This window comes from Macaca mulatta, chromosome 15, assembly GCF_049350105.2.
Source record: "Macaca mulatta isolate MMU2019108-1 chromosome 15, T2T-MMU8v2.0, whole genome shotgun sequence".
Taxonomy (NCBI): Eukaryota; Metazoa; Chordata; class Mammalia; order Primates; family Cercopithecidae; genus Macaca; species Macaca mulatta.
The window spans coordinates 67,845,501-68,133,858 of record NC_133420.1 but is presented as its reverse complement, the minus strand read 5'-3'; the positions used below and the strand labels follow the sequence as shown (position 1 = coordinate 68,133,858).

The 288,358-nt window shown below is 35.9% G+C and overlaps 1 long non-coding RNA gene and 1 pseudogene across 1 annotated transcript; one reads left to right on the top strand and one right to left on the bottom strand.

Moving 5' to 3' along the window:
* The first annotated feature begins 64,766 nt into the window (after positions 1 to 64,766).
* On the top strand, positions 64,767 to 66,233 carry LOC106993719 (ADP/ATP translocase 3 pseudogene; annotated as a pseudogene).
* Positions 66,234 to 149,374: 83,141 nt separating this feature from the next.
* Positions 149,375 to 155,835, bottom strand: LOC106993726 (uncharacterized). Its single transcript, XR_001440043.3, has 2 exons — positions 155,706 to 155,835; positions 149,375 to 149,979 (listed from the first exon to the last, which is right to left on the bottom strand). It is a non-coding gene; the product is annotated as an uncharacterized LOC106993726 (long non-coding RNA).
* Between the last annotated feature and the right edge of the window lie 132,523 nt (positions 155,836 to 288,358).

The following is a 288,358-nucleotide window of genomic DNA, read 5'->3' as shown; positions in this document are numbered from 1 at the left end:
TCTTTTCTTCTTCATAAGCATATATCAGATCAAAAATTTTAAAAACTAGTTTTGCTTTGACCTTCCTGGAGATGACATATTCAAATAGGGCCTTGTTTGGAGGGGCACAGCATTCTCTTTGCTGGTGAGTTAATAATGGAATATTGATGTCCGCTCCCTTGCCTTGCGTTAAACTACATTTTACTAACTGATTTTCTTAGTTTTACGAAAGTATCCTAAAGAGACTGAAAATAGATTATATTATGACATTAAAATATTGTTTATAGGAGGATTTTGTTTTTATTTAAGCATTTATAATAAATTGTAAAGCTTTCCTTCAGCATTGAAAAAGTAGTTCTGAAAAATAAAACTGAGAAGAAAATGAAATCTAAGAAAAATATTTTTATCAGTTTTCCTCAAGTACACACACACACAGTTAGTTGTAATATATATACAAATAGTTTCATGTATGTTTTCATCAATTTGTATGTAATACATAACAAAATATAATTTATATATAATATGTAACATATATATGTATACAGTCCCCAGCAATCTAATTAATCAAATATTAATGTGTATATGTATATTGTACAGGGACACCTACTCAACAACAGTACACAGACCAATTCCATTTGTGAAAAATTCAGAAACACATTAAGAGTCTTTTGCGCACCCAAGGAGCACAAAATCGGCTGCATCAAAGCTGGTAGAAATTTTTGTGGCACTTACTTGTCATAGTTTCTCCCCACCAGCACAGTGCAGTGCCATTGGGAGAAGACTCCCAGCTTTTAACTTCTTCCTAGGAAGGCAAAGAGAAGACTAAAACATGTATTCAATATTCACACTTTTAGCGGGGCTGAAGAACTGATTTCTGCTGTGTTGCCTGAATTGAAGTGCTTAACAGGAAAGAGTGAGAGCTTGGAGGCCATGAAGAAAAAGTAGAGGTTGGGGGGAGGGTTAGATTATCATTCACTCACTCACAGTGGTTCCTTTTCACTTAGCACAGCAAGATGATTAGGAAAAAAAAACCTCCCAACTCATGGCCTCTCCTTGAAAAGGAAAAGACTTGGAGAATGCTTCCAAAGTTCTGGGTTTTCAGAGGGTTGTCTGAGGGACGGGTATTTTTCTCTCCAGTTTTAGCATGGTAAGGGAACATGGCATATTCTAGGTTCCTTGGGACCACTGAGAATAAAAGAGATCTGGGTAGCTCACTGCTGCAGACACAATATGACTCAGCAACCTCTAGCTCAGAGCAAATTACAAATGAGAAAATGCTTTGGACAGACATTTCTCCAAAGAAGACATACAATTTGTCAACAGGAACATGAAAAGATCTCAATGTCACTGATCATGAAGGAAATGCAAATCAAAACCAGAATGACATATTGTTTCACACTGTTAAGGTGAATATTATCAAAATAGCAGTAAATAACCAGTGTCGGTGAGGATTTGGAGGAAAGGGACCCTTGTGCACTGTTGGGAGGAATGTAAAAGGCTGTCACAAAAATGGAACATATTATGGAGGTTCCACAAAGAAATTAGACACTACAAGTACCATATGAACCAGCAAGTCCACTTCTAGGTATGTATCCATAAAAATAGAACCTTGAAGAGATATTTGCACTCCCATGTTAATTGTAACATTATTCACAAAAGTCAAGTGGTGAAAGCAACCTAAATTTCCATGGATAGATGAATGGATAAAAAATTTATGGTACATGCACATAATGAAATATCATTGGGTTTTAAATAAGAAGGAAATCCTGTCATGTACTAGAATATGAATGGAGCTTAGGGACATCATGCTAAGTGAAATAAGCTAGTTATAAAAGGATTCCACTTACATTAGGAATTAATTTGTCAAACTCATAAATGCAGAAAGTAGAATGGTAGTGGTCAGGGATTGGTGTAAGAGAAAATAGAGTTGCTGTTCAAAAGACAGAGTTTTAGACTAGCATGAAAATGTTCCAGAGATCTGCTATGCAGCATCTCTAGATGTATTTATAATTTGTATTTATAATTTGTAACCTTCTACATATATTTTACAATATTACACTGGACACTTAAAATTAAGAGCATTGATTTTTTGTTATGTATTTTCTGTCACAATAAAAAATGCATTAATTTTTGGTAAGAAAATATTAAGCCTGTAAACCATGTTTTTACCATGATGTTCTTTTACATCCAGATTTTCAACTAGAGAATAAAGGCCCAGGGTTTTAAATCAGCCCTAACTTTCAAACCTGTGCAGTTCTTATTGTACAATGGTACAAAACTACTGTGATTTCATTACATTTTTATAAATATAATAAGCCACCAAACATGTATTTCCCTGTTTCATCACTAGATATGTGATCTTGAAAACATCATGCATCTGCTGTTCCTCAATGACCACATGTGTAAATGAAGATCATATTATTTACCTCATGAGGCTATTGTTAGTAGTAAATGAGGTAGCATGTAAAAGCCATATAATGTGTTCAACTATCAAGCATTGAATATGATTATAATTTTCACCTTTGTCAAATACATAAAACCTACAAATGTTTAAAATGATTAATTTAAAGTTTCACTTATACTATCCATGGAGGGAATTTAATCAAATATATGCTAATGGAAAGACTGACATGTCTTGTCATTTAGGAGTTTGGCGCTGTGAAGAATTTCACACTAAGTAACATGAAAGAAATTGTATCACTTAACAATATAAGCTGATAGATTAGTCACCTGTTCCTAGAGGCTATACTTATATTTGCTTTCCAAGCTGCCCATTAATTGGGTTTTATCAGAACTAGTTCCTGGCATTGAGATTACATAGAGAGATAATGTAGGAGATGTTCTTAATGCATGTAATACAAAGGACTCTAAATAGAATCTGAGCAGGCACATCTCCAGACGTGCCTTGGTAAATAAATATACCGGCGGTTTATGCAGCATATTTGACAACCAGTCTAAATAATTTTTTAAACTTCTTCTTCTTTATATGGAAAAAATTAACAATTTGTAATAAGTAATAATCATTATCTCATAGATTATTTAGTTTAAAAACAAAATATATTTCATTTAAAATTTACTACTTAAATTTAATAAAATATTTTATGTATGTTTTCTGACAGAAACCCTATAGAGACAGGATAAACTACCATCCAATATTTGGTCTGCATATCAAGACTAATGATGCTATATAAGCACCAAGAGTATATGGCAAAGTTTATTAGTCACATAATTATGTTTTTCTGGAAGAGCAGGGTAGGCATACCAAGCTGATCTGAAAATGTCTTGACAGAGCAGGAAATGGATACTGGCTGAATATGTAACGGCAATTGAGAAATGAAACTGAGTTAGAGTTCCCGTGCATGGGTAGGGGTTGTGTGATTTGAACTTCCAGCTGGTTCCAAGGAAGAGAGTGTTCTGACTGTCTTATAAACTTGCTCGAATGTGAGTCAGAAGGAGTGGAGAGTGGGTGGGGGTGTTAAAGCTCTCAGCAGTTAACCATCAAAAATGGAATCGGACCCGTTTTCATAATGGTCTAAAATTACATCCTAACAATTATATTACATATTCCGCTTTGCACTTGACCATCTTAAATTAAATGCACGTATACAAACTTCGTGTAGTGATACAGAATACCCGAATTGAAGCAGTCAACTTAAGCTCTCTGCTATTTGTGTTCATTTTGAATCTGTTCGTATGCAACAATAGATAATATCACAGATTGGAGACATGCAGAATGCTGAAATCAAGTTAGAACTACCCCACAACATTTTATTCTCAAAATTAATATGTATGTGTAGCTGAGTCTTCATGTGTCTGAGGCCAGCAAAATAATTTTGGATTATCTGAGTTAAATACCAGGTAGAATACAATATTTATTAAAGTATTTGTAATATTAATGCAATACTTTGAAGTTTAAACGTTATCACTAAAACGCTACAGCAACCAAAACAATTTAAAACTTTGACCAACAAAATATTTATTTTAGAAGACGAATATTTTATCACTAATGCTGTTTAGAATTGCCTACCCATGATTCTAATAAAAAGGAGATCAACCTTTAGTTTGTTTTACACTTTTCAAATTCTCTACAAACACTGAACCCTCTCATTGCCCGCACCATGGTGAATCAGAGTAATAGTCCTGGCCTTACTACTTCTATGGAGGAAAATGTTTTCATTTTCCTATGAGAAAGCATGCGTCAAATGGCATTTGGAAATTCTTGAAGAGAGTAACATATTGATTGCTTGTCTGAGAGTAAGTTATGATGGAAGGAATGGCAAAATGGAGGGTGGGAGGCCAGCATACATCTGTGCAGGAAAAGAGCCACTAGTGACAAAGAGGTAATTAAAAACGTGCTCTGCGGATCATGAGGTCAGGAGATCCAGACCATCCTGGCTAACATGGTGAAACTCCGTCTCTACTAAAAAATACAAAAAACTAGCCGGGCAAGGTGGTGGACGCCTGTAGTCCCAGCTACTCGGGAGGCTGAGGCAGGAGAATGGCCTGAACCCGGGAGGCGGAGCTTGCAGTGAGCTGAGATCTGGCCACTGCACTCCAGCCTGGGCGACAGAGCGAGACTCCGTCTAAAAGAAAAAAAAAAAAAAAAAAAAAAAAAAAAAAAGTGCTCTGAAACTCAAAAGACATGTTTTCTACCTTCATAATTATGCTTCATGCTAACATGATTATGTGGGCACCATGAGGACCTAGTAACTACATCAGCGCATATTCATTCATCTCCAAATTTGTGTCTAACATAACATTAGGACTTCTAATGTTTTATCAACTAATGATTTTTTAAATTTTAATTATAACTGACTTATCTTTTTGTTACTTTCGAACATCAAACTATCTCAAAAGCATAAAATGTTTCCCAATTTATGATTGATTAAAAATACATCCCAGGGAAACTAAGAGTTTGTTTTGGTGAGATAATGCCCTTTCTACACACCTAGTCATCCACATTTTCTACCTTATTTTCTGTCTCAAGTTGACAGTCTGGCTGACAGAGCCTTGCCTTCATCCTTTCACCTCAAGGATGAAACCTCCAAGTGGGAAACTTTTTACAAGGCTGCACAAACTGTCTATGTACTTCTGGCCACCAAATAAATTCACTCAGGTTCCAGGTCAACCTTGACAATGTGCAATCCATTATAGTAGGTGGTTTGCAGTATACAAAGGTGAAGCAGATGCAGGCTTTTTCCGCATAGGTCAAAATATAGTTTTTGTTGAAAGGTGTGTTAAAGTTCATCTCGGTATCCACGGACTTAGGTAATGTGAATTGGCATATCCTGATATATGAAGAGATATCAAGTAACTTAAGCATGTGTATTCTTATGAACTTCAGTTTTACCTTTATGAGTTTGTCCTAAGAAAAGAATCATTGATATGTACATAAATTTAACTACAAAACTACTCAGTGAAGCATGATAACTATTTCAACTGACCAGCAATATAGGATTGGGTAATAACAGCTGACATTTTTTTTCCATGTGTCAGAAAATGCCTCTCATTATTCCCTCTGCGGAGGCACAGAACATGTCAGGACCTTGCCCAGGATCAAATACCTAAAAGACAGAGGGCGGGATTGTGTCCCAGCATCTGTGCACTTAGCTATTTATTGTTATCCCAGTTCCACAGAGAGATAGCTCTGACTCATGGTTTAGAATTCAGTATAGAAGCCACCTCCTCAGCAAGGAGGCATTTTCTGAGAGCTGTACCTAAATCTCCCCCTACCCTTCACTTCTTCATCACAGTAGACTATTTATTTCCTCCATTTTATTTATCTAGTACTTTTTTTTCTTAGATCAGTGTTAACAATTTTATCGAAATGTGCCAAAAACGATCCCATTATAGTAGTGTACAATGAAATGTTTACTAAATTTGTAGAGTTGGCTAACCATCACCACAAACCAGTTTTAAAACATTTTAATCACCTCAATAAAGTACACTGAGAGAATTTGCAGTCAACCCCAGCTTACACTCTTGGCTCCAAAAAAACACTTTCTATATTAATAAATTTGTCTTTTCTGGACATTTAATATAAACGGAACTGAAATGTTTTTTGTGTGTAGTTTCTTTTGTTTATGTTGTGGCATGTGTGGCTTTCTGTTTCTTTTTATTGTTGAATGGTATTTCATTATATGGCTATAACACATTTTATCCATTCACTATTTGATTGGCATTTGGATTGTTTTGACTTTTTGGCTATAACAAATAATACTGTGAACACTGTTATGCAAGTCTCTGTGTAGACATACGCTTTCATTTCTCTTGTATAGATGTGTAGAATTGATATTTTTGGGTTGTATGGTTAGACTATGTTTAACTTTTTAAGAATATGCTAAGATGTTTTTCAAAGTGGTTGTACCATTTTATATTACCACCAGCCTCAAGGCTTTAGTTCTTCTACACCTCGCCACACTTGGTGTGGTCTTTGGATTATAACCCCTTGAGTGGGTGTGCAATGGTATCTAATCTTGGTTTTAATTTTCATTTCCTTAACTAATAAATATTTCATGTTACTGTGTATTTAGTCTTCCATGACAGAATCTAAGTAAGTTCTTGGAGAGCAGGGACCATAACTATGTTTTCCTAGTAGGGTGGTAATACCCTGACAGCACTAATTTTTCAGTGGTAGAATGCATCTACATAATAAAATACTTTGTGGGAATTAAAATGATTCTTACGAGGAATGTTAAATTCCCTTAATATGTACAAGCTATATTCAGTGAATTAAAAGTGGATCATAAAATATGTATAGGCTGACTTATAATTCACAAAATATATATCTACATTAAAATGTTAATGATTATTTCTGGATGGTGTGCTTAGTGGCCAGTCTATCCTATATATAATTTATACAATAAAGTAAAAGGCTTAAAAATTAATTTCTAACACTTGCTTAGTTCAATACAATTCTCCTCACAAAGCAATCTAGCCTGTATGTGAATGTTTATTGACAGTGAGATCATCTGCTGTGCTTATCCACATGACAAATTCACTTGAATTCCTTTATGGGGTATGAGCATTTGACTCCCTCTAAGTCCCTCTGTTCCTTTATCAATCTTTCAATAAGACAAGACTCTGATTCTACAAAGATTTTTTTTGAATTTAGTTTCTATTTCTCAAGTCTGTCTTTACAAGAATCTTCAGGCAAGTTTTATCTAACAACCTTCCCCTATATCTATCGAACCATGTTTTTTGCCACCTCAAAATGGATCTTACATTATCAAAATGATTGTGAAATAAGATTTCTGGAAATAATACTCAGTAGAACATTTTGGGCATACAAAGCAGTAACTTCCATTTTGGAAATATACCATATGCAATATACTCTACTAAATATTTTAGAAATATAATGCAAAAAATTTCACAACAATCATTCATGTATGTTAGCCTTCATTTTGCAAATTAAAACACTGATGAACAGGAAAGCAACTGAATTGTGTGAATTTTTATAGGTAGTAAAAGCATTTGAATCTGTATTTAATAGTGTCTTATTACAAAGCTCTTGTTCTTCTTTGCTGGATACAGGGTTTATATTCTGCTCTTCTAAACCATTATGGTTTCCAGATGCAGATTCTATGGCCTCTTTATTGAATGTGATATTTTCCTAATGACCAGATTCCCGTTTCTAACCCCATTTCAAAAAATGTCAAAGATAAAACATGTTACTAACAAATCTCAGAACAAGTTGGATACAGGCAGAACTCTAACAAACTTGACCCTGTCTGTAACTGTGATGAATGCTGGAATGCTTAAGAGAACTGGCTCCTGTAGAAGTCAATAATGGAAAATTATTGTTGTTAGACTTAAAGTTGGATTAATTTTCTCCTACTCCAACTGCATATTATCCAGTCTGAAAGATAACCTGTTCATAGGCTCAAACTCTACTGGGAACAGGCCCAGGGCCACTCTATAGCCTTCACACCATGAGACGCCTGGGCCGTGCTTTTCCCAGCTGGAGCTTTTATGGCTTTCTTCCCGCGGAAGGTGATATGTCTTTATTCCTGGGTCCAGGCAACTAGAGACCACTTGCAAATATCAAGTATAAGCCCTTTATTCTTACTGTAGCAGGATCTGCTCACATATCTGAGGGCAGTGGGGCACCACAAGACAGGGAATCCTTAAAGGCCCTGCACACTCAGGGGTCAGTCAAACAAGGTTGTCTTTTTCATATACTTTCTTGGTTTCCAGCTACATTCTGATTTCTAGGCCTTCATTATGTTGATCATATAAACAATGGAAGGCATGCATAAAGCAGGCAAACCTCCAAGTGACCAGTCTCTCAGAAATCCTCAAAGACTCACTGAAAGAGGCAAAAAATAATTGAGAGTTATTGTTCTTTCAAAGGGGCTCAAGATAACCTCAAATCTGTAAGTAAAGCACTTATGACATAGAAGACATTGTCCAGTGCGTTCTTTTTTTTTTTTATTATTTTGTGGTTTTTTTTTAATACTTTAAGTTCTAGGGTACATGTGCACAACATGTAGGTTTGTTACATATGTGTACTTGTGCCATGTTGGTGTGCTGCACCCATCAACTCGTCAGCACCCATCAACTCGTCATTTACATCAGGTATAACTCCCAATGCAATCCCTCCCCCCCACTCCCCATAACAGGCCCTGGTGTGTGATGTTCCTCTTCCAGAGTCCAAGTGATCTCGTTGTTCAATTCCCACCTATGAGTGAGGACATGCGGTGTTTGGTTTTCTGTTCTTGCGATAGTTTGCTGAGAATGATGGTTTCCAGCTGCATCCATGTCCCTACAAAGGACACGAACTCATCCTTTTTCATGGCTGCATAGTATTCCATGGTGTATATGTGCCACATTTTCTTAATCCAGTCTGTCACTGATGGACATTTGGGTTGATTCCAAGTCTTTGCTATTGTGAATAGTGCTGCAATAAACATACGTGTGCATGTGTCTTTACAGCAGCATGATTTATAATCCTTTGGGTATATACCCAGTAATGGGATGGCTGGGTCATATGGTACTTCTAGTTCTAGATCCTTGAGGAATCGCCATACTGTCTTCCACAATGGTTGAACTAGTTTACAATCCCACCAACAGTGTAAAAGTGTTCCTATTTCTCCACATCCTCTCCAGCACCTGTTGTTTCCTGATTTTTTTGTCCAGTGCTTTCACTCCTCCTTTCAGGAACTGTTTCTCAAAACACTTTGTTAGAACTGGGACAAAAGTGTAAGATTAAGGAATTCTATGGATTTTCACATGAATATCTAGGTTCCACCTGTGTATTAGCTATTCAGAATAGACAACTCTTCATTCAATGACACAGCTGACATTTCCAGGGAACCTGCTTTAATTCTGAGCTCCAAAGAATTACTTAGATCAAATATTCTCAGAAACAATCACCTTGCTCAACTGTAAGTATGTGTAGGCTAGTAATTTCATGTTTTTACTTGATATGAACACCTATAGGGAAGCCTAGTCCTCCAAACTTTTTCCAGGAAAATGCTTGGACCAGAATAAAACTTCTTATCAGTGTGGAACCCTCCGGCTGGGCTAAAATCAGATTTCTAGATAGGCTTAGTTTTCCCACTTAGGAGAGACTTTCAAATTGGCAATGGTGGGCATCTCCTCACCTGCTTTCTTGGTTCTTGGGCTTCTCTCCATTTCTCTACAATTTTCACTTCTAGCCTTTAGCATTATTCATCCACTATCATTTAATTTCCTAAGCATATATTATCTGAAGAAAGATAAAATACATTTTATTCATAATTTCTCATCCATAGGAATGCCATTTGGACAGAAAGAATTGCCATCTTTGCTGTCTTCTACGAAGATTATTAGCAGAGGCTATCCCCATTTGTCCCTATAAACGGGCCCACTACTTCTAGTAAGAGGGTGTAAGGATCTGGTTCCGGCCCTCTGAGTCAGTCTGTGCACATAGCTCAACTCTGTTCTAAAGACAGAGCCCCACCTCTCCTCCAGAGGCATCAGTGCTCATTCTCTCTCCTAGAACTGCTGCCTTTCACCCATCCCTTCCCTCTGCTTTGTCCACTCATCTTCTTTCTCCTCTGATCATTTATTATCTCCGTGGTTTCTACTATCCTTGCTTCTCATTTAAAAAGAGTGACTCTGAGGCATCTATTTGTAAATATATTTCTAGTAAAATTCTTGTTCCTTATTAAATTATGAACTCTTCTCTAATAATTTCTTTATGCATGTAGTGTCCCTGGAGTACTGTAATGAGAGTGGAGACCACTATCTCAAAAGCAGACATAGAGAACAAATGAGGAAAAGAGCATATTTAATCACGTTAATACCTAAAAGCAACTATTACGTTAAATTTCAGAAAGTACATTCTTAGCTTCTAGTGTGATGACTGCAAAAGTGGGTGAGGTGTGTATGTATATAAATATATGTGTGTGTGTGTGTGTGTGTGTTGTCATACTTACAGAATACAGTCATGCACTGCACAATAACATTTCAATCAACTATGGACCACATATACTATAATGATCTCATAAGATTACAATGTAGCTAAAAGCTTTCTATCACCTGGGGACAAAATCATAGCCATCTTAACATAATAGCCCAATTTATTACTCCTGTGTTTGTGGTGATGCTGATGTAAACAAGCCTATTGTGCTGCAGGTCATTTAAAAAGTAAATATAAATTAAAGGACCCAGATAATCTATGAAGGAATTAGAAATAAAATGTATGTTTTTCCTATTCCAAAGCTCTTGACCTTTCAATTCAATTACATTATATAATGGCATCTGCCTTCTAATGGTCCTAATTTGGATGGAAAGTGTGCAAGAGATGTGTATATTTACATGTGTGAGTGTGTGTGATTATGCATATGAGTGTGAATATTAATGTATTGGTGATCCAAGCATAACATATTTATGGATCACTTGGGCTTTTTACATTGCTGCTTTTCTTGTTATTGTCTTTGTTTTTTACATGCCATTGGTATCATAGCTAAAATACGTAAGTTCCTCATTTATTGGCTGGTGTTAAATGAATGCTATCAAATTAGTTCAGCTTATTATAAATGGCAGAAAACAAAGCTTGTATATACCAAACATTCTCAAGTATGGGACATAGACCTACTGGAACCGAAGTGGAAGAAGGAATACATCAATGACAACTAATTATAATTTGTTTTACTATGAAATTAGATACAGAATTTTTTCAAAAAAACTCTGAAAACTCTGTAAGATATAATTGCTAAAAGCACTATCTAAATGAATTTAGCAGTTACATATTTCTGTCAGTCACATTCTTTCTCCTATTCTTCTCATTAAGTACAAGTTGTCTTTCTCGAATTTGAAAATCTGAAATCCTTCAAAATCTGAAACTTCTCGAGCAATGGTATGACATTCAAAGAAAATGCTCATTGGAAAATTTCAGATTTTGGATTTTCAGGTTAGGGATGGTGAACAGGTAAATGTGAGGCAAATACTACAAAATTCAAAGAAAATCCAAAATGTGAAACACTTCTGCTCCCAAACATTTCAGATAAGAGATACTCAACCTGTATAAACAAAAACCCTGAGCATTAGCTATAAACCAACAAACAAAATAAGCCTCTGAAAGGTGGAGAGAAGTCACATAGGCCAGGGTTATGAATTTCTTGGCTTTCTATTTCTTCATATATTTAGGAATTGGAGTTGAAGAAAAAAAAAAAAACTGGCTACCTGAAACATGGCAACAGCCACAGCCAATAATAAAAAACAAGAAAATGTAAGACCTGAACAAAATTTTGTTCTTTGAAGCCAAAAGACCATTAATGAAAAAGCCTAGCAAGGCAGGTTTATATATAATATATATATAAATATATATATAATATACATATATAATATATAATATATATAATATATATAATATATATAAACCATTTTACACCAGACAAACACCATAGGAGAAAAAGGAAATGACTGTAGCCTCATTCCATGCACACCAGCAGAGGCCAAGAAGATAGCCTAGACAATTACACTCATGAATCTGTAACAAGGCAACCCAACACCCCCACTGGTGTACCATCAAAGAAAGCCAACTGGAATATCAGGGTTTAAATGCCAGCTAACCAACAACAAGGTCCCTTCTGGCATCAGTGAACCCCACATGATGAGCCAAAATTCCTACCCTCTGCCAAAAGTAAGGAAGATCATCCCCTTCTCTTAGGATATCAGCAGAGGCTGAGGGGGAACTAGAATCTCTCTCTCCACCTGGAAATAACAAACATAGAAAAGCCAACACTTCTATAGCATTGGTAGAAAATATAAATTAGTGCAGTCATTATGGAAAACAGTATGGAGATTCCTCAAACACTAAAAATGTAATTACCTTATGATCTAGCAATCCTGCTTTTGGGCATATATCTTTATGATTTGCAATCACTGTGTCAAAGAGATAGCCGCATTCCCACGTTCATGACAGCATTTTTCACAATAGACAAGTTACAGAATCAACTTATATGCCCATCAACAAATGAAGAGGTAAAAAAAAAAAAAAGAAAAAGAAAAAAGTGGCATAAATACACAATGTTATACTAATCTGCCTTAAAAATTTGAAAAAAGAATTCCTGTCATTTGCAACAACGTGGATACACCTGGAGGACACTAGGCTAAGTAAAGTAAGCCAGGTACAGACATAAAATACCACAGCATCTCAGTTATATGTGAAACAATCAAACTCACAGAAGCAGAGAAGAATGTTAGTTGCCACAGCCTGGAGAGTTGGAAAACTAGTTCAATATTCAAAAATGATTCATGTAACCCACTATTTGACTAAAATAAAAAGGAAAAGTCACATGATCATATAAACTGACGCAGCAAAAAGTGGTAAGATTTAATCTCATTTCATGATTTTTTAGTATCTCAGAAAAATAGGAATTAAAGAGAATGTTCTAAACTTGATAAAGAACATCTACAAACAGCAACAATAAAAACAACTAGCCTTAATCTTACACTTAATCTTATAGTTAATGGTGAAAGACAAGATGCTCTCCCCTAATATCAGGGACAAGGCGAGGATGTCCATTCTCAACTCTTTTTTTTTTTTTTTTTTTTTGAGACAGAGTCTTGCTCTGTCGCCCAGGCTGGGGTGCAGTGGCCCGATCTCAGCTCACTGCAAGCTCCGCCTCCCGGGTTTAGACCATTCTCCTGCCTCAGCCTCCCGAGTAGCTGGGACTACAGGCGTCCGCCACCTCGCCCGGCTAGTTTTTTGTATTTTTTAGTAGAGGCGGGGTTTCACCGTGTTAGCCAGGATGGTCTCGATCTCCTGACCTCGTGATCCGCCCGTCTCGGCCTCCCAAAGTGCTGGGATTACAGGCTTGAGCCACCGCGCCCGGCCCATTCTCACCTCTTTTAATAAAAATAATGGGCCGGGCGCAGTAGCTCACGCCTGTAATTCCAGCACTTTGGGAGGCCGAGGCAGGTGGATCATGAGGTCAGGAGATAGAGACAATCCTGGCTAATATGGTGAAACCCCCTTTCTACTAAAAAAAATATATATATATAAAGCTAGCCGGGCGCGGTGGCGGGCACCTGTAGTCCCAGCTACTCAGGAGGCTGAGGCAGGAGAATGGTGTGAACCCAGGAGGGGGAACTTGCAGTGAGCAAAGATCACGCCATTGCAGTACGGCCTGGATGAGAGAGCGAGACTTCCGTGTCAAAAATAAATAAATAAATAAAATAAAAATAAAAGTAAAAATAATGATAGAAGTTTCAGACAGTGCAATAAGCAAAAAAACAAAACAAAACAAAAAAACAAAAAACAAACAAAACAAAACAAAAAAGACATATTGGGAAGGGGGAAATAAAAACTGTCTCTGTATGCAAATACCATAATTGTTTATGTAGAAAATCCAGAAAAATCAACAAAAAAAAACAAATTTCTAAAACTGATAAGTGAATTTAGCTAGCCAAAATAATACATGATAAATATATGAAAATCAATTATATCTCGATATTCTAGCAATAAACAGGTATAAATCTATAAAACATACATAATACCTTTTACATGTTTAAAACTACAAAACATTGATTAAAGAAATCCAAGAGGAGCTAAATGAATGAAGAAGTATAATACGACTATGAAATAGATCTCAACTTAGTAAAGATATCAATTATCCTTAAATCGATAAACTGATTCAGTAGAAGTTCTATGAAAATAATTAAAATATTTGTAGAAGCCCTGCATGGTGGCTTATGCTTGTAATCTCAGCACTTTGGAGAACTGAGGTAGGAGGATTGCTTGGGTCCAGGAGCTCAACACAGCCTTAGCAACACAGGGAGACCCCATCTCTACAAAAAATAAAAATTAAAAAAAGTAACCAGTCATAATGGCACACCCTATGGTCCTAGCTACTTGGGAGGCTGAGATGGGAGAATCACTTATGCCTGAGATGCCAAGGCTGCAGTGACCTGTGATCGCACCACTGCACTCCAGCCTTGGTGACACAAGACCCTGTCTCAAAAAATAAATAAATAAAAATAAAAAGTAAAGTAAAATAAAATGTTAGTAGACATATATCAGATGATTTAAAAATTTGTATTAGAAAGCAAATAAACCAGAAAAAAATTTTGAAAAAGTAAAATGGGAAGATTGTATCTATTCAATTTTAAGACGTATTTTATATTATATAAAATAGTCAACACTCTATGGTGTATCGGGATATAAACATTGATCAATAGGAAAATGATAGAGAGCCCTTAAATAGACTTATAAAAGTATGCCTAATTGATTTTTGGCAACAGTGTAAAATCAACTCAATAGAGGAATGTTGTCTTTCAACAGATGATACTAGGGCAATTGGATATTCATAGTTAAAGACAGGCAAAAGAAAAAAAAAAACAAAAAAACCATCAACCTTGGCCTACATCTTACAACTCATACAAAAATTAACTCAAAATTGATTATAGAACTAAATGTAAAATGCAAAGCTATACAACTTTTAGGAAAAAAAGACAAATATAGAAAATATCTTTGAGATTTAGGGTTAGGGAAAGAATTTTTAATTTGACATTAAAAGCATGGTTCATAAAAACAATAAATTAGACTTCATCAAAAGTTTAAAATTTATTATCCAAAAAAAAATTCCTGTTAAGAGAATGAAAGACAGTTTGTCTTTGTTCATCTCTAGCAGATTGAGAGAAAATATTTGCCAATTTGTGGAAAATATTTGCCACAAATGAATGGAATCTAGAATATAGAAAGAACTCCCAAAACTCAACAGTAAAAAAGAAAAAAATAAATAAAAGCACATGAGAAAAAGACACAAAAAGCCATTTCACCAAAAAGGATTGCATTTGTTTCCTGTGGCTACTGCAACAAATTACCACAATTTAGTGGCATAAAACAAAAGCAATGCATTCTTTCAATTCTGACAGTTAAAAGTCTTAATCAAGGTATCAAGAGTGTTGATTTACCACCAGAGGTTCTATGAGAGAATTCGTTCCTAGTCTTTTCCAGTTTGCGTGGCTATTGGCAGTCCTTGGCTTGTGGATGCATCAATCAAGTCTCTTCCTTCCTTTCCACAAAATCTTTTCCTTTGTGAGTCTGTGGGTCCTCCCTCTGCCTCCCTCTTATAGGAACATTAGAGATGGACTTTAATGCCCACATAGATAATCCAGAGTGATCCCGTCTTCGCAAGATCTTAATCATATCTACAACAAGTCTTTATTCCAAATAAGGCAAGATTTACACATTCTAGGTATTAGGACATGGACATATATTTGGGGCAAACTACAAAGAGATACAAATGGCAAATAAATGTGAAAAAATATTCACGGTCATTAACATTAGATAAATGCAAATTATAATCACAATGTCATACTACTATGTATTAATACTTCTCAGATTAACTAAAATAAAACATAGTGACAACACCAAATATTGGCATGGATCTGGAGAAACTGTATGTCATAAATTGTTGGTGGGGATGTAAATGATGCATATACCTTGAAAAACAGTTTAGCAGTTTTTTTAAAAAAATAAATACAGATAATTAACATGCAACTACCACAACCCCAGTTATACTCTTAGTCATCTGTCTCAGAAAAATAAAGTCATATGTTCATGCAAAAATCTTTTCAAGAATACTTACAGGATTTTTATTCACAATTTCCCCAAACTAAAAACAACCCAGATGTCCTTTTTTTAGTAAATGGTCAAACTATGTACATTAATATCACAATATTATATTCAACAATAAAAAGTGAACAATCTATTAATACATGCAACATCTGGATGAATTGTCTGGATGAATTTCCAGAAATATAGTGAGTGAAAAAAGCCAATCCAAAGGGATTACTTTATTATTTCATTTATATAAAATTATTGAAATGATAAAATTATAGAAATGTAGAATAGACTAGTAGTTGTCAGGAGTTAAAACGTGGGCTGAGAAGCAGTTGTATCTACACAACTATCTGTAGAAGGGCGATATTAGGAATCCTTGTGGTAATGAAAATGTTCTGGATCTTGACTGTCAATGTCAATATCCTGGTTCTGATATTTTGCTGTAATTTGCCAGCATGTTACCACTGGGGGATACCAGATAATATAATACATATAGAGATCTCTCTGTACTATTTTTTACAACTGCAAGTGAATCTACAATTGTTTCAAAACTTTGTAAAAAATTAACAAAATTTATTCAAAATAGTACTCAAAAACATCTGATATAGTCATCCATAAATACATAGAAACATACCATTTGTTCTTTCTATCTCCTAAACACATTTATTCAGATGTCACCAGCCATTGAAAATTACTCATTTGACAAAATTATACGTTCATAACACAGATTGCAAAATAATTACTAACTTCCTTTCATTTCTGTTGTTTCCTACCAAAATCTGTAATATAAAGAGTTGTGTCACTTTTTGTCATTGCTTTCCAAAACACATAGTCAATTAATACTAAGACTTTCAATTATTTTATAGTGTACCACTGAAAATAATTTTAAAATCTCAGTTCAGCACTATTTTGAGTTATAGGAGAAGTAACATAATTCTTACATTTTTCAGAAAAGCAGTTTTGATATTTCATTAATTCAGTAGCAAAAAGTATTATTTTGCTATCCATGATATAAAGACTGTCAAAAGCAAGATGATCTAATAATTTATCAAATAATGTGTCTACAAACTTAATACATTAAGAAATAAAAAATAATCTCAGAAAAATAAATCCTTATTCTATGTATCCTAACTATCCTTTGCAAGATTGGAATATGGTTAGTGACTAAACTAGAATAAACCAATAAACCAAAAGAATTCTAGATTAGGGTTCCGATGTTGGTATATTGCTCACTATGAATTTAGATGCTAAATATATTATTTAACCTCTGTTTGATTCAATTTTATTATATGTGAAATGATTATAACAAGAGCCACTTCACATGAGGCTGTTAGGATGATGAAATAATATGACATATCGAGAGCATTTCCCATACAGAATATCACCAGGTAAAGCATGTGCGTATATTAGTGTTACCACTATCATTTAGTATTGGATATTGAATGATAAATATAATCATTAACCATTGTTAAAGATGTCTCCTATATTTATTTTCACAATACTCATGAAACTTTTATGCTTTCTTTCAAAAATTCTGTTCAGTATCAATTTGATTGCCAGCTCCCAATCCTGCTTTACCCAAGGCCCTTCCAAGTTTCCCATTGCTTTCAGGGTAAGGAATCTAAAGAAGACTGAGGTAAATTTACTTGATAAGTTGAAGTAGAAAAAGCATAGTGAAAAGAAATCAGATTAAAACTCTCTACAGCAGTACCTCAGGAACAAGCTTGACATAAAGATTTGGGAGTAATCAAAGTGGTCTAAGACCTGACATGCTGTACATGAATAAGATCTCCAGAATGAAGGACTGAAGAAAAGAGAATGGGGAAGAAGGCATTGAAATGCTTACAGTTGAGAGAAAGAAGATTAGGAACTGAGGTAATTGAAACATCAAAGTAGAGCCTGAAACCTGATGCTATCCAAGTGAGTTTCATAATGATTTGATCAACTTTGCCAGCTACAGAAAGATTAAGGGGAGAGAGAGCTAATACAAGCTTACTTGAATTTAGCAAGAAAAGTTTTATTTCAAAGCACAGTTGTGAGCATGAGACTCAGACTGATGAACACACATTACAAAGTTGAGAGTGTGGATTTTCACGTGATCTAGAATTATAATAAATGAAAGCTATTTGACTTGTTGTGTAATCAGGGATAATTTCCCTGAGTCTCAGGTTTATCACATTTAAAATGGTAATAATAATAATTATATCTGCCTTGCAGGATTGTTGTGGGAATAAGAGGTGATAATGATTAACACAGTTAGTACATTGTCATCAAATAGAGATTTGTCACTGCAAAGATTGTCATTAAAGATGTAAAAAAAAATTTCACTCACTTTGTCAGTCACTGAAAGGTTATAAATGGCAAGTTGGGAGACAGAAATGTTTCAGCAAATATAGAAAAAATTAACAGAAGAAGTGACACAGGAAGATATACTATTAAACTAAGTTTAGCAGCAAGTCTGGTGTGGGTTTCTGGTGGATATTACAGAGGCCATCCATTTTTCATAGGAAAGTCAGGAAGCTAAGTGTGGCCAAGATTACTCTGGATAACTTCATAATTAAAGTTCTAATAAAGCATTATGCTCCTTCTGGAGAAAATGGATGCATGGATTTTTTACTTTTGTGATTTAAAAAACAAAACAAACAAACAAAACTTGGAGCCAGGATACTATTTTTTTTTCCCCCTAAGAATTTTAAGATCTAGGAAAGTAAGAAGATAAAAGAACATTGGGTACCAGCGTCCTGTGGATGATTAGTAGAGATGACAATTTGAACAGATTGGACATTAGAGGGAAACGAAGAAGTGTGTAAACCATGAAAGGGACATGCTTATTAAGAATGTATTCTGTATTAAACACTTTGCTAGTTTTAAGAATATATCATTTAATCCTCAACAAAAATTCTAAATTGGAGAATTATTACTTCCATTTATTATGAATGTAATTAGAAGGGGTGAAGAAACATCCAAAGTCAAGACTAAATAACAGAGCCAACATTTATGCAGTTTGCTCAGATTCTACATTTCTACTCATCCTTATTCAAGTGCCAGAACTATGTAGAAAATAGGAAATGTGAAAAAAATAGAAATGTATTTTTTTTTTTTTTTGTTTGTTTGTTTTTTTTTTTTTGAGACAGAGTCTCGCTCTGTCGCCTGGGCTGGAGTGCAGTGGCCGGATCTCAGCTCACTGCAAGCTCCGCCTCCCGGGTTCACGCCATTCTCCTGCCTCAGCCTCCCGAGTAGCTGGGACTACAGGCGCCCACCACCGCGCCTGGCTAATTTTTTGTATTTTTTAGTAGAGACGGGGTTTCACCGTGTTAACCAGGATGGTCTCGATCTCCTGACCTCGTGATCCGCCCGTCTCGACCTCCCAAAGTGCTGGGATTACAGGCTTGAGCCACCGCGCCCGGCCAGAAATGTATTTTTTTTGGAGCATGGCAACATTAAAAGCAACCATAGAAAGGCCAGAGGTATAAAGATACATTTTTATTACTGAAAGTCAGAAATTATTCAGATATTTTTCCTTTGTACGATGATCTTTAATATTGCTTAATAGTTTTCCAAACTCATTCCAGGAACTCTAGCATCAACAACCTATATTACATTTTAGTTTGGTTACTATTTCAAACTGAATAAAATTTAGTCCTTAAATAATTTATTTAGATTTTCAAAAGACATTATTTGAAAACAAATAAAATCATATAACTGATTTATTGAGTAAAAGTATTGTCCTCCAAGATCTTATCGAAAATTTTACACAGTCAAGCCTCCAATAACAACAGCTTTTCACAGAACAGAAAGACACTCAAGTTACTCTCAGTTTCTTTAAGTTCAAGCTCATATTTATTGCTAAATTAGCTTTTATTTTTTAAATCATATAATTTTATTTTGTAATATTATTCTTTCATCTCCTTAGAACTATAGAATTATTTGATGGGGTATTGCAATGTGATTCAGTTATTTCTAAAATAGTTTATAATCTTGAATGTTCCAAACAGGCCATCCCAAATTATACTGTCTTCTACCAGGAAACATTAAAGGGCTTTACATCAGTAGCAGCTTTCAACCTCTGTCCTCTCAGTGAAGAACTCTGTTCACAGAAGTTGCCGTTCTTGGTATTATGTAATTTTGCCATCCTATCCACAACTGTATCAGTGAAAAACCGTTGACCCAAAGATTACCATCAATGGATTTATGTGGAAGCAGAGACAGGAAGTAGGTAAATTGCCAAATTGCCTGAGCACTAGTGAGATGTGTGTTTGATAGCTCAAAAATATTTCAATATTTGAGACTGATCTATAGCTTCTGACTACATTCAAAATAGTATGTAGCAACTTCTCATTAGCCAATCTAACTGTATGAAAAAATTACTACTCTCTTCATAAGCAAGCTTATTTGTACCAGAGAAACCATACCCACGTTTATATTAGAGTATCAGGGAAAGCCTGGTTTTTGCTGAAGCCTTAAAACATTGCTGGGGTCATAATTCAGCATGGTAGATGACAGTTTTTAAGATATCTACTTGTCTTTTCAATAAATAGGAAATACTGGTTTAAAGGGAAAGAAAAAACTTCTATATTTTTGCTGCTGAATTTCTTCAACATTGATTTAGGCTGAAAACCAAGGTGATTTCTTTGGTGGTATCAAAGGACAGTTTACTTGTGAAAATTATAGGATAGCCATAATATCTTAGACATTCAAAATAGCCAGTGCCAACTTTTACAAGTTGAATGCATCCCTCCTCTATCCCACAAAGGTATACTGGAGCCCTAACACCTGGTATTTCAGTATATCGCCTTATTTGGATATAGGTTTTTTACAGAGGTAATCAACTTAAAATGAGGCAATTAGAGTAATCTCTAATTCAGTATAGAATATGACTCATAAAAAAGGAGAATTTTGGACACAAAATGCTGACAGAAGGATGATAATGCAAAAACACAGAGAGAATGCCATCTACAAGCAAGGATCACCAGAAGCTACCAGAAGCTGGGAGAAAGCCACGGAACAGATCCTCCATCACAGCCCTCAGAAGAAACTGGTCCTGTTGACACCTTGATTTTCTTCTTCCTGCCTTCAGAACTGTGAGACAATATGTTTCTGTTGTCTTAATCCACCCAGTTTGGGGTACTTTGTTATGGCAGCCCTAGGAAACTAATACACCAGGTCACTGTTTTAAGCCTGGGCATCTGTTGGCAGAAACAATTGTGTTCAGCTTCTTACCCACTACATGGCCAAATAAGAGTCACTTGGGCCTGCAAAATTTTCTTCCTGGGGCAAAATAGCCCTCATAGCGTTTGCTGGACTTGTCAGCTCTAAGGGGATATCTTTCCTTGATGTAGGCTTAATGTATCTACCTTTGTTCTGTTTAAGCACATGCATCAATGGCCCTCAGGCATACCTTCAGGTTTCTGCATTTCAAACCCCATTGGGGAGGTAAAGGTACTATAGCAGAGGTAGGATGTGTCCAGCTACATCACCTTTTGGTTGTGGAGTAGATCTGCTTGCCATGGGGGACCACCAAATTGCAAGGAGCTAGATCTTGTGCATTCTTTCTCTCCTCTTACTGTAAGTAAATGCTGTACCAGTTAAGTGTGGTGTGCATGTTGTCTGTTCTCAGTGACCTTGACTCATGTACTGGTCTCTTCCTTGGGTGTCATATATCTGCCTTTTAACCTTGGCTGCGCAGGCTGGCCACACAGCAAATGATGAAACAGCATTCAAAACCTTGGAAACACTGTACAGGTTGCCTTAAGGGAGAGAGCAGTAGAGTAAAAACTGGGCTAAAATACTGCCAAAATCAATTTACAAATTCAGTGCTATTCCTATCAAACTATCAAAGACATTTTTCACATAATTAGAAAAAACTATTTTAAAATTCATATGGAACCAAAAAAGAGCCTGAATAACCAAATCAATCTTAAAATTCAAACTATACTGCAAAGTTTCAGTAACTACAACAGCATGACACTAGTACAGAAACAGACACATAGACCAATGGAACACAGTCACAAATATATTCACAATAGCAAAAACATAGAATCACCCTAAATGCCCATCAATGGTAGACTATAAAGAAAATGTGGTACATATACACTATGGAATAATACACAGCCATAAAAAAGAATGAGATTATGTCTTTTGCAGCAACATGGATGCAGCTGGAGGCCATCACACCTAAGCAAACTAATGCAGTAATGGAAAAAAAAAATACCACAACTTCTCACTTGTAAGTGGGAGCTAAACACAGAATATACATGGGCACAAAGAACGGAATAGTAGACACTGGAGCCTACTTGAGAGTAGACGGTAGGAGGAGGGTGAGGACTGAAAAACTATCTATCAGGTACCATGCTTATGACAAAATAATCTGTACACAAAACACCATGACGTAAAATGTACCAACATAACAAACCCATGCATGTACCTCTGAGCCCCAAATAAAAGATTTTTTAAAAAGAAATACTGGGATAAGAAAGGACACCTGTCAGTTTCTGTAAATTATCAAAAATGTTGTCATGTGAGTAGGACTTCTGCCTGGCTGCCTGGTAGTTTCGCCACATCGTCTTCCTTATTCCTTGTGTAGTCTTTCAATAAAAATCTAATTCTTATTTTATATTTAAACCAACATTAATGGCATATTTGATATTTATTTGACTTATCAATATGGCAATTCATTAGCAAATATTCAAATCTCCTCCCGTGATGGAACAAGGGTGGACAGTTAGCTTGGGAAAACCATTGTGGGGAAGCAGTTTTCTCACAGAGCTGTGGAAAACGCTGAGATCAAAAAGGAAACTAGAGCAAAAAGGAAACTAGATCCATGCCAGAGGGGAATGAAAAGGCTTTCCATACCAATGACCCAAAAAGAGATAGGAAGAGCCGAATACGGAAAAATAGGTCAGGGATCACAGGAACTAATCAGGCAGCACAAAGTCTAGAGCAATGACTCTCAAATGTGGTCTCACTTTTGTACAACAAACTGGAGAGCCTTCAAAAGCAGCCAGTGCTTAGGCTCCACCTAAAACTAATTAAATTAGAACACCTACAGATGGGGCTTCAACATCATATTTTTAAAAATTTCCCAAGGTGATTCTAAAGTGCAGCCAGGGTGGAAAATCACTGAACTACAGCAAGAACAGAATTTTCATGGGCAATTATCTGGAACAGGTGGTATTACTACATGCTCTGTCTTCTTGCTGACATGCCAGCAGTTACAATCTGAGACAACTGGACTAATTTAAGAGTGCTAGGCAAAGAGCTGACTTCATCTTTAATACTCATGTTAATGAAACTAGAGATTTTTCTGTCTTAATCTATTCCTATTATTTATGTATAGAAAATTACTTAATGAATCAATAAAGAACATAATTTTACATATAACCCTGAATTTAATTGATTTTAATTCTTACCATTAATTTCATTGTCTTCTCATATTTTACTATTCTTTTTTTTTTTTTTTTTTCTTTTTTTGAGAGAGAGTCTCGCTCTGTCGCCCAGGCTGGAGTGCAGTGGTGCGATCTCCGCTCATTGCAACCTCTGCCTCCCAGGTTCAAGCAATTCTCCTGCCTCAGCCTCCCAAGTAGCTGGGATTACAGGCACCCACCACCATGGCCAGCTAATTTTTTGTATTTTAGCAGTGATGGGGTTTCAACCATGTTGCCCAGGCTGGTCACGAACTTCTGAGCTCAGGCAATCCACCCACCTCAGCCTTCTAAAGTGCTGGGATTACAGGCATGAGCCACCACACCTGGCCTACTATTCTTTTTAAGTTGACAAATATTTAAATATAAGTAAAGCAACAGAAAAAATACAGTAGAGTCACAAGTAGCTACAATGATTTTAAGAGTTAACAGTACTAATCCTGGTAAAAATTCCTGTGTACCATGTCTCAACATCTTTCCTTAAGATAAATTCACCAACTCAAATTTCGTGTTTATCATTCCCATATATTTTTAATTTGCCAAATCCAGTTAACAGTTTTAAAATTTAATTGTTTTTAATGTCACAGGATCCTTAGGGTGTCCCTTTTCCAGCCAGAAATCTCTGTGGCCAGTGGTGCCTTTGCCCAAGTTTTGCTCAGGCCCACGGGGCTCTTTCTACCCACTTGGCCAGGAGGGCTTCACTTGGCCTGTGTAACCAGCCCAGATCCTATGCCTACTATTCTGTGAAGGAGCAAGCATGGAGTCCGGCCACTGTGCACAGCCAGGCACAATGGCTGCTGCAGTGGGGTGGGCAGCCCCAGGTGCCCGCAAAGGTCCTGGTTCCATGCAAGGCTGCACCTGTGTCAGATGTATCACAAGTGGCTTCTGTGGCAGGCACCCACATCTGAATGAGGGGAACACTGTGTTGGCTGGAAGCTTGGAGACACCAGGAACCACAAAGCCCCAAAGAGGGTGTCACAGCCCTGGCTCAGGGAGCCCCTAAGTCTGGGATCCCCTAAGGGTTTCAGCTTTTCTTCTCCACAACTGCAATGTGGTGAGTGGGGTGGGAGTTGGCATGTTTCATGTTTCATGTTTGTGTTATAGCTCTTTCAGTCCTGCCATCCAGTGGGTCCCAAGTTGTCCTGCATCCAGGAAGAATAAGGCATGCAGACAATTGGAGGGTGAGCAAGGCAGAGAGGAGCTTTACTGAGCAACAGAGCAGCTCTCAGGAGACCCATACTGGGTAGCTCCTTTCCGTAAACAGGTCATCCCAAGTGTGTAAATCTGGCTGAGTCTGGAGTTTTTATGGGCTCAGAAGGGGAAAAGTATATGCTAATTAGTCAATGGGCAGCCATGGGCAGGCCTGAAAAAAACACTATGATTGGCTGACAATCATCAATGAAGTTCTCATTCCCCTCCAGGGACTTCACCCAGAACTGGCAGCCCCAGACCCTAGGCTTCAGGATATTCCTGGCTTGAAGGGGTCTCGATCCATCCCTTCCCACACAGGAACCTGTCTGCCATTAACGCTGTCCGTGGAGCCCAGGCCATTTGTGCGAGAAGGTGCCAGCAGGCCTGCAGGATGAGCTGCCCTAACCTCCGCTGGTCCCCCCACACACTGGTTGGAACTCAAAGTCTAGAGCTGCACCTCCCCACTGCAGCAAGAGTCCTCACCACAGCCACTCCAGATGGACTGTCACTGCCATCATTTCATTCTATGATTATGTAATTCCCCTACTGATAAGTATTCATAGATAATTATTCCTTTTAACAATAATAATATGTAGGTTATTTCTAGTTGTTTTCATAAACAGTTTGATTGAGAAATAACCCACATATTACAAAATTTACCTTTCAAAAGTATACAATATAAAGGCTTTTGGTTTGCTTACAGAGTTATAAAGCAATCATTGCTATACAACTGGAACATTTTCATAAATCTCTCCAAAATTGTATTACTATTAGAAATAATAATCCATTCTACCCACTTCTGAGTGCCTTGCAATACAAATCTACATTGTGTTTTTCTGATTTTGCCTGTTATTCACATTTCATTATACAAAGAATAATTCAAATATGGTCTTGGTGACTGGCTTCCTTCAGTTAACAGTGTTTTCAAGGTCCATCCATGTTGCAGTTTGGGTCAGTAATTTATCTTTTTAATTGCTAAGTAATATTTCATTGTATAGATATACTACATTTTGTTTATCCATTCATCACTTCATGGACATTTAGGCTATTATAATGCTGCTATAAACATTTGTGTGCAAGTTTTTGAGTGACAAATGTTTTCATGTCTCTTGAGTGTATATGAAGGAAAGGAACTTCTGGATCATTTGGTAACTTTATGCATAACACATTATAGAAACTAAACATGTTTTGTAAAATAGCTTGATCCTTATAAACATCGTGATCTATATATGATTGTTCCAAATTCTTAACAGGCTCCCTAACTTTTTAAAATTATCTATCTTTGTTATGTTAGCTTTCCAAGTGGTTAGGAAGTGGTACCTCATTTTCGTGTTGATTTTATTTCTCTAGTGATTAATTATGTGAGCAAGCTTTCGGGTGCTTATTGGCCATTTGTGCACATCTTTGGAGAAATGTCTATTCAAATGTTTTGCCATTTTTAATGAATTATTTGTTATTTTGCTCTTACATTACAATAGTAAGTATACTGGATACAAGTTACTTATCAGATATATGATTTTAAAATTTTATATTATTTAAGAGTTGTTTTCTCATTTTTATGATAGTGCTTTTGAGACAAAAAAGTTTTTAATTTTAACAAAGTCAAATGTATCTATATTTTGGTTGATTGTGATTTTGCTGTCCATCGTTTAAACCCAATTGACTAATTCATAGCCACAAAGATTTACTCCTGTGTTTTCCTCAAAGATTGCTAAAAATTTAGCTCATATTTAGGTCTGTGATCTGTTTTGAGTTCATTTTATATATTTTGGAGGCAGAGATCCATTTTTATTCTTTTACATGTAGATAGTTAGGTCTCTCAGTGTCTCAGTTTAAAAGTCTATTTTTTCCCTATGTAATTATTTAGGACATTTATTAATAATCACTTTACCATAAATATTAAAGTTGAATTCTGAAGTCTTGATTTTATTATATTGGTTTATAAGTTTATGGTTATTCCAGCATCACACGTTTTACTACCACACTTTTATAGTAAGTTTTGAAACAGAGTTTTGAGTCCTACAATTTATTCTTTTTCGAGATTGGCGAGTGTGGTTTTTATAGAAATTTTAGCAAATCTGTAGATCATTTGTGAAATATTACCATCTTATTAATATTTAGCTTTCAGTTCATTAACATGAGATATAGTTTAAATTATTTTATCTCTCTTTATTTCAGCCACATACAGTTTTCTATGGAAAAGTCTTGCACAACTTTTGATTATTTCCTAAGTATTTTATTCTGTTTGATAATAATTATAAATTGAGTTTTTTCTCTTTATTTCATTTCAACCTGTTAATTCCAGGTGCATAAACTGGTGATGTTTGTGTATGGATCTTATAACCTTCAATCACACTGAGATTTTTTATTCTTTCTAAAATATTTTAGAAAATGCCTTAATATGTTCTTTATACAAGACAATGACATCTTCCAAACAGAAAATTTCGCTTCTTCTTTTTCAATCTGGATGTCCTTTATTTCCTGGTCTTGATTCAGTGCTCTGGCTAGAATCTCCAGTATAATGTTGAATAGAAGTGATGAGGGGAAACACCTTCATCTTTTTCCTGATCTTAGGGGAAAACCATTTCACAATTAATTATGTGTTAACTGTGGGTTTTCATAAATGTACTTTGTCTAAGGAATTTGATGTCTATTTCTAATGTGCAAAAGATTTTTTAAATCGTGAAATAATGTTAGAATTTGTCAAGTGCTTTTTCTGTGTATTGAAATTATGATTTCCCTCCTTTATTCTATTCATTAAATGTTGACTTAGTCAGCTTAGGCTGCCATAACAAATACTATAGACTGAGTGGCATAAACAACACCAGTTAATTTTCTCAGAGTTCTGGACGCTAGAAAGTCCAAGAGCAAGGTGCTGGCATGGTGGATGTCTGGTGAGGGCTCTCTTTGGGGTTTTAGAAGGCCATTTTCTCACTGTGTTTCACATGGTCTTTCCTCAGTATAAATATACGAAAAGAGAAAGAGAGATAGTGCTCTCTCTCCCTCTTCATATAAGACCACCAATTCTATTGAATTAGGACCCCACCTTTAGGACCTCATTTAACCTTATTTACCCTTTAAAAGCACCATCTCCAAAGACAATCACATTGAGGATTAAGGCTTCAACATATGAATTTTGAGGACACAATTCAGTTCATAGCATATGGTATATTGGATTGAGTTTTGAATGTTAAAACAACCTTGCCTTCTTAGAATACAGGTCATTTGAACTTCTTGCATAATTATCTTTAATATATTGCTGAATTTGGATTTCTGTAATTTTATCAGACATTTTTAGTCTGTATTTATAAGAGACATGTGTCTTTAGCTTTTTAATTTTTTCTTGTGGTGTCCTTATCTAATATCAGTGTCAAGTTATTATTGGCCTCACAAAATGACCAAGGAAATATTCCATCATATTGTATATTTTTGAATTTGTGAAGGATCATTAATTTTTTTTAATTATACAGAATTCAGCAGTAAAATTGTTGGGACCTGGACTGATTTTTCTGTGAGGAGATTTTAAATTACTACTTTATTCTCTGTATTTGTGATAAGTCGCCTCTGATATACTATTTCTTCTTGAATCATTCTTAGTAGTTTGCATCTTTCTAAGATTCTGTCCTTTTTATGTTTATTATCTAATTTGTTAACATATATTTATTCAGAGTAAACTTTTTTATTTTTAATATTTTGGGGTACACAATATCTATTTATGGGGTACATGATAAGTTTTGATACAGGTATGCAATGTGAAATAATCACATCATGGAGAATGGGGTATCCATCCCCTCAAGCATTTATCCCTTATGTTACAGACAATTAAATTACACTTTTTCAGTTATTTTAAAATGTACAATTAAGTTATTATTGAGTATAGTTACCCTGTTGTGTTATCAAATAGTAAGTGTTCTTTTTCTACCTATTTTTGTACCCATTAACCATCCCTTCCTCTCCCTATCCCAGATACCCCCTACCCTTCCCAGCCTTTGATTACCATCCTTCTACTGTGTGTGTGTGTGTTGTGTGTGTGTGTTTCCGTGTGTGTGGCAGAGGCTTGCTCTGTGGCCCAGGCTGGGGTGCAGTTGTGCAATCTCTGCTTACTTGAGCTTGCCTGGACTGATTCGACTTTTATGTCGCTCAAATAAGGGAGAACATCCAATGTCTGTCTTTCTGTGCCTGGCTTATTTCACTTAACAAAATGATCTCCAGTTCCAGTTCCATCCACCTCATTGCAAAAGATAGCATATCATTCCTTTTTATGGCTGACTAGTACTCCATTGTGAATAAGCACCACATTTTCTTCATTCTTTCATCTGTTAATGGACACTTAGATTGCTTTCAACCCTTAGCTATTGTGAACAGTGCCACAACAAACATAGGAGTGTTGATATCTCTTCAATATACTGATTTCCTTTCTTTTGGGTATATGCCCAGCAGTGGGATTGCTGGATCATGTGATAGCTCAGTGTTTAGTTTTCTGAGGAGCATCCAAATCGTTCTCCATAATGGTTGTACTAATTTACATTCCCCCCAAAACAGTGCAAGGATTCCCTTTTTTCCGCATCCTCACCAGTATTTGTTATAGCTTGTCTTTTGGATATGAGCCATTTTAACTGGGGTGAGATGATATCTCATTGTTGTTTTCTCTTGCATTTATCTGATAATTAATGATGTTGAGAACCTTTCTATATGTCTGTTTGCCATTTATGTGTCTTCTTTTGAGAAATGTCTATTCAAATCTTTGCCTATCTTTTGATCAGATTATTAAATTTTTTCCCATAGGGTTGTTTGAGCTTCTTATATGTCTGATTATTTTCTCCCATTCTGTGTGTTGTCTCTTAATTTCGTTGATTGTTTCCTTTGCTGTGCAGAAGCTTTTTAACTTGAGATAGTCTTATTTGTCCATGTTTGCTTTGGTTGCCTGTGCTTGTCGGGTATTGCTCAAGACATTTTTGCCCCCAGAACAACTTCCTGGAGATTTGCCCCAATGTTTTCTTGCAGTAGTTTCACAGCTTAAGGTCTTAGATTAAAGATTTAATCCTTTTTTTATTTGATTGTTATGTATGGCAAGAAATAGAGGTCTAGTTTCATTCTTCTGCATATGGATATCTAGTTTTTCAAGCACCATTTATTGAAGAGACTGTCTTTCCCCAGTGTATGTTATTGGCACTTTTGTTGCAAATGAGTTCATGGTAGATGTGTGGATTTTCTTCTATGTTCTCTATTATGTTCCGTTGGCCAATATGTCTGTTTTTATGCCAGTAACATGCTGTTTTGGTTACTATAGCTCTGTAGTATATTTGAAGTCAGATAATGTGATTCTTCCGGTTTTGTTCTTTTTACTCAGGACAGCTTTGGCTATTCTGGATCTTTTGTAATTACATATAAATTTTAGAATTGTTTTTCTCTTTCTGTGAAGAATGTCATTGGTATTTTGACAGGAATTACACTGACTCTGTAGATTGCTTTGAGTAGAATGGGCATTTTAAAAATATTGATTCTTCCAATCTATGAACATGGAATATCTTTGCATTTTTTGGTGTCCTCTTGAATTTATTTTATCAGTATTTTATAGTTTTCACTAGAGCAATCTTTCACATCTTTGGTTAAATTAATTTCTTGGTATTACATTTTATGTGTGGTTATCGTAAGTGAGATTACTTTTTTGATTTATTTTTTCAGGTCATTCACTGTTGGCACATAGAAATGCTACTGATTTTTGTATGTTGATTTTGTATCCTGCAACTTTATTGAATTTGTTTATAAGTTCTAATCTTTTTTTGTGTGGAGTCTTTAGGTTGTTCCAAATATAAGATCATACCATCTGCAAACAAGGATAATTTGACTTATTCTTTTCCAATTTTTTTTTTTTTTTAAATTCGAGATCTGTAGTGGCAACCTCCCTTTCTTTCCTAATTTTAATAATTTGATTCTTTAACATTTTGTTGGTCATTCCTGTTAAAAATTTGCCTTTTTTGGCCGGGTGCAGTGGCTCACATCTGTAATTCCAGCACTTTGGGAGGCCAAGGTGGGCAGATCACCTGAGGTAAGGAGTTCGAGACCAGCCTGACGAACATGGAGAAAACCCATCTTTACTAAAAATACAAAATTAGTTGGGCGTGGTGGCACATGCCTGTAATCCCAGCTGCTCAGGAGGCTGAGGCAGGAGAATCGTTTGAACCCGTGAGGCAGAGCTTGAGGTGAGCCAAGATTGTGCCATTGCACTCCAGCCCAGGCATCAAGAGCAAACTTCCATTTCAAAAAAAAAAAATTACCTTTTTTTTAATGAAATGTTTTGTGTTTTAAATTTTTCTTTATTTTCTTTGTTATTTATTTTTGCTTTAAACTTTATTGTTTCCTACATTCAGTTTGCTTTGGGTTTATTTTTTTCTTCTCTTTGTCTACTTAAGGTAGAAATTTGGGTAATTGATTTGATTTTTCTTTTCATTGAAGTATAGGTATTTTTAGCTATAATATTTTCCTCTAAGTACTGCTTATTCTACATGTCATATATTTTATGTGCTCTTTGGTTTTGTTTCTTTGTTTAATTTATTTTAAACTATTTTCTAATTGATCTTATGATTTCTCCCTTGACCTACTGATTATTTAGATGTCTGTTGTCTTATTTGACATATATTAAATATCTTGAATTTCCTTATGCTATTGATTTTAATTAATTTCATTCTGTTGGCAGAACAAATTTATAATATTTAAATTCCTTTACATTTATTGGGGCTTCATTTTATAATGTAATATATCATCTATCAAAGGGAATGTTTTCTGTGTCTTTGCTGGAGTGTTCTTTAGAAATCTGTTTCATGTAGTTGTTTTACCATGTTGTGCAAAAATTCTGTTTATCTATTGATATTCTGCCTATTGTTTCACCCATTATTGAAAGTGACATCAGTTGTAGGTTCTAAAATTTCTCCTTTTTCTTTTTAGTGGTAACTTGATGGTTGGACAAAAATGTCTTTAAATAATTTGAACCAATTATTATTTAATCCTTTGCTAAGGGACCCTCTAGGTTTGTGTGATGTATGTGTGTATTGATACATTTTAATAAAATTTTATCTTAGCCTTCACTTCCTGCTTGTACAGGGCCTCAAATTCAGCAAAATTGAAATACTGAGGCATTGTTACATCTTTTTTTTATATCACCAGGAATATGTAAGATATTTATAAAAATCTCTATGTGCATCTCATTCTTCAGGTTTTCTTTTAACTTTGGACCATCCTCCCATTGTTTAATGTGATTTTGTCATGCTATATTTTAAATTTTGGTTATTCAAAAATATATTTTCCTTTATGGTTTCTAGTTTTGGTATCTTGCTTTAAAATCCTAAGTTATGCCAATGTTGAATGTATATATCTTCTAGAATGCTAAGGTTATTTTTCTTAACATTTTATATGCCTGTGATTTAACTTAGTGTCAGCCGTGAGACATAATTTATTATTTTCTACCAGGTGATATTTCTTACAATGAATAATATTTAATCCTTGTTTTATTTTATTAACTGAAATATACAACTTTTAATCAGTCAAATTACTGTATTATTAATGTGTAGTTAATGACCTTATATTTAAGTCAATTATGTCTATTTGATCTCTACCATCACATTATTGTAATAACTAATTTATTTCAATATCTAATAGGGCCAGTCTTTCAACATTAATTAACTTTATTATTTTTCTTTATTATTTTCCTAAGCTAGTCTCACACATTTATATTTTTAATAGTCTTGAAATTGTTTTTTAAATTTAATCTGCACATATCGTATTAAAACTGATTTAAAATCAGTTTAATTGAGCTGAGCCTGGTGGCTAACGCTTGTAATTTAACCATTTTGGGAGGCCAAGGCGAGCAGATCACATACTACAAGAACTGCAACAACAAATTTAACCAACATGGTGGCAAGTGCCTTTAATCCCAGCTACTCCTGTGTCCGAGACATGATAATCACTTGAACCGAGGAGGCAGAGTTTGCAATGAGCAGAGGTAGTGCCACTACACTCCAGCCTGGGTAACAGAGCGAGACCATGTCTAAAAATTAATAAATAAATAAATAATTAAAAACCATCTAATTGATAATTTACAGTGATTTTAAAGATTAACTTGAGTTAATATCCTTTTCCAAATATAATTTATTTATATTTATAAATTTTACATACTGCTTCTTAACTTTGAGTAAAATTTTGAAGTTATTTTATTATAGAGACTGAATATTTATTAATTGATTTATTTTAGGTACTGTATTTTTATTGTTGCAATTTATTTTATATTATTTTATTTATTTTTATTTATTTATTTTTTTTGAGAAGGAGTCTCGCTCTGTCCCCCAGGCTGGAGTGCAGTAGGACCATCTCAGCTCACTGCAAGCTCTACCTCCTGGGTACACACCATTCTCCTGCCTCAACCTCCCAAGTAGCTGGTACTACAGGCACCTGCCACCACGCCTGGCTAATTTTTTTTGTATTTTTAGTAGAGACAGGGTTTTGCCATGTTAGCTAGGATGATCGCGATCTTCTGACCTCGTGATCCACCCACCTCAGCCTCCCAAAGTGCTGGGATTACAGGCATGAGCCACCACGCCTGGCCTATTGTTGCAATTTAAAATTTGAATATTTTAAAAAAATGTATATTTCAAGTATTATATAGTCGTCTGGATGAGACAATTCTACAAGGAGCAACTACAAAAGCTGATTTTGTGTAAAAAATTATCTAGAGATATCAGAGAGTAGAAGCAATCTGTACTACCCAAGCACAAAATGTATACAGAGAAATGATATCAGAGAGCTCAGCTAAGAGTCTACAGCTACTTGGGGAATTTAGAAATTTGGGATATAGAAAAAGAGGTTGAGTATTCAGATTTTGCCTGGAAGAAACCTACTGGTGGGGGGACCAGAAAAGACACCAGCCTAAATTGTCTCATAAGTTTGAAGAAGTAAATTTGGTGCCTTGAGTAGTAGAAAAGGGAGGACAGAGAACTGGGCCTCATACACATTGCCAGTTTTTCCTTCAAGCCTCTGTTCTGGATCTTAAAAGTACATGGGACACAAAGCCAAGAAGGAAAGCCACTGAAGGGCAGAGTGTTTTCTGCAGTCTTACTGCACGGAGGAAACAAAAATGAGAATTCAGGATTGGGGGGAACATGGTGAATACACAGGTACTAATCTGGAAAACATGGAAGACTAAACCAGAGGAGCAGGAATGAGCAGAGGTGGACAAAGTCTAACCAAACTACAACCAAGCCTTAACTCAGCACAGTCCTCACTTAATTAAAGACATCAACCCTCAGACCATCATCCAAGTAGACTGAACTGAATAGATTCTACACACAGATCCACACACACATTCACACACACATATAAATTCACAGATGTATTTAATATATATAATATATTTAAACAATCAAATGTCTATATATAATACCTTTAAATCATGACAAGTCTATGCTTCTATCTAGAGGAGAAAAAGTAATATTTTTCATATGGTTATGCATATTCTAAAAATAATTATTAGCCCCACCATGTACCATACAAATAAAATCCATATTGACTTTAGAAATAAATATGGAGGTAAACTAATTCAGCTTTTAGAAAAAAAGAAAGTATTTTAATATCCTTAGAGTAGGAAAGTATTGTGTAAGTGAAGTGCAAAATGTGCTAAACAAAGAATAAAAGACAAATCAGATTGTATTAAAATAAGAACTACTGTTTCTCAAATGACTACTGCTAATAGAGTGAGACAACAAGCCACACAGTGAGAGGTAATTGTGATATATATCTTGCAAAACACTTATGTTCATAATGTCTAAACTTCCTAGAAATCAACAAGAAAAACCCCAAGGCTTCAACAGAGGGGAAGAAGGCTAGGTACTAGAATAGACAGAGTTCATTCAAGTGAGTATCTAAGTAGTTAATAGACAAGAGAAAATAATCAAACACATTATTCACAAGGAAAGTAAAAATTAAAGTCACGCTGAGAGACTGCTATGGTTTGAATATTTGTCTCCTCCAAACCTCCTGATAAAATGTTATCCCCAGTGTTGGAGGAGGGCCCTAATCAGAGATATTTGGGCCACGGGGGCAGAACTCTCATGAATAGACTAATGCTCTTCCTTGGGTGTGAGTCAGTTCTTGTTCTATTAGTTCCCAGGAGAGCAAGTTGTTAAAAGATCCTGGTACCACACATGCTCCATCTTGCTTCCTCTCTTACCATGTAATCTTTAAACACTCTGGCTCCCTTTCACCTTCCATCATGAATGGAAGTAGCCTGAGGCCCCCAACAAATGCAAGTGCAATCCTGTGACTTGAACTTTTCCTGCCATCAGAATTGTGAACGAATTAAACCTTTTTATATAGATAAAAAAATTACTGGCCGGGCGCGGTGGCTCACGCCTGTAATCCCAGCACTTTGGGAGGCCGAGGCGGGCGGATCACAAGGTCAGGAGATCGAGACCATGGTGAAACCCCGTCTCTACTAAAAATACAAAAAATTAGCCGGGCGCGGTTGTGGGCGCCTGTAGTCCCAGCTACTCGGGAGGCTGAGGCAGGAGAATGGCGTGAACCCGGGAGGCGGAGCTTGCAGTGAGCCGAGATCGCGCCACTGCACTCCAGCCTGGGCGACAGAGCGAGACTCCGTCTCAAAAAAAAAAAAAAAAAAAAAATTACCCACCCTCAGATATTTCTTTATAACAACATAGAACAAACTAAGATGGATACCAATATACATCCAACAGAATGGCTAATATAAAAAAGTAGAAAGTGGCCGGGCGCGGTGGCTCAAGCCTGTAATCCCAGCACTTTGGGAGGCCGAGATGGGCGGATCACAAGGTTAGGAGATCGAGACCATCCTGGCTAATCCGGTGAAACCCCGTCTCTACTAAAAAATACAAAAAACTAGCCGGGTGAGGTGGCGGGCGCCTGTAGTCCCAGCTACTTGGGAGGCTGAGGCAGGAGAATGGCGTAAATCCGGGAGGTGGAGCTTGCAGTGAGCTGAGATCTGGCCACTGCACTCCAGCCTGGGCAACAGAGCGAGACTCCGTCTCAAAAAAAAAAAAAAAGGTAGAAAATGGCTAATGCTATCTATGACATTGAAGATGTTTGAGCTACAATGTGCTTTACATACAACCACTTTGGAAAATTGTTTGACATATTCCTAAAATCAAATATACCTCATGACCTAAACATTGCACTGTAAGTAAATACATTATCTATAGACATGGGTATATATGTTATACATGATTTTACTTCCTTCAAACAAAAATGAGTATCCATTGGTAGTAGGACTAAATACTAATACCTAAAAACTTTTAAAAAATTCAAAGACAGTAGCATGGATATAGAAGATGTGGTATATTTGTTCGATAAAACACTTTCATGACCATACTTAATATAGTGTATATTTTAAAACTGCCAGAAAGGAAAACTTCGAATGTCTCAACACAAATCATGATTGACAAGTGAGGTGACAGATATGTTATTTAGCTTAATTTAATCATTCTACATTGTATACATACATTAAAACATCACATTTTACCTCATGAACATAAACGAATTATGATTTTTCAATTAAAATAATATTAATGAAATTTTTTAAAAATAAAATTTCAAAAAAGGTACAACTCAGAAATTAAAGTAAATGAACTACAAATTTACAGAGTAATATGGATGAATCTCACAAACATATGGCTGAGCAAAAAGAGCCAGACACTGAACAATGCATTCTGCATAAATATTAGAGTTTGACATGTTTCAAGAGTCACAGTAGCAATTATGTCTTCATCGAGGTGCTGGAAATAGGATTGTGACTACTCTACGAGAATTAATTGAGTTTAACACTCTTGATTTGTTAACTTTAGGTATGTAGACAATATTTATCTATATATACATATAGCTTTCTTTGGAAAATATTTTGCTCACTCTGTCTTGCTCATTTGATTTCTCTCCTTTAAGTGCCTTCTTGCACAGTCCTTTAAAATAGAAACTCTCTAAAGGCATGATACTTGTGTTTTTTCCTGCTCTTCAGTAGAGAAACTGGAACTATGAATGCCTACTAGGATGCTAATTTGGGGAAGAAGCATGATGTGATGAGGTCCTAAACCAAGAATAGTAGCAGGGGATTGTAAAAAGAAAAAACAAACAAATGAACAAAAAACACAACTATAAGAAAGGAGGCATTTCTAATATAACATAATGGAAGAAGTAAGGGATAAAGGAGAAAACTAAATCAAAGCTAAATGCCTTCATCCTAAGGGTCCAAGCAAATTGTATTGCACAAAGAAATGAACTCATACATAGGCAAATGCCCATAAATTTCCACCTATCTATTTAGTAGCTCCGTGTAATAGTCAATGTGAAATAAGTCCTCATGAGGTCACTCAAGATTCCTGTGCACGTTTCGTAGAATGTGCCTGCTTGTTAAATGTTTATTGAGAAGAGGCCTCATAAAATCAGGAACAACTGAATTAGGGGTCCATTGAAAAGTTTTTAATGAGAATATATGTGATCCAAATGCCAAAATAGGATTGGGGTCCATTAGAAGGTTAATATGCTATTTATAAAACATAAGAGGTTGCAGAAATTATATATTTAGATATTGGCTATCATAAAGCAAAGAGAACATACTACAAAAGTGGCTCTCTCTCCAATGGCCTGCATCATATCATGTACTTATAGCATTCTAAAAGAAAGAATAGGATTAAAGCTATCAGACAGAGGATGATTACATTAGAGACACATCCCAATGATCTTTTATTGCTAAACTCTGCTCTGTTGCTGATTTGAATTTTAGCAAGGTATGCTTTGTAGTCTCAGTGATGCACTTGGTTTGAAGCAGATGACATTAGCTAGATCGCTTAAAGCTGCACTGGAACCTCAGAACAGCATTATTTCAGGAGACATCTTTCTTTATATACAAATACACAAAGGTTCTTTAGATGACTTCACCTATCTTTGCATTTTGCTTTGTGTTTTGTTAAAGAAGCCATGTGTAATCATCACCAGAACAGCTTTGGAGGTATCACATATTGCAGATAATGAAGCAATTATAAAATTCATTTAGTGCTTCTGAAAAGGGTAAACAACAATATATTTACAACATACCAGATGGTAAATGAATATCATGTTTATTTTATATTTTTATGCTAAAATCTTATGTGCAATATACATTCCACTCATCAAGGTGTTTTAGAAAAAACACAGTGTGCTTGCTTATAAAGCTCCTTCTGCAATTTCTGAAACAATATGCAGTAAAAAGTTTTCAGAATCAGTTATAACCAAAGCAAATTTGTATCAGTTGCCTTATTTTGTAACATTGTATTCAATATGTATTTTAGCAAAGCCTACTTTCATACCTATTATCTTATTTAACCTCAAATTATGGGTATCCTTTAATATTGAGAATCAGGAATAAGTACACTTGTAAGGTCAGTTTGTGCTCAATAATGGCCTTAGTTCTGTTTCCACCAAACACTTTTCAGGAAGTCCCTTAAGTAGCCCTCTTAAACTAAGTAATCTCTTTTTTAAAATTGCGAAAGAATGGCCTTTTCAACAGATGGTGTTGAGACAATTGAATATCCACATGCAATAGAAGAATGTTGGAACCCGGATCCACACAATATTAAAAAAAATAAATAAATAAAATTACCAAAAAAATCTCCAAATGGATCACAGAGCTAAATGGATCTGAAGTTGTAAAACTCTATTAAGAAAGTGAAAAGATAATTCACAGAATTGAAGACAATATTATCAAAATAAAATATCTAATATCATACATATATTCAGGATATATAAAGACATCATACAAATTAACAATAAAAAGACAAATAACCCAATTTACAAATGATAAAACAAGATTTGAGTTGACATTTCCCCAAACACACACAGAAGTCACATGAAAAAGGGCTCAACATCATTAATCATTGGTTGAACATAAGTCAAACCGCATTGAGGTACTGCTTTACACTCACTAGGATGCCTGTACAAAATGATAAATAATATAAAAAGTCTGATGACAATGTGGGTAAATTCAAACCTTATATATTGTAAAGTGGTGCAGCCACTTTGGAAAAAGTTTGGTAGTTTCTCAATATGTTAAACATAGAGATACTTATCATTCAGCAATTCTACTCCTAGTGTACTTCCAGAGTATTGAAAACGTGTGTCCACATATAAACTTGTACATTACTATTTATAGTGGCATTACTCAGGAAAGCTAAAAATGAAAAAAAAGCATAAATCACCATCAAATGATGAATGGAAAAACAAAATATGATATAGCTCTCTAAATACTCTTTCCCACTTAAAAATAATAGTGCTGCTTGAAAATGTTATTTGGAAATATAAAGAAAAGGGGTACTGATATATGCTACAATATGGATGAACTTTGAAAAGATTATGCTACATGAAAGAAGTCAGTCATAACACATCATTAATTTATATTAAATACAATAGGCAAATTCATGGAGACAGAAAGTAGATTAGTGGTTGCCAGGGAGTAGGGGAATGGAGAAGCACAAAGTGTGTCTGTTAATGAATATCGAATTTCTTTTGTAGGTGATGAAAATATTCTTAAATTAGATAGTTATGATAGTTGCGAAACTCTGTTACTACACTAAAAGGCACTAAAGTGTACACTTTAAAAATAATGAATATTATATGATGTGAATTCTATCTCAATAAATCTATTGTTAAAGAAAATAATGAGGAATCTCTACATATTCGTATTGAATGAGTAGAGTAGGATATATTAAGTGAAGAAAGCAAGTTACATAAAAATGTACAGCAGGTCCTTGAATAATGTCGGTTTGCTTAATGTTGTTTCGTTATAAGGTTATTATAAGGTTGATAAGGAAAAAAATCTATTCTCGGCAGGAGTCACAGTTTATATGGAGTTTGCATGTTCTCTCCATGTCTGCCTGCGTTTTATCCAGGTAGTCCATTTTCTACCCACGTCCTAATGCTGTGCATGTCAGGTGAATTGGTTTGTCTACATTGTTCCAGTGTGAGTGTGGGCGTGTGTGAGCGTGCTCAGCAATGGGGTGGCATCCCGTCCAGGGTGGGTTCCGCCTTGTGTCCTGACCTTCTGGAGTAGGCTTCGGCCACCTGCAACCTTGAACTTGAATAAGTAAGGAAATAATTGTCTTACTTGTTTTCATTATTCTTTCTTAAATGTATATATAGCTTACGTTTATTTCCATGTTTAATAGTAGATATATGTGGGATTTTTATTTAAAAGTTTGATGATGTTTTTGTGATGAGAAATATGCCATAGGAACTTAACTCTTTCTAATATCAATTAGCCTATGGTAAAATTGGTTTAGTTAAATGTTGTTTTGCTTAAAGTCAGTTTTCAAGAACCTATTGACAATGTAAAGTGAGGATTTATTGCATATAACATCAGCTGTCTATCTGGAAAAAAAAGTGAAGAATGTGAATAAATACATATATTTTCTTGTTTATTAATAAAAGATGAAACCAAAAAATTAATATAAAAATCACTGTTACCTGTAGGAGGTAGAAAGAACGAGGATTGGGAAACAGAGAGACGAACCCCCTCCGCTGGCGCAGTGGCTCACGCCTGTAATCCCATCACTCTGGGAGGCTGAGGCGAGTGGATCACCTGAGGTCAGCCTGGCCAACATGGGGAAACCCCTTCTCTACTAAAAATACAAAAATTAGCCACGCGTGGTGGCGGGCACCTGTAATCCCAGCTACTCGGGAGGCTCAGGCAAGAGAATTGCTTGAACCTGGGAGGCAGAGGTTGCAGGGAGCCGAGATCGCCTCATTGCACTCCAGCCTGGGCGAGAGAGAGGCTCCGACTAAAAAAAAAAAAAAGAAAAAGAAAAGAAAAAAAGAAAAAGGAAACCCTCTCTTTTGTAGGTTTTACTCCAGTTACTTATATATATTTTACATAAATATACAAAATAATTAAGAACTAGTCCCTAAGTATTGATAATCAACAATAAATTTAAATAAGTAAACTAATGTCATGAATTATTGGTAAAACAACAGAAAGAGAAATTATGCTGAGTCAGTTTAAGAGTTTACGATATGGTAATTTGGTCATGCATCCTTACTTGGATATGCCCTTAGGATAAAAAGAATTAAAGGAAAAAATCTTGAACTCGTTGCGCTCATTATTTTGTTGGTAGTGTTGATATTCCTAACCTGATGCTGCTCCATGTGTATTGAGAGATAAAGCAAATGAGTTATTATACCAGTGTAATCTAGAAGTAGCGTTTTTTTTTGGTGTGGGAAATACAGATATAAATTTCTGAGGTTAAATAAAGTCTCCGTAGTCCTCAGTGAAAGTACTAATATGAATAAGTTATGGTGCGTTTTATCTTAAAATTCTGCCTCTGTTCACTAATTAGGAACCCTAATTAAGGTGATCTGTCAACTGTGTTAATTAGCAACACTCCCTGTGGTAAACAGGATCCCTGATAGGTAAATAACACTTGATCCAAGGATTCTATGTATGAATTATAAATATCTTATGTAAAGCCCTAATATTGGGCTTCCCTGGATGTGGTGACTTTGCCCTTGATGAGTTAGACCCTGGAAGCTATGTCTATGGAGTTAAGATATTTTTAAATATCTTAAAATATTTAAAGATATTTAATTGAGACACGTAGCTTCTAAGATAGATCAAATCCCTCACTTGCCTGAAGTAAGCCTTATTCCCTTGACCCTGAGCTTCCTGGGGAGGGGTGGACATAGCTCCTGGAAATCGATGTAGGCAGGTGTACAGGAACTACTTCCACTGAAAACAAACGCTTGATGCTGACCCGCTGGCAAGCTGTGTTTCCTCTTTCTTTGTCCTTCTATGTAAATGTGATGTCAAATGTGACCTATGATAGTCTTGTGAGTTGGAACACGTATTAGAGCCTAATAAGACAACCTCCTCTTGGATGATGAAGAATGTAATGCGAACGCACACATACATACAGTCTATCCACTGAAACACCTAGGAACAGTGACTATGCCATGAGCACCAAGGTTGTGCTCTCTAAATACTCTTTCCCACTTGAAAAAAAAATAGTGCTCTTTGAAAAAATTAATTCTAGGTTTGGGGCCCAAAGTGCCCAAGACATGCCTGGAAATCCTATACCAGAAGACAAGAAAGTTACCAAAGCTTTCAGGGATCATATCAAAAAGGACTTAGGGACCCAACTTGAAGAAGCTCCAATTGTCAAACTATTTTGAGTTTGCCTCAAACCTGAGTTTGCCCAAATACCCTGACTGAAAGATCTGGAAGGACTACGTTGGCTACTGGCTCTGTGAAACCACATTAGAATTGACTTAAAGCAACAAGCAGTTCTTGGTGTCAGCTTTGCCTCTGCATGTGTCTTCAGTCCCAGGCATCTCTGAAAATATCTGGTCCCTAGTGTGCACCATAAGCTTCTTACGAAGGATTAAGAACACTGACTCCTCTTCACACAGATGTGAAGGCACCATAGTACAGATGCATATGATAGTTTCTGGAATTTCGATATAAATAATAAAAGTGTATTGTAGAAAGAAACAGACTTTGGCATCAGAAGAAATGAATTCTATCTACAATCTATCATTTTCTAGTCATTTTACTCTGAAAAGATATATCATCTCTGTAACCCTCAGTTTCATCAATGAAATGTAAAATTTGAATTAAGAAGATTCGAGACATTATTTATTTCCAAATTCCATGATTTTATATAATTAACATTATTCTAAAAAATACCAAATATTTATCCCCAGAATTCATTAGTCAGGGTTCTCTAGAGGGACAGTACTAATGGAATATATATAAGTGTGTATATATATACACACACATATATATGAGTTTATTATTAACTCACATGATCACAAGGTCCCACAATAGGCAGTCTGCAGGCTGAGGAGCAAGGAGAGCCAGTCCGAGTTCCAAAACTGAAGAACTTGGAGTCCAATGTTCTAGAGCAAGAAGCATCCAGCACAAAAGATGTAGGCTGAAGGCGAAGTCAGTCTCTCTTTTCACATTTTTCTGCCTGCCTATATTCTAGCCATGCTGGCAGTTGATTAGATTGTGCCTACTTAGATCAAGGGTGGGACCTCCCAGCCCACTGACTCAAATGTTAACCTCCTTTGGCAACATCCTCACAGACACACCCAGTATCAATACTTTGTATCCTTCAATCCAATCAAGTTGACACTCAGTATTAACCATCATTGCAACATGTAAGTAGGGTCAGATTCTTGGATATGAAAGTTCAAACACAATGACAAATACACTGTAGACACTTAATATATGGTAGGTATTATGATTATGGTGATAATTTCAAAATCTTTACTAATTTTTGTATACATTTAGATGAGAAAAAATAAATGCACCTAGAGCTGCAGGTTCCTTCTTATCATGTGTTGATGAAGCAATTTGTTACATGCAAGATAGATATAGGGCTTTCTCTTGTTCCTAGATTATATGATTATATATATATATATATATATAATGCCATTGATTAAATAACACTATTTTACAGAGAGAAAAATAAAAATATACTTACCTTTATTTAATCAATCACTGGCTTCTCTGATTTATTATTAGAAAAATATGACAAAATCTAACATTCTGTCTTTCGATTTTTTGAAAATTTTAAATGAGGCTTGAGCTGTAATTACATAACTCATAATTATATATTAATGAGCTTGAATTGGTTATTTTTCTCACCTATAAAAGAAAACCTTATGTGTTGCACAAAGACATTTTTTTTTAATTTATTTATTATTATTATACTTTAAGTTGTAGGGTACATGTGCATAACGTGCAGGTTTGTTATATATGTATACTTGTGCCATGTTGGTGTGCTGCACCCATCAACTCGTCATTTACATCAGGTATAACTCCCAATGCAATCCCTCCCCCCTCCCCCCTCCCCATGATAGGCCCCGGTGTGTGATGTTCCCCTTCCTGAGTCCAAGTGATCTCATTGTTCAGTTCCCACCTATGAGTGAGAACATGCGGTGTTTGGTTTTCTGTTCTTGCGATAGTTTGCTAAGAATGATGGTTTCCAGTTGCATCCATGTCCCTACAAAGGACACAAACTCATCCTTTTTGATGGCTGCATAGTATTCCATGGTGTATATGTGCCACATTTTCTTAATCCAATCTGTCACTGATGGACATTTGGGTTGATTCCAAGTCTTTGCTATTGTGAATAGTGCCGCAATAAACATACGTGTGCATGTGTCTTTATAGCAGCATAATTTATAATCCTTTGGGTATATACCCAGTAATGGGATGGCTGGGTCATATGGTACATCTAGTTCTAGATCCTTGAGGAATCGCCATACTGTTTTCCATAATGGTTGAACTAGTTTACAGTCCCACCAACAGTGTAAAAGTGTTCCTATTTCTCCACATCCTCTCCAGCACCTGTTGTTTCCTGACTTTTTAATGATCGCCATTCTAACTGGTGTGAGATGGTATCTCATTGTGGTTTTGATTTGCATTTCTCTGATGGCCAGTGATGATGAGCATTTTTTCATGTGTCTGTTGGCTGTATGAATGTCTTCTTTTGAGAAATGTCTGTTCATATCCTTTGCCCACTTTTTGATGGGGTTGTTTGTTTTTTTCTTGTAAATTTGTTTGAGTTCTTTGTAGGTTCTGGATATTAGCCCTTTGTCAGATGAGTAGATTGCAAAAATTTTCTCCCATTCTGTAGGTTGCCTGTTCACTCTGATGGTAGTTTCTTTTGCTGTGCAGAAGCTCTTTAGTTTAATGAGATCCCATTTGTCAATTTTGGCTTTTGCTGCCGTTGCTTTTGGTGTTTTAGACATGAAGTCTTTGCCCATGCCTAGGTCCTGAATGGTACTACCTAGGTTTTCCTCTAGGATTTTTATGGTATTAGGTCTAACATTTAAGTCTCTAATCCATCTTGAATTAATTTTCGTATAAGGAGTAAGGAAAGGATCCAGTTTCAGCTTTCTACTTATGGCTAGCCAATTTTCCCAGCACCATTTATTAAATAGGGAATCCTTTCCCCATTTCTTGTTTCTCTCAGGTTTGTCAAAGATCAGATGGCTGTAGATGTGTGGTATTATTTCTGGGGACTCTGTTCTGTTCCATTGGTCTATATCTCTGTTTTGGTACCAGTACCATGCTGTTTTGGTTACTGTAGCCTTGTAGTATAGTTTGAAGTCAGGTAGTGTGATGCCTCCAGCTTTGTTCTTTTGACTTAGGATTGTCTTGGAGATGCGGGCTCTTTTTTGGTTCCATATGAACTTTAAAGCAGTTTTTTCCAATTCTGTGAAGAAACTCGTTGGTAGCTTGATGGGGATGGCATTGAATCTATAAATTACCTTGGGCAGTATGGCCATTTTCACGATATTGATTCTTCCTATCCATGAGCATGGTATGTTCTTCCATTTGTTTGTGTCCTCTTTTATTTCACTGCACAAAGACATTTTTAAAGTTAGTAGCTCTTCAGAAGGGAAGCTTCAAGAAATTTCAAATAATTTTTTGTTTTTAATTTGATATAAAATGAATTTATTTATTTTACATTTAAAAATAATGTAATATTGGGCCATAAAAAGTATAATGCTAAAAAATAAACACTAGATTTATCAACATTATAGAAAAGTGCAACTTGCCAATGTATATGGTTACTTTTATATGCAGAAAAACTAACCTTTAAAAATTGATCAAGCATGCTATTTATTTACTGCAGATTTATCTTAAAAACTCATAAAATTTATATATGTCAGTATTTCTTATATTGTAAAGAAACATTGAATCTGACTGGTTAATTTCTAGTACATGATATTTTAACAAGGTTATTGTTAAATAATTTAACTAGTTAAATTTGTCTATGAACAGTTATATCTGAATGACATAAACAGACCCTTTAACCAAAAAAAAAAAAAAAAAAAAGTGACATTACTAAAAATTGGTAGGCTTTTATTACAATAGACTTTATTTAAAATAATCAGTGGGAATGTACTGAAATGTGCACCTTTTAGTTTGGAACAATGTTTAAAGAAATCTAAAAACATTGTGCATCTGTGTCTAAAATGAGCAATATGAGAATATCTCTTGCTTCGTTAATATAAATAAGTGGTTATACTTTTAATATCCTAAAGTAAGTTGCCTATGTGTGGTGGCTCATGCCTGTAATCCCAGTAGTGTGGAAGGCCGAGGTCAGCAGATTGCTTGAGCCCAGGAGTTTGTAACCAGCCTGGGCAATATGGCGAAACTGTTCTCTAGAAAATAGAATAAAATAAAAAGGAAAAAAAGTGTAAGTTCATGGGGAAGTGAGCTACAATTTGAATCTTGGTTAACCATGCATATGAGGAACCTGGTTTCTTCAGATTATACATTTCTTCTTATGGAAAGTGAAGCTTTTTTTTTTTGTAATAATTCCCTATTTTATTAAGATAATTTCTTCCTTTTGTAGATTTATGTCTGCAAAGGTAAACTGGACTTACTTCAAACATAAAATGTGCCAAAATTGTGTTCCGTCTTTTTGACAATATATACGTCCTGTGTCTGTGCTAGTGAAATGTTTTCCTGGGAGTAACATCTTTTTCTCTGCATTCTTGTACATTCATAGCCAAGAGCATTCTTGATAAGAAGAAAGGGAATGAGAAGAAAAGGGAGGAAGAGAGGAAGGGAAAGATGAGAGAAAGACAATTCTGATATCAATGATAACAACAGATCCTTTTCGTATGTGAAAAAACAATTTGTGTTAAAATTATACTTGTTGCCTTGAATATAATACATAATTTTACATAATCCTAATGGCAATCCTGTGATATAGGTGTTAATATTCCATTTTTATAGATTAAGAAGATAAGGATTAAAGGGTTTAACATAGTTCCCTGAGCTGAAGGAGACATTCAGCTGTTTTATCTTATTCCATAAATATTTTTACACATATCCTATCCATTTTTTGTATCATTTCTTATAAAATTAGATTGTTTTATCTGATTGTTTTGGGCGGGTGTAGGAAAGAATTTTGATTAAATAATTAATACATATAAAAATGTCTTGACCTAAAAAGAGGAGAAATACTTAATTACTTAATCTAAATTGCATGCTTCAAGCTGGATAATTTGACAGGAATAACCATCTTTCAATTATATCAACAATATTAAACTAGGGATGCAACTTTTTATGAAATCTGCTGATCTCTAGTGAAGACATATGTTACTAATGATGCACTGGCTTGCCAACTTGTTTTAAAATGATTAAATAAAGTGTTTTCATGAATACATTAAATTAAGAGGAAATAGAAAATGTATTTGAAGAATCTGAATCGAGTGGAACCATATATAGTTGATGATTCATTTGGTGGATACCGTGTCACCATGGATTCATTTCTTTTCTTTTGATAAAGCAGGGTTCATAATGTATATCTTTTGGAGGTACATTATCTATCAATAAATCTACACACACATTTGAATGTCAAATTTCTCGTTAAAATCATGTGGGTGATCTTTGGATTTCTCTTATAAACATATGCTCAAATACATAGTTTTGATCTTCCCCTAAGTAATTCAGGGTGCTACTAATCTACTCTTCACTTCTTTCCTGACTGAAAAAAAATTGTAGTCACTATCAGAAAAATCACCAGTTTCCTCATTGCTTATCCTCAAACAAGATTGTATATGCATGTTTTAACAAACCTGTGATTCTTTTTAATTTTCCAGCCAAAGCAAGGAAACCAGGTCATCAGGAATGTATCAATTACATAAGCAAACTTCCCTTTGTGCATTGATTCCTTTCAAGAAAACTTTTCCTCTTGAAATAATGTTTTTCCTCTATATTTAAAAAGTGTGAGGATGACATTTTGTAGCCCATCATAGGTGACCCTTCGCTGTGGTTTCCCCACAGGATGTAATCTGGGCTATGTTTACTTATAAAAAGCCTAAGTCTAAATCCATATAAGCAACTGGCAGCCAAGCTAAATGCCGTCAGGGGGTCTTCAGGGAATTTTTGCTTTAAAACTTAAATACCTTGGCATTGAAGTTGCAATAATGTTACCAATACCTCACACTTGATTAAAAATGTATACTCCCTGGGGCTCATGGTCAAGATTTTAGACCTTTCTCCAGCTTTCCCAAAGGCATTATGATCAACTTGAGAGAATAGTTTCTCTCTCTGGTAATTTCAAAAAATAAAAATAAAGCAAAAGGTGCTGTTTAAATGCAAACAGTAAAAAGCATTTTGACACATTCATATCAGGCCTCCTCACATTTAACCGGATTGCAAGGTGTTTATCCACAGTTTTCTATTTCTAGAATCTTCTCTGACTTCAAAACCCTGTACTCTGTGTGGACATTATTGTATGAGTGCATTGCAGCCTGCTTTGTTCATGTTTTTTCCAAGTGATTTCTTTTATATTATCTATGTAGGACTTTGGATTTGATCTCAAAAAATGTTATATTTGGGACAAATACTTTAGAGCTTTAAAAAATATATGTTTTCAGATGAAAAGTGGAGGCTGCCGGGCGCGGTGGCTCACGCCTGTAGTCCCAGCACTTTGGGAGGCCGAGGCGGGCGGATCACAAGGTCAGGAGATCGAGACCACGGTGAAACCCTGTCTCTACTAAAAATACAAAAAATTAGCCGGGCGCGGTGGCGGGCGCCTGTAGTCCCAGCTACTCAGGAGGCTGAGGCAGGAGAACGGCGTAAACCCAGGAGGCGGAGCTTGCAGTGAGCCGAGATCGCGCCACTGCACTCCAGCCTGGGCGACAGAGCGAGACTCCGTCTCAAAAAAAAAAAAAAAAAAAAAAGAAGAAAAGTGGAGGCTAAGAAAAATTAGGTGATGTTCTCAATATTCATTAGCTAATTCTTGCTAGGCCACTCAGAGAAGAGACTCCCATCTTCTGTGTTTTCTAATTTTGGCAGATCAGCTAGTCTGCTCAGGCCCTCATACTCAGTTTACAAAGTTTATTCTCACTAGCACCTGGTTTCTGTGTCTACCATGAATAGAGAAGTTTAGCAGCAATATCTCTAGACTCTAAGCATAAAGGTTCTGAAATTTCTTAACATCTTTGAAGGGCAAAAATGAAGCTCAACCAGACTGCTTAGAAGTTATGTATGGTTCTTAATCCTGGATATAATCAGGGAATTCAGACAAAGCCAAAGTCACAGCAGTGTTTTGAAGCCAAAACAATTTTGATTCAATGCCAGTTCCATGCCTTGTCTAGCACTGTGATGTGAAAACCTCCTCAAGATCTTTGTTTCACAAATTCTATCTCTCTCCCAAATCATCTGCGATATATATGGTTTTAAAAATAATAAATATAAATTTTTGCCTATTTTAAGATGAGAGAAGTAGTTTGAAAGGCAAGTAGTTAACAGATGATACGTTGATTTTCAACCATTTGTTTATCTGACCTCATGTTCTTTACCATCATCATTTGGTATCATTCATAAAGACAGGTCCAAAGCTGTTCTGTTGCACCAAACAGTTAAGTTGTGGAAGCAAAGGAAGGATTCTTGAAGAAAATTAAAAATCCTATTCCAAGGAACCCATGAATGATAAGAAAGCAAAACAGCCTTCTTGCTGATATGGAGAAAGTTGTAGTAGTCTTCATGGAGGATCAAGCCAGTCACATTTCCTTAAGCCAAAGCCTAATCCAGAGTAGGTTCTTAACGCTCTTCAGTTTTATGAAGGCTGAGAGAGGTGGGAATGCTGCAGAAGAAAAGTTGGAAACTAGCTGAGATTGGTTCATGAGGCTTAAGGAAAAAAGCCATTTTTGTAACATAAAAATGTAAAGTGAAGCAGCAAGTTATGACATGTTATAGAAGTTTCAGCATGTTATCCAGAAGATCTAGCTAAGTTACTGATGAAAATCTAGCTAAGATCATTTTTTAGTGGCTACACTAAACAAAAGGTTTCAATATAGACAAAACAGCCTTGCATTGAAAGAAAGTGCCACCTAGAACTTTCCTAGCTAGACGGAAGTTAATGCCTGGCTTCAAAACATGGTCTGACTCTGTTGTTAGTACTAATGCGACTAGTAACCATAAGTTGAAGCCAATGTTCATTTACCATTATGAAAATCCTAGGGCCCCTAAGAATTATGCTAAATCTACTCTGTCTGTGCTCTATAAATTTAACAATGAGATCTGGATGGCAGCATATCAGTTTTCAGCATGGTTTACTAAACAATTTTAGCCCACTGTTGAAACCTATTGCTCAGAAAAAAAAAAAAAAAAAAAAAAATCCTTTCAAACTATTATGGCTCATGATCATTAGCACTGTTTATCAAAAATTATTTCTAAATTAAGCTGTGCATATGTTTTTTAGACTTAATGCTATTGTATACTTAATGCACTACAGTATGGTATAGACAAAACTTTATATTCACTGGGAAACCAACAGCTTTGTGTGACTCACTTTATTGCAACGTTGCTTTATTGCACTGGTCTGAAATGAAATCTGTAATATCTCTGTGGTATGCCCATATTTGATTTTGAGAAGTTGTCAAAAAATGTCAAAGGATTTAAAACATTTGCTTAAGATAAGCACACCAACATGGCACAAGTATACATATGTAACAAACCTGCACATTGTGCACTAGAACTTAAAGTATTTAAAAAAAAAAAAAGATAGTATCATCAATCATTGTGAACAATAGTCATTCATTTAACCGATGTGATAATTTAAAGCCTTCGAAGGTAAATTCAGAAAGTTACATATTGTAGAAAAACTCTATTTTAATAAAAAGGACTATTTCCTTAAGTGAACAAAAACTAATAAAGACGACATGAATCACAGAACATGATCTTGCTAAAACAAGACCTTTGTTTGCTAGGACAATTACCTGAAAAGTAAACAAAAGCCTTATGCATTTTTTTTATTCATAGTAGACCAATATTCCAAGAAAACTTTGCTGTTTTAACAGAACCTAATTCTAGTTTTGCATCTGTGTACTTTGGATGTTAATGCTCAATGTTTTGAAAAACTTGCAATTTCATTCTAAACTTACCCAGCTTGATCATATTAACATTTTTCCAAAGAATCCTCTTCTGAAAACTTTTTACAGCTATCTTAAATCCATTCATTTTTCATAGTTTTTCTTTCTCATTTGGAAACCACCAGTCATTCTACTTTAAGAGAAAAATTACTCTTTTTCCTTGACAAAAGAACATTTCCTCATACTGTCTAGCTTTTCCTTACCAAAAACACATCTTGCTTTCCTTGTATATTTGTATAAATTATTTCTTATATTAATTTTAGCAATTTTAATTACATATATTAATTGGAATTCTTAATCCTTAGTGACCTTAATTTTCAGTGAACACCAAGAAGCAAGCAATTGTGAAATGTCTGTCATACTAGCAATCTGTGGATTGGAGAATCTGTGAATCACAATTTCTTGAAACGTATGCTTTCTCATAGTATAATTTGTTGATGTGGCACAGAACATGTTTAGTAACAATCCCAGATATATTTTTAGTCTCTCTGTAATAAAAACTATGGAGGAGACAAAATCTTATCTATTTTCTCAAGTTTTTTTTTTTTAATTGACCTCTAGCCCTTCTTTGTATATACACATTTCCTTCAGCCTCAACTTTCCATCCTATCCTTGATTATACGTGATAAGAATGTTAAACCTTCTGACATAGAAAGGCCTTTTTTATAGAAATTTTAAAATCTTACTTAAATCTACATAACTTTATTAATAATTACGCTTGGATTGCTTACGAAGATGAGACATCAAATAGGTTGCCATATCTTGTTATTTTTCTTGCTGACAAATTTTGTAATATAAAGATAACATTTACTTATTTTACTAATAAATCCAGGTAGGAAAAGTTGTGTATCTGTATTATATTTAATACTGACAATTATGAAGATAGGACGGTACTAATCAAATAAACAATATTCTTAAATACCAAAGATTTCTCAAGACACATGAACTTGAAGAGCATTTGGGTTAGTTCTATATTTTTCAGAGGAAATAATTTATGTGTTTATTTTTCTTTAAGGCAATTAAATAGATCGTGTTTACAATCTAATTTTGGCAATATCATATGAAAATAAAAAATGTCACACATATATCACTTATAGAGGCATACAAAATTATAACTATGTACCAGATACATTAATACAAAACTCCTTAATTTATTAAATAATATCTAAATCCAAATAATTTTTCTTTGGCTGGTTAAACAAGGTTTTTTTTTTGTTTTGTTTGCTAGTTTGTTTGTTTTTTTCCCAGATGGCTAAAGTTTTAGACTAATATTTGTGAAAAAATATTTTAGGATTTTTTTATTTGCCCTCTGTAAAGAACCTTTTGAAGAGCCAGTATTTGATTCATTCAATCTTGTAGATGTCTCTTTGTAGCAATTAAAGAACGCATCTCATTGCTTTTGTTGTGTTTTAGATCTTTTCTAAAGTATCTTGCAAGTTAACAATTTTATTTGAGTTAAAACTTTGTCACTGTGTTCACTGTAATTCTACATTGTCCTTATTAAGGCTAACTCAGTTTTCAAACAATAAACAGATTCTGGGACCATGATTTTCATGCATAAACTTAGCTGATGTCTCAATCTCCTGGAGTCTGAAACCCCTTAGATTTGGAGGAATTCAGTTTCAAAAGGTATTTATTTACCTGGCTCTAACTGACAGAATCTAATCAGGTTAATTTTTGGATTCAATTTAATCCTGGACCTAGTCCAGTAATAACTGCTCAAATGAAGTTGGATAGTTCAAATCACAAATTTGTGTGAGCAAACTCATTCATGGCCTCCAGCTGATGTGAGATCAATGGGCAAAATGGGCCCTAGATAGTACCTTCATTTGCTCAGTTGGTGCTCCCTGGAGGTCACTAGAGGTCTTCAGTTCCCGCTTTTAATGCCAAACTGTTAAAAGAAAACTTTAGACGCATTGCATTTTGCATAATTTATTTCAGCAAATAATGATCCATATATTAGGAAACACTGCAAACCGGGAGAGCTAGTTCAACCAGCAAAGCCGGCAGGCGATATTTTTAGAGAGAGAAAAGATGTAACTTATAGCAACAACTTGATTGGTTACAGCTCAGTATTTGCCTTATTTGGGTGTAGTCTGATCAGTTGGAAGCCTATGACTGGCTGAAGCTTCTCTGCTGTGATTGCCAACACTCATCTACTTTTTACAAGAACATGGTCTTAAGTTGTAATTTATTCACATACTAAGTCAGGTTGTCATTCACTATGTAGGAATTCAAAGTACAGAGGCAGTTTTAGGCCAAATTTTATTTAATTTGACAATATCAAGTATTTATCATTCTTTTCGTCCATCAATGAATAATGCAATATAAAATTTTTATATGCAGACTACAAAATGCATTATCTTCATTAAGTTATTTTACATGATTCACAAGAATAGAATAAAATACTTCTAAAGTGCAAAAAAAAAAAAAAAATAGTGTACTGAGCTTTAGTTAGCATTTTTCTGTTTGTAATGTTTCAATTTTTGCCACTTAGAGAAATGTATGCAAAACTAACTCCAATGAGAAGAACAAAGTTCACACTAAGTAAGCTACACATTGAGGAGTCTCAATGTAATCTGAATTAAAGTCATAGAATCATACATTGAGCAAGGATTTGGGGTATTAATTTTATCCATTTACTCATTTAACAGAATTTTACTGAGGGTCTCCTGTGATCAGGCATTTTACAAAGGTGATCAAATAGAGCAAGTCCCTGTCCTATCAACATAGTGTCTAGTCTATATAAATATAGCATATATGCCTATTGTTCTCTCCTTAATAATATATATGCTTATCTCTATGTGGCAGGGCATGCATACATGTAGGTATTAGTGCATTTAATTTGCTTAATTTTATAATGGATGTTCTAGCTAAGTCCAAACTGCAACTTAACTTTGATTAATTAGAAAACAATTCTAACTACAGTATCTATTTGAATGACTCAATATACACAGGGATTTTAGTTTTATAACTCCAAGAAGAAGAAGATGGGCAGGTTAAGATGCCTTGAGCTAGAGTATACAGTGATAAATGAGCCTGGATAGACAAAATTGAGGAATATCTGAAATAACAAATAAACATATAATAAGTAAACCAGGAAGAAGCATTGGGATTTGACCAGAGAGTAATAGTGAACGATTTTGAATTTTTAATGGAGTGGGACAGTCTTCATGAGATTTGAATTTTTAGAAAGACTATAGTGCAAATTAGGCATATAATGCAAAAATGAAAAAGGAGACATTGAGACAAGGAAAGTGAGCTTTAAAAACTTTATTGAGGCAATGTGGAAGTAGTCCCAAATGCTTATAAAACCTAATGATACACATTTTTGGATACATAAACAGATAATTTTAAAATAGTAAATTAATTTATGTATCTCTATTAATGGCATATAACATCATAGTTAATATGTCTACTTGTTATAGAAAAAGGGCATATATTCATATGTCTACTGGTTGTAGAAAAAGGGCATATATTCATATATATACATTATATTTTCTTTGTTTTGTAGGTTATCTCATAGCTGGATTTTCTTTAATGTTAGAGGCATGGATTTAGAGAGTTGCAGACTTATTATACTACCATTGTGTGGTTGCTTTCCAATGGTATTTCTTATGCTGTAATTGCAAATTCTTAGAGTAGATTCATATTTGAGACATATCTGATTACCACTGGGGTTGAAGCAATACTGAAATTGTATTCTCTTTCAACCAAAAAAGAAGAAAAAGAGTTCTGTCTAGGCATAGTGCTTTTAGAACCTGATATGAAAGGAAACAAATAACTACATGAAATCACAGCAAAGCTTGTGAGTTAGAATACAGTCCAGACAAAGACATCAAACAATTTAAAGAATTTGCTTCTGCCACAGATCAGAAACTTTTCTAATATTTAGAGTGACCTACACAGAAGTTTTAAAATTAATTCTGGGAAAATAATATCTATAGTCTTCCATGATATTCTTTATCAGGCTGCCCATTGCCAAAATTATCAGCTAGTCAAATTTGTCTTTGAGATTTTGTGTCTTATCTCAATTGCCTATTGCAGTCTTTATCCACCAGCCCCAGGAAGCGTGCAGGGACATCATGAAAGTGCCTAGAAACCCTGCTATCATCTCTTGGATCTCTCTCTCTCATTTTTTTTTTTTCTTTTGCAGAGATGGTTCTCACTATGTTGTCCAGGCTGATCTTGCACTCTTGGGCTCAAGCAATCTTTCCGGCTCAGTCTTCCAAAGTGCTGGGATTACAGTCATGAGCCACCATGCCTGGCTTAGATTTTTCTCTTGAGGCAGAACCTCATAAAAAGGAGCTTCCTGACTTCTGGCCTGAAATAAAACATATTTGCTAACTTTTTCTTAGACCCAATTACCTCTTAGTTGGCAGATAACAAATAGATTTATTAATGCTTATATGATTATATCAAGACAATCAAATTACTGTATCAAGACCTGGAAATAGAGCCAAATAATTTATTCATTGTAGATTATATCTCATATTAAACACAGCATAAAGCTTTTCATACAATTGTACAAATGACTTCTAATAGGGAGAACTTACCCTGAAAAAAATCATTTTGATAAGGGTCCTTTTCAATGTCTATTTTATCACACTCCATCTTATTACTTATTCCTCCCAGTCCCGCTTACAGAGTTCTCTAAAATATGCACAAACACAAAGATATACCTGTTAAATTAATGCAATATTTGAGCTTTGTGTTTAAGATTCCTATTTATTTGTATCACTATTTCTCCCCTTATATAGTCTTTTATCTCTCATTCTCATTTTTTTTCTATTTATCCACCCAGATTATTGAAATAGCAATACTATAGTAATAGCAAATATAAATACTAAATAGTAAATAGAAATAGTAATAGCAAATCTTCTAATCCCTGGTGTTTTTCTATTTTTTTATTACAATATTGTACAGAATTGGCATTAATATAATCATATTGTGGATGAAATAAGAAATTGTGTTTTTAAGTTTATTTGACTTATAGCTGATACAGGAAAGGAGACTACAGATAATCACACAGAAAAACAAAGTACAATTTTAAAAATCCCTCAAACATGAGTATCACATTTCTATGTTCTCAAAGGATTATCTTAATATCTGATACATACCAGGTATCTATCTCTTTGTCTCTGTCTCTCTCTCTCACTCATACACACACACACATGCACACACACTATAATTCTTGCCATAAATGAAAAGTGGTTATGACAGCTGACATAAAAATGTCTAAGTCTCTAAACCTTTAATGAAGAAATATTCTCTTAACATTCTAGAACAATTTTATGCTATTTTTATCTCTTATATCCAATCAATGATCAATGCCTTAAGCCAAATCTTCAAACTGTATCCAATAACTCCTCCATTGCTACCCCACAATCCAGATCACTATTATTGCTGACCTGGACTATGCTATTTGCTTCTCAGGTGGCTGCCCCCACCAATCTTCTACACGGTAGCCAGATAAATCTTCAAAACATGTATCAGATTACTCATTCCACAGCATAAAACTCTTCAGTTGCGCTCATTACACTTCACATAATAGCCAAAGATTTAAATTCACTCCAAAGAAGAATCTAAACAAATTAGCCTCTAACTTTCTCCTTGACATAATCTTCTTCCCACATGCGCCTTAAAATTGACTTTTCCATTTTCCATGTTTTTCTGGCTTTGCTTCAGCTTGAATATTCTCTAACGATCTATCTTCTAGTGAACTCATCACGTTTCCTCCTACATCTAATATTCGATTTGAGATATTATATTTCATTCAGAAAGTTTTATATGTTATTTTAATAAATGTGATTATCTGGTAAAGCCATCCATATGTTCATTTCTTGTATCATTTATTTACTCTCTTTCCTTGATAAATTAATGATTATTGAAAGTATTTACCTGATAATTTCAATATCTAAATTTCTTGTGGCTCTACTGCTATTATCTTCTTTTTCTCTTGTTTTCAGTAACATATTTTCTCTTGGCATGCCTAGAAATTATTTTATTGAATGTTATGCAGTATTTTAACATTTTGTAACTATATCCAGATTATATTTCCTTTATTCAAGAAAGTTTCATCTTTTCTGCTGCTGAGAAATTACTACTTCAATTACATCATGTCTAGGCTAAATAAAGCCTAAGTTAAACTTTTCTTAGGTCTCTATTCTATCTCTATGTCACATTTGTTCCTGAAGTGAAGCTAACTGCATTCTTTATTTTTAATTTATTTTTTCTTTTTAGTTGGGTTATGTTTCTAATCCACTTTTGTTTTGTTTTGTTTTGTTATGTTTTGAGAAGGAGTCTCACTTTGTCTCCCAGGCTGGAGTACAGTGGTGCAATCTCAGCTCACTGCAACCCCCACTTCCCAGATTCAAGGGATTCTCCTGCCTTAACCTCCCAAGTAGCTAGGATTACAGGCACCTGCCACCAGGCCTGGCTAACTTTTGTGTTTTTAGTAGAGGCAGGATTTCACCATGTTGGCCAGGCTGGCCTTTAACTCCTGACCTCAAATGATCCACCCTTCTCAGCCTCCCAAAGTGCTGGGATTATAGGCCTGAGCCACCATGCCCAGCCTAATTCACTCTTTCAATCCCTTAATTGGTATATTGGACCATTTACATTTTTCTTTAAAAATTTAATTTTAATTTTTGTGAGTACATAGTAGGTATATATATATATTTATGAGCTATAAGGAATATTTTGATACAGGCCTATGGTGTGTAACAATTACATCAGGGTAAGTGGTATATCCATCTCAAGCATTTATCTTTTGTGTTATAAACAATCCAATTATACTCTTTTTGTTATTTTTAAATGTACAATTAAATTCACATTGACTATAGACACACTGTTGTGCTATCAAATACCAGATTTTCTTCATTCTAAATATTTTTTGTAACCATTAAACATTTCCTTTCCTCAACGTCCCTCCTACCCTGACACTACTCTTCCATCCTCTGGTAAACATCACTGTATTCTCTATCTACATGAGTTCAATTGTTTTAATGAGGTCATCCACATTTAATGTAATTATTGCTGTGAAGTCTTAATCTGCTATTTTCTGTTTGTTTTCTCTGTTTTTTAATTTTTCTGGGCTTTTAAAAAACTTTCATATTATGTCAGGAGTACATGTGCAGATTTGGTATATAGGTAAATTTGTGTCACTGTGGTTTGTTGTACAAATTATTTCATCACTCAGGTGCTAAGCCCAGTACCCAAAAGTTATGTTTTTTTTTTTTTTTTTTTTTTTTTTGCTCTTCTCTCTCCTTTCACCATGCACCCATAAGTAGGCCTCAGTGTCTATCATTCCCTCTTTGTGTCCATGAGTTCTTATCATTTAGCTCCCACTTACAAGTGAAAACATGCAATATTTAGTTTTCTGTTCCCCCATTAGTTTCCTAGGGTTAATGATCTTCAGCTCCATACATGTTCCCACAAAAGACATGATCTCGTTCTTTTTATGGCTGCATAGTATTCTATGGTGCATTTATACCACATTTTAAAATCCAATCTCTCATTGATGGGAATTTAGGTTGATTCCATATCTTTGCTATTGTGAATAGTGGTGCAATGAACATTCACGTGCATGTTTCTTTACCTACATTCTTTAAATGGAGAGCTTTACATGGAAACCCTTCCTCTGTTGGTCCCTGAACTATAGTCTTGAGTCCTTGATGGCAGTGCAAGAAAATTAAACAAACAAAAATAAAAACTCTTCTCTGCTATTTATATACTTTCTCCTTAGACTTTTTATGTTCCTTCCCAATACAACTTCATTATTTACCAAATAACTTGAGAGAGAAATTATCAGTATGCTTGAAGCCCTACTAATCTCTAATATATTTACTGTAGATCCATCATACCCTTAAAGTCTCTGTTGAAATATCTGCCCTGTAGAAATGACCTCTGGTGAGTCAAAGTTTAAGATTTTCAGCTACTAACTGGTGTTAAAAGTATTGGTAACTTTCTTTAGAAAAAGAAGTTGCAGTTCACCAATAAATCTCTGCATGCTTCAATTCTCTCCATAATCTTACCCCATCATTAATACACACACTTAAGGGAAATATTAAATGTTTTTAATAGGCATATAGAGAGTGTACAATAATTTTTCATTATCATTTACCACTACTGCCATACTATTGATATCATTATTACCTCAACTGTTCATACCACACTAGCTTCCAGAGTAGACGAAATAGAACTCTAAGCATTATTCTGAATAGCTCACTTTTTTTTTTTTTCATATCTACTATATTACTCTAAACAACTGAAACTCAAAACTTTTGAAGATTCACTCTTTATTAACTGACATTTAGATAATAAGGTCATTTATGGAGTGTCTATTATGGGTTACATCTTAAAATGAGTGAATAATATGATTTTCATTCTTGTTGTTTGAGTGTCATAAAATGCTTTCTGGCTATTTCTATCTGATTATACAAAAGAACACAATGACCTACATTTAAAGAACTTTCTCTGCTTAAGGATTGCAGCCTTCAGTGATACAATTCAGCAAGTCCTACATGACACTTTGCAAGATATGTCACAGCCAATATAACATAGTACAGATTTTTCATGGTTATTATTAAATCCCCTAAAACCATTGACTCATGCTGTCCTTGACATAGTAAACTTATTGTTCCTTACAAAGTCACTACAGATGTGCAGTAAACCAGAATTATGCTTGCAACTTACATTTAAATCTTTGACACAGAAAAACACTTTTCTCTCAAGTTCAGTACATCTATTTATTATTCACACGTCTCTCTTTCAGAGCTGAAAGAAATAACAGTTGGTAGAAATACAGATTTTCTTTTCCTGTTGCTGTTCTATACAAAATTTTAGTCATAGTATAAAAGGTATATCATTTTCCTAGGATATTAATTATAAGAAAATAAATCTTGGGGTAATTCAACTAACTTTTGGGTAGCTGAACCCCCAAATCTGAAAAATCCACTTGTCCTAACATTAATTACCGCCCATGGGAAATTCTGCTGAGTAAATAAGAAATGGATATGGCATGAGACAGTGCTATTTGTTTTGCTACTGGAAATGAGAGGAGACTGTTTCTATAGGTTTTAATGTCAGAAAAGGGAGAGTTTATTTCCAAAGTCATAGCAATCATAACACCTAAATTCATAATGAACATGGATGCCTTAGATAGCTAGAATATTGATCATCAGTCTATCCAAATGTATTGTTTTATTATGAGTAAGTGGATGGCAGAATTTTAAATATCCGTCACCATAGATCATGACACATATAGAAATGGCAAAATTACAGACTCCAAATCAAACTCAAACCCTAGCACTGCCATTAAGTATGTGAACTTGGCTTACTTAAAATATTTTCCATGCTGGGCATGGTGGCTCACACCTCTGATCCCAGCACTTTCAGAGGCCAAGGCAAGCAGATCACTTGAGGTTGGGAGTTCGAGATCAGCCTGACCAACATGGACAAACCCTGACTCCACTAAAAATACAAACTTAGCCTTGCGTGCTGGCACATGCCTGTAATCCCAGTTACTCAGGAGGCTGAGGCAGGAGAATTGCTTGAACCCAGGAGTCAGAGGTTGCAGTGAACCGAGATCATGCCATTGTACTCCAAATTGGGCAACAAGAGCAAAATTCCTTTAAAAAACATTAAAAATTTATATCTATATATATATATATATAGATATATATATATATGTATATACACACACATATATTTCCCCCCTCAGCTTTCCCAGAGATGATGTGCTCATGGTTTTATTAAATGAGTTTAGACACCATTAGAGAAAGTGCATACTACCATAAAGTATATGAGCTAATGACAATTATTCCATAACAGTAATTTAGTTTTCCACTGATTTCTAGCACATTACTGTAGGCAAAATGTATTACTTGCTTCTTTTTTCAGCTCTGGTGCCCCAGTGATTGTTCTCCATAACATTTAAAGATATTAAACAAGTTTAAAAACAATTTAGGGTTAATGATTATATGTCCCTATGTGCTTCAATTCTCTCTAGAAACTTACTCCATCTTTAATACACACATTTAAGAGCCACATTCAATGTTTTTAGTAGACACATGAAGATTGCACAGTAATTTTTTATTTTGCTGCTACTACTATACTATCTTAAAAATAAAACACTGCATCAATTGAAAATAAAGACCAATAAAAATGGAAATAAATCATATCTGCCATTATCTACTTATGCAAATTATAATCTGACATAAAATAACTTGATTTGTCTCATCTAAAGATGAAAACTAAAATTAGCCAGTGCCACTTTTGTATAGTTACTCTACCAGGTATTTTCACATCTATTTTTCATTTAATCTTAATACAAAATATCTAAATTGTCAATTATTACTACCACTGGGAAAATGAGATCAAGGAAGTGCAGAAAGTTTAAGTAATTTGCTGAAGAACATACACATTGCAATTAGCAGAAGTGGAATTCCAACCTTGGTATATTCCAAACTGAAAGCCCATATGTTGTTGTAATACAATGACTCCCTGTTCCTTTCCATTGAAAAATAACAAATGAATCTGAGAAAGATGTACTGCATGAAAACTATAAGACACTGATTAATGGAATTGAAAAAGCCCCCAGTAACTTGAAAGATATTCTATGTTCATGGAAGGAAAAATCAACATTGTTAAAATGTCCATACTACTCAAAGCAATCTACAAATTCAATGCAATTCTTATCAAAATATCAATGACATTCTAGAAAAAAAAGTCCTAAAATTTATATGCAATCACAAAAGACCCAGAATAGCCAAAGCTATCCTAAGCAAATAGAACAAAACTGAGGGAATCATATTACCTGACTTCAAATTACACTACAGAGCTACAGTAACCAAAACAGTATAGTCCTGGCACAAAAACAGAAACATAGACCAGTGGAACAGAAGAAAGAACCTAGAAGCAAATCCACATACCTACAGAGAAGTCATTTTTAACTTACCTTTCAACAAAGATACCAAAAATGCACTGGGGAAAAGATAGTTTTTTCAATAAATGATGCTGGGAAAACTGGATATCAATATGCAGAAGAATGAAACCAGATCCACATCTCTTCAAATAAAATATTGATTCAAATAAAAATGAATTAAAAATTAAAAAATTAAATATAAGACCTTAAACTATTAAACCACTGCCAGAAAACATTGAAAAACTGTTCAAAACATCAGTCTGGGGAAAGATTTCTTGAGAAATACCCCACAAGCACAACCAAAGCAAATGGACAAATGGGATCATGTGGAGTTGAAAATCTTTTGCAAAGCAAAGGAAACAATCCATTAAGTGAAGAGACAACCCACAGAGTGGGAGAAAATATCTGAAAACTATCTGACAAAAGGTTAATAGCTAGAATATATAAGGAGCTCCAATGACTCTACAAGAAAAAAATATAATAAATGGATTTTAAAATGGACAAATAATTTGAACACACATTTCTCAAAAGAAGACATACAAATGGCAGACATGTGAAAAGGTGCTCAACATCATTGAGAAATGCAAATCAAAACTACAATGAGATACAATCTCATCCCAGTTAAAATGGCTTATTTCCTAAAGACAGGAAATAACGTATGCTGGAGAGAATGTGGAGGAAAGAGAACATTCATACACTGTTGGTGTGAATGAAAGTTAGTACAATCACTATGTAGAACAGTTTGAAGGCTCTTCAAAAAACTAAAGTAGAACTACCATACAATCCAGCAATTCCATTGTTGGGTATTTACACCAAAGAAAAGAAATCAGCATATTGAAGAGATATCTGCACTCCTATGTTTGTTGCGGCACTGTTCACAATAGGCAAGATTTGGAAGCAACTGAAGTGTCCATCAACAGATGAATGGATAAGAAAAATGTGGTACTTATACACAATGGAGTGCTATTCAGCCATAAGAAAAGAATGACATTCAGTCATTTGCAACAACATGGATGAAACTGGAGGTCATTATGTTAAGTGAAATAAACTAGGAACAGAAAGACAAACATCACATGTTCTCATTTATTTGTAGGATTTAAAAATCAAAACACTTAAACCCACAGAAATAGAGAGTAAAAATAGAAATGGTTACCAGAGGCTGGGAAGTATAGTAGGGGGTTGGTGGGGAGGTGGGAATTGTTAATTGGCACAGAAAAAAAAAAATAGATAAGGCCTAGTGTTTGATAGCATAAAAGGGTGACTATAGTCAACAATAATATACTTGTACATTTTTAAATAATTAAGAGTATAATTGGATTGCTTGTAATGCAAAGGATAAATGCTTGAGGGAATAAATACTCCATTTTCCATGATATGATTATTATGCATTGCACTCCTGTAACAAAATATCGTATGTACCCCATAAATATATACATCTACTGTGTACCCACAAAAGTGAAAAAAAATTATAAAAAAAGAAAAAAAAAGTCATCACTATGATCAGATGTTGGAGCTAACATACAAGGACATTTTTAAAGGTATTACACATATATTCAAGATCCTTAGATGAAACATTAATAAAATGAACAAACAGATGGGAAATAGCAGATATATGGAAACCATGAAAAAGAACTAAAAATAAATTCTATGAACAAATAAAACATACACACAGAGTCCTATAAGGCAATATCAGTGGGTTAAGTCAGAAAATGCTAGGTGAGCCTAGCAAGAAAAAAAAAGGTGGAAAAGATTAGAAAAAAAAAGATAAAATAACAGCCAAGTATGTATTAACTTGAAGCTATAAAAGCTCAGTGAGCATCGAGCATAATTCATACAAAGAAAACTATATCCTATGCCTAGCGTGGTTGCTCATGCCTGTAGTACCAACACACTGGGAGACTGAAGCTGGTGGATTGTTTGAGTCTAAGAGTTTGAGACCAGTCTGGGCAACAAGGCAAAACTCTTTCTCTACCAAAAATACAATAATTGGCTGCGTGTGGTGGCACATGCCTATAGTCCCAGCTACTAGGAGGCTGAGGTGGAAGGACCACCTGAAACCAGGAAGGTCTGGGCTACAGTGAGCTATGATCACACCACTGCACACCAGCATGGGTGACAGACAGAATGATACCCTGTCTCAAAAAAACAAAAGAAAAAACAATCCCCTGTGCTATCATAGTACAACTTCAGAAACAAAATAAATAATATTGATAGTATCCGGAGAAACAGTACAGTTTACATTTAAATAGACAATGATACAAATAACTCATGAATTTCTTATAAGGAATAATAAAGACCATCTGACAATGGTCTAACATCTCTAAAGTGCTGTATAAAGAAGAGCTTACTTTAATGAAGTTTTGGGGTGTGGCTTTTATCTAATAGGTTGCATTATAATGGAATTAGATAAAACCCACAGAGATTTTAAGCATATTATGTCAGCTTGAACTGAAACGGAGAAAGTAAAAATGAAAAGTTAGGTATGCAGACCCTTGAACTACCATGGGCAGCAAGGAGGCTGAGAAAACTACTCGGTTGCAAGCATGATTTTTTTTTTTTTTAATTGAAAAGGAAGAATAACTGGTGATGTAAAGATGTAAGCCCAATGGGCACAGCAAAGAGTCACGGAACATTAGACCACATAATCAGGCCTGCGTGTGGTTAGGCAAGCAGGGAACTGGCAAACAGGACTCAGTGGATTTCAGAATTGCTAGGATGCCTCCCATTGCCGCCTTTTGGAGTAAAAGCATCTATTGTAGTTATCCTACGTCTTTCTTTCTATCTTATGTTGAATATAGAGGACAGAGGACTTGCCTCATTAATTTACGAGTTTTCAGATTGAGAGAAAATCAGCGGAGCTGCAATTGAAGTGCTACACCCAAGAAAACTCATCCACATCTGGAACTCATATACCTAAGATGGAATCTCTGATGGAATGAGACTTTATGGGTGGAGGCCTGGGACACAGATGATTATATTTAGCGTGTGAGCAGAATAAGAGCTGTTTCGATGACAAGGAACACTGTGGTAGGCTATATTTTTCATAATGGTCATAGCAATATCTCAGTCCAACCTACTCTTCCAGAATCTTGCCTCTCTTCTATAGGAGGTGGGGACCTTTGGAGATCATAATTAATAAATAGAATGTAGCTGCTTTCGGTTCTGGTGGCGGCAGGACTGAGCCAGCGATGCCCTCCCTTCACTCTCTGCGCCCGCTCTCGGGCTGTCCGCCCGCTCCGCTGCCCTCTCGGCCACCATGACGGAACAAGCCACCTCCTTCGCCAAGGACTTCCTGGCCGGAGGCATTACCGCCGCTATGTCCAGGACAGCCATGGCATCGATCAAGCGGGTCCAGCTGCAGCTGCAGGTGCAGCACGCCAGCATGCCGGTCGCCGCCGAACAGCAGTGCAAGGGCATGGTGGACTGCATCGTCCGCATCCCCAAGGATCAGGGCGTGCTGTCCTTCTAGAGGGGCAACCTGGCCAATGTCATCCGCTCCTTCCCCACGCAAGTCCTCAATTTCGCCTTCAAGGATAAGTACAAGCAGATCTTCCTAGGGGGCGTGGACAAGCACATGCAGTTCTGGAGGTACTTTGCGGGCAACCTGGCCTCTGGCAGCGTGGCAGTCGTGTATCCCCTGGATTTCACCAGAATCTGCCTGGCAGCCGACGTGGAAAAGTCGGGCACGGAGAGCGAGTTCCGAGGCCTGGGAGACTGCCTGGTGAAGATCCCCAAGTCCGACGGCATCCGGGGCCTGTACCAGGGCTTCAGCGTCTCCGTGCAGGGCATCATCATCTACCAGGCCGCCTGCTTGGGGTGTACGATACGGCCAAGGGCATGCTCCCCGACCTCAAGAACACGCACATCCTGGTGAGCTGGATGATCGTGCAGACCGTGACTGCCATGGCTGGCGTGGTGTCCTACCCCTTCGACACAGTGCGGCGGCAGATGATGACGCAGTCCGGGCGCAAAGGAGCTGACGTCATGTACACGGGCACCGCAGACTGTTGGAGGAAGATCTTCAGAGACGAGGCGGCCAAGGCCTTTTTCAAGGGTGCGTGGTCCAACGTCCTCAGAGGCATGGGGGTGGGGGCGGGTTTCGTGCTGGTCCTGTATGACGAGCTGAAGAAGGTAAGCTAAGGGCCTTGGCATCCTCCACACACACCAAGGGAACCAAGAGAACCACGTAGAATCCTCAAGTGTGCAAACCATCGATGTTCGAGAAATTCCAATCATCTTTTTCCCAGCCGGACCCTGCCTGTAGATGGCCAGGGAAGGCTCTAGAAAAGGGGCGCATTGGCCGGGCGTGGTGGCGGGCGCCTGTAGTCCCAGCTACTCACTTGGGAGGCTGAGGCAGGAGAATGGCGTGAACCCGGGAGGCGGACCTTGCAGTGAGCCAAGATTGCGACACTGCACTCCAGCCTGGGCGACAGAGCGAGACTCCATCTAAAAAAAAAAAAAAAGAAAAGAAAAAGAAAAAAAATAAGAAAAATAAGAAAAGAAAAGAGAAAAGAAAAGGAGCACATTATGATCCAGCCATCGGTACCGGATTCCATGTCTTGATCACTGGGGGAAGGGAACCAGGGTGTCCTTGTGGGCCCACGGGCGAGGCACTCCAGTACTCAGACCTAGAGTCCAGATGCTTGTAGGACCCAAGTCATGTTTAATTATTCATTTAAAACAAAAGAATCACGTTCCCCATTTGTACTTAAGCACTAGCCCCTCTTTTGCACAGCTGAGTACTTGCAATTATGTTCTATGTTGGGCACCCTGCTGCGAAACAATAAAATAAACACAGGATGCGAGGGGGGAGAATAAATAAATAAATAAAATGTAGCAGAAGTGAGACTAAGTAATATATTAGACCAGCTTAGAAAGACACTGCAACTTCCTCTTGGCTTTTTTTTTTTAGGACGCTTGCCTTTTAGAACACAGACGTCATGTTATGAAGAGGCCGAGGCTACATGAAGAAATCATGTTGACATATTTAGGCACATAGGTCTAGCTAAGGACCCTGCTGACGGCCAGCATCAACTACCAGGTATGTGAGCGAACAAACTGTGGTGATTTAACCTCCAGTTTCAGAGTAACCCTAAGTAATGCTAAGTACAACAAAGACAAGCTGTTCCTGCAAAGCCCTGCTCAAATAGCAAATTGACGACCATAATAATACTGTTATTTTAAAAAACAGTATTATTGTATCAGTTTATCAACATGGAAAAGCTTTAAATACATAATCTTAAATAAAAAGTAATTTTCTGAAGAATATATACGTTATGATAGCGTTAATATATAACATAATACATTGGAACTGAAGTCTAAATAATTTTGATTAATAAATTTAAAATATCAATACGCTTTAAAATATTTATTACTTTTTATCAAGTTGAAGAGTTTAAAGCAGAAGTCAAGCTCTTATCACAAGTGGTCTTCTTTACTGGGTAAATGCATTTATGAATTACTTTTAAAAATTTATCAAAAACAGGTATAAATAGGTGTTAAATATTTAAGCCACTACAGAATAGATTTTGTTTAACAAGAAAACCTTTGAAGATGAGGTGTTGGAAGAAACACAGAACAAGCAAAATGCAGGAAATGCAAATCAGTCAGTAAATTATTACAGCAAGAATGCATAGTGATTAAAAAAATAAGGTTAGCCTCATACATACACATGCATTATACATATAGCAAGGACAATAAATGTAAGTTAAATATAATTCTTTAAAAACACAAATTGGATTAAATAATGCTTAAAAATTGTTATAAATGATAAAAATGTGTAAGACAATAAAAAAAAACCACAAAAACTGAAAATACAGGAATAGAAGTAGACAAATTAGACAATTACTAATAACAAAAAATTGAAGCAATATTAATATCAGATAATAATTCAGTGCAAAAGGAATTCAATGGAATATCAGGGGGAATAACTGTTCAGGGGGAATAACTGTTCAAGGACAAGTATTTACCTTTAGCTCCTTGGAAACATAACTTAATACAGTTTTGAAATTTATAGGCAAAGAATGTTAGAACTATGAAAAGAGAGACTAAAGATGTAAATGTATTTTCTGGGTGATGTAGTTCAAAACTGATTGTTTTTGTACTTATGATAAAATAATTCAGATAGAGATTTCTTGAGTGATTTTTTACACAATAAAATATTCTCTTGGTAAGTTTCTGGTCATCTATCCCCTACTATCACCTGTTTTTACAGCTACACTATAAAAATTTTAAGTTTCAACTTTGAAATTGAATTGCCAGAACAATTAATTATGATGTTGAATGACCGAATCTACGAACATTTGTTTCACAGCAGTGGGATCTGTCTTAAATATAGAAAGACTTGAGATATCAATTGTAAATAAAAGTATAAAACATAAATATATATTAATTTTAAACATATTTATAATCAACATAGTGTAAACTATTTGTATTTAAACATTTTATAAAATATGAAAATGCAAAGAGAGGTTTTTTAAGTGTTTGACAATCCCATATTTATTAATTAAAATCGGGTAAACAACTATAAATGTAGATAACCTTCAATAAATTTATTTTATCACTTTTTAAAACTTTCTGCATAATAATAGTGGGACATTCTTGATAAAAACAAACATCAATTTCAGGAACACTAAATAAATTATATCAAATGGAATTAATATGCATGATGATTTACTGTAATTTAACTCAAATAGAAAAATTGAAAACTACTCAAGTCACAGATAAAATTAATTTTAACTGTATCTTTGGGGTATACTAAAACTCACTCCTATCATCAGAAAAGGAAATCCATGAAGAAAGCAGAAATTTTCTACAGAACAAAAGTTATAGCATATGTTAAACTGGAGAAAGTTACATAAATTGTCAATATTCTTCTGGCACTAAATGGCACTAAAAGGGTACTTTGAAAATGAAATTTAAATGTAAAAAAAGAATAAAACCATCTTCTCTCTACCTATGGCATTTTACCATTTTCCATTCACAATGGGTAATACCTGAGGAAGAGTTCTGAGGTGGCAGCATACTTGTACACCTGCTTTGCTAGAATTGAATTGCTTAAGTGCTAATTTGCTGGCAATTTCACTGCAACAGCAGGTAGTTCATTTTTAACTGCATTTAGGGTTTTGAATGCTCATAGTGACACAGAATTCAGTCTATAAGCCATTCCATGAGAAACTGTTTAAGATTAATACTTAAAACTGTTAATTTCTGCAGTCACTGGGCCTTGTACATAAAATCATTGCTTTGTTAAGGTAAATGCAGATGTTTGTAAACTCATCTTTTAAATAAGTGTATTTTTGAGAAAAAATTTCAATTTAACAAATATTTACTGAGTACAACTTGTATAGAGAATTAAGCAAATCAAAGAAACATCAGGTATGATTATCATAGCAGTTTCTGAACACATAGTCCAATAAATATAGTGGATGTGTGTGTGTGCATGTATATATGTAGTGTGTGTGTATGCATATATACATATATAAATATGATATATACACATTTATATTTATATATGCATATATAAACATATATATACATATATGCACATATAAACATATATACATATGCATATATAAACATATATACACACATACACACGTATATATGTATGTGTGTATATATAGTGGATGTGTGTATATATGCATATACACATATACATGTATATGCATATATACATATACATATATACGTATATACACATGTATATATACGTATATATGTATATGTGTGTGTATATATGTATGTGTGGATATACATATATTTATACACATGTATTTCACCCTCATGCTAACCTTTATCAAAAAATTCATAACCAAAGTAACCACAGATGCTCTCTTCTGTCTCCAAACTACATCTTTTCTGTTTTGCGGTATAAATTACTAATATTAAGCATGAATTGAAATTACTAGCATTCACTTGAAAAAATGAACTTAAATCATCACAGGCTGGTTTTGTAGATCTCTTTAGATATAAAAATGGAAAGTTCTAGATTTAGAAAATCTGTAGGATATAATTACATTTTACTGTTCTTACAAGTCTTGATTTCTCCTTTCTGGGACATCCAGAATGTTGACTTTGATAATTATTTAGCAGAGTCAAGATAGATACAACTCATATATTATAGCAACAATTTATGAAGCTACTTTGTCTCTGAAACCATTTTTAATAATGTATATGATATACTTAACGCTTGGCCTGAAAGAAAATGTCATAAAATATATTCTTTTATTTTACATGTCTTCATTTTAAATCCCTTTTTGTATCATTTTCCCCTAACCATTGTATAGACATCTCAGAACTTGCATTTTGGGCACTTTGTTCCCCTTCTTTGATATCATTACAAATACTAAAAGCAAATTCACTTCAGAAAACTTGCATTACTTTTTTTTTTTTTTTTAATCATCTCATGCTCTCACCTCTTGTATATTTTTCTTCTAAATTGTTTGAAATTTGTCTCCCATATTTTCTGGCTATACTTTTGATAATAATAAAACTTTATCTGCATAGTTACCCCAAACCATATTAAATGCATAGGTCAATTACCTTCCTACAAAAATAATTACCTCATACTTATGTTGCTGGGTTTAGTGAAGTTTGAATTAACTTCAGATTATTCCTTTTGTCACAGTGATTTGTATGGGTTTAAATTTGTCTTTTTCGAAGAAAGTTAGTTTCCTTATTTTATATTACACATATCCGTAGGAGAAAATGTAGCAAATCCAGAAAAACTGAATAAAGAACATAAACTATGCATGGTCCAACTACCTGGAACCATACCTTTTTAGAGTTTGGTATAGATGATACCAGTTTTACGTGTGTGTGTGCATACATTTAATGTGCTACTTTATTGTGTTTTAAGTATGTTTACGTAATTCATAATATTTTAAATACTGGTTTTAAATATAGATTTGTCTATAATAGTAAAGATGTTTTTTCATAAAAATGCAGAAAAAACAGAAATGTGTAAAATTAATAGTAACCTCTCCTTTAGATCGATGAGCAAATTACTTAATATTTTTATGTAATTAGCATTGCATAAAATAGTGAGATCAATATTTTAATTGCCAAAAAGCATAAATATAAATTATATATATTTGTGTGTATGTGTATATATGTGTGTATGTACATATATATCCACACATGTGTATAATCTATATACTATATTATATATTATTATATTGAGTCACCTGAGCCATTTTTGCTTTATTTCCATTTGTTTTCCTTTTATTATTTTTCAATGGGAAAGGTTAATAAACTACCTAATAGCAATCACTATTGGTCATCAAATAATTCTTCCCATACTCTTCCATCTATTTCTCATCAGTCTTTTTTCTGAAATATATTTAAAAATCAGTATATAGAGTGTGACCTTAAATAGTAAACATAAGAATAAAAATATATGAAATATTTTTAAATGAGTTAAATTCAATTTTTTTTTTCATTTTCATTTTCCCTCAAACATTCTCCTTCTACAAAAGCTGGTAAGACCTCAAGCTGTGCTCCTGTTTGTAATGGTAAGCATCATTTTGGTGGCCATGTGGCTGCACAGCATGAGGTGGCTATGATGAACCCTGATGAAAAACGACAGGTGCAAAATGAGAAAAGTTTGCACACAACAAGTTTGGCTTTATAAGGGCTTCAGGTTTACCATCATCAGAGAACCTTGATCTGCTGTGGTTTAAAACAGGGAAGGGAACCACCTGTTTTGCCTCAAGCAATAATTAAGATCAAACAAAATATGTTCTGAAACAGTAAGACATGACAAAGGATAGTGAAAGGGTTTTTCAGCAATGGCAATAGAAGTTACTTTCTCCAAAGAGTTGGGTTATTACCAAGTAAAGTACAATGGTAATAACCCAAAGGCAAACTAGAGTGAAGAAAAGCAGATATATGCAGGTGGAGGAACAATATTTGCATTTCCATAGATAAATACTTTTAAACATACAGAAAAAATGAAGGGACACAGAACTCATAGTAATGATTTGGGATATTTCCTTTGGCCAACATATCTCCTCAGTTTCTAGGGCACACACTGAGATTCAGGAGAAGCCTGAAGAAGAGCATATTTATAAAATAACTATCCACAACTGACATCTACTTGTAAAGGATTAATATATTTTTCATAAACATGAGAGATACATCCATTCATAAAACTCTTTAGTACAACTTGGATATGATAGTTGCTTATTCATAGGATGAAGAGGCAATGACTGGAATACACAATGTAAATGACTCACACATAGGCACCATCACCCCCAAGTAAAAAAGCAATTTGTGAAAAACAAGAAAAACTCTTGTTTTTGTCAGGGCCAGAGAAGTATAGTTGATGGTAATTTGTAATCAGAAAACACAGCAAACTGCTTGATTAAAAAAAATCAATCCCAAACTTCTGTCTTTTTTTACAGATTCTAAACAACTATGTTAACTAGACCTAAAAAACTATAGGTATATGTGCATAATCAAATTGAGTCTTACCGAAATCTAGATCTGATGGCTTCCAACACCAACATTTATAAATATATCCCCAGTGCAGGCCGGGCATGGTGGCTCATGCCTATAATCCCAGCACTTTGGGAGCCCGATCTTGGTGGATCACTTGAGGTCAGGAGTTTGAGCCCAGCCTGGCCAACATGGTGAAACCTCATCTTTACTAAAAATACAAAAATTAGCCAGGCGTGGTGTTGCATGCCTGTAGTCCCAGCTACTTGGGAGGCTGAGGCAGGAGAATCGCTTGAACCTGGGAGGCGGAGGTTGCCGTGACCCCAGATGGTGCCACTGCACTCCAGCCTGAGCGACCAGAGTGAGGCCATGTCTCAAAAAAGAATTTATCTATCTATCTATATCTATATCTCCAATGTGAAGCAATAATCATATTCTTGTTTCGTAGAAAATAAAAATCATAAAATATCTGCATGAAATAAAAATGCCTATTGTCTATTTGCATAAAGTATAATGGCAAATTAGTACTTCCAAAAATTAAATTAAATTAAATGTAAATATTTTAATATAGTTTGAAAGTATAAAATAAAAATATAATTTTCTTGTAATTCAGTTCCTACAAGATGGCATTCTAAGTATTTGGAGGATACTTTCATTTTGATATTTTCACATGAACATGAGTTACATTCTATAAAGCATTCATAAGAGTGCCTGGCACATCATAAAGACTCTATAGTAATTAGTTATATACAAATAAAATTATTTTCATAATCAGGAGATACATAAAATGTTGTGACATGCGCTTTTTAAACTTTGCATTTTATTGTATAATAAAAAGAAAATGTATATAATGTATACATACAAAATGATAAAATAATGAAATGAGTTTCACACTAAGATACCCTACCCTATTTAATGTGTATGTGTATGTATACGTGTGTGTATGCATATATTATACTTAGTATTTTTAAATAAATGGCTATAAATTAAAAGCACTGTAGTTTTACTAATCAATATGTCTTTTGATTGATATATATTTGAAACTCTCTATTAAATAGTAATAGAGGGGCCGGGTACGGTGGCTCACGCCTGTAATCCCAGCACCTTGGGAGGCCGAGGCGGGTGGTTCACCTGAGGTCAGGAGTTTGAGACCAGCTTGGCCGACATGGTGAAACCTCATCTCTACTAAAAATGCAAAAAAATTAGCCAGGTATGGTGGCAGGTGCCTGTAATCCCAGCTACTCAATAGGCTGAGTCACGAGAATCGCTTGAATCCTGGAGGATGAGGTTGCAGTGAGCCAAGATTGCACCATTGCTCTCCAGCATGGGCAACAAGAGAGAAACTCCATGTCAAAAAAAAAAAAAAAATGTAATAGAAGGGAAATCATACTCTATAAGAGATATCATTAAAAAGATAAAAGCCCCTGGATATAACTTCATATTTAGGGATCAAATACTTAATTATCTTCTTCAGAATTCAAAAAGAAGACTCTAATGTTTTCTATCAACATTTCTATTCAACTAGAGTAACTAAATTGTATAACAGAAAAAGAAATAGAAGTACAAAATTGGAACCTCCAAAATAAAGCTGTCATTATTCCTTAATGACATAATTGTGTACATAGAAAGCCCAAAGTACTCTAGAAAAAAATAAGAGTGTTGATTAATAAATTCCGCAAGATTCTTGGATGCCAGGAAAATGTATTAAATCAGTTGAATCATCTACGTAATTGACAAACTTTTATTTAAGGAATAAGATAATATGTATTTTCACCTTTGTGGCCAATACGGCCTGTCACTACTCAACTTCGCAATTATAGTCCTTCGATTTGTGTTCCATACACTGTTCCATGTCATAATCTTGCTACAAGCCTCTGCTGCTCTGAACATGTGGTACTAGCATGGTACTGTGTTCCATTCACATATTTCACAACCATCTCTAGTTGACATTCAAACAGTTTTGTTTGACTTACAATATAATTCCATCTGCAACATACATTTAGATATCCATTAATAGTCTGGCCAACTGATAGTACTTTTTTCCACTTGCTAGTAATAATTCTGAGTTTTCTGTTGGTTTTTTGACTTTTTTTCCCCAATAAATGTAATAGATTCTAGGCAGGTAAGATATAACTGCCCTCTTGAAACAAGTAGTCCTGCCTATCAATTACTCATCAGTAGAAAAGCATATGTTTACTGAAAAGAGATACCCAGTAAGGTAGCCTCCTTATTCGAGGCTGGAATAGCATAGAACAGATCCACTTAGTTTCTAAGCTTCTGCCTGATTTTACAAGCATATTTTAAGAAAATGATCTAATGATTTGTACACTGAATAGGAATATCAACCCAGTTTTAAATAGTAATAGCTAACCTTTCTTAATATTGTTGAACACTTGTAAGAAATTGATTCCAGAAGGTACAATCAACTAATACTTTATTTGCAGTACTTCAGGACCATGAAACACTAATTTCCATGCATATACATTAGTCATCTCAGGGAAAAATATTAGGTCACCCAGAGCAGGTTCTAATTTCTATCTTTACATACTATTTTACTTGACAAGAAAACATCAGCAAAAACTGTGTGAAGCATGCTAAATAAACTCAGTTTCACCTTATTTAAGAGAATGACATTTAAGTAGTACTAGAAATCCATTCTGTTAATAGAAAAAAATGGAGAATTTTGATTACAAGTAAAGGCATGTAAGACATGGCCTGATAATCATTGATGACTATATTAACACATATTAGCAGTAACAGCTCAATCTAATATCTTAGATACAGAGATTTTAATAACTTTTTCCTCAAAATAATACAAAGCTGAATATTTATATTTCTAGTTTTTACTAAATAGGGATGCATTCACTGGACTTTGCCTGACCCTATAGTCCCAGCACTATTTTTTTTCCACATAGTAGAATCCACTTAATCTTAAGTGTAGATTCAGTGTGTCTACATTTCTAAGGTTAATATTCACCTCAGGAAAAAAAAAAAAAAGGAACGAAGGAGTTGTGATATATTGTTCTGAAACTTTTTCCCTTCTGTCCTTTATAACTCTTCAGAATGAATATTTTTGTTTAGTTCGTATGACATCGTGTCTATTAGGGTCCTCAATCTTGTTGAATAACTATTGTTCCTACTGCTAAAATCCATATTCTAGTAACTTTCGTGGCACTCAATCTACCTGTATCTAGGACCTTGTCTTCTTAGCGGTCTGATCTCCTAGAAGCCCTGTTTGAGAAGAGAAGCCATTCTAGATACATCTATCCAAGGTCCTGAGTTCGACTATAGATCTAGATTTTGAAATCTGACCTCTCTTTTCTCTGAAAAAAGAAAAAAAAAACACACAGAAAGTCTAATGTCAGTTCCAAGCTTCAAAATATACATGATATTTGATGGTATCATAAATTATAATAATAGATGTCTTGATTTAAATAAGCACATTATATCGTGTAAACATCTTAATGGTGATAAGATAAAAATATATCATGAAAGTAATGATAAAATTATTTTTAAAACCTGATGCTTATTTATGTCATAATCTATCTATCCTCCTGATATAAAAAAGTATCATTCAGAAATTATCTGTTTTGTCTTACCAAGACGTAATATTACTTAAAATGCTAAATACAAGTACTTTCATTAACAATATTGATTGAGAGAAAAATCATTTTTATGATCATAAACTGAATTATTAAACAATATACAAAGATTTAATTTCAATATTTTGAGGGGTGTCCAGGAACTCAAATGACAGGAGCACAATATTTCTAACTACAAGCTCTACAAATAATATATTTTATTGAAGAAAAAAACATGCTTTCCTTTTTCCTGTCTACAATATTTGAATGCCAGTTGAGGATTCTCAGACGCTTTTAAATGTTTTGTAAGTAATTATGCCTCTCCTTTAGAATTGTTTATATTATCGATTGGTCCATCTTACACCTTTTTGAGTAGATGACAATAAATTTAGCTATTTCCTATATAAATAGTAAACAATTCTCAAACTTCTAGGATGTGGATAATTAAACATATTTTGCAAATTGCAACCTTCTCAGCATAATGGAGTTTCTTTAGTCTGGCACAAAGTAATTATTTAGCTTTTAGAATAGCAATTTAAAAACAATTTAAAAATAAAACACACAATAATGATAAAGACTACTATTGCATAGTTAATTATTTAATTAAGTATAATACTTTAATTATATCATTTTAATTTTATAACACTTATTTAGCTATGTTAGTCATATTATATAATTTAATTAACCTAATTAGTATATAATTATCATGATCATCAGTAAGCATCAGCAGAAGTAACTATAGAACTACAGAAAAACATATTGTTCTGGGAGTGATAGGTCAAATTAACTATAGACCTAGAAGGTAATATGTTCACAGAAGCTTAAAGCTTTGGTAAGGATATTCTATATTAAGATCAGCTTGTCTCTTCCCCAAGCCTCCATAGAGTGTGCTGACAGTTTAGACTTAACCTAACCAATTGAGACAGCAACTGCAATTGAAACAATAGGTGCAAACCTAGGAAACATTAAAGAGTCTTCAGTGGACATTAGATAGATAACACCGTTTAAACTAGGATATCACCCAGTATTTTTCCACTTAGATTACAACAAATCTGTGTACATCACCTCACACTTGAAATTATTTCATTGATCTCCACAATATGGCTTAGGTTTTATTTTACAATTGCAATTATTGTGAGCCATTTACACCATTATTTCTTGCTTTTGTTCATTTTATTAATACCACTTTCAGATTGTTTTTGCTGCTTTTAAATTTTAATCATTTAATGTTTAAACATTTTAAATGTTATACCATCTTTTCGTTCATTTTCAGTTGTCTATTGTAATCAAAATATTTAAAGTTTAAATATTTTTCTGAGTAAAGATTTGTTCAGATTTCATATACGTAACAATTTTTTCACTTTAAAAAATGTATTGTAGTTGCATGCTTTTGAACTTTCATCTGTGACCCCAATATCATTGAAGAAGAAAAATTTTAAATAAAACTCAAAATGACCTTTTCTCTTTCTTAGTTTGTCTTATTAAGTTAAATTTTAATCATTTTATATTCAGAGGTGTTTAGTTTTCCCTTTAAAATTAGTTAAGATTTAATTGTAATGTAAATGCATTAGAAAAATAATATTGTGTAGTTGGTGGAATAGAAACCAGAGGAATTTACTGTGATAAAAAACAGTTTGTCAGTCGTTCCCAACTCATCTTTATGGATCAATTACTGAATCAGTAATAGGCTTGTAAAAAAGAAATGGTATGTATGTACTGTACTGAGTATAGAAGATAGATGGTAGAGACATTCTATGCTGTCCTAATTTATCAATAGATAATATGCCCACAAGAATAAAATACTCTACCTCAAGCTAGATATGATAGAATAAGTATGAGATATTCTTACCCAATGATTTTGACTACAATTGGGTTCCCTATTATATGAGTGTTGTTTATAAAGAGAGAGTTAAGGTAAGGTAGGCTTTCACCCGTCAAGCAAATAATGAATCATGGCAAAGTAGCCTCGCAGTGAATTTGCTTCTTATTGACCTTATAGTCTACTTACCCACAAGCATCATCATAAGTATGGCTCTCTGTTCATCTTTGGATGAGGAACACTTACCTTCTTCCCCAAGTTACGTATCAGAATTCTGCTTTTAACTCTCTTTAGCTTATATATTAGTAGTGAATAGATGACTAATTATCATTAGATCAAATACTCTATTTTTCTTTGAGAGATAGCATGGCAGTGACTTGTTAGTAGTAAGGTTGCCCCCCAAAAAAGAATATGAATTCCTCTTCACAGTCATAAAACAATTCTCAGAATTTTTTATAGTATTTGACATTTTTAGGTGTTTTTAGTTGTGAGGAATGAGGCTTGTCAGCTTAGTATGCCATGATGTTGAAAAATTCAGTACGTTTAAATGATTTTTCTATGACTTTAGGGCCCACCTCCAGGAAGAATGCTAGCTGTTTAGTACTCATTTCTTATCAACATTCACATTGTGTACTAGTCTATAGTGACTAATCTGTCCTATATCTTCCTCCTTGAAAGATTTATAAACTTTGGAAAATTTTCACTTCAATAGTTCAAAGCTTTTAACTGCCCTCGAACTCTGACAGTTTCAAGTCAACAGAGACACACAGTTGAAATCTGTAGACCCAGGGTCCACTTCTTTAATGTGTTGTCATAGTGTTCCATCTGTATAGGTTTCCCCACAAATTTACCACTTAAAAAAGAAACAACAAACTCATCAAAATCTCATAGTATGCATGGTTTTTCCACTTATTCACCTCTCTCATTGAATATCAATTAGTGTACCCAAGGCATATATAAGTTGGACATCTGAAAAATTACACCTAGGGTCAAATAGAAAACAGTGTGAATATGTTTTTCTGCATGTAAAATGAAAAACATCAAGCCAATAATAATACAGGCAAAAATAATTATGATATTTCACCATTGCTGAAATATGACAGTGAACTACTTCTTTCTTTGGTCGTACCATAGGAAAATGTATGGTCATATACTTTAAATCATAAACATAAGAACATAGTATAGGATTACTTATAGGTAAAAGCTTAGAAGGTAAACACTATTTCTGTCTTAAGTCGTTTCTTCCCTTCTTGCTCCCTCCCTCCCTCCCTTCCTCTCTCCCTTTCCTTCCTTCCTTCCTTCCTTCCTTCCTTCCTTCCTTCCTTCCTTCCTTCCTTCCTTCCTTCCTCCCTCCCTCCCTCCCTCCCTTCCTCCCTCCCTTCCTCCCTTCCTCCCTCCTTCCCTCCCTCTTTGTCTGCCTCCACACTCCCTCCCTTCCTTCCTTCCATCTTGCCTTACTTCCTTCCTTTTTTTCTTCCTTATAATTATTTTAAAGATGCCTGTATTCTAAAACCAATGAAGGAATTCAACTTGTAAGAAAGCTTAACAGAGATTTATGGGTAATCTAATATGTACTATGCCAAGTAGCAGCAATAAGAAGGCAGATAGTATTCTATTCTTCAATGCTTTTGCAGTTACCTGAGGAGATATATGTAAGTTAAAAAAATACATTACAGTGGGATAAATATAGCAAAAGAAAAATTTCAAGCTGAAGTATCACTATGGAGAAGAGAGTAATAAAGTGATTGAGGGCTTCACAAAAGATATTTTCAAATAAAGTGATATTTCATCATGATTTGGCAGAAAATATAGAAGGTTTCCAGGTTGACAGGCATACTGAAGAATATGCAGGCAGAAAAATCAGAGGTAAGGTATTGTATAATAGCCAGGTTCCATCAGAGAAGTCTGTGTCAGTCCATTAAAAACCCAAGTGGTCTTCAGAATTAGAAACACCTGGAAATCTGAAAAAATGTGAACGTCACTTATTTACCCCAGGCTTATACAGCAAAACAGAATCTTTCTGTTTGTTTTCTTTTCTTTCTTTCTTTTTTTTTTTTTTTTTTTGAGACAGCAAGGAGTGTAGCTGGGGATCTGCATTTAAACAAATTTCTAAAATGATTGTAGTAATGGTAGAAATTCATAAACAATTTCTCTGATCTAAAGAGTTACAGTACAGTGTGCAGGTTAAGGTGTGGAGATGAGCAGCAGTAGAAAGAGATAAGACAGAAAAGGGACGTAGACAATTTTTTAAAATTAAATTATCCAGCCATTTTGCGAAGGGGAATTATTTTTAGTCACCTATGGCATATGGGAAGGTGAAGGTTTATAGCCATTAGATAGCTTTTATTATGCAATTAGGCAATGACATTGGGTGTAGGGGATGAAGTTTATAAGGGTTTGCTATAGTTTGAGTGTGTGTCTTGCCAAAATTTATACATTGAAACCTAGTAACCAAGGTGATGATATTAAGAAGGTGTGGCCTTTGAAAGATTATTAAGTAAGGAGAGCTCTCCTTTCATGAATGGGATTAATGCCCTTATTTTTAAAAAGGCCCCAGAGAGCTGCCTTCCCTTTCTGCAGGGTGAGGACACATCTGAGATGAGGTGCCGTTTAAGAGGACCAGGCACTTACCAGATCAAATCTGTTGGTACCATGATCTTGGACATCTCAGATTTCAGAATTCTGATCAATAAACTCTGTTGTCTGTAAAATATCCAGTCTAAGATATTTTGATATGGCATCCTAAACACAACAAGACAAGGTTGATGTCCTTGGTTTTAAGCATGGCAAGATTGAGATGTAATTCTCAAACCTTAAGTTTCAGGCAGAAACATTAACTATGCCTATCAAAATATATGCTAGGGGTTCGAAGAAGCTACCCCTTTGAAATATATCTGGAATTGACAATATCCTTGCCATCTCTACTGCTAGCATCTTAGCCAAAGCACCATTATCCTTTGTTTTCATTACTGCAATAGTTTTTAATTTGGTCAGCCTCTTTGACACTTTCCAACCTATACTCTAAGCTCCATAGAACCACCAGGGAATTCTTTTTTATTACAAAATCAGATCATGGCATACTTCTGTTTAAAACTTGTCAGTAGACCCCCCAATATCACTTATAAATAAAATCCAGAGTTTTAACATAGGCTATCAGACCCCGCAAATGATCTCTATTCTCTCAAATATGCGCCCTGTCGTGACCACATATAGTGCTGGCTGATGTTCTTAAACATTCAATCCATGTTCTCCACTAGGGATCTTACATGTATTCTTCTGTTTGGAATGTTATTCCCCCAAGTAACACTAAGGTCATTCATTCACATCCTTCATTTCACTTCTGAAATGTTGCTTTATCATTCCTGTCTTTCCCAGCACCTTATTAAAAAAAGAGGATGCACTCTTTGCCAGACTCAATTACCTGAATGTTTTATTTCTCTTCACAATACTTTCTCCACCTTTTGCTTACTATTTTATTGTCTGTCTTCCCCACTAAAATTTAACCTCCATATATAGGCAGGGAATTCTGTTGCCTTTGTTCACCCTTGCATCTCAGCGCTTAGCATAATGCATGGCTCATAGTATCTGGTATACAAAATGAAATAATGAAGCAAATAAATAAAAGACATACCAGCGACTTACAACAACAGTGTAGGTTATGGATGAAAACACCCAGAAAGTTGGATGAGTGAGGAAAAAAGAAAAAAATACATGCAATGAATAGAGCTTTGAAATCTTGGAAGAGAAGCACACATAGAAAATATTTATATAGGACAGGCACAGAAGCAGGAAGAAAATCAGGAGAAAATGGAATAAGAGAAAGCAGAGGAGGGGAGCATTTCAGAGATGGAAGGATCAATGAATCTAATGCTGTGAAAAACTCAGAAAGTTCAAATGGACTAGAACATAGAATTGAGAGTCATCAGTATATACGCAATGTTTGATTGGAGAAGAGAGAGGCCTGTTAACTCATTTGACCCCACGGCTCATTAGAGGTTCACCAACATTTGTGAATACCATTCTATTTAGCAAATATTTGGATTAAAAAACACTTGACTAGAAAGTAAAAAAGAGAACATGGATCTAACTGGCTTTATCAGCAGGCTAAATCCTGAGTTATGCTTTGATTAGAATATCTTTGTGTTGTGATCAAGATAGTGAATTTGAGTCTTACAAGAAAAGCTATGTGAATAAATTGTTGCCTTGTCATTTCACACCATTGAACAATAGAAAGAAATAGAAACTGTTCATATGTCTTTTGGTGAACGAAATAAAAATCACATGGGACAATGGAGATAAGAAAGGTTTGTCTCACAGGTTTTTCTGTAAGCTGTTTCAGACCATTGATACCCATCGTGATTTTCATCTCTATGTTTCTTTTGTATGTAACATCAATATGTCACTTCTCTCCTCAAGAAATACCTATGCATCCTAAAAATCAAAATATATTCTACAAATGATTTTTCTTATTTTACTATTAAGTTGTTTAATACATTGCATTGAATATAATTCAAAAAATGAGTTTTACAAAGTAAATATTGACAAGCTCCAAACATTTGTTTTATTTTTCATTTTTTGTCACATTTCTGTCTATATGTGCTACCATTCTCACTTCCTTCCCCCAAAGCACACTAAGTTTTTTTTGTTGTTATTTACTTCAGAGTAGTAGCATTATATATTGAGATGGATATAGAAGAATAAAACACCACAGAAAATTTAAAAATTTTATTTTGCTTAGAATTGGTATTTGCTCAGTATAACAACTCAACATATTATTATAGAGGCTATGGTTTGAAGGTATTCCCCAAACAGCATGTGTTGGAAACCTAATTTCCAATGCAGTAGGTGTTGAGAGGCAGGATCTATAAAGAGGTGCCTGGGTAATTGGGGGTCTGCCCTTTGAATAAATTAATGTCATTATCATGGGAATGGGTTTATTATTCTGAGAATGAGTAGCTTTTTATAAAAGCAAGGTTGGCCTCCTCTTGCTTTTTCTCACATGTGTTCTCTTATCGTTCCACCTTCCATTATGGGATAATACAGCAAGAAGGCCCTCACAAGACACAGTTTCTCAATTTTGGACTTCACAGCCTCCAAAATTATAAGCCAAATAATTTTATTTTCATTAGAAATTATCCAGCTTGCAGTATTCTGTTATCAAAGCAAAAAATGGACCAAAACAGAAAAATGGTACCAAGAAGTTTGGTCATCGCTACAACAAATACCTGAAAATGTGGAAGCAGCTTTAGAACTGGTACTGAGTAGAGGCTGGAAGAATTTGGAGGAGGAGGCTAGAAAAAGCTCAGATTGTAATGCATGGAGCATTAAGGGCACAGAAGAAGAAAGGGAATGTAAAGAAAGTCAGAAATTTCTTAGGGATTATTTGAGTAGTTGTGATCAGAATGTTGGTAGAAATATAAACAATAAATGTCATTCCAATGATGTCTTAGATGGAAATAAAGAAAAAGATACTGGAAAGTGAAATAAAGACCATGCTAGTTACACAGTTGCAGAGAACTTGGCAGAATTGTATCCATGTCTTAGGGCTTTGTGAAAGCCAGAATGTAAGAATGATACATTAGGATATCTGGCAGAAGAAATATCTAAGAAGCAAAGTATTCAAGGTTCCACATAACTTCTTTTGGCAGCTTACAGTAAAATGAGAAAAGAGATACATGATTTGAAGACAGAATTTGTAATTAAAAGGGAAATAGAATCAAAACCCTTGGAAAACTCTCAGCCTGGTCATGTAAAGAATAAAAAGTCGTGATCAGGAGAGAATAGTAAGGTTGTGGCCAATCGACTACTAAGGAGATTAAAGTGGATAAAAGATAGCCTGGTTTTATTCATTAAAACAAAGAAACAATAACCCTGAAGTCATTTCAGTAAATCTAGAATATTGAGGGCAAGGTTTCCAGAGAGGTGTCCATAGGAACTTAGCATCTGCTGCCCTGCACTGCCTTAGGACTCTGCTCCTAGAATTCTGGTGCAGTACTCCTTGGTCACTCAAGTTGTGGTCTAGAGGTCTCAGACCACTACTCCAGAAGGTGTGGCTTGGACTACTGGTCTAGAAGGTACAATCTGTAAACCTTAGGAGTGTCATAGTGGTGCTAATTCTGCAAGTATACAGCAAGAACTGTGGACTAATGGTTGTCTCCATCTAGATTTCAAAGAATGTTGTTGAAGCCTCGGGGCTCAGGTGAGACTTGTCTCAGGGCTGAAGCCATCATAGAGAAGCCTCACTAAAGTCATGCCCTGCAGGATCATAAGAACAAGATGTTAGATATGAGTTCTAAATTTATTTTCAAAGAATCAATATGTCAGTATGTTCAATTCTTTGCCTTCTATTTTTAAATTTAACTTCCTCATAAAGCAACTTTTTCGATTACCTGCTGCACCCTGACTCATTTCAATCACCTGCTCTACCTTGACTCATTCCAATTACCTGCTCCACCCTGACTCATTCTGATTACCTGCTCCAGCCTCACTCATTCCGATTACCTGCTTTGACATAACCATTTTTCCCGCTGAACCACTCACCCCGTCACTCTCTTTAAATTAGCCAATTGCAGTTAGTTTAGCCTGTGCAGTCTAACCCTAGCCAATAGGGGAACGACACAGCAGCAGGGGCCACATGTGTCAGGGATAAGAACCCCTTCTCCTCCCTTGTCCAAGTGTGTGCTCACCATTGTTCCATCTGTAAGGGTGCACCCTTCTGTAGAAGTAACTTGCCTTGCTGATAATTAAAAAGAAAATTTTATATTCGAGTGCTATTTCTTTTGCAGCACCAAAACTTTATTTGTAACAGTTACCACTTCAGAGTCTTCAATAGGGAATACCTAGTAGAGCCATGGAAGTGGGGGATCCCCTGGCACCCCCAAACTGCAAGATCACCAGCATGCAACTCAAGCCTGGAAGAGCTGCAGGCATAAAACTCCAACCCTTGAGAGCTGCTGGATAGACTGAGCCCAGTGAAACCATAGGGGCAGGGTTGCCTGAAGTCTTAGTGGTCCAACCGCCACCCCAGTGTGCATGGAACATGGAGTATGGAGTCAAAGGAAATTATTCTCCAGCTTTAAACGCGTACTATTGTTTTTCCTCTTCCATTTTGGACTTCTTTGGGAACAGCCCTTTCTTCTTTCCTATTTCTCTCTTTTGTGATATGATTGTCTTTCCTATGCCTGTTCCATCATTATATTTTAGAAGTAATTTGTTTACTTTTGCAAGCATACAGCTGAAGAGAAATTTGCCTCAGATGAATTATGCCTTGTGTCTCACCTAAATATGATTTAGATGAGTATTTGGAATTTAGACTTTTGAGTTGATACTGAGACAAGTTAAGATTTGGGGGCTATTAGGATGGAGTAAATACATTTTGCATGTAAAAATATATGTATTAATACATATATTTTGGGATGGAATGCTATAAGGTGTCTCCCAAAAGTTAAGTGTTGGAAACTTTATTCCCAATGCAACAGTTTTGAAAAGTGGGATCTTTAAGAGGTGATTAGGTCATGAGGGCTCTTCACTTACAAAGAAATTAACGCTGATATCTCGAGAGTGGGTTTATTATTGTGGAAGAGGGTTTGTTATCATGAGAGTAGATTTGTTATAAAGGCAAGTTGAGCCCCCTCTTTGTTTTTATTGCTCACATTCTCTTGCCTTTCACTTTCTGCCATGAGATGATGCAGCAAGAAGGTACTCATTAGATGTATCCCCTCAACCTTGGACTTTCTAGTTCCAGAACCATGAGTCAAATGGATTTATTTCCATTATAAATTACGCAGTATGTTGTATTCTGATACAGTAGCATTAAAAAGAATAAGACAACAGAAAACTATTACTTCTAGTTTAAAATGCTTTCCAATGACATTCCTTGAAATTGTGGGATTTTTGTCATGGAAAATTAAAAGTTATCTCTATTGACACCGATGCAGGTAAGATTTCAAAGAACTCCTTTCAGGTAGAAATTATATCAGTTTGAAGAACCTTATCTGTCAGTACTTTAAGATGTTTCAAAAGCCTTACACATAATAAATAGGATGTTAATTTAAAATTTAAAATGATAAGTTTTTATACAAATACAAAAATTGAAAATCTTTCAGTTTAATTCTTCTTTGAGAGAACTCAACTCAATCATTCACAGTGAGACTGCTAAGATTACTACTTTGACTAATGGTTATTAAGGCAAAGGGGACTATGAATTAGAAATGCCACATATACTTCCATTCCAATAAAGAATGTTAGAGAGAGGAAACATAACATTAATAGTACTTGTGGACAAATTGAGTTCTGCCTTTTATTTATTCATTTTGTATATATTTCCTAACTGCTCATGTACTCTGTTATGTATTGTTGTATGTGCAAAAAATAATTTAAAAATGCATTAGAACAAAAGAAAAATGCAAAGACAACTCATAGAGATAAGTGTAAGATTATGAAAAGATATTATTACTAATATCTCAAATAAGTTGAGGTCAAATATCTATATATTGAGGACAAAAATACAATACTAGTGGTAATAAACAGTTAGCCTAATTATAAAATAGATGATAAAAAGTTATTAGCCTAACTTAAGTTTTCAGAGCCAGGAATTTGCATTTAAATCCATGTGAATGTATTGACGACCAAAAAGTGATTGAGGCATAAGTCTCAAAGTTCAAGGTTTATTGAGCCAGCTTGAGGGCACACCCTTGAAAAACAAGAATCACAGGTGGATCTGTGTTTGTGTGTGTGTGTGTGTGTGTGTGTGTGTTTTCCAAAGAGGTTCTCAGGAGGTTTAGGTATTGCACATTTTCCTTAAAAAGGTGGGGAGTGGGGGCACAGCAGTGAGAGGAATTACTACATACTTGTGAGATGTTAATTAGTGCCCGGTAAATCTACATTTTAAATAAGATAAAGTGAACATTTGAAGAAAAACAGAAGAAACAGGTGTCTCAGGAAGGAGCAAAGGAATGATTAATCTCATCTTGTCTTCCTTATGTACCTGAGAAGATAAGCTAGCAATCCACATTATCAGTGTGGAGTCTTTTGAAAGTGCTGATTTCTTTTTATCCCCTGGGGAAGAAAGCTTAATGACAGTAAGGGAGGAGGTAGAATGAGTGTCAGACCTATGAAAGCATGGCATTGAACTCGTTCCAAAGTTTCTCTGGGATTCCTTGGCCAAAACGGGGTCTGTTGTTCAATTAGGTTAATGCTTAGAATTTTATTTTTATGTGTGGGCGTCCACAATATCTACCCTAAGGGGGGTTTAAAGTGAGAGTGATCATTTGTGTCTCTAATAAAAGACTGAAGGTAAACTGCTTTTCATTGTTGACAAAGGCTAGATTCATAAAATTTAAAGATTAAATAAGCAAATATTATAGCTGACAACTTTCTGACAGTTACAGAAACTGAGCAGAAATTTTTGCCCTTTTCCCCCATGAGTTGAAGAAATTTGCCCAGTGAAGGCCTGAGGTTTCCTTGAAATTAAAACAGTAGTTCATTCAACACATCAGAGAATTCATAAAAACTCCCCAAAGTTGTTTCCTGGAATCATGATTAATATAATTTTTATCAAAAAATGCTTAAATCTTCTTTGATTAAATATTCATCATAGTTATGGAGAAAGAGTCCCTGCAATTTTTACATGAAGTTTCGGGATTTGCCCATAAAAAGTATGCTGAGTGAAGGTATTTTAAAAGCTTAATATTTAATAGAATTAGAAAAATAGAATGAGTTCCATAAAGGACAATTATATGGGAATTTAGAGGAAAACGTTCTAGGTCAGTGTACAATTCACAAAAAGTATATTTGAAGTGATCTCTAAGAAATGGGTAAATTTTCAACAGATAAAGACAGGATAGTTTTATATGACAGAAAAGGAAATAGTGTGAGTTCAGGAAAGTCTAGGGTAAGGTAAAATTAAGTCATGTGCTTAAGGAGGTACATTTGAGTCACACATGGAAAGCTTTGATTTGAAGCCTGAGGAGTTTACAGTATTGAGGTCAATTAGTAAATACATCAACTTTATTCAAACCCTGTCTCTACTATAAATACAAAAATTAGCCAGACGTGGTGGTATGCACCTGTAATCCCAGCTACTCTGGCGGCTAAGACAGAAGAATTGCTTGAACCCAGGAGGCAGAGGTTGCAGTGAGCAGAGATGGCACCACTGCACTCCAGCCTGGGCAGCCTGAGACCCTGTCTCAAAAAAAAAACAAAAAAAAACTCTGTCACTCTTAAGTATATTTTATTTTCTTTTGTTTTCATTGTAAAGATATATATGTATGTATATGCCATTTTAATCATTTTAAGTGTACGATATCATGCCATTAATTAATACATTTTGTGTAACCATCATTCCTTTTTCCAAAATTTTTTATTACCTCAAAGACAAACTCTGCATGCATTAAGCAATAACTCCCCTTTTCCTTTGTCTCTGGTAACATTTAATCTACTGTATCTCTCTATGAAATTTCCTATTTTGCATATTTCATATAAATAAAATTATACAATATCACAGCCTATATCAGAATTTCATTCCCTTTTAATGAGAATAATATTCCATGTATATGTATGTGTGTGTGCATATATATACACATATATACACACATATATACATGCACACACACATATATATGTGTACATATAAGTATATATATGTGTCTCACATGTCCGTGTGAAGAGACTACCAAACAGGCTTTGTGTGAGCAACATGGCTGTTTATTTCACCTGGGTACAGGCAGGCTGAGTCAGAAAAGAGAGTCAGCAAAGAGCAGTGGATTATCATTAGTTCTTATAGGTTTTGGGATAGGGGGTGGAGTTAGGAGCAATGTTTTGCAGGCAGGGGGTGGATCTCACAAAGTACATTCTCAAGGGTGGGGAGAATTACAAAGAACCTTCTTAAGGGTGGGGGAGATTACAAAGTACATTGATCAGTTAGGGTGGGGCAGAAACAAATCACAATGGTGGAATGTCATCAGTTAAGGCTATTTTCACTTCTTTTGTGGCTCTTCAGTTGCTTCAGGCTCTCTGGATGTATACATGCAGGTCATAGGGGATATGATGGCTTAGCTTGGGCTCAGAGGCCTAACATTCCTGTCTTCTTATATTAATAAGAAAAGCAAAAAAAAAAAAAATAGTGGTAAAATGTTGGGGTGGTGAAAATTTTGGGTGGTGGTATGGAGAGATAATGAGCGATGTTTCTCAGGGCTGTTTCGAGCAGGATTAGGGGCGACGTGGGAACCTAGAGTGGGAGAGATTAAGCTGAAGGAAGATTTTGTGGTAAGGGGTGATATTGTGGGGTTCTTAGAAGAAACATTTGTCATACGGAATTACTGATGATGGCCTGGATGTGGTTTTGTATGAATTGAGAAACTAAATGAAAGACACAGGGTCCAAATAAAAGAAGGAGAAAAATAGGTATTAAAGGACTAAGAATTGGGAGTACCGAGGACGTCCAATTAATTAGAGAGTGTCCAAGGAGTTTCAATGTTATTGTTTGCTTGGTTGGTGAGTTTTTGGGCTCTATCCTTGAGTTTTTTTATGTTGTCATATACCAGGTCAGATTGATTTAGGTAAAAACAACACTCTTCATTAAAAAATATACAGATCCTCTTTTTTTAGCAGTAAGTAAGTCGAGGCCTTGGCCATTTTGGAGGAAAGAGAAATTCAAAGCCAGAAACTGTTTGTTAAAGAAGGATTAGAAACGGCTAAGAGAGACTGAGATTGATAGTGTGGTGGAGATAGCTGGGGAGAGGTAGAGGGTGGTATAACAATGGGAACCAGAATAAGAATGAGCATAAAAGTAAAGAATAGGACTTTGTCAGGGTGAAAGTATTAGAAGGTACCTTGCCACTGAAGATCTTCTATCCACTTCAAGAGAGACTTAAGGGTGATGATTTGAGGTAAAACCAGGAGCCACTAAATAACAAGAGTCTGAGAAACTGCTTGGGTGATTTGACTAATAAAGGCCGGTTTGTTATCGGACTGTATAGAGGTGGGAAGTCCAAACCGAGGAATTATATCTGACAAAAGGGAAGAAATAACCATGGTGCCCTTCTCAGACCTTGTTGGAAAGGCCTCTACCCATCCAGTGAAAGTGTCTACCCAGACCAAGAGGTATTTTAGTTTCCTGACTTGGGCCATGTGAGTAAAGTCAATTTGCCAGTCCTTGGCAGGGGCAAATCCCAGAGCTTGATGTGTAGGGAAGGGAGGGGGACTGAACAATCCCTGAGGAGTAGTAGAATAGTAGATGGAACACTGAGAAGTGATTTTCCTGAAGATAGATTCCACGTCAGAAAGGAAATGAGAGGTTCTAAGAGGTGGGCTAGCTGCTTGTAACCTACATGGAAGAGGTTATGACATGACAATAGAAAAGAATGGGCCTGTGAGACTGGAAGGAGATATTTTCCTTGGTCCAAGAACCATTTGCCTTGTGTGGAAAGAGACTGATAAGTGGAAGTTTCAGTGGGGGAGTAGGTGGGAGTGACCAGATAAGAAGGAGAAAAACTGCCACGAGGTATAGAGTTGGAATGCTAGCTGCTTTTTTAGCTACCTTATCAGCATAAGCGTTGCCCTGAGCGATGGGATCTGATGCCTTTTGATGGCCCTTGCAGTGTAAGGCTCCAGCTTCCTTTGGAAGTAAAGCAGCCTAGAAAAGAGTTTTTATTAAAGAGGCATTAATGATGGAGGACCCTTGCGTAGTGAGGAAACCTCTTTCTGCCCATATAACAGCATGGTGGTGTGGGATATGGAAGGCATATTTAGAGTCAGTATAAATATTGACACGTAGTCCTTTTGCAAGAGTGAGGGCTCGAGTTAAGGCAATGAGTTCGGCTTGTGGAGAGGTAGTGGAGGGGGGTAAAGCGGTAGCCTCAATGATAGATGTGGAAGATACTATAGCATAGCCTGCTTTTGCTGGTGCGTGGCGATTAGGCCTGGTGGAATTGCCATCAATAAACCAAGTGTGATCAGGGTGAGGAACAGGAAAGAAGGAAAAATGGGGAAATGGAATGAATGTCAGGTGTATCAGAGAGATACAGTCATGGGGGTCAGGTGTGGTATCAGCAGTAATGTGGGAGGCCAGATTGAAGTCTGGACCAGAAACAATGGTAATTGTGGCAGACTCAACAAAGACTGAGTATAGCTGAAGGAGCCAGGGAGCAGAAAGTATATGTGTCGGGTGTGAGAAAGAAAATAGATTTTGGAAGTTATGAGAACTGTAGAGAGTGAGTTGAGCATAGTTTGTGATTTTGAGGGCCTCTAAAAGTATTAGGGCAGCAGTGGCCACTGCACGGAGACATGTTGGCCAGCCTAAAACAGTAAGGTCAAGTTGTTTGGACAAAAAGGCTACAGGGCATGGTCCCAGTCCTTGTGTAAGAATTCCGACTGCACAGCTCTGCACTTTGGCTGTGTGTAATGAAAAGGGCTGGGATGAGTCAGGGAGAGCTAGTGTTGGGACAGCTTCTAGGGCTGTTTTGAAGGAATGGAAAGAGGAGTGGCAAAAGGATTTAGGATCTATGGGGTCAGCGAGGTTTGCTTTTGTGAGTTTATATAATGGTTTAGTCAGGATGGTAAAACTAGGTATCCAAAGGCGGAAGTACCTAACCATGCCTAGGAAGGAAAGAGTTGTTGTTTTGTAGAAGGGGTTGGGGTTTGGGAGATTAGCCAGACACGATCAGCAGGGAGAGCATGTGTGTTTTCATGAGAATTATGTCGAGATAGGTAACAGATGAGGAAGAAATTTGGGCTTGACTGAAGTAATGGGGGCTGTCCGTGAAGCCTTGAGACAGTACAGCCCGGGTAATTTGCTGAGCCTGATGGGTGTCAGGGTTAGTCTAAGTGAAAGCAAAGAGAGGCTGGGATGAAGGAGGCAAAGGAATAGTAAAGAAAGCATGTTTGAGATTCAGAACAGAATAATGGATTATGGAGGGGTCGTGCAGGGAGGTATTGAGGATAGGAGAGTCTATGGGTTTGGCACCACGGGGTGGATAGACAAGACAATTTGGTTGATAAGGTGCAGATCCTAAACTAACCTGTAAGACTTGTTCAGTTTTTGGACAGGTAAAATGGGGGAATTGTGAGGAGAGTTCATAGGCTTTAAAAGCCCATGCTGTAACAGGCAAGTGATAACAGGCTTTAATCCTTTTAAAGCATGCTGCAGGATGGGATACTGGCATTGAGCGGGGTAAGGGTAATTAGGTTTTTATGGGATGGTAAGGAGTGCATGATCCATCACCAAGGAGGGAGTAGAGGAGTCCTATACTTGTGAATTAAGGTGGGTAAATTCAAGGGGAGGATGTGAAGGAGGCTTTGAACTGTGGAAAAAGGTGGCAATGAGGTGTGGCTGTAGCCTAGGAATAGTCAGAGAAGCAGATAATTTGGTTAAAATGTCTCGACCTAATAAGGGAACTGGGTAGGTGGGAATAACTAAAAAAGAGTGCATAAAAGAATGTTGTCTAAGTTGGCACCACAGTGGGGGAGTTTTAAGAGGTTTAGAAGCCTGGCCATCCATACCCACAACAGTTATCAAGGGAAGGGAAACAGGCCCTTGAAAAGAAGGTAATATGGAGTGGGTAGCCTCCGTATTGGTTAAGAAGGGGACGGGCTTGCCCTCCACTGTAAGAGTTACCAAAGTGTCTCTGATGGTCCAGGAGACTTCCAAGGTGAGTGGGCAGTGTCAGTCTTCAGCTGCTAAGCTGAGAAGGTCTGGGAAGGAGTCAGTGAGAGCTTTGGGCCAGTTGGACATTCCAGTTTCCAGTGGGGTCCCGCACAGATGGGACACAGCTTAGGAGGAATCCCGGGCTGCGGGCATTCCTTGGCCCAGTGGCCAGATTTCCAGCACTTGAAGCAAGACCCTGGGGTAGGAAGTCCCGAAGGAATGCCTAACCGCTGTGGCTTAGGCGTTTTGAAGTTTTTGTGTGCTGGGGTTTCTCTCACAGCAGAGGCAAGTAATTGCAACTCTTCTCTATTATTGTACACCTTGAAGTCAAGGTTAATTAAGTCCTGTTGTGGGGTTTGAGGGCCAGTATTTAATTTTTGGAGCTTTTTCTAATGTCAGGAGCTGACTGGGTGATAAAATGCATATCAAGAACAAGGCGGCCTTCTGGCCCCTCTGGGTCTAGGGCGGTAAAGTGTCTAAGGGTTGCTGCTAAGCAGGCCATGAACTGGGCTGGGTTTTCGTCTTTACCTTGGGTAGTTTCTTTGGGTTTGTCATAATTAACAACTTTGTAAACTGCCTTTATAAGCCCTTCAACTAGGCAGGAAGCCGGTAATCTCGCCTAGCTATACCCGGGGAATCTGCCTGATAGTTCCATTGGGGATCTTCTCGGGGAACTGCTCTAATGCTTTGCTGGAGGTCTGGCTCATGAAGCCGGCGGTTATCAGCGTGAGATTGGACTAGAGAAAAAATTCTTTCCTGTTCATCTGGGGAGAGGGTAGAAGTTAGGATGACATTTAAGTCACTCCAGGTTAAATTGTAGGACAGAGTTAGATATCAGAATTCCTGTATATATTTAGTGGGGTCTGATGAGAAAGAGCCTAAACGCTGGCTGATTTGGGAAAGGTCTGATAGAGAAAAAGGCACATGTACCCTGACTATGCCTTCAGCTCCAGCCACCTCTCTAAGAAGAAATTGTTGGGCAGATGGGAGAGAGCTGGTCTCAGAACGAAACTGTAAATCAGACAGGGTATGAGGAGGGGAGATGATAGAAGGATTATAGGGTGGGGGAGCAGAGGCTGAGAAAGAATTGGGACCTGGCTTGGCCTGGCAAGGAGTAGCCTGGGCAGAAGGGGAGAGGTCAGATGAGTCCGTAGAAAAGGATTCAAAGGACTCAGAGCTTGGGGTGGAGACTGAAGGAACAGACAAGAGATAAAGAAGAAAGATTTGGGAAGAGTCACATTGGGAGCAGAGACTAGGGACGGACCAATGTGTAAAAGAATGCCTGGATGTCAGGCACCTCAGACCATTTGCCCATTTTTCGACAAAAATTATCTAGGTCTTGTAGGATAGACAAATCAAAAGTGCCATTCTCTGGCCACTTGGAACTACTGTCGCATTTGTATTGGGGCCAAGCAGTATTGCAGAAGAAAATAAGGCGTTTAAGTTTTAGGTCAGGTGTGAATTGAAGAGGTTTTAAGTTCTTGAGAACACAGGCTAAGGGAGAAGAAGGGGGAATGGGGGGTGGAATGTTGCCCATAGTGAAGGAGGTCAGTTTAAAGAGAAAGGTAGAGACACTGAGAGAAAGGGTGGGGGGTGCTTGCACCTCAGGAAAGTGGAGAAGGGGTGGGAGGTGCTTGCTCCCTAAGAAAGTGGAAACAAGGTGGAGACGTAGAGAAGGGGTGAGGAGCAGCCCTGGGCTGCAATGTGGGTGAGCAGTCAAAGCAGGCATCCCCGTAATTGGCTTGCCACCAAGGGAATGTGGGTGAATGATCAAGGCAGGCGTCCCTGCGGAGATCAGACACCAATGGAATGTGGGTGAATAATCAAGCAGGCGTCCCCGTAATGATTAAACACCAAGGGAAGGCTGCCTTCCTGAGTCTGTGACTGGCACTGGAGTTTTGGGTCCACAGATAAAATGTGTCTTCTTTGTCTCTACCAGAAAATGAAAGGAACTGAAATTAAGAGAAGGGAGAGATTGAAGGGTGGTGCCAAGATTGAAAGGAGAAAGAGGTTGAGAGATAGCGAGAGAGGTTGGAGAAGAAAGTAAAAAGAGGCTGCTTACCCGATTTAAAATCAGTGAGATGTTCCTTGGGCTGGTTGGTCTGAGGACCCGAGGTCATAGGTGGATCTCTTCACGGAGTGAGGGTGAGGACAGGGGACTAGTCTCCCAAGGGAGTACCTCTGACCCAGGTCTTCAGCACCAAATGTCTCACGTGTCCGTGTGAAGAGACCACCAACAAGCTCTGTGTGAGCAACAAGCCTGTTTATTTCACCTGGGTGCTGGCGGGCTGAGTCCGAAAAGAGAGTCAGCAAAGAGCAGTGGATTATCATTAGTTCTTATAGGTTTTGGGATAGGGGGTGGAGTTAGGAGCAATGTTTTCTGGGCAAGGGGTGGATCTCACAAAGTACATTCTCAAGGGTGGGGAGAATTACAAAGAACCTTCTTAAGGGTGGGGGAGATTACAAAGTACATTGATCAGTTAGGGTGGGGCAGAAACAAATCACAATGGTGGAATGTTATCAGTTAAGGCTATTTTCACTTCTTTTGTGGCTCTTCAATTGCTTCAGGCCATCTGGATGTATACATGCAGGTCATAGGGGATATGATGACTTAGCTTGGGCTCAGAGTCCTGGCAATATGCACACACACACACATATATATGCACACAGACATTTGGTTTATCCTCTGGACACAGGGATTATTTTCACCTTTGGTTATTATAAGTAATATTTCTATAAACATTCATAATATGTATCCATTTGATTCCCTGATTTTAATTTTGTAGGGTATCTACCTCATAGTGGAAATGTTAAGTCATATGTTAATTCTATTTAACTTTTACAGGAACTGACAAACCATTTCTCAAACAAAATGCACTATTTTACATTTCTACATGCACTTATGAGCATTTCAATGTCTTCAGATATTCTCCAACAGTTGTGATTTTCCTTTATTTTATTTTTATGTTTTGTTATAGCCATCTTAGAATGTGTGAGGTGATATAGCTCTTTGTGGTATTCAGTTGCATTTCCCTAATGACTAATAACGCTGAGCAACTTCCCATGTGTTTATTGATTAGTTACATATGTTTTCTGGAGAATTGTCTATTCAAGTGTTTTAACCATTTTGTAATTGGGTTGTATGTCATTTTGTTGTAGCATTATCAGAGTTCTTTATATATCCTAGACATAAAATTCTCCTCAAATATATAAGTTGCAATTTGTTATCATCTATTCTGTGGCCCATCTTTTTACTCTTTTGATAACGCCATTTGGTACAAAGAAGTTTTTAATAATAATAAGGTCCAACTTATTTTTCCTTTTGTTGCTAATGCTCTTGGTGTCATATTTCAAAAATTGTTTGCAAATCCAAGGTGACACATATTTTGACCTTATGCTGGCTCTCCATTTTGTTCTGTTTATCTATGTGTCTATGTTTATGCTATTACCACCATTTTGATCACTGCAGCCTTGTAGTAAGTTTTGTAATTAATATTTGCAAGTCCACCAACTTTGGTCTTTTTAAAATAGTTTTGGCCATTTTGGTTTCCTTGAAATTCTATATGAATTTGAGAATTGGCTATATATATATATATATACACACACATACACACACACACAATTGTGTGCCTCTTTGGTTACATTTATTCCTAAGTACTTTACTCATTTGATACTGTTATAAATAGAATTGCATTCTTATCTTTTTTGACTATTCATTACTTGTGTACAGTAATACAACTGATTTAGTGTGTTGATTTTGTATGCTGTAGCACTCTTGAATTTCTTTATTAGTTTTAAAAGTGTGTTGTAGAGGGTTCTAGATGGCAGACTATAGGTATAATACCTGCTACCCCCAGAAAGAACCAGCATAGCAATCAGATTCAGATAATTACGCTTTGAATACATCACCTAAGAGAGAAGGCTGGGATTCAACAGAGAAATGACAGGAAACACCCAAGGCAAGAAAGCAGAGGGAAGTAAGGCAGCCTGTAGAGACTTCGCAATGAGGGGTAAGGGATCCGCTGTTGCGGGAAGTCAGGGACCCCTAATGGAGGGACCGACTGAAGCTGTGGCAGAATAACATAAAATGTGAAGATTTCATGGACATTTATTAGTTCCCCAAATTAATACTTTTATAATTTCTTACACCTGTCTTTACTGTAATCTCTGAACATAAATTGTGAAGATTTCATAGACACTTATCACTTCCCCAATGAATATCCTTGTGATTTCCTATGCCTGTCTTTACTTTAATCTCTTAATCCCGTCATCTTCTTTGTAAACTGAGGAGGATGAATGTCGCTTCAGGACCCTATGATTGTATCAACTGCACAAATTGTTTGTAGAGCATGGTGTTTGAACAATATGAAATCTGGGCATCTTAAAAAAGAACAGGATAACAGCGATGTTCAGGGAACAAGAGAGGTAACTTTGAACTGGCCGCCAGTGAGCCGGATGGAACAGAGCTATATTTCTCCTCTTTCATAAGCAAATAGGAGAAATATTGCTGAATTCTTTTTCTCAGCAAGGAACATCCCTGAGAAAGAGAATGCACCCTGAAGGTAGGCTTATAGATGGCCCCTTTTTAAGGCGTCCCATCTTTTATGGTCAAAGCCAAAGGGATGAAATAAGCCCCGGTCTCCTATAGTGCTCCCAGGCTTATTAGGTGGACAAAAATTCCCACCTAATAAATTTTGGTCAGACAGGTTATCTGCTCTCAAACCCTGTTTCCTGGTAAGATGTTATCAATGACAATGTGTGCCCGAAACTTCATTAGCAATTTTAATTTCACCTCATCTGGTGGTCCTATGATCTCACCCTGCCTCCATTTGCTTTGTGATATTTTCTTACCTTGTGAAGTATGTGATCTCTGTGACCCACACCCTATTCGTGCACTCCCTCCCCTTTTGAAAATTGTTAATAAAAACTTGCTGGTTTTACAGCCCAGATAACATCACGGATCCTGCCGACATATGATGTCTCCCCCGGACACCCAGCTTTAAATTTCTCTCTCTTGTGCTCTTTCCCTTTATTTCTCAACCCAGCCGAGACACTTAGGAAATAGAAAAGAAAATAATCCATGATGGCCCATATTCCCAGTGTTGACTCCTTCAATCTTAGCAGCTATGGTAAGGATTCATTTTGAGAACCGAGTCCTCACCAGACTGTATCCTGCATTGAGGCTGAGTAGCCCCTGAATCTCCACATTTCTGGAGCTCCAGTGACTTTCCCCACCAGCAGCCACTGCCTATGCTATCAGGTCTCAAGGGCAAGCCATGGCCATGACCCCGCTTCTCCCAGTAAGGAAGCCATTATGCATTTTCAGATGCCCCAAAGACAAACTCTTGTACCTGCAGCTATAGAGGATCACTTCCAGGGATAAAGCACAAGCAAAGTACACACTCCCCGATGCCTGTGTAAGGCTGCTACTAATGAAAGCAACCCCATCCTCCCCAGTAGCAGAGCAGCTATTACTACCACCAACCTACCACTGTGCCAGAGGTCTGGGGATAACCTCTCCCTGTCTACCACAGCCAGTGCCTAACCATACTTTCACGGGGTCTGAGGATATAGGTCTGCCCTACCTGCTCAGGCTTCACCTCCCCAAGTGTCCCAGTGCTCAAACATGCCCTTTGGGTTCCTGGAGATAACTGTGTCGCAATTCACTACTGTTGAAACCCAAGCACTCCTCTGAGGGGCAAGAGGATGGGCCCACCCACCCTGCTACAAACACAATAGCTGGCACTCACTTGCACATAACATCTGCAGGCCTGGGGACTAGCCTGCCCAGCACATCACAGCCACCACCAACAGCTGTGCAGACCACATGAGAGGCAGAGGCTTGTTTTGACCCTGCTACTGCATTTTCCCAGAGCATATCCAGGACTTGCCCACCCAGCTAGTCCACTTCTGCCACTGCCATTACCTGAGCAATCCATCTAGAGACCCAAGAGTTGCCCAACCATGATGCATTGACATTGGTATTAGAAAACACTGACCTAGGGCTCAAGGACAGGAATGCTTGGTTTGCCCCTGCCATCACTGGGGCCCAAGGACTGGCACACCTGATGTTCCATCCCAGTAATACATCATCACAAATCTAGTAACAACTGCACCCTAAACAACTAAGGAACCACAGACACTATAGACATGGCTTACAGCAGAAGAAATAATATGGAAACAAAACTACTGCATGCACTCAGAATGAAAGCCAAAGTGCCCTATCCAACCTGCACTTTATATATGTATATATATACCTTTAGGAAAAAGTCCTTTTTTATAAAGCCAAATTCAGAAATGAAAAGAAGTGGCTGTTACAACAGATGTGCAGGTATCAATGTAAGGACAGAAGAAACATTAAAAAGCAAGGAAATAAGACACCTCCATGGTAACACAATAATTATTCAAGAAAATATTTCAGTAAAAAATTATGCAGTCCCGGAAATATAATTCTAAATGACAGAAGCAAAGAAGGTCAGTGAGATACAAGATAACTCAGAAAAACAATACAAAAGAATCAGAAAGACAACTTTGAATATGAATTAGACATTTAGTAAATAAATGTATGTTATTAAAAAAACAAATTCTGGAACTTAAGAATTCACTGAATAAAATACAAAATTCATTTGAAAGCTCCAACAATAAACTAGATAAAAGAGAAGAAAGAATTTCAGAGCCTGAAGACAGGTCTTTGGAAATAACCCAATCAGACAATTAAAAAAAAAAAAAGATAAAAAAGAATAAACAAACCCTACATGACATATGAGACACCATAAACAGACCAAACATTGCCAGTTTTAGTGTTGCAGAAGGTAAAGAAAAAAATGACAGAAATAAAAAAAACCTACCTAATAAAATAATAGTTGTAGACTTCCCATGTCTAGCAAGAGATGTAGACATGTAGACACAGAAAGCTCAAATAATCTCAAGCATATACAATTCAAAAAGAACTTCTCAAAAGCGCATTATAGTGGAACTGTCAAAAGTCAAAGACAATGAAGTAAGTCTAAAAACAGAAAGAAAAAAGTTTCTAGTCACATATAAGGCAACTTCCATTAGAGTAAATGAGGATTTCTTTGCGGAAAACTTATAGGCCAAGAGAGAATGCTATGATATATTTATATGATATAAATATGATATATGTATATGTATATATTAAATACTTAATATTAAAAATACTTAAATATTTAAAATACTGGCGGGAAAACTGCCAGCAAACGATACTGTACAAAGAAAAGTTATTCTTCATAAATGAAGGAGAAATAAAATTTTTCCCAGAGAAGCAAAAGCTAGGGGAATTTGTTACCACTAAACTAACTCTACAAGAAATGCTTAAGGGAGTTCTACAAGTGGAAACAAAAGGATAATATCTACTGTCATGAAAACAAATAAAAGTACACAGTCACTGGTAGAGCAAGCATGCAAATGAAGAAGAGAAAAAACTCCAATATTACCACTACAGAAAGTTATCAAACTGCAATATTAATAATCAGAACGAAAGATAGGAACAAAGAACATACAAAACTATAATCAATTAATAAATTACAGGAATAAGCCTTCACATATAATAATAAATTATATGTAAATGGATTAAACTTTCCACTTAAAATATCTACACTGATTAAATAAATTTTTTAAATTACCCAACTATATGCTGCCTACAAAAAAAAAAAAATCTCACTTGGAAAGAAACACAGATTGAACATAAAGAGATGAAAAATATACTTCATGCAAGCTGAAAAAAAGTAAGCAGGAGTAGTTATATCAGAAAAACTGACGTTAAGTGAGCAATTAAGAGTCAAAGAAGGTCATTATATTATATTAATAAAGGGATCAATTTAGCAAGAGGATATAACAATTCTAAATATATATGCCCCCAATACCAGAACACCCAGATATATAAGGCAAATATTATCAGATGTAAAAGAATAGATATTTGGAAGGCTGAGGCAGGAAGATCACCTGAGCCCAGGAGTTCGAGACCAGCATCAGCAACATAGTGAGACCACAGTTCTCAAAAAAAATTAATTTAATTTAATTTTTAAAAAGAAGAGATAGAATTCAATCCAATAATAGTTGGGAACTTCAACACCCCAGTCTGAGCATTAGACAGATCATATAGACAGAAAATTAACAATGAATCCTTATATTTAAACTGCACCTTACACTAAGTGGACCTAACAGACATTTATGAACGTTTCATCCAGTAGCTACAGATTATACATTCTACTCATCAGAACATGGATACTCAAGGATAAACCATATGTTAGGACAAAAGCAAGTCTCAACACATTTGTAAAAACTGATATCATATCAAGTATCTTCTCAAACCACAATGGAATAAAACTAGAAATCAAAAACAAGTGGAACTTTGGAAACAGTACCAATACATGGAAATTTAAAAATATGCTCCCGAATGACCATTGGGTTAAGAAAGAAATAAGAAGAAAACTTTCAAAAAATCATGAAACAAATGAAAATAGAACTGCGACATACCCAAACCTCTGGGATACAGCACAAGCAGCGCTAAGCAGAAAGTTTATAGCAATAAATGCCTAATCAAAAAAGTAGGTGGTTTTCAAATAAACAAACTAATGATGAATCCTAAAGAAATAAAAAGCAAGAACAATGCAAAGTTCAGAGCAGCACTAAATAAAATGGAGACTAAAAAATCAAAAAGATAAACAATGTGAAAAGTTGTTTTTTTAATAAACAAAATTGATAAACCACCACTTCTTACACTGTCTTCCTGTTTCCTTTAGATTCATTTAACTGTTGAGCATATTTAAGTCAACTGATTTAAAGTCTTATCTATTAAATCCAATGTCTGGGCCTCCTCAGGAATAGTCTCAATTTCTTTATTTTTTTTTTCAAAGGAACCATATGCCTCTGTTTGTGTATATGATTTGAATTGTTTTTGAAAATAGATGTTCGAAAAATATCATGTAGGAACTCTGGAACTCAGATTCTCCCTTTCCCTAACATTTCCTGTGCTTGAATTTTGAGGACCGCAGTCAACGTGTGTATGTGTGTTTTCCAAACTGTTTTTAGAAAGACTGCATTTCTTATTGTTTGTGGTTACTGAAGCCCCTTTTCATTTAGCTCATGATTAACCAATGATTTGACAGAGATTTCCATGAATTCCAAGCATTTCAGCCAATAGTGAAGCCGAGTATCTCCTCAGACCTTTTCTGAACGTGAGTTGTGTCCAGAGCATGTATGTGGCTTTCTAAATTTCCTAGTATTCCCAGGTACTTTTAAATGTCTTAACTTCCCAAAGGAATTCTCTCCCCTGCTTTTTCTCCCAGGTTTTCGGTCGTCTATTTTGTTTCAACTGTAATTTTTTACCCCAAGTGGCTGAGAGATTTTTATTTGCCACGAAATGTTTCAAAACATTGCCCACCAATTTTCCAACCTGATTGATTGGGTTCTGAGTTAGGCAAAATAGATAAGCACATTTTGTCAGTCCTTCAGGCAGCATCAAGACAGGTTCGAATAAGCACACACAGTAATTTGTAAATAAGGTCTGCTACGTTTCCTCTGGGAAGAGGGATCAGATGTCCACACTGATAACATGGGCTGTAGTTCTCAAGACTATCACCAAGTCAGAGAGGAGTTGGGAGAATATCAAGTAAAAGTGTCACAGAACTTTGTTTTCATTTTTATGTTGTCCTTTTTCATTCAGTGTTTGCTTGGTTGCTGTAAAGCTTTGAATGTGTTCCAGAGTTCTGGTAAAGTTCTTTCTCATACTTTCCGTTTGGTTTTCAATGCTTCTGTGGTAGAGATATTTTCTGAAGTTGACTTCTCTGGCCTTGTGCTGATGTCACTTTCTTAAGCCTATTTTTTAATCATAGTAAGAGCAAAAATTGTCGAAAAAGATAAGTGAGGAAATTTCCTAATGAAGCCATGTTGCCTATGTATTAAGCCATGTTCATTAACAAAACCCCTATTTGCTGTTTTTTTTTTTTTGTACAAAAAAATGATAACTAGGAACAAAAAAGACTAGAAACACAGAGACAAGATACTAATTCACAAGTTGCTAGTCAACTTGGTGTTAATTATTTCCCTATTATTAATAGGGCAGCATTGCCCACCAGTTTTCCAACTTGATTGATTGGGTTCTCTGTTATTATTATTATTATTAATAGGGACATGATTAAAAGCAAACACAACTCCAAAGACTCAGAATTTTAAAACATTAATATGATTCAGAGACTTTGAAGAATTGAAATATTTAAATAGTTTAGAATAATCACACTTAGCTAAGAGGCTAACTTAAGCTAAGAGACTTAACTAACAAATACACTGGCTATTACATTCCCACCTACAAAAGATCATTCCGGTGTAATTTTAAATGTTTGATTGTGAATATCAAGTGTTATGTCACTAACTTTTCAAAAAGGTCATTGTAAGGTTTCGGTGGATCTCTTGTGGAATAGAGTAACCACAGACTTTGATATGCATGGAATATCTAGATCACTGATCACCACTCAACTTTAAATTGTGACGATCCGTTACCCTGAAATTTCTTCCTTTCTCTTCGTGCCGTCACATTTGCGACGCAATAGTTTCGGTACCCTGGCAGATACATCATTAAATAATCCTACTTTTCTCAGTGACATAACATAAAAGTGGATGTGAATTGGTTTAAGAAATCTTATTTTTCAAGACAAGGTCAGTGCATGTAAAGAGTGATCATACTAATTTCAAATTATTCTTAAAGCAAAGATGAGGATATAATATTCCATGGGAGTCTTCTTCATATCAAAACTTTTTTATTGAGCCACTTACTAAGAGATCTAAAAGAAGGTTCATATGTGATTCTTTGAATTCTGTGTGTCATATGAATAGCCAAAACTCCAGTTAAAGCTATTCAAAAATAAATGTAATATATTTATGTACACATATCTTTTCTTTTAGCCAATTTCTGCTCAGGATTTTTCAATGTAAGTATTAATGGGATTGTAGGTGACCCGATTTTTATTGTATAGAATTATTCTAGATATTACAAGAAGTTTGGTATCTCTGGCCCCTGCCTATAAAATGACAATAGTAAACAACTGCCTCATAGCATGCTTCACCCTGCCTCCAGCACTGGGACAACCTGAGCAATTCTAGTACATCTCCAGTCTTCCCCCTACATGAAAAGCACAAATGGCTTGACTTTATATGTGCAATAATTGCTGCTCTTTTTCTCTCTTTCTCTTTCTCCACCTCCCTTCTTAAAATTTATTTATCAGCTCCACCCATATCTATCACTTAATTGAACTTTTATTATTGCTCACAAATTATGAAATCTATTTTAAAAGAAACAGATTGTGAGGATTTACTATGTGTTAGAAATTTGGACTGAAAAATGCCTGTTCTACATAGACTCTCAGATTGCTAAGAAACAAATAATTAGCATATATTATTGCTCTACATAGATAAGATATAAAATTATGCCTATTTAAAAAGTGGCCAAAATTATTGGTTGATATTTATTTTATTGAGTCCTGATTAGAAATTTGCAAAAGGAAATTAATGTCTATGTAAATATAATTACTCATTTTCTCTGTGTGTGCATGTGTGTGTGTACAAACAAATGTTTTAACCAGTGTTCAGATATGTATATCACTTAGCTGTTGCTTCATATTAAATCATCTTAAAGTTTATTGGTCAGCTACATGGGTCTTCCTATTTGTATTGATTTCAATTGACCTTTCTCATAATTCTGTAATCAGTTGGCTGGTCAGTTGGTGCTGGCAAGTATAGGATGGTCTTACCACCTGTTCGGTAGTGGGCTGGGTGTTTACTATGGCAGCAGCAATTACTGGGCAGTACTTCTTTCATCATTCATCAGTATAGCATAAGCTAGTTGTGGCAAGTTTTCCAAAAAGGGCTGAAACAAGCAAGTGTTCTTAAGGAGTAAATTCAGAATGAGAATATAATAAAGTCCTTTAAATTATATTGGCAAAAGTAAGTTACAAAGTCAACCAAATTCAAGAATTGGAAAAACAGATTTTGTCTCTTAATGAGAGGAAATGCAAAACTGCATTAGAAGGTTGGTGGACTCAGAACTAGATGAAGAATTTTGTCCTTTTGCAATCCACATGCTACATTATGGTTTTTACTTATGTAGGTCCAGAAAGCTTTAGAGGTAGAAAAATAAATGTACCTTGGATGATATTGATTATGTTCCAATATCTGGTGTTTTTCTAAATTAAGGGTATTGCTGTTTGTTATAAGGATAATGGAATTAAAGTTCCTTAACTTCACTGTACATTCTAATATTTTTCTATACAGAAAAAGTAAATTGCATTACAGTAGACACTTGAAATTTTCTGGAAGGCATATGAGTACTTTACCAATTTCTAAATTAGTAAGCCTCAGATTAGCACATAAAACAAATGTCAGAGTAACTTTTGCACCCTAAATGCCATTTCTAATGTACATAGCTCATAAGAAAAAATAATTTTTATTATTTCACATGCAAATTTATCAAAAATGTACATGTATCACTAGGCTAAAACATGTCATAAGGGCCAACAAAAATATATTGGGGTCAGATACCACTACATCGTTAAGTAAGTTCCAAGGCTAAATGAGATATTCTGAAATATTAAGATTTCTTCCAACATTAATGATAGTCATCTCTAAGCCATGTCAGCAGTTGGAGTAGTCAATAGGAAAGAAACTAAAAAGAATATATTATTAAAATTAATGATTGTCAAAGGGGGTAGGTTCTGAGATGATGGGTAAGGGACATTGGAAGTTGGAGGAGGACTTCTTCTTGTTCACCTTAAACCAATTGAGATGAGTTTTAGAAATCTCATTGGAAATATGTATTTCTTAGAGTTTTACAAAGGAAAATAGACTAGATACAGAAAAAGAGAATCCCAACACCCCAGCGCAGATTTTTAAACCTGAAATAATGGTGAACTTAACAGGGGCAAAGCTGTAGCCTTAAACAAATTCAGAAACATGATTATTTTTATTGTTTAAGCTAGATACCTTACTTTCTTAAATGAGACTGTTCTTTTGATTAAATGTATTATTGAGAAAGCTGTATAATGTGCCTGTGTTTTATACAGTGGGGAACAAATAACATTGAAAGAGGATTTGAAGAAATCATGGGAGATTAGGAAAACAAAATTGCTTTATGTTTTTATTATAACAATTATATTTCATTTAATAAAAATGGTCACTTTTTCACAATGACACGACTTTTTTTTTGTTTTTTTATTTTTCCGTGACTTTTTTTTTTAATTACAGCTGAATGCTGGGTTCTGTTATGGAGATAATTTTATCTTCCTTAAATTCATTGATTAAAGCCCAAACCCTTAATGTGACTGTATTTGGAGAAAGGGGCTTTTAAGGAGGACATTAAGATTAAATAAGATCATAAGGGTAGGGCACTATTTCAATAGGACCGTGTCCTTATAAAAATAGGAAGACACCAGATATTTCTCTCTTTCCACACACTCACAGAATAAAGGCCATGTATAAACATAGGGAGAAGTTGCCATCTACTAGCTGAAGAGAGGAGAGAAGACTCACCAGAGACCAACCCTAATGTCACCATGATCTTTGACATCTAATCTTCACATCTGTGAGAAGACAAATTTTTGCTATTTAAGACACTCTATCTATGGTATTTTGTTATGGCAACCCAAGAAGACTAATATAGATTCCTGTTTGGGGGTATATTTTATAGATAATTAAAGTTATTTTCTTTTATATTATATCACAGAAAGGATTCTAAGGGCACGATTGATTTGATTAGCTGAATATTATATGTTAACTGAGTCTTCATAATAAGCAAATTACTTCTACATAAAATTCTAGTCACTCTGGGCAGGCATGGTGGTTCATGTTTGTAATCTCAGCACTTTGGAAGCCCAAAGCAGAATGACACTTTAAGCACAGCAGTTCAAGGTTAAAGTGAGCTATGATCACACCACTACACTCCAGCCAGGGTGACAGAGCAAGACCTAATTTCTGTAAAAATATAAAATAACTAAAAGTCTAGTTATGCAGATGATTTAATATTTAGGTGAAAATGAGAGACAGAGGGAGAAAGATAGTGACAGCACTATGTATCAAGCTGTCACATAGCTTTATAGACATATGCAAACGTGAATGTTAAATATCAAAGTATTAATGATCCACTGTATCTGATGTACTGATGTATATTTAGCAATTAAGTTAATTTCTGTTTCTTTGTTTTTACATAATTACAAGTGATTTAATGTCAGAATTTCCTGAGGATTTTTCCTAATCTACATGGTTTAAATTTATCTCAGTATCTCAATATTCACATGAGAAGATGTTCATTGAGAAACCAATTAAAATTGATGCTCTATCCGACTGTATATTCTAACTGCCAGATGTTTACACTGCTGAAATTTCCCAGTAGTATAATATACCCTAAAATGCCTGAAGAATTTTTAAAAGAGGTTTAAATTCCATTGTAAAGCTATTATGAATAAAATTCAAAAGTAACCAATACTCAATCTTATTGCTTCTTTCCTTCATTATGTATAAAATAAATATTTACTAGTTAGATAAATCATCTGGTAAAACTATACTCATATTCATTACATTTTGCTATTATTTCCCCAATAACTATGAAAAATCATTTTGACATCTGTTGGATGTTTAGGAATTTGTGTGTGAAAGGCCATGTAGAATATCTCAAATAATGCACAATTCTTTTGTATCATATGTAATGTCTATAGAGTTTATCTTTGCATATTAGCAATTCAAATTTTTTTACGTCAGATAACAACGGAAGTTTCTGAAAAATTGCAGTAAATTACCTCTTAACTATATGTTAAAGTCTGTAACAATATTTGATTGTTATACTATTCTTCTGGATCAATGAGTCTGACTATATAATTTGTCACCTTCCTCTGACAGCGACTATTAACTTTCACTAGTCTAGAGTGCTATGATGTTATACGCCACTGCCAATACTATAAAATATCCCACACTGGTGATTTATACAAAATATAAGTGGATTTATTCCTTATTTAATTTAGTACAGTGTTTAGTCCCACATCTAAATATATTCCTAAATCACCATTATCCCTATTATCTCAACTGCCCCTATCTCTTAAGTCATCAACCTCCCCTACCAAATCTACCATTATACATTATAATTAAACTAAGACAAATATTCCACTTTGCTTCATTGAGAAAAATGATTTGACTTTATTGTGAATTGAGGAATTGAGCCAATTACAAAAATTATTTTTATTTTTATATATGAAGATTCATGATTATTCATAACCTTTAGAATATTGAGAAGTGAATGAAATATGCATTATCATGAATTCTCAGAACACTCGTTTCCTAACTTTCCCAAATAATGCTAATTTTGTTACTGATTCAAACATTTTAAATATCAAAATTACTAATTTTATATTTATGAAAACATTTCAAATTCTGAGATAAGAATATACATATATAAAGAAATATGATGTTGAACATGGTTAGCCTAGTATTAGTTTCCTTTTTTATAGATGACAAAACTGAACCTTAGAGAATTTATCAGTTTCTTATTTTAGTACAATACAACAGCAAGTTGAAATTTGAAATAGTGATGTTGAGTATAAAATTACCTCAATCTCTAGTTATGCATATATATATATATGTATGTATATAATCTTTTTCTCAATGAAGTATATTTTCAATACAGAACAATACATTTCTCCCTTTAAAGCATAAATTTAATCATGGAACTCTATGCTCAAAAGTTTCCAATGGGCCAGGTGCGGTGACTCGCACCTGTAATCCAGCACACTGGGAGGCCGAGGCGGGCAGATCACAAGGTCAGGAGTTCAAGACCAACCTGGCCAACATGGTAAAACCTCATCTCTACTAAAAATGCAAACGTTAGTCGGGCATGGTTGCACACACCTATAGTAACAGCTACTCGGGAGGCTAAGACAGGAGAATCACTTGAACCCAGGAGGCAGAGATTGTAGTGACCCGAGATCATGGCAGTGTACTCCAGCCTGGTGACAGAGATGGATTCCATCTCAAAAAATAAAAAAATAAAATAAAACAAAAATTTCAAATGCAATAGAGGGACTATTACAGTTCTGTCAGTCATTTTTACCAATTCTCCTGCTGAGATTTGTGAATAAAACCATACAAAAGAGTTTTAATCAAAATAAATATTGAATGAGTCATAGAATGTCAAGAGAATTTAGAGTTCCAGGGAAATTATGTGAAACAACAACTCAAAAGGATGATTCTAACATTTGGAGTCGCTCTATGAAGCCACATGTAGATTCCAGAAGTGACTGATAAGACATTTAAAAAACTGAGTGAAACTTTTGATTTATAAACTCATACGGATAAAATTAAATTTCAAGGCCCACTAAGAAGTGGTATTTCAGGTAAAACTTCCAGGTTTTGCATTGTTTCCCCAAGGAAAGAAACTCTAGGAACAAGAGTGACCTGAAAAATTCTAAGCCCTCAAGTGGCCTGAAGAAAACTTCTAATAAAATAAAAATGACATGAAAATATTATTTTCTCTAGCCCAGTTTCTAGCAAATTGTAAACAAAACAATTACTCATCTGAAGACAGAAGAATTATCTAGATCTTTTAAATTATTCTATATTTTTAATATACAATGTCTGCCATACATATCAAAAACAACCAGTCAAAAACAGGTACAAAAGGCAACCATATGAACAAAATCCAGCAAAAACTGAAGACATGAGAAATGGTACAACAGAATATCCAGATAATGGTGTTATCAGACATAAACAAAAACAAAACAAAAGCCTCCTATATTTAATATTTTCAAATAAAACAGAAGATAAAAATTTCAATAAACAATAGGAACTATTAACTAGCAATATGTAAATTAGAGAAACAAAACATGTAATAACTGAATTTAAGAATTTTATTGATGGTTTTAACAGCAAATTATACAAAGCTGAGGTAATAATTAGTGAATTGGAGTAGAAAACTAAAAAATTAGACATAACCCTACAAAATAAAAAGCGAAATACATGTACATGTGTCTTCATAGTAGAATGTTTATTGCAGCACTATTCACAATAGCAAAGACTTGGAACCAACCCAGATGTCCTCAATGATAGGCTAGATAAAGAAAACGCGGCACCTATACACCAGGGAATACTATGCAGCCATAAAAAAAGGATGAGTTCATGTGCTTTGCAGGGACATGGACGAAGCTGGAAACCATCATTCTCAGCAAACTAGCACAGGAACAGAAAACCAAACACCACATGTTCTCCCTCATAAGTGAGAGCTGAGCAATAAGAACACATGGACACAGGGAGGGGAACATCACACACCAGGGCCTGTCGGGAGGTGGGGGCTGGTGGAGGGATAGCATTAGGAGAAATACCTAATGTAGATGATGGGTTGACGGGTGCAGCAAACAACCATAGCACATGTATACCTATGTAACAAATCTGCACATTCTGTACATGTATCCCAGAAGTTAAAGTATATGTATATATTAAAAAGTGAAATATATACATTATCAGAGAAAACAAAAGAAAATCTGTGCAACTGTCAAAAGCAGATAAACATTAAAAACATATTCAAATATATCCCACAGGATAAAGAAAAAGGCATTTGGAGTTTCAGAAAATAAGCAAATAAAGGACAAATATGTGAATAAATCTGAATCTAAACAAGATAACTGTAAAACAACAATGATAATAATTTGTTATGAAAATAGACTGTATAAAACAATGATGTTATGAATATAGAATGTCTAAATGTTTCAACTGTTTAAAAAACCATATGGCATAGGTAATGACTCTATAAATAGCAATTATATTGATAAGACAACACTATAAAAGTCACAAAAAAGGAAAGTGGATTTAATTGTCCTAAGGATCATGAATTATGTGGGAAATGATTAAAGTTCTAATTAATATTAGACAACAAGATGTAAGGGATCCATGACAATATATATAGAAAATTTACAAAATTTACTAAAATAAAAGTTGATAATGTGTAACTATTAAGCTAATAGATGGTAATAAAGTGAATAAAAAATAACATGAATCAAGTCAAAAAAAAAAAGAAGAAAAGAGAAAAAATGTAACAGAACAGGCAAGACAAACAGAAAGCAAGAAATAATATGATAGGTTAAAAACAAATGCACAAACATATCCCAGGAGACTTCCCTCTTTTTTGTCCCCATGTACAGGAACGCGGGGTGTGCTGAAGTCCGAATCTTAGAGAAAGAGGTAGAGAAGCCGTAGAAGAAATCAGGTTCCTAAACTGACCATGAAGCAGCAATTGCCTGATGCTGGGGAAAGGAAAATAATTCATATACAGTATATCCATTTGGTGCAGGTCCGTTGGTCCTTTTAGAAGGCTATCAGCAAGGCAGGAAGACCAGTACAACAGCCCCATGCTCTTAGATTCCATAAATGCTAAAGGGAAGCTTGCAATCCTGTCCTCAAATTATTCCAAGATGATACTGAATTGTATCTAAATAAAGCAACAGAAATGTGCAGATCAGTGGAATGAAAGATGAAGTTAACTCAAATCACCTATTCCCAATCCACCAGGGGCCTAAAAGAAGACATGAGTATTTTTTGGGGGGAAAAAACATTATTTACTTCAGTCAATGTTTTTGTCATGCAATGTCTGCCATTCAGTCACAAAGTAAGAGATGTGAAGTGAGAAACTAGAACTCACTGACAAGAGAGGTACCAGAAAACAAACAAACTCATAAATGGCTCAGATATTTGAAGGATCAATGAGAGAATTTAAGTCTAATACATAGGTTAAATGAACTTGGGGTGAAGGCAGATAATATGGGTTAAGAGGTGGAATTTTTCAGTCTAGAGATGGAAATTTTTTAATGGAAACATGAGAAATAAAAAATGAGATAATATAAATGAAAAATTAATTGTTGACTTAGCAGACTGGACTCATAACCAAAAGAAATGATGAGTCAACAGTAATTATTCAAATTAAAGCACAAATTAGAAAAAAAAATGAAGAAAAGGAAATGGCATACAGGATCTGTGAAATATCAAACACTTAATACTGTGTGTAATTAGAGTTCCAAAAGAAGAAGAGAGCGAATAAAGCAGAATAAATTGTTGAAGATGTAATAGTCATAGATATTTCTAAAGCAAGGAAAGACAGCAACCCACAGGTCTACAAAGCTTAGCAATAACTTTTCATGCTTACCCTATAAAACTAATAAGTTCTAATATACAAACTTATTTTTTCATCTTTGCAACAAGTTCTGGATTTTGCATTCTTGGTCATGTATCTACACAAAATTATATAGTTGCTCATTAGGATACATTTCTAGAATTGTGATGTATGGATCAAATGGTAGATGGATTTTAAATTATTTAAAGTATATTCTTAGTATATTCTTAGGATTTGGCCACTGCGCACAGCCAGGGATGCAGGCTGTGGAGGGGCAGTCAGCTCCAGGTGCCGATATGGGTGACAGCTCCCTGCGAGGCTGTGGCTGGACCAGGCATACCATAAAGCAGCTTCCAAGGCTTAGTTTTCATCAAGAAAGATAACAGCAATGAAACTATTTAAGTGATTAATAGCATTAACTAGACAATTCAAAAGTAGGATAAATTGTATAGGAAGTGAATAAACTGTTAAATGTATCTAGTAGATGCCTGTTGTGTGAAGTTAGTGAAACCACGGAAACATGGATAGGTCACTAAGACCTTTCAAGGCATAAATAAATTAGTCCGGAGAAAATTATAGCCTGATTACATTCCATACCCTATGAAAGTTATATAAGTTCTTATTGTCAAAGGATTTTTGGGATGATGCTTTATCGGCTGGAAACCTCTGTGGCCAGTGGCACCTATGCCTGAGTTATGCTCAAGCCCGCTGCGCTTGTTCCGCCCATTTGACCTGGCAGGCTGCATTTGGCTCACGCTACTGGACTGGATCCCATGACTGCCAGGCATGGAACGGCGACAGGTGTGTGTGGGAGCATAGGGTCTGGTCACTGCAGGCAGCCAGGGATGCTAGCTGTGGAAGGGCGGGCAGTTCCAGGTGCTGGCATGGGTGCCAGCTCCCTGCAAGGCTGTGGCTGGACCAGGCATACCATAAGCAGCTTCCACGGCTGGCACCTGGGAATGCTGTGGTGCTTGGAAACTTGGAGACCCCAGGAACTGCAGAGCCCCAAAGAGAGTGTCACAGCCCTGGCTCAGAGAGCTCCCAGATCTGGGATCCTCAAAGGGCCGTAGCTGCTTCTCTCCTTCTTGCTGCCTGCAATGTGGCGAGTCAGGACAGTTTCGGCTTTATTTGTGTTCCAGCTCTTTCAGCCCTGCCATTCGGGGAGTCCCAAGTTCTTGTCCTGCACCCAGGAAGAATGAGGGACATGGACAAGTGGAGAGTGAGGAAGGTGAAGAAGAGCTCTGTTGAGGGACAGAACAGCTCAGAGGAGACCCACATTGGGTAGTTTCTCTCCACAGGCAGGGTGTCCTGACAAGTGCTTAGCTTTCAGAAGAGAGGAGACCCTAAAATGGGTAGTTCCTCTCCACAGCTGGTCATCCTGTTGTCTCCTCGAGTCTGACTGATTCCAGGGCTTTTGATTCCAGGGCTTGGAGGGGAAGAAGTGCATGTCGATTGGTTCGTGGGTGGCCATGGGTGGGCCTGGAAAAAGCACCCCCAAGTTTCAACTCAGATCTGCAGGACCAGCAGCCCAGTCCCCAGGCTTTAGGTTCTCCCAAGCTTGAAGGTGGGGCTTCACCAGGGACCCATCTCCTTCCGTCCAGGAGCCTGTCTGCCTCCTGCCACCTGTTTGTGCCGAGGGGTGTCTGCAAGTCAGCTCCCAGCTGTCCTCAGCCCCCTCTTAGCCTCATTCCCATGCTCATTGGTACCCAAAGTCCAGAACGGGCCAAGATGGCAGAGGGCTGGCATGCCAGCACTGCTCCGAGTGTGTGAACACCCGCCCAGGCTGCAACAGCATCCAGGTTTGGCCCCAACCTCACACCAAGAGTGGGGCAGGAGCTGGGAGTGGGGAGAGGCCAGGAAGCAGGAGCAGACACCTCTGAGCCTGTGGGAATGGGGGCGCCTTCCCAGGACTGAGAGAGCCGAGAGAGTCCTTCCCAGGACTGAGAGAGCATAGCTTGGGCAGCTGCAGTTGTGCCTGGCAGGGCAGGGCTCCCACCTGCTCCCAGCCTCCAAGAGCACAGGGAGGCCCAGGTCTGCAGCTGTGCCTGAGTGACCGCAGCTCTGCCTGGGAGGGCGGGGCTCCTGCCTGCTCCTGGCTTCCGTTGGCTCCACGGAGCACGCAGCCCAGCCACACCTTCCCTGCTGCAGCCACCCTCTTGGCAGCGGCTGCTCCAGGCGGGCTGCTGCTGACATCACTACAGTTTTGAAATCTGACCAAATAGATACATGGTCCATCTGAAACCAAACCACTTAAGTAGCACAATCAGGATATGGGATACCTTCCCTGCGTTAAGCAGAGTATAGCAAAAAGAAATGTATATATTAAAAGGAAATTTTAGAAAATAGTGTTAGAGAAATGTGGTTTTATTGGCTAAAATACAGAAAGAATCGGCCGGGCGCGGTGGCTCAAGCCTATAATCCCAGCACTTTGGGAGGCCGAGACGGGCGGATCACGAGGTCAGGAGATCGAGACCATCCTGGCTAATCTGGTGAAATCCCGTCTCTACTAAAAAAATACAAAAAACTAGCCAGGCGTGGTGGTGGGCGCCTGTAGTCCCAGCTACTCGGGAGGCTGAGGCAGGAGAATGGCGTAAACCCGGGAGGCGGAGCTTGCAGTGAGTTCTGGCTTGGGGACCTCCTAGGTCTGGGCTCCCCAGAGAATCACAGCTCTTCTTTTTTTCTATTCACCCACTTTGTGGTGAGCAAGGGGCATGTCTCAGCCCTGTTTAGATTACAGCTCTTTTAGCCTCACCCAGCGGGTCGAGACTTCTTCTCCTGTGTCCGGGAAGACTGAGGCATGCAGATAAGTCAAGGGTAAGCAAAATCCAGAGGAGCTTGATTGAGTGACAATAGCTCAGAGGAGGCCCTGGAGTGGGTAGCTTCCCTCTGCAGCAGGTTCTCCTGTCATCTCTGCTGCTCTCAGCAGAGAGAAGGCCCTGGAGTTGGTAGTTCCTTTCTGCAGCCAGTCATCCTGAGATCTGCCACTCTCACCAGAGAGGAGGTCCTGGAGTGCATAGCTCCTCTCTATAGCCAGTAGTCCTGCTGTCTGCTCAGCTCTGGCTGAGCCCAGGGCTTTTATGAGCCTCAGAGGGGAGGAAGTGCACATGAGTTGGTCCATGGGTGGCCTCAGGAGGGCCCAGAAAAGGCACCACAAGTACCCACTCTGATCTGTGAGACTGCCAGCCTGACCACCAGCCTTCAGGTTTTCCCTAGCCTGAAGGTGGGGTCTCACTGGGGACCCACACCCTTCCACTCAGGAACCTATTTGCCTCCCAATGCCATTCATGGAACCCAGGCTGTAGTTGCCAAGGAGCACCTGCAGGCCAGCACTGAGCTGCCCTCAGCTCCTCCTCAGCTTCCCTTCTTTTCTCATAGATGCCCAAAATTGGGAGGGGACAGAGGCAGCAGGGAGCTGGTATGTCAGCACTGCTCTGAGTGTGTGTACACCTGACTGGGCTGTGACAGTGCCTGGCCTTGGCCCTGACTTTGCTTTGAGATTGGAGTGGTTGCCAACAGCAGGGAGAAGCCAGGCACTGGGAACAGGCATTTCTGAGCCTGTGAGGGCAAGGGGGCTTCCCTGGGTCCCCAGGAATGCAGATGCCCAGATCTTCAGCTTCAGCTGTGCCTGGGAGGGAGAGGCTCCTGTCTGCTCCAGGGAGCAGGAAGCCCAGGTCTGCAGCCATGACTTGGGCAGCTGTAGCAGCACACAGGGAGCTCCTGCCCCAACTCAGATGGGGCAGGGCTCTTGCTTGTCCCCAGCTCCTGCTAGCTCCATGGAGAATGCAGCCCCAGCCATATCTCCCTGCTGTGGCCAGCATAATGGCAACAGTCACTCCAGATGGCTGCCACTGCCATCAAAGTAATATGTGACTGTTTTTGATAAATTATCTGTGTCTCAAATTCCTCATATTTAAAGGAGAGGTAGTGATAATTGTATCTACTTTATAGTATGGTGAGCATTAAATTAATTGTACATGTAAGTGTTTGGGACAATCCTTGGCATGTGCCAGTGTCAGCTGTTATCATTACCACTGAGAAGAAATAGCTATCTAGAAACACACCACCCCATTCTAGTACATCCTGCGCCTGTGAAAACAAAAAATAAAACCAGGAAATTATCAGATTCACAAGACCCCTGAACATAGCCCCATATCTAAAACCAAAGAGGAAAACAGCAAAGTGACCACAATTTGCAACGACATTACAGGGTCGCTTCAAGAACAAACTAAAAAATAAATATTCCAAGATATTCAACTCATTACAAATGAGTAACTGTATTTAAACACCAGTTTTGTGGCTCAAGGACTGCTTTTCCTAAATATCCAGGTAGTTGATCAGTACTTTCTGGATTATGATATAAGTTTTACTGTGCCCAAACCATTTGTGCAAATATTATTGTCTGTTTCCTTAGAGAAAGACAAGCATTGAAAACTATTTGCTTCATGTGTGGTATAATAATAGCTCTGACATATGTGAACAAATTACTTTTATTTTTTATTTTGTTGGTAGTTATGTTTTATTCTCACAAGTTTAGATTTTAACTTGGTAATGTGTTATAGGCAAATAAAAAATGAATGCTTCTTGCAATGTGAAACTGGAAAATAACAACACATTTGTTTTCCTGAATCTGGCTGCATTTATTGGCAAAGGACAGTTAAAACAAAATGCTTTGGCAAGATTTTATCGGTCCATGCTGCTAGAATATGCCACATTGGAGAACGAATGCAGTATGCAGGAGAGAAATCATGAATTAAGTACTTATTTTTTTCCCAAATAGGTTTGAGTCTAAGATATCTTGCCAAATATTTTAATTGTGCCCTAAAATTAAACACAAATTCAATTTTCAATTTCTATATACACTTTTCCACATTGGTATGAACTGTGCTGCATTGTTACAAAGTTTCTTATTATTTGGGATATTTAACCTCATGCTCTTTGCCATGACTACACATCTGGGCCTGAAGCAGAGCAGTATCAAACTGATGATATTTTGAAATGGAGTAAATGCTTTTAATTAATGAGAGTTACAGTGCATGGGACAGATGCTAAGACCCTTTTGTTCTGCAGATGTATTTCCATAGTTGTGCATGACTAGTCAAGCATGCATGTTTGGATACTCATCTGCAATACATGAGAACAATTTGTGCACCTGCATCTTGCAATCCATCCAGCATGTGCTAATCTACTGTTTTAATGAAAAAATATTCCCACATTTGAGGTTCTGGAAGAAAACATAAGAATTTACATTAATTAAGGACAAAATTCCAATGATACAAACATGGTTTATAGTGTATGAATATATTTATAGATTTCATACATAATATTATGTAAGAATAGTTTTATGGATATTCTTTATCAAGTTATATTGGAATAGATAGATGATAGATAATCTGACATAGAATAACTTTAATGAAATATTTAATGAGAAGCAGAGTATTGTTAGATATACTCATTAGTACACGTTTTTCAGTAGGTGTACTACATTTTCTTTTTGGTAGTTTGTAAATGAAGAATAATTTTAGAAATCAAAGATTATGTAAGAACTAGCTAATACCATGTAACTATGTTTAACAAAGTAATGAATTACATTTGGAAAATGTTTGCATAAAAACCATGTATAAATTTCCTTTAAGTCAGTGGAAATTGGGATTGAATGGGAGTCATTTCAATAAATTTTTCTTTTGAATACAGTACTTTTGCTAGCTCATCATGGATCTTAAATTGTAATAATTAAAATATGTATTTCTGACTAGATATAATAATTAGGTTTTGTCTAGTAAAGTTATACAGAAAATAACCACTTGGAGAGGGTCAGCTGTTGGTTAGTATTCATGTAAACACACATACACTGCCTCCTGGTACACCTGAGATGAGAGAACCAACTGTCTTAAAGTTTCAGTGATGCTGAAAGTATTCTCAATGTTCTGATAAGAATATTCATTGAATCAGAAAATCAAAGAAATCAACCTCACATGCTATAAGCTTTTATCCCCTGCAGCTAAACAGGTCAGAGACAGACAGTGATGGTCAAAAGATGCTGAAAATTAACAATTGATTCTAAGCATTCTACAGATGATTACTAATTTGCGAGTGTTAAAGAAGTATACTGATTTACTTTTAGAGGTCAGTGTTGGAAGCGTGGAAAAAAACCTTCCATAGGATCTAAAGATTACAGCAATTGAGAGGCACTTGGAAATTTGTCCAAATGGGAGAGGATATAAGCATTTCGTTTGGTAAAATAGATTCAATCCAAACAATTGTGTTATCATTATAAGCATGAAAGAATGTAATAATCTGAGTAAGAAGGCTCTGTTTTTAAAAAACAGTTGCTAAAGTGTTATGATAAAGAACCTCAGAAATATCCCAAGAGGACTGAAACTCTAAAAAGAAAACAGGAATTCAAATATTTTTCTCTGAATCGATATTTTACAGTGGGAGAATGATACTTCTCCACATTGACATTCAGATTTTCAAACTAAAATGTTAATCTTTATCTTTCCATCATTCATTATCTCTTCTCTCAGCCAAACTCATAAAGACAAATGTAACATATGTTAGAAATGGAAATGATCATTTTTGCAATGCCTACAACATCCTGCAGCTCAAGTGAAATTATTTCCATTTTAGTTGTTTTTCTCACGTTGGTGTAAATCCTCCCAGGGTGGGGAGAGTGGAAAGCATATTACTTCAAATCTTCAAGATTTTCTTTAAACTAAGACAATTTGCACACACATTGTTTTATAAGTGGGAGCTGAACATTTTTACACATGGACATGAAGATGGGAACAATAAACACTGGGGGCTACTGGGGTTGGGGGAAGAAGGGGGAGGGTTGAGGGTTGAAAAACTATCTATTGGATATATACTCACTACCTGAGTGATGGAATCATTCATATCCCAAATCTCATTGTCACACAACATACTCATGTAACACACCTGTACCTGCAACCCCTGAACTATAAAAGTTGAAATACATTGGACTATAAACTTCACATTTTAATTATAAACCAATTCCAATTTATTTATTTCTCAATTTGCTGTTAGTATTTAACTGTGATGAATCAAAATATAAAATTTTACACTAAAAATTCTACAGCAAATATTAGTTGACTTAATCACTATATCCTTAAGTTCCCCCTTATCCAGACTTCTATTCCACTATCTCTGTTTCAATAATACCAAGATCCTCTAGATGTGTTTCTTCATTCCTGCCAGTATGAGACGTGTCACTTATGTTTAAGCAACATTTTCAATTTTGAATTAAGTAACTGTTTCTTACAATAGCAAGGAATGTACTACTCCTGGCTTTCAAATTATGTTGTAAAGCAATTCTAGTCATTGATCTGCAGGGTCAGGGATAGACATGGTGCCTTACCTTGTGAACCCTCAGTTTGTGAGCTCCCTAACTTAGGTGAGGTTCTTACAGATTCTCTAGGCCAGGGGCGGCTGACTTCATCCTGCCAAAAAGGAAGAAATTGCACTTTCTATCCTGTAAAGTCAGAGAGAATCTGGTGTTTAGAGATCTTTCAGTTTTTCTGCCAAAATGGCTATACTCTAGTTCATAAAATCCCATTCCTTCTCTACCAGGGTGCTGAAATTGACCAGGAAGACCTGTAGAGACCATGCCTTCAGTCTCTTCTGAAGCTGTGCCCTGCAGTTACAGAAGAAAAGGTGTTCTTTGTACACTGCCACGGAGAGCCTTAAGAGTTGATTAATGTAAACTTATTTTCTCTTTTTCAAGGCTTCAAACACTGCTAACAAAATCCAGCTAACTCCACAGTCCTTACAAATACCATTGCCTGCTTTAAAATATATTAGGAGGATAGGCTGGGCACAGTGGCTCATGCCTGTAATCCCAGCATTTTAGGAGGTGGAGGTGAGGTCACTGGAGGTCAGGAGTTCAAGACCAGCCTGGCCAACATGGTGAAACCCTGTCTCTACTAAAAACAGAAAAATTAGCTGGGCGTGGTAGCAGGTGCCTATAATCCCAGCCACTCAGGATGCCGAAGCAGGAGAATTGCTTGAACCCAGGAGGGTTGCAGTGAGTGGAGATCATGCCACTGCACTCCATTCTGGGTGACAGAGCAAGATTGCATCTCAAAAAAATAATAAAATAAATAAAATATATTAGGAGGATAGCTTAGATGAAAAGTGATCTTACGTCAGGTGAGGGACAGGAGGCATAAAAGAAGAAAGGATAGTTTTAGTGGTGATAGGTATGTTTAGTATATTGACTATGGTAGTTGTATCATGAGTGTATACATAAATCCATACTCATTAAATGTAGACATTAAATATGCACATTTTTGTATATAAACTATGCTTCAATAAAGCTACAAAAATACCATTGCTCAATATTTCAGTGCCACCACTATTACAGAAGCCAGAGTTTCAGATTTCACTATGCAGGATTCCAATCCACCACAAATGATTCCTAACAATATTACAACTTTATAAAGACTTTTTATGCTGCCTTAGGTGAGGGGTTGTCACCTTCCCACTTTCCAGATACAGTCGTTATCAATGTGACCAATGAAGGTTCAGATCCCGAGTCCAATCCTGATGGTTTGCTTTCTATGACTTTTAACCACATTCTCTTAACCTGGGCTTCCCTAAAAAGGTGAGATTTAGACAAGTACTTGCAGGCAGACTGTTTATCTTGGGAACTGATCCCTAAGAATAAAAATCAATGGACACTAGAAGAGTAAGTTAAAGAGAGGAAAGCAAAATCAAGTTGTGTTATTGAATGGATTATGATCGTAGGAAAATGGGGCATGATTCCAATCAAGACACTCTTAAGAGCACTGGAAAATTCACCTGAAGTCTTAATCTGAGACAAAAAGAGGAGAATATTTTACCCACCAACATTTATATACCACTAATTAAGTCTTACCTTCAAAAATGTCAGGTTTGTGCATGTGTCAAAATCACTTGGTAGATTCCCACAATTATTACAACAGCAGAAACAGAATATTTCTAGTGCAAAAGAGAGATGAAAGTCCTACTGGAATGAGATGCTGTCAGGTTACACCTGCATATGGCTGATTCCTGCATCAATGGCTGGAGCTTAAAAATAATGGGAAGGTGACTTGAGTCTTGAGGCAGTTTACTAAAGGTATACATTTTATACTCTGTAAATCCAATATGAGAGTCAGGGGCTGAATTAAGTGGCCTCCTAGCTTTAAACCACACTGACTATCCATCTTTATTTTTGGATTAATAATAGTTAGCTTGTTATTTCTGCTTCTTAAGCTCAATTAAAACAAACAAACAAACAAAAACAAAAAATATCTTATATTCAGGTACTTCTTGCCCGTTATTTCTTTTTCTAGGTACTATGTCAGGTGCCAGAAGTCTGAGATGTATTTACTGCAAGCCTCTTCTATGGAGGATATTACAACTGAACTAGAAGAAAGGCATGTACTCAAATTGAAATCATAATGCAGAAAGAGTACAGGGTTTGATACCATTTAAGCTTAAAGATTATCAAAATCTATATTTAGATTGTTTCACAGTGATTAAAAATTATGTGAGAATTTTAAAAATGAAAAATACTATTTTATAATGAACAAAATTGTAAATATTTGTAAAATATTTACAAAGTTGTAAAATATTGTCAGGGAGCAGAAGAAAGAAAACCTGTTTTCTTATACCAAGTGTCAAGTATTGCTCTGGATGGTTGTCATACATTGTAATATTTCATTCTTACATGAGAATATCAAACTATCAAAATAAGTATAATAGTATGCACCCTGTCTTCTAAGTGGGGAAACAGACCAATATCATTTGGTCAGGTTGTTAGAAGCCACACAATTATTATGTGGTACCTCATTATTTTTTACAGTGTATCACGTTTCCAACATACTAAACAATCTATTACTTTTCTATTTTTTGACTTTCTACTGTCAACTACTGGAAAGTACATTTATATACTATTATGGCTATTATTTTTGCTACTCCTACTATTACTTTATATTTGCTTCTATTGTTCTCCTACCGCTTCCACTGATCTTGTTATTGCTACTTTTACTACCACTATGAAAACTAGCACCGTCACAAAACAAGCAACTGCAGTTTTTCACTGAGCACTTAATGAATTTGTCATATCTAAATGTTTACATCCACCTCCTGTAATCCATCTGACACTTGTTCAAAATATATATTAATAAACATAAGTAAGACAAGTCAGGCTGAAATTCTGGTTGTGTTGCATATTTAACTATTTTTGCCTTTGTAAGCTATTACTTTATAATCATCCACAAAATTATGTGAAGAAAATCTCCTCATAAAATACATACAATTTCATCATTTAGAGATATATGTGTTAATATCCTTATGTATTTATTCATTTTCTTCTCAGTATGTGTATTAAGAAAATGGTATCTTGCTGTAAATATGTAAAGGCAATTCTTGTATTCGCGCTCCTTCCTTCCTTCCTTCCTCCCTCCCTCCCTCCCTCCCTCCCTCCCTCCTTCCTTCCCTCCTTCTCTCCCTCCCTCCTTTCTGATTTTCTGTCTTCCCCTCCCTCCCTCATTTTTTCCTTTTTCCTTTCTTTCTTTCCCTCTCTCTCTCTCTCTCTCTCTTCTTTCTCTCTCTTTCACAGAGTTTCGCTCTTAACATCCAGGTTGGAATGCAGGGGTGTGATCTCCGCTCACTGCAACCTCCCTCTCCTGGGTCCAAGCGATTCTCCTGCCTCAGCCTCCTGAGTAGCTGGAAATATAGACGTGTGCCACCATACCTGGCTAATTTTTTGTATTTTTAGTGGAGACAGGTTTCCATCATGTTGGCCAGAGTGGTCTTGAACTCCTGACTTCAGGTAATCCGCCTACCTCGACCGCCCAAAGTGTTGGAATTACAGGCGTGAGCCACCATGCCCAGCCAGCATATTTATTTATATGTTTGCCTAGAGTATCATTGTTTCCTATGTTGTAAAATTAATTAAAAATAACATACCTTAATTTATTTAACATGTCTTCAAATATTACAAAATTCAAATACGTTTCAGTTAGCTTAAATTTCTTTAACAATTTGTTTGTATTTTTGTTTATTACTGTAATATTATTTTCTAATTTTCACATTTTATTCTTAATATTGTAAAAATACTTTCATTGTTATGATATTGACCCTTATTTTTCTAATATCCTGGAGACATTTATTTTCATTTGTCTTCTTTTTCATTTTATTTGAATGTTTGCTGTTTTCTTTGTTCATGTCAGTTTTAATTGTTTTTATGATTTCTTACATAACTTTTATGGTTATAAATCCCTTGCCTTTCTATTTTTAATTAATGTTTATTTATATGTTGCTCTAGTTGTTAGAAGATTTTATTAGTAAAACATAATATTTGGAATCCTTGAGTTTATTATTTGGTGCATATTGTGAGAACAGAAAATAATATTTTATTATTGTTTTTCTAAATCATCACTTGGCCTAAGAATATTATTCTTTTTTGAATGAGTTAATGTTCTTTGCAGGGACATGGATGAAGCTGGAAACCATCATTCCCAGCAAACTATCACACAATCAGAAAACCAAACACTGCATGTTGTCACTCATAAGTGGGAGTTGAACAATGAGAACACATGGACACAGGGAGGGGAACATCGCACACCCGGGCCTGTCGGGGGATGGGGGGGGTAGTGGAGGGATAACATTAGGAGAAATACCTAATGCAGGTTACGAGTTGATGGGTGCAGCAAACCACCATGGCACATGTATACCTATGTAACAAAACTGCACAGTCTGCACATGTACCCCAGAACTTAAAGTAAAATAAAACAAAAGAAAACAAACAAACCAAAAAAAGCTAAAAACAGAAAAAAAAGAATATTCTTCCTTTTCTATATGAAAAATCTCACCTTAATTCTATGATAATTATTCTTACATTAGTATATTCAGATCTACTTCCAAGATTTCAATTAGTCTGCCTATATAGGATAACAGATATTGGAGTAATTACTTAATATATTTTATTTAGTTTTAATATAATTATGTTATTCTCACTCACTCATTTTTTTCTCCCAAAATGTTCATAGATATCAATATTTTAAATTATTTGAAAACTACTTCTAATGGATAGAGTCATCATCAATTTACTAGACTTCCTCTTCCAATTCACTGAGAACAGGGTTCTTATGAGGACAAACCACTAACTTTGTGACCCTGGGCAATTGATATAGCCTTTCTAATTCTTTTTTCATCTGCAAAAATAGGTAATACTTAGTATCTCTTTAATGGTGTTGATGTCAATACTTCATTAGATAAAACATGGACGTACTTTAAATAGTGCTTGAGATGACTTTGGAGCCAACTATTACATTTTCTATTATCATAATGATGACGAATATCCAGCTTTCACGTGCTAGCAAAGCCTATTACCTTTAAAACAACTTTCATTTCTGTCTCTTTTGCCAGCAAACATGCAATGACCAATTAAAGTTCTCTTAAATTCTATACTCTTTTGAGTCTCAAAACTGGCACTTCCTAACAAATTAAATGTAAACTTACTATTTTTTCCTACTAATCAGACATTCATTCTGCCCTTTATGATTACTCCCACTTATTTCCTTTTCTAATGGGGAAAGGCTGAAGCCTTTTTTCAGCATTCACCAAATCCTATCCAGGTTTAATGGATTTCCACAACCAGACTTCCATTTTTACATTAGCCTTTTGTTCAGATTCACTACATTTCTTACTTAGGATCACTGCAGACAACACAGTGATTCCATACATATTGTTTACAATTTGTCACTGAAATATGTCCATTGTTCTTGTAAACTCATTACCTATTTGGGAGGAAGTAAAACAATGTTCATCTTTTCTCAATATTGCTTATCATGGTAGACAGAAACAAATTCCTATCTATGGAAGACAGAGAAACTACTCTAGCTCTGACAGATGAGTTGCACAACTTTTAAGATGAGATAACTATTCTTAATATGCTCCCTTGCTGTCTCATAATTTCTAGTGACTGCCATAGGAAAGCAAATATTTTAATTGAAAAAAAAATTCTTCAAAGATTGTAGTTTCCATTGGAAAGCAAAGATACAGAGAGCAAATAGTAAAATTAAAGGATTTCATAATAGCTGGTGTTCTTTAATTTAAATGAGAATTCTCCAAATTGATTCATGTTGGATAGACTACATTCTACACAATGTACCTAAACATTATCTGTAGTTTTAAAGAGGTTTCTGGCACATAAAAGCATTCCACTGAGGCAGTGAAGCAATTAAAGGAATAACTCAAAGGCAGATCCAAAAGAATACAGAGAATAAGAGCACCACATTAAATATCTTTTTTTTACATTAATGGTTTGATTCTAGTATTTTAAGTAAAAGAAAAATAGCTATTCAGTCAACAGAAACAACATCTACATTCCTTTTTTTATGTTCTCCATTAATAATGTCATGTTTAATCATTACTTTCCTTGACCACAGGTGTGAAATTACTGGAATGTTATTGTGTTTACAAATTATAAAGAGAGTTATATCTGCAAGTACTATTTTATTAGACAAAGAATTTTTTAAAAAGTATCCAGTGAAGGTCACTATTTACACAGATGTATTCATTTGCAAGAACACACATAACAAATCTGTTCCATTGTGTATTAACAAAGTAATTTCATGGTTGAATGAATCTATGTAATTAGCTATCATGTTTTAGCATAATAGTGCCCTTATACTTAGTGGTGAGTCATATTTAAATGGAGAATTCTGATATGTAGCCTACAAATAACACAATAGCAAGTGTTTCTTAATAATAGTAAGATGTGTGTACACCACATTGTGGTTTACAAGGCACTTTCACATGTATTATCTAACTTCACAATGTTCAGAAAATAATATATTTAGGGTGGGAGTTCTATTGCTAATAAACATATGAATAAAATGAATAGGAATATGAAAGACATCTTTCCTCAAAGTCGCTATTTCAGAATTAGAACTAGAACATACTTATCCTGATTTCTAATTCTTAAAAGTATGGTACTTTTCTTACCAAGTATTTTTTTTCTTTGTTATGCCCTAGATTTTATTAACTGCAATACATAATAAATCCAATAGTACTCTGACTTGTTTTCTGTGTTGGGAATAAAGTGAAACTCCCTTCCCACCATTGCACATCCTTATTTAGAATTCTAAACTGTCCACTGTTTTAAATCCTATCCAAAAGTTTTGGATTACATTGACTCCATTCAACAACAGTGTCTAGTTTTGATAAATATTATTGATATTGTTGGTTGTTTATATTTTGTTGGGATTTAAATCTTACATATCCAAATGTGGCTCCCTGCTTTGCCTCTAAAAGTCTAGTAAATATGACAAGAGTGAGCAATAACTCTTGCCATATTTGCTGTTGTAGTGTTAATTTGTCTGCTGTGTTTATAAAAGCTCTTCTTTCTGCAATGATAATGATATATTATACAATAAGAATTTTTCTACTTGTCACATAAACCTGAAATAAGTTGTTAAAATTCAGTCTTAAATTGAAAGTATTAACTCATTTAGAAGATTTTATTGTAAAAATGGCAACACCATTTCCATTTTAGGCATTATCTCATCCTTGTCAATAAAAATAACGTTTAGGTATAAAAGTTAAATTACATTCATTACATTCATAATAATGGTACAACTTTGTACTACAAACTTTAGCAGGTTTATGTTTGTTACTAAGCAACAATAAGTAGGTAAGACTAATACTTTTCAATAAATAAGTGGTCAAATACAAGGTATAAGGCATGTTAAGGGACAGATTACTTGTCCAAAAGAGGGCCAGGTGATTTTTGTTGTTTTGTTGTTTAGATTTATTTGGTTATTGATGTTATGCCTATTAATCTGTTTGATTAATTTTAAGCAATGTATCTTTGAAATTACATATGGTAAATGTACTGACTATGAAAAGCCTGATAATTTTTAATATTTAAGAGTTATTTACTTATGTACGCTTACACAGAGAACATGCTAACCAATTTTTAAATAGTATATGCAATTGCATTATACCCATCATTTAAATTATCTCTAAAAACAAATTAGAATCCATCTTGAAAGACATTAAACTAGACATGATCATATGATCATTATATGGTGGGCTCAAACAACATGAAAAATTAACTCCTTTTCCACTAAATACAATAGATTCATTAAAAAATGATGTTTTAAAATAAATTACCTTTGGAAACGTTTCAGATAAACAAAAATTGGCTTTATTTATTTTATGTTCATATATTGCCTGCTATAATCATCACTAATGTCTTAAAGAGAATTGATCCATATATGTGAAAACATCTACACATAATGCAAAGAGTAATTCTAGTATTAATAATGATAAAAATAATGGCAATCAAGATTCAAATTCAACTATCCTGATGTGTTTTATACTAATTAGCCTGTCCCTCTTATAAATCTTCCTTATTAAAATATCTTAAAACACACAATATTAATTGCTTTTTGAAATGTGCTTTTGATGTATAGAGAGAAACAATATGGAAGAAGTATATAATTTTATAGTGTCTCACCTGAAAAATGTATATCTTTTCATACCACTACCGCTGTATTAGTCCGTTTTCATGCTGCTGATAAAGACATACCTGAGAGTGGGCAGTTTACAAAACAAAGAGGTTTAATTGGGCTTACAGTTCCAAGTGTCTGGGGAAGCCTCACAATCATGGTGGAAGGCAAAGAGGAGCAAATCACATATTACATGAACCGCAGCATGCAAAGAGAGCTTGTGCAGGAAAACGCCCCCTTATAATAACCATCAGATCTCGTGAGACTTACTCACTATCACGAGAACAGCACAGAAAAGATCTGCCTCTATAATTCAATTATGTCCCACCATGTCCATCCCACAACACATGGGTATTCAAGATGAGATTTGCGTGGGGACACAGCCAAACCATATCAACCCCTTTCAGTCCTTTATTCTTCAACTTTCCCTGGAGAAGTTTGGCATTTTGTTTTCTATTTCAAAGCAAATGCTAAAGCAGCCTCCCTCTACTAGCCTTCTTCCTTTGAACTTGTTAAAAATCCATGATCTCTTTCTTTATTACGTATCATTTTTCACACTATCCAGCAATCTCCAAGCCACTCTAACATTGACCCACAAAGATTTTAGCACATGACTCAAAGTTCTTTTTTCTATGAACAATATTAGAAAATGTATATTCTGAGTAGATTTTCTCATTCACATAACCTCTGTTTTAGTGACCTATTCCACTTTTAATGCCTTTGCGACCTTTATGTCCATAGAAGATCAGCAAATAACTCCCATAGTACCCTCTTTAAAGTTCCCAGTTTCAGGAGGCAACGTGACTTTTGGAAGATGGATTTTGAAGGTAGAAGGTCTGATTTTCATCACTAGTCTTACATGAGTTAGTTTAAATTAATTGGTTATTGACAATGTATGTAAGGATACATGGGGCTTTCATATTTTCCTATAAAATGGAGATAGAGCTAACATCCAGAGATGATGGAAGAAGTGAGTCAGTGCACACATGAAGTATCAGATGAAGTAGATCATGATCAATCCTTGACTCAAAAAAGGTTTCCAAAATATGGAGACAAATTCAATATTTTTTTCTTATGCTATTTTCTAATTCTGGGAAGTAATTCTTCTTATTGTCTTTCTCTTGGAACTGAAATCCTACTCAGGGATATCTTGTCTATGAAAATTCTTTCCTGTTCCTCTGAGCCATAAACAATGGTTTCACTTCAGTACTTAACACTGCATTGTATTTACTTTACTTTATGCTACTGTATTAAGAATCTTAAAATCAGAGGTTATGTCTCATTTACTTATAAATCTCCCATACGAATTTGTCATTTCTCACTTAAATTATAGGTGCCCAAAGAGTGAGCCTTTCTTAAATAAATACATTAATGATGGATTTGGCAAAGCTTTCCTAGTTGTTTGGAAAGAGAAGGGCTGGAAAATAGCATCAGTTAAAAAACATATACCTAATTGAAAATATACTGTGTCCCCATGAATGCTATTTTTATTATCTTGCCTGCCTACTGTTTACCCAGATTATATTTAGAGTTCAATGCTCCCAGAATCAAATAATTTGGAGAACCAGCTCATGTGGGAAAACAAAACAATACAAAAGGAAAGAACTTCCTCTACCTTATGTTTAGATAGACACATAATCTAGTTTCTCCAAAGCCAAGAAAGAATTATTTTATTTACTGAACCCAAAGTGCATAGTTGGGAATGTAAAATTCACACCTTTGGTCTTAGATTTCCGTTCTTTCATTTTCATGTTAAAAGTTGGAGTATGAGAGAGGATTTTCATCAACCTTCAAGCCAGTAACACTTGTTAAATGAGTCTTGGATGCAGATGTTAAGAATAGGCTTTGGCATATAAACTGAGAAACAAAATCAGAAGTAATTTATTCAGTTATACAGTCACTAGGTACATCTCTTTTCCTATTATACAGAGATATTTAAATTTATTTTTTCTCTCATATAGTGCTGGATCTCTTCCACATCGAGTTATTATAAGAAATAAATAATTACAATTTGTATAAATTTATTGCTTTGTACATCAAATGTGAATGTGCAATTTAATGAAGCTTTCAGATTGTCTGGATCTTGTCTTATATTTTAATTTTATTTAACAATAGTGATTTGTCAGACAATTAGGCGGAGCAGGGACAATGGAGAGCTGTAGTAGTTAAAGTATGGCTTGGAATTAAACTACAATAAATAGATAGATAAATAGATAAATAAATAAATAAGAAAAAGCTTTTACCATGTTAGTGGATGTTTTCCTTGGTACGAATTGATATATTATTTAAAGAAAATCTATTTTCACATTTGTTATCTGTCTTCTAAAAACCTCACAAAATATTTTACCAGTATAATTTCTCTCTTAGGATATTCGTAACTCTAATTATTGTCCATTTTAGGTTCAAAATTTTGAAATGGTGAAAAACATGATACATGATGAGAAGCATTTCTGACAAGAGAAGGTGTGCTGGCTGGCTTCAAAGACACTTCATCTTAGCGAGTATGATTATCTTGGTTTTCTAAAAGGTGTATCATGTCACAACACCAAAGGACAATGAGAATTTGGGGATAAACTTATTACAATTAAATTAACTGATTGCAATTAATTGTTTGTCATTCATAAGAAAAGAACCCTGAGTCTTTTCAGTTGCAGGGATGCTTACATTCCCATGAAGTGAGTTCCTTTCTTGGTGTGAATGAATTTGGAAAAACAATTAATGATGATGACATTGCGTGGTATATTGTAATAAGAGAATAATAGGTAGACAGATATCAAGTGACACTTAATTCAGAACATGAGGAAGTTGACATGATATCTGGATTCATTATAAAGGATTTATGGAGATCTTTGTCTTTTTTTCCAACCAACAAAATTTCTATGCTCATTAATTATGCATTCTTTTTCAGTTAATAACTACCTATTATAAAAGCAAGGTGTTTCTACATAATAATTCCTGATATGTAAATAGTTGATCAAATTCACTTACAAAGGATAGGCTTTATTTATATATTTTCAAGTTATTACAGAATATCTCACATTCTTTCTAACTTGTGCATATCTATATAACTGGTTTTGAATCTATATAACTGGTCTAACACTAAATACATAATCATAAATATTTGTTTTTACATCACTATAATAGCTTTGATATTATTATCATTGTGTTGAAATGACGTGAAATAAAGCAGCATTTAAAGTAACTAAACAACACATTTCAGGGTTTTTTTTCTAATTTAGGATATATGCATATAATAAATTACATATATATATTCTACACAGGATAAATAATGACTCATTGTTAATATTCATTAGAACAAAGACTGGATCTGAAATTACAACCCATGATATTAACTATTTTATTTACAACAAAACTTTATATTCCATACCAGGAAATTTTCCTTACACTAGATTTTTTACTTGCTATATCTATCTGCCATCCCTTACTGTTTTTCTAAGAATAACAATTTGCTTTTTCAGAAAAGGAATAGATTATGTCTTTCCATTATTCAGGATTGCAGTAGATTTTCCTTTGTGGATATCTGACCAAAAGTCATGTTTATGTTAATAGTTAATTTATTCTCTATATAAATTTTAAATGTGAGAACTTAGTAACTGGTAGAAATTCAGTTATACAATTTAATTACCATGATCGTAGGCAAGTTATTACTATGTTTCACCATTTCTGCATTTGTATAATGATTCAGTAAGTTAAGCTGTGATGACGATTATTACATAAAAAAAAGGTTCTCCACACCCACATTTATAAACATATGCATACATAACAGTCACAAATACCTTATCAAGTATTGCTCATTGAGATGTAGAAATAGTATGTCTTCTTTAAAGGTATAAAAAAATTTTTTTTTTTTTGAGACGGAGTCTTGCTCTGTCGCCCAGGCTGGGGTGCAGTGGCAGGATCTCTGCTCACCGCGAGTTCCACCTCCCAGGTTCAAGTCATTCTCGTGCCTCCACCTCTGGAGTAGCTGGGATTACAGGTGCGTGCCACCGTGCCCTGCTATTTTTGTTATTTTTAGTAGAGACCGAGTTTGGCCATGTTGACCAGACTGGTCTCTAACTCCTGACATCCGCCTACTCTGACCTTCCAAAGTGCTGGGGTGAGCCACTGCTCCTGGCCACATCTTTTGATTATAATAACTCTCCATAAAGAAAGATAGCATAAGAACAAAATGCCATTATGTTACTAGGCAAAATAAGAGAGTTCTAATCAGCTAGTTTTATTTTAATTGAAAATTTACTTGGCCCATCAATTGACCTTGAGTACTTTAAGAAGGCAAAAATTAAAGGTACAGAAAGATATGTGCATGTAATTATTCATTGCATCCTTGTTTATAACATTAAAAATCAAGAAACAGGCACTATTTTCCATAGGAGCTTGTTAAATGAGTTATGGTATAATCATCATTTAATGTTGTAGTTATTAAAAATGCTTGATAAAAAAATGACATGTTTGTGAATAAAAATATCCAGATACACACAACTGCATATTTACATATGACATGTTGGCCTACATAGTTACTAAGAGGATCAGAATCAACATATAACCATAATTCCTGTTAGTAATTAATTGATATTATATAATCTAATGTTTAAGAGTTTCTTAATAACTAAAGATATTTTGAGCTAAATGATTGAAATGCAGATCTTTCACTCTGTTATAATGTTTACATTTTATCTTGATTGCATTTAGTTCTTTCTATTAACGACTTGCAAGCATTTTATTATCAGAACACACATGAAATACGAAGTAAATATCTAAACACTGGACCCGCATGATTGAATTCCCTTGCTTTTCTCCTTGATCAAAACCAGGTCCAAAGATTTTTTTCTAAACTGAAACAAAACAAAACAAAACAACAACATAAAACTACTTTCTTAAAGGAATTGTATATGATAATGTTTTTAAGATATCCGTGTACAAGATAATAGAATGAAAAAGTCACAAGTCACAATAATTAAGTGAGGGGACAGAATAAGGCAGGCTAAGTGCTTGGTATCTAGTCTTATTTGATATTTAGAATATATAATGTCAAATACAAAATAACAACTTCAGAAAACATCTCCACTGTGCTTCTACACTTATCAGCAATAACATTCAGATGACCCTATCTTAGTTATAACCTTGTTAATCTTATATTTAAGCAAGGAAGACAGATAGCTAAACCAGTAATAAAAACAGAGTGATGGGTGTGCAGTGTGCCACGGGAGAATATCACAGGAATACAGTCTAATCCTTAAGAAAACATTAGCGAAACAAAATAAATTGCTGACTAACGGGAGCAACTTTTAACTACAAGGAAGATAGATCTAAGAATATTAAAATGATACAAGAAAACATTTTTAATGCAAATAATCAATAAAACCAGTAAAAAGTAAAACTTAATAGATGCATTAAAAGCTTCCAATGTCATTTTACATGCATATTTTGTAAAAGAATTAGAAAGCCAGAAACATAAAGATATATTTTCTCAATATATGAGGAAGAGAAGATGTCAGGGCAAGTACCATTTCAGTTTACAAAGAAACTACTTAGGGAAAAAGCATACTATATATGTAATTTCTAATATATATAGTTTAGCTCAGAATCCGTAAAAAAGGTAAGATATAGCAATGGGGATGAAAAGGAGGGAATGTTCATTGAGAGAAAATGCTATATATTTAATTATTTCATTAATTGATATTATAATAATATAAAATAGAAAATAATACTTCAAAGGTGGAAAACACCTAATTGGGTAATATTTTGCTAATAGACAACAGTGCAGATTCATTTCTGAACTTTGATGTGGAGGAAGATTTGGAGATGAAATGGAAGCATTCTGTCAGAGGTCATAACTGTCAAAGTCAAATTGGATAGATTCACATAGGGTTTGGTTAGAGAAGAAGATTAATTTACCTACATCAGCGAATACATGTTAGGCTGCAGTAAAAATGGGATTGGAAATATAAGGTGTGTGAATTTTAGTAGAAATTTGAAAGTCAGAGTTTAAGCTTAATTGTGTAGACAATATCATAGCACCACAGTATATAATGCTGAATGGGATTTCAGATATTCACTCCAGTTTTGTGAATGTTTTTAAAAATTATACTTTAAGTTCTGGGATACATGTGCAGAATGTGCAGGTTTGTTACACAGGTATATGCGTGCCATGGTGGTTTGCTGTACCCATCAACCAGTCATCTACGTTAGCTATTTCTCCTAATGCTATTGAGAAAACTGATGCTCTTAAAACTTTAAATGGCTTGATTGTAATGATGCTATCAAGACCTGAATTCAAATCATATTCTCTTTAACAAGAAACAGTGTTGAGGAGAGTGAGTTAAACAGTGGGTTCCTGTAATAATAATTCATTTTAGAAACAGTAATCTCTGAATTATATTGAGAAAATATTTGCATAATTGAACAGAAGTAAGAATATTAAATAAAAACATCAAAGAGCACTTCTGAAGAAACGTGTAAACATAGAAAATGAAAATATCATTTGGAAATGAGAATGAGGTGTGAGTACTAAAGAATTTTCAAAGGAAGATGTGACAGAATTTAGTGAACATAAAATCGAAAAGTGAAGAATAAGCCATCAATTCTAGATTTCTGAGCTAGAAGACTTTGGGGCAATGAGGCATTATTCAAAGCTAAACTGTTGAGAAAATATGCCATATTTAGTGAAAACAAACCTACAGACTAGTTATTATCAGGGAATAATACCATAAATTTAAGTTAACCCTTCAGAGATGTATGTGGAATCAAAATAATTTTATTTTGTACTATTTCTGTAAACATTAATTTTTTTTGTCTAAATAGGAATTAATTTCCCCCAATTCTTTTAATTTTTCATTTTTTTATTATACTTTATATTCTAGGGTACATGTACACAACGTGCAGGTTTGTTACATATGTATACATGCGTCATGTTGATGTGCTGCACCCATTAACTCATCATTTACATTAGGTATATCTCCTAATGCAATCTCTCTCCCTTCCCCCCACCCCACGACAGGTCCCAATGTGTGATGTTCCCCTTCCTGTGTCCAAGTGTTCTCATCATTCAATTCCCATCTATGAGTGAGAACATGCAGTGTTGGGTTTTCTGTTCTTGCGATAGTTTGCTGAGAATGATGGTTTCCAGCTGCATCCATGTCCCTACAAAAGACATCAACTCATCCTTTTTTATGGCTGCATAGTATTCCATGGTGTATATGTGCCACATTTGCTTAATCCAGTCCATCACTGATGGACATTGGGTTGGTTCCAAGTCTTTGCTATTGTGAATAGCGCCACAATAAACATACGTGTGCATGTGTCTTTATAGCAGCACAATTTATAATACTTTGGGTATATCCCCAGTAATGGGATGGCTGGGTCAAATGGTATTTCTAGTTCTAGATCCTTGAGGAATTGCTACACTGTCTTCCACATGGTTGAACCAGTTTACAGTCCCACCAACAGTGTAAAAGTGTTCCTATTTCTCCACATCCTCTCCAGCACCTGTTGTTTTCTGACTTTTTAATGATAGCCATTCTAACAGGTGTGAGATGGTATCTCATTGTGGTTTTGGTTTGCATTTCTCTGATGGCCAGTGATGATGAGCATTTTTTCATGTGTCTGTTGGCTGCATAAATGTCTTCTTTTGAGAAGTGTCTGTTCATGTCCTTTGCCCACTTTTTGATGGGGATGTTTTTTTCTTGGGAATTTGTTTGAGTTCTTTGTAGGTTCTGGTTATTAGCCCTTTGTCAGATGAGTAGATTGCAAAAATTTTCTCCCATTCTGTAGGTTGCCTGTTTACTCTGATGGTAGTTTCTTTTGCTGTGCATAGCTGTTTAGTTTGATTAGATCCCATTTGTCAAGTTTGGCTTTTGTTGCCATTGCTTTTGGTGTTTTAGACATGAAGTCCTTGCCCATGCTGAAGTCCTTGCCCATGCCTATGTCCTGAATGGTATTGCCTAGGTTTTCTTCTACGTTTTTATGGTTTTAGGTCTAACATTTAAATCTCTAATCCATCTTGAATTAATTTTTGTATAAGGTGTAAGGAAGGGATCCAGTTTCAGCTTTCTACTTACGGCTAGCCAGCTTTCCCAGCACCATTTATTAAATAGGGAATCCTTTCCCCATTTCTTGTTTTTGTCAGATTTGTCAAAGATCAGATGGTTGTAGATGTGTGGCATTATTTCTGAGGGCTCTGTTCTGTTCCATCGGTCTACATCTCTGTTTTGGTACCAGTAGCATGCTGTTTTGGTTACTGTAGCCTCGTAGTGTAGTTTGGAGCCAGGCAGTGTGATGCCTCCAGCTTTGTTCTTTTGGCTTAGTACTCTCTTGGCAACGCGGGCTCTTTTTTGCTTCCATATGAACTTTAAAGTAGTTTTTTCCAATTGATTCTATAAATCACCTTGGGCAGTATGGCCATTTTCACGATATTGATTCTTCCTATCCATGAGCATGGAATGTTCTTCCATTTGTTTGTGCCCTCTTTTATTTCATTGAGCAGTGGTTTGTAGTTCTCCTTGAAGAAGTCCTTCACATCCCTTGTAAGTTGGATTCCTAGGTATTTTATTCTCTTTGAAGCAATTTTGAATGGGAGTTCACTCATGATTTGGCTCTGTTTGTCTGGTATTGCTGTATAAGAATGCTTGTGATTTTTGCACATTGATTTTGTGTCCTGAGACGTTGCTGAAGTTGCTTATCGGCTTAAGGAGATTTTGGGCTGAGATGATGGGGTTTTCTAAATATACAATCATGTCATCTGCAAACAGGGACAATTTGACTTCCTCTTTTCATAATTGAATACCCTTTATTTCTCTCTCTTGCCTGACTGCCCTGGCCAGAACTTCCAACACTATGTTGAATAGGAGTGGTTAGAGAGGGCATCCCTGTCTTGTGCCAGTTTTCAAGGGGAATTCTTCCAGTTTTCACCCATTCAGTATGATATTGGCTGTGGGTTTGTCATAAATAGCTCTTATTATTTTGAGATACGTTCCATCAATAATGGATTTATTGAGAGTTTTTAGCATGAAGGGCTGTTGAATTTTGTCAAAGGCCTTTCCTGCATCTATTGAGATAATCATGTGGTTTTTGTCTTTGGTTCTGTTTATATGCTGGATTATGTTTATTGATTTGCATATATCGAACCAGCCTTGCATCCCAGGGATGAAGCCCACTTGATCATGGTGGGTAAGCTTTTTGATGTGCTGCTGGATTCGGTTTGCCAGTATTTTATTGAGGATTTTTGCATCGATGTTCATCAGGGATATTGGTCTAAAATTCTCTTTTTTTGTTGTGTCTCTGCCAGCCTTTGGTATCAGGATGATGTTGGCCTCATAAAATGAGTAAGGGAGGATTCCCTCTTTTTCTATTGATTGGAATAGTTTCAGAAGGAATGGTACCAGCTCCTCCTTGTACCTCTGGTAGAATTCTGCAATGAATCCATCTGGTCCTGGACTTTTTTTCGTTGGTAGGCTATTAATTATTGCCTCAATTTCAGAGCCTGCTATTGGTCTATTCAGGGATTCAACTTCTTCCTGGTTTAGTCTTGGGAGAGAGTGTGTGTCCAGGAATTTATCCATTTCTTCTAGGATTCCCCAAAATTTTGAATCATGCACATATAAGAAGGAGAATCCTGAGCTTCTAGGAATACATTTTGGAACATTCAGTTTGTTTATTTGTTCCCTGCAATTAGAAACCTTCCAATGAAAAAAGATGAAATGGCAATTACTATTAATGCCTTCGCGTCTTCACTCCAAAATCCGGACCAAATACCAAACAAATTATGATTTTTTTTCAGAAGATATAATATTCTCTCTCTCTCTTCTTGCTTTCTCCCCCACCTCTCTCCTCTCTACTTTCCCTCCTTCATCTTATCCTCTCTTGTACATGCACACTGGTAGCAGAAGTTTGGTACACAAAGTAAATGTATTAGTCTGGAAATAAATATGTGGTTGACATGCTGCAGTTAAGTAGTTTACAAAATATAACTTACTAAATTCAAATTTGCAATGTATTCAGGTTTTTCACCTTTATTTTCCTCTTCATCAACTCTTAATTAATTCTTGTTCTTCTAAATGCCCAAGACATAAAATTACCTATTTTCTTTCATCTACCTTCATCTCTGTGGAAATCTAGTGCTCTTATTCTGGTTTCTTTAGGTCTTGCCTTTATGTTCAGGATGAACTTCATGCAAAATAGCCTGTGACACTGCATGATGCCACTCTAATTTCTCTTTTGTCACAGGTTTCTCCTTTTTCTAGCTATGTTATATGCGTTACCATTTCCCCTACAATTTTTCTAACTGATTTTTTTTATATTTCTTCTTTCTCAGGTAAAGATTGATTTAATTAAGAGTAATTGTGGTATCTTCTTTGATAGCAGAGTAATGTTATATGCATGTGTGCGTCTATGAAAAGTACAGGCACTCGAATCATGATGTATAATTTAAAAGTTATACAATAAAAATCAGATGGAGAAAGGAAGCAAAAACCACAATGAATAATCTACCTATTATTTCACCAATCTTTAAGTAAAATACCTCAAGGAAATTTTCAAGTCATTTAAAAATGTGTGGAATATGTGAATATATTCTGCAAACTGACCAAAGCCTATCCATATTTGTTTAAATTTGCATTTTCTTCTCTATTTTACTTACTTTGAAATCTTCTATTGATTATTTATTTTTACTCTGAAAAATAGTTAATCATATAAAGTCATCATTCAAAAATACAGTGTAAAATAGAATGTATATTAGCTTTTACAGTAACATAAAAGGTGTCCATAAAGGAATTATAAATTGCATCACAAAAAGCATCAGAATAATTTTTAACGTAAGTGGAATGAGACTCACTTCTCTATCAGAAAACTAGAGCAAAGCAGTATTTTGATATGTAAAATAATTACTTTCTGTTTGGGAGGTAAAATATAGTTTTTATCAAGTATAAATTGATCCACAAAACACTAATATTCTAGAATAGCCATACATTTTCAATTTTTATTATTTTATTTGAAAGAATAAATGTTTTTAATAAGTAATGTTCAAAATAAACATTAATCCTTACTGAAAATCATATGCAAAAATTACCTGAAATGGATCATAGACCCAGATTTAAAACCCAAAATTATAACATGTATAGAAGAAAATATAGGAGAAAAATCTTTGTTACCTTTGAGTAGGCAAGGATTCTTAGAACACAAAATGCATAAACTATATTTTAATAAACTAATAAACTGTACTTTTGATCAGTATATGGCAGTATATATCTTATCTAAATTATCAGTGAAATTGAACAACATGAGACAAAGGGAAAAAAACTCCTCTTTTGTTTGATAATATTGCTCATTTATCCAATTGTTTTTGGATTATAGAGTTCAAGCCAAAGGATTATAAATCATGCTGCTATAAAGACACATGCACACGTATGTTTATTGTGGCACTATTCACAATAGCAAAGACTTGGAATCAACCCAAATGTCCATCAGTGACAGACTGGATTAAGAAAATGTGGCACATATACACCATGGAATACTATGCAGCCATAAAAAAGGATGAGTTTGTGTCCTTTGTAGGGACATGGATGCAGCTGGAAACCATCATTCTTAGCAAACTATCACAAGAACAGAAAACCAAACATCGCATGTTCTCACTTATAGGTGGGAACTGAACAATGAGATCACCTGGACTCGGGAAGGGGAACATCACACACTGGGGCCTATCATGGGGAGTGGGGAGGGGGGAGGGATTGCATTGGGAGTTATACCTGATATAAATGACGAGTTGATGGGTGCTGATGAGTTGATGGGTGTAGCACACCAACATGGCGCAAGTATACATATGTAACAAACCTGCACGTTATGCACATGTACCCTAGAACTTAAAGTGTAATAATAATAAAAAATAAATTTTAAAAAGATGCATACTTCTATATCATTTACAACATTGTTTTTAGCCTCCCACCCAAAGATAAAATAAGACATTGATGGAGGGACTTTGCTAAAAATAGAAGTCTTAACTTTTTGTATGTTAATCCTACTAGAAATAATATAATCTTACGTATAATGGCAAAGATTGTGGAGGCATACTAAGGTTTTTATTACTGCTCCTTCTGATTCCAAGATAGGGCTGATGACCCATTCTGTCTAATAGACTAAGAACAGGGATGTCGTATGTCTATCATGTATCAAAACATTGAAGAATTAGCATGATGCCTTCAGAGTGTCTTCCCTTGATATAGCAACTAGGAGGCTGAATGATCCAGCTGGTGCAGTTATTAGACATTGGAGTTTCCATCAGCCTGGATCCCTGAGTGACAGTGTGGACATAGACCACCAAGAAAATGTAGCATGAATGAGAGATAAACTTTTGTTTTGTTAAGCCACTCATATTTGGGAATGTTTGTTATCACTGCATATCCTAATCTAACAAATGTGTACTTTTTTATTACCACTTTCAATATACCAATGTCAAGGACTCTTATTTATTAATTCGCATTAAAATTTGTCTGATGTGTCAATTTTACTCATAATCTATCTTATTAATTATTTCCCTTTATTATATTCAGTCACTTAAATTTGTAACATCAACATTATTTCTACTTTTATTTTCTGTCTTGCCATAGCTTAGAAAATGCATTTTAGTCATAGGAACATGTGCACCCAAAGAGCTTCTGAACCCAGAAGAGGCGTAAAGTTATATGAACCAGAGCTGTCATTTTACTGAAACCCTTGGGGTTACACTGCGCCAACTTCTATGTAAGAATAGTGGCAGAGCAAATGAGTGACTTGCAGTGGTAAAGAGTAAGAAAGATATTAATAGTTACATGTGTATCATAGAAAGTTTTCTAATGTATAATGGTGTAAAGATCATTTACATTTAGTACACCTGAATTTTTGTAATATGGATTTTTCATTCTCACAATTATTAATTTCCAGTATTTTAAATAAAATGGTGAACAAAATTTCTAGAAAAATGATCAGCGAGACAAGCAGCATTTGACAAATGAAGATATGTGAATAGCCTCAAACCCGTGGACAAATGTTCAACTTATCAGAAACAAAATACATATATTAATAAAATAGAATAGTAATAAAACATAGATTTGCCTATCTTATTGGTAAACACTGAAAATAACTACAGAAAATAAAGTTGACATGATATGAGGAAATTCACTAAAAATGGTGTTTTGGAACAAAGAGTACTGCAAATTTTGTAGGGAAATATTGATACTTTATATTAAGATAAAGCAAACATTTTCAAGAAAATTCTAATTATAATGGAAATAAAGCAGCTACAGAGTTCAAAACAGAAGATCAACAGAATTTGATATACAATATAAATAAGTCAACTAATTGAATTTAAATGCATTTAAATACAAGGAAATGTGTTCATTTTTAACAAATATGTGTTTGTCTTCTACAATTATACTGTAATTGTGTCATGATGTTTCTAGTCTCCAGTGGTGAACAGAGAGACACATCCCTGTTCAAAGTATGACATAAAAGTCGGGTGCAGTGACTCACCTCATAATCCCTTGGAGGATGAGGTGGAAGCATCGCTTGAGACCAAGAGTTCAAGACTAGCCTGAGCAACCTAATGATAACTCTTTATACAAAATAACAAAAACAAAAATAGCAAGGTGTGGTGATGAGCACCTGTAGTCCCAACCACCTGGGAGACCGAGGCAGGAGGATCCCTTGCGCCCAGGTGAGGCTGCAGTGAGTCATGATCAGGCCATTGCACTTCAGCCTGGGCAACAGAGAGAGACCTTCTCTCAAAAAACAAACAAAAACAAAGCACAGCATAAAATCAAACAGTGATAAATGAGATTAACAAAGAATGGAAATAGGGTATGTTGGGATGGGGTGGAACAGCAGGGGGATATCTAGAGTGGGCAGTGAGGTGAGGCCTTACTGCCAAAGTGCCATTTAACCTGAAAGCTAAAAGACAAGAAATAGCTGAAGGAAAGGCAAGCTAGATGAACAAACACAGAGGCTCTAGGATAAAGATGAGCTTGGTGTTTGAAGAATAGAAAGATACCATGGATTTGAGCCTGGTGGGTCAGAGGAAGAGTGCTGTGGAATAAATGTAAAATTAGATAGTCACGTCTTTTGCTACTTGGAGGCCAATGTAAGGGAAATTGATTTTATTTCAGGTGCTGTGGTTAAGAGGCAGAGGACTTTCCCCAGGAAGGTAATCTGGATTTGTTTACATTTTACAGATCATTTTGGTTTCTGTATGGAAAACTGTTCAGGGAGCTAGAGATAAAACAGTGCAACTTCTAAAGTGAGTGTTGTAGTATTAAGGAAAGAAATAAAGAAGTCTGGGCCAGGACAGTAGCTGTGAGACTCGAAAGAAGTGAAGTGATTCAATAGCTGTGTGATTATTGAAGTCCTAGATTTTGGGGGTTTTGAATAGAGCTACTAGATGGTTTTCTTTGTTGCAATAGGGAAGACTAGAAGGAGAATACATTAGTGGTCAGTACAAGGGGAGAAATCATGAGCTCGTGTTTGTCATTGTGACTCTAAGATGGAATTTTAAGCAAGCCTACTTACTGCATATATAAATTTGGATCTCAGTGGATGAGTCAGAGCCCTTTTCATAGAGGTGGTTTTATGAGTCAAAATAGTAGATGACAGCTCTAAGGGAGACAATGTAGATAGAAGTAAGAGCAAAGAATCTCTTGGAAGTCCCTTAATCCAGTTTCCCTTTAAATCTATGTCACCTAACACTCACCATATTAGCAAGCACATTTTTCTCTCTCTTCAGAAAAATATGAAACTAGAACTGTGTTATTTAATAAGTTACAGGAAGCTCTGCAGTGCCATATTTAATATAAAACCTATTCACCCACATTTCAGATTTAAATATTTTTATTATAAATTAACAAATTGGCCTACGGAGGGGGGCGGAGCAAGTGGCCGAATAGGAGCAGCTCCAGTCTCCAACTCCCAGCGCGAGCCACACAGAAGACGGGTGATTTCTGCATTTTCAACTGAGGTACTGGGTTCATCTCACTGGGGAGTGCCGGACGATCGGTGATGGCCAGCTGCTGCAGCCCAAACAGCTAGAGCTGAAGCAGGGCGAGGCATTGCCTCACCTGGGAAGCGCAAGGGGGAAGGGAATCCCTTTTCCTAGCCAGGGGAACTGAGACACACAACACCTGGAAAATCGGGTAACTCCCACCCCAATACTGCGCCTTAAGCAAACAGGCACTCCAGGAGATCATATCCCACTCCTGGCCGGGAGGGTCCCACACCCACGGAGCCTCCCTCATTGCTAGCACAGCAGTCTGTGATCTACCGGCAAGGCAGCAACGAGACTTGGGGAGGGGCGCCCGCCATTGCTGAGGCTTAAGTAGGTAAACAAAGCTGCTGGGAAGCTCGAACTGGGTGGAGCTCACAGCAGCTCAAGGAAACCTGCCTGTCTCTGTAGACTTCACCTCTGGGGACAGGGCACAGTAAACTATAACAAACGCAGCAGAAAACTCTGCAGACGCAAACGACTCTGTCTGACAGCTTTGAAGAGAGCAGTGGATCTCCCAACACGGAGGCTGAGATCTGAGAAGGGACAGACTCCCTGCTCAAGTGGGTCCCTGACCCCTGAGCAGCCTAACTGGGAGACATCCCCCACTAGGGGCAGTCTGACATCCCACACCTCACAGGGTGGAGTACACCCCTGAGAGGAAGCTTCCAAAGCAAGAATCAGACAGGTACACTCGCTGTTCAGAAATATTCTATCTTCTGCAGCCTCTGCTGCTGACACCCAGGCAAACAGGGTCTGGAGTGGACCTCAAGCAATCTCCAACAGACCTACAGCTGAGGGTCCTGACTGTTAGAAGGAAAACTATCAAACAGGAAGGACACCTACACCAAAACCCCATCAGTACATCACCATCATCAAAGACCAGAGGCAGATAAAACCACAAAGATGGGGAAAAAGCAGGGCAGAAAAGCTGGAAATTCAAAAAATAAGAGCGCATCTCCCCCGGCAAAGGAGCGCAGCTCATCGCCAGCAACGGATCAAAGCTGGACGGAGAATGACTTTGACGAGATGAGAGAAGAAGGCTTCAGTCCATCAAATTTCTCAGAGCTAAAGGAGGAATTACGTACCCAGTGCAAAGAAACTAAAAATCTTGGAAAAAAAGTGGAAGAATTGATGGCTAGAGTAATTAATGCAGAGAAGGTCACAAATGAAATGAAAGAGATGAAAACCATGACACGAGAAATACGTGACAAATGCACAAGCTTCAGTAACCGACTTGATCAACTGGAAGAAAGAGTATCAGCGATTGAGGATCAAATGAATGAAATGAAGCGAGAAGAGAAACCAAAAGAAAAAAGAAGAAAAAGAAATGAACAAAGCCTGCAAGAAGTATGGGATTATGTAAAAAGACCAAATCTACGTCTGATTGGGTTGCCTGAAAGTGAGGGGGAAAATGGAACCAAGTTGGAAAACACTCTTCAGGATATCATCCAGGAGAACTTCCCCAACCTAGTAGGGCAGGCCAACATTCAAATCCAGGAAATACAGAGAACGCCACAAAGATACTCCTCGAGAAGAGCAACTCCAAGACACATAATTGCCAGATTCACCAAAGTTGAAATGAAGGAAAAAGTCTTAAGGGCAGCCAGAGAGAAAGGTCGGGTTACCCACAAAGGGAAGCCCATCAGACTAACAGCAGATCTCTCGGCAGAAACTCTACAAGCCAGAAGAGAGTGGGGGCCAATATTCAACATTCTTAAAGAAAAGAATTTTCAACCCAGAATTTCATATCCAGCCAAACTAAGTTTCATAAGTGAAGGAGAAATAAAATCCTTTACAGATAAGCAAATGCTTAGAGATTTTGTCACCACTAGGCCTGCCTTACAAGAGATCCTGAAGGAAGCACTCAACATGGAAAGGAACAACCGGTACCAGCCATTGCAAAAACATGCCAAAATGTAAAGACCATCGAGGCAAGGAAGAAACTGCATCAACTAACGAGCAAAATAACCAGTTAATATCATAATGGCAGGATCAAGTTCACACATAACAATCTTAACCTTAAATGTAAATGGACTAAATGCTCCAATTAAAAGACACAGACTGGCAAACTGGATAAAGAGTCAAGACCCATCAGTCTGCTGTATTCAGGAGACCCATCTCACATGCAGAGACATACATAGGCTCAAAATAAAGGGATGGAGGAAGATTTACCAAGCAAATGGAGAACAAAAAAAAGCGGGGGTTGCAATACTAGTCTCTGATAAAACAGACTTTAAACCATCAAAGTTCAAAAGAGACAAAGAAGGCCATTACATAATGGTAAAGGGATCAATTCAACAGGAAGAGCTAACTATCCTAAATATATATGCACCCAATACAGGAGCACCCAGATTCATAAAGCAAGTCCTTAGGACTTACAAAGAGACTTAGACTCCCATACAATAATAATGGGAGACTTCAACACTCCACTGTCAACATTAGACAAATCAACGAGACAGAAAGTTAACAAGGATATCCAGGAATTGAACTCATCTTTGCAGCAAGCAGACCTAATAGACATCTATAGAACTCTCCACCCCAAATCAATAGAATATACATTCTTCTCAGCACCACATCATACTTACTCCAAAATTGACCACGTAATTGGAAGTAAAGCACTCCTCAGCAAATGTAAAAGAACAGAAATTATAACAAACTGTCTCTCAGACCACAGTGCAATCAAACTAGAACTCAGGACTAAGAAACTCAATCAAAACCGCTCAACTACATGGAAACTGAACAACCTGCTCCGGAAGGCAGAAATGAAGATGTTCTTTGAAACCAATGAGAACAAAGATACAACATACCAGAATCTCTGGGACACAGCTAAAGCAGTGTGTAGAGGGAAATTTATAGCACTGAATGCCCACAAGAGAAAGCAGGAAAGATCTAAAATTGACACTCTAACATCGCAGTTAAAAGAACTAGAGAAGCAAGAGCAAACACATTCGAAAGCTAGCAGAAGGCAAGAAATAACTAAGATCAGAGCAGAACTGAAGGAGATAGAGACACAAAAAACCCTCCAAAAAATCAATGAATCCAGGAGTTGGTTTTTTGAAAAGATCAACAAAATTGACAGACCACTAGCCAGACTAATAAAGAAGAAAAGAGAGAAGAATCAAATCGACGCAATTAAAAATGATAAAGGGGATATCACCACCGACCCCACAGAAATACAAACTACCATCAGAGAATACTATAAACACCTCTACGCAAATAAACTGGAAAATCTAGAAAAAATGGATAATTTCCTGGACACTTACACTCTTCCAAGACTAAACCAGGAAGAAGTTGAATCCCTGAATAGACCAATAGCAGGCTCTGAAATTGAGGCAACAATTAATAGCCTACCAACTAAAAAAAGTCCAGGACCAGATGGATTCACAGCTGAATTCTACCAGAGGTACAAGGAGGAGTTGGTACCATTCCTTCTGAAACTATTCCAATCAACAGAAAAAGAGGGAATCCTCCCTAACTCATTTTATGAGGCCAATATCATCCTGATACCAAAGCCTGGCAAGGACACAACAAAAAAAGAGAATTTTAGACCAATATCCCTGATGAACATCGATGCAAAAATCCTCAATAAAATACTGGCAAACCAGATTCAGCAACACATCAAAAAGCTTATCCACCATGATCAAGTGGGCTTCATCCCTGGGATGCAAGGCTGGTTCAACTTTCGCAAATCAATAAACATAATCCAGCATATAAACAGAACCAAAGACAAGAACCACATGATTATCTCAATAGATGTAGAAAAGGCTTTTGACAAAATTCAACAGCCCTTCATGCTAAAAACGCTCAATAAATTCGGTATTGATGGAACATACCTCAAAATAATAAGAGCTATTTATGACAAACCCACAGCCAATATCACACTGAATGGGCAAAAACTGGAAAAATTCCCTTTGAAAACTGGCACAAGACAGGGATGCCCTCTCTCACCACTCCTATTCAACATAGTGTTGGAAGTTCTGGCTAGGGCAATCAGGCAAGAGAAAGAAATCAAGGGTATTCAGTTAGGAAAAGAAGAAGTCAAACTGTCCCTGTTTGCAGATGACATGATTGTATATTTAGAAAACCCCATTGTCTCAGCCCAAAATCTCCTTAAGCTGATAAGCAACTTCAGCAAAGTCTCAGGATACAAAATTAATGTGCAAAAATCACAAGCATTCTTATACACCAGTAACAGACAAACACAGAGCCAAATCAGGAATGAACTTCCATTCACAATTGCTTCAAAGAGAATCAAATACCTAGGAATCCAACTTACAAGGGATGTAAAGGACCTCTTCAAGGAGAACTACAAACCACTGCTCAGTGAAATAAAAGAGGACACAAACAAATGGAAGAACATACCATGCTCATGGATAGGAAGAATCAATATCGTAAAAATGGCCATACTGCCCAAGGTAATTTATAGATTCAATGCCATCCCCATCAAGCTACCAACGAGTTTCTTCACAGAATTGGAAAAAACTGCTTTAAAGTTCATATGGAACCAAAAAAGAGCCCGCATCTCCAAGACAATCCTAAGTCAAAAGAACAAAGCTGGAGGCATCACGCTACCTGACTTCAAACTATACTACAAGGCTACAGTAACCAAAACAGCATGGTACTGGTACCAAAACAGAGATATAGACCAATGGAACAGAACAGAGTCCTCAGAAATAATACCACACATCTACAGCCATTTGATCTTTGACAAACCTGAGAGAAACAAGAAATGGGGAAAGGATTCCCTATTTAATAAATGGTGCTGGGAAAATTGGCTAGCCATAAGTAGAAAGCTGAAACTGGATCCTTTCCTTACTCCTTATACGAAAATTAATTCAAGATGGATTAGAGACTTAAATGTTAGACCTAATACCATAAAAATCCTAGAGGAAAACCTAGGTGGTACCATTCAGGACATAGGCATGGGCAAATATTTCATGTCTAAAACACCAAAAGCAACGGCAGCAAAAGCCAAAATTGACAAATGGGATCTCATTAAACTAAAGAGCTTCTGCACAGCAAAAGACACTACCATCAGAGTGAACAGGCAACCTACAGAATGGGAGAAAATTTTTGCAATCTACTCATCTGACAAAGGGCTAATATCCAGAACCTACAAAGAACTCAAACAAATTTACAAGAAAAAAACAAACAACCCCGTCAAAAAGTGGGCAAAGGATATGAACAGACATTTTTCAAAAGAAGACATTCATACAGCCAACAGACACATGAAAAAATGCTCATCATCACTGGCCATCAGAGAAATGCAAATCAAAACCACAATGAGATACCATCTCACACCAGTGAGAATGGCAATCATTAAAAAGTCAGGAAACAACAGGTGCTGGAGAGGATGTGGAGAAATAGGAACACTTATACACTGTTGGTGGGATTGTAAACTAGTTCAACCATTATGGAAAACAATATGGCGATTCCTCAAGGATCTAGAACTAGATGTACCATATGACCCAGCCATCCCATTACTGGGTATATACCCAAAGGATTATAAATTATGCTGCTATAAAGACACATGCACACGTATGTTTATTGCAGCACTATTCACAATAGCAAAGACTTGGAATCAACCCAAATGTCCATCAGTGACAGATTGGATTAAGAAAATGTGGCACATATACACCATGGAATACTATACAGCCATAAAAAAGGATGAGTTTGAGTCCTTTGTAGGGACTTGGATGCAGCTGGAATCCATCATTCTTAGCAAACTATCACAAGAACAGAAAACCAAACACCACATGTTCTCACTCATAGGTGGGAACTGAACAATGAGATCACTCGGACTCAGGAAGGGGAACATCACACACCGGGGCCTATCATGGGGAGGGGGTAGGGGGGAGGGATTGCATTGGGAGTTATACCTGATGTAAATGACGAGTTGATGGGTGCAGCACAGCAACATGGCACAAGTATACATATGTAACAAATCTGCACGTTATGCACATGTACCCTACAACTTAAAGTATAATAATAATAAATAAATTTAAAAAAAAAGACAAAAAATAAATAAATAAATTACAGTTGCATATATTTATGCAGCACAAAGTGATGTTATGATTTATAAATACAATGTGTAATAATTAAAACAAGCTAACATATCCATCACCTCAAATATTTATCATTTTGTGGTGCGAATGTTTGAAATTTATTCTTAGTAATTTAAAAATGTGCAATACAACATTATTAGCTATATTCACCACACTGTGTAATAAATCTAAAAAAAAATCTTATTCCTCCTGTATAACTGAGGCTATGTGCTCTTTGACCACCGTCTCCCCATTCTCTCATTCCCTGCCCCATTTTGCTCTCTGCTTCTATGAGTTTGGATGTTTCAGATTCCACATATAAGTGGGAACATGTGGTATTTCTGTTTCTGTGTCCAGTGTATATCACATAGCATAATTTTCTTTAATTCCATTCATTTTGTTAAAAATGACAGAACATATTTCTTTTGTAAGGCAGTGTGGTATTGCATTGTGAATATATACCATTTTCTCTTTGTCCATTCATCTGTTGATGGACACTTAACGTTGGTTCCATAATTTTGCTATTGTGATTATTGCTGCAAGGAATGCTGGAGTGTAGGCATCTCTTCAACATATTGATTGTAAACCTTTTTTTTTTTTTTGAGATGGAGTCTCGCTCTGTTGCCCAGGCTGGAGTGCAGTGGCGCGATCTCGGCTCACTGCAACCTCTGCCCCTCCAGGTTTAAGCAATTCTCTGCCTCAGCCTCCGGAGTAGCTGGGATTACAGGCACATGCCACCACGCCCGGCTAATTTTTTTGTATTTTTAGTAGAGATGGGGGTTTCACCATCTTGGCCAGGCTGGTCTTGAACTCCTGACCTTGTGTTCCACCTGTCTTGGCCTCCCAAAGTGCTGGGATTACAGGTGTGAGCCACCGCGCCCAGCCTTGATTGTAAATCTTTTGGGTAAATACCCAGAAGTGAGATTGCTGAATCATATGGTAATTCTACTTTTGTTTTTTTGAGGGACCACCATACAGTTTTTCATAAATGACTATACAAACATCTATCCACCAACAATGTACAAGGGTTACCTTTTCTCCACATCTTCACCAACCCTTGTTATGTTTCATTCTTTTTACAATAGCATTTCTGAAAGACATGATGTATTATATCATTGTGATTTTAATTTGCATTTCACTAATTATTAGTGATGTTGAGCATTTTTCCTGCATCTGCTGTCCATTTGTATGTCTTCTTTTGAGAAATATATATTCAGAACCTTTGACCAGTTTTAAATTGGATTATTTGTGTCTTTTCTCTAGAATTGTTTGAATTCCTTATATAATTTGGATATTAATCTCTAACAGATCTACAGCTTGCAAACATTGTCTCCCATACTGTAAGTTGTATATTCACTGTGTTGTTTCCTTTCTTATGCAGAAGCTTTTTATTTAGACATAATACAATTTGTCTATTTTTGCTTTTGTTGACCATGCTCTTGCCAAATCTAAAACAAATCATTTCCCAGATCAATGTCGTGTAGTTTTTCCCCTGTGTTTTCATCTAGTATTGCTCCTTCTGCTTTCTACTGGGATAGTAGAAATCTAATAGAATTCTTTCCAGGTTTTGTTTCAAGGACTATGCAGCATAAAGCTAATTTGAATTTCCCAATACTAAAGTTACTAAACCATCACTCCCTTTGTGAGCAAAAATTACTCCTTTTTTTTTTTTTTTTTTTTTACTTTATTTGAAAAATTGAATGGTAAGACTCATTCGGATGCAAAGAACAGTTGCATTTTTATTGTCTAAAGTAATTCAATTAGTGGTCATTCTTTAAAACTTTGATGATTTCTCTTGACTATTTTCCTTATCAGAATGCAGACATGAAAAGCACAGGTGTCTTTTTGAGAAAAAAAAATCTTGCTTTTATGAAGAAAATATAAAACTAATAGTGGAAGAAGAATGTGGATGGGTTGAGGTGCCTCAGGCCGAGACTCATCTGTCTCACTAAGTGTGTCTTCTCACAGCTGACCTCCAGCTTCTGCCTTTCCTGAACACACACGTTTTTATGTTTTCTTCATTCAAGTTGAATCATTAGATTCTAATAAAATCCTCTGGGAAAGACATTATATCTTTCGAACACTCGTATAAATCAGAACACCACCTAGGCAGAATAAGTGTTAGCTGACACCCAAAGTTACAAATGGCTTCGGTAATTAAGGTAGTACTGTGTTCCTGCTGTCACTTCCTATATATTTTTTTAATCAACACATTTCTTAGTCCCATTGTCTTTTATGCCTGAGGTTTCTAAGAAAAGAGAAAACAAGGTAGCTTCATTGTAGAGACTGACCTGGGAGCATGGACGTGACTTTATCTTTTTCTTTGCTATTAGTATATTTAAACATGGTTTATTACTTAATGTGGAGAAAAATAAAATGAAATTAATGAAAGGGTAATAGAAACACAAATACTGAATTGAAATTATGCCTTTTGATGCAATATGACCAGAAAATTTAATCATACTTCTGTATTTTTACCAAATATATCAACATAGAGATAAGCAAAGCTTTATTATCAGAAAGACATGGTATCCTTATATGTGAAACTCTGAGGACATAAACTGCTCATTATCCTTATCATATTGCAAGTACTCCTGTGTTTAACTCCATTTAGGCATCCCAAGGAACTGTAAACAGTATCACAGTTACCACTAAAACAAACATTAAAAATAACCATATTAGAGATATCATTGATTATTTGGTCCAGACAGTAAATTCTAAAGCCATTTGTGTACTCACACATATTGTATCCTGGCATTTATAATTTCACATTCTTATAAGTGATTTCAAAACCCATCTGATCCCTGCTATTCTAGAATATAAACATGAATATTGATTATTTTGTAATGGACACTAAGACCTTCCTTTATAAGTCAAAAGTCTAGTCTTTCTCCTTTAAGGGAGATACTGCTGAATGAAGTCAACAATCTTGATCCTTTTCAGGTTTATGTAAAATGAAGGATGAAGAACATAAGTAGCCATGGGAATCTCAAGGATGCTAAGTCTGTGTTATGAAATATGCCTTCTGCCTAGTCAGAAATGACTCAGTACTCTTCTTCCGCTCCATTGCCTGGGAATATTCAGAGCAAGGTGAATTGTCGGCAAAGTGTCATGCTATAAATCTCACAATCAATGCACTCATCAGAATGGACACCTTTCATTCAGTGGTGGAAAGAAGCAATAATAACATTTTAGAGGCTGCTTTTTGAAATAATATTCTGGATGCAAGCACTTAAAAGTACTTAAAGTATTACCCAGTGACCTCTGGAAGAAAACTGCCTTCTTAGGGAATCTAAGGTCTGTCTCATTGTGCCTTTGCAATACATTGAGAAGTAACTTGAGATTGAGATGTACCTGAATGACTATGAGATTGCCTAGCAAATATTAATTTCATCTAGATATTAATTCTTTCTGGAATCTCCCTACTTATAAGAGAACGGGCCACTTCCAAAAGACCTATCAGAGTATTTCAGTCATTGAAACTCATGCCCAGAAAAATGACCAACAAGCTGTGATTTTGTTGCTCTCGTGGTCTGTCAAAATCTGAAAGTTTAAAATTTCTCTTACAGGAAAACAAACTTGTATCCCCTCTAAAGAATCTATGAGCAAGTTGGAGCCTTCAGGCGATAATGCTTTACTATTAAAAAATATAAGCCAGGTGCGATGGCTTATGCCTGTAATCCCAGCACTTTGGGAGGCCAAGGCGGGTGGATCACTTGAGGTCAGGAGTTCAAGACCAGCCTGATCAACATGGTGAAACCCCGTTTCTACTGAAAATATAAAGATTAGCCAGGTGTCATGGTGCGTACCTGTAATCCCAGCTACTCCAGAGGCTGAGACAGGAGAATTGCTTGAACCTGGGAGGCAGAAGTTGCAGCGAGCTAAGACCGGGCCATCGCACTCCAGCCTGGGCAACAAAAGCGAAACTCCATCTCAAAAAAAATAAAAATAATAAATAAATATTATGTTACCAGTGCAAGTTAACTCTAACTGGTTTTTGATAACTCCTTTTGTGCAAGGTACAGGGAAGATTATAATCGTCCTGTTATCTTTTGTTACTACATGAGTTTTAATGGACTTTCTGTTTATTGATTTCTCTTCCTAAATAATCATCCGTGAAGGGATGCATAATGCTGCTTGTGCTAAATAATTGATAGCATGTAGAGTTACTGGGAAAGCTATGACAAGCTGGAGGATGTCGCAGAAAGAGGCTTAGTAGCACAGTGATAAATATAATAAGAGGCCAGTGCTGTCAGGAGAGGAATATCATATGATTAATTGCTCTATTACTTTTTCTTGGTCTTCAGAAAAGCAAGAGGATATTAAAAAGGAAGTAGAAAACAAAGAACTTTGTTGAGTGTCGCTTCTTCTTACTCATTCATTGGGGTAGAGGGTGAAAGAAAATGCTTTAGTTTCTGTTATATCTTTATTTGTAGAAAGCTGATGCAATAATAGATTCTGTTCAAATTGTATAGAAAAATACTCTTCCATAATGATAGGTTAATTATTTTAATTTTACAGGAGTATTTACAAAGAATGTCTATTTCCAATGAATTAGCTATTATTTTGAATGTGGATTATTGAAGGAAACTGGAAATGCCAAAACTGTTAGCACAGTAAACATGAACTGCATCAGAAATAGTCCTGGTGCCCAAAGAAAACAGGGATTTGTATTTAAAATTAGGTTATGTTTGTTTTAAATTATTGACAAATATTATATCAAAAACATCCTTTCTTAGGAGTGTGTGGTTATGAAGTTATACTGTAACCTTTTACACACACACACACACACACACACACACACATACATACAGACAGTCTCGATGGCTTCAATAGAAATAAAAATCGGTTTCACATTGTATTAAAGCATATAACTTCAAAATTACCATGAAGTTTGTGAACTTATCTTTATGTAATTATACAATAATTTGTTAAAATTATTGGTCTTGCAAATAAAAATACAATTTTTAAAAATTCGACCGTAATTTTATTTCTCAAAATGTAAATCCTAAATTTTAATTTGATATTATCAAGTTTCCAAAACTCACCAGAGTGCTAGGCTGGATATATAAGTGTGTCATGGAACTCAGACAGATGGATATATATTGAAGCCATATGTAAGAGAATATATTTTAGAACATTTTATTGCCAAAAAGTGAACTTGGTACCTTGGTTCTGATAGGATGAGTGGGGCAGGGGTGGAGGTTAATACACATCTTCTGTAGTCAACTTTGGTATTTTGGTTTCTCTCTATCTACTGTCTTCTAATGTGTGCAAATTTTTTACCACCTAAACTACTCCTAATTACATAACTGCTTACAGGCTGATTTTTGTGTGTGTGTTTTGTTTGTTTGTTTTTGTTTTTTTGAGACAGAGTTTTGCACTGTCGCCTGCGCTGGAGTGGAGTGGCACGATCTTGGCTCACTGCAACCTCCACCTCCCGGGTTCAAGTGATTCTCCTGCCTCAGTATCTCAAGTAGCTGGGATTACAGGCACCTGCCACCATGCCCAGCTACATTTTTGTATTTTTAGTAGAGACGGGGTTTCATCATGTTGGCGAGGCTGGTCTCGAACTCCTGACCTTGTGATTTGCCCAACTCAGCTTCCCAAAGTGCTAGGATTACAGGCATGAGCCACCATGCCTGGCCTATAGGCTGATCCTTTAAGCAGAATATATTACAACAGAAATCTCCACAGTTTATCTGTTTAGCACAGTGTATGCCATAAACATGGATCATTCTCTCCCATTCATCAAAATAATGTATATTACTGATAAGATATTGTTTCTTTCATCCAGCTCCTGCCATTTCTATGAATTTTAATCTATAGATACAAAATAAACCTTGTAAAATTGTTGCCACATCCCTATAAATTTAAACAATAGCACTAGTTTTGAAACAATAGCATAGTGTATGATTTATTTTCTTCTTTAGCTTTAAAAATATGATGACATATCCCATACACTAGGATTTGTTAAAAATATATGTAAATACATTGTTCACATTCCTATTTGAACCTTTGAGGTAAATGCCAAATATCAGAATTATCTCTACTGAAGGAAGAATGTAGTTCTTATTTAAAACAAATAACTAAGTTCATCCAATTTTACTTAGCTTTTCAGTATCAGTTCCAAAATCTCATACTGGATTATTTTCAAAACTTAAACATATTAATTTACAAAAAGTATTTTGCTAAGTAACATAGGAATTTTAATTAAATTACTAATTTAGGACTTAACAGCCAAGGTCATGATAGGTGCTATGGAGAACAGAAAGCTACAGTTTATTATTCACAAAGCAGCCAGATATTACCTTTAAACATAAATCAGATTATTTCCTTTCTCTACTTAGCTTTCCTTGGCAATTGGTACAAAGTTCAGAACCTACAACAGGGTAAATCAGACAATAAATAAGCCAATAAATCTGGACCCTTACTAACTCTCCAATCTCATGAAATGCTACTTTCCCCTTAGCTCTCTAGGGCCTAGCCCATTTGCCTTCTTTCTATTCTCCCACCTTGGACATTTACATTAGCTTTGCCTTTACTAGGAATTATCTGCCTACATCACTTTGCAAGGTGATCTCTATTTGTCAGAAGTCTCAGTTTAAACATCCCTTCCTTAGTGAGGCCTTCTCTTACACACAAGTTGCAAATAATTGACTATTGTATCACTCTTTTACAGACTTTTATAGTATATATCAGTGTCTGAAAGTGTCAGACAGTGTTTGCTTAATTATTTAATTCATTAATTTGCTTCTTCGCAGCATTTACCTATTGTGATAGGCAGAAAAACGGCCTTCCAGAGATGTCAACATTCTGAAATCTGAGCCTGAAACACGTTACCTAACATGGCTAAAGGGATGTGGTTCTAGATGTGGTCAAATTTAAGGACCTTGAGATGGAGCAATTATCCTAGATTGCAGCTGGTATGCCTAATCTAATCACAGGAATCCTTACAAGTAGAGAAACTTTCCTGACTGTAGTCATTCAGATAGACATGTGGTTATGGAAGAAAATCACAGACGGGTGCAACATTGCTGGCTTTGAAGATGGAAGAAAGGAATCACAAGTCAAGGAATGTGGGTGATCTCTAGAGCATAGAAAATGCAAGGAAACTGATTCTCCCCTAGAGCTTTCTGAAAGACATGCAGGCCTGCCAACACCTGGATTTAATGTCCCATACTGGACTTTCGACTTAAGAAATACAAGATACTGTTTTTGTACTGGTTAAGCCATCAATATTGTGGAACTGTGTTATAGCAGCGATAGAAGACTAATACAACCATGAAAACCTCAAGATCAGAAACCCCATTCATCTGTTCCATTCTTTATGGCCAGAGCCTAGAAATGGGCGTGGTGCACAGATGTTACTCAGTAAATCACCGTTAATACACAAACTCATGTTGAAATTAACCAGAAATAAACACATCCTTGAAGATATGTATTGGATAAGACATATGTTCTTTTTAAAATACAATTAAATAATATTTTATCAGCTAATATATATTCTCCAAATTGCTCTAGACATTATATAACATAATTACAAGTAAAAGAGTACATTATTGCTAAAAATAGCCCCTATATTCTTAATGAAATAAATGACTGATAAAGCCTCCCCAAAATGTGTCCAAAAGTCAAGAGAATAGTACAATGAACACGGTGTACTCATTTCCCAGCCATACAATTTATCAACTCATTATCAGTCTTGCTTCATCTCATCCCATCCATTTCCCTTTCTTTATAATATTTTGAAGCAAATTCAAGATCTCATGTAATTTCAACAGCAAATATCTCAATATGTATCTTTAAAAGGTAAAGACTGAATATATCCTAATTAACAATTTCCAAAGTTACAAGTCATTTTTGCCCCCTTGATTCTGTTATACCATCCACATGATTTGATTTGGTCAATGAGGTGTTAGTGGATGGGATACGGAGATACTTGAACAAGTTAGGTGTGTTTCCTCTGCTTACCCTTTCCCTGTGCCATTACTGTGAGGACATTCCCAGTATAGCCCACTAGAAGATGAGAAACATGGAATGAGCCAAGTCATCCCAGTCATCAAAGCTAAAGGCATCCTAGCTCAGATTCCTGACAGCGACTCTAGGCTTGTGAGTGAGCCTAGATGAAATCACTCCCCTACAGACCCGAGCTAAACAAATGCTCATTGTTCTATGTCACTGAGTTTTGAGGGTTATTAGCATTAAAACGGCAATAGATAAGTCGTACAAATGTTCTATGTTATAAATTAGTGATGGGTTTAGCAGAGATCTTTAATCTCATTTTTCCCCCCTGGGATAAGGATTTAGGTTTGAGGAGATCAAAATCTTATGAAAGTTAGAGAGCTCCATTTGAGAAAAAGAATGATATAGAACAAATACACAATGAGATACGAAAGTGAACATATTTTCAAAACGAAAAAAATATATAGTAGCCTTGGTAATCTAGGTACCTGTGTTGTGAGGTTTGTTTAGCCAAATAATTGCAATCTGGCTTCCGATCTCTACCCAAAACATTCAATAAACTCCAGCACTCACAGAGGCCCAAGAGCTTAAAGAAACACCAGTTGCATTAGTTTTACAATAAATCTGACTCTCTTCTTACTTAATGGTGTAATTTATGTAAAGAGAATGTCAAATGAAGTACTATTAAAATAAGATAACAATTGTAACCTTTTTTTTTTTTTTTTTTTTCTAGTGCCCCACACGGGGTGTCTTTGGGATAAGAAGTAGTCAAAATTTCTGGGCATATGGGAACTGTCAGGTTCATGCTGGAAACTGTGTTGCTCATATTTCAGAAGTGCTGCAGAGTACTAAGCGCAGTGTGCAGACACACTTGCCATGGCATTATTCCTTTTATTCATATCTTTCCAGACTTCTGATAGTTTCATAGATTTCGCTTGTTTAAAGAAGAACGCCATTCGAGTATCAAACTAAGTAGTCATACTGCTTAAGACCTGCCAGGGCCATGAGGATTATCTCCTGATTGGACCTTGACAGCGTGCTAATTATTTGTGACATTTTTGTAATAAGGGAATTGTGCTTATAAAAATAAATAAATCCAAGATATTCTTCTTACAGATTGTCTTATTAATCTCATTTGTATGTATCATCTTGGGTAGGATAAATTTATTCATATTACAGAAAACACTTCATTCCTAAATATGCTGAAACTATTGGATAACTTTTCATTAGAAAATGGGAGTACAAAGCTGGGTCTTTGTTGATTAGAATATCAGTAATTTGAAGGCTAATTACATTAAACTTTTAATCTCCACATCTTGGATTTAAAAGCATCTAAGATTTTCTTTTTTTTTTTTGTAGTTTCAGTTCTTTTTTTATTATTATACTTTAAGTTCTGGGATATATGTGCAGAACGTGCAGGTTTGGTACATAGATATACACGTGCCATGGTGGTTTACTGCACCCATTATCCCATCAACTGCATTACATATTTCTCCTAATGCTATCCCTCCCCTAGCCCCCCAGCCCCCAACAGGCCCTGGTGTGTGATGTTCCCCACCCTGTGCCCATGTGCTCTCATTCAACTCCCACTTACGAGTGAGAATATGCGGTGTTTGGTTTTCTGTTCCTGTGTTAGTATGCTGAGAATGACGGTTTCCAGCTTCATCCATGTCCCTGCAAAGGACATGAACTCATCCTTTTGCATGGCTACATAGTATTCCATGGTATATATTTGCTGCACTCTTTATCCAGTCTATAACTGGTGGGCATTTGAGTTGGTTCCAAGTCTTTTCTTTTAACCTTTTGCTGTGGATAGCAAAATGTGAGTTAAAACTTTGGTTATGTAAAAATAAATTTTGAATAATATTTCTATGGAATCCTTTTCTTTTGTTTTAGCTTTTATTCTTTCTTGCATATAGAAAAACAGATATATCCTATTAAAATAAATGTGTTTCAGATATATGAAACAAAGAATGTAAAAGTGCCCAATATTTCAACCCTTGCTCTGTCCTGTTCACGACTAGAACTGTGCTAAATTTATTGGTGTCTTGAAAATTTTAATGATCCTTCCGTTTCCTTGGCACATATGTATTTAGTAAGATGGGCAATAAAAATCCTTATAAAATTCCCTTGTAACTTTTTCCAAGTCGATTAAAATGAATTACCTAATTTGAATCTCAGGAGATTTCTGTTTATTACAAAGGTCATTTAGATATTTATTATTGTTTTTTTCTGGTAAAACAGATTGACCATTAATTATATGAACTATTAAAGGAGTCATTATGTTCTCTTTGTTACAGTTATTTTATGTGTTTTCAATTCTGACTATGTCTTCTCTTACCTTTTAACTTATGTTTACATAGGTTCACTTTCATTACTATCCCTGAAGTGTAAAGAGCAACTATGAACTAATTTGCAGTGGTTAACAACCACCCCACTTTCAGTGAATTTGACTTAAAAAGCTCAATTTCTTGTTCACACTACACGTGAAACATCAGTTTCAGGAGCTTTGTTTGCTGTGGCCACTCTGAAATTAGGCTGACACAGGCACGACCAGGTTATCCTACAATCCAATCAGCCTGGGCCTCAAGGTTGGCTATGGCAGGAAAGGGGACTAGGAATTACATGATAGGTACATGGCACGTGCAACCGTGAGAGCCAGGTCATGCGACTACCTGATTCAAATTAAAAAAAAAAAAAAAATATATATATATATATATATATATATATATATATATATATATGACCTAGAGAATAATGTATTATACACAGATAGATAGCTTTTCTTTTTCAAACTTGGAAGATATATGAGACTCATATTCACATCATTGTTCTAAAGTAAAATAACATATTCAAATGACATTAATTATTGCTTTCCTATCCAATCAATAATGTAATTGTACTTTTATACAAGATATATTTTTTAAATGTAAGCATGATTATGTTATGTAGAAAAATGATCAATTTGCTATAAAAAAGAGAACCATGGTACCAGGTTAAGGCTATAATTGAACAATATTAACAATTATTCCATAGGTAATACAATTAAAGATATCGTACCTATAAATGTTAAGCATTCAACTCAATCAGACATGCTTTCTAATAAAGTTTATTTCTAGTAGAATTTATCTAGTTTACATCTCAAAGTTGATTTCCGCTTGATCTCTTCTGTACCTTAACATGGATGGAATTGATATTGGGGAGTGGAACAAAGACAGACAATTTCTACCCAATGCTACATAAATTTATCTAGGTTGGAAAAAGAGATAATGACAATCACCCACTTACATTATATATTTGCTCTTTTTCTGAAGTTTACGATATTTGTCAACTAATTTTTGCAAGATTATGGGCTTTGATAATCTGATCAATCTTTGTCTGATACTATAAATGCTTTAGGTTCTCCCTATAGTAAGATAGAGACAACAATAGAACTGTGGGCTCCAAGAACAAGGAGGAGGATTTGGCCACTGAAAACTCAAGTATTATTAATCTGTGTTCCATTTTGGTAATATGTAAATCAGCTCATTTTTTGGTATCAAATTAAAACCAACACCCTGAAAGAGATGAGGTTATTAACCCTTGTTCTCTGGCCTTTTCATATTAAGATAATTGTACTTTGCTGCAGAGCTAAATTCTCTCAGTAATTTCATTTTGAAAAATAAAACTAGACAGCAGATCCTGGCACTGTCATCCAAATTGTAGTTTTCTAAGTGTACTCTTCAACAGCTGCTATGTTCCACCCCTTAAGTGGTTATGTTCCAATTTTTCCAAAATATTCTTTTGTAAAAATAATGCATCTCATTTACATAGAGCTTTCCATTTCATAATGTCAATATTATTTTTATTCAACCCACATAAACAATGTCAGTATGAGACTGAGGATAATTTCACAGACAATGAAACAAAGACATGCAGGAAACAGAAAGGAAAGGCCACATGGTGAACTCTACCTCTTTTAAAAATTATTTAAGCTCTTTGCTAGGATGTTTTTACTTGCCCACAGTGTTTCTCTTCATGATCAAATCTCTACATAGAATGAAAAGAGTCAGTTTCATTACAGGGCAGGGAAAATTGGAAATATAATATATATAGAAAATGAGAACAAATATGTTCAAGAAATATCCAAGAATATAACCAGTCTTCCAATATGTCTCAGTATCCATGAGTAAACTGGCAATTCTAAAATACATAAATGATATGCATTTAAACTAAACGCTACAAAGTGAATAAAATCCACTTGATAGTGACAAGAAAGCCACGCAATTATGCAAGTTAGGCACAATGATGGATGAAGACCAAGGTTGCTATGACAGTAGAGTGCATGCCTAAATATGATATTCTCTTATCTTCTATCCCTTTCAGATCATTCGGTGTACCATGATATTGGTACCTCAGTATTGATAACACCAAATGTTATTAATACTCATATCTATGTTGTCAAAGGGAAAAATAAACCCGGTAGTCTGGGTCATCTCTTTCTCCCTAACAAAATAAGTACAAATTCACTCTGTTTCTTTTCAAGTTTTATGACTCTAATAGTTTTCTTTTGCCTAATTTCATTGGCTAACACTTTGAAAACATGTAAAGTAGTAGCAGTAATGTAAGTCACCCTTTTCTTGGAATTAGATGTAGACATGTAATAATTTCTATAAAGTATGATGTAGAGTTTTGTGGGTTATACTTTATGATGTAAAAAAAAATCCATGTTTCTATATCTGTTTCTATTTTATTGAGTACATTAAGGAATGGATTTTAAATTATGTCAAATTCCCTTTCAGCTTCTAGTAAGATGATCATGAGATTTTTCTATTATATCAGTTAACATAAGATCTGTCAATAGACTTACTGATGTGGAATAATGTTTTATAATTTTATACATAATGTAAAACATAATTATTATAGTTTTAATATCCTCTTGGATTCTTTCTAATTAAATGATAGTTCAAATGTTTACTTTGTTCTTTAGAAGGGAGGTTAATCAACAGTTTTCTTTTTTGTATTTAACCTTTTCAGCTTTTAGTATCATAGTTATATCTATTATATAAAATCTTTGGAAGTTTTATTTATTTTTCAATGCCTTCTAATAGTTTAAGTAACATTTGAATAATAAAATCTTTTAATATATTTGTGAATATGCATGTGAAGCTCTCTGGGCCTGGTGCTTTCATGCAGGAGAGAGCTTTTTGTCACATTTTTCTATTTCTTCTATGAAAATTATTCTGTTTAAACTCTGTCTGCAATGAGCTTGTGTATATTTTATTTATCTCAAAAAGTATGCACATACTCTAGATTTTAAAATATATGTACATGCAATTGTGCACAAAATCTCTTGTGCATTTTGTAATATCCTTGCTTTTGATGGCCATTTCCTCCCTGTTAAGTCTTTTTATTTAATTTTAGAGACACACTGTTCTTATTTTGCTGCCCAAGTTTGAGTGCAGTAGCTAATCACAGGCACAGTCATAGTCTACTATAGCCTTAGACTCCTGGGCTCAGGTGACCCTTTCATGTCAGTCTCCCAAGTAGCTAGGAAGAACTTAGGTTTTATGTACCTGTTATCTCCCCTTTGTTTATATAACTGGTTTATTATTTTATTATTTTTAAAATAGTTCAGCTCATCTGTTTATTAGTTTTATTTTTCCTCAATAACTCACTGAATTCTGCTTTTATAATAGTTTCTTCTCTCCACTTTTTTGATTCTAATTTCTCTAGAATCTTGATTTCTTTGTGCTTGATATTAATTTATTTTTGCATTCTTATTGCATAAGTGTTTTATTTGGTAACAGATTCTAATTTTATTGCATTGTGTTCAGAGAATTTTTGTACCATTTCTGTATTTTGGAATTTATGGAGATTTTCTTTGTAGCTTAATGTATTGCCAGTGTTTGTAAATGTTCCATGTGCTTCTATAAGGTCTACCTTATTGATAATGTGTCACTGTATCTTTCATCCCTAATACTGATTCTGTCTCGCTTTGCAAGCTATGTCCTAAGTTATCTTATAATTGTTGAGGTTCTTTCTAATTCTTTTTACATCTTATTAGCTTTTTAATGGAAATATTGCTGTATTTTTAGTAAATAGATATCCACAATTTTTCTTTGTCTTTAGCATTGTAAGGTCTTCTTTATATAAAATAATATTTTTTGGCTTGATTTATATGAGACTGATAAGATAATAACCACAATGGTTTTCTATATACCTTTTATTTTTAACCTTTCTGAACCTCTCTTTTTTTAGGTGCTCATTAAAATAAAAGTTTCTTTTATGGGGCAAAGAGATGTGGGGTTTTTTGCTATAAAGTCTTTCACTGTGTGTTTTCTCTTAATTTTTTTTCATTTAGGAAAACTTGTATCTTTTTTTCTAAAATTTACTTTCTATCTCTGACGGCATATGTATATGTGTGAACTGTACTGAAAGAACAAAAATATTGAGTTCAATACATACTAGTTAACTTAATTTGCATATTTATTTGATGAAATAGAAGAGGTGGATTCCACTTTAGAATGCCCGCTTTTAAAATAGGATCTAACATCAATATTATTTTTTCTGTTTTAATCCATAACTACCTGTCCCTAGTAAAAAGGTATAATATACTGAAAAGCTGAGGGGCCTGTGCTATGTTCTGTATTTTACAAATTGAAATTCTAAGTATGTTTTGAATTTAAGATTAGTTATTTAAATGTATTACACATTTGAAAACTACTGCTCTAGGAATAAACACTATAAAATGTAATTAATAAATATGTAATAAGTAACATGTAATAAATAAATAATAACATTACATATATTGTGTATATGTATATAATTTACAAACCCTTTGCATGTTTTAAAAATTAAGTAATAAAGTAAAAATAAGCAATGAGTGAATAAGTTTGTTAAATTATAAACTCTGTATGAATGACAGAAAACAGAATAGCAAAAATATATTTAAAACATTTTAAAACAGAAAAACATCTTAAATATTTTATATTGTTATTTGTTTCACATATCTGAAATTATGTAAGTTTACTCTTCAGAAAGTAATAAAAGGTCAGCTAAGTTAATGCCATATGTCAAAGTAGAAACATCCGTGAGTTCCCAGGTATATGCATGCACATACATGTTTACTTGCACATACATAACTATGCACATACATAACTATACACTTGACATGCCATTTTTTCTGTGCCTAAATTCTATAGAATGTTTCAACTAAATCACTTTTATTGTCTATATATGTATTCTTTCTGTCCCCTAAAGCAATGAAAGAATGAGAATCAAAGGTTGCCTTCAAGCTACATTTGTATAATCATGCTGATACAGCCATATAATAAATTACACTAAAAAATTAGTGGTTTTTTAAAAATTATTATTATACTTTAAGTTTTTGAGCTGTATCACAAATTATCTCATTGAAACAGATTATTTAGCTCCTGCTACCAACATTTCTCTCCAGAGAGTCATCCTCCTGTTTCCATTCTCCTGTATCACCCCTTTCCTTTCCACCTTTCCCCCCACAAATCTCCTTAAAAATTCACCTACAGTGCTATCAAAAGCAGGCGCACATGACCTATTATCCACTACATTCGCCTGTTCTTAATCCCCAACCCTTCTCCCAGTCCCCACCTCTGCATTCACTAAGATCTCTTCTCCTTCAGTAAGAGAGAAAAATAAACACAAGCCTCTCATATAAGTTAATTCATGCAAATAGATGTCTATGGGTCTGCTAAATCTTTCATTTTTATTAAGCAGACATAAATCAGACCAGACTAAATTATCTTCAGACTAAGCAAGGATTTCACAACAGAAAAAAGAAATACAGATAAACATAATTTACATACAGTCTGCCCTTTGTATACAAGGGTTCTGCATATGCAGATTCAACCAACCATGGGTTGAAAATACTGGAAAACAAAACAATAAAAAAGTACAACAATTAAAAAAAAAAATCATGCTGATAATAGCTTCCTGCCTCCTCCCAGAAACTTAGATACTGCGTGACCTAATCTGGACAACCCCCAGAGGTGAGTCACAAAAATCACATACATTCTTGCTATACAAAATATAAATAGTATCTTATTATTTTTCCTATTTTGATTTCTATTGTGCTAAACTCAAAAAAGAAAATATTCTACTTCTTTAAACCTATTATCTATAGCAAGGCATCAATTTTAAGAAATAAGATGAAGGTTATAAATGATCCCATATTCACTTCACAAATTTTGCCTACAGTGTGAATATAATTCATCTGCAAACATATGTAGATTACTTTTATTTAAGTACTTAGGAAAACCAAGTAATTCAGCACTGTCCACAGCTTCAAAACGTACTCCAGTTCCATAACCTTGACTGTCCTCTGCTGACCTTCTTACTGCCTTACTCATCTTTTGTTCTCCAGGCTTTTAGACATTACTTTTTGAAACCGAAATAGCATTTTAAATACATACCACAGAAATGCTTCACCTTGACCACTTTGAACTAGGTCAATTTGCATTAATAATATGGAGGGGAAAGATTCTAAGACCTATTAATCTCTAAAGGTCCCAAGTGCCCTCTTGCCTTTATTCTTGCTTTCTTATTTTATATGTTAAGTCACACATCTGACAAGTAGATGCCAAAAAGGTTGGCTTGACTGTGCTATCCATGGCAAATTTTTCTCTTTCCTTCCAAGAGAAAAATGAAATTCATCAAAAAGAGAATTTTATGCTACATTATGAGCACCAAAACAGGCATTCCCCAAAAGGAAGATATGAAAACCATAAAATGAATTGATCTGAAAGGGCAAAGGACTGTCTCTACTTCCATTGTATCGATTTGTCATTTCTGTGGATTTCTTTTTGTTTTTAACAAAAAGACAGAAATTTTGGAGTAATGAATAGCTCTAGTTAGCCATATCTGATGGCTAAGGATTAAACTTTTAGAAAGAAATCATATAATTAAAATTTGAATAGAAATATTCGAATGTACATTACAAATTGCATGCTCTTTTAGAAAGAGAAGCCTGAAGATAATATTATTTAATTTACCAAATGTTTAAACAAATACTTTTGATCAATATGTGTCAGCACTGTTCTAGAAAATTAATTTAGAGTATGAATAAAAATAAATCCTTACCCTTACTGAGCTTACATATTAGTGGGGCATAATATAGGATAGGAACTGAGATCTCTCATCGAATATCACCTTGTCAGAGAACGCTACCTTAGATTAATTAGCATCACCTTCAAGCATCTTATCTTTCCTTAATTTTCTTCATGAAAATTATAATTTTCTGACATATGTAATGTTTATATGCTTGCTTTTATCTCTTTCTCTTTATTTCTTTTTTTCTCATTAGATTTCCCAGATAACAGCCATTTGCAGATCATTGCAGGTGAGCTATGCAGTTAAAAATAAGGTTCACTCTGATCCTAGAATCTCTGACTTGTTCTGAGTTTATGAGTTGAGGAAATGACACATAATACTCATCCCTCCAGCCACCTACCTTCCTTCGGCAGTAAGCTTTGCAAAAGTTGTATATTCCCAGAAGAGGGAAATATATCAAGCTGTTCCATTGGACCTACAAAGCAGAAATGGCTCAATGGACGGATCTAAATACCAGAGAAAAGTCTCTTCAGTGCAAGACAGTCACAGCAGGTGCTTCTGCCTATGGCAGCTAACCAGTGGCAATTTAGAAGTGGGGAAGGCAAATTACTTGCTAGTCATGAGAGCTGTGTGACTTTGAGTCAGAGAAAGGGGAAATACAGATCAAGTAATCAGAGAGGTGTCTTTCTAGAGTTTGATGATTGGTAAATCTTCAGAAGGTTGAGATTCGTGACCTTCCACACAGAAGGCTTTCAGTTATATCGAAACTCCGGACCATCTTTCTTGCCTCTTGTGTAGTTGATTACAGAATCCTAGCTTCCTGTCTTTTTCTATAAAAGGTCCACGGCCTTCTGTCAACTATCTGTCACTCAGGGACAGCTCTTTGGCTGCCTGCCGTTTCTCACGCTGAATGCATCCATCTTCCTAAACAATTTCACTTTTGTGTATCAAAGGCACTGCTGAGAGCTGAGAGAAATTGTTCATCAAGAATCTGGGAAAGACATATGACAGAAGAAAAACATACTGAGCAAGAGGCAGAAAAGGAGAAGGAAGAGCTAAAAACAGTAAAAGGAGAGTTCTAACAACAACAACAACAAAATTATGATACCTGTTCCACTCTTCATTTCTTTCTCTGTAGTTCTAACCACATTTGTAATATTTCTGAAATGCAGTATTAGAGAGAGAGGAGAAAAAATCAACAGTTTGGCAACTAACTGCTTTCTGACATCAATTTCTGGCATTTTGTTCTAGCAGTTTTTCACTATTCATGAGGTTCCAATTCGCATTTAGTGCTGGGGATTGAGTGTTGATTGCAAATTAAAATCTTCATTTATTCTTTCCTGTTGTTTTGTTTTATAGTTATCATTCTATTTGGTAATATAAGAATGTAAACATCACAGATTCCAAAATAATTCGTAATTTATGGATATTAATGTAGACTTAGCTGTCTTTGAGTGAGCTTTAATTATATTGAAAGTATTGTAAAGGCCAATATATTTTAATTTAGCAGCTGTTTATACAATGTCTGTTTATAAAACATAGCATCTGTTTGACTTATCCTTTAATATTAATATTCAAAAAAGCAAAAACAGCCTTTTTCCCTGAAATGAAACTACCAAAATGGAACGGCTGTATTTACTATACAGATTTTAAAACTAATGTATAGGTTATACTTAATAAAAGATCTGTATTAGCTGTATATTCTGTGGGAGAGAACTATTATGACACTGAAAACACAATAGTGAACAAAACAGACAAAACTCTCTGTGCTCTAAGGGCTTATCTTCTAGTTAGGGGAGGCTGATGTAAAACACAACAAATAAGAACAACATAGCATCTGCCGGGTGCTGTTGAAGACAAAGAAGAAAAAAACTTAAGGTGGGGAGAGGAATCGGGAATTTTAGGTTGAAGCAATTTGAAAATTTTCTCTTAAGGAAGAGACATATGAGTTCCAACCTAAAATGGTGAAGATAACCATAAGGCATTTTGAAAGCAGAGTACTCCACAAAACGCTCAAAGATACTGCCAAGTCTCGGTTCAAGAAACTCCTAAATGGGCTGGTGGCTAGAATAGAGTAAGGGTGAAGGGATTATTAGGAAAGGAGGAAGAGATGTACATGGGGACAGATTGTACAGCTTCTTGTTCGTTATTCTATGTATTGAAAAATATTTTGTATCAGAAATATTTTGTCACGTGAGCTGCTTTTTGTTTGTGTGTTTGTTTTGTTTTGTTTTGAGACGGAGTCTCGCTCTGTCACCCAGGCTGGAGTGCAGTGGCGGGATCTCCACTCACTGCAAGCTCCGCCTCCCACGTTCACGCCATTCTCCTGCCTCAGCCTCCCAAGTAGCTGAGACTACAGGCACCCGCCACCACGCCCGGCTAATTTTTTGTATTTTTAGTAGAGATGTGGTTTCACTGTGTTAGCCAGGATGGTCTCGATCTCCTGACCTCGTGATCCACCCTCCTTGGCTTCCCAAAGTGTTGGGATTACAGGCGTGAGCCACCGTGCCCATCCCCTACTGTTTTCCTTTCTAAGATAAACATCCTAATTGCTTCATTGAAATGGGAAATTAGTGGAAGGTTTAATCCCTTTGTATATGAAAAAGTTTTTTCATATAAATAAGCATTTTCTTTTCCAAGAAATATGTTTTTCAAATTTATTGAGAGCCCAGTCTCTCAATAACACCTGTTTTATAAATTATCTTTTAAATGTATGGTTTCTAGAGTTCTGTATCCTGCTTGAATGGTTTGACATAATTGTCTGGGCTGGGTCACCTAAAATCCAACACTGCTTTGTATCCATAAGGGTTAATTTCCTTCAGGAAACCCACCATTTATTTTCCCATTGCATCACTTTTACTCCACTTACTGTGAGTGAAAATCCTGCTCTTAGTGTGATGTCAAGAGTATTCATTCATAACGTGAATTATTCACAATTCATCCTACATTTTCTTGGCATAAAGAGAACAGGGTCTATCCACTGAAAAGGCGTACATCCCAAAAGGTGGGATGAATATAGAGAGACAAAGAAATCTCTGCTCATCTTGCTATATTTTATTCCCTAATCCACAGCACTATTCTAAATATGAAAGTAATAAATGAATAAAAACATACTTAGTTTAATTGTTAGCTGCTTTGTTATTAAACCCATTAAAGTCATTGTTTTATTCTATTAAGGCAATCTATGATTCTACTTGATTATGTATTGATTGTCACCCTTTACTTTGGGCTTATAAGAGTTGAATTCAGTTGCATTAAAATTTAGCCAAAGCTTTACATCTTCAGACTTTTTTGTTAATAAATGTGCAACTCTTTTTTTTTAAGTGATACCATTTATTTATTTATTTATTTTATTATTATAGTTTAAGTTCTAGGGTACACCTGCACAACGTGCAGGTTTGTTACATATGTATACACATGCCATGTTGGTGTGCTGCACTGATTAACTCGTCATTTACATTAGGTAGATCTCCTAATGCTATCCCTCCCCCCTCCCCCCACCCCATGACAGGTCCCAGTGTGTGATGTTCCCCTTCCTGTGTCCAAGTGTTCTCATTGTTCAATTCCCACCTATGAGTGAGAACATGTGGTGTTTGGTTTTTTGTCCTTGTGATAGTTTGCTGAGAATGATGGTTTCCAGCTTCATCCATGTCCCTACAAAGGACATCAACTCATCCTTTTTTATGGCTGCATAGTATTCCATGGTGTATATGTGCCATATTTTCTTAATCCAGTCTATCATTGATGGACATTTGGGTTGGTTCCAAGTCTTTGCTATTGTGAATAGTGCCGCAATAAACATACGTGTGCATGTGTCTTTATAGCAGCATGATTTATAGTCCTTTGGGTATATACCCAGTAATGGAATGGCTGGGTCAAATGGTATTTCTAGTTCTAGATCCTTGAAGATTCGCCACATTGTCTTCCACAATGGTTGAACTATTTACACTCCCACCAAGTGTAAAAGTGTTCCTATTACTCCTCGTCCTCTCCAGCACCTGTTGTTTCCTGACTTTTTAATGATCACCATTCTAACTGGTGTGAGATGGTATCTCATTGTGGTTTTGATTTGCATTTCTCTGATGGCCAGTGATGATGAGCATTTTTTCATGTGTCTGTTGGCTGCATAAATGTTTTCTTTTGAGAAGTTTCTGTTCATATTCTTTGCCCACTTTTTGCTGGGGTTGTTTTTTTCTTGTGAATTTGTTTGAGTTCTTTGTAGATTCTGGATATTAGCCCTCTGTCAGATGAGTAGATTGCAAAAATTTTCTCCCATTCTGTAGGTTTCCTGTTCTCTCTGATGGTAGTTTCTTTTGCTGTGCAGAAGCTCTTTACTTTAATTAGATCTCATTTGTCAATTTTGGCTTTTGTTGCCGCTGCTTTTGGTGTTTTAGACATGAAGTCCTTGCCCATGCCTATGTCCTGAATGGTATTGCCTAGGTTTTCTTCTAGGGTTTTTATGGTTTTAGGTCTAACATTTAAGTCTTTAATCTGCCTTGAGTTAATTTTTTATAAGGTGTATGGAAGGGATCCAGTTTCAGCTTTCTACATATGGCTAGCCAGTTTTCCCAGCACCATTTATTAAATAGGGAATCCTTTCTCCATTTCTTGCTTTTGTCAGGTTTGTCAATGTGTGGTATTATTTCTGAGGGCTCTGTTCTGTTCCATTGGTCTATATCTCTGTTTTGGTAAAAGTAGCATGCTGTTTTGGTTACTGTAGCCTTGTAGTATAGTTTGAAGTCAGGTAGCTTGATGCCTCCAGCTTTGTTCTTTTTGCTTAGGATTGTCTTGGCAATGTGGCAACTCTTTATCTTCATTCATAATGCAATTTATCTGGTTTTACTTCCTCTAATGTTACAGCCCCCCTGAGGTTATCTTAGATCCTGACTATATCAATTCATGTGGCCTTTATCACTCTAGTTTCCTGTCATCTGATAGTTTGCTATGTCATGTAAGCCATCATTCACAGTAATGATAAAAAGTGCTTAACATGTGATGCAAGAAGCAATCAAATCCTATCATATAAAACTAGATTCTTTCCTGTCCATTGTGGTTGACTTCCATCATTAAAGCAGTTCACTAGATAAGATCATTTAATCATGCTATAATTCTCTGCAAAGTATCTTATAAATAAGTCTCAAATAATTTTTTCACGAAGACTTAATTAGCATTTTTGTCACATATCTTTCTGAAATCCAAATCTTGTTTTTTTGTTTTTAGTATTTCTCTGATATAACAGCCTAGTTGCTGCCATTAAGGACATTAAATCCAGAAGGTGCACAGTACTGCAACAAACCTACCTCTTTGTGAACCTATGTTGTCTTTTGGCAGTCACTACTCTCCTCTATATGCAGTAACAATCAATAAGCTTTTCCAGATATGCATTGATAGTTAACAAATATTTTTAGTTTGCCTTCTACATAATTTTGTGATCATGATTGGTGCTTCTTGAGACATAATTTTATTACATGTAAGTGGAGAAATCTTCATTGCTACCTACTCATGTCAGAGGCCCAGTAATATTAACTAGGCTCTTTGTGAGATCTATGAGGAAAAGGCATTGCTCTAACAACCTGCTATTATTGTTACAGCCTCTTAATAATTCATTCTGTTGAAGGGTGCTGTAATTTGGATGTTCCCCAGCTCCTTAAATACCCATAACAGCTGCATAGCCACATCTTCTAATAAACGTGCTAAGAACTTAAAGGCTATTACATGTTTCAAAATCTTTGGTTTACAGCTATTCTACTGATATAGTGAAAAATTATGTCAAGTGGCTCATTTCAGGGGAATCCCAAGAGACTTCCAAGTAGCTTTATTTAGAAAACCCTTGATGCTAGCAAGTACATTATCTTGGACTTATGTCAAATTATTTACAAGAGCATGGCTCTGTTCCAGTTTCAGGGATTATGTGTTACAATTACCACACTGCAAACTCTATTGTAGTTTCTGTATCAGTTAAAGAAGGTGTATCTCATGAGTTGCAGAAGACCCTGAAAATTAAGGCATTATGGTCTTCACATTTGATGACATGTTTGGGAAGAGTCACTTTTATTATTTTGATATCTACTGTGGTCAACACACTTATTTTTAGATTAACAACAATTTTTATTACAACATTTGAATATAAGTGTTTTTTTTGGCTTTGCCTACTTAGCAATAAGAAAAGTAAGAAGAAAATAGACTTGTCAATTTCTTAGCACAGAGAAGCTATTTTCACGGATTGTATACATACGTGTAACTATAAAAGTATCTGATCTAAAATTGGTATTATGATCTATATATACATTTAGACTGTACCTCCTTTCTTAATATTACTCATAATAATCTCTTTTCCAACAGTATAAGATATCCTACAAAAGTTGACTTTAATGGTTATGTTATATATTAACATTTTCTTTAATGGTTATGTTATACATTAACATTTTCCTATCTCAAAACTTAACTAAACATTGCTAACGGTTAAATACTTTGGTTGTTGTCCATTTTTCAACACTGCAACTACTTTAAAAAGAAAAATATTAGTACATAAAACATTCTAAGCATGTCTGAATATTTTTGTAAGATAAAATAGAAAAAAGTTATTTTGATAACTGAAACTATATTTTTAGGTTATTTGTATAAAACTATTATATTAACTTCTGAAAGTGTGCACAATTTTATGTCTTTATTGATAACAGGTAATTTTTCATATGCACTAACACCAAAATAGCCATGCTAATTTTAATTATAATTAAAAATTTGCCTCATTTTGCCTTTTTACTGATTACTGGTGAGATTTCAAATATTTGTAGTTTATTATAAATTTGTATTTCTTCTTTGTGAGTTTTTAAAACTACTTTTGTTTTAGATTGAAGTTATTTTCTTCTCTTTGCAGATTTTAATCTGTCCTGTTCCAAATCACATTTTTTTTTCTGTGATTAATAATACCACCCACTACCTGGGAGGCTGAAGCAGGAGGATTTCTTGAGCCCGGGAAATCAGGGGTGCAGTGCGCCATGATTGTGTCACTGCACTCCAGCCTGGGCAACAGAGCCAGATCCTGTGTCTATTTGATAACAAAATAATAATAATAATAATATCACTATATTTTACTTTTAATATTTTTTCATTCCTAATTGAGTTCAATTTTCATCCATTTTATTAGTTCTAACTTTTGATGTCTTGCTCATGCTGTCAGTTGATTTTTTTTTTTTTTTTTTTTTTTTTTTTTTTGATGAGATGGAGTCTCGCTCTGTCACCCAGGCTGGAGTGCAGTGGAGCCATCTCGGCTCACTGTAAGCTCCGCCTCCCGGGTTCACGCCATTCTCCTGCCTCAGCCTCCCGAGTGGCTGGGACTACAGGCGCCCACCACCAGGCCCGGCTAATTTTTTGTATATTTAGTAGATAGTCTCGATCTCCTGACCTCGTGCTCCACCTGCCTCGGCCTTCCAAAGTGCTGGGATTACAGGCATGAGCCACCGCGCCAGGTCCAGTTGATCCCTTTTTATCTAGGGATTAAATCGCTGCACTTTTTGTTGTTGTTACCTTTAAATTATGACTATATAAAGTTATATTTCTCTATTAAAGTGAAAAAGGAAGCATATCTATTAAAACCAGTTCTGTTGCATGAACATTTTAGCATTTCAGGATGTGTTGCTTTCCCTGTCTCATCTTACCATTCAGTGTTTCCTAGCATTAAGATATCTTTGATATTTATATTTTTATTAATTTTATCTACCTAAGTATTCTCTCATCATTTTTGACATCCACTTTAAATTTAATGTTCATACGAAGCCTAAGAGCAAAGTTTTCTGCTTTCCTTGTATTGCCATTTATTTCATGTTATCTCTTTCTCATTCTTATTTTCTACCTTGTACTCATTTCTGAGTTGCCTGACATACTTCTGAAAAATCAAAAATGACCCTGTGGAGGCATATTCTTATAGTCCTTCTATATCTTTATTTCTTTATTGTATTTATATTGACTTTACATATCACTGATAACTTTTCCAAATGAACTTCTCAATTTAAAATTTTCCTCAATCTCATGTTTCTGGAAATAATTGTGAGCATATCCCATTATGGTTCCCACATTTCATGGAATAAGGTCTAGTTTACTTGCTTTGTTCCTTTGTAGATAAATTTATTTTTTGTGTGTGTTCATGCTTATTGAATTTTAGGAACAGGGAAATGTTTACAAGCTTAGTTTCTGTAATAAGGCATGCATGAGTTTGAAGCGTGTATCTGCTTCTTGTTAATTATCAATTATGCTAAGCTTCAGTTTTCTCTGAGGCAACAGGAAGATCATAATTGAGCTATTCTATAGAATTATTATTATTATTATTATATATTTTTTGAGATGGAGTCTCACTCTGTCACCCAGGCTGGAGTGCAGTGGCACGATCTCTGCTCACTGCAGGTCTGCCTCCCAGTTCACACCATTCTCCTGCCTCAGACTCCCTAGTAGCTGGGACTACAGGTGCCCGCCACCACGCCAGGCTAATTTTTTGTATTTTTAGTAGAGACAGGGTTTCACCGTGTTAGCCAGGATGGTCTCGATCTCCTGACCTCGTGATGCACCCACCTCGGCCTCCCAAAGTGCTGGGATTACAGGCATGAGTCACCGTGCCTGACTTCGATAGAATTATTAAAAGAAAAAAAAGAAAGAAAAGAAAGCGAGGCAGAATATGATAATAGTAATCATGCTCTGTTTGCACCTATGAATGTTACCCACAATGTGTTCCGAGTATTACCCATACTGTGTTTCTCATTCTTACTTATAGCTAAGTAAGAAGCTGTGGCACATATTCCCAGTATGTCATCTTTCTGCACATGTAGATGAGAAGATTGGGGACCAGTTGATCGGACTGCAACAAAAGCAAAGTTTTTCTGGCATCTCATGATTTTACTCTTCCTTGCATGTCATGGTTTTATCTAAAATAATTTATCTAATTTTTTATTAAGAATGTACCATCTCAGTTTGGGAGGCCGAGGTGGGCAGATCACGAGGTCAGGAGATGAAGACCATACTGGCTAACATAGTGAAACCCGTCTCTACTAAAAATACACAAATTAGCCAGGTGTCGTGGCATGCACCTGTAATCCCAGCTACTTGGGAGGCTGAGGCAGGAGAATCACTTGAACTTGGGAGGCAAAGGTTGCAGCGAGCAGAGATCGCGCTACTGCACTCCAACCTAGACAACAGAGGGAGACTCCCTCTCAAAAAAAAAAAAAAAAAAAAAAGAAATGGACCTTCTATTCCTTCTATTCTTACTGTTCAATGATGCTCTGAGAACCATTTCCCCAGGAAGAAAGAAAAACAAATGAAGTATCATCTGACTCAAATATAAGCAAAAGATTCTGAATTTTCACAAAACAAGTTCTTCATTCTCCATGGAAAATAAGGCAGGGACTGCAGGAAAGTAACAAAAAACAGAAGGGTTAATACACAAGAGAGAAAGGACAGAAAAGAAAGAAAAGGAATATTTGAAATGAACGGAAGTTGTTTTATTCAGTATTCTCTTTAGAAACAGAATGAATAGGATATATACTACAGATTGATAATCAGAGATTTACTATGAGGCATTAAATGGCTCACATGATTACAGAGACTGAGGAGTCTCACGATCTTGCACCTGAAAGCTGGAGGCTCAGGAAAGCCAGTGGTGTCATTTCAGTCCAAACCCAAAGGCCTGAGATCCAGGGAAGCCAATGGTGTAAGTCCTAGTCCAAATCTGAAAATCCAAGCACCAGGAGCACCAATGTTAAAGGACAGAAAAAGACGGAAGTCTCAGTCCAACAAAGAGGAAATTTGTTCTTCCTCACCTTTGTGTTCTATTCAGGTCCTCAGTGGATTGGATAAAATGATGCCTGCCCAAATTGGTGAGGTAAATCTTCTTTATTCAGCCTAATGACTCCAGTTTTAATCTTTTCTGGATACAGTCTAACAAAACATACTCCAGAATAAAATTTGACCAGCGATCTGGGCATCTCTTACCCCAGGCAAGTTGACATATGAAATTCACCATCACTGAGGGAGTACTGGCCAACTTGATGATCATTGATAGCATGAAAACAACTCTGAAAAGTAAGGTTTCTCAAATGTGAACTCTGACCAGCAGCACTGCCAAATAACCATGGAGGACTTGTCAGTGTACACATCACCAACCCTCACCCTTTCAAACGAAAATATCTGAAGACTTATACGCTTTGTGTATAATGGGACATGAGTTGAGAAACACCTCATTGAACAGAAGAGAAATAAGGAAAACAACTGTTCATTTCCCTCTGAGTCGAACAGTGGGCACTCTGAATCCTGGTACTGTAATGCACTTTTATTGTGTAAACACTCTTTTCCTATCCCTTCTGCTTGAAAAGGAAAAACTGGTAACTATTAGTTAACATTCTACATGCTCCATGAGGAGGCAGGTATAAATACCAGGTACAAGTACTAAAACACACTCGGTATTACCACTTCAGCTTCATTGACTCAATTAAATATATTAAATATTAATGTGTCAGGCAAGCTGTGTTGCCTTTTTGATTTTCAGATTTGATTCTATGCTGGGTCTTGCCTCCCACACTTGGTCTGTCTTCCTGTTCTTTGGCTGTAAGTGTACAAATTCTATAATCTGGAAGAAATCTTAAAATTTTCTTGTTCTGTGCTTATGCCCTGCTGGCAGGAACATAAATTAGTTCAGCTATTTCATAAAGCAATTTGGCAATTTATGAAAGAACTTTAAACAAAATTACCATTTGACCCATCAATCACATTTTTGGGTATATACCCAGAGGAAAATAAATCATTCTAAATGGTAAAAAAAAGAGTCACAGAAAGGAACAAAATATCTACATATAAACTCCTGTGAAATTTTTAGTTGACCCTTTATTTTGTCTGTTGATATGATGAATAGCATTGATTGAATTTTAAATGTTGAATCATCCTTGCGTTCCTGTGATAGACTTTTACTTGGTCATAATGTATTATCAAGTTCATATATTTCTGAATTTGATGTAATAATATTGTATTGAGGAGTTTTATATGTGTGTTCATGAAGGACACTGATCTATAGTTTTCTTGAAAAATCGTATCTCATTTGCTATTATGGTAATATTAACCTCATAAAATGAGTTAAGAATTGCTTCCTCTTCATCCATTGTCTAGAAAAGATTATGAATAATTGGTGCCATTTCTTTGTTAAATGCATGACAGAATGTGCTAGTGAAGTCATATTGACCTTCAGTTTTCTTTTATTAAAAAAGATTTTTGGCCGGGCACAGTGGCTCACACCTGTAATCCCAGCACTTTGGGAGGCCGCAGTGGGTGGATCACGAGATCAGGAGTTCAAGACCAGCCTGGCCAACATGGTGAAGCCCCATCTCTACTAAAAATACAAAAATTAGCCAGATGTAGTGGCGGGCACCTGTAATCCCAGCTGCTTGGAAGGCTGAGGCAGAAAATTGCTTGAACCCGGGAGGCAGAGGTTGCAGTGAGCCGAGACTGTGCCATCGCACTCCAGCCTGGGCGACAGAGCGAGAATTTGTCTTAGGAAAAAAAAAAAAAAAAAGATTTTTAACTACAAATTCATCTGAATGCCTCACGTATTTAGTCAGTTCTCTCAGTTCTGGCTGGTTGAAAATCAAATAACTTCCAGCACTGAGCCACCTGTTGTAATTGTTTAGTTTCCATTTCCTCAGTTCTTGTTTCTTCCCTGGTGTGATAGAGTCCCACACACTCAGCTTAGAATTCAGTCAACTACTCAAGGAGATTCAGATTGAAATTTCTGGGGCTCATTATTTGTGTAACATCCTATTCTCTGATACCCTTCTTCATTAATTTCGAACTCCTCAAATTCTCAACTTTGTCTCTTCAGCTCAGCAAGTCCCGCGTACTCTAATTGAGATCAGTTTGCTAAGGCTGGGCTTCCGTAGTTGCTTCCGGGTAAAAACCATGAGGCATTCTCAGGTATAAATCATTTACTTCTCTCAGGCATCATATTTCTTAGTTGCTTGGTGCTCAATGTCTGAAAATAGCTGTTTCATGTAGTTTGTCCAGAGATTTAGCTATTTATGTAAAGAGCTTTAATATAGTACCAGTTGCTATCTGATGGCCAGAAGAGAAAGTCTCTTATTGATTGATAATATTTTCTTTTTTTTTTTTTTTTTTTTTTTTTTTTGAGGCGGAGTCTCGCTCTGTCGCCCAGGCTGGAGTGCAGTGGCGCGATCTCGGCTCACTGCAAGCTCCGCCTCCCGGGTTCCCGCCATTCTCCTGCCTCAGCCTCCTGAGTAGCTGGGACTACAGGCGCCCGCCACCGCGCCCGGCTAATTTTTTGTATTTTTAGTAGAGACGGGGTTTCACTGTGGTCTCAATCTCCTGACCTTGTGATCTGCCCGCCTCGGCCTCCCAAAGTGCTGGGATTACAGGCTTGAGCCACCGCGCCCGGCCCCGATAATATTTTCAAATAGCCTAAGTCTGACTATTAATATAGCATTTGATAATTTTAATTATAGCATTAAATTTAAATTAATATCAAGTAGTAGTCCCACACACTTGAATTGAGATGCCTCTCCTCTGGGCTAAAAATTGAACTTTCCATATTCAAAGCAAGATCAATACCCTCTTGCTCTAAACCCTCATTTAGCATAATCCAGAAAGAATTCCCAGAACTTGAACCTAAGACCATTCTTTTTTAGGCTTATGTTCATCTTCTATTGTCCAAGACACTATACTACCATGGTCAAGAGGCAGCATTTGGAGGGAAACCACTGGTCACATAGCCTCCACATCTGATAAAGCTCCCAGCTTCCTCTAGTCCCCGCTCTGCCCACATTAGCACCAGTGTTATTACTATCTGCTTTGAAACGTGAGGATTAATCCATTCATACCCTGCTTTTCTGTTTATCAATTACCCTTATGAAACCCCAAACTCCCTTGTCAGTCCTCTTTCCCTATATTCTAGTCCTCATATGATTCTGTAGACTGTCTTTTCTGATTTATCTCTTACCCTTTGACAACTACTGAAACCTCTCTTTCATGTTCTCTGGAACTCACAGTTCATCATTGACAAAACCCCCCATATTCTTACCTTATTTCTCTATGATTCATTTAGCTTTTTATGTTACCTGAGAGCTAGGTATTTCCTGAAGATACTGTTTCTGCTAAAGCCCTGCTAGTTATTGAATATTTTTATTTCCATACCACATTTTCTCACTATTTTTTAAGGTAGGAATGTGTATTATTACTCCTTAGCCTCATTTTTAGATCACTTTATCACCTTCCCTTCTAAAAACTTTCATAGCTTTGAATTTCATGTCACGGGATTAAAATAAGCAAATACTTCCAACTTTGGTCATCATTAGAATTTAAGGCCATTCTCCTCATTTCTTAAATATATTAACTCCTAAATTACTGTCACTGTCTCCTATATAACACCAGTTCTATTTCTCAGAGATATCAATAAACATCTAGATGATCTGTCCAACACTCTGGCCTATTGATTCTTGAACTTCTCTCCTCCAGTGATTTTATTCTCTACCTAATTTCAGCCCTTATATTCATGATCATACATAGAAGGTATCATTTCCAATATCTTCAATGATTTCACAACCTCAATTTGCAACATTAAATTCTGTCAGTACCACCTCCTCTCTATCTCAGTAGAAACACTTAACTCTACTGAAACTAGATAGATATCACCAACTTTTAGTTCCCCCCTTATTTCCTCCTCCTTACACAATTAAATTCAGTAGTTAAATATTTCAAGCTTTTTGCAAATACAGTAGTACCCCATCCCCTCCATCCCGTATTCACAGAGAATACTTGCTGAAGTCTTTGAATAGGCTCAATGCTTTCTAACCCAACATGATGCTGTCAATTGGAACACATTTCTGTTTGTGCCTTCCACCTGCTAATTTAATGTCTTTACCATCTTAATTAAGCACTTACCACACACTGTGACCGTAATGTTTGCAGTTTAGGGTGCACCAGCAAAACTAACACAGATTTATTTTTCCTTCTTCACAATTTAACAAATGTATTTGTTCTAACTGTAGATCTTAGCAATCTCAACATATGATTGCTTTTTCTTAGTAAGTCAAGAACCTTCGCAATTTCACGTAAAGAAAGCACTTCACTCAGCTTCTCTTTGGCATATCCAAATTGCAAAAGTCACTACTATCGTGGTTTGAGGCCATTATTAGGTAAAATAAGGGTTATTGGAACATAAACACTGCAATATCACAACAGTTGATCTGACCAAGACGGCTACTAAGTGACAAAGTGAGTAGCATAGACAGTGTGGATCTGCTGGACAAAGGGAGGGTTCACGTCCTGGGTAAGACAGAGAAGGATGGTGTGAGATTTTCTTACGTTACTCATAAGGGTGCACAATTTAAACTTTATGAATTGTTTGTTTATTGAATTTTCCATTCAAAATTTTTAGACCACTGTTGTGGGTAAATGGAACTGAAAAGTTAAACCAGACATAAGGGCGAACTACTCTATCCTCAATTCTCTCACCCTTCCCTTTCTTCATATAACTATGCTGACAAAACCAATTTTGTGGTTAAATCCAAATCACCACACTACTGTAGCCAAATATAGCTGAAGAAAAGCCAAAATCATATTGACTAGCCTTGCTTTTGGTTCATGAACATGGCCTTTATTGATAATTACTGTAGGAATAAGTCAGGATGGTCAAAGGTAAATTGGCTCTGTCCTGGGCAAATTGGGATGTACGGTCACTCACATTTTTGATGATTTGTCCATGCTACTGCCTGAGTCAACTGGCCTCTTTTGTGTAATTAACCTCACTTACTCAAGGTCTTCACTGAAATAATCTTTATTCCCTTCCTGGTAATTTTCCCTCTACAGAGGACTGTTATTTCCAATGACCTTATGTTAGTAAATCTGATGACCAGTTATCACTGTTCTTATAGCTGTATTTCTTAGCAGAATTTGACACATTTGGCCATTCTCCTTTTTGAAACACTTTTTTTCACATGACATCCTGAACACTGCACGCTTATGGATGTCTCCCTACTTCCCTAGCTGCATTTTTTTCAGAATCATTTGCTAGTTCCTCTTCCCAGACTTCTCCAGTTTTGGAGAAGTCTGCCCTATGGTCCTCTTACTTTCTCTACCAGCCTGCCAACATTTCATGACTTCATTCTGGTTCTTGGTGTTAAGCATGATCTAGATGTTGACAGTTTCACATTGATGCCTCCAGATAAGGTCTGTCTCCTCAAAACCAAAACTATTCATCTCTACTTGGATTCAAAAGGGCATCAAAATTTAACATTAATATTTTCAATCCGAACTCTTGATCTTCTCCTCAAAACTGTTACTAGCTCAATCAGTTCTCGTCTTTGTTAATAAAAATCTTTTATTTTTTCACACCAAAAACTTGGTCAGTGTTTAACTTTCCTTTACCCTTTCATTCTATTTTAAAATCCATCACAAAGTCATATTCATTCTAACTTCAAAATATATTGAGAGTGTGACCACATATTCCCACTCCCACTGTTACTATCCTCTCCTAACTCAGCATCATGTCTAGTCTGGACATACCAATAGGTCATCCTGCTGCCTTCCCTCTTCAAAATATGGTTTATTCAAGATGGCATCTTCACAAATTTTTAAACCTAAAAGTATTGTCAACAGTCTGCTCAATATCTTTTGAAGAATTCCTTTTTGACTCAGAGCAAAAGTTAAAATCCTTAGGATGCCCAGCCAGTTCCTTCAGTGGCCTTGCTGCCACCTGCCATTACCTCTCTGACATTATTAATGTTCCCCAGATTATCTGCTTCAGTTACAATTGCTATTTCCCAAATATATTCAGAATTTTTCTCCCTCAGAATGCTTGCACTTGCTCTTCCCTTTAAAAGGAATCATTTTCTTCCAGATATCCACATACTTTATTTTTTAAATCACCTTCACATCTTTGCTTACATTTCACTCTTTCAGGAGATACATTTATTGTATTTCCATCCATCAAAAATGTAGTTTCCTTAATATAATTTTTTTGAATTTTTCTCTTTCCAGTACCTAGTGAGTTATAAATAAATATTCATTGAAAAATAAATAAATGAGTTAATTGATTCAACATTTTTCTGCCTCACAGAAGACCCTGATCGCATCATGATCTTACCATATAAAACAACAGTTGATCTTACAATAGTCAACAACATAGTCTAAACTTAGCCCAAAATAACTGAAAGAGACATGTAGTTCAGAGTCCAAACAAAAATATGTTTTATTGGCTATATGGGGTCTTCTTTGGTTCCATATGAAATTTAAAGTAGTTTTTTCTAATTCTGTGAAGAAAGTCAATGGTAGCTTGATAGGAATAGCTTTGAATCTATAAATTACTTTGGGTAGTACGGCCATTTTCATGGTATTGATTCTTCCCATCCATGAGCATGGAATGTTTTTCCATTTGTTTGTATCCTCTTATTTCCTTGAGCAGTGGTTTGTAGTTCTCCTTGAAGAGCTCCTTCACATCCCGTGTAAGTTGTATTCATAGGTGTTTCATTCTGTTTGTAGCAATTATGAGTGGGAGTTTAGTCATGATTTGGCTCTCTATTATTGGTGTATAGGAATGCTTGTGATTTTTGCACACTGATTTTGTATCCTGAGACTTTGATGAAGTTGCTTATCAGCTTAAGGAGTTTGGGGGCTGAGATGATGGGGTTTTCTAAATATACAATCATGTCATCTGCAAACAGAGACAGTTTGACTTCCTCTCTTCCTATTTGAATACCCTTTATTTATTTCTCTTGCATAATTTCCCGGACCAGAACTTCCAATACTATGTTGAATAGGAGTGGTGAGAGAGGGTGTCCTTGTCTTCTGCTAGTTTTCAATGGGAATTCTTCCAGCTTTTGCCCATTCAGTATGATATTGGCTGTGGGTTTGCCATAAATCACTTTTATTATTTTGAGATAATGTTCCATAAATAACTAGTTTATTGAGTGTTTTAGCATGAAGGGGTGTTGAATTTTATTGAAGGCCTTTTCTGCATCTATTGAGATAATCATGTGTTTCTTGTCATTGGTTCTGTTTATGTGATGGATTATGTTTGCAATCCTAAGCAAAAAGAACAAAGCTGGAGGTCTCATGCTACCTGACTTCAAACTATACTACAAGGCTACAGTAACCAAAACAGTATGATACTGGTACCAAAACAGATATATAGACCAATGGAACAGAACAGAGGCCTCAGAAATAGCACCACACCTCTACAACCATCTTTGACAAACATGACAAAAATAAGCAATAGGGAAAGGATTCCCTATTTAATAAATGGTACTGGGAAAACTGGCCAGCCATATGCAGAAAACTGAAATTATCCCCCTTCCTTACATGTTATACAAAAATTAACTCAAGATAGATTAAAGATTTAAACATAAGACCTAACACCATAAAAACCCTAGATAAAAAACCTAAGCAATACCATTCATGGCATTGGGCAAAGACTTCATGACTAAAACACCAAAAGCATGGCAACAAAAGCCAAAATCAACAAGTGGGATCTAATTAAACTGAAGAGCTTCTGCACAGCTAAAGAAACTATCATCAGAGTGAACAGGCAACCTACAAAATGAGAGAAAAATTTTGCTATCTATCCTTCTGACAAAGGGCTAATATCCAGAATCTACAAGTGATTTAAACAAATTTACAAGAAAAAAACCAACAACCCCATCAAAAAGTGGGTGAAGGATATGAACAGACACTTCTCAAAGGAAGACATTTATGTGGACAACAAACATATTTAAAAAAGCTCATCATCACTGGTCATTAGAGAAATGCAAATCACAACCACAATGAGATACCATCTCATGCCAGTTAGAATGGTGATCATTAAAAAGTCAGGAAACAACATATACTGGAGAGGATGTGGAGAAATAGGAACACTTTTACACTGTTGGTGGGAGTGTAAATTAGTTCAACCATTGTGGAAGACAGTGTGGTGATTCCTCAAGGATTTAGAACTTGAAATACAATTTGACCCAGCAATCCTGTTATTGGGTATATACCCAAAGGATTATAAATCATTCTACTATAAAGACACATGCACACATGTGTTTACTGCAACACTATTCACAATAGCAAAAAATTGGAATCAACTCAAATGCCCATCAATGAAAGATTAGATAAAGAAAATGTGCAAATATACACCATGGAATACTATGCAGCCATAAAAAGGATGAGTTCATGTCCTTTGCAGGAACATGGATGAAGCTGGAAACCATCATTCTCAGCAAACTAACACAGAGACAGAAAACCAAACACCACAGGTTCTCACTCATAAGTGGGAGTGGAACAGTTAGAACATATGGGCACAGGGAGGGGAACATCCATGGGGGCCTGCTGGGTGGTGGGGTACAAGGGGAGGGATAGCATTAGGAGAAATACCTAATGTAGATGATGGGTTGATGGGTGCAGCAAACCGCCATGGCACGTGTATACCTATGTAACAAACCTGCACATTCTGCACATGTATCGCAGAACTTAAAAGTATAATTAAGAAAAAAAAAGAACATAAAGCAAAAAAGAAACATACGGGCTTTGTGTATAAAACCATGAACCTAATGAATCTTAGAAAATAGTAACTTTTTAAATTAATAAATATTTTTCTCCCTCAAAAAATATGTTTTAATTTTGGAGGGATTGGAACAAAGAAATCTTTGCTGGAGGTGACAGTCTATCGTTTCATACAGCTCCTACTTGTTTTCTCCTACCATCACAGAGATACAAAATCAAGGGCCAAATTTCAAATATAAGGTCTATACTCAATGCAAATCAGATCTGAAGATTGTGTTTATTCCATTTTAAGTTCTGAACCAAAATTTAATGAACAAAACATTTACTTGTATTTCATGAATGCCAGATTGGCAACCACAATGGCAGGAATTCTTATTATTAATTGCATAAGAATCCCTTTTTTGGTTATTCAAAATGCAGATACTCTGACACCACCTCTAGAGAATTTACTCAGTCAATTTTAAGAAGGGACCAGTAATTTACATTTCTAACAATCAACTCAGTTACTTATGATCAGCCAAATAGTATAACACATTGAGAAAGTCTGACATAAGGGTTTGAAAACAGAATCCACTACCAATATATAGTGATTATTTACTGAGTATGCCTGTTATTTTTCTAAAGAATTCATGGTTACAGCACATAGCACACAGCAAGTTAAAGACAAATAAATTGTTATCTCATCCTTGTATTTTTTATTAAGGGCATGTTTAGCAATAACATGATACATAATTACCAAGGAAAATGTTCATTGTCTTCGTTATCAACTGTGTATTTAATTATTGATGATAATTAGAAATTAAAATCAACCCACCTTTCTAAAATTGGTATTTCTATATAGCAACTCCACTCAAAAGTATATCACTTACTTTAAAGCACAACAAGCCATATCCCATCCAGTCATCCATATGGGTAGCATTAGAAAGCAGGGTATTATTAATAATTGAAAAGATTGTTTTGGAATAGTAAATTATTGAGAATCAATATGGAATACCAAAAGGAATAAGGAACTTCAATTAATAGTGTTCATTCTGACACTGACATTTTCTCTGTTTGTAAAATCCATAAGCTTGACTAAATATTTTCTAAGATTCCCTCTTTATTCAAGGATTTATCTTCCATATAATGCGTTTACAAACCAAGGAAATAAATTCCTGAAAAAATGTATCAAAATTATAAAATAAACACTGGTACATAGAAGAAATAGTTTTAGAAATCCAGAAGATTAATTTCTCAGGAAGTTTCATTTCATTCCTTATAATTCTGAGACAGAAGATCTCATGATATATTTATACAAACAAACTAATAGTATAAGTTCATATTCTTCATAATCATAGACATTTTCCAGAGAAATAAAGTGTATTCGTAAAATGTATCATGACCTCTCTGATATTGTCAGCAACCTAGCATTGATTCTCAGAGACCACAAACAGTTTGAATCAAAATGTTTAAATTTTTTTCACTTCAGAACCAAATCAGTCTCAATTTATTTTAGAAGGCCTAATCTGTGTACTTTACTTTTAGATAAGAACTTGTAAAAATCTTTTCAATTCATTGCCTTAAAAAATAAAACACAGGAAAATCAACTATCCTAACTGCATCAAACCTGATTCGCCATATGGTTTATACTAATGATTCTTACATATATATGGAACATTACATTTAAGAAAATCTCTATGTGAGCCTCCTTAAAATAATATACTGCGTTTTTATTGTTCACTTCTAAATTCCTAGTGACTATACTAGACAATTATTAATGCTGATTATGCATTAATGAATTACTCTCCAATAACCACTAATGACCATTATTTTGCCTTTTTTGAAACAAAGAATTTTTGGCAGAATTGTCAGAATTTGTAGATGTATTGGAGCTTTTCCTTCTCTCAGCAGTCTCTGACATATCAGTTGGCAAGATGATCTGGAAATATTTGGAACTTGATATCTAAAAACTATAAGACATCACATACAATTTCTAATTGCTCCAAAAGTATAATATTTGTAACAATGTGTAAAAGTAGTGCTGAGTTGGCTGGGTGCAGTGTCTCATGCCTGTGATCCCAGCACTTTGGGAGGCTGAGGTGGCTGGATCATGAGGTCAAGAGATCGAGACCATCCTGGTCAACATGGTGAAACCCCATCTCTACTGAAAATACAAAAATCAACTGAGCATGGTGGTGCATGCCTGTAGTCCCTGCTACTAGGGAGGCTGAGGCAGGAGACTTGCTTGAACCTGGGAGATGGAGGTTGCAGTGGGCCAAGATTACGCTGCTGCACTCCAGATTGGTGACAGAGCGAGACTCTGTCTCAAAAAAAAAAAAAAAAAAAAAAAAAAAAAAGAAATAGTGCTGAGTTAATCGATGTGGCCCTAATTGTTTCATGATTTCCTTTAGAGTTCTCTAAAGCAATTTGGAAACTATGGTGAATTTAAAGAACTCATCTTTCTGTGAGTTCTCTGAAGCTTTGCCGTCCATTCCAGATGCCAAAAGCTGTTCCTGGGATCCTGACAGCAATGTGCTTCATTATCCATGAGGCCTCCTCATTTCTGGTGAAACTAGATAATCATTCAGTAATTAAAAGATATTGATCATATTGTAATTGAGATGCCCATAACATAAGTAAGGGTTAATTAACTCTGATACTTACAATCAAGGAAGCATGAATAGAGTTTTATCATAAATTATGTAATACAATACTATGTCTCAAAAGATTGCTTCGAATGAATTCCTTGGTATTTTAGAGATAGGAGTTACACATTTCTCTTGGAATATTTGCCTAAGGCATAGCAAGAATTTGGCTTAGGTCTTAAAACATGAGTACTTTTTGAACTCATCAGAATTGGGTGGGAGGTAGGCCAAAAAGAATAGAGATCAAAGTAGAAAGATAAGAGAATGTAGAGCAGTTATGTATAGAAGACTAGAAAAAAAAAATAAGGAAAATCATGAAAATACAGTGCAATTTAAGTTGAATAGTTTGAAAAAGATTGAAAAGTCTTCTCAGGGCAACATCAGAGAAGTCCCTTGAACGGCAGAGTAAGAAGAAACTTAAGATTTGTGCGATTAGTGACCTGAGATTTAACAATTTGTGGCTAAATTCAAGTGGCCTGTTTATGCCATATGTCCCTATTTTTTTGCTTCTTGTCATTATGAAGAATCAAACCAAGATATGTCAGTTTGTCATGATTACAACCGCAGGAAACGATTTGGCCTATTTACTTGGCTGTCATGTCAAAACTTAGAAACACTGATTTGCTTTATAAATGTCCACTGAACAATGGAAAAGGTGAAAAACACAGAATTGATAGTTTTCAGTTTCTCATACTTCTTGTAGCTCAAGAGCAGCTTGTTCTTCTTTTTTTTTTTTGAAACATTTGCTTCATGCTGTGAACTGACAGCCAGTCTTCAAAGTGCAATTCTTCTTAGATAAGGACAGTTCAAGATATTTCTCCTTTTGGCAAGGAATCAATAGTGCATTAAATTCTAGAACGTGCTTTCTGTTAGGAAACCATTACATTTTATTGTGCTAATTTGGTTTTATGGCAATATCTAAAATTTGCAGGGATGGAGAGATGACTTCTGTCTTAAATTAGGCAAAATTAAGAGATCTAATCTAGTTTTAGAAATGTATAATCCTGTTCTTACTTTTCCCTAGCCCTGAAAAATCTAGAAATTCCAGAGATCATTAATAAGCTACCTCAGGATCTGTGTGTGTGTGTGTGTGTGTGTGTGTGTGTGTGTGTGTGTGTGTGTACCTTAATCTAGGAAGAAAAAAATTACTAATAAAATACAATAGAAAAAATATTGAGATATCTATTTGTGTATTTTACTTGCTGAATGAGGAGGTATGGAAGAAGGACAGGCAGGCCTTTAGTATCCAAGTCTCTTGTTGCAGGTGACAGAGAAAAGAGGTTTTCTTAACAGAAACTTTGTATTTTAGGTGCTGTCTTGAAAAGAAACCTTACTCAGACTATTGGGTAAGAGAGAGACATTGAGAAAAGAAGGGCATAGGCCGGGCGTGGTGGCTCACGCCTATAATCCCAACACTTCGGGAGGCTGAGGCAAGTGGAACACTTGAGGTCAGGAGTTCGAGACCAGCCTGGCCAACATGGTGAAACCTTGTCTCTATTAAAAATACAAACATTAGCCGGGTGTGGTGGTGGGCACCTGTAATCTCTGCTACTCAAGAGGCTGAGTCAAAAGAATCACTTGAACCCGGGAGGCGGAGATTGCAGTGAGCCAAGATCACGCCATTGCACTATGGCCTAGGCAAAGAAGCCAGACTCTGTCTCAAAAAAAAAAAAAAAAGGCATAGACAGTGGCTCTTTGAGGTCAAAGCTAGAGTAAATCAAAACTAGAAAATGGAAATATTCATAGAAGTGAAACAGACCTTCGGAGAATTGGAGAAGACAGTAATGACATGTTTAACTTACTGTAAGTGGGAAAGGTAAATGTGAAGTGCTGTTGCGTGCTGCGGTACCCATTGTAGACATTTGGGCGATGGTGTGAATGAGGATTTATAGGGGGATTATGAGCCAATGTCTGATTGGTGAGGTTAAATATTTGGGTATATCACATTTGCCACTGTCCTTCCCTTTCATTCTCTTTCATATGAGCATGGTGAAGAAAGGATGTTACAGTTTGTATGCAGAATAATAGGGTACAATACTATAGATAAAATAAATTAGATCAATAGTTCTTTAATAATGAAATGAAAATGTACTGAAACTCTAGATTGACTATATATCTCATGTCCACATAGGGGACTCTCATATTTTTTTACTCCTTTTCAATTTTCATGTTAGTTAAGAAACTTCTCACAAAAGTTTATTTTATTGTTTTTAGTTCTTTTGTTTTCTGTTGTGAAAATGCACGCATGTAGGTCAATAATTTGTTAGTTTCTGGGCAATATATTGATCTTTTTACTTGATATTTTTGTTGTCTTGTTTGTCTTCCAATATTCACTCATGTACTTGCATAACATTTTCTGGAGTAAATGAATATGCTCTAACAAGGGTTTAATTAGATCTATGCTAAATAATAGTTTGGGCAGTTTATCTGCTTGAACTCGAAGTGAACCTGAGCCTTTAAAGCTGTTGTTGAGACGATATTGCTGATAAAAGTAGAACTACGCATCTCGTGCTACTCATTAAAAGCAAGAACAAACATTTTTATAAATCATAGCTAGAAATTCATGACCATAAAGCTCAGGAAAATCCCTATGTATAGAGTCAACATGACTATTAATGGTATGATATCCTAAAACTTCAAGTAATTTTAAAAAGACCACAGTGCTTCACAGAGTAATTTAGAAAAAAAAAAAAAAAAAAAAAAAAAAAAGGATCTTTTAAAATTTGAAATGAGTTCATTACAAAACTTTTACACAGGGTAATTTCTGTAATTAAATCCTATTGTTTCCAATTTTTTTAATGGATCTACATACAAAGAGAAAAAGAACTGTAACTTAAAAACATATAGTTCTGGTAATGGTGGAAGAGCTCTTATTAGGCTAATAGCCCTTCATATGGCAATTAAGTACTTGGAAGGGTAGTTTCTTTGAAGCCACCAGAGAGTAAACAAAAGCAGATAGAAATTGGAGGAAATTTGAATCAGGGTAAAGGAACCACACTACTAAAAGACGTATTTACATACATTTTTCCACTGAGGGAAACCATAATGTCTATGGGGTATTTTAGCCATAGAATTCAAGTCAATGGCTGCGGTCATATTGGTCTCTTACATCAGAGGAGATTGGGACTGTCTGAAAATTGGAACTGGATAAATCAGGATGAGAACAAAGCCATAGCACATAGCTAGCTTAAACTATCATCATATCACTAGAGTAGTTAACACTTGAAATCATAATACTTGATATTAAAGTAGAATCTTACCATCACAGGTAATTTGTTGCAAATTCCATTAAAAATGGAAGTATTAAAATTAAGAGCTGAAGTGACACATGACATTCTGTGGACATAGCTACTGTGCACTAATAAAAGCCGTATTACTGAAAATTTGGAATCACCACCCCTTCTTGATATAAATTCACATGAAAATATAGAGTAATATAACGTCTCTTAATTTGCTTCATTCCAGTTTCTACTGGCATGAAATTACACTGGTCCATCAGGGAAACAGCTAGCTTATTTACATAATCACTCACTTAGATAAAAATTCAAAAGTGGTAGAAATGATTAAGTATAACTGTATACACTTCTTTGTTGAAGATACTGACTTTCAATACCCCTTTGAACAACTCTGATTAGGATATGGTCTTTTACATGCTATTTCTTTAATACATGGTAGGAAAAAGCAAAATTTCCAATTTTCTCAAATAAGTAAAATTATTAGTGCATAAAATATACAGTTCCAACATCTAATAATAAATAGAAAGCCACTTAAAATTATCTAACGAGTAAAGAGGACACATATAAACCTTATTTCAGTAAAAATCATCTTGTAAATCAAAAACACGATTTTTATTCTTTCTGTTAATTACTTCAGAAGCTCAGTGACTCCATCTTAGATAACTATCTGCAGCAGAAAATGACACAGTTTAACTGCTCACTCTCAAACATACAAAAATATGTATTCCATCTGCTTTCTACAGAAACATATTTTAATAATTATGGAATAGTTTCAAAAACTCGTAAATAATTTTCTCATAATCCACATATAAGCAATATGACATTTCATAGCTCAAAGTTACATTCTATTAAACACAAGGTTGCTTAAATTCACTTTCATTTTTAGTTAAACCATGAAAAAAGTGAGCAGAAGTAGGCCAACTTTTTATGGAATGTAAGGATCTGCATTAACTTGCAGTTGTAAGTATTTATGTTGCATCTACCCTCAAAAATAGGTGGTAATGAGAAAACAATGTATTTATTAAACAAACATGCCAGGGATATGAGTAAACTTATCATTTCTATACATTGCTCTTCTTTTAAAAAGTCCGTATTTTTACAGACCTTATATCATATAACTGTTTTGTGTGTATGTAATTAATTTATTGAGCACTGATAGGAGTTTCATTGACATATTAAGTAAAGAAGGGAGACAGAGCCAAGAAAGGATAGGTAAATGCAGAGTGTATATACTGCTAGTGATAGAGATAGGAGGCAGAGAAACTCTAGGCAGACAGGGGTGGGTCCCTAGCAAAACCCCACCTTTGAGCCAAAATGCCTGAAACCTGCAGCCCAAAGTGAGAACTTCCATCCATATGTATCCACTCTCTCCTGAGTAGTTCTTTCTGAATAATGTCTTTTTAAAAATTTAATATTGCCTTTTCCAAAACTATCTATGGCCTGCCCTACCCCCTATCCTGTGCCTATAAAGACCCTGGACTCGGAGCAGCTAGACAAAAAGCAGCAGCTTGATTCCAGAGATAACAACTGGACATTGGAGAGAGGAGACCTTACTTCAGCAGAGAGTGACCTTCCCTTCCCGTCTCCTTTCCAGTTCCCCTATCTGCTGAGAGTCACTTTCATCACTCAATAAAATGCTCTACATTCACATTCTTTCAATTTGTTCACATGACCTCATTCTTCTTGGGCATCAGACAAGAATTTGGGACCCACCAAGTGTGGGTACCCAAAAAGGCTGTCACACTGGCCTTTGCCCTTGCTGGCAGATGGCCGCTGCCCCACTCAACAAGGCAAAGGGCCCACTGACCTGATAACACACTGTTGTCCACAGACAGCAGAGCTAAAAGAGCACTGTAACACACCCCCTGGTCCCTTGGGGTTGCAGGCACCCCAACCTGGATGCTGCAGCAGGGCTTGCACAGAGTTTGCTCCTGCCAGCACTGAAGTGGCCGACTGGTTCCTGCACTTGCTCACCTGCACTCTCCCTCCTGCAATGGGGTGAGCAGGGCAGGCTGAGTAAATCAGGCCCCCCTGTCGTGAGCCCCGCAAAGGGGTCAAGAAAATATCCTGCATCACTAGAGTAGGTGAAAGACCTTTAAACCATGGTCCACTACCTGGAACATTTAAATGAAAGATCTCCAATGGCAGACTTTCTTCTGAGAGTAGGATGGCTGTATTATTTATATTTAATTAGTGGGTGCTGCATCCCTTGGACATTCCTAATCCTAGAGGAGTATGTGAAAAAGGTTGTGCCCATAGGAAGATTAACAAGGCACACTCCATTTGGAGTGTTCTACTACAAGGACAGCGATGAAAAGATTAAAAAAATGACTGCCATGACAAATAGAAAACATCCTATATCTAGCAGCTGATAATGCTGCATGTTCACTCTCAATGCAGTCAGCTTAAAGTTGATTCAGTGAGTAGTTGCCATGTGAAACTGGGCCTAAGGATAGTAGGGGAAGGGAGGAAGAAAAATCCTCAAGTTGCTGCAAGTCAGTGGTTTCATACCAGATGAAATGCTGTTCAATTTGTAATTAGAGAGTTTCCTTGTACAATCAGAATATGGCATAACATAGGGGTGCTACTGATAATTAGGTGAAGTTAATATTCAGAGAAACATTTTTTATCGTAAAGGCAATGGCATCATGGATGTTAGTTAAAAGAAAGTGAGCCTTTGGGTTGATCACAGCCCTGTTTTAAAAATGTGTCAACCTGCCTGGCATGGTGGCTCATGCCTGTAATCCCAGAACTTTGGGAGGCTGAGGGGGACAGATCACTTGAGGTCAGGAGTTTGAGACCAGCCAGGCCAACATGGCAAACCCTGTCTCTACTAAAAATATCAAAATTAGCCAGGCATGGTGGCAGGAACTTGTAATCTCAGCTACTCGGGAGACTGAGGCAGGAGAATCCCTTGAACCTAGGAGGTGTAGGTTGCGTTGAGCCAAGATCTTGCCACTGCACTCCAGCCTGGATGACAGAGTGAGACTCCATCTCAAAAAATAAAAATCAAACAAAAATTTTTATCCTAAAAATTTTGGTACTTCCGAGGTGAGAAGCCAAATCTGTAGTAGGATACATACACCCCGGGCCTATTCCAAATCTAGTGACTGCTTGACAACAAGTTACAAAAGACCTACTTTTTCCTAATGTCATGACTTAACTTTTTCAATATAGATCTTTGCCATCTTTTTTTTCTTCTCGTTATGAAGCTTCTTCACCTATGATTTATAGGAGTTTTATTTAACTTTCTTGAAAATCCTGAGCTGGTGAAGTCTTAATTTTTCTTCTAATTCCTGGAGGAATTTGCAGATTTTCCTTTTAATCAATTACTATCATTATTATTATTATTATTTTCATTATTTGCATATAAATATTGGTATGCTTAATCATTTTTTAATTCAGACAGCTTTATATAGTCAGTCCTATTTCTCATCTGGAAATATTAAGAGTGTATATTGGTTTGCTCTGGTTCAGTTTGTTTAATCCAGGAACTATGTTTCATGTAATCCCCTTCCTAGTATGGGTCTGGATTGGAGTTGGACAACAGGGGAATTTGCATGAGATATGGAGTTTGAAAGTGAAATAGTGCCCTACACGCTCTGAAGTTGACCTCCCTTACTTTCTATATAGTCAGACATGGTAGCAGACAGATGTGCTCTGTGGTGTTTCTATTCTCTCTTCCACTCTGCATCCAATTCTTCCCAAATGCTGGTACTGCTCTCTCTTTCTGTGTTTCCCTGCTCATGTCACCTGTCTACAAAGGTGGAAGCTATGGAGGGGACCAACTTTCAGAAATCTATCTAGAAACTTTTATTCACAATTCCAATTCAGAGATGACACTTGCTTAGCTTCTCAGATGACTTTTCTGATCCTTCTGATCCTTCAGCAAGTCCTCCTGGACCTTCATTTTCCAAGATCCTCTTACAATTATGTGTGTTCTATTTCCTGTAATAAATTATTTATTCCTACACAGTACAGTGCTTTCTCCCCACTTACTAAATCCTGGCCAGTAGAGTACAATATTCTTTACCACATTTTTTTTTCTTCTGAGTAATGTTTGAATTCTGTCTTTGTAAAATGGGTATAAAATGACTCCCTTCTACTATTCTGTCTATCTGTGATTAGTAGATACTGTGATAGTGGATAGCAACAGCCTCAAAATGGTATCTCAGTTGTTTCCCTGAATTTCTTGAGACTATTTTACTGGTAACCAATTTATATGAGTTGAAAAATGTGTCTTCTTCCATTTGTTTTTCTCAATTTTCACTTAGCTGGACACATTAATGATAAATTGAGTTACTGCAGTGGTTCTTAATTAAATATGAGTGTGTATAAAAATCAATTTTGGGGCTAGTTAAAAATAAAGATTACCAGGCCCAATGCTTATGATCTTGTAAATTTTAAATTCAATTCATCTCTATATGTCATCAGTTTTAAATGAAAATTTAAGTCAAAAGAATAAAAATGGCATAAACTGTCATATTGCTCTTTCTAAACTTGTTTTATCAATCTAAGCTGAGGAAGTAGGCTCCTACTATGGTGTGCCCCACATGTCTCCAGAACTTACCCATAGATCCAGTTTCAATCACAGGGAATCTCAGAACCCATCTACATTCATCTAAGCTTTTTAATTAATATAGATTTATTATGTGTATAATATAATCATTCTAATGGCTAGAATAATGCCATTAACATCTCAATTTCTCTCATGATTTAAAACTCATGATAGAAAACATAATAACAAACTGATAATAGAGACACAAAACAAATTACAGTTTGAAAGATGTGTAATTATTTAAAGAAAATTATATTATTTACATTTATAATTTAACCTGAATATATATTTTTTATTTTACAGTATGGGAATAGTTTAAATATTGATATAGACATTCTTGGAAATAATTTTCTTACTGAAAATGAAGAAATGGTGCTGTTATAAAACCATTGATAGACCTTCCATTTGGCCATTCCTGTGTTGCCCACCTGAGACTGGGTAATTTATAAGAAAAGAGATTTAGTTTGCTCACAGTTCTGGAGGCTATAAAGAAAGCACGGCACCCAGCATCTGCTTGGCTTCTGATGAAGCCGCAGGAAATTTACCATCATGGCAGAAGGTACAGGAGGAGCCAGCATATCACATAGTGAAAGTACAAGCAAAATAGAGAGAGGGCGGGGAGGTGTCACACACTTTTAAACAACCAAATCTTGTGAGAAATCACTAGCACAAAGACAGTACCAAGTGGATGGTGCTAAGGCATTCATGAGGGATATAACCCCATAATCCAAACACCTCCCACCAGGCCCCACCTAAAGCAATAGGCATCACATTTCAACATGAGATTTGGCAGGGACATATATCCAAACCACATCAAACCTATAGAACAAAATAAATATTATATATATATATTATTAGCATATATTACAAAATATATTACTCCTTAAGTAATGCTGTAAGAATGGTTTAGATAACTGTCAATAATAAAGTTGAATTCACTAGAAAACAGATTAATTTTAAAAATAAGAATAATAAGTTTATACATATATTTAAAAATATATGCACATCTACTAACTCAAAATTTCATAGAAATTGGACTGGTCTTTGATAATTTTTTTTTATTTTCACAGTTCTTAAAGGAAAACATAATCATTTTAGAGACGAGATAACTGGGGTTCACAGGGACTTTCTCCAAGCCACCTAGCAAGTAAATGGGATACGTAATATTAGAATTTATTTCTACAGAACTTACTAATACAAGCTCTTCCTACTGTATAATTTTACCATCATGTAAACAATTCTATTGACCAAAATATTTTAATAGTTTATTATTCTTATTTAGATGGTTGCTAATTAATAAATCTTTGAGGTAAAATAATGTGTAGAGCTAAAAGCCATCAAACTTCTGATGTACTTTATTGATATTTTTATTCAATACTCAAATATTTTCCATATAAGTTTCACAGAATTGTTTTGGAGATATCAATATATATTAAGTAGAATATTGTCGTAGACATCATAGTGTTAAATTTGTAAGAGCCACAATTAATATTTGAAGTAATTTTTTTAAATGGACATTTAGGAAGAAATTACATATTTATAAGAGTTTTGTTTGCCATAAATTCAAAATTTCTGTTTCCAACTAAGTAGAAGTAGAATGGATAAATATTACCCAGAAGAAAAAAAAATCTCTTCCTCCCATTACTGCAGCTAATGTTGAGAAACATTCTTTCCTTCTTTGTATCGAACTGTGCTGGCCAATGAGTCTACTGAACATTTAAAATGTGGCTAGTCTGAATTGAGATATGTGGTAATTGTAAAATATACAGCAAACTCTGAATAATAGAAAAAATTACATTGACAGTTTTTATATGGCTTGCAAGTTGCAATCGTAATATTTTATAAAGTGGCCTAAATTAAATACATTTAAAATTACTTTTATTTATTTCAATATTTATTTTTCTGATGTAGGATCTTACTCTGTCACCCAGGCTGTAGTGCAGTGGCATGATCACAGCTTTGACTGTGAGTTGGGAGGTGACTGAGGTGGGAGGTGATTCTCCCACCTCAGCCTCCCATTAGCTGGGACCACAGGTGCACTGAGCCACAACCTCACTAATTTATGTATTATTTGTAGAGATGGGGTCTCACTGTGTTGTCCAGGCTGTTCTAGAACTCCAAGGGCTCAAGTGATTCACCCGCCTTGGCCTTCTAATGTGCTGAGATAACAGGTGAGCCACAGCAACTAACCTAAAAATTAATTTTTTTAACTTATTTCTAATGCAACTGCTTAGAAATTTCCAATTAGATATGTAAGTCACATACATAGTATGATGGTCCATAATATTGTTCTAATGCATTCACACACCCATCCTAATCATATTATTTATGTATGAATATTATGTCTTATATATAACACTTCCATTTCTGATGTATATCTGAATTTATTAAAAATAATCCATTATTTAATATGGGTAGTTGTATTTTAAGTCTGCTCATGGTCAATGCTGCATCTCATTTTTCTTGCATATTGTGTAATAGAATTATTTTAAATTTTAAAATTTATATATGTATACATATATATGTACTCACATATGTATACATATTTATATATGTATATATAAACATATGTATGTAAAAACTTATATATGTATACATATGTACAGTAATAGCAATATATACATACATACATATTTATAAATATTAATATATACGCATATGTATGCTATGTATGCATAACATAAAATGATGCATGAAAACAAGTGTTTGGTGTTTTTTGAAGGAAAATCTATTTTAGTTGCCAATTTTGAATACAAAGAAGTCAGGTATAATTAGACAGTAAAACAAAGACATACCTATGCAGATAAAATAAGCAAATTAGTAAAGGAAATCTAAGACACTAGTAATCTAATGAACAAAGAAAAAATTATAAATTAAAAACTCGTTGAATAACTCAATATTTAAAAGTGTAAAGGGTTCCTGAATCCAAAACACTTGAAAGCGTTCATCTAAACCTTTAATCCCATGCCTAACTCTGTTCTATAACATCTAACACATTTTAGCAACTTCTGCCAAATTCCCTATCTCAGAGCGTTATAGGTTGTAGTTTGCATGGAGTCAAAGTTTGGGCCTCCATCTAGGTGACACTGTTATAGCACAGTGGCTGCTGCTCAGCCTGTGCCTCAGAAGTGCTCATTCTTGTTTCCTTACAGCAGGGAAAACACATATTACATCACAACAAATGTCTAAGTAGCAATCAAAATCAGCTACTTTGGCAGCTAGACAAAGCCAAAATCAGAGAGAAACAAAAAGTTCTGAGAAAAAGCCAAATGATTTAATTAGAAAAGAAGCCAGTACATATGTCCATCTGCAACTACCTCTATGACTTTCTTGGTCCCGTGGGTGAGCTTCCTGTATGAAGAGCTAAGAAGTCTGCAGAAAATTATGTTGGTGTAGATAAAACAGCCATAAGTAGAAAGCTGAAACTGGATCCTTTCCTTACTCCTTATACGAAAATTAATTCAAGATGGATTAGAGACTTAAATGTTAGACCTAATACCATAAAAACCCTAGAGGAAAACCTAGGTAATACCATTCAGGACATAGGCATGGGCAAAGACTTCATGTCTAAAACACCAAAAGCAACGGCAGCAAAAGCCAAAATTGACAAATGGGATCTCATTAAACTAAAAAGCTTCTGCACAGCAAAAGAAACTACCATCAGAGTGAACAGGCAACCTACAGAATGGGAGAAAATTTTTGCAATCTACTCATCTGACAAGGGGCTAATATCCAGAACCTACAAAGAACTCAAACAAATTTACAAGAAAAAAACAAACAACCCCATCAAAAAGTGGGCAAAGGATATGAACAGACATTTCTCAAAAGAAGACATTCATACAGCCAACAGACACATGAAAAAATGCTCATCATCACTGGCCATCAGAGAAATGCAAATCAAAACCACAATGAGATACCATCTCACACCAGTTAGAATGGCAATCATTAAAAAGTCAGGAAACAACAGGTGCTGGAGAGGATGTGGAGAAATAGGAACACTTTTACACTGTTGGTGGGATTGTAAACTAGTTCAACCATTATGGAAAACAGTATGGCGATTCCTCAAGGATCTAGAACTAGATGTACCATATGACCCAGCCATCCCATTACTGGGTATATACCCAAAGGATTATAAATCATGCTGCTATAAAGACACATGCACACGTATGTTTATTGCGGCACTATTCACAATAGCAAAGACTTGGAATCAACCCAAATGTCTATCAGTGACAGATTGGATTAAGAAAATGTGGCACATATACACCATGGAATACTATGCAGCCATAAAAAGGGATGAGTTTGTGTCCTTTGTAGGGACATGGATGCAGCTGGAAACCAACATTCTTAGCAAACTATCACAAGCACAGAAAACCAAACACCACATGTTCTCACTCATAGGTGGGAACTGAACAATGAGATCACTTGGACTCGGGAAGGGGAACATCACACACTGGGGCCTATCATGGGGAGCGGGGAGAGGGGAGGGATTGCATTGGGAGTTATACCTGATGTAAAGACGAGTTGATGGGTGCTGACGAGTTGATAGATGCAGCACAGCAACATGGCACAAGTATACATATGTAACAAACCTGCACGTTATGCACATGTACCCTAGAACTTAAAGTATAATAATAATAAAAAATAAATAAATTTTAAAAAAAAAGAAAGGAAAAGAAAAAACATTGAGTGACATCTAGAGTCCTTCGATGTCCTCACCAGCTAAATGGTTGGTGTGCACAGAAGTGTTGCTGTAGCTTCAGGGACAACAAATCAAACTGCAAGGATGATATTATGGGGTACAGTGACAAGGTATAAATATGTTTGTTGGAAAAATATATTCATTGGTTTATCAATAGAGCACTCAAATGTTGACATAGGACTGGTAATATACCACATAAAGTAATTTAATATTGCAGGGTGAATGATTTGCTATAATAATTGTGTTTAGTTCAAAAATATTTAGCTCAAAAGCCATGTGTATATACTGCATCACTTTATATTATATATAAGTGAATGCTATGATATGTACTGGTCATTTAGTTTTTACTAATTTATAAGTATAGTACCGATCTTGTATTTGCTGGTCATATAATATATTCCATGCATTAAATATTTTTTTTTAAATCCTGAGGTGTGGAGAAATTAATTTGCCAAAGCACACATAGAACAGTTTCACATAATATAGTATTATAATAAAATTCTCGGGGGGCGGAGCAAGATGGCCAAATAGGAACAGCTCCAGTCTCCAACTCCCAGCGCGAGTGACACAGAAGACCGGTGATTTCTGCATTTTCAACTGAGGTACTGGGTTCATCTCACTGGGGAGTGCCAGACGATTGGTGCTGGTCAGTTGCTGCAGCCCGACCAGCGAGAGCTGAAGCAGGGCGAGGCATTGCCTCACCTGGGAAGTGCAAGGGGGAAGGGAATCCCTTTTCCTAGCCAGGGGAACTGAGACACACAACACCTGGAAAATCGGGTAACTCCCACCCCAATACTGCGCTTTAAGCAAACAGGCACACCAGGAGATCATATCCCACACCTGGCCGGGAGGGTCCCACACCCACGGAGCCTCGCTCATTGCTAGCACAGCAGTCTGTGATCTACCGGCAAGGCAGCAGCCAGGCTGGGGGAGGGGCGCCCGCCATTGCTGAGGCTTAAGTAGGTAAACAAAGCTGCTGGGAAGCTCGAACTGGGTGGAGCTCACAGCAGCTCAAGGAAACCTAACTGTCTCTGTAGACTCCACCTCTGGGGACAGGGCAATAACAAACACATCCGAAACCTCTGCAGACGCAAACGACTCTGTCTGACAGCTTTGAAGAGAGCAGTGGATCTCCCAACACGGAGGTTGAGATCTGAGAAGGGACAGACTCCCTGCTCAAGTGGGTCCCTGACCCCTGAGTAGCCTAACTGGGAGACATCCCCCACTAGGGGCAGTCTGACACCCCACACCTCACAGGGTGGAGTACACCCCTGAGAGGAAGCTTCCAAAGCAAGAATCAGACAGGTACACTCGCTGTTCAGAAATATTCTATCTTCTGCAGCCTCTGCTGCTGACACCCAGGCAAACAGGGTCTGGAGTGGACCTCAAGCAATCTCCAACAGACCTACAGCTGAGGGTCCTGACTGTTAGAAGGAAAACTATCAAACAGGAAGGACACCTACACCAAAACCCCATCAGTACATCACCATCATCAAGACCAGAGGCAGATAAAACCACAAAGATGGGGAAAAAGCAGGGCAGAAAAGCTGGAAATTCAAAAAATAAGAGCGCATCTCCCCCGGCAAAGGAGCGCAGCTCATCGCCAGCAACGGATCAAAGCTGGACGGAGAATGACTTTGACGAGATGAGAGAAGAAGGCTTCAGTCCATCAAATTTCTCAGAGCTAAAGGAGGAATTATGTACCCAGCGCAAAGAAACTAAAAATCTTGAAAAAAAAGTGGAAGAATTGATGGCTAGAGTAATTAATGCAGAGAAGGTCATAAACGAAATGAAAGAGATGAAAACCATGACACGAGAAATACGTGACAAATGCACAAGCTTCAGTAACTGACTCGATCAACTGGAAGAAAGAGTATCAGCGATTGAGGATCAAATGAATGAAATGAAGCGAGAAGAGAAACCAAAAGAAAAAGAAGAAAAAGAAATGAACAAAGCCTGCAAGAAGTATGGGATTATGTAAAAAGACCAAATCTACGTCTGATTGGGGTGCCTGAAAGTGAGGGGGAAAATGGAACCAAGTTGGAAAACACTCTTCAGGATATCATCCAGGAGAACTTCCCCAACCTAGTAGGGCAGGCCAACATTCAAATCCAGGAAATACAGAGAACGCCACAAAGATACTCCTCGAGAAGAGCAACTCCAAGACACATAATTGCCAGATTCACCAAAGTTGAAATGAAGGAAAAAATCTTAAGGGCAGCCAGAGAGAAAGGTCGGGTTACCCACAAAGGGAAGCCCATCAGACTAACAGCAGATCTCTCGCAGAAACTCTACAAGCCAGAAGAGAGTGGGGGCCAATATTCAACATTCTAAAGAAAAGAATTTTCAACCCAGAATTTCATATCCAGCCAAACTAAGTTTCATAAGTGAAGGAGAAATAAAATCCTTTACAGATAAGCAAATGCTTAGAGATTTTGTCACCACTAGGCCTGCCTTACAAGAGATCCTGAAGGAAGCACTCAACATGGAAAGGAACAACCGGTACCAGCCATTGCAAAAACATGCCAAAATGTAAAGACCATCGAGGCAAGGAAGAAACTGCATCAACTAACGAGCAAAATAACCAGTTAATATCATAATGGCAGGATCAAGTTCACACATAACAATCTTAACCTTAAATGTAAATGGACTAAATGCTCCAATTAAAAGACACAGACTGGCAAACTGGATAAAGAGTCAAGACCCATCAGTCTGCTGTATTCAGGAGACCCATCTCACACGCAGAGACATATAGAGGCTCAAAATAAAGGGATGGAGGAAGATTTACCAAGAAAATGGAGAACAAAAAAAAGCGGGGGTTGCAATACTAGTCTCTGATAAAACAGACTTTAAACCATCAAAGATCAAAAGAGACAAAGAAGGCCATTACATAATGGTAAAGGGATCAATTCAACAGGAAGAGCTAACTATCCTAAATATATATGCACCCAATACAGGAGCACCCAGATGCATAAAGCAAGTCCTTAGAGACTTACAAAGAGATTTAGACTCCCATACAATAATAATGGGAGACTTCAACACTCCACTGTCAACATTAGACAGATCAACGAGACAGAAAGTTAACAAGGATATCCAGGAATTGAACTCATCTCTGCAGCAAGCAGACCTAATAGACATCTATAGAACTCTCCACCCCAAATCAACAGAATATACATTCTTCTCAGCACCACATCGTACTTACTCCAAAATTGACCATGTAATTGGAAGTAAAGCACTCCTCAGCAAATGTACAAGAACAGAAATTATAACAAACTGTCTCTCAGACCACAGTGCAATCAAACTAGAACTCAGGACTAAGAAACTCAATCAAAACCGCTCAACTACATGGAAACTGAACAACCTGCTCCTGAATGACTACTGGGTACATAATGAAATGAAGGCAGAAATAAAGATGTTCTTTGAAACCAATGAGAACAAAGATACAACATACCAGAATCTCTGGGACACATTTAAAGCAGTGTGTAGAGGGAAATTTATAGCACTAAATGCCCACAAGAGAAAGCAGGAAAGATTTAAATTGACACCCTAACATCGCAATTAAAAGAACTAGAGAAGCAAGAGCAAACACATTCGAAAGCTAGCAGAAGGCAAGAAATAACTAAGATCAGAGCAGAACTGAAGGAGATAGAGACACAAAAAACTCTCCAAAAAATCAATGAATCCAGGAGTTGGTTTTTTGAAAAGATCAACAAAATTGACAGACCACTAGCAAGACTAATAAAGAAGAAAAGAGAGAAGAATCAAATCGACGCAATTAAAAATGATAAAGAGGATATCACCACCGACCCCACAGAAATACAAACTACCATCAGAGAATACTATAAACACCTCTACACAAATAAACTGGAAAATCTAGAAAAAATGGATAATTTCCTGGACACTTACACTCTTCCAAGACTAAACCAGGAAGAAGTTGAATCCCTGAATAGACCAATAGCAGGCTCTGAAATTGAGGCAATAATTAATAGCCTACCAACCAAAAAAAGTCCAGGACCAGATGGATTCACAGCTGAATTCTACCAGAGGTACAAGGAGGAGTTGGTACCATTCCTTCTGAAACTATTCCAATCAATAGAAAAAGAGGGAATCCTCCCTAACTCATTTTATGAGGCCAACATCATCCTGATACCAAAGCCTAGCAGAGACACAACAAAAAAAGAGAATTTTAGACCAATATCCCTGATGAACATCGATGCAAAAATCCTCAATAAAGTACTGGCAAACCGGATTCAGCAACACATCAAAAAGCTTATCCACCATGATCAAGTGGGCTTCATCCCTGGGATGCAAGGCTGGTTCAGCATTCGCAAATCAATAAACATAATCCAGCATATAAACAGAACCAAAGACAAGAACCACATGATTATCTCAATAGATGCAGAAAAGGCTTTTGACAAAATTCAACAGCCCTTCATGCTAAAAACGCTCAATAAATTCGGTATTGATGGAACGTACCTCAAAATAATAAGAGCTATCTATGACAAACCCACAGCCAATATCATACTGAATGGGCAAAAACTAGAAAAATTCCCTTTGAAAACTGGCACAAGACAGGGATGCCCTCTCTCACCACTCCTATTCAACATAGTGTTGGAAGTTCCGGCTAGGGCAATTAGGCAAGAGAAAGAAATCAAGGGTATTCAGTTAGGAAAAGAAGAAGTCAAATTGTCCCTGTTTGCAGATGACATGATTGTATATTTAGACAACCCCATTGTCTCAGCCCAAAATCTCCTTAAGCTGATAAGCAACTTCAGCAAAGTCTCAGGATACAAAATTAATGTGCAAAAATCACAAGCATTCTTATACACCAGTACCAGACAAACAGAGAGCCAAATCAGGAATGAACTTCCATTCACAATTGCTTCAAAGAGAATCAAATACCTAGGAATCCAACTTACAAGGGATGTAAAGGACCTCTTCAAGGAGAACTACAAACCACTGCTCAGTGAAATAAAAGAGGACACAAACAAATGGAAGAACATACCATGCTCATGGATAGGAAGAATCAATATCGTGAAAATGGCCATACTGCCCAAGGTAATTTATAGATTCAATGCCATCCCCATCAAGCTACCAACGAGTTTCTTCACAGAATTGGAAAAAACTGCTTTAAAGTTCATATGGAACCAAAAAAGAGCCCGCATCTCCAAGACAATCCTAAGTCAGAAGAACAAAGCTGGAGGCATCACGCTACCTGACTTCAAACTATACTACAAGGCTACAGTAACCAAAACAGCATGGTACTGGTACCAAAACAGAGATATAGACCAATGGAACAGAACAGAGTCCTCAGAAATAATACCACACATCTACAGCCATCTGATCTTTGACAAACCTGAGAGAAACAAGAAATGGGGAAAGGATTCCCTATTTAATAAATGGTGCTGGGAAAATTGGCTAGCCATAAGTAGAAAGCTGAAACTGGATCCTTTCCTTACTCCTTATACGAAAATTAATTCAAGATGGATTAGAGACTTAAATGTTAGACCTAATACCATAAAAACCCTAGAGGAAAACCTAGGTAGTACCATTCAGGACATAGGCATGGGCAAAGACTTCATGTCTAAAACACCAAAAGCAACGGCTGCAAAAGCCAAAATTGACAAATGGGATCTCATTAAACTAAAGAGCTTCTGCACAGCAAAAGAAACTACCATCAGAGTGAACAGGCAACCTACAGAATGGGAGAAAATTTTTGCAATCTACTCATCTGACAAAGGGCTAATATCCAGAACCTACAAAGAACTCAAACAAATTTACAAGAAAAAAACAAACAACCCCATCAAAAAGTGGGCAAAGGATATGAACAGACATTTCTCAAAAGAAGACATTCATACAGCCAACAGACACATGAAAAAATGCTCATCATCACTGGCCATCAGAGAAATGCAAATCAAAACCACAATGAGATACCATCTCACACCAGTTAGAATGGCGATCATTAAAAAGTCAGGAAACAACAGGTGCTGGAGAGGATGTGGAGAAATAGGAACACTTTTACACTGTTGGTGGGATTGTAAACTAGTTCAACCATTATGGAAAACAGTATGGCGATTCCTCAAAGATCTAGAACTAGATGTACCATATGACCCAGCCATCCCATTACTGGGTATATACCTAAAGGATTATAAATTATGCTGCTATAAAGACACATGCACACGTATGTTTATTGCGGCACTATTCACAATAGCAAAGTCTTGGAATCAACCCAAATGTCCATCAGTGACAGATTGGATTAAGAAAATGTGGCACATATACACCATGGAATACTATGCAGCCATAAAAAAGGATGAGTTTGTGTCCTTTGTAGGGACATGGATGCAGCTGGAAACCATCATTCTTAGCAAACTATCACAAGAACAGAAAACCAAACACCGCATGTTCTCACTCATAGGTGGGAACTGAACAATGAGATCACTTGGACTCGGGAAGGGGAACATCACACACAGGGGCCTATCATGGGGAGGGGGGAGCGGGGAGGGATTGCATTGGGAGTTATACCTGATGTAAATGACGAGTTGATGGGTGCAGCACACCAACATGGCACAAGTATACATATGTAACAAACCTGCACGTTATGCACATGTACCCTACAACTTAAAGTATAATAATAATAAATAAATTAAAAAAAAATTCTCAACTATCACTAAAAGACAGGTAAATAAACATTACGACTGTAATTTAAAACATTTTTACAAAGTAGCTTTAATATTGAACCCAAATTTTGCTGTTCAAGTCAGTTTCATATATTTAGTATCATGATTCCGAACACGTAATTCTGAGATACAGCCTTTCCAATGTTAACACTTATGAAAGCAAGCAGTGTGTGTGTGTGCGTGTATGTGTATTTGTATGTGTATGTGTATGTGTATGTGTATGTGTGTGTGTTCACATTTAATGAGCACAATAGAATTAGGCATTATGCTCTATTTTTCATATGCAATGCATTGTTTAATCTTCACGTAAAAACCTTAATTAAAGAAAATGCAGTTATTAAAGGGAGAGAGCCAGAATTTATCCTGGGAATTCAGACTCCATCTATCTCTGTCTTGCTAGACTTCTTCCTGAGAACACTGATGTCTCTACCCAACAATGATGTTAGAATCAGCTCAAAGAAATATCAGTCTTTCCTTATACTATAATAAATACATCAAACTATCACCCCACAATTATTTGTTGAATGTATTTGTTCCGGGTACTATAAATATGATGTTCTTGAGCAGAAAGTGATAGACAAGACACTAAAGGACCTGCCTCTAATATGTCATATACCAGTGATTATGCTCATTAAAATAATGGCATAAAAGGGAATAAAGAACCATCCCCTTTTTAACATCCCACACCTGAGTTGGAGGGTTTCCAGCATATGTTTTAAAGCTAGTGAGAACAACTGCTGTGTTCCTTGTATCTGCATGCAGTGCCACATTAAATACAAAATGAAACAGAACATTAACTACCTGTTATGAGTTACTTATTTAATTCAAGCATTATCTCTAGCAGTGTGAGCAATTTAAATCATGTTACCTTGTGTCAAGATGTACAATTTGATTGAATAAGAGGCTTTTCTGATACATAATTTATTTGTAATTTACAAGAAGAAAAGCACTCTTATTAGACTTAGAACCCTGCTTAGGACTCCTTGTCTTTTCCATGGCCAATTTTTGCTGATTCACAACCCATTCATGCTACTAAAAACTCACAGTCAGCCTTGCAATTTTTACAAATTCTGCATAATAGGTCTAATTAAAAGATGTATTTATATGGCTAGCATGTTTCTATTAACCCATATATGTTACTCAGAAAGAAACAAAAAGATCTTCCTTTCCTGTGTGAGTATTCCAATAGCTCTCTTTGATCATATGGAAAATATTGATATCGGTATTTATTCTTTTGTTTCCACTTATGGTATGATTCCTAGCTCAGATGAACAACATATATCCTCATATGATCATTCTGTTCACTGGAGACTAAAGTTGGGGGGACAGAAAACTAAATATTCTTCTAGCCATTGTTTTTAACTTTAATAACAAACTGTATGCTATCCTGAGGCTATGAATCCATCTGCCATGAGGAAAAGTCCAGTGTTTTTCTGACTACTTGAATGTACTGAATTGGTTAAGTTTGTGATACCAGTAAAGACAGTCAACTCAATCACGGTCATGGAAACCACTGAAAGATCTATAGAGTACCCTTTATTTTCAAAGACCTAGTGATAGATAAGTTAAAAAGTTGCACTGGAAAGATTTATCTATAAATGCATATTCCAATCATGAACAACTAGAAGGACCTAAAAAGCATCACAAATCTCATTTCTAACAAAATGAATTGAAAATGACCTGAGAGCATAGAACATAGTGAGATAAAATGAACTGGTATGAATAGCCACCAACTTTGATATTATTAAGGCTAATGTGATCTCTTTTTAAACTGCTTTTATTTCATAAAAAAAAGAATCAGTTTTATTTAGTAAAATGAATGCTTCTTCAGTGTTTTTTTGAAAATCCAATTTGCCATCAATATTGATCCCATTTACTGGCTGCCCCTAAAATCACATGAATAAATGCCAGAGGATTTGGAATTGAATTGCATCATTTTGCAAAGTGCACATAGTTCAAAGCAAGTTCTTTTCAAAGCTCTTCACTAGCTCCTTGAAGTTCTTTCCAATTCTGATACTTTGGAACTTCAATGCTTTCTGATAGCTGACCCTTTTTACATCAATTGTATATCACAAAACTTATGTATTACCTCACATCAGTCACAAATCTTTTACACCTCATTCCTATTTGTATCCCTCTTATGTTTTGTACAGCACAACAATATTTCATTCTCACCCTCACAAATCAAAGTCAACCCCTTATAAGTCAGCTCGCCCTTCCTTTTATCTTCTAATTCTGCTCTCCTCTATAGCAAGTTAGATGCCTGTACACATAAATATATTTCCACCAATTCTCCCACTCCACAACTACATTGCTATATCAACAAATAATTCCATCAATTTAAAGCAGAAAATAATATTTGCATGTAATTATTAGTTAAAATATTCAAATGAGTCTGTAGTACATGACTTTAAGGATTTGATTTATGTGATATTATTGGTCAGTTAGTAGTAGCAAGGGCCATTTTTTTTTTCCTGACCATAGACCCTGACCTACCCTTAGTTATTTGGGTCACAGGAAAATTAGGTAAATGTGATGGTTAATTCAAATGAAATTAATCAACATTGCTGGTAACAATCAATGTATACATTTATAAACATCCAAACCAGACCTAAAATATATCTACTCCTTCTCTCATCTGTTCTTTCATTTTCTTCTACAGTATCTCACCAGCTGGATGTCAAATATATGCTGGAAAGCTTCTATGTAAAGTGACACTAATGCCTCTTCAAACAGTCTATTTTAGGAAGTTCAAATCTATTACAAAATCTCTGGTCATCCAAGGGCAAAAACACATAATACTTTAAAAGAAGTCTAGTTTTTTCACTAACCAGCTTTTTATTCAAGAAAATAAATAAAATTAAATAGCAAAATCCCCAAATAGTTAGTAACTTTATTTACAAATCATCCAGGTTAAACAATACAAAAAAGAGAAATTTTGACAAGCGCATTTCTAAAAGTGGGAAACAGGATCACCGTAAGTTTAAATAAGAGGTATTTGACCCCAGATGAAAAAAGACCAAAGAGATATGAAAAAATGATGTTGAGAGAATGTATAGTGCTAATTTTGGAATTTAAATAAGTAATTAAATAATGAAATGGGGGAGAGTAAACAAATCTCCCATGCAGGAGAATTTCAAATAATTTTAAAGGATACTTCAGCCTAGAGAAGGAAGAGCATAACTCCCCTATTTATTAACTTAGTGTGGGTTTCACATAGTGACTTATTTACAAAGAGTGCAATATGAAGAGAGATAAAATAAAGAGTAATTTTATGGAAAAAAGTCTGATGAACACTATCTTAGTAATCAAGGTCTACATGCACAGTGATAGTCAAGTTAATAGTAATATGAACCTGCATGGCTGAATTGTGTCTCCTCATATTTATATGTTGAATCTGTAACCCCCAGGACCTAAGAACACAACTGTAATTGGAGACAGAGCTTTAAAGATGTGGTCAAGTTAAACAATGGCCCTTTGGGTAGACCTTATTTCAATCTATCTGTTGTCCTCATAAGAAGATAAAATTTGGACAAAGGAGCCTAGGAATGCACACACACACAGAGAACAACCATTTGAAGACAAAGGGAGAAGAAAGCCTCAGAATGAAATCCACCCTGCTCATACCTTGATCTCAAACTTCTAGCCTCCAGAACCGTGTGAAAATACATTTCTATGATTTCAGTCACCAGTCTACAGCATTTTGTTATAGCATCCCTAGCAATCAAACAAAGCCCGTGATATGGTATGATGAAAAAGACATTTTGCCATTATAGTTTTCCTTTAAAAACCCATGACCACAGCCAGGTTGAAGAAAAAAATTAGGAAATTCCAAATCAAGAGAAATTCTACCAAATACCTGACCAGTGATCCTCAAAATTATCAAGGTAATAAATAAAGTCACAGCCAGTCAAGAAGAATGTAAGGAAACATGATAACTAAATACATTTTGGATGGGATTCTGGAAAAGAAAAAGGACATTAGGTTAAAAAAAAAGCACATAGAAAACCTAAATAAATTATAGACATTAGTTAAAAGTAATGCATCAATATTGGCTCATGATCTGTAATAAATGCACCATACTTATGTACGATGTCAATAATAAAGAAAATCAAGTTGAGGTATGTAATAATTCTCTGTACCATCTTCACAATTTGTTTTATAGACCTAAAACTGTTTTGAAATAAATATTTTATTAAAGGCATAAGGATTAATCTAGATTAAAGAGTCTGAACAGATATAGCAGACTGGTGTAATGGGTGAAACATGATTGAATCATGAATTTAAAACAAAGTTCTCAAATACCTTTTTTTTTAAATTTAAAAGGAGTTACATTTAAGTATACCACATAGCAAATGATATTATTTATTTTTAAATTTCAACTTTTATTTTAGATATGGGGGTTCATGTGCAGGTTTATCACATGAGTATATTGTACTCAGGTAGTGAGCATTGCAGGTAGTTTTTCAACCCACACTCTCCTCCCTCCCTGTTCTAGTAGTCTACAGTGTCAAAAGCATCATATTTTCTTAGGTGAAATGATGGTTATGTAAAAGATAAATTTGTATGTGGAAGAATATCCTCTTTAGGAGATGCACATATAAGAATTCAGGGTAAAAGTAGGGGACTGCAACTTTAAAATGGTCTGAAAAACATATATTACATATAAATATATATAATACATAAAATATATGTGTGTATATATATGTGTGTGTATGTGTGTGTGTGTGTGTATATATATATATATATATTTTTTTTTTTAAGACATCTTGCTCTTTCGCCCAGGCTGGAGTACAGTGGCACAATCTCGGCTCACTGCAACCTTTACCTCCCGGGTTCAAGCAATTCTCATGCCTCAGCTTCCCAAGTAGCTGGAATTACAGGCATGCGTCACCACACTCAGCTAATTTTTTGTGTTTTTAGTAGAGACGGGGTTTCACCAGTTGGCCAGGATGGTCTCAGTCTCCTGACCTCGTGATCTGCCCACCTCGGCCTCCCAAAGTGCTGGGATTACAGGCGTGAGACATCTCACCTGGCCTGAAAATATTTTTAAACTGTGTATTGAATTATGCATACACGACAAAATGTAATCAACTATTAAACCTTGCTGAAAGACAAATGGGTGTTCACTGTACTATTCTTTCAGCTTTACTGTGGATTGTAAAATTTTGAAAAATAACAATAAATTAAATTAAGCAGGTAAATTCTGAAAATTTATAATCCTTCAGCATTTTGTTAATTTTTATGAAGTGAAATTATATGTTAATATTTAAATAAGGGTTGGAATGCCATGGACATGCTATTTTACTTTTATATTGTGACTTCAGTTGCTGTACTTCTAGCTGAGCCATGTCAGGTGTCTTTCATCCTGTGTGTCCCAGGAAGACGTGTGGTCTTGGAAGAGTTAATTTAATATCTTTTGTAGATTTGAAAGAGCTCTCTGAACAAGGTGTGGGAACATCTCGGAATCACTCTGGCGACTGGGGGAGTGAAAACTGGCATTACCCAGTCACTCTGGGCCATGAAGATGCATTATCTATCCTGCCTACCTCGGGTATGGTAGACACAGAGAAACATCAATTTCTAAATAAGTATATTTATCATTTTTGAAATAGGCTGCCCTGTGACTGTTCTTCATTGCTAAGTCCTTAATATCTAGAGATGCAAAATGTTTTAATAGAAACTTCAAAATACCTGAAACCTTACCAGCTTGTGATCACTGCTCTGTAGAAGTTTTTAGTCCTTGTAGAAATTGTCACATAAAAATGCACAACTATTTTGGGGCCAGGCATGGTGGCTTATGCTTGTAATCCCAGCACTTTGGGAAGCTGAGGCAAGCGGATCATGAGGTCAGGAGTTCGAGACAGCCAGACTGGCCAACACAGTGAAACCCTGTCTTTACTAAAAATACAAAAATTACCCTGGGGTGGTGGCGTATGCCTGTAATCCTAGCTACTCAGAAGGCTGAGGCAAGAGAATCTCTTGAACCCAGGAGGCGGAAGTTGCAGTGAGCCGAGATCTGCAACTGCACTCCAGCCTGGACGACAGAGCAAGACTCCGTCTCAAAAAAAAAAAAAAGGCATAACTACTTAAAAAATCAGCATAATATAAGAGAGACTTTGTTTAACAAGTTTAACAAGTGCCCAGTATTCTGTAAATAAATGTAATTAATACTGTTTGTTTGTTTTTTACTTAAGAGTATATTGTTAGTGCTTTTGCAGGTCAAAATCTCCTTATACAAATCTTACTGGAGACAAATTTTATTTTCTGTCAACATTAATACTTAGCTGCCTAACTGCTAAGAGATCTCCAAAACATTAAAACTAAAGCTAACATTACATCCGTCTATGCCATTTTTCCTATAGTGTGTTTGTTTGTTTGTTTGTTTTCCCATTTCATTTTGGAAGGCTGTTCAGCCCCAATACCCTGCCAAGTCTTCACTCAGCCAATGTGGTTTACCTCCCTTTTTCTTTCGGTCCTCTTATTTCAGATGCTTTCCAGAGTTTTACAATATCTTATAAAGTATGTCATCCATCTAAGCGTTTTTAAGCTTCTAAAGAACATTCTAGGATGCTCTCACTTGCAGGAGACTCAAATGTTTCTTCTAGATGTTATTTTGCTCCTAACTTTCATATGATGGCATGGCGTTTTCTTGCTTCTGCATATATAAGTCTCTTGACCTTTTCAGCAACCAACATCATTCTGATTTCTTGACACATGAATTGGTGTTTTTGTTTTTGAGCTCATCTCACAGCTTACTGTCTGGCTCACGGGTATATTTAGACTCTTCTCTTTACTTTTTTTCTCACCATATTTGTATATGTTTTCAACATTTCCTTTTTATACCTCCTATCCAGTAACTACTTTTTCCTTCATAAGAATGTAATATGTATTTGTGTGTGTGTATATATATATGTGTATGCATAAACTTTTTTGAGAAGAATACACAAATATATACTTTTTTTTAGAAGAATACAAAGAATAGTGAGATCTCACAACTCCATTTTATGTTTTTGGTCCCACTTGAATATTACACTTTCAAACCTCAGTTGCAGTAAGTTGAGACCATGAGTCAAGTATTTTGTTTTGCAATGCCAAGGAAAAGTAAAAAGAGCACTTGTTTCAAAACAGGTAGACCTGAATATGAGTCCAGTTGTGCCACTTGAGTATTTGGTTGAATTATTGACTTTTTTTCTATACACTTTGTATCATTTGACTTGAAAATAAGACAGATTACATTCTTATTCCTCATTTCTACTTCCACAACATTTCCCTTCTTCCTCTCAAAAATTTTTGAGCTTTAATTTGCACTTCATCAGACTGTAACAGATGTTACTCCTTCCTCTCTGTTCTGGTCGTCTAAATACCCCAAGAGGAGTTCAATTATTTTGTTGTTGTTTCTTGAATATTTTAGCAGCTGAGTCACTCTCAGTCTCCACTCTTGTCTTTATAATTGCTTCTTTTAAATCTCATGCTGTATCTAATGAATGCACTTGTCTTCATTTTTGATGATTTTAATATCCATTTTGATGAGGCTTCCAGTATCCCAAACTTTAATGTTTGGAACTCTTCTCCTACAATGACTTTGTTTTGTTCCCTATATTAGTCACTCTCATCTGTGGTTACACCTTACCATTTCCTTATTACTAAAACCAATAACATGTCAATATATTTATTCATGCACAATGTTTTTATTTTTACTTAATACCTTCCATCTCCCTGGCTGACTACTTCTTGTACTGTAACACAAATAATTTACAAACAGTATTTAGACTTACCATCTGTTGTCCAACTGTCTTGTCTTCTTCTCTGGAAATTACACATATTTATATTCCTTATCTTCCTAATGTTTTTAGTTCCTGCCTTAAACTGTTTAAAATATACTGTCCATAACTAAAATCACTCTCTTGCATATATGCTCAATGTTTATGTCCTATTCTGGCTTTGTCACAACCAACTTTGTTAGGAACAGCTCCCCAGATCTTCTGCATCTACCTTAACAGCTGAATATAGATGGAGAGTAAAATACAATCATAGGGATTGCCGCTTCTTTTAATGGATGACAAATGACACCAAATGGGCCTTATTTCTGCAAAACATTCACAACGTATTTTCCTCTAGTGAAAGGATATGATAATTTCAGTCACAGATGACTATTTAATAGTATTTCATAGAGCCATAGTATTTTCCAGAGGCTGTATGGTGTAGTTGCTAATATTCCAGATGTCTATTTGAAACATTCACTTGAATGTCTAATATCCAGTTTGAAGTTATCATCTACCAAAATTAACTCATCATCTTCCCCTCCAAACTAGTTTCTTTCTTTACATCTTTCTGCAGGCTTATATGGCCGGCCTGCCTTCCCCACACTCAGGACATTTCCACCACATGCTCACTTTCCTCTAGTCAGGCTAGTCTGCTTGCTCTTCACAAACATCAGTTCCTTCTTAGGGGCAAGTGGTGTTGCTGGAGTTTTACATTAAAACATTCTTCTCCAAAACATTATCTCTAATTTTCAGGTCTCAGTCAAATATCACCTTAAAGAGGACTTCCAAGATCATTCTATTAAAAAGTGAATGACTAACATCCTCCCTGCCCCAGCTTAAAATACCCATACCCTTAACACTACATTATTTTCCTTCATGGCACTATCACCATCTGACACAGTATATAGGTTATTTATTTCATAACAATTATTTTCTGTCTTTTTCACTAACACGTAACCTGTGAGCTAGGACTTCACTGATTATTTTGTTTATTGCTGCATTCTTGAGATCTAAAAGAATACTGGACTAATAACAGTGCTGGAGTCATACTTGTTAATTAATTAAATAAATAAGTGAAATGACACATGGATACTAGAGGAAATTTCATTATCTTATACTTAAAACTACAGAAAGCATGAAATGCAGACAAAATTCTAGGCCTATTAATATAAAACCTCATTATATATTCAGTACAATGTTCACTATTTGGGTGATGAGCACACTAGAAACCCAAATATCACCATTACACCATATATGCCTATGACAAACCTGCACATGTACTCTCTGAATCTACAATTGTTTAAAAATGCATATTCTGCAGGATTGGAAAAATGGTATATGAAGTTGCCAGGATTGTGTCTATAATCCAACAAAATTGATTATGTCTATGTTCTTTGATTTTTCATAGTGCAGGTGATAAGGTTTGGATCTGTATCCCCACCCAAATATCCTGTTCAATTGTAACCCTCAATGTTGGAGGTGGGGCCTGGTGAGAGGTGATTGGATCATGGGGGTGGATCCCTCATGCATGGTTTAGCACCATCCTCTTGGTGCTGTTTTCATGATGGTGAGTGAGTTCTCATGAGATCTGGCTGTTTAAAAGTATGCAGCACCTCTGACCTCTTCTTCTTCCTCCTTCTCTGGCTATGTGAAGTGCTGGCTCCCGCTTTGCCTTCCACCATGATTGTAAGCTCCCTGAGACCTCCCCAGAAGCTGATGCCACCATGCTTTCTGTACAGCCTGCAGAACTGTGAGCCAATTAAACCTCTTTTTCTTTAAGTAAGTTACTCAGTCTCAGGTATTTCTTTATAGCAGCATGAGAATGGAAAAATACAGTGGGTAAACTTAGGATCTACCACCAAACTTATAACTTATGAAGTCTGGGGTAAAATCAAAGCAGTCTTGGTCAATTATTTAATGTGTTAATGTTATAAGAAATCACCTCTTTTAAACTGCAAGAACCTGTAGAATTTTTCCATTAATGTAAACACAACTTAATTTTCAAGTGTCAAATTATATGTTACCTATACATACAATATATAACTTATGAATAATTTCTTGAGGAATATTTTCCAGGACTGTATTATGGGTGACATTATCAATATTTTTACCACATGCTAGTAGTAAATAAGAGAGTGGCTAGATGTTTGCCAGAAAATATCCTCTAAGCAAGAAAAGAGCAAATGATTGTCAAGGGAAGATCCAAAGCCACAGATATAAAAACTGAAAGAGTATCCACGAGAAAGAATCAACTTAAGACAGACAACAAAGGAGAGTAAGAGAGTCTTAATACAAAATCATAGCATAGTTGAGTTTAAATTATTTAATATGGGATCTAAATTCAGAGAACGATGGCATCCAAGGGTTGTTACTTTTATACAGGACTGGGTTTATCTTGCTGTTATTGACAGAATACCTAGAAAGGAATAACTAGGCTACTTGTTATGTATCATACAGAGATAAAACAAAGTTTCAGGAATTAATCTAGACTTAAAGTGAAAATTATAAAATAGGAATGTACATTTACCTGCAAATGATACCAAAAGGATCATTTTAAGCATTATGGTTAGTAGATATAAGTTGTTTTTATAGTTTTCAGAGAAAACAAAAACAACTGAAGAGTACCAACCTGACAAAGGTAATCATTTATGGAGCTAGAAAAGGGCTTATGAATCTAGATATGAGAATAGTCCTCCTAAATGCCCTCCAGGGCTGGATTTCTACGTAGAATCACAGAAGGAAAGGAATGATCCAGTGATCAAAAGTACACGTGGTGGTTATGCACACAACATTAGCACGAAAAGTAATGAAAATATATATATATATAATCTGAAGTTTAAGAAAAATATTCGCAACAATTTGAATTATGCTTGCAATAATCTTCCTTCTTAACTTCTGGGGAAAAATCCAACAAAAATGGTTTGGATGAGTCAATATATTTACTGAGAGCTTATTTTTGTGCATTTCACTCCCGTTTAAATAATGTTCTAAGATTATTACTTCCATGTGACTTGCAGAGACAGAGGTTTCAATATGGGCTAATAAATTAAATTGTATGATTTTCAGACCTCAAGTAGGGTTTACAATGTGCTACAGAGGCTGGTAATGCTGCTTCTTACGTGCAAGGCAGAGGTGAGAACAGTCAAGTGTAGGTCTAAACATGCTAAACAATATTTTCATTTTTCATAGGCCTCTTTCCCTCAGTAATTTTTTGCACTGTATCAAGCACCACTTCTTTATCACCTGGCATCTACTGCTGCTGTTTGAGTCTTTATCTCATGAGTAAGTGTACGCAAAGGCCTCTTAACTGGCCTTCTTTTGTCTAGCCCAGTATTTCTTAACTATTTTACATCACTGACAAATTCCAGAGTGTTATGTGACTAACATACCTACAGCACAAGCTCTGAGTCCTCTAGCTTCTTTCTCTGCTATTTAAATACTCATTATCCTAATTTCAGTTAAAAGTACACTTCTTCTAATCAACTTCTCCAAATTAATATACATTTTATCTTCTGGAAATAATTTATGAATATTAATGTTCCACATATCATTGATCAAATTATGTGCTCCATGTGCCTTAGACTCATTATGTGTGTGTAACAGGGCATAGTAACAATACCTGCCTCACAGCGTTGTTGGTAAATAAAGACAACGCATGTGAAATGCTTGAATGAGTGCTTGGCTCATGAAACTTTCAAAACTGATTAGCTACTGTTGTCATTATTATTAACATATTAGCATCACCTAAATGGTCTTTGAATATTTTAGCCTTTGTTTCTCTGTCCCAGCAGTTCCACAGAGAACATTCTCACCATTCCTTTCTGCCTATCCAAATTTTACATCTCCTTTAAAAACTAGTTTAATTGCATGCATAGCATGGTGAGTATAATTAATAATTTTAAAGTATATAAAATACTCAAATGTAATTGAAATTTGCTAAAAGAGTAGATCTTAAGTAGTCTTACCACAAAAGTATGTGAGGTAATAAATGTGTTAAACATCTCATTGTACACCTTGAATATATGCAATTTATATTTGTCAGTCAATTAACCTCAATAAAGCTGAAGAAAACAACTGGTTTAATTTCCACTAGCATTTCTGCTAATAGTTCTCTAACTTATTTCACTTAATACCAGGACTACTCTTAGTAAACTCTGAACCTTTTTATTACATTTCTTTTTTTAATTGCTTTTGTTCACGATTGTAAATTGTTCTTTTCTATTTCTTCTGTTGCCTTTGTTCATGACTGTGAATTTTAATAGAGTTACTTTTTTTTTATTTACTGGACTTTAAATTTGCTAATTTTAGTCTCACCTCATTTTCCTTTTCTGTATTCTCCTCAGTTTTCTCAACGTTAAACTAACTTATCTCACCACCTATGGCTTCATTGCCAGTACTTAGGCCAAATTAGCAATAAAAATCAGCCAATATTAAAGAACTCCTCTGCCCATCACTGTTTCTGCATATGCATAGATTCAAATACACACTAATGTACAGTGTGGAAAAGGTATCTTAGGTTGGGTTCCCTGGAAGCAGACAAGGATTTGTGTGTCAGAAATATTAAGAAACTGCTCTCTGGAGAAACCAGTGAAAAAGCAGTAGAGAAAAGGGCAGGACAGGACCAAGGCAAGGGTATGTTTTCAGGGTATGTATGAGTCTGATCCCAAAAGGGAGCTCTGCATTATACATTATAATCAACGTTTTCTCAATTGGACTTAAGGAAGTTGAGCTTTTACTTCTCCACCCATCAGTCATTGGTTAGATCCTACAATAAACTCACAGGTATTCTTGCCACTTAGTCAGAAGAGCCTAGTGGCTTTAACAGATTGAGAACAGTTCTCTGAGTTGCCGGAGAATATGATTAGACCTAAACACACACCAAAACTCAGGAAGCAACATATGGAAATAGAAAATGGGTTATTAGGGTCTTTGGTATGAGCACCAACCATGTCTACTCCAGTGGAAATTTTATGCAAACATTGGATTTTCTTTCTCAAAAATGACCTCTTAGGTTCTTAAAACTCAGATCAAATCATACCTTTTCCCATTCTCATGTTAAATAACTTCTCACAACCAAGTAATATTTACTAGTATATTGCATATTTTCATTTTCTTCACATCACTTATTGATCACCGAAATTATCATATATCCTCACTAGGGAAATGGTAAACCTGAATCAATTGCAATAGCTATAATTTCTACGGCTGTTCAAATTCACCTTAAAATGCACCAGGAGGAGATGTTTTTCTAAAAGTTTTACCAAACCTTCAAATTGAAGAAAGTTTCTTTTTCAGAGAAGAGGAAAAGTGGATAGCTATCTGCAGCCAGTTTTCCACTTTGCTGGTTTTCTACCTCACAGCTATTCCCCACTTTTCTCCTTATAGACAGAGGCAAGATTTTATCTGCATAACATTGTTCTCCCATTCAAAGGTAAATCTTTGCTTTTATAAGCCAGTCATGGTAGTCCTATTATGCTGGTTGATATTTGGTTTAGGGATAAGCATGATGAGACATGAGACAATCTGCTGGGGATTCTGGTAAGGTTTCCTTGATATTTAATTTAAAATGAATTATAAATAGCTACTGCTACTGGTTTTTGTGTCTGCATATAAATTTTGAAACTGTGGCATCCATATTGTGATAAAAAATGAAAGAGCTTAAAGATGGAAAGAACTTGGGTCTTTTAAGATGTTACTGAGCTGTAGAATTCATTATACCTACAGCTTTCCCTTTCTCTGGGGTTCTGTGATAAATACCTTCTTCATTATTTATGCAAGTTGTATTGGCGTTTTGTTTATTCATAAGCAACATCTTAACTTCTATCCAGGAATGTGTTTGTGCTTGTTAATCAATGGTGTACTAGTAAATGTTTAACAACTGGCTCTCAAAAAACAGACAATAATAACAAAAGCTTTGATTTGTAAAGTGCATTGATTTGCATGGTATGAATATTCCCACCATGGTTAATTTCAAATTATTAAAATAACCTCACCAACTACAGAGTTACAAAGAGATGAACCTTGTGGGATCTTGCATGTCAGTAGGAACTGGCTCTTGCACACCATCACAAAACGTTCTTACTTGCAAAAAAGAGAAATAAACTCAGATAATGTAGCAGAAAACACATTTATTAAAGGGCTGTCGGGTGGACCACAGAATCATGAAGAGGGCTGAAGAGTTCACTTGAAGGCTGTCCATACACAAGCAACACTCACTAATACCAAATGAACGTTGAGGACACTTTTGTCACCAGCTCCACCTGCACAGTTCGTATGCATCATTTAGGTAGCACTGGTTATTTATGGTATGATATCCCTTAAGATTAATCAGTGCCTTTGTGACCTTGCTAAATATGTAAATATCACTGTATAAATGCTGATAATAAAAGCAGTGGACAATGGACACTGCCTTAATTATGTTACCACTAGTAACCCAAGAATTCAATCTCACAGCAGCAATTCTTGACCTTGACAGTGAATGATTTGTCTCATAATCTGATCCCCATGACTTTGAGGGGGAAAGAAGTCATTTAAAAAATGTAAATAGCATGCGCATAGACGTCATGAGAAAGAGGCTTAGAACAGGAATATTTGGCAAATTCAGCTTCTACAGTAAGAGGTCTTTCTAATAAGACTTATGAGGATGTAGAGTTTTTCAAATAAAAAAATGCCAAAATATCTCTACAATGAAGCTAATAAAACCTTGATATAAAAACTGTAGGAGATCAGTGTAAACAGAACATAAATAAATGCAGATTAATTTTTAAAAATCTAATTTAAAAAATAATGCAAAATTTTAAATATATTAACAAAAATTTTTAGAACATTAAAAACATAATTAAGTATATATTGGAGAATGCTCAATGTTAATGTAATTAACACATTTCAACACACTAAGCAACTGAAGAACAAAAATATAATTACCTTAATATATGAACAAATTCCCAAAATGTTTATTTTTCATTTAAGGAGATCAAGGATACATCAGTAACCAGACAAAGAAGTTGTTTGGATCCAATATCAACAGGAATGCCATTCTTAATAAAGAAACATACATTAAAGGTGGCTTATTAAAATCAGCTATGAGGGAGACACTTCTATTCAACACTACACTGACTATTCTATCAAATTCAATAAAACAATTAAGAAATTTTAAATTTTATGTAAATTGCAAAGTAAAATACAAAATTATCTTTATGGTATAATAATTGGAAGGGGAAAATTTACTAAGTTAGTTAAATGTAAATTAACACAAACATACAAAAGTGAATTCCTACAAACGTAAATTCCTATTGTATATATAAAAACCAACTAAAAAATAGAAAAACAATGTTAGCTGCAAAACATTTGTTTTGAAGCATCATTTGGAAATTATGAAATAAAATTGACTTTATTTACAGATGACATGACTCCGTATGTAAAAATGATAAAGAATATTTAAAAACAATAAACTACTAGAATTTCAAAAAATAAGGAACCTTAGCATACTGTTGGTGGGAATGTAGACTGGTATAGCCCTCTTGGAAAACAGTATGGAGGATCTTGAAGAAGTTAAAAATAAAACTATCCTATGACCTAGCAATCCCTCTTTGATTATATACCCAAAGAAATAAAATTGCCATCTCATAAAGATATCTGCATTCCCATGCTCATTGCAGCATTATTCACAATAGCCAAGGTATGGAAACAATCTAACTGTTCATAGATGGATGAATGGAAAATTGGTATATACATATATTGTATATTCCATATATTTGGAGGAATATTATTCAGTTTTTAAAAAGGAGATCATGCCATTTGCTACAACACAGATGAATCTGGAGGACATTATGCTAAGTGAAATAAACTGGACGCAGGATGCAAAATATTGCATGATCTAATTTATATGTGGAATCCAATTTTTTAAGCCAAATATACAGAGGCGGAGAATAAAATAGTGCTTCCCAGGAGTGGGGGAGTAGTAGTAAATGGGGAGTTACAGGTCAGAGGACATAAAGCAGCACATAAATAGGATGAAATGGTCTAAAAATCTAATGGACAACGTGAGTTAATAAAATCGTACTGTATTAGGGATTTCTGCCAAATGAGTATATTTTAGCTGGTTTTGCCATGCACACACAAAAAATGGGTAACTATGTGACATGATGGATATGTGACTATGCTTCACTAAAGTGATCATTTTACTATCTGTGCATTTCGTAACTACAGGCTGAATACTTTGAATATACACAATAAAGTTTATTTTAAAAAGTTCAAATTTATAGCTTAATATGCTATAATAAAAATAAATACATGTATTCATCAAGGTTTCAGGATAAAAAATCAATTAAAAAGTAAATTATATTATATATACTAACAATGAACAGCCTGTAAACAAAATTAACACAATTCAAATACATTAGCATCAAAAAAGATGTAAATTCTCAAAAGAATGATAAGATCTATAAAGTAAAACTGTAAAGTGTTGCTGAAAGACATTAAAAAATACTTAGATAGACAGAATTTTCATGTTCATAGGTTGTGAGATTCAGTGTAATTAAGACTGCAATTCTTCCAAATTTGTCTACCATTCAATGTAAACACTATCAAATATCTAGCAGGCTTTTTTTTCTCCTTCAGAAATTGAGAAGTTAATTCTAAAATTTATATGAAAAAGTAGAGACCACAGAATAGCCAAAATAATATTTAAAAAGAACAAATTTGGATGAGTCACACTTCCCAATTTCAACTTATTATAAAGTTACTATAATCAATGAAGTGTGGGGCTGATACAAAGACAGACATATATTAATAGACCAGTGGAACAGAACTGAGAATCCAGAAAGAAATTCTTACATTTATTGTCACTTAACTTTCAAAACAAGTTGAATGGCATTAATTTAATGGGAAATAATAGTCTTTGCAATAAATAGTGGGGGGACAACTGATATTCACATATAAAGGATAAGTTTAAACTGTTTTAAAAATCATAGTCAAAAGCAAAATAGATCTGAGATCTAAGCAAAAGAGCTAAAACAAATAAAGGGAACAAAGCTGTTTCTTAAATACTATATAGAAGTACTATAAAGTACTATATAGTAATACTTTAATACTATATGGAAGTACTATGAAGTACTTTATATTAGTACTATAGTTAGTACTATAAAGTACTTTATAGTTAGTACTATCAAGTATTATATAGTTAGTACTTTATGGTTGTTTTCATTTCTCTTGGGTAGAGTCCTGTAAGTGGTATTGCTGAGTCATATAGTACTTTATAGTACTAAATACTATAAAGAAAAAGAAAATGTTTCTTAAATACTACAAAGGAGCACCATCTATAGAAGAAAAATGTGTTATATCAGACTTGGTAAAAACTAAAAACATTTATACTTCAAAGGGCATCTTTAAGAAAATCGAAAGACAAGATACAACCTGGGAAACAATACTTGCAAATCTTAATTCTGTCAAAGGACTTGTATTCAAAATGTATTCTAATATTGACTTATAACTCAATAACCAGAAGACAAATGGCTCACTTTAAAAATGGGCTTAAGTTTTCAATAGAAATTTCAGGATGGTCACAGTGGTTCCATGCCTATAATCCCAGCACTCCAGGAGACAGGCAGGAGAATCACTTAAGGCCATTTATTCCAGACCGGTATGGGCAACATACTGAGACCCCATTTCTACAAAAAAATTAAAAGTTAGCCAAAAATAGTGCCTCATATCTATAGCCCTAGCTTCTCAGGAAGCTGAGGCAGGATGATTGCTTGAGCCCAGAAGTTTGATGCTGCAGTGAGCTATGATAGAACCACTCTACTCCAGCCTGGTTGACAGAAGAAGATCCTGTCTCAAAAAAAAAAAAAAAGAAAAAATCAGACATTTCAACAAAAAGATGTTCATTGACCAATTAGCATAGAAAAAGACATTCAGTGTCATAATTAGGAGAATGCAGATTAAAACAAAAATGTCATACTACATAACACCCACTAGCATGGTTCTAATAAAAAAAGACAGACACCAATACAGGTACATCCTTGTACATTACAGGAAAGAAAGTAAAATGGAAAGAGCCTTTGTAAAACGGTTTGGTACTGTCTTTAAAACTTAAATGTAAATTTAACGCATGACTCAGCAATACCACTTACAGGAATCTACCCGAAAGAAACGAAAATACATGCCCACACAAAGATTTCTGTATGATGTTTATAGCAGCACAATCTGTAATACACCAAAACGGAAAACAAACATCTATCAACCAGCAAGTGAAGAGGAAGACGTAGTATATCCATACAGTGGAATAACAATTCAATGATAAAAAGAAGCAAAGTACTGATACCTGCCACACAGGTGACCCTCAATAAAATTATACTATTTAAAATAATCCAGGCACAAAAAAAAAAACCCTCTCACATATTTTGTGATTGAATGTACATGAATGTACATGAGTTGTGCAATAAAAAATCAGAAAGTAGATTGGTGGTTGCCTGCAACTGAAGTTGGCTATATGAAGTACTTGGGAAAGAAACAAGGGATGTTTTTGGAATGATGAAAATATTTTAAAATTGGGTTGTTGGGATAATTATACAACCCTATATTTTTACTAAAAACTATATTGTATGCTTAAGACAAGTACATTTTATAGGATGTAAATTATGTTTGAATAAATCTGTTTAAAGCAAAATGAAGCTTGCAGAGGCCTCTTCCTCTTTCACTGTTGTTACCATAGTTACTTCCTGGTATCAGGTCCTCTGAATTTTCCAGTGAGTATCCATTCGCAACTTCTGTGTTCCTGTGCTCTTGAATTGTTGAAGTTCCTCTTTCTCCATCCTACCACCTATGCACTGCTAGTACACCTGGATTCTTTCCTTGTGGTGCCTAGAGTTCTATGTTGCTTTATTTCGCACCCTCCTTTCATTGTTCCTGGAGATTCCTTGTCATGCCGCTTCCTAAACAGTGTTATACACGTAATATTTATTTTCCTATCCTGGTTACCCTGCTTGTTTTTCTTAAGGGATTTGAAGAGTGGACTAATGTAAAGCTGCATTGCTATTATTATCCTTCCCCATAAGGGAGTCTGAATTACTTTAAGTCATAAAGCAAAAATTATGCCAAGAACCAGAGACAACATACCTGTTAGCATTCTTGATGCCAGACACGCCTGTAGTACAGAGATGCACAGTGTTGTTATGGATATCAAGTGAAGGAATCAGAAAATAGTTACACAGATATTAATGACAAAGTTCCATATTTCCTTTATAGATAAACAGACATGCTTGCATGTCTGTACATTATCACTGTAGCAGCCTTCATATCAACTGAGTAATTCCTACCCATTTTTAGGGTCTAATATAGAATCTACCTTTGTGTCCAGAAAAACCTTCTCTGATCCACAAAATGTGAGTTAGCTAGGCCTAATTTACAGTCTTCCTTTTTACAATTATTAAATTTATTGTAAGTTGCTGTTTACTTATCTCTTTCTTCCACTAAAGTGTGAGTGATAAGAAGCCAGTGGCTATGTTAATCTTATTTATCTTTTCAAACCCAGCAGCTCAACATATGTTTATTGAATTACTTAACCATCGAATTATTTCTTCATTACTGAGTCTCAATATATGTAAATCTCATATGTCTTCATTTTAATTATATTCTGTATGGTTATTTTTGCCTTTAACATTTTTGTGGCTCTAATTTTTGCTTTATAATTTTATATAAACTTCTGGCTTATATTTTCAACTTATTAATTTCTATATTTTCTTCCTCCTTTAAATGTCCATAGCATTTTGCCTGTATCTCTCTTTTAATATTTATTTTATTCCATCTTGTATAATTGTTGTCTGTTTCTCTCATGCTAGCTACTAAATTATAAACCATCTGTGGAAACAATTGGGATTTTCTAACTCTAGCCTCCTTGCTATATTTTACATAAAAATAGTGTACCATCTGCAACCGATTGATTTAGAATGATTTAGGCTTATTGATGATATAACATGTGCTAAGCTTGTGCTAAACATACAGGCATAGTGTAGATATGCTATCGATTGCTTGATATATTTTATAAAATATAAGGAGACCACTGGGTAACAGTTTAAAATCTTGACTTCTTCCAATTATATAAATCAGAAAACCTATTATGAGATAAATCTTCTGATTCATCATGTCCATTTATTTTATTTTTTTATTTTTTATTTTTTTATTTTTTTATTTTTTTTTTGAGACGGAGTCTCGCTCTGTCGCCCAGGCTGGAGTGCAGTGGCCAGATCTCAGCTCACTGCAAGCTCCGCCTCCCGGGTTCCCGCCATTCTCCTGCCTCAGCCTCCCGAGTAGCTGGGACCACAGGCGCCGCCACCTCGCCCGGCTAATTTTTTGTGTTTTTAGTAGAGACGGGGTTTCGCCGTGTTAGCCAGGATGGTCTCGATCTCCTGACCTTGTGATCCGCCCGTCTCGGCCTCCCAAAGTGCTGGGATTACAGGCTTGAGCCACCGCGCCCGGCCCATGTCCATTTATTTTTAACTCAGGAATCTTTTATCTGAGTTCTACGCCTTGGAAAAGCAGAGTAAGACTTTAAGATAATAAGAGTAAACTATTTAATTATTAGGCAAAAATAAATAAATAAAACCTTTTACCATTTCTCTCTAATATGAATAAATCCACTCAAAGGTATGCTTTTTACTCCCTAAGAAACTACCTGGAGATACATAAATGCATCCATTGATGATGATTTAAAAATCACATGCTAAATACTGTGTAATACATTAAACCTCTTTACATATTTTATCATAGGGCCTCAATATATATTTATATCAGTCAAGTTTTTTCATCTGGTAAATGTATATACCCTCACTGAAATTTTCTTGCCATATTTAATGTGTGGTAGGACTATTTTATTGCTTACTTCATCCTAATCGTGCATTGTGTCTTCCAAGCTTTACCGATATTTCTTAGATGAATAATAAGATGCTCTACTTGCACACTTGAAAAGTATTGGTCATTGTTTTTATAATTTTTTTTTCCAGTCAGAACAAAACAAGAAAATTTCTCCCTATTCAGTTTATACAGATGTTACACAACTCATTCCAAAATTTGACAGATAGGAAAAAATAAAAATGTATAGTCCTGTATTATTTATAAAATAGGTGCAAGAGTCCTAAATTGAATGCAACAAATATAATTCATGAATGTATTAATTAATTACTAAATCAAAATACTTAACAGGGACTTATTCCAGAAAAAAATACAAATAACTAAACCTTTAGAAAAATACATAGATAATGTATACACGAGGTTTATTCACATGCATATATCTGTAAGTTGTTTATTAATTCTCATATATTGACTATAAAGTTAACCATGAAAGCATATAATACAAAAGCATAGGCAGAAAGAGTTAAGAAAAATTTTGACTAATGTAGTATATCCTTCAAATACATCTTAAAATACAGACAGATAACTTAAAAAAATGACTTACTCTATACCTTGAAGAGACTATATGAAAATGTTTTACAAAGTATTCTGAAAACTAATAGCCAAGTACAAAAATTGACAATGAATTGAATATCTACAAAAAAATTAAAGTAAAATAATAACATGCTAAAATTTACACTGTGTAGGATTAAAGACATTCTAAATAATGTTAACATTGTTATTCCATACTGGGAAAGTGATAATTCAATCAAATATTTCAGCCTGACTCATTTTCAATTATTGGCTTAAAGATGTTTCATCCACAGATGAAATTTTCATTAAAGCTTATATTTAAATGAGGACCTTGAACCAGAGAAAACAGTTGAGTCAATAAAACATTAATATGTGAATTTTAGTTCTAAATATGGGCTTTTAAGAAGAGAAAATAAACCAATTAGAAACTATCACACTCTTGGCAATTGAAAATGAGAGAGATGGAATATAGGTAGCATGCCCTCAATTATTAGAATAAAGCAAAAAGGGGACTATGAGAATGCTGAGCACTTCCCAGATGCTGATCTCACCCTTCCACCTGGGAAAGAGGTGGTCAGACAGCCCAGACAGCTCCTTATAGTCCAATGACAACCACTAGCATCATTCATGCACACTACTGGCCACATCTCTTTGATAGGATGCTCCAGAGGTAAATGCCAGCTAACTTCTGAATATAGGTTTTGAAAAACAGTGACTTGAATTGCTTTCTCTTTTGTCTGCTGCAACTCAGCTATTTTTCATTTTTTTTTTTTTTTTTTTTTTTGAGACAGGGTCTCATTCTGTTGCCCAGGCTGAAGGATAAAGTGCAGTGGCATGATCATAGCTAACTGCATCCTCAAATGTCTGGGCTCAAGTGATGCACCTGTCTCAGCTTCCCAAGTAGCAGGGACTACAGGCACATGTCACCACACCAAGCTATTGTTTTAATTATTATTTTATTTTTTGTAGAGATGGGGGTATCACTTTGTTGCCCAGGCTTGTCTGGAACTCCTGGCCTTAAGCAATCCTCCCACCTCAGCCTTCCAAGTTATTTGTAATATGGAAGCAAATGTGTTTCTATGAGATTGACCAGCTCTAGTTAAGTGACTGCAATAGAATCCTATGTCAGGAATGCTAAGGTGGGTCTGTAAGACAACTAGAAATAACAGCAGGTGTTATAAAGTTTGCAAACCCTCTCTTTCTCTTCTTCTGCCTTTTCCTCTTCTCCCCTCTCTCTTCTTCTCTTCTTCTCCCTTTCCCACCTCTCCTCTCTCTCTCTCTCTGATACACACACACACACACACACACACACTCTTACACACACCACAGGCACACATGCACATGTGCACACACTCGCACACAACAGGTAATGGAGAAAGCAGAAAGTGAGCAGGGAGAAAGTCAAAGGCCTTATTCTCTGCAAATATGCTCACCTGGCAGAAAGAATATTAAATTAAAACAAGTTCAGAGTTTGCATTATTATATTGATCTGGACATTGTATTTACAGAATTGGCATTTTGTATTCTCACTTTAAAGTGATTGCAGTCATGATCTGCTACCCTAAAACCCTAAAAGGAGCAGAAATTATAGTAAGCTAAAATAGTGATCCAAGCAAAGGGGAATATTTTCTTCACTCTAAAATTATAAGGAAAAATGAGAGACTAAAATATATTTCATATTTTGAGCACAATAAACATTCCATTACATCTTATAAGGAGATAAGCCTATGGGGAAGGGCTGCAATTCTCCAGCATTTCCTATGCCTGGATGAGCTAATTTTATCCTGGGATTTGATATTGGAACAAAGTCATGTTTCAAATCTCAGTCATGCCCTACAGCCTGGGTTAGCAGTGAGAGAGCTGAAATAATTTTCTCATGCTATTTACCTTTTTGCCATAGTTGGAAGCAAATGGATACTATTTTGTTATGCTTCCTGGACTGCAACAAGTATTCATTTACTCATTTGTTTTTTAACAGTTTAATATCCAGTTTGTATATGCTCACTATCAGGAGAAATTTGGTGCTGAGCATATTTTCAGCAAGGAGAAATTTGCCTTACCATTTGACTCTGTAAAATAATGACTATCATATAAAATAATGATGGTGATGTATCCTATGATAATCTTACTAAAATCAATTTTCCTTTTTTATTTGTTTATTTTATAGCATTTATGGCCACCTACTTATGCACATACATGCATACACATATACACATGTGCCTGTGTAACATATACAGGTATATTACATATCTGTGTTTATATGCATATATATGCCCATTTCTTGCCCATTTTCCTAATGTAAGTTTCATGAAAGTAGTAATTGTTTAGTTTGTTCAACACTGTAATATCCAGCACTAGATCATGTTGAGAATCATGGTAGCAACTCTGTACATATGCGAGTAATAAATATGATATATAAATATGATACATATATAATATATATATATTCAAGCCAGTACAGTTGATCCAAAAATAAAATGAAACTTATGTACTTAACCCAGGAGAATCAAAGTTTTTAACCTGAGCAGTTAGCATCTTAGCCATTTCCATGTATTGTCAATCTCTAACTTCTTTAATAACTAACTAGAATTTATTTATTGGATTAAAAATAACCACCATAATTTGAAGTTTAAAAAGTGAAACAAAGTTCATTTAACTTACTTATTATTGTCACTTTTAAGGTGACAACACCTTGTTTCACGTTATCTTAAGAGTGAAACTGTTTTTCACTACACTTCTAGTATGGCTACACCTAATTCAGGATAATCTAATAGTCACTAATGTCAAATTTGCACAGAAAGCTGGCAAAAAGCAATTCTCTTCAGAGTAAAAGTTCATTTCCATAAATGCTACAGGTAATATATTTAATCAATATTTTTAATTTAAATAAATTTGCTCTGACAAAGGTTTGGCATTAGCCATTTCACAAACATTTAACCAGTTCTCAAACAAATCTAAAAAGAAATCAGTGTTGACATATAGCTCTTTCATTTCACATCTACTTGTTTTACTTTAATTGGCCTCAGTCTCTAAATCAATTTGAGTCCAAAGCAGTTTTTAAATAAGCGTTTACACTGTTTTTATCTTCTCTATTTTCATTTTGCATATTTAAAAAATATTGTGTAATATTTTACTCTAATACTTCCTCAAATAAAATGGGCTTGGAATTAATTATGAAGTTAAATTTGTTACATACTCTAAAACTAATGATATAGCTAGTATGGAAAACAGCATGAAGTTTTCTTAAAAAGTTAACAAGTGAACTGCCACATGATCCAGCAATCCCACTTCTGGGTATATATTCAAAATAATTGAATTGATATCTCAAACAGATAGCTGCATTCCCATATTCATCACTGCATGATTCACAATAGCAAGATATGAAAACAACCCAAATAAGATAAATCTCTTCAATATTAGACATTTTAATCTTATAGATCTACATTATCTTGTGTGCAGAATCAAAATCAAAAGCAACCTACAGAGAATTCTGATGAAAGCTTGGATGGAAATCTGAAAAATATCTACAGAATATAACTGATGTGGCAGTACCAGAGGCAAAGAAGTTACCCTGCTATGAACATTTAGTCTTGCAATTTGCCAGAGAGACCCTGTGGTAGAGTATAAAGACCACAGAAGGCAGAGGGGTTTTCCTCCAATTCTGGTATTTTTATTAACAAACTGGCCAAGCAATTTTTCTCGACTTCGGTTCCGTACTATCTAACATAAGATATTCAGATGATTTCTAGCTATTCCTCAAAGCTTAACAATGAACAGTGTTGAGACTCTGGTAAAACTAGAAACTCAGATAAATATTTTACTAAAAATGTGCCCTTAAAGAAAAAACATGGCATTTTCCAAAGACAATAAGACTCTTCTTTTAACTGGATCCGAATTAAAGACGGCACAGGTTTCTAGAAGTTTCTATGACTTTTGTTGGTGGGAGGTGTTTATTTGGCCTAATTTATTATTTCTCCTGTGAGCCAGTCAATAATTTATTAATGAGATTTTATTCTATTTTATTTTTCCAATTTTACTAAAGGAATAAAGCAGAAGGAAGCCTAGCTAATTTATAGTCAGTCCTCAGTATTTGTGACAGATTGGTTCCAAGACCCCTACAGATATCAAAATCCACTGATGCTCAAGTCCCTGATATAAAATGGTATAATATTTTTATAGAACCTATATACATCCTCTCTTATACTTTAAATCATCTCTATATTACTTCTAATATCTAATACAATGTAAACGTTATGTAAATAGTTGTTATATTGTTTATGAAATAACAAGAAAAATTTCTGTACACATTCAATACAGATGCAAGCATTCACTTTTTCTTCTAAATATTTTTAACCCAGGGTTTGTGATTTTTGGAATCCAGGGATGCAGACCCATGAATATGGAGGGCTAGCTGTATTTGATTTGCGAGGATTTTTTTTTTTTTGAGGGAATTGCACTTTTGAATAGGTTTCTGTTTCATTTGTCCTTGTACTAGTCAAGAGGCTCTTCCGTTTTATTAAATAATTTGCTCATGTTCTGGGACAAGTGCAACAGAATACATCAAACGTAATTATTCACTTTTCACATTATCTCTTGGTTGCCACTTCTGTAGGGCTATATACCAAGGTGTTCTTCTGAAGAAAGAGTGCCTCATTTTGTCATGGGCTTCTGGTTGTAGCCATGTGTTGTACATTCTATATTAGTTGTGTCTTGGGAATTTTTGTGTATTTACCCAAATGTTCAGTTGTATTTCTGGGATATATGCAAATGTTATAGGCCTATGAGTTTATACATAATACACTGTTGTCAAGTATAAAAGAAGAAACACAATAAAACTTTTACCAGGAAAAAAGAAAAACATTTATCAATAGGCTGTTGAAATAGCTGACTTCTATTAAACTTGGACTTTCTTTATATAAATAGTGTAATCATTTCCCAAAATGTGTTTAAGGAAACTTACTCCTAATAATGTGCTGTATTGTCCATAAAATTATCAGAAAAAAAGTAACAACTTGGGCTTTAGGAAATCATGTAAGCAACTTTCACATTTATTTGTGAAGAGGCAAGTGGGTTCAGAAGGGTTAAGGGTCAAACATTCAGCTAAGTGGTGAAATATACTGTTAAACCAAGAAAAAGTTTTGGTTGCTAAAATGTTTTAATCTGTTTATGAAAAGTAACCTAACAAAAGCATCTTCAGGTATAATTCCTACTATTATCACAATCGTTTTGTTTGATTCTGCTTGTTTTCTTTGTTTACTTGCTTTTAGATACAAATTTCTTTGTGGGTTTTTATTTTTCCAATTTCTGGATGTTTGCATGTTTTGGTTTTGTATTAGTCTGTTCTTACACTGCCATGAAGAAATGCCTGAAACTGGGTAATTTATAAAGAAAAGAGTTTTAATTGACTCACAGTTTCACATGGCTGCAGAGGCCTCAGGAAACTTAAAATAATGATGAAAAATACCTCTTCACAGGATGGCAGGAAAGAGAATGAGTGCCAGTAGGGGAAATGCCAGATGCTTATAAAACCATCAGATCTCATAAGAACTTAATATTATGAGAAGAGAATGGGGAAAACTGCCCCCATGATTCAGTTACCTTTCAACGGGGACTTCCTACGATATGTGGGGCTTATGGGAACTACAATTCAAGAGGAGATTTGGGTGGGAACACAGCCAAACCATATCAGCTTTGTTTGCTGGATTTTATTTTTACTATTTTATCATTCTTTTTATTTTTTAAGAGGTGCTATAATGACTAGAATTGTTTCATTTTGATTTCTGATTTTCATACTATTGTTTTCTCTTCCCATTCTTTTCAGTTTCCAGAAAAGCCAACAAAAATGTATTCTTAGGTATTAGTGTCAAGTTATCTTATGGGACTTACAGTTAACGAATAATAGGCTCAGCTCTGATATGATTCATTTTCTCTTCCTTCCAACACTCAGTACTTTTTACTTGATCCTCTTGGCCTGCCTAGTAAATTTCTAAATCCTTAGCCTAAAACTATTTAAACACTTCATAATTGATTTCAAGGCCAGACTACCCTAAAATGTACTTTTTGAGTCGTATACTCCACCCAAAGTTTTTAAAGTTAAATTTCTTCAAAATTACTGCTATTTATGACATTAAATCTAGACTATCAGTGACTTTAACAGACTTAGGAATTCACTCATTTATTTACTCATTCATTTAAGAAATATTTATTTATTTATTTTATTGTGACAAGGATACTTAACGTAAGATCTACTCTCTTAACAAATTATAAGTGCATAATACAGTTCTGTGAACTATAAGCACAATGTTGTAGAGCATATCTATAGAATTTGTCTTATAAATGAAACTTTCTGTCCAATTAGTATAAAAAGTTCATTCAATATTGATATGGTTTAGCTCTGTGTCCCTACCCAAATATCATCTCGAATTGTAATCTCCACGTGTTGAGGAAGGGACCTGTAATCCCCAGGTGTGGAGGGGAGGAAGTTCTTAAATCATGGGGGTGGTTCCCCCCATGTTGCTCTCTGATAGTGAGTGAGTTATCACAAGATGTGATAGTTTTACAAGTGTCTGGCATTTCCCCTGCTTGCACTTCTCTCTCCTGCCACCATGTGAAAAGGATTCTTGCTTTCACTTTGCCTTCAGCCATGAATGTAAGTTTCCTGAGGCTTCCCCAGCCATGTAGAACTGTGACAGTCAATTGAAACTCTTTCCTTTATAAATTACGCAGTCTCAGGTATTTTTTCATAGCAGCGTGAACAGGTATTTGTTAAAAAATCAAATGGACATAACCACTGATATTTTTTCTTCCAACTCAGTATGCTTTGTAACACAAAAGTTTTGGTGGTAAGGATGTTGGCAATTGAAAAAAAAATGTAATAGTTGAACAAGTCCATAAAAATATTTCAGGCACAAGGGAGCATTTTCATGAGACTATAGCACAATTTACAATAAGTTACAAATTTAACAGAATATATATTTGCCTCAACTTCAAGACAGTGTCTTGAGGTATATTTAATTTGTCTGTCAAAACTGAGGCATATTCACCTTGTCAATCCAAAATAATAAAAATAAAATCTGTGGACGATGAAATAGATGTTCATGAAGTCAAATTATTTTGAAATATTTTATTTTCCTACTTAGAAGAGAGGCTAAAAACTAAAACAGTGCTTTTGCAAGATGAAATTATTACTCCATAACCATTGACTTTATTTAATGATCTTAAATGGATTACATATGATTATATGGTTTGGCTGCATGTCCCCACACAAATCTCATGTTGAGTTATGATGTCCAGTGTTGCAAGAGGGGCCTGGTGGGAGATGACTGAATCATAGGGGCAAACTTCCCCCTTGCTGTTATTGTGATAGTGAGTGACTGGTTGTTTAAAAGTATGTAGCACCTCCCCCTTCACTCTTTCTCTCCTGCCAGCAATGTGAAGATGTACCTGCTTCCCCTTTGCTTTCTGCCATGATTGTAAGTTTCCTGAGGCCTCTCCAGAAGCAGGAGCCTGTGCAGCTCACAGAACTGTGAGCTGATTAAACCTCTTCTATTTATAAATTATTCAGTCTCAGGTATATCTTTATAGCCATGTGAAAACTGACTATTTTTTTTAATTTTTATTATTATACTTTAAGTTCTAAGGTACATGTGCATAACGTGCAGGTTTGTTACATATGTATACTTGTGCCATGTTGCTGTGCTGCACCCATCAACTCGTCAGCACCCATCAACTCGTCATTTACATCAGGTATAATTCCCAGTGCAATCCCTCCCCTCTCCCCCCTCCCCATGATAGGCCCCGGTGTGTGATGTTCCCCTTCCCAAGTCCAAGTGATCTCATTGTTCAGTTCCCACCTATGAGTGAGAACATGCGGTGTTTGGTTTTCTGTTCTTGTGATAGTTTGCTAAGAATGATGGTTTCCAGCTGCATCCATGTCCCTACAAAGGACACAAACTCATCCTTTTTTATGGCTGCATAGTATTCCATGGTGTATATGTGCCACATTTTCTTAATCCAGTCTGCCACTGATGGACATTTGGGTTGATTCCAAGTCTTTGCTATTGTGAATAGTGCCACAATGAACATACGTGTGCATGTGTCTTTATAGCAGCATGATTTATAATCCTTTGGGTATATACCCAGTAATGGGATGGCTGGGTCATATGGTACATCTAGTTCTAGATCCTTGAGGAATCGCCATACTGTTTTCCATAATGGTTGAACTAGTTTACAATCCCACCGACAAAGATCAAAAGAGACAAAGAAGGCCATTACATAATGGTAAAGGGATCAATTCAACAGGAAGAGCTAACTATCCTAAATATATATGCACCCAATACAGGAGCACCCAGATTCATAAAGCAAGTCCTTAGAGACTTACAAAGAGACTTAGACTCCCATACAATAATAATGGAGACTTCAACACTCCACTGTCAACATTAGACAGATCAACGAGACAGAAAGTTAACAAGGATATCCAGGAATTGAACTCATCTCTGCAGCAAGTAGACCTAATAGACAGCTATAGAACTCTCCACCCCAAATCAACAGAATATACATTCTTCTCAGCACCACATTGCACTTATTCCAAAATTGACCACATAATTGGAAGTAAAGCACTCCTCAGCAAATGTACAAGAACAGAAATTATAACAAACTGTCTCTCAGACCACAGTGAAAACTATTATATATGATGTGGTACATGATGTCATTTTCCTTCAGCACACAATCATATAAACATCTGTCACTCCACTGCAACTAGTTCCTAGTTTTTCAAGCCATGTGCTTGCCAATAAATCTCTTTGGGAGACTTTATAAGGTTTGTTCAGTACCACTAGGGTGAATAATACCTTAATCATACCTATTTGAGGTGTTTAACACAATGTTTGGCATCCTCAGAATGTGAAATGTTTAACTACTATCAAAACTTTAATTAATTGAATAACCCTGAAAATGTGTGCAATTTTCAGGTATCTGCAATGTTTGTCTATACATTATAAATTTTATATATCAAGGTATAATTTATTGCTTTCCAAACTAGTATGAATGTACCAAATACTTTTCCTACAATCCTGGAATTTTACACTGCATTAAATGAACCAGGAATGTTCATGTAATGAATACAGAAATAAAATAAGAAACTCCAAACTATCCTCCATAATTTTTAAATATGTTTACAATGTACAAACTTTGATGGGCTTAATTGTAGTTCTAGAAAATGTTGAAATTTTTTAAGAGAAATTGAAATCTCACTTTCTGAAAAATATCACCAGAAGGAAATTTAGATGTGTATTATTAATTTGTCAAAATGTTTGAGCATTTGAAATAAGGCAAATATTTCTATTCTAGGGTCTGCAATCACTCTTATAGCTACCACTAAAACACCCTTGAATTATTTTAGTCAAGTAACCAATTTTGATGGAGAGAATGGAAGAGAACAACTGGGATGAGAATTAAAAATATGTGACTTTTTAAAATTTTTTTGAGATGGAATCTCACTCTGTCACCCCGGCTGGAGTGCAGTGGTACAATCTCAGCTCACTGCAACCTCCACCTCCTAGGTTCAAGTGAGTCTGCTGCCTCAGGCTTCCCACTAGCTGGGATTTCAGGTACTCGCCACCACACCTGGCTAAATTTTTTCTTTTTAGTGGACACAGGGTTTCACAATGATGGTCAGCCAGTTCTTGAACCCCTGACCTCAGTGATCCACATGACTTGGCCTCCCAAAGTGCTGGGATTACAGATGTCAGCCACTGTGCCTGGCCAGAAATATGTGATATTTTCAATGGAAGACAGAATAATTTAAAATCTTGATGTCAAAAGTGCAAATATTTACAGGCAGAAATCTAAAGTCACTTGAGAAAATTTTTAAACATTTTAGGTTGCAAAAATGTAACACTAAATTTTATGTATTAACCTGATGATCATGAAATTTATGAATTTGAAAATGTAGAAAACTATATGATATGAGTTAAAATTGAGCTACAAGACTTCTATGGTTTCAGTTCTGACACATAGAGCTTGCAAACTGTCACTTCTGCCTTTGAAACAAAGAAAATCTGGACAAACTGAAAATCAATAGCTTTTCTTAGACCATGCAGAGCATTGAGGTAGGGTAAACTGCCATGCCAAAATCCAGAGAGACAGGTGTACCTAGACAGATAAAGCTTACATCTGCTTGCCTGAAACAGAAGTCATTTGTTATCTGTTATATTTTATACTAGAAAAAGAGGTATATTGAAGTCCTAACTCCAAGTATCTGTGAAAATGGTATTATTTGGGAAGAGGATCTTTCCAAATATAATCAATTTAAGATGAAGTCATTAAGGTGAACCCTTAATCTGATATGACTGGATTATAAGAGAGAAGTAAATGACGTGAAAACACAGAGGAAAGGCGGTCATGTAAAGACAGAGTCAGAGATGGCAGTCATGCTACCCTAACCCAATGGAATTCCTTGAGCTATCAAGATCTAGAAGAAGCAATGACATATCCTTTTCGAGAGGCTTCAGAGAGGGAGGATGAGCTGCCAACACCTTTATTTCAGCCTTCTACTCTCCAGAACCATGAGAGAACAAATTTCCATTGTCACATAATTTATGGCAGTGTTAAGGCAGCCTTAGAAACACATAAATGGCAATTTTGGCAAATAGCTAGTTGTTGAGGGTAGACTAACATGCAAGTGAGGAACTCTGTGGAGTCAGTCTTAGGGGATCCCCTCACTGTTTGGGGCTTTAGCTCGAGGAATCTGGGTCGAATTTAGAAAAAAATTCAACTTTTTCTAAAACTACAATTAAGCCCATAAAAGTTTGTACATTATAAACTTATTTACAATTATGGAGGATAGCTTTGAGTTTCTCATTTTATTTCCATATTCATTATATGAGCATTCCTGATTCATTTAATTCAGTGTAAAATTCCAGGATTTCAGGAAAAGTATTTGGTACAGACTATGTCTTGTGAGGAAAATACTAGAAAGTTCTTACTGTAGCTCTGGTAGGGAGAAAGAAACAGTAGTCCTTGTGAAATACATCCAGAATCTTGTTCATAACAAAGATCTACCTTTTAGGAGGAAAATTTTGCCAAATTCTTATTCCAGCTGAAGGAAGGTGATTCCTTTCACTCCATCCTCATGTAAACATACTGTCTCATCTAAAGCCGAGAGGCCAGGAGTGGTGGCTCACACCTGTAATCCCAGCACTTTGGAAGGCCAAGGTGGGTGGATCACGAGGTCAGGAGATCGAGACCATCCTGGCTAACACAGTGAAACCCCGTCTCTACTAAAAATACAAAAAATTAGCTGGGCATGGTGGCACGTGCCTGTAGTCCCAGCTACTCTAGAGGCTGAGGCAGGAGAATCACTTGAACCCGAGAGGCAGAGGTTGCAGTTCGCCGAGATCATGCCACTGCACTCCAGCCTGAGCAACAGAGCAAGACGCCATAAAAACAAGAACAACAAAAAAAGCAGAGAAATGTATAATTGACAGGGTTTGGTGCTTTCCGGAAATAAACTGTAAATGCTGCAGCAAGGAAAGGAAGTACAGAGAAAACTGAGGTAAGAGCTACTCCACTGGAAAAACATTTGTGAAGAGCATAGTCCCAAGACACAGGGCCACTCAAAGACCAATTATTTAGAAAATAATAGCATGCCCTCCCCTCACACATACACCCCAGAGACATCAGAAGGTTTCAGTATATTATTAGATAACAGTTGAAAGGGATGGAAAGCACTGACTCTCTCTGAGGAGTACTTGCAGAAGCCCAAAGTTTGGAAGAAAAGACAAAAACAGAAACAGTAGAGGGATTGGAAGCCTCCGTGGCAACTTTGGCTACAACAAATATTAAACAGAGCTCACCTCTTAGAGTGAAAACATTCATCACATTAAAGTCCTCTTTACCGCCTCTTACCTGGTACAACATGAGGCTTTCAAGAAAATATTCCATGACAAAAAGCCGTCGACAAAGGCAAACAGTATGGAGAGAAATAACAATCATCAAACTTACAAAATGGATGAAAAGTAGACACAATTACATATTGTCTACGTTTCTGTTTTTGATTCATCTATTTTGATGTTCTGTTGCCAAATACATAAATATTTACAATGGTTATATTGCCTTGAATAATCAAATTCTGTATCATTTATAGTTCCCTTATTTATCCCTAATAAAACTCATTCTAAAGCATGTTTGTCTGAAGTTAATATAGCTATTCTAGATTCTATTTGACTAATGTTAGCATGGTACAACTATCTGCATGATTTTCCTTTTAATCTACCAGTCTTTACATTGAAGTTGGTTCAAAACCCGAAATGAAAAGAAAAATAGAAAACTTCACCATTATAATTGGAAATTTCAACACCTCTCTGTCAGTAATTGATAGATCATACAGGCAAAAAAAAAAAAAAAAATCAATAAGGGTATAAATGATATAAATAGCACTATCAATCAACTTGATACAATTGACATTTGTAGAATACTCCATCCAACAAAAGCCCAATACATATTTTTTTCAAACATTCATAAAACACGGCCTAATGTAGAAACCTTGTCAACCATAAACACAGCTTAACACATTTCAAATAATTGAAGTAATACATATTATGTTCTTAGACCACAATTGAATTAAACTACTAATAAAAAAAGATATCTCAGAAACCTCTAAATATTTGGAAGTTAAAACACATACTTAAAAAAAAAATAAAAACTTCTAGGGTCAACTCCCATATGAAGAAGCTAGAAAGTCATTACTCTCATCCTTATAAGAAAAAGATGGAAAAAATGAAAATCAGTGTATTTTCTTGGAGCTATAGAAAGCCGTGCATGCAGAGCAAACTCTCACCCTAAAATCAAGCAAAACAGGCAAATCCAGAGTCACAGCTGAAATCTGCTTATTTGTACCAGTTGCAACCAGAGCCATGAACTGGTAAGAACACATAAATAGTAATTTTGATGAATAACTGGAGGCTTGAGTGTAGACCAGCTTGAGAATTAGATACTCTTGTGGGCCCACTATTTCATAGGTTTTACATCCAGGAAACCTGTTAGGTTCTCAAAGTGGAGATCCAAAAAAATTATTTCTGTGATCTGGCAGAGATGGGAAAGATAATTCTTTTGAAATACACTCAAAGACTTCTCCACAGCAAATCCTTCTCTGCTGGAGGGACGGCTTTACTAGAGCCTGTCTCAGAGCCATCGGGGAGATACATTTCTCCCATTTCCAATGCCATCTAGACTTCCTATTTCACCCAAGATGGGAAGATTCTCTACAAGAAAAAAATATAGGTGAAGGGCACAGGCCACATAGGCAGACACACTAAAACACTGAGATTTAATTAAAATATTATAAAATGCACACTCTCCCTCATATCTTATTGGACAACCAACAGGGATCCAGTTTAATAATAGTAGACTAGAGCTGAATAAGTTGCAAGACACAGACTCTCTCTGAAGGGGAATACACAGGGAAGTGCAAAGTCAAGAGGAGAGAGCAAAAGGACACTAGAAGAAATTGGAGTCCCTGGAACCTATAGCTACAGCAAATATTAAACAAAGCCCACTCCTATCCATATTGATATAAATCTTACATGTTTTGAACAAGATTCAAGAACCCTTTCTTGGGATCTGGATTCAGACCCCTTTCTTGTATTGATATAAATCTTACATATCAGAGCCCTCTTTAGCTCAGTTCCTCATAAAATGTATCTGACTTTTGACAAAAAAAAGTATGAGGCACACCAAACGTCAAAAAAAAAAAAAAAAAAAAAGTTGTAACCTAACTCAGATATAACATAGATGTTGAAATTATCAGAGAAAATTCAAAACAACTATGACTAATATATGAAGTAGAAAACATAATACAAAAACAGTTGAGTAATGTAATAAAAGATGGAAATTATAAGAAGACTCTAAATGAAATGATAGAAATAAAAAAATAAAATAAAATAAAGAATGACTTCAATGGGGTTATCAGTGGAATCAGCATAGCCCAAGAAGTAGTAAGCAAGCTTGGAGACTTGTTGGAAAAATCAAGTTGAAATGCAAAGAGAAAAATGGAAAACAATTAAGATCTAAGTAATAGAGATAATTTTGAAATATATAATGTTTACATTATTGGAATAGGAGAAGGAGAACAAAGATAATGAAGAAGAAGAAATATCTGGATATTTGATTAATTGGAAAAAAGTTTCAAACTTAATAATAGACAGCAAATACCCAAAAAAACGATACCTAAGCATATCATATTCAAATTGCAGAAAACTAAAAACAAAGAAAAATTTTTACAGAGGCCAGAAAATATATATTGATAGGAACAAGAAAAAGACTTCACAAAAAACTTCACCAGAAATCATGCGACATTCTATAAAACTCCTAATCGGTGCTTCTTAAAATATGAACTGCCTCCTCAAGGCCACCACAGATCTGGGATGTGAGTGATGGCAGAGGAAGAATTTAAAATGCCACAGTACTCTCTCATTGTAAGGCAGCATCTTGGTTTTCAACAAGCCTTCTCTTAGTTGTTGTGTTTGACTAGATTTCAGGGTTCTACAAAAGTTTGTTTTGACAGGTTTGGCAGCTCATTTGCTGCTTTTGTAGAGGCAGAACCCTGGAGTTTCCTATTTCTCCATTTTGGTTGGTATTTCTGTTACAGGAAAGGGTTCTGGATCCAGACTCCAAGAGAGAGTTCTTGAATCTCATGCAAGAAAGAATTTAGGGTGAGTCCACAGTGCAAAATGAAAGCAAGTGCATTAAGAAAATAAAGGAATAAAAGAATGGCTACTCCATAAACAGGGCAGCCCTGTAGGCTGCTGGTTGCCCATTTTTATGGTTATTTCTTGACGATATGCTAAACAAGGGGTATATTATTCATATCTCCCCGTTTTAGACAACATAGAGTAACTTCCTGACATTTCCACAGCATTTGTAAATTGTCATGGCACTGGTGGGAGTGCAGAAGTGAAGATGACCAGAGGTCACTCTCCTTGCCATTTTGGTTTTGGTAGGTTTTGGCTGGCTCATTTACTGCAACCTGTTTTTACCTGTACTTTGTGCTGATGACCTTTCTCATCGTGTAACTTAGAATGCCGTAACTGTCTGGGAATGCAGCCCAGTAGGTTTCAGCCTCATTTTACCCAGTTCCTATTTAAGGTAGAGTTGCTCTGGTTTATATGCCTCTGACATTTCCCCCTTCCCTTTTATAAGAGAACCCTTAATCCTAAGGGTTGCAGAGGGACAGGGATCTATCTTCTTTAACTTCTTCAGGCTGAGTAGGGGCAATGATATTCCTGTCTAATTATGAGGGTCTCTTGCATTAAGGGCAGACAGGAGCTCAGTCAAAAAGCATCAATATGGTAAGGTCCATTTGCAACTCTTGAGTTTTGACAAAAGGTGATATCTGGAAGATTCATAAGTGTTTAATTTAAGAAAACATTCAGTAAGCTTGTCCTATATTCCTACACAAAGAGTATAACAGCAATATATTCCACAATAGTAAAGCAAAATAGGTAAAGTTCTTCCAAGTAAAGTAAATTAGAAGACTTTTCATGAACTGGGCAACTGTTGGAACTAAGCTGATATGGTGTTGTTAGCTGACTGTAATGTATCCAGAATGAGAATACTGATCCAGATTTTTACATTATTCATTTCTCATGTTTCTTCTAAGCAACAGTCAGAGATCACTGGTTGGTTCACAGTAATAAACAGGCTTAGCCTAAATTGCAGAAACAAACTTAGAAACAACCGATGAGACTAGACTCGTTTAATAACAAGTATACCATAGTTTTTGAAACATAATATTTCTCTCCCCAGTTTCCCATTTTTACTAAAGACACATGGTAAGACTGATTTGTTTTATTATACTTGGCCTAATTATTTGTATAAAGTGCAGCAAGAATAATTATTTTTCACATAAGCTGTTTCTAAATTGGTTTTGATGGAATTCTGTTCCATAGAAGAAATTTCAGATAAGACTTCTATAAGCCAAGCCCAGCCAGGGTTTGTACCCTCAAATACCTATGAGTTGGGTAAATTTCTTTCCTCTTGAGGTGCCAAGATAGCTAGGGGCTCCTGGACCTGTGAGAAAGTGACATTCTTTACTTACCATAGGTCAGAAGCCCTGTACAGTGACTGTGTAGGCAAGGTATGAGGCCAGCTCCCCAAAGGACTTTTATTAGCTCTACAAGTTTGATTTCTTAAAGGAAAGCACACCATTTCAGTCAAAGCCTTGGTAAAATAACCAATTTATTCTATTGTGTCCTGTTACAAAGGAAAACAGATTCTAATTGCCCTTATGCAAATAACTATGTTGCCATAAATTAAGAATACTTACAACTAGTTTCCAAATTCTGGAGAAATCAGGTAGAGAGGAACAAATATGCTCCAAAGCTGGAGTATACTCAGCTTTTAAAAGCTGTAAGTAGCTCAAAAGAAAAGTTTCCTTGATTATGAAAAGCAAAACAAAGGATCAGCTATGTTTTAAGCAAATTTTAAAAGATTACTTCAGTTTTTTACTCGTTCAATGAATTTAGTTAACTCCTGTTTTGCTTGATATTCATGAATATTTCAGTTCTCCATTAAAGTCCTGAAACTTTTTCCTCTACTCTGATCCTAAAATCTTCAAAGTTATCAGAAAACTTGCACTTAAGAACACCTGCTAGAGTTCATAATTTATTATAAACCACCTTCTAAAGAGGATTAAAACAAGGTAACAATTGTCTGTGGCTGAAAATTAGGGCAGCCACAGTCAAATAAATAATTGACAAGGAAATTTGTTACCTCCATGACATACAATGATTTTATGTAACAATTATAATTATTACTGATAATGTACACCAAGTTATATTATAATTATAGGAGTTTCCCATAATTTTGGGAAATATGCCAATAACACATTTATACAAATACAGCCCAAAGAAAACTAAACACCATTTTGTATTTGACAATGTATGATTTTTGTACGAAATAAGCCAAATGTCACTCTTGCTTTGGTGCATTGTTGATGTCAAACCCAATTCTTAATAAAACTATGTAAATAAATCTATCCAATCTCAATCCATTTGACCATAAGGTAAGATTCTCATAAACCTTTTATAACTCTTTACGAGTTTTTGTTAGCAGATCATAAGCAGGTTTTTGCTCTAAGAAAAACCTACTATGCTTTTATTCCAATGTTTAATTTATAGAAAAACTGAATAATACCCCTTTAATCTAACCAATGTCCACACACAGAATCTCTTTTACAATTAATTTTTTACAAATCTTCCACAACTGTTCAAACCTTTAGCTTTATTTTCTCTAACTTAAAACAATTATTTAAACCTTTAGGCAAAAAATTCCACATTCCCATGCCTTCTTATAATATCTTACCAAAAGTACATTTTACTTTCCTTACACACCTTACGTGTAAAACTGTTTCTTCAATTGTCTCAATTATGTGTTACAATGTTAACTTTTAGCAACTTTTACTTTTGGCAAAAACCCTGGTTAGTAAGCAATTTTAATTATGTATTATCTGTGGAGCCTAGCCTAGAACACACCAGGCAGAAGTGCAGATAAGGGCTGACTTTCCAGCATAGCTGGGAACATGGCTAACTCCACACGTCCCCAGGCCTTACCTTACTTAAGCAGGTAAGTTGTACAGTAAGAGTCATAATGGCATTTTATGAAGCATTTAGGAGGCCTAGCAACCTTTGAATTGCACAATATTCTTGCACGAATTCCTGTTCACAAATCCTTTCACAACTTGCACAGACCATGTGAGACTTTCATGGACTTTCTGACTTGCCCTAAATATCCCTTCTTTTAAACAACCAGTAATTTTACTTTAGGGCCGACATTTACCATACAAGATCCTTTCTTATATAAAATCTCTTTCTTTATAATCTTCTTTGTATAGCCAAGGAGCAAGGCTAATTCCACATGTCCCCTAGCCTTATCTAGAAACTAATAACTTTACGGTAGGTAAATTGAACAGTTTTTAATAGTTAAAGATGCAGTTTATGACCTTAAAGCATTTCGAAAACAATATCCGATCTGCATCATTTAGACTAAATGTTTTTATCAATAACTTTTAAAACTGTTTTTATTTCCCGAAGATTACTAAAGTTACATGAACTAAAAGACATTACAGTTTTTATTTTGCTTTCAAAATATTTGATTTCAGCACTTATTTTTGTTTAAGCCAATTAATTGGAGCTCTTTTATACAAACATTATATACAACACATACATAGCTACACAGAAAGACAGAAGATTACTACAGTAGTTATAAGATTTTTCATTTGCCAGTTTTTAGGTTTGTTAATTGGATTACTGGCTTTAGGGTGGAGCCCTTGGAAGAATAGGACCAGGAAAGGGGTCTCTGTGACTCCTGGTTTTCCCAAGGAGTCCAGGCTGTTAGAGCTTGAATATCTGCTTTTAATTAAGCTGAATTTAACCATAGCAGTCTTTAATAAAGTGCTTTTATAATTTCTTATGCCCAATAGCCAATATTTCTGGCTTTTGAACTCTACCAAAGGTAACCTCCCCGATGCTTAGAGAAAGGAAAATTTAAGGCAGTCCACGGAGAAGAAAAGAACAGACAAGGTCACACAGGTACTAAACCAGAAATGACTTACTTCTTAAGTGGGGAAACGAACCTGAACTGCCACTGTGAAAGTACAGAACCATAGCTACTGAGCTACAGCTTGGGGCAGTCTCTATTTCCTTCCCCAGAAAGGGTCTAGAATAGTTAATTTTGAGCTTGCAAGGCTTTTAACTAGTTAATATGATTTTTAGAGCTCACTATGACATATACCTTAAAATTCCTGTTTCCCAGAAGGCAGAGACCAAGAAAGTGTACTGTCACGTGGTTAAAAGGTCAAGCTCCTAGGGACATAAAACAAGGTGGAGACTTCATGCAAATTTCTTGTTTGTTTCATGGACCTGCAGCCAAGTTTGTTGCTGGCCAGCTTGCTGGGTCATCTTAAAAAGTGGGCTTACAGGTGTTCTAAGCCCATGTTTTATTCTGAAGTACCCCTTGACACAGAAAAATGTATTTGTAGCACAAAATACACAAGCTTAAGACTAGCCATAGAATTCTTTGTCGCATTAATCAAAACTTTGCAGGGGAGATAAACACTGATTTTTAAAAACCATTCATTCAACTATATGCACAGAGAGAGACAAGCCATAAATCTGACTGGTAAGAAATTCTTACCATTTTGCCAGCATGACAGGCTTCGGGGTTCCCTTTCCCTGAGCAGCCCTAGTGATCTGGCTTGCGGCACCATTGCTCTGGGGGCCAAGCAGTATCATAAAGGAAAATATTTTTTTTTCATTCTGGCCAGAGAAAAATACATGTGATAAAACATAGACATTGGCCAGCCTACTTAGAATCCAATAGCAAGCTGGCAAGGCTTAAATTTGCCCCCAGATGGGCCCCATCATCTTTAATCCAACTCCAACTTGGAGTTTCAACACATGATCTCTAGGCAAGATGGTTGACCCGAGTAGCAGAAAAGATAGGAAAGGGAAATGAGAGAAAGAAAGTATTGCTTGTGACAGGGTGGGGAAGGTGTAGAGCTTAGGTAGGCCAGAGAGAAGACCCACTCTTTGCAGCCGACAATGAAAAGTTCAAGCAGCCACTTGTTGGTAGCAAAAGGATCTTTTCCAGCCGTCTGATCAGCTCTCAAGTTTCCCCTTTTAGTGAGGAAAAAGTTCCCCATGTCCCACGATCCTGAACATGCCTAATGCTGTCGCCCACAGCCATCAGCAAAGAGTACAGGGCAGATTAATCCAAAGAGAATAGCAGTTAACATCCCATAGAGCCAAACCTGTTCTTAGCTGAGAGGGACTTTAATGAGAAGGGGCTCTAACACCCTGAATCTTAGAAGGAACTCTAACTCCTCTAGAATCCCTCTAAAAGGGACTCTAACCCTTCTAAGAGTCCCTTAGAAGGGACTCTAACTCCTCCATCTTAGTTGGGCCTCTAACTCAAACCTATTCTTTACCCTGGTACCCCACCACTTACCCAAAAGTAGTCCAGTCAGTTCTGCAGTCTATTTCCTTTGGGTCGGGAGGGGTCTCCTCAGTATTGTCCCTTTTGTGGTTCACAAGAAAATTGTTAGCAGACCTCACCAGTTACTCAAAATTAGCCTTTGGGTAGGGGGCTTCTGCAGTATAGTCACTTCTGTGGTCGCCAGAAATACATTACAGGAACCCAACGCTTACCCAAATAGCTGTCGGGTCAGGGTTTCTGCACTAGAGTCCCTTCATGGTTGCCAGAAATATGTTACGGGAAAGGGGTCCAGATCCAGATCCCAAGAGAGGGTTCTTGGACCTCAAGCAAGAAAGAATTTAGGGTGAGTCCACAATGCAAAGTGAAAGCAAGTTTATTAAGAAAGCAAAGGAGTAAAAGAATGACTACTCCATAGGCAATAGAGAGAGCAGCCCAGAGGGCTGCTCTTTGCCCATTGCTATGGTTATTTCTTGATGATATGCTAAACAAAGGATAGATCATTCATGTCTCCCCTGTTTAGAACATATAGTATAACTTCCTGCCGTTGCCATGGCACTGGTAAACTGTCATGGCGTTGGTGCCAATGTAGCAGTAAGGACGACTAGAGGTCACTTTTGTCACCATTTTTATTTTGGTGGATTTTGGCCAGCTCCTTTTACTGCAACCTGTTTTGTCTGCAAGGTCTTTATGACCTGTATTCTGTGCTGACTTCCTATCTCATCCTGTGCCTTAGAATGCCTTAACCGTCTGGGAATGCAGCAAGTAGGTTTCAGCCTAATTTTACCCGGCTCCTATTTAAGATGGAGTTGCTCTGACATTCCTATCTCAGAAAATTTTGCCTAACCCAAGAAGCTTTCAATATGTTTGCAGAATGCATGAACAAATTAACAGTTGTTTCTCAAGGTACATGTGTAAAGTAAATTACCACAATTACCAAAGTATATGTAGTATACAGGGAATAATAAAAACCTCAAAATGTGAAAGAAAAAAAGAGTCCCAGAAGTAAAAGTACTTTTTTTTTGCTGTAGTTTCTATCCATATTTTATATTTAAAAAGATCCTATTCCAGTTCAACACTAACAAAACTTCTGTCTTCCCTTATGTATTCATAAGCCACAAAATAATTTGAACTACTGCACACACAAGCGCGCACACACACACACACACACACACACCCCAATCTCCAATAAGAAAGAAGAATGCCAGCATATACAAAACTTTGTTTAACAATTAAGTGTGATCAACAAGATTTCCTTTTCCCTTGGATCTTTATCATTAATACAATTAATTCTTATTATTGGGGGATTCCATATTTGTGAAGTCACCTAATCAATCAAGTGTATTTGTAACCTCCACAGCTATTTGAAGACATGCTCAGAGTGGGGGTAAATTTGAGTCATTCTATGCACACCTTCCCAGATGAGGTTGACAAGGTGACACTTGCCTTTTTGTTTGAGCTCTCCCGTTGTAATCATGTGTCCTTTCTGTAGTCTATTCAGTGTCATGTTTTCACATTTGTGTGCTTTTTGTTGGTGATTTTGCTGTTTACAATGGCACCAAAGGATAGTGCTGAAGGGCTGTCTGGTGTTCCTAGCACAAGAAGGACGTGATGTGCTTTACAGAGAAAACACGTGTATTCGATAAGCTTTGTTCAGGCATGAGTTATAGTGCTCTGGTCTGTGCATTCAATGCTAATGCATCACCAGTGTTGTACAAGCAGAGACAGGAAGAAGAAATTGCCAATATGTATGTGAGATTGCCTAAAATGTGCTAAAATAACATCTACAGTACGTGGAGAATTATGGAAAATATTAAAAAGTGGCTAAATGTGTAGATGCATGAGATAATGAGACAGTGACAGATCTTTTTTAAAAGCATATTTAGACAGCATTATTGTGAGGTTAAAAGCCAAAATAATTCATGGTCACATTGCCCAGATTCAGGAAAATAGTAAACCTGTCTCTACTAGGGAAGGATGGCTTACATGTTTCAAAAGGCAATATGATATGAAAAATGTTAAACTTACAGGCGAGGCAGGTTCTGCAGATCAGGAAGCTGCAGAGAATTTTTAATACCTGTTTGGTGTTATATAGGAAGAGCGTTTTGTGGGAAAGCAGCCCAGCTTGTTTTACAAGGATGTTGGCAACCAAACCTATATAATGCAAATGGTGTTTCAGCTGACAAAAATGTTGTTGTTACAGTATGTAGCTAGTCAGATATGAGCAGGGGAGGAGAGGGACCCCCTGCTTTTAAAATAATAATTGGTCCCAGCCAGCACCAGAGAAAGGCAGTCTCCCAATAAACTAAAGCACCTGACACTGGTGATCGCCAGCTTCCCAAGAAGATCTCAGGTGCTGGGCAAGTAGGCTCAAGTATGTGCATTAAGAGAAAAAATGGCAGAGTTTAACTGGTATATGACCTCCTAGGGACATTTGATAGGTAAGGGAAGAACACCTCAAGTGAGCATGCATACAACTCCAGAAACAGACTGCACCTGCCCCCTTCCAAGTGCTAGCAGGCCACTGCACATGCAGACAGCCCACCCAAAGGGAAGAGTCAGGGGAGAAGGAAGGCAAAACCTCAGAAACATGCCAGCGTATAAAACCCAAGACAAAAGTCACACTGCACTTGATCTCTCCAGTCGCCTGCTTGGCCCTCTTCCAAGCATACTTTACTTCCTTTCATTCCTGCTCTAAAGTTTTTTAATGAACTTTCACTCCTGCTCTAAAACTTGCCTTGGTCTCTCCTTCTGCACTATGCCCCTCAGTTGAATTCTTTCTTCTGTGGAGGGAAGAATTGAGGTTGTTGAAGACCCGTACAGATTCGCCAACGCTAACAATGTAACCAGAGGCCTGCAAGAACCTCACCCTGTGTTACTCCTTGGAGCAATAGTTGAGTATTCCCTAATTCAGTGTTCCGGGTGACTTTACAGGCCATGAATCCTGCAAATAACAAGATGCAGCTGTACATATATTGGTTGTATTTAATCCTATGTAGTATTGACAATAAAATAACCTCTGTCCTTTAATCAGAGACTTGATGTTTTCCATGATTAAATCTGTGGATTATCCTAATTGAAGCAAGTTTTACCTCTAAAGAATTGTATTTTGTGGGGTTCGGTGGCTCACGCCTGTAATCCCAGCACTTTAAGAGGCCGAGGCAGGCGGATCACAAGGTCAGGATTTTGAGATCAGCCTGGCCAACATAGTGAAACCCTGTCTCTCCTAAAAATACAAAAAATTAGCCAGGAGTGGTGGCGGGCACTTGTAATCCCAGCTACTTGGGAGGCTGAGGTAGGAGAATTGTTCGAACTCAGGAGGCAGAGGTTGCAGTGAGCCGAGATTACGCCATTGCACTCCAGCCCAGGTGACAGCACGAGACTCCGTCTCAAAAAAATAAATAAATAAAATAGAATTGTATTTATTTTCAGATTTTTGGTTGAAAAATAATTAAATAACTGTATAATCCTTCAGGGCTAAACCACCTGTAACAAAATATTTCTAGTATTCAACTTGATAATAACAGAGCATTTGTCTGCTTCTACATTTAATGCAATATCACAAACATTCGTGAGTACTTAATTATTACCAATTATCTTGAGTTGGTACTGTAATGAGGTCTACCACTAAAATTGGGGACAAAGCAAGGGCAATGTAAGGCTTTGTGCATTGTTAAATAGAAAAGCAAAGTCCACCACAGCTTAACTATTCAGAGGTGACACGTGATTTTTCAGATGTCTATAGAAATAGACAATCAACCATGATTTCTACACGCATGTTTTTCCTGTTCTGATTTTTTAAATAAATGATTTTGTGTTTTCTAACAAGAGATATTGATTTTCTCACTTAATCATTTATTTTGCATTATGTATTCCAGACTTTCTTATTCTTATGATTTATGAACCGCACTCTAAATTAAAGCTATTTATCTGAAACATGCCCTGACTTCCAGAAAAATTAATCATGTCTCCAGAAAGAAATCTCATTGATACAAAGATCCCCTTTTTCTCTTGACAACTCCAGAGAGTATTGAATCAATTTTCCAGACTGTGCAAAGAATAAAGAGCAATGTGCAAGTAGAAAAACAATTTTAAATGCTAGCTTTTCTGCCAATTGAGGAAAGTTTTAAGAAACTCCTCATCATCAGAGGGAAATAGGTGTGTCTGAGAATATTTCCCTCCACAATAGAATTTGCCTAAATAAAATCCAAACTCATGAAAGCAGGGACTTCTTACTCTTCAAGAAGTGGTAAAGTTAGAAACTAAGAATATAAGTATGTCAGTCTCAAAGTAAAGTATCAATGATTTAGAGGAATATTTTCTCAACCAAATAAGGGGGAAAACAGAATTGATACCATAATTTTTAGCACACTAGTAAAGTGTTTCTAACTCCTAGAATATGTCAGAATAGACAGGGAACTCACCTAAGAACATACATGTTTGTGAGCAAGTGAGGGGTGGGGAGGAAGAATGATAAAAAAATTTTTAAAATATATTTTTACTATTACTTTAAAAAATAAGATTGTTATATTCCTTATGTAACAGTGGCTTGTCTACACCACGACCACCTTCAAAAACTGAGTACAACAGTATATTTATAGTCATTACTTTTGCTAAACGAGCATAGATATATTATGCCATTCATGATAACTGATGGGTCCATTCACAGGGATAAGTAGTTACTGTTGATAAATGGGAATATCATACAAGAGTAGTGCATTAGTGGCTGTATTTTTTAGGATTCACTCAGAGACACTGACTACTAGGCCTGACCCAGTAGACTACAAGGAGGGATTAAACCTTACATGATTGTGGGAGCTGGTTAAGCAGTCTGTGTCACTCCACTGCACCTGAGTCTGGTACAAGGGCTGAGGTAGCAGGGCTGGCAGTTGGGAATAGACATAATGTGAGAAAAAGTAAGAATACAATCGAGCAAAATAGCACCCACAGGAATAAAGGAACCTGTGAAAATATAACTGAAACCCACACCTTTCTCTGGAATAGAAATCAGTTACTAGTCATCTGCAGGTCTTCAACTTGAATGATGCAGGAAACCGACAGAAAAGCTGGTACTCTCCATCATGGAACTGCACAGGAACCTCAGGACTGCGCAAAGCAGAAGCAGGAGATCTGTAGTTACTTCAGGGGTTGCAGGTCCAGCAGCCAACAATGGGAGCTGGCACATTCTCAACCCTCTGTGTGAGCTGCAGCATCATCTAACCCTACACTGACCTTGTGTAAGAGAACATGATATTGCTTCCATTTTATGTTGCAAATTTGGGGAAAGTTTCTCATATTTCACCTAGATTTATGTAAGGAAAAGAATTCCAGTAAATGACCTTCCATATGGAAGCTGGCTGTTAGATTCAAGGGCTAAAGTAGGAAGCACACACTTCTTCACTTTCATTATTCAGGTGCTCAAGGGTTGATCCATGTCATGATACACAACAGGCAGAGCAACAGCTGTTTTCCTTATTCCCAAGTGGTCAGAATTAGACTTAGTGAAACTTACTTTCAGATTCTGGAAACATTTTAAAATTCATCTATTTGTTTCTCTGTATTTTACAGGTCTGGGAGTAAGTCGAGAGAATCTCAGTCAAAATCTTAGTAGTTTGATTGAACTACTAATCAAATTCCACATAAGTACTACTAGCTCCTTCCATTTTAATACCTCATAAATGTGCCCATTTATTTCTTACACTGACAGGCTACAGGAAATCTCTAAACAATGGTTTACAAGCCGCATTATGTAAAGGAGCTAGAATAAAGCAATAAAACACATTTAGATGCTACAATTTCTGCTAAGGTCAGGGTGCCCTTTTAAAAATAACACATGTATTTAGTATCAAATTAGTATACATTTATTGTAGAAATCTCTAAAAAGACACAAAACTAAAGAAATCACTCAAAATTCCACTTTCCAACAAAAGTATACTTGAAATATCCCTTTCAAGTATTTTTATTTCCACATTTTACATAGCCATGCACATACACATACAAATACTGATAAAATATATTTTTATTATAAAAGAACATGCAAACACAAGAAAATTTAGAAATATCAACAAAGTTAAAGTAATTTTTAATTTTATATACATTTATAGATATGTGTCACAAATCAGCCTTCATACATATTTCATGTTAAATCTTATTCTATTCTTTCTTATGTCTTTTCTCCTTATCCAATGTAAACTTTACACTAATTCATTTGCTAATATTCTGAAACTTTTGTCTCATAATTACACTAACTCATTTACTAATATTCTAAAATTCTTTTCCCTCTGTTCGTTGTTACCTCCAAATAAATATGTGCAAGTCTCTTGTACCTTTAAAGACTAAGTCCTCCTTTTCATTTCTACCCCAGTTACTAGTCCGTCTTTCTTCTGCCTATTATAGCCAGATTTCTAGAAGCGTCATCCTTACACTATTCCCTCTCCCTCCATTCTTCCTCATCTTATTGCAGTCTATTTCTAACTCTTTAACAGATCACCAGAACTTCTCACCCAGAAGTTACCAAGGAGCCCACGTTCATAAAGGTAGTGGATATTTCCCTGTACAATCTTACATTAACTCTCAGTGGCCTCTACTATGCCTTCCTTCTTTATCAGTGGCTTTCGAGAAGTTAACCATGTCCTTCTTAAGACACACTTCTGCTCTCGCCTTGGTGGAAGGACCCTGTCCTACTATTTCCTTTCTTTTTGATCACCCCTTCTCATGCTGCTTTGCTGACTCCTTAGCTTCACTTTGCATATTCAATGTTGAGGTTTCCCAAGGCCCAACCCTAAGCTCTTTTCTCTTTACACTTACTTTTTTTTTCCTTCCTGGTCAATCTCAGTCACACATTTATTTGGAAATTCTACCTCTACACCAATGATTCCCATGTGTTTATAGTCCACCTGACCCCATCATGTCTTACATTCACCCATTTGAATTTTTTTACCAGGAATGGAATAAGGTGGTTGGTTGTGAGAGCCTAGCTTTACAATTCAAAAAGATTCCTTACCATGCAGTCATAAAACAGAGCTAAATCATGCCCTTTGCAGCAGTATGGATATAGCTAGAGGCCGTTCTCCTAAGGGAGTTATTAGGAATAAAACACCAAATACTTCATGCTCTCACTTATAAGTGGGAGCTAAATATCGAGTACTTATGAACACAAAGAAAACAACAATGGAGACCACTAGACAGATGTATCAGTCCATTCTCAGACTGCTATAAATAAATACCTGAAACCGGGTAATTCATAAAAAAAAAGAGGTTTAATTGGCTTACGGTTCCACGGGCTATACAGGAAGCATGGCTGGGATGGCCTCAGGAAACTTTCAGGTCATGGTGGAATGGGAAGCACGCACGTCTTACATGGCCATAGCAAGAGGAAGAGAGTGAAGTGGGAGGTGCTTTGCACTTTTAAACAACCAGATCTCATGAGAATTAACTATCACGAGAACAACAAGGGGGAAATCTGTCCCCATGAACCAATCATCTCCCCCAGGCCCCTCTTCCAACATTGGGGATTACATGAGATTTGGGTGGGGACACAAATCCAAACTACATCAACGAGGAAGACAGGAAGTGGTGTAAGAGTTGAAAAACTATTGAGTACTATGCTTACTACCTGGGTAATGGGATCAATAGTACCCCAAAGCTTAGCATCATGCAATATATCCATTTCACAAGGCTGCACATGTACCTCCTGAATCTAAAATAAAAATTGAAATAAAAAAAAAGATTATCCATATTCTATTCCCATGGAACACAGTGTTCTTCATATGCTAAACTCCTGAGTTTTCAATCAACTTTTTTTTCTCCTTGAGCATGTTTTCAAGTTTTGGTTTGTCATTTTTTTCCAAGAATTTAAAGCTGTTATATTTTGGAGCACTTACATATATGTGCATGTATTTCATATGCCATCAAAAATGAAAGAAAATTTTTAACCTGCATTTTTTTCTTTCTGAGATGCTCAGATAAATTTCCTTAATATTATAATTTAATATTTTTGAAGTTTCAATGCTAAATGTGATACAAATAACAAATGACTGAAAAGAATTCATTGAGTTAACTCGTTACTTTCTTCCCTGAGGTAGCAACATGACTGTTGCTGAAAAGGCAATAGTAGAGTCCTCATGAAACTTGCCCCATCCCCTATTTTATCTTCACACAGATATCTGAGAGTTACAGAAGGGTACTGAAAACTTCATTGAGAAGTAGTTCTGTAATGATGCCTAAGTGCAGGCCTAGTTATAGAAATCTGAAAGTCTTCGTGGAATATAGAAGTTCATAACATAGCAGTTTTCTAACATCAAATCATTTTTGAAATGATATACTAGTAAGAAATGCCAGGAAAAACTTCAGCTACAAAGAAGCAATGTTTCTTAGACCGCTATCATGCCCTCACCCTGGGAAAAACAAAAAAACTGATCATTAATGTTAATCCTTGGTATAAGGATTCTGAAAAAGCAAAAGAATATAAGTGGTGAAGCAATTCTCTGTTGAACTCAGGCTTTGCTTTCTTCTAACCATTTTATGACACTGAATCACCGCTAAACTAGAATTTGATCATCAATATCTCCATATTAAAATCTTTGAGGAAGACACTAATATTATCCTAGTCAAAAGCAAGTTTTCTAAGAAAATCAGGTGAAAATATTTTGAAGAATATGGCAGACATATATCAACTTTTGTTTTCAAACAATAATATGTCAGTAGAAAACCCAAACATAGGAATATGTGAAAAGAATTCCTATATAGAATTAAACTATGGAAAAAATGATTAAACTTAAGAAAAATAAGTAAGACTTAGGAAAAATATGATTGAAAAGAGATATCAGACTTAAACAGTATTTATGTTCTCTGAGATTTTAACTAAACACTATACTCAAGATCAAGGGAGAGTACTATATCCATATTTATGTCTATGTATACCTATATCTGCACCTCTAACTAACCTATTTCTGTATGTGTACTTCTGTCTCTCCCCTCTCTCTCTGTCTCTCATTATATATCTAAAAAGTTAAGAAAACAATATTAGGCCGGGCGCGGTGGCTCAAGCCTGTAATCCCAGCACTTTGGGAGACCGAGATGGGCAGATCACGAGGTCAGAAGATCGAGACCATCCTGGCTAACATGGTGAAACCCCTTCTCTACTAAAAAATACAAAAAACAAGCGGGGCAACGTGGCGGGCACCTGTAGTCCCAGCTACTTAGGAGGCTGGGCAGGAGAATGGCGTGAACCCGGGAGGTGGAGCTTGCAGTGAGCTGAGATCCGGCCACTGCACTCCAGCCTGGGCAACAGAGCGAGACTCTGTCTCAAAAAAAAAAAAAAAAAAGAAAAAAAAAAAGAAAAGAATTTTAGAAAACCAAAATAAGGTGACATCAGAGGAAGGAACTCTTCAGATTTAAGGCTATTGTATTAAAATCTTCATAGAAGAAGAGAGAGAGTATGGCATACCAAGTGATGCAACAGGGACAAAACATGGACACAGGACTAAGATCCCTGGATTTTGACTCTAAATGGTTCTTTTGAAGTAACCACTGATCTTTTTGGATCACCTTATTAACAGAATAGATGAAGATAGTTTTGACTTTGTGCTTTTTAAAATGGAAAATAAAATTTTACAGAACAAAGAAATGACAGCTGTAATCTGATTTAATGCATTTTCTAAAATAACATCATGAAATGGACACTTTTTAAAACTGTAATTAACATCACCATCATTATAGAGGGGATGTACAACAGAAAATGTAAGAATAATTAAGTAAATCTTCAGATATTATTAACAAAGGACAAGTAAACTCATTTAAAGAAAGTAGTTACAAAATTTAGACAACGAATGTTCATTATTTGGATAAAAAGTGTGGAATGAGAGAATAAATAGGAAATAATTTAGAAATTGTGGTAATACAACCCTTTTCTAGGCTGAAGGCTGGAGTCTCTCTATATCACAGACAGTTGCAAGTTGTTATGAGCAACTGACATGTGGAAGAACATTTTTTCCTTTTCTTTTGGTTTGGTTTTTGGTATTTTAAAAGTAAAGAATCTTACAAACACCAACGATTTTCAAAATCTATTAACAATAATCCATGTTATCTACAAAGATAAATAGAATTAGGTTGTTCACAGAATTATTATCTATAATATTGAATCTCAGCAGATAAATGAGTAATAATTAGAAAGTTTTGTATAAAACTAACTGGGCCTACAGTCTCTAATGATCCAATCTCTCTCTTACTTATCAAGGCAACTGAAAGGCCTTCTCAGATATGCAAGTACTCAAAGGGATGCCAGCCACAATTCTTTTCTAAACCTTTGTGACAAGAAAATACTGTTAAAATATATCTACATGATTTCACATTATATGCTTGTTTCTACCAAACCAAAGCTTCCTCCTGAGAAGATGAAAATGGAAGTTCGGGGTGATGAGCAAAATCTAGAATTGAGTGGAAATGAGGTTGATTGGGCAGCAGGATGAGAAATCAGTCGGGGGCTGCATAATTCCTTGTTGTGCAAGCTGTGTAATTTTATACTTGGACAACTTTTCCACATTTCAATTTGCATTAGTTTGAAATAAATAACTTAATGAAAAAGCATATTTAATCTTTCAGAAGAAGAAAAAAACACAACATTTATTTTTATTTCTCTATCCAAATATCACAGACTTCAGTGGCTAGACTCCAAATGAATATTTTAAGTAAAGAAAACTATAAAACTTTCAATCAATATGACTTCTTTAGTTCTTTAAGATAAGGAGTGTGGTTTCCAGAATTGGTGATGGGCACTTACGCTGCACTTGCCAAAAGTAACTCATTTTCTTCCAAGATGTTGAATGAGCTTCTACTTTACACAATATTTCTGCTGTGTCCCTGACACATCCACAGGAGACATTTGTTGGAGTAGTGGTTATCAGAACATTTGAGTTGTGTGTGTATGTTTTTGCTGTTTTATCACATTATGTGTTTTAACCTTTCTTAGTTAAAAAGTTTTCTGAGATATAATGCTTAGTATGTTATTTATATTGCTAATCATGCTACCACTAACATTTTCTTATTTTTCTTTTTAACATTTCCATTATTTTTTCTTCATTAATGTTTTGAAATCCATCTCTGAACTTAAAATTTAAAATATACCCATATTCTCTTCTATTTATTTTAATGTTTAATGTTAATATTTAATTTTTCATATAATCCTGTTGCAGATAAACTATTTTCTGAGACAAACTAATATAATGGCAAGTATATATAATACTTACCCATCATTTGCTCTGTTTAAAAGCTTTGCATGAATTATCTCATTCAAGCATGTCTTAAGTGATTATTATTATTAGCCCTATTTTACAAACAATATTCTGTGGCTTAGAAAGGTTAAGTAATTACCCAAAGCTACAATGAAAGAGAGTTTGAGTTAAAACCTTACCAAAAACTTTTTGCTTATTCCTGTCATTTTTTAATCCCTAGCTTAACATGCATTTATTAACAGATTTTGTTATTTTATTTACAACTATATTTACTTAATTCAAAATGTCAAGATAATAACTAAAATTATTTTTACAATTACAAAATGATATTTAGGTAACAAAACAGCAATAATTGAATAAATTGTGTCAAAGACAACTAAAAATGTAAAATAAAATCTCCACATATGTATTAGTCCATTTTCATACTTCCATGATGAAATACCTGAGACTGGGTAATTTATTTTAAAAAAAAGAGGTTTAATGGACTCATAGTTCCACATGGCTGTGAGGCCTCACAATCATGGCAGAAGGCAAAGGAGAAACAAAAGCACATTTTACATGGTGGCAGGCGAGGGAGCATGTGCAGGGAATCTGCACTTTATAAAGCCATCACATCTTATGAGACTTCTTTACTATCCCGAGAACAACACGAGAAAAACCTGCCCCCACGATTCGACTACCTGCCACTGGGTCCCTCCCACTACACATGGGGATTATGGAAGCTACAGTTCAAGGTGAGATTTGGGTGGGGATAGCAAAACCATATCAACATATAATTAATTTGTGCTGTTTAGCCACAAAAGATATTTTAAATATGCATGCTATTTCCACTGCAGATAATATACCAGACAAAGTAAGTGGCTATTTAATATACCACCTGGCCAGAACTATTTAAAGACATATTCAGTAGTAATTTATATATAAATATTTTATATAATTTTGCATTTCAATATTTCATTTTCCTTTAATAAGAGACAGTTAAATTCCTTATAGACAAGAAAAAGAGTGCACTGAGACCAACCCAGTTTGCATTATAATTACTTTCTTCCTCCTCCTACTATTTTCTTCATCTAATATATCTTTGCCTTTTTTTTTCCCTTATATTTTTCAGCCTTGGCAATACCGTTTACTTTTATATCATATTTTGCTCTCGTCTGTCATACACTCAAATCTTTTTTCACATTTTTTTCTTGGTTTAAGCAGCCCCTTTTCACAATGAAGCTGCATACTGTCTACAGAAGTAATTTCTTTGAAATGTAGCCATTGACTGCAATGCTGTCTCTTAATTTGGGGGTGATAATAAGAACAAAACAAGAAAATGGTTAAAAAAGGCTTACTGGGTACACTTGGGTCCTAGTAGTTCCTGTCTGTTTCTTCTTCAGGAGGAATATAGATTTTCACTTCACTGTTCAAAATATTCCTTATCTACTTTTACATATGCCAAGTTTACTTTTCTTTAGCAACTCTGGTTTTCTAGAATGGATATGATGACATTTGCCTCCTGGTTACTTAACATCTCTTTGACCACTTTTATTCATTTATAGGAAATTTTAACACCTATATAACAAAGTTAAGAAGATATGTTTTCTGTAATAACTGGACAGAAATGTTAATTGTAACCTTTATAATTTATAAATACCGTATTTGAATAAGACACTTTCTTAAAAATGTAAATGTATCTCCTGAAAACTAATATACCTTTGAAAGCCTGTACTAGAGACACTAACCAAGGTTTATTTCTAATTCATAACTGTTTTTCTTTAAAACTCATAAATTATTGATTCCATAAGAGGAATGTGGCACATACACACTACTACAAAACAATGATATACAAGAACACTCTGAGAGAGACAGAGATGCACAGGGTTTGCTGGGAGAAAAAGATCTCCACCCAGGAGCCTATGATGATTGAAAAGAAGAAAGAGAATATGACAGAAACCACCACACTACTGCAGAATTCAGAGAAAAGAGGACTAAATCTTAATTTAATTCAGTAAAAATAGGAGGAAAAAATGATGGTTATAGAATAGAGAATTTTAGAAATGCAGCCTGTAAGATTTAGTCACCCCTGGTACCCAATAGGGTGGGCTAGAGGCTCAATCTCAACAAATTAAGGATGGGACTGCCATGACCAGGACTTGCCCGAGGATGCTAGGAGTGGAGGGCACCAGGAAGCAATCAGGGAGGTCTAAGGGGTCACGGAGCAGATGGATGAGGAATTATCAGAGACGGCAAGAAGGTGGCAGGAGGCAGGCCCTTGGAGTCCAGGCTCCAAGCCTCAAGCACATATTCTCCTATCCAATTGGATTTCACTTACGAAGTTCAAATTCAAAGAGAAAATCGTTAAGGATTTGGAAGTGAAAACTACAGGACCTTAAGTCCCAAGTACAAAGGCTCTTCTGAGCTTGGGGCCCTGTGCAACTCCACTGGGAACATTGCCATGAAGTTCTGGTGCTGTACAGTGTTCTAGGTGATATATTATTGACCAAAAAAAAGGACAAAAATCACCCTCACCAGCATGAAGTTTATACTCTCCTTATTGGTCAGACCTTAAACAAAATCAATATATTTCTAATCAGCTCGAAGATGGAAAGTTCTATGAAGAAAAATAAATCAAGGAAGGATATGGAGTGAAGGAGCTGGCAATTTTAAATAGGTTGATCTAGGAAAAGGTCTTACTAATTAGTTGGCATTTGTGTAAAACTTAAGGGCTGTGAAGGAGGTGAGTCTTTGGATATCTTGAAAATGTACCAGGTAGGTATATGGAAGAACAAATGCAGGGCTGGAGCAGGCATGAATTGTTTGAGAAGAACAAGGCTGGTGTATTGGAGAATAAATAAGGTGAAAAATAGGAGGAGAGCAACTAAAGATGGGACCCAAATTTTTGAGGAGTCCAAGCTGTGTATCCCTGTAGACCATGAAAAGGACATTAGCTTTTACTTTAAATGAGCAAGACAGTCACTGGAGACGTTTTACAAGGATAAAATGACTGTTGTACCTCTTAAAGGAATCCTTCTGGCTGATACATAGAAAATAGACTGTACTGGCACAAGGGTAGAAGCAGAAAACCAACAGTAAGCTATTGCAACAGCATGGATAGGAAGGCCACTACTTGGGATCTAGCTACTGTACCCACTTTTTGGCAGCAGTAATTTAGAGGTAGGGTAAGCAGGTCATGCCCCTTTAACTTCTGAGTCAGTTTTGTCACAAGACAACAACGTAAGAAGAGCCAGAGTAAGAAATTGTAATGAGGTGATTGGAAGTAATGAAAATTTTCCCAAAACCTTCAATATACAAGAATAATCTATTTAGTTTCTACAACCGTTACGGTATGAGATCCTGCCATTTGACTCTTGCGAGGTTCAGTGACCAGTCAGGGCATAGATTTGGAGATATCCAGATGGCTAATATCTGTTCATATTTCTACCTCCCTCAAGAAGGGCTTTCTAGTTTTGTGGCTTATTTATTTCCAGATCAAAGATAGCATAAAATTTTAGAACATAAATTGAAAACTTTTTGTTAAGTCACATATATGTGATTCAGATGGGGATTGTCAAAATCAGAGAGTTACTCTTCAACATCCTTGTAGAAACGCTAATCACTAATAACCCTGCTCCTTTAAAAAAAAAAAAAAAGTTTTCTTGCCTGTCTCCCATATCTACATTCATTTTGTTAAAATAATTTAAAAGTTATAAGAGGTATTTTACAATGAGTCTAAGCATGTACTTAACAGCTGTACCAACATCTAACAAGCCAATTGCCATATGGGATTTTGAAGCTCCTGGCTGCATGAACCTAAGTCTATAGGTGAAGTAAATGTTGGATGATAGTGAAAACCCTTTGGTCTTTCCAGAAATCTCATAGAAACTAACAGACGAATATCATAATTTTACTTGGATATCTCCTCTATCAACTTCATTAACAACCTCAATCAAATAAAGCCCCATTATCTCCTAAAGTAACATTATAGGAAAGGTTAACTAAACATATTCTCCCACACAATAGCTATTTCCCAGATTGAACTTTACTTCTCAAATGACACTAAACCTCCATATCACAAACCTCAAAATTGATGAGGCTCTGAGGAGGAATTCCTAGTGTGACGAAGGAATTTTTACAAATAGATTCAAAGCAAGAAGTCAGACTGACCAGGTTTGAATAGTTGTGCTTCATTTTTTACATTTACAAACTTGTGAATGAACTTGATTTTTCCATTAAAGGAAGCATGATACAATTGTATGTAGACTTTTTTTTCCCTGAATATAATAATGTCTTATCTTTACTGAAAAAATTGAGGAATGGTCCAAAAAAGAAAATGTTTTTAAATTGTCTTTAACTCATAGATAGCCGTTATTAATATCTGGAGTCTCACCATTATTTGAATCTATCCTTGACTGGGCGCCATGGCTCATGCCTGCAATCCCAGCACTTTGGGAAGGCGAGGTGGGTGGATCACCTGTGGTCAGGAGATCGAGACAAGCCTGGCCAACATACCAAAACCCCGTCTCTACTAAAAATACAAAAATCAGCCGGGTGTGGTGGCACATGCCTATAATCCCAGATATTCGGGAGGCTGAGGCAGGAGAATTGTTTGAACCTGGGAGCGGGAGGTTGCAATGAGCCAAGATCACACTACTCACTCCAGCCTGGGTGACAGAGCGAGACTCCATCTCAAAATAAATAAATAAATAAATAAATAAATAAATAAATAAATAAATAAGATAAACAAATAAATAGGTAAATAAATCTATCCTTGATGATAGGATTTTTCTTTTTCTTGAGTTCTCTGGCAGTTAAATTCAAATTTCTGTGTCTGCATTTTCATTGGTTTCATCATAACACACATAACTTAATATCTTATCTTCAGTGAAAGTTTTGAACTATGGGTTACCTTAGACATTTATTTGTAGTTCTAACAATGAACTATGGTTTGAAATAATAACCCATAAGCCTAAAGGATGCATTCTTATTTCTACCAAAGAGGCAAGAGCTTATAGCTCAGTGACAAATGAAAGCAACGATTTTTTTTCCTGTGGTTTCCATGCTTTCTTGTCCTTTAAATTTATATCTCTAGAGGAATTCTATCTTTGATTTTTATGACTGTGATTTATGCTTTAGCAATCCCAAAACTATAACAGCAACGAATTAATGTCCAATTATTGTTCAACATTTATTATAAATATAAAAATTGTGTTTTATAAAAGGTAATCTCAGTATAAGCAGATTGTTTGAAACATCTCTAATGTTATCTATTGCTTATCCAATCCCACTTTAAAAAGTTGTATTCTTATAGCTATTGAAAAGATTCTAAATCTATATTTTAAATAAAAACCTCCAGTTGATTCTGATGCACCTGGCATGTAAAATAGCTTTCAGGAGTCACTGGCTTAACCTAACTAAATTTGATTTAGTTCTTTCTAAAATCTCATATTGTTTCACAGTGCAGTGAATTGTTTGAACCAGAATTTTAGATACTGGTTATTATGTTAATGGCTACAGTAGCCTATTTCATACTGGGAAATGTATAGCAAATATAAGGAAAAACAATGGACTGGGGCAGTGATTCTCAAATTTTTTCATAGAGCAGCAAGAATTTTAAAGGTATATATTCTGTCTTCTATTTCCAGAGATGATAATTTTTCAGATATTGACCCAGTAATTTGTAATTGTAACAAATATCCAAGGGATACTTATGTAGTATGACTTTAAGAAACAGTAGACCAGATAATACTTAGTTTGATTTGGGTGATGAATTTAAGACTGCTAGGAAGCATGCTCCATATATTATTAATATTTAACTCAAGATTACATAAAAACAGTAAAGTAGCAATACACTCTGGTTTTTATAATATCTATTACCCCATTAATTCAACACACCTTTGCACATGAAATTATACCTAGACATATAGAGTCATGATGGTATGTAGATATATGATAAGTGAAATGATAGGTGATGGATGGATAGATAGACTTACATTGATGCATGTGTGTGTGTGTGTGTGTGTGTGTGTGTGTGTGTAGAGAGAGAGAGAGAGAGAAAGAGGGACAAAGACAAAGAAAAACAAAGACAGACAGAATGAGAACACCTGTACTAAAGATCAGGTTGTTTGGGATTTCTTTTTCTGTTTTATAAAGTTAGACTATAACAGAGTTTATTTTTTTTTTAACAGATTTTTTCAACTTTGTTTTACTTCATTAATTTCTCCACTCAATCATATCAAAGAGAAGAGTCCTTGAAAAGACTTTTAACTTTATAAGCAGGTCCTTGGAGCCAACCCTTGGAAAAAAATAACTCTTGCATTGATTTTTCTATCATGCTTTGAAATAGCATTAATACTGATTGCTAAGAAAAGTGGCATAAAAATAGTAATAGAAGAACAGTAACAGAAAAACAGATTTTTTTTTAAATCCTGATAATATTAAGTAAATTATACTGCCATAGCGCAGAGTAATTTGAAGTCACTGTATAGAGTCCTGCTTTGGGTGACTTTTTATTGTATATGATATCAAATAAAATAAACCTATATTGCAAACAATATCAAATAAAGGAAAAGCATATTGCCTAATGATAAAATGTTTATGCATATATTTAATTTTTAGAGTTTTTAATGCTTTCTGGGATTTTATAATTTTTCTCAATGAAAAATATGTTATTTTTTAATGTAATCAATTATGTTTGATCTTTCTGTCATTAGATAATAAATGGGCAAGTTTCCTAAGTAGGGCCAGGGTACGCTAGAAACTATGAAAAACATATTGCTATGTCCTCTTCTCCTCTCCTCCAGAGACATAGTGTCCCTGTTTCCTTTATTCTACATCTCTGTATAAGTCTATGTCAGGAAGTAGCTGGTAACATTGAGCACTCCAAATAACAAAGGCATGATGAGCCTTAATGTGTTGTCATGCAATGAGTATTTGCATAATTTGTATAATATTTTTACTTAGACTTAATTACATTATGATTTAATATGTCAAGTAAAACAAGACATTTTTATGAAAATTATTCTTCTCACTACCCCTTTCTCTTCCTTAGAAGTCACCTCTTTCAATTTTTTTAACTAATAATTTGGCATTTATCTATATGTTTCTAAATAAGATACCTACACAGCTATTTCTTGGTTTGCACTTTCCAAAAATATCTGGCATGGATGTAGCCAGTTTCTTACATACCAAACTCAAACACACGTTTCCCATTCCTCCATTTCCTCAACCGCATTATGTGATCATGGTTGGTTTTTTTTTTTTTTTTTTTTTGAGACGGGAGTCTCGCTCTGTCACCCAGGCTGGAGTGCAGTGGCGCGATCTTGGCTCACTGCAAGCTCCGCCTCCCGGGTTCACGCCATTCTCCTGCCTCAGCCTCCCAAGTAGCTGGGACTACAGGTGCCCGCCACCTCGCCCGGCTAATTTTTTGTATTTTTAGTAGAGATGGGGTTTCACCGTGGTCTCAATCTCCTGACCTTGTGATCCGCCCGCCTCAGCCTCCCAAAGTGCTGAGATTACAGGCGTGAGCCACCGCGCCCGGTGATCATGGTTGTTAAAGGCAGTGTTCAGTGTCAATGTCTTTATTACACAAGTAAAAGTTATTGCTGAAGCACACTATGACTCAATTTGTTTCTGTATACAACTTATTTTCTTGCAGTAATAATTATTTTTGTTTGGTTTGTATTGTTCTTTGTACCTTAATGTACCAATAACTGATTCCTAAGCTGCCCTTCGTAATTATGAACTTTATCTTAAAACATTAAAAACCATCACATATCCTATTAGATGTGTTTGTTTGAAAATATCCTTGTTGGAATCTTCTATCTTCTGCTCAAATCTTAGCTGCTGTTTTTCCAAACCCACTGCAAGGCTGTTATCTCATTCCTCATTTTCCTTGTTTGGAGATTCTCTCCAAGCTGTAGTTCTAAGTCTCTTGTTTATGATAATACATTTTCCTCTTTTAATTCATTATCTCATTTTGACAAAGTGCCTCTTTCAGTGGCATCCTTGGAAAGGGTGTAAGGAAGGCTAAAGGAGTATTTTGAATATCCACAAATGTCTCCAATCTGCTGTTACAACTATTTCTATTAGGCCAACTACAGAATTCTAGGTTCAAAACAAATTGTAATTAATTGTTCCAATGTCTTCTCTAGTTTCTAGTAAAGCTTCTGGAGACACTCAGTACCATGATGATATGGCTTTTTAATCAATTCTCTAGACATTTAATTTCAATCTGAAAGTACATGCTCTCAGTTCTTCAGAAATTTTTAAAAATATTTGATAAGTATCCCCCTTCCATTTTCTCAGTTCTCTCTGGAACTTATACTTTTCAGATGCCAGGCCTCCTATATTTATTTCTTAATTTCATTTTTTTTCCTTTACTCTCCATCTCTTTGCTCATTTTTCTACTCTTGGAAAAATATCAGTTTTATTTCTAATTATTTCATGTTTTGGTTGCTCAAAGTCAATTCCCTCTAGTGTGTTGATACAGTGAACTTTCTTTTGCAGGTACTGCGCAAGATTAGTTGCCAGCTTTACCAAATGTAAAATGGAATCAGGTAACAAACATCTTCTACAAATTTTCAAAAAACCTTCTCCATTTGCATTTCCACTTGCAGTGATCCTTGTTGTCTTCTATATCTGAACATTTCTCTGGCCAGGTAGTGGGTTACCTGTCTTCTGCATTCCCCTGACTGCTAATTTAGATTTCAAATTTCTCTAGCGTTTGAAATCACCAAATACTTACCTGTTTTCCCAGTTCCACAAATGTGTTGCAGTCATACCCTCTCCCATTCTCTTGTTCCTGTGGGTCTGTTCTTTCACTGTAGTAATTTCAGTAAGGATTTGGAGAAAGCAAAGGTAAAAGCATGAATTCAATTCTTTGTGCTCAGTAGAATGTCCTGGTACTTAAGTCTCTCTATTTTTGGATTTCAGAAATAATTCCTCAGATAAAATAACTATGTTGCAGATCCAAGATGAATGGCTAGAAGCAGCTAGTGCATGCCTCTCTCATGGAGAGGAAACAAGATAGCAAGTACTTATTAACTCTTCAAGTGGATCATCTAAGAGATCATGCTGGGCTTCACCAGGGAAACAATGGGAACTCTGGGGAGCAGAGAGGAGTAAAGCCAGGCAGTTGCTGACCGAGGACCAGCACAGAACTGGGGAGGCTCCTTAATGTGGGAAAAGGGTGAGTGAGTGAGAGATGCCCAGGGATCCACACCTCCACCACAGACCTCATCAATCCTAGGCAAAGGAGAGCCCCCAGACCCGTCACGGGCCTCTAGACCAAAACAGAGAGCCAACTAGAGCCAGTGCCAGGCACCACTCAAGTCTACATGGAACATCACAGGGTTTTGATCCCTGAGTAGCCCAGCACCAGCTACCACCACCCTGCCAAAAAGGGGGGCCAGGCACTTTTATGCACCCCCCAGAACAGATGCCACAATCAGGGGACTGAGGAGCAGCCAGACTGCATACCAGGTGACTCGCAACTTCCACTGCTCCCTGCTAAATGGGGCTTGCTGGCTTGGGCTCCCAGTGCACCTGCCCCACCCCCACCTGAACACTGCTCAGTGTTGTTCTGAGAATACAACTCCCAGAGGTTGCTGATAAGCCCTTTGCAATTTTCGCCACTGCCACTGCCTCCACTCCTTCCACTCCTGGCCCAGGAAGGGAACAGGGAGGCTGAACACTTTTGCATGGCCCCAGTATAGATGCCACAGCTGAGATATGGAGAAGCAGTGGACCGACTGCATGCCCCATGATGCCCTACCCCCACTGCTCCCCAGCATATGGGTTTTGCTGGCTTCAGTAAATAGGTCCTCAATCCAGTTTATCAGTCCACGCCTGAATTATATGGTCACAGCTTGGCATTCCTCTGAGACACCAACTCCTAGAGGCTGCCAACAAGCCTTTCCCAGGCTTGGTAGGTGCCCCTACCCACCCCAGACCAGGAAGGGAATGTTGAGATCTGGCACCTTTCATATCCTCAGCAGCAAAATCAGTGCCGCTTCTGTGGAGGGGAAATGGGAGCATGCCATGCGCTCCCAGGCTGTGCTGAAGTATATTTCCTGGTGCAAGACAGTTTCTTAAGCTCGCCACCCCATCCAAATTCCCAGGAGCAAGATGAAGAAAGAGCAAGGGATAAAGGATGCTTCTCCCAGATAAAAGGCCTCCCTGAAAGCCACCTTCTATGATTTCCTTATCTCATAATGGTTCAAATTTTGTCTCAATGCCATGTCTAGATTGAAGAAAGGTCTTCATACTGGGAAGTATGGTCATTTAGCTGAAAACATCAAGTCCCTAAGAAATATTGAGAATCTACTACTAAAGAAGAAGGAAATTGATATTACATGACAACTATTACGGCAGTTTTGGAAGATGCTTTCTTCCTTCAGCTTCTTCCACTGATGGCTGATACGTAAACCTTCATTTCTTTGCCCTCTTATTTTCTGCCTCTATGGCTTCCCCCTCCTGCCTTATCTTCATATGCTGACCACTTCCTTAGATGTTATATATAACTATAATTATATATAGTTATTATATATAATATATAACTATAATATATAACTATAATATAAAACCAAAGTATCCTTTATATTATTTACTATAACTTACTTTATGTTTCCATTAGCTTTGAAAGCGGTGAGCCTGATTATTTAATAATTTTTCTTCTAAGGAACTTGATAAATTGAACGATGATGCCTTTGCTTTATATAATTGCCTTTACCTTTTGTTCTCCTTTTGGGTTAGGTTAGCTATAAAATAAAGACAATCTCTGACTTTTTCTGACAATATGGTGAGAAATGCCTGGCTTCTTCTCCTTAATTCCCTTTCCATATATAACTTTTATCCTCTGTGTTCATAGCTCTGAATCTTCTTTGTTCTTTAAAGTGTTAATTCCTGTTTGTGAATTCCAACACTTAATCATATGTTAAATAAAATATATCTTTTCACACTTGAGTTTTGTCTGTATGATTATGCTATTATACTAATTATATGCTTCTGAAAATATCTTGCAAAAATTGTAAGGCATGTGGAGTAATAATGTATTATCTGCAATTTCAGAGAAAATAAAAACAAATGTTGTGTTGTTTTAATCATATATAATTAAAGATTAGCAGCTGGGTAAAACATCTAGAAAATTATACCCAATCATTCCTCTCTATAGCTGTGGTTGTCAAATGGTAATGTGCATAAGCCTTACTTAGAGTCCTTGATAAAACTGGAGATGCATAGGCCTCAATGCTAGAAACTCTGATTCGGTCAATGTCATGTGGGTCCCCCAAAACTGCATTTTAAATCAGCACACGAAGATTTGCAGATTGAATGCCAGTTGTGATCTAAGAGAAAACAGAATGTGGAGTGACAGACCAAGGCTATAGGGGCTAAAACCAAATAAACAACAGAAAAAGAAAGGGTCAATACATCTATGTTAAAAGCCTCTGTTATTTAAGATAATATACATGAGAGGAAAAGTGATTATACAAAACTTTCCAATTTTAAAATGAGATTAAAGGAAAAAGGAAGATGGTTATGATTTTTTCCTAAGAGAGAAATTAAAAACCCCAATACGGCTCAGCATGGTGGCTCACGCCTCACACCTGTAATCCCAGCACTTTGGGAGGCCAGTGCAGGTGGATCACCTGAGGTCAGGAGTTCAAGACCAGCCTGGCCAACATGGTGAAACTCTGTCTCCACTACTAAAAAAATAAAATAAAATAAAAAATTTAGCCAGGCATGTTGATGGGTGCCTGTAATCCCAGCTACTTGGGAGGCTGGGGCAGGAGAATTGCTTGAACCCAGGAGGAAGAGGTTGCAATAAGCCGAGGTCACGCCACTGCACTGGGGGACAAGAGTAAGACTGTCTCAAAAATAAAAATAAAATAAAATAAAATAATATAAATAAAACCACAATACTATCATATGTAAAATGTCAGAGGTTAACTTATACCAGTATAAATTGTGGCAGACACTGATATTATATAACTAATCATAAACTATAAGTAACTGATTACTATCAAACAAGAACTGTATAATGATTAGATTGATAATACAAGATAATTGTTAGGTTGATGATCCTCAGAAGACTATGCACTAATTTCTATACTATGTAAATAAAAGTTTAGTTTTTAAGATTTCTACTTCTGGAGTCAGTTCCAATATCTACTAGCTATATTAATTTTAATAAAGTCTAGCTTATCAACTATTTCTTTCATGGATTGTGCCTTTGGTGTTGTATCTAAAAATTCATCTCCATACCCAAGGTCATCTGGGCTTTCCCCTATGTTAACTTACAGAAGTTTCACAGTTTTACGTTTTATATTTAAGTCTATAATCCATCTTGAGTTAATTTTTGTTAAAGGTATAAGGTTTGCATCTAGATTCTTTTTTTTTTTTTCTTTTTCTTTTGCACATAGATGTCTGGTTGTTTCAGCATGATTTGTGAAAACAAAAACATCTTTGCTCCATCGCATTGCCTTTTCTGCTTTATCAAAGATTAGTTTACTATATTTGTGTGGATCTATTTCTGGACTCTGTATTGTGTTCCATTGATCTATTTGTCTATTTTTACAAAAGTACTACATTGTTTTGATTACTGTAGTTTTAAAATAGGTTTTGAAGTCAGGTAGAGTTAGTCTTACACCTTTGTTCTCCTTCAATTTTGTGCTGGCTATTTTAGGTCATTTGCCCCTCCATATAAACTATAAAATCGTTTTGTCAAGACCACAAAATAACTTGCTGGGATTTTTATTAGGATTACATTGAATCTATAGATCAAGTTGGGAAGAACTGACACCTTAAAAATATTGAGTCTTTCTAGTAGCTATATTATAACGGAGAATTTATTTAAGTCTCAGTTGGGTCAATCATAAAATCAGGATTGTCAATAAATGCATGAGGTTATGATGATGATTAAATAAGACAATGTAGGTAATGTATGTCTGCTGCATGAATGTTCAATATTATTATACTTACGACACACTCTTTCATATTGCCCAAAGTTGTGACTAAGAAATAAATAAGGATACATTTGCACAATAAATTCTCATGGTCTACAGCTACTGGGTCAGGGCAGGATGCTAACAAAAGCTTTGTCTAATCCTGTGCTAAGAACATCTTCCCCCGGAGGGATCCATTTGCCCCTCAAATCTTGACTGTCTTGAAAAAAATTATTTGGAGTGAAATGCATGTGGAAATGAATTAAATCTTCTGACCATGGACTCTGACCATGGATTGCCAAGATTGCCTTCCCTGTTGCTACTTATTAAGAATTACAAACTGTCACTCTCTCATATACGTAATATCACTTAGAAAAGGAAAAAAGCTTAGATCTCTTCCAAAGGAAAATTCTCCATTCCTGCATCTATTTATCTGAACCCCAACATTGGCATGGGTTTCCCCGGACCCAGGAAAATTAACTGAAGAATTATATCCCTAACTCTTTCCTTTCTACAAACATTGATTCAGGAATTGGAGAGAAGATGTATTACCTTATCTCATAGCTGATCTGCAGCTATGAATCAACTGAATCTAGTTTACTTGTCTTCTTACACCAAGTACAAATTATCCTATTCAGTTTCATTTTATGTTTCATAATTGAATACCTCAATTAGCTGTTTGCTAGAAGGAGACAGCAAAAACTAGAATAGCAGAGCCATCTGGGTTCATTCAGTGTAGGATATATACAAATGTCACAAAAATTCAACGGCTGTAATTGTCATCCCTCTGCCGGTGGCAACCAAATCTGTATTTCCAGCCCCAATATCTCTCCCGAGTTTGAGATCAATGGATTGAATTGCCTCCTGAACTTCAAACTGCTACTCAATTAATCATTCAACCTTCCTCAGAGGTGTTCCTTCCATACTGGTTTTGAATACATGATATGGTGATGACCAGTTACCAAGTCTTACACTTATTCTCTGTCTACTTTTTAATATCCACATTGGCAGTCCTTAACTGTGGTCCCTTCACCTCTTGTCCAGATTGCTAAAGCTTCCCCTTAAATTATTTCCTTTCAATCTTTTACCTATTCCAACTTATTTTCTATATTACCAGTAGATTGATGTTTTACACAATTCCAAAATTCTTCCTCCTGTGGGTTACATCTTCCCATGACTGCAGATAAAAATTAAATTCTATTTCCTTGGCACTGTATATTTTAGAGTGATCTTTGTGACCTCACTCCAGCTTAACTACATGTTTTCATCTGCAACTATCGTCCAAGTCCACTAACCAATGGGCAACACACAACTTTAGTCAAAGCTATTTAGGTTTATCGCAGCTTCCTGCAGCAAGGGAGAATACACATCAGAGGAACACAGTGTTTCTGTCAAAGAACGTTAGGAGAGGCTTATGATAATATTTGGACATGTGAAGAGGGATTCAAAAGCAGATTTAGAGAAGTGCAGACAATTCTGGATAGGATGTTGTCAGGTAGCAGGAATAAGTCAATGACTGGATATCCTTACATGTTTTTTAAGCTCGAAGACAAGGCATTCAAAGTGGAGCTAAAATTATCACTAGTAAAGAAACAGCAGTCACTGTTGCTTGCCTTTGGAAGGGGATGTTTAGTTACTGTGATTGCAAGGTAGGTGTCCTTTCTTTGTCTTAGTCTATTGTGGTCACAGAGTGGCCTTACCTGAGTATTGATTCTATTCTAAGAAAGTTGTTTATGTTTAGTTGGGACAATTAAGGCAAACTGACAGCTTCCAACAGTGAGCTGCTAGGGTCATTTTTCACTTTCTCACTACCCATGTCTACTTCTGCATCTGAGTCTACTAAACAATTTGCAGCCCCTTGAAAGACTTGTGTTCTTTCTAATTTATGAGTCTTGACAGAAGCAGTTTGGAGAGCTTGAAATACATCTACGGAACTTTTTCCAGGATTTCCTCCTACTCATTCTTTAGAATTGTTTCCCTCCTCTTATGTGTGTGCAGATGTACATTAATATATTCAAGAAAATATGAATATATTCACATTATTTTACAAAGAAAAAAACACATATATTAAGTAAAATAAAGTGACCTTTAATTCATTCATAAGCCATCTCATTCTTCTTCCAAGATTTAATCACTCGTATTGCTTATAAAATTATAGTATTATTTTCCTATACACACTTATGTATAAATGTAGTTTTGCTCACTCAATAACACACATATTTAAATGCTTAGAATACATTTTCTAAGGTTGTTTAGCATGCTTTTTTAATAGCCTTTAAAAATGTTTTGAAAGTGTCTATATGTTTATATCATTCTCTCATCAGAATGCAGCTCATGGGTATCCTCAGTGCCTGATGAATCTCAGTAATGCCTGCACAATGCCAGACACAGAGTAAGTCCTCTTGATAAATGTATAGGGAACTGTAATAGAATGCTATAGACTACTTCCATAGGAAACCAAATGATTAGAAATCTCCTCTTATAAGCATGAACTCAGAATCAAGGGAGTTTGTTTCAGAAGTCAACTAATATAGCTTGAGGCCCTCTCACTCATTTTGATATTAATATTAAAGTTTGTTTCACAAAGATTCCACTACCCCTAAGCATTCTAGAATTGGCACTTCCAGTGTTCCCCTCCATATCAACTCCTCTCTGGAGTGTTTGTGGCTAGCGGGCCTCCTGCAGTACATATTGGCTTACTTTATATTGTATATGAAACCACAGCTTAGGGACTCAATTGTTCCATCACAATCTTGTTATAGAGTTTATACCTTTGATTATTTCAAAATGTATCTTTTTGAGGTTAGGGATATTCTCAAATTTTTCAGGCAGAAAGCTTAAAAATATAAAATGATGTACAGTTTAACACGTCTTCTCCTGTGACATTTAACATATTAATTGGTTCAATTGAGGCTGGGCTTAGAGGCTCACACCTATAATCCCAGCACTTTGGGAGGCCAAGGAGGGTAGATGGATAACTTGATGTCAGGAGTTTGAGATCAGCCTGGCCAAAATGGTGAAACCCCGTCTCTACTAAAAATACAAAAATTAGCCAGGCATAGTGGCACGTGCCTGTAATCCCAGCTACTCCAGAGGTTGAGGCAGGAGAATCGCTTGAAACCAGGAGGCAGAGGCTGCAGTGAGCAGAGAAGGACCACTGCACTCCAGACTGGGCAACAAAGCAAGACTCCATCTCAAAAAACAAACAAATAAACAACAACAAAAAAATTAATTAGTTAATTGAAATTTTGACCAGAACCAAAAATAGGCAACTAGAGATAGCCTCTTTGAAGTACAGATATTCAGTATCACTGATTTTTTAGAGATCTACATTTTTTAATACTAGACATAAATTAAAACAATAAGGACTTTTAACATTAATTACACATTTTATAATATTTAACCTCAATGAATAAATATGTGACTGGTGTAAATAAAGGCAAGTATCAAATACTGATATGGAAATCAATAGATTTTTTTTATATAATTGAGCAAGGCTGCTCAGAATTTGAAACTCTAGATTACACAGAAAAAACAAATGAATTGGAATAGCATGTGTGTGTGTGTGTTCACATGTGTTCACAGACAGAAAACATACAAAACAAATGCTATCAGTATGTTTTTGAGTATAATGTAAATGAATGAATTTACATGCATAATAGAAACACTGACCTTAGAAAATACATTTTCCCCAAACTAAATTAATTGAACTATTAGATAAAATTGTTTGAATTATTCAGATAAAATTTCCCACCTGATATAAATCAAGCAATTTTAGTTTGGGATAAGATGACATGAATAATAACCTGTGTCAAGAATTCCTCAGCAATTTTTTTATCCCCTTAAAAACATATAAATCTCCAAATGCATTCTGAGTTTGGGGAATAGAATTGAACTCTATCGGAAGTTTGAAGAAACTTTGTATCTTGCACTATGCTGGGGAATGAACTATGTCTTGCTGTAAGTAATTTGTTGAGGACATAGGATAAAGTCATGCCCACTAAAGGAAGATTATATAATCACTGAAATATAAAAGGACTTTCTCTTGTTAGCGATGAAAGACCAAGATTAGAATAGCAAAATGTTCTATGCAAATTGTGTCACATGCTGAAGAGCAAGCTAATGAATTGTGGGATAATTATGCATGCTTTTATAAAGAATGTGAGATATTAAAGGCTGGAATGTGATTAGAACATAATTTTTGCAGATTTTAAAATGTTGTGTTTTAATCTTTTAAGTTGTTCTACCAAACTTCTAGTTTTCAAACATGTACTTCAAATGCAAAAGAAATAATTGTTTCAAAATAAGAATAACATTATTATTTTCAAGGCTAACACCTTGAAAATATAACACATCAACAATACAGAGAATCTTTTTTATTTTTCTAAGACTGAACTTATAACCAATTAATCTAAAAGTTATTAATTTGGATTTCAGGGGGTTTAATAACATATTTAACAATATTAAGCTATTTTTTAATCCACGTATCTTTTGTGGAGATCTATTTAAGGAAGAAATTATTTTACCAGTTCAACTATTCTACACTTAAGACTTTGAAATAACTAATCTTGACTTTGAAATAAAATTCTCCAAATATATGAGAAAATAAAATATTCTGAAATAAGACAAAATATTTCTATTAATTATAATACCTGGGATAAATGCATTAGGATATATAGTGTTATTTATAAAATAAAATTCACCAGAATACTACTAGCAGTACACTAAAATTCAAACTACCCGGCAATGTTTTAAATTGTACTAAAGAACCCAATCCAAAATCTCAATAAACTTCACAACCACTTGCTAATTTAGTTAACATAATGTCATTTCAGCAAACTCTAAAAAGGGTGGTAAAATTATGACAATAATTTTCATAAAAACCTTAGATCAGGGCACAGAGAATAAGCTACATTCTCTCACTTATAAGTCTATTAACAGAATCCTTTAGAAACCTAAGAGGTTAAAAGTAAATTAACAACAGAAGGAAGCCCAATCTAATGAGGATTTGAAATGTAGGCATAGCTCACGTTCCTCAAATAAAAATCTGTATTAGTCTGTTTTCATATTGTCATAAAGAACTGACTGAGACTAAGTAATTTATAAATGAATGAGGCTTAACTGACTCACAGTTTAGCATGGCTAAGGATATCTCAGGAAACTTGCAATCATGGCAGAAGGAGAAGAGAAAGCAAGGCACCTTCTTCACAAGGCAGCAGGAAGGAGAAGTGCTGAGCAAAGGCGGAAGAACCCCTTATAAAACCAAAAGATCTTGTGAGAACTCACTCACTATCATGAAAGCAGGCTGGGGCAAACTGCCCCCATGATTCAATTACCCTCCACCTGGTCTCTCCCTTGACACACAGGGAGTATGGTGATTATAATTCAAGATGAGATTTGGGTGGGAACACAAAGCCTAACCATATTATTCTGCCCTGGCCCCTTCCAAATCTCATGTCTTTTCATATTTCAAAACAAATCATATCTTCTCATCAGTCCGCCAAAGTGTTAATTCATTTTATAATTAATCCAAAAGTCCAAGTCCAAAGTCTTATCTGAGACAAGATAAGTCCCTTCTGCCTATAAGCCTGTAAAATAAAAAACAATTTAGTTACTCCCAAGATACAATGGAGGTAGAGGCATTGGGTAAATGCTCCAATTCCAAAATGGAGAAATTGGCCAAAATGAAGGGGCTACAGACCCCATGCAAATCCAAAATCCAATGGGACAGTCATTAAATCTTAAAACTCCAAAATCATCTCCTCTGACTCCATATCGTGCATCCAGGCCACGCTGATGCAAGAAGTAGGCTCCCATGGCATTGGACAGCTCTGCCCCTATGGCTTTGTAGGCTACAGCATCCTCCTGGCTGCTTTCACAGGCTGACATTGATTGTCTGCTGCTTTTCCAGGCACACAGTGCAAGTTTTCAGTGGACCTATCATTCTGGTGTCTGGAGGATGGTGGCCATAGTCTCACAGCTTCAGTAGGCAGTGCCCCACTGGGGCCTCTGCATGGCAGCCCTGACCCCACATATGCTTTCCACACTGCCCTAGCAGAGGGCTCTACCACTGCAGCAAAGTCTTGCCTGGATATCCAGGCATTTCCATACAGCCTCTGAAGTCTAGGCAGAGGTTCCCAAACCTCAGTTCTTGACTTCTGCGCACCTGCAGGTCCAACACCATGTGTAAGCCACCAAAGCTTGGGGGTTGCACCCTCTGAAGCAATGACCAGAGTTATATGTATTCCCCTTTCAGCCAGGGCTGCACAGCTGGAGCATGAGGCACTAAGTCCTGAGACTGCAAAGAGAAGCAAAGCCCTGGCCCAGCCCATGAAACCATTTTTCCCTCCGAGGCTTTGCTTGTGACGGGGTGGAGTGGGGGACCTGCCACGAAGAACTCAGATGTGCCCTGGAGACATTTTCCCCATTGTCTTGGTGGTAAACATTTGGCTTCTCTTTACTTATGCAAATTTCTGAAGCAGGCTTGAATTTCTCCTCAGAAAATGGGTTTTTCTTTTCTATCACATAATCAGACTGCAAATTATCCAGACTTATTCTCTGCTTCCCTTTTAAACATAAGTTCCAATTTCAAACTATCTCTTTGTGAATACATAAAACTGAATACTTTTAAGAGCACCCAGAGCACCCCTTGAACACTTTGCTGCTTAGAAATTTCTTCTGTCAGATAACCTAAGTCAACTCTCTCAGGTTCAAAGTTCCACAGATTTCTAGGGCAAGGGCAAATTGCCACCAGCCTCTTTGCTAAAGCATATCAAGAGTCACCTTTATTCCAATTTTCAGCTAGTTCTTCATCTTCATCTGAAACCACCTTAGCCTGGATTTTATTGTCTGTATCACTATCAGCATTTTGTTCAAAGCCATTCAACATGTATCTAGGAAGTTCCAAACTTTCCCCTATCTTCCTCTCTTCTGAGTCTTCCAAGTCTCTGGGAAGTTCTAAACTTTCCCACATTTTCCTGTCTTCTTCAGAGTTCTCTGTTCCAACCTCTGCCTGTTACTCAGTTCCAAAGTCACTTCCACATTTTTGGGTATCTTTATAGCAGCACCCCACTCTCTATGGTACCAATTTACTGTATTAGGCCATTTTCATACTGCTATAAAAAACTAACCGACACTGAACAATTTATAAAGGGAAGAGGTTTAATCGACTCACAGTTCAGCATGGCTAGGGAGATCTCAGGAAACTTACAATAATGGCAGAAGGCAAAGGGAAGGCAAGGCACCTTCTTCACAAGACAGCAGGAAGGAGAAATGATGACAGAAGGGTGAATAGCCCCTTATAAAACCATTAGATCTCATGAGAACTCTCTCACTATCATGAGAACAGGATGGGGAAAATTGCCCTCATGGCCCAATTATCCTCCACCTGGTCTCTCTCTTGACATGTGGGGATTATGGGGATTACAATTCAAGATGAGATTTGGGTGGGGACACAAATCCTAACCATATCAAAATCCAACATAATATGAATAGTATAAAATAAGTAATATGTATCTAAAAAATTAATACCATAATGCAGTAAGCATATTACAAAGTCCATTGGGTAAACCAAAGGGCAATTTAAATTTAAAGTGCAAAGCATGCAGTTGGGGAATTGAAACTAACCTTGAAGTTACTTGAACCAATCCTAGCTCTAATTAAACTAAATACAATTCTTACTAATAAAGCAAGGAAAACTATCACTAATAACTATATCAAATTATTCCATATGGTATGGAACAGAGAAATCTAATTTAGATTTTAAAGAGTATAACAAAGAAAAAATAAAATACAAAATTATCATAAAAGAAAGTATATTTTAATACATTTGGCATAATGAATTAACTAGAACATTACAGAGAAATTTTACTTAAGACACAGAAAACAGACAAGCTACTTGTAAATAGTTAGTTAGAAAAAATTCTTCTCTGTGAAAAAAATAATGAGAAGGATTTATAGCTAGAGCTAAAAGCTGGTTATCCAAAGCAGAATTTAAGGTCAACTTTAAATTTACCTTAAGAAGAATCTATCTTAATGTAAATTTAAATGTTAATCAGAAGACATACAAGTCATTTGAAATAGGACAAAACCTTCCTTGGAGAGCAATTACTCATAAAATGATAATTGGCTTCAGAGAAGCTTCAATTTCTCATGCATTTTATTCAATCATAACTAAATACCAATAAGCAAAATCACCTCCTAATACCTTATTGTTTTAATCTATGTGTGCAGAGAAAAAATTAATATAAGCAATAAGAAATACTTTTCTATAAAAGCCCTCACAAAAATGAGTAAGCCATTGATAGCAAATAGATTGAAAAAACAGAAAGCATTAGTTTAATGTGCTATTAACCTAAAATACAAATGTAATAAGATTAAAAGGAATAAAAGAAATTTAATAAACCATTATGTCCCCTCTATTTACTAAAAAAACTTAATTTGTTAATTGAATATAAAAACTTATTGTCTAATTAGCTAAAGTAATCATGATCTGAATTAATAATTTTGGTTGAGGTGACTTCAGAACATAGTAAAGCCTCCCAATGATCAAAGCTAGACTAATCACTCAAATACATGATCATTTATTAGTTGACTCAAGTTTTTTTGGTTGATAATCTATTTTATTGATGAACAGATTTTTCAATTGGTAATAATAAAATTCCATTTTAGAGGTCAAATTGATGATTAAGTTTATGATTTTATTGTTGCATCCACACATCCTAAAGATGTGACTTCCACTTAAGGTTCTTTAGTGCCATGGTTAAAGTTGTATGTTACCTGAATTCATATCCGAGCAATTTCATTTGGTGATTCTTTATGCAAAGGTGTCTCACAATATGAAAGGGCTTTAAAAATAAGGTCCACTCTACAAAAGGGCTTAATATTAATTTGACATTTATCTAAATACAATAAATTATTAAAATCCTAGTCTAAGGGAGAGGCAGAACAAGATGGTGGAATAAACTTCCCAGCAATCCCCACCTCCCACATTCCCCACTCCAACCCCAACCCTACCCCCATTGTAGTTGCTCACCCAGGGAAACATCAGATTAAATAACTATCCACACAAGAAAACTTCTTCTTACAAGAGATAACTAAATCAGGTGAGAAATCACAGCACTAAGTTATAGCATTATAACAGGAAAGGATGTGTTAAAGAGGATAGAGAGAACAGTCTTGAATTATCTTCACCACTCCTTTGCCAACCCCATGCAGCACTGCACAGACAATCTGTCTGCTTGGGAAAGGAAGAGGAAAGTGTGTATGAACTTTGCATTGGAACTTAGTACCAGCTTCCCCACAGTGAAACATGGTACCAGGCAGAAACCCATGGCTCCCTTTTCCAGTCTGGTGCCTACGGAGGGAGCATTTAGACTTGCCCGAGGCAAGAAGAGAATCTGCTGTCTTGGCAGGAGGAATCTCAGTCCTGATCTGCTTTACCACCTGCTGACTAAAGTGGCCTCTGGCTCCAAATAAACGGACCCAATGGGTCCTCATTTTAGTGACAGGAAGGTCATGGTGATCACTCTCCTTGGGTAAGCACTGTTATTGAGATGGTCTGGAAGGCCATAAGCTTCAGATATGACCCAGTGTGACAAAAGCTGCAGCGGCCACAGGAGTGCCCGTGTCACCTCTCTGCCAACTCTAGGCAGTGCAGCTTTGAGAGAGACTTCTCCAGGGAAGAAGAGGGAAGTGTGCAGGAGTCTTTGCCCTGGGAACTAGTACCAGCTCTGCCACAGTAAAACAGCCCTGAAGAGAACACCACAGGCCCTTATTTTTGGCCAGTGCTTCCAGTCTGCGGTTCTACCTCACCCCTAACCAAAATGGAATCTGCTGCACTGACAGGATAGACAGGAGTCTCATCCAGGCATCACCATTGACGGTACACACACACACATATCTATACATGTGTGTATATGTGTGTGTATTTATATACACACACATACACAACGGAATACCATTCAGCCATAAAACAAAATGAAATCCTATCATTTGAGGCAACATGCATGAACCTGGAGGATGTTAAATGAAATAAGCCAGGAACAGAAAGACAAACATAGTGGGATCTCATTCATAAGTGGAATCTTGAAAAGCTGATTTCATAGAAGTAGAAATTAGAGTAGTGGTTACTAGAGGCTGGGGAGGAAAGGGGCAGGAAAAGACAGGAGAGGTTGTTCAATGAGTACAAAGTTACAGTTACACAGAAAGAATAAGTCCTGTTTTATTACAAAGTAGGGTGACTATAACAAATAACGATGTAGTGTATATTTAAAGATACCTATAAGAGAAGACTTTGAACTTCAGCTCAAATAAATGTAAATGTTTAAAGCAACAGATTAGTAACCACCCCAGTTTGATCATCATACAATGCATGCATGCATTGAAGCATCACACTGTACTTCATAAACATGTACAAGTATTATGTGTCCATTATAAATCTGAAAAATTAACAAGTGAAAGATGTCTAAGAATCAGTCCCACTGAGATAACAGAAGCCAGTAATAATGTAAATTTAAAATTTTGTTTTCAGAGGCTTTTTTTGTTTTTTTGGACAAAGTTTTGCTCTTGTTGACCAGGCTGGAGTACACTGGCACGATCTCGGTTCACCGCAAACTCCACCTCCCAGGTTCAAGTGACTCTCCTGCCTCAGCCTTCCGCGTAGCTAGGATTACAGGCATGTGCCACCAAGCCTGGCTAATTTTGTATTTTTAGTAGAGGCAGGGTTTCACCAGATTAGTTAGGCTGGTCTCGAACTCCTGACCTCAGGTGATCCACCTGCCTTGGCCTCCCAAAGTGCTGGGATTACAGGCGTGAGCCACCACACCCAGCCTCATTGTTATTTTTTAACAAGCATGTTCCTAAGTAATTTATAATTACAACATTTCCCTACTGTATTAGTGTAGGCCTTCTGAAGGCTTATCAAATAAAAAATTGGGTCACTGAATTTCAAGAAACCAACTATCTTAGTTCCATATGGATTATTTCAACTGATTGCAGATGCCATAAGAATCATAAAAACCACTTTGATCTCTAATGTGATTAATACTAAGATAGATTATTGCAATTGTTATGGTCCTGACCTTGCTTTAACAATATGAGTGTCTACTCAACATCATATCTATTAATAGGTTTGTCTTAGTCCATTTTCGTGTTGCTATAACAGAATATCACAGACTAGGTAATTTATAAAGAAATGAAATCTATTTCTTAGAGTTCTTGAGGTTAGAAACTCCCACAGGCCCACATCTAGTGAGGGTCATATTGCAGCAACATCCTATGGCAGAAGATGGAAGAGCCAGAGATTGCAAGAGAGCAAGAGAGTAAGGAGGGGCCACTAGCTTTTATAACAAGCCCACACTCATGATAATTCACCTATTCCCATGATAACAACATTAATGCATTCATGGGGGCTCTGCCCGCATGGCCTAATCGCCTCTTAAAATTCCCACCTCTCAGTACTGTTGCATTGAGGATTTAATGTCCAGCACATGATTAGCAGGAAAAAAACAAACCATAATAAGTTTTAAAGCTAGAATTACTGTTAGTCTTATCTATATGAAGCTTACTTAGCAGTGTAGTCAGTCAAGCTCATAGTGTCCAGAACTTGACTAATCCAGAATCCTTTGAGCAGAAACAAAAGTCATGAATTCCACATTAGGTCACATAGGCAATTATTCTGTGATGTGTGTGTGTGTGTATGCACGTGTGTCAATTACATTAAGAGCTAACTTCCCTAAATTATTTGCTTTGATCCACTTTTAACTTTTGAGGAAAGGCAGAAGTATAGAAAAGGTTTTAGCTGCTTCTTTGGATTTGCAACTCAGTGTATAAGTTAAACTTCCCAGCTTGATAAATGAGGAATTATCCTCTGTCTTTATATTTTATGTACAAAGATTATTCTCACATAGATTTATCTACCCTTGACTATTCTCAACAAATCGCAAAGTGGTCACTACTCTATATACATGATGCTAAAACTAGAATAGTGGAGACTGCCCTCAATTTGCTAATTCAGGGTGATTTTAATCAATGTGTAGTTTTATTAGGAGATGCTCAGATTTATAACTGATTGTTATTGCTTATTTCTTAGTAATAATTTTCTGAATCATAATACCATCATGATTGGAAGATTTTGAAACTCATTAAGGCCATTAATTATAGGCACTCCAGATACAGCATTCTAATAAATAAATAAGCTTTTGATTATTGCCCCATGATTCCTTTTACTGCTTGCAGCGTCAACAGCAGGAGCAAGGCAGGACTAAAGTGAACAGTGTGCCCTCTATCCCCTGGCAGCCTAACACCTGTGGGCACAATAGATTTCTTTATCATCTTCCTCATCTAGCAGGGTTTCACCAATTTTAGGTGCCATTAATTTTCTTACTGCAATTAATTAAAATAAAACCACCTTTTACATCCCAATACCACAGACCACTAATTTCATTTTCGGTATTATTACAACTTTTTATAATTGCCATAGAAATCACTGTCAACAAAACAGAATCTAAGTATTACCTTTATCAATCTAGCAGAAAGCAGAGACCCAATTTAACATCAACATTTGCGCTGAAGCATTGGACATCCTGAAGTACACGTGCTTTGGAAAAATTTCACATATTTTAACATAATGTTCAGGAAACCATTATTTAGTTGCATAAAAACTCATCTGAGTAGCACTGCCAATTAGAATTTTAGGATTTATTGTATACCATGTTATAATTTAACTCTGTAGGGTCTGCATATTTATGTTTCCCCAAAATTAACATTCTAAAATCCTCACCCCCAAGGTGACGATATTAGGACATAGAGTTTTTGGGAATGATTAGGTCATGAGGGCTCTACCCTCAGAATAAGATTAATGACCTTGTAAGAGAGGCTGGAGAGAGCTCCTTTACCCTTCTTTTTACGCAGAAAGAAGGCAGTGTCTATGGGGTAGCAGGCCTTCACCAGACACTGAATCTGATGGCTACTTATCTCGGACTTCCCGGCCTCTATCACTGTGAAAAATACACTTCTTTGGTTTATAAGCCATCTAGTCTACTATATATTGTTATAGTAATTCAAACAGGCTAAAACATACCTGAATATTGAAATAGATGTGCAAGTATATCCAATTTCTGCTGCCATAATTATTACTATTGTATCACAGGTAAAAGTCTTTCACTAGCTATGTTACAAGAATAAAATAAGTGATCACCAGTTATATTCTGACTCATGGGTTTTATTTGCCTATGTACTGTGTATGGGCTAACAGGAGTTATTTTATCTACTAAATACATTATTTGTTTACTGATGCATTTGATTACTGATTCCTGTTATTCTTAAGATAAATATTGTATCTTATATGAGGCAAGGCTCAACCACTATGTGTAGGTAATAATGTAACTTGTTTTTCCCAATATTTTCTTGGCTTTTCTGGAATGTAGCAATGATAATGAGCCTATACAGGTGCTGAAACAAGATGAAAACTCTCTCATCCATGAAGCCACTCATTCACTGATAGCAGTGATAATAAAATTCTTCATAAGATATTGGTAAAAATAAATTTACCAGTCTTTACATAATGTTATCAAAGTTAACTTAAATTATCTGCATCTTTTAGCATATCAACTCTACCTAGGTTTTCAATTCTATATTTTTCATTTTAGAGAAATGTACCCATTTCCATGTCTTATAATAGCATTTATAATTAGCTCTTTGGTATTTGGTATTATATATCTAATATTAAACACAAAATTAACTCACAAAAGCACCACAGATGCTTAAGAATTAGAAACAGTATGCCCATCTTACCTTTAATTATTTTAATTCTTATTGTTCTTCTATTATTATGAAATTATGACTTATTTAATTGTGAGCAATAACTCATTCCTTTTTTTTTTTTTTTTGAGACAGGGTCTTGCTCTATCACCCAGGCTGGAGTGCAGTGGCATGATCTCAGCTCACAGCCATCTCGACCTCTCCAGTTCAGGCAATTCTCCTACCTCAACCTCCTGAATAGCTGAGACTACAGATGCATGCTACCACGCCCAACTAATCTTCACATATTTTGTAGAGTCAAAGTTTCGCCATGTTGGCCAGGCCAGTCTCAAACTCCTGGGCTCAAGGTATCTGCCCACTTTGGCCTCGCATTGTGCTGAGAGTACAGGCCTGGACCACTGGGCCCCGCCTCCATAACCCATACCTAACTGCAGAAACAACAAGATGACAATGAATTGAATTTATGATTATAGAGACTATGAAATTGTTAACTTTGATTCAAACTAAGAGAATTATGTCTATAGAAATTGATATTCATGTAGTAATCCTTACAGAACTGCCATCTAAACATTAACCTCATCAGAAGATGTGCTTCATTCATGAGCTGCTCCCTCTTTATATTTAAAACAATTGCTATTCCAGGACAAATAAAGTGAGAAGTATTAATGTTTACTAGACTTGACATTATAAACAATGCTCTTAAATTATATAACTCAAATTATACCTTCACGGACTTTGTACTTGAGGTAGTACTTTAGAACAGTTTGAAAACTGACCCATATCAGTGCTATAAATTCATGGGGGAGATAAATTATCATTAATTATTAAAGTTAAAGATGGTGAACTTAAATCCCTTGCATATGAAATACCACAATTAGACACAGCACTATAAACTATTAATCTATTATCAATAATTCTAGTGATATTTGTAATGAAAATTTTTATGCTTGTAGTTTTGAACTATCACCCTCACCTATAACACTTGAAACACCAATACTGAATAACAAAGTAAGAGATACTTTGTATCTGCCTCTATCCTCCAGCAATAGTAGGACTAAGTATTGTAAACTTTATTATTATTTTCTCAATAAATGCATTTATTTCACCAAACCATCTTATTACAAACTGTAATTAGATGCTAACAGTAGATAGACTAATTTTAAAGTAGCAAGTATTAACTCAAAGAGACTCAGCACAGGTTTTATCTCTAACATCAATTTAATCTCATTCTATTTATTGAAACTTCAGTCCTGTTAGTACCCATACCTCACACGGTTACCTGAGCCACGCAATTCACCATAAATTTAGGAATGGCTGTCTCACTATGGGCAGAAACAGTTATTGTTTGTTTTCATCATAAAAATGAAGCCTTATCAGTGTATTTTATATCCCAAGGAACACCTGCTATATGTATGCCTATCTTTGTAATCATGATCACTCCTGGAATATTTAACAAATAGTTTTAGCGTTGTGGTTTGCAGCAAACATTACAGTTTGCCACTTGTTAATTCACCCAGTTAGAGGAGCTACATGAGCCCTATTACCAATTAGCCCATCAGTAGCCTCAATCAGGTTTATTATTTTAGTACTTCTTACAGTTTTAGAGGTCACAGTTAGCTGAATTCAATCACATATCCTCACATCTTCAGGAAGCCTCTATTTACAAATAACACCTATAACTAACATGCTAACCATATAATAAAATTAAGCCCTTGGCCACTAAGAGGAGGCTTATCTGCTAAAGACTCCATTTAATTAATCATTTCTAGTAACAGTCATACTATTAAATAACACACAAGCAGTAGGCTATAAATAAAGAGGTGGTATTTAAGAGACTACTTTCACAGGTCCCTACAGGTCAGTTGTATGAAAAGAACTTGCATATGAAATAATCTCCTTCAATGTGCTAGAAATATTTTTTATTGCAGGGTATTTTATTTTTTATCTTTCACTGAAATATAGCCCCTATACCAAAATTTGGTAGAGTCTGATCACTAGCATGTATTAAAACACTAAACTACTATATCTATCAGTAGCATCATTTCTTAACACTTTTATCCTTCTAGTTGCTGGAGTATCTATCACTTGAACCACCCCACACTCCCACAATCTGAAAAAAAGAAATTAAAACGAAACACTACCAGAATTATTTATCAACACTACACTAGATGTTTACATGATGACAAACTTCAGAATTATTATGAAACACTATATACTAGTTCCAATGACCTCTATGACTCAATATTATTTTTGACAAAATGGATTTCATAGATTGTAATTACTGCTAAAACTTTAATTATATGTTTTCTATGTCAAATAACATTTTACTTCACTTTTAATCATTTTAGTTTTGAAATTGACCCTAATACCCTCTTAATTGTCATATAACTCTTTAAATTTTTTTATTTTTAATTTTTTGGGGTATATAGTAGGTGTAAATATTTATGAGGTACATGAGATATTTTGATATAGGTATGCAATGTGTAATAATTACATCATGGAAAGTGGGGTATCCATCCTCCCAAGTATTTATCTTTTGTGTTACAAGCAATCCAATTATAGTCTTGTAGTTATTTTAAAATGTATAATTAAGTTATTGACTATAGTCACCCTGTTGTGCTATCAAAGAATAGGTATTTTTCATTCTTTCTATATTTTTTGTACTCATTAACCATCCCCACCTGTCCCCTCACCCCCAACCCCACCCACTACCCTTCCCAGCCTCTGGAAATCATCCTTCTAATCTCTGTGTCCATGGGTTCAATTGTTTTGATATTCAGATTCCACAAATTAGTGAGAACATACAATGTTTGTCTATTTGTTCCTGGCTTGTGTCACTTAACATACTGATCTCCATTTCCATTCACGTTGTTGCAAATGACAGGATCTCATTCTTTTTTTATGGCTGAATAGTCTTCATTGTATATATGTACCACATTTTCTTTATCCATTTATCTCTTGATGGACAATTAGGTTGCTTTCAAATCTTGGCTGTTGGGAACAGTGCTGCAGCAAACATGGGAATGTAGGTATCTCTTCTATATACTGATTTCCTTTCTTTTTTGTAGATTCCCAGGAATAGGATTGCTGGATCCTAAGGTAGCTCTGCTTTTATTTTTTTGAGAACCCTCCGAACTGTTCTCCATAGTGGAGATTGTACTAATTGACATAGTGGAGGTTGTACTTATTGACATTCCCACCAGTGTATGATTCCTTAGCTCCACATCCCCGCCAGCATGTTATTGCCTGCCTTTTCTTTTTCCCCAGGCCCATGGAAAGTACTGCCAGACTAATGCCAGTGTTCCCTTAACGCACAAGTGCTCTCCAGTCAGCTTGTAGTGAATGCTGCCTGGCTTGAGACTCACTCTTCAGGGCACTGGGCTCCACTCTGGCTCAGGGACGGTCTAGAAATGCCATCCAAAAATCAAGTTCTGGAACCAGGGACCCCAACAGTCCACTTGGTACTCTACTCAACTGTGGCTGAACTGGTACCTAAAGTGCAAAACAAAGTCCCCATTATTTTTCCCTTTGCTTTTCTCAAACAGAAGGAGTCTCATCCGATAGCCACCATAGCTGGGAATGAGCTGAGTCTCACCTAAAGCTGGCAAGTCTCAGAGCCTCACCTAAGGACCTCCACATAGCAACTGGGTACTGCTGCTGGTTATTCAGGGTCCAAGAGCTGAAAACCGGTGATGAATCCTACCAGGACTTTGACCTTCTCTTTAAGGCAGCAGGTGTCCTTCTGGCACAGAGAGTGTCTAGAAATGTTGATCAGGACCTAGGGCCTGGACAGTGACACTGGTGACTGACCAGTGCCCTGTCCTGCTGTGATTGAGCTGGTGTCCAAGATGCAAGACAAAGTTCTTCACTCTCTTCCCTCTCCTCTCCTTAGGTAGAAAGAAGGGGTTTCTTTTGGATCCACAAACTGTGCAGCCTGGGGTTGTGGGACAAGTTATGCCAGCACTCCCTTAGCTGCCCTAGCTGGTGTCTCAGTAGGTCATGTGACCCCCGAGTTTGGTTCTGGGCCCTGTCATGTAAAAGTTGCAGTCCTTGTGGCCTAGACTGCCTTTCAAGTTTATTTAGAATTTCAGAGCACTTCAGCCCCTGGTGACAAGGTTTTAGAAACTCAAGTTGGGACCACTGGGATCAATGGTTCTCCTCTTGCTAGGACTGCTTTAAATGCTC